The sequence below is a fragment of the Platalea leucorodia genome (genome assembly GCF_965183815.1).
Source record: "Platalea leucorodia genome assembly, chromosome: 12".
In the NCBI taxonomy this organism is placed as follows: Eukaryota; Metazoa; Chordata; class Aves; order Pelecaniformes; family Threskiornithidae; genus Platalea; species Platalea leucorodia.
Window position 1 is genome coordinate 14,953,982 of NC_138834.1, and position 261,989 is coordinate 15,215,970.

The 261,989-nt window shown below is 49.1% G+C and overlaps 8 protein-coding genes across 28 annotated transcripts; 3 read left to right on the plus strand and 5 right to left on the minus strand.

The window, feature by feature from the left end:
• Positions 1-502: 502 nt before the first annotated feature.
• Positions 503-54,974, minus strand: TPCN1 (two pore segment channel 1). Of its 5 annotated transcripts, none has more exons than XM_082324982.1 (28): positions 50,138-50,167; positions 48,920-49,899; positions 28,425-28,549; positions 25,667-25,843; positions 24,269-24,382; positions 23,879-24,009; positions 23,200-23,288; positions 22,563-22,597; positions 21,901-21,959; positions 21,007-21,106; positions 19,875-19,991; positions 18,774-18,898; positions 17,459-17,507; positions 17,192-17,255; positions 16,109-16,153; positions 14,953-15,009; positions 14,810-14,863; positions 12,862-12,934; positions 12,522-12,629; positions 11,221-11,292; positions 10,308-10,397; positions 9,446-9,561; positions 8,673-8,719; positions 8,041-8,109; positions 7,525-7,609; positions 5,920-6,056; positions 4,526-4,606; positions 503-3,256 (listed from the first exon to the last, which is right to left on the minus strand). In XM_082324982.1, exons 2-28 carry the CDS (start codon positions 49,029-49,031, stop codon positions 3,134-3,136), a joined length of 2,454 nt encoding a protein of 817 aa, XP_082181108.1. In that variant the 5' UTR covers positions 49,032-49,899; positions 50,138-50,167; the 3' UTR covers positions 503-3,133. The 5 variants fall into 5 exon arrangements, with proteins under 5 accessions (XP_082181108.1, XP_082181109.1, XP_082181112.1 ...); XM_082324983.1 differs by lacking the exon at positions 50,138-50,167 and adding an exon at positions 50,015-50,042; XM_082324986.1 differs by lacking the exons at positions 48,920-49,899; positions 50,138-50,167 and adding an exon at positions 54,910-54,974.
• RITA1 (RBPJ interacting and tubulin associated 1) lies at positions 54,702-57,008 on the minus strand (the record flags this gene model as incomplete). Its single annotated transcript, XM_082324987.1, is given in 4 exon segments — positions 54,702-55,092; positions 55,596-56,478; positions 56,708-56,930; positions 56,933-57,008. Coding segments are annotated over 3 exon segments (834 nt in total). The 3' UTR covers positions 54,702-55,092; positions 55,596-55,943.
• DDX54 (DEAD-box helicase 54) lies at positions 57,002-63,110 on the plus strand. Its single transcript, XM_082324981.1, has 20 exons — positions 57,002-57,048; positions 57,566-57,698; positions 57,784-57,854; positions 57,938-58,123; positions 58,226-58,275; positions 58,396-58,437; positions 58,693-58,788; positions 58,939-59,060; positions 59,266-59,327; positions 59,483-59,614; positions 59,921-60,131; positions 60,600-60,734; positions 61,069-61,290; positions 61,380-61,453; positions 61,555-61,752; positions 61,925-62,073; positions 62,141-62,254; positions 62,330-62,434; positions 62,643-62,749; positions 62,843-63,110. The coding sequence occupies exons 1-20, from the start codon at positions 57,007-57,009 to the stop codon at positions 63,064-63,066; spliced, it is 2,475 nt and encodes an 824-aa protein (XP_082181107.1). The 5' UTR covers positions 57,002-57,006; the 3' UTR covers positions 63,067-63,110.
• Positions 63,111-63,129: 19 nt separating this feature from the next.
• On the minus strand, positions 63,130-65,821 carry CFAP73 (cilia and flagella associated protein 73; the record flags this gene model as incomplete). The annotated part of the gene is given in 8 exon segments (XM_082324822.1): positions 63,130-63,549; positions 63,551-63,943; positions 64,226-64,447; positions 64,564-64,764; positions 64,832-64,944; positions 64,947-64,953; positions 65,114-65,237; positions 65,763-65,821. Coding segments are annotated over 8 exon segments (1,539 nt in total).
• Positions 65,822-66,915: 1,094 nt separating this feature from the next.
• Positions 66,916-75,913, minus strand: VSIG10 (V-set and immunoglobulin domain containing 10; the record flags this gene model as incomplete). The annotated part of the gene is made up of 8 exons (XM_082324823.1): positions 66,916-67,363; positions 67,526-67,686; positions 68,573-68,585; positions 68,988-69,098; positions 69,651-69,944; positions 70,806-71,087; positions 74,848-75,132; positions 75,829-75,913. 8 exons carry the CDS (start codon positions 75,911-75,913, stop codon positions 67,293-67,295), a joined length of 1,302 nt encoding a protein of 433 aa, XP_082180949.1. The 3' UTR covers positions 66,916-67,292.
• Positions 75,914-77,198: 1,285 nt separating this feature from the next.
• On the plus strand, positions 77,199-79,809 carry PEBP1 (phosphatidylethanolamine binding protein 1). The gene is made up of 4 exons (XM_082325459.1): positions 77,199-77,364; positions 77,677-77,786; positions 78,372-78,472; positions 78,909-79,809. The coding sequence occupies exons 1-4, from the start codon at positions 77,230-77,232 to the stop codon at positions 79,124-79,126; spliced, it is 564 nt and encodes a 187-aa protein (XP_082181585.1). The 5' UTR covers positions 77,199-77,229; the 3' UTR covers positions 79,127-79,809.
• Positions 79,810-80,670: 861 nt separating this feature from the next.
• Positions 80,671-174,669, minus strand: TAOK3 (TAO kinase 3). 9 transcript variants are annotated; one of them, XM_082325170.1, is made up of 22 exons: positions 174,488-174,669; positions 173,534-173,596; positions 133,340-133,439; positions 131,876-132,086; positions 127,646-127,717; positions 126,508-126,609; positions 125,997-126,042; positions 124,951-125,047; positions 121,283-121,396; positions 120,117-120,208; positions 117,975-118,068; positions 116,476-116,557; positions 110,371-110,538; positions 107,288-107,494; positions 97,242-97,376; positions 88,821-89,057; positions 88,065-88,193; positions 86,900-87,103; positions 84,062-84,301; positions 82,887-83,099; positions 82,257-82,439; positions 80,676-82,119 (listed from the first exon to the last, which is right to left on the minus strand). In XM_082325170.1, exons 4-22 carry the CDS (start codon positions 131,993-131,995, stop codon positions 81,958-81,960), a joined length of 2,697 nt encoding a protein of 898 aa, XP_082181296.1. In that variant the 5' UTR covers positions 131,996-132,086; positions 133,340-133,439; positions 173,534-173,596; positions 174,488-174,669; the 3' UTR covers positions 80,676-81,957. The 9 variants fall into 9 exon arrangements, with proteins under 9 accessions (XP_082181301.1, XP_082181302.1, XP_082181296.1 ...); XM_082325168.1 differs by lacking the exon at positions 173,534-173,596; XM_082325173.1 differs by lacking the exons at positions 173,534-173,596; positions 174,488-174,669 and adding an exon at positions 173,798-173,984.
• A 119-nt stretch (positions 174,670-174,788) lies between these two features.
• On the plus strand, positions 174,789-204,384 carry SUDS3 (SDS3 homolog, SIN3A corepressor complex component). 9 transcript variants are annotated; one of them, XM_082325179.1, is made up of 14 exons: positions 174,789-174,938; positions 175,124-178,270; positions 180,128-180,197; positions 181,208-181,263; positions 181,659-181,730; positions 184,059-184,078; positions 184,651-184,807; positions 188,115-188,210; positions 190,176-190,237; positions 191,186-191,207; positions 191,949-192,054; positions 196,238-196,322; positions 197,521-197,673; positions 199,190-199,272. In XM_082325179.1, exons 2-13 carry the CDS (start codon positions 178,105-178,107, stop codon positions 197,626-197,628), a joined length of 1,020 nt encoding a protein of 339 aa, XP_082181305.1. In that variant the 5' UTR covers positions 174,789-174,938; positions 175,124-178,104; the 3' UTR covers positions 197,629-197,673; positions 199,190-199,272. The 9 variants fall into 9 exon arrangements, 5 of the variants coding, with proteins under 5 accessions (XP_082181305.1, XP_082181307.1, XP_082181306.1 ...); XM_082325181.1 differs by lacking the exon at positions 174,789-174,938 and having other exon boundaries at positions 175,014-175,610; positions 176,537-178,270; XM_082325180.1 differs by lacking the exon at positions 174,789-174,938 and having other exon boundaries at positions 175,014-175,258; positions 175,508-178,270.
• The last annotated feature ends 57,605 nt before the right edge of the window (positions 204,385-261,989 follow it).

Here is a 261,989-nt window from a genome sequence, read left to right on the forward strand (position 1 = left end):
TCCCCGTGGCTGCAGCTATTGGCTCTGCCCTGAACCTGCTCACAAGTTACCAGCAGCTGCCGGAATTATCCGGGCAGACGAGCCCCACGTCCTCACACGCAGCAGGGCTAAAGCAATCAAAACCGCGGCCAACGTATCAATACGGAGGTACTGGCTCAAAAACCGCCTTCTAACCTTAAGCACTGCATTGGGGTAGCTTTAAAAAGCATAAGTTTGAAAGCATTATCTTAATGTTAAGGGAAAAAACTGGTGGGGGGAGGGCAGAAGGGAAGCTGGGCTTTGCAATGTCCAGAAGAAGAATTCAGAGCAGCTCGGCAGGGCATGCATGCAAAATATGCCCACGCAAGCACTTGCCACCGGGGAGGGAGGGCGGGCACCGCTCCTCTTCAAACACTGGTGAAACGCTCCAGCTGCGGCCAAGCCCCGCTTCTGGAATAACGCGGGAAGGAGGAAAGGAAGCCTTTACAAAGCCGAGGATGCTTTTTATTAGTGTGCTTGAAAAAAATCTAGAGAACGTTTTACAGACATGTCCATAAAATCATTTTATAAACAAAACGCCAGCATACAAAATCCTGCAGTGCTTCCTCCCTTGCTCCCTACAAAATGATTGTCTCCGTCGTTAGTCTGCGTGTCAGGCGGGGGAGAGGAGGATAAATAGAAGGGGATGCCCCGTACTCAAACTTTGTTTCCTTCCAAAGTCATATGGAAGAAGTAAACTTCTGTGACCCTCCTTGGTTTACAAAAATAAGGAATACAGTGCGTACACGGGGGCGGACCGACACCTCGGCACGAAACCAGGGGAGCAGCGCCCGAGCGCCGAAGCCCAGGCCAAGCGTTCCCGTCGCCGCGCCGCGAGAGCCGGGGTAGGCAGGTTAGTGCCCCCCTCGATGGAGCTCAAAGCTGCAGCTCCTTTCACACCCAGAAAACACCCCAAAAAAAGTCACCGACAGCCCTGCAAGGAGAAATAGGCTGTAGGGGAACGCGGAGTTTAAACACAGCCGTGTTTTGTTTTCCCCTAACCTTCACGATGCTCATTCATCCTGCCCACAACTTAAACCCGAATAAACAGCATCTCCTCCAGCCCCAGGACTAATCTGGGTAAACCTCCCAGGCTGCGACTCCATGCAGAGCAACTGCAGGAGCAACCGCTGCACTGCTCATTAATTTGTGGTCGAATTTATGGTTTGGAAAACAGCCCTTTAAGGTCCTTCACGGTTCAGCTCAGAAGTAGTTTCATACCTGCAGTACCCAGAAAGGAAACAAAGAGTTGCCCTGAGGCACCCAGGGAATCTGGCAAGGGTTGAGAGCAGGCGCTGGTGGGCGTGCTGCCCCCAAAGCTGCTCACCCGCTCTTTCCATCCCACAGCCCAAGTGCTCCCACCACGCTACGCAGGGAGAGGTTTTCAGAAGCAGCTCTGTCTCGCCTGCTTTTGAAAGTCTCGTCCACCCAGGAATGCTCCTGGGCCTCCCGGGTAGGATCGGTCCTCGCCCGCTGTCCTTGCGCCACGTGGCGAGGCTACCAAGGAAAAAAACAGGTAGGTGGGACGAAGGGAGCGGGCAGACAGACCTCCCGCTGCCTGATCTACCTGGAGGATGGAGAAAGCCTCCCCAGCAAGCTCTGCTCTTGGTCTGAACCTGAGAAAAGATCAAACAGCAAGAGGCGAGGGGAGCCTCTCCCAGCTGACAGATACTTCTGGCCCTCAGCACTTTCTGTGCTGACAGGGCAAAAAAAAAAAAGGGGGACTTACAGAGACCGTTTTTCTCATCACGTTGCGGGCAACGAAACACGAGCGATGACGCAACCTGCCACGATTACAGAATAAACGTGGCAGAGCGGGGAAGGGATCCCTTTTCCCCCTTCCTTCCCACCCCTCAGCTACCAGGTCTGGCAGCCTCCTTGCCAGCTGCAGAAAAGCAGACGGGTGAGAAGAACCATCATCTTCCACGTTCCTCCTGCATCCAGGGGAACAGTAAAGCTCTTCAGTGGATCTTCCTAAGGTCCGACTCAGCATTTGCCAGCCTGAGGAACATTTCTGCAAGGGTGAGAGCAAGGGAGGAGCAACACTGCTGCCCTGGGCCTCGCTCACCTCTATAAGCAAAGCGATGACCTGGCTGAGGACTAACCAGCAGTACTGTTCGATGCCCATAAGCTCTGCTTAACCCAGAGGCAGGCTGAACTAAGTCAGACTTGGAGCTGCAAAACCTTCCATTTCTTCCTCCGAGTCATCTGTCTGAGCTACGGACCAGCCAGAGGTTTGCCATTTACAGAGCAGGTGGCCAAGTGGCCAAGTGGCACTGTCACCCCGCAGAATCCCCGCTCTTGCTGAACAGGGACAGGAGCTTTGGGGTTTCCAGAGGTGATCCCAATCCCAGGCAGTGCCGCGGGCAGAACGGACCGGCAGCGATGCAGATACTGGACAGCTACAGCAGAGACAGAGTTTGTCTCCTCAAACTCCTGTCCCGCCTACGGTTATAACACGATGAGATGATGGCCCTCAGGTTCTGTCTCCAGCTGCCACAGAACTGCTCGGGGACAGCTAAATTCAATAATCAGAGCTGGATCTACTACAGGGAGCGCGTCTAGGTGTGCCAAAAAGGAGGGGAAAGGCAGACTGCTCTTCCAAAAGTGCTGAAGTTTCACACCACCTCCCCTTTCTTTGCATAAGGAAGGTGGAGAAGAAACAAAAACTCACTCCCTGATCTTTTTTTCCTAGGTTAATGGCACCCTTTAAGCAAAAGAGATCTTCAAAAAGGGCAAAAGTTTTAATATTAAGCAGGTGGCTTCAGCACATTCCCTGCTGTTAATGGATTACACATCCCTTTCCCCGAGGTCTGTTAGCGGTAAGACAAACAGCAGGCTCGAGCCTGGGATGCGGCTCGGAGGGAGAAGGTCCCCGCTCTGGCCGAGATGTTCGCTCTGTGCCGAGCATGGGCATGGTGCTCAATCTGGGTGTAGCAGCCTTACACCGAGCCCCCCAGGCCTCTGTTTTTTCAGCAATTCAGTGCCTAGGGGAAGAGATTTAACCCTAAAGCTGAACAGTACGCTGAACAGATCTATATACATCATCCCAATATATACGCCGTGAAGTAATACTCTAGGTTATTGCATAGAAGGCGGCTTGCGTTAGCTAGGCCTAAATGACAGTCTGGGAGCGTTGTCGGAGGCTCAGGGGCTTCAGAGAGCTGTTGGAAGCAGATGCAGGCTCTTGCAACGGCGTCTGAGATTCCTCTTTTCTGGAATGCTCCTCATACCATTCCTGCAACAGGAGATCGAACACACGGAGATCAGGCTCTGCCCCACACTGGCCTCGCAGCCCCCCAAAGGGCAGAGCCTTCGGCTGCTCTGCCGTGTGAGGGCACAGAGGGGCTCTTGCCAAAGCCCGGGATCCAGCCTAACCTCCCGCAACAGCCTGGTTAACTGCAGCACAGCCGTGACGGACGCACCGAGACCTTGCCACCCACAGTCCGAGCAAGGAGTACCAGCTATGGCTCGGCTACAGTCGCCTGAACTGGCAAACCTGGGCAAGGAAACATCCCTCTCTCAGGACGTCCCTCCTGAACGGCTAGGACTCTAGTATTGACGTCCCCGTGATGTCTGGGATTTGCAGAGTTGCTCCCAATCCTGGGCAGCGCCCAGGGTGTTACAAGATGTTGCACCCCTGAATCGGAGACCAAGCAGAACAGGCAGGGAGCTTCTCTGCAGGTTTGCACCCAGCTCCGTGGCAAATAACATGTTTATTTTTGTTAGGGCGACTGAAGACTCATGCCCAAGCTAGCTGCCCAAGGGACAAAGGACAGATTCAAAAGGTTACAAGATTATTCTTTCGGTACTAATCATTACATTAGCCCATGACCTTCACCGTGGAGGTGAATGTCTGGCAGGCACTACAGTGACCAAATCCATGGCAAAAAGCTCCTGACCACAAAGGGCACTAGCAGGATTGCCTTAAACAATCCAGAGAATCAGTTGATTTCAGTGTTTCCCATCTTTGTTAGCTTGCTCTTCTGAAGGAAAGCCAGGCAGCACTGCTTGCAGCGAGCAGCGCTCTGCCTGGGAGAACCCTTGATTTCTGTGTCAGCCAGACACGCCCAAACTCAAACACAATCACATTCCAGCGGCTTAACAAATTAGCGTTCGGCAGCCAAGCCCCAGGAACTACGCATGTGCTCGTAGCCCCAGCAAACACGTCTGCCTCGGTGAGCCTGGGTAAGCTCAGCCAAGCCGGAGCGCCTACGCCCACACCGCGCGCGCGGTTACTGCGACTCGGCTGACGCACACCTGCGCAGCCGGGCACCCGGAGCCGCTGCGGAGGCTCTGACGTGCTCTGTGGTTTACGAAAGTCCCCGAGTGCAAGAACGGATCAATCTAAAGTACACTTCATCTACTGCCCACTCTTCTCGCAGAGCACATGGTTGCCCGGGTCTTGGAGGAAGGCAGCCTCCACTGTTGGAAGGGATGGTTTGTTATTCTGGGCAACGCTCCCACCACAGAGGCTTGCTGGTATTTCCAACTCAGGCCCACATACCTGTATCTCCTCCTCATACATCTTCATACTCAAATCACTCTTGGTCCTTGATCTGCGTCCCAGAAACAGTGTTGACGTTTGCTGAAGAGTTGAGGGAAGGAGGAGGAAAAAAACAAAAAAAGACATTCATCAGTCACCGAGCAGCTCACGGGATCAGTCCCTGGAACTTCAGGCATCCTTCATGTGGCCACCCATCATCCACGGATGAGCCCGGGCTATCCTGGGCTGCTTCTGTCGCCATGGGAAAAAGGCATTTTAGGGCGCACGTCACCTAAACAAATGCAGGCATCTACTGCAGGCTGAGACGAATCACACTGAGCAGATCCCCAAAGACTACAGAGGGAGCCGGAGCTCGGATGGATGCGTCTGTCAGTGGTGCTTAATTAAGTCAGATGAACATCACATCTGTGCCTGGAACAAGGCTCAAACCCAAGCTTCCAAATAAGATCTCATCTAAGAACAATTTCAGGTCCCACTTGTCTAGACCACACCATTTACTTCACGGGCCTGGACTTCTTAAATCGTGTAAGCAGAGAGCTGAAGTCTGAATTGCTCTCTGACCACATGAGTTATACGAACAGGATTGAGAAGCAAAAGAAATGTCAGGTCTGGCATCATCATTCTGGACGCCACTGCAAGGCTGAGGACAGCATCCTCCTTTGGTTTATTGTCTTGAAAAGTGCTTCTGATCGGTATCATCGTCGCTATTCTGAATTTTGTCTATGTGAACAAGAGCTCAGCCTTTAACTACCAAGCCAACCAAAGCCAATAAAGGTCGCCTAAGAGACTGTAGCACCTGCACTTTGTAGTGGTGATACGAGAATGTAGTGGCTATTATTAAAACAACCACTTAAGCTCTTCCCAGATGCATGAGACAACAGTTCTGAGACAAGCACAGTTACCCAGGTCAGCTCATTTTTCCAATTCCTGTTTTGGAATGAAAATGTAAGCAGTGCCATGGAGAAAGGAAGCCTGGTGTTTGGAATCGATACCATCGTACTGCTGCATGATGCCTCAGGACCGTCCGGGCCTAAGTGTCTGATGGCACAGAGAGAATGGCAGGAGAATGACAAGACAGTGGCTTCCTTAGAGAGAAAAAAATAAATATACTTTTTTCCAGACAGTACTGGGCCAGGACAGCTCTAAGTGAAGTTAGAGGCAGGCAATAGCAAGGAGCTTTGTCAAGGCTATTCAGAGCGCGGGGGAAATTCAGCTGCTACTTTTCTAGAGCAGCAAAACTTTGTGCCGATGCTGCAGAGTTCCTCCAGTAGCTCGGCTCTCAACACTACAAAGACACATGCAGCTTTTTCTAGAACACAGCAAAAAGACATTTGTGGCCCTGGCACGCCTCCCTCCCCTGAAGCCGAGAACTTGCAGTAAGCTTTTCCTCTTACCCCGTATTTGTCCATCTGCAAAACGATCTTCTGCAGCTGAGCGGTTTCAGCGGCGGCTGAACTCCGCTTGTACAGCTCGATTATGCCAACCACCTCCTCCTTGGAGATCTCCTTCTCCAGCACAATGCCGTTGTCTTCTGGAGAGGCAAGAAAAAGAGGAAAAAAAAAGTCACCGAGATGAACATTGCTTCCTCAGCTGCTACGATAATCCTGGGAGGCAAAGCTTAACAGCACACAGGACCAAGCCAGACATCGGGCACAGTCTGTACCTACTTTTGTGACTAGAACATATATGTCCTCGTCCTCCAGCAAGGCAGGGAAGAAGTTAACTAGTGTGTAGGGCCAGCAAGCATCTCAGCTTTTTAAAACATTAGCCTCCTCAGTATCTTAAAAAAAAAAAAACCACCTTGTAGCTTTTTGCTTGCCTGTAAATTACCTAGCAAAGGAACTAATCACAGAGGAATTGCCGCCTTTTGACCTTCAGCTGCCCAACACGGCTTGGGAGTTGTGTGCTAACAAATGTCTTTCATTGCACCCTTCAAACCGGGTGCAGGAAGGATCACGATGAAAAGCAGTTCTGTAACTAACAACGCCTGGCTCCTACGGGCCTGCGCCACACGCTTGGATCTTCTGGCACCCAAGAAAGACGAGGGGCTGATCAAAGCTACTCCCGTGGCTGGGGCCTTCACCATGTTTCAGCAGGGAAGATTGGCATTAAATGTATGCTTGCAGTAGCTATATCTCCTTCCTGCAGAAAAGTGTAAAGAATTATTAAGATTAGTCTGCAGAGAGAATGAATAGAAAAGCCTGGGTGTAGATCACCTGAAGGAATAACAGAAGGGCTATAAGAGATTAATGTGTTTATGGCACCTAAATTAGCAGGCATGCAGTTACATGCCGTTTCAGACGCCCAGCTCAGGAGACAAAGGACAGCGAGTACAACTGGTGACTCACAGGGGTGAGGGGATGGAGAGCCTAGTCTCTGTCTGTTCCTAAAGGGTACAGAAAGGTTACGTCCAAAACCAGCCTAAGTACAACTCAGAGATGTGGAAAGAACTGGATAGGCAGCATCCCTTGTCCTCCATGTCATAGCACAGAGTGCTGGTAAACCACTTGGATCCAGCATCTTGGCGCCTGAATGCCGGACAAGGCGCTTGCAGACCCGTTCTGGTGCCGGTGAGTATGTTAGTGAGGGAGGGAAATTGGTTTTAAAAGAAAAAAAATCACCTTCCCTTCCTGTAAGGTCTCTTGTTGAGCTTTGCTACATCATCGCTGTAATGTTTCTGAGATTTCTTTCATGAAAGGCATGCAGACTTCCTATCTTTAAATAATTTGGTTGAAATGGCTCAAGCAGTTGAAGTGTGTGCACACACACAGATAAACACGTGCGTACACATACACTGTCGGGGGAGTAGTAGGGGAGAGACGAGGGGCAGAGCAGAAAGGCCGGACAGAAATATCACACAAAAGCATAAGAATGAGCTTAGAAAGTCAGGCTAAACCAAAAATCTGGTCTTTGCTGGCCAATCCCATTCTCTCCTGCAGACGTAAGGCACCAGGGAGAGAAGACACAATGTTGTAGGTTGGCCAGTCCTCAGTTCTGACCTTCTGAATCTTGGTTCTTCCGAGTGTAGTTCATGCGGAAGACGAAAGCATCCAGAATAAAAGCCACGATGATTGTCATCACCACCTGGGAGAGGACATGAGCAGAAGAGATCAGGAGCCTGCTGCTAGGAGATTCTCCCAGCCCAATTCAACACAAAGCTGAGCATTTGGTCTGTGCTTCAACTCCACGCTCCCCAGCTCCTCCATGGCAGAGGAGATGCACGTCATCCATCTGCCTGCGAGTAAACTGCTAACGTCAACCACAACGGGGACAGAACAAAACTGCGCTGCCCTAGTCATTACCCAGGCCCAGATTTGTGCAGCATCAGCTTTGTCAGTGCCCATAAATTCAACTTTCTGCAAGTGATGTGGACTCACACCTGTTTCTGAAGACATTTATGTAGAAGAGCGAAGTTGTCCTCATTTAGGGACGCAAGCTTCCGCTGGAACACAGTAAAAGCTGTCTCCCCTCCCCATCCCCACTATTTGATGCACGAAGCATGCCCAGAAACCTACCATGGTCACAATATAGAAGATCATGAAGTAAAGACGGCTCCAGTGAGTAGTTTGGGATGTCACCCCTTCCTAAAGAGGAGAGGGAAGAAGTTAGTAGTGCACAAAAGAAGGAAGAGTCTGCTGTTAACTGCTTGCCAACAGACATAAAGCAGCATAAACACCATCTCTCTCTCATTCATGGCTCCACAGTTAGCCCCAGGGACTGCCTGTGCAACGCCCAGTGCCCCACCTGGTCCTTGCAGCTAATCTGCCTCTCAAGCTAAGGAGAGAGGTTGCTATATGCAAACACACAGAACATTTCAAGCCTGTGGCTGTGCGAACCATTGCTGCTATGAGAACGCAGCTTGGACTGCAGGGTGACAAGCTGGAATACAGGGTGACTTCAGTTGAGCAGATTGCAAAACCTGGCCTGAAGGCTGGTCAAGATTCACAACAAAACATGCCCAGCAGCATGCCAGAGGTCAACTGTCACCCAACGATCGGGAGCAAAAGATGTCTGGTAACAAGAAGTGACAGTGTTGGGCCCATCTCCAGTCACCAGGGGAAGAAAGCAGTGGCGGCAGGGAAGATCTAGCTCGAGTGGCAAAGAGTCTGTGCTGTCTATACACACAAGGTAGCTGAGGTTTACTTACCATGATGATGTACCAGTCATTGACGACTGTCAGCTCAAACAGCGTGACTGTATACAAGTGGGAGAAAAAATACAGACAATTGCTTTATCCACCCTGACCTACTTTACAGTGATTCTTAGACAAAGTATTCGACAGGGAAGACTGACGCAAGACACCGAAGCTTCAATACAGCCAGCAAATCCGGAGACAGAATGCAGGCCCTCATCACTGCAATTACTTCAGACAAAGGGGGTTAGACCTACAGAACCAGGAGCGTGGCTTAATCTGTTTCTTAAAAAAAAAAAAAAAAAAAAAAAAAAAAATCAGAAACAGACCTGACTCTTTCCACCAGAGAGCATGGAGACCTCTGAAACCTCCAGGAGATAAGCATCTCTGCTCACACGTTAAGAAAAATCATGGAGAGTAATCAACACATTCAATTTATTCTTCATCAGCGGGTTTAAAGAAATGTATTAGCATCACTACTGGTTCTTTAGAAGGGTAGTGACTTAAATATCTCTGGAAGTCTGGTCTGATCACTAGTCAGAACAGATCTTCTGGCTTCACGCTGGCTTTTAAGAGATGTCTGCTTACCTTGCAGAACAGTCATGGCACAATTAGTCAGCTGGAGCTCTCCAGACAGAAAAAGCAGGATGCTGAGTGTTTGAGGAGCATTAGTGGGACTCTCCGGGAGAGTCCCAGGCTGACATGAGCATTACAGTCCCGCCAGCCAGCTCTGCAGGACCACAGATGCACTAAGGAATAGTCTTTGCTACAGACAAAACTGCCCTTACCAAAGCTGTTCAAAATGTTGTCAAAGTTGTTGAGATAGTAATAACCTTCTTCCACAACCGTCTTGTTGCCAACTGTATGATTCACCCAGCGGTAGGAATCTGCGACTGTGCTCGTGCTGGTTGGAGAAACCAGGACAAAGAATGAGAAGTGGAAAAGCAAGGAAAGTCTCAAGGGTTCTAAACACCGAAACACTTAGAAGGTGGTGAGCAATGTAGTAATTTCTGCCTCTTGGCCAACACTTCCCTTTTTCTCTGAAAGAAAGCCTCTGTCCTTCACAGCTCAGCACAAGCCCAGGGACCACATGAAGTCTGTCTCAGCAAATATTACACCAGAGAAACTGAGTGTTTGAGTTAGACTCGTTGGCTCACACCCTTAAAGCTTGGCATTTCCAAGTGGTCTGCTGTCATTTAAGATGAAAAGGGCACAGGACAGCTTAGCTACCAGGACCAGGTGAATTTATCCTGTACAAAGCGAGGCCTAACACGTCTAGCAGAGCAACTCCGGTGTCACCACAATAAAAATCTCAACTTTGCTCTAGAGCAGCTGTTACAAGAGTTTCCAGCCACAGTATCATGAATAAGTCTTCCCAGTGTGGCTACCTGAGGCGAGTTAGAGCTTATTAAAACCAGCCAACCCCACCACAGAAGTCTCTCCCTTTCCACATGGACCGCAAAAGCCATTTCATACCTAGAGAAGTACAGTGTCTCCCCTAGATTTTCCCAGCATGTTGCCTCAGCTGCAAAACCCCGTTTAGACCCATCCTCTGGCCCCTTCTCCACGGGGAGACAGAGCTGCCAGAGGCACTGCTGCTGGCTGTGCACCAAAGCCACTGCAGAGGGGGGATGGATTTGCAGTACTCACTTGCAGCAGTTCGGGTAGACCACGCCAGCAAAGAACTCCATGCCAACAATGGCAAAGCAATAGTAGAAGATCAGCAGGGTTAAACCCAGGCTGGAGGCAAAAACAGAAAGAGTACTGTGCTACTCAAGAGTTGCTAAGGCAGGAAAACACAAAGTCACAGGCTGGTTTCTCTGGAAGGGATTTCCAACGGATGGGAAGCAGCACTGAAAACCCCAGACCACCCTCCCTGCCACTGTGGCTCTGCAGTTCTTCGCCTGCTCTCATTCAAGAAGTCCTTGGACAAGGAGCTTGCCACTTGCCGAAGAGAGAAACGAAAGAGCAGCCTGGATTCCCTCCCAGTCTCTCTTTTTCTGGTAAACAAACGTCTCTCCACAGTTTCTTTAATAAAGAACAACACACACTGGTTGTGCCCTCTCCACGTCCTTGGATGCAGGGACTGTGCCAAGAACAGGGTTCTCTAGCTAACACTCCTTCAAGGGAATAGGGTCTGAGGATGCCGCACTCAAACACCAAGCTCCTTCTGCCCCACCACTTCACAATAACGCTCTCGAGTGGCTGTACTAAGGACAGGGAAGCATCTGGGGCTGAATATATTCATGCCAGTGTTCCTCCCAAACGGGCCTCCCCTCTCACCAAAAGCTGGGATGGGGGAGAAACATTAAACAAGCATTGACTCTTGGTCATCCTCCTAACACAAAAGCAGGAGGAGGCCCAGGGTGCTGGAGCGTTGCTTATCACATACCGCTCCAAGAAATGGGAAGATTTAACACTCCGCTGCAGCACGCTGAAGAATCGGTAACAATCAACTGACAGATCAGAGCATAAACACCTTGAGCAGGTTTGACAGGTCCCTATCCGAGACACTAAACCTTCGCTCCCCTCCTCCCACCATCACCCAAAGAGGAGTTCGTACCTGGCCATCCGGGGGAACAACTCAAACATAGTGTCCAGGACATTTCTGTAGCGTTTTTTCAATTTAAATAGCCTGAAAAGAGAAGCCAGTAGTTACCTACGCACAGCACCTTTCCTGGTCGTGTTGGAAATAGAGTATCACAGTTCTCTGCACCTCCCAGGTCCATGAACAGTAAAGTCTCCTGACACCAAACTCACAGGATCTGCTCTTCTGAAGTGGTCTCTGCTCACCTAACAACGTCCCGCTGTCCCATCGTCCCAGCTGTTTATGACACATTCGACTAACTATTTACAGGATTGAGGAATCCCAAGGAAAAGTCTACGTCTTTTTACACAGCATGATGCATAAATAGCTATTTAAAAAAAATATAAAAATCATAAGAACTTAAACTAGTCCCATGTATGGGGTCAGGATTCATTACTCCTTTCCTCAGACACAAGCTTTTCTGTGTTTCCCCCACGACCCAATAAAAATTGATGAAAGAAAACTACATTGTGCCTGCTAATTTAAGATTTGGCAACTCCATCAGCCTTTGCAAAGAAACACAGCTGCCAAACACAGGCTTTGGCAGGGGAACAACAGAGAAAACATCCCCCCCCCCCCCCCCCTCCTTGAGTGTCATAAAGTGTTCTTTAAATCCTAACTGAAGAGCTAAATTACATTAGCTTGTTTTTAACAAAACAACATTTTTTTCTCTCAAATGCCTTCCACTCATGGCTCTTGGTGTTCTGCGAAGGTGAATGTACCTCCGTAACAGCCTTGGAACGAGAGGGTTAATCAGACCCATCGTACTGAGCTGCTGCGATGTTACAGGCCGCAGACTTGCTTAAAGTGCGAGATGCAGGGTTGTACTTCACCCTAGAAAGCAGCATCCTTTGAAAACTGTAATTTCTGGTAATTCGATGGAAATTATTAAACTGGCTCAGACTGTCTCACCCTGACAGAAGAGCTTTTCTCTGAACAGCATCAGACAATTTAGAGGAGGTGTAAGAACCCCACGAAGGCAGACACAGGATAATCTGCCCCTGGCAAATCCCTTGATCTCTATTAGAGATCAGCTTAAGCTCCAAAGCACGGGGTTTCATATCCCATCCCAAGTTTTTGTTATCATTCATTTTGATAACTCCAGCTAATCTCATTACCCCACGCGATTCCTGTTTGCCATGGTCACGTACCCACAGAGCCGTCCTTGCCCTCTCCTGGTAAGGAGCTCGGTCCTCAACGGGATTGATGGAAAACCAGCCTGGCTGTTTTCTTCCCCACCTGCTCCCTGTACCCCCCGCCCAGCCTTCCCGTCTCACCTCAGCAGCTGAAGGGGTCGCAAGACCACAATGAAGTAGAAGGGCTCCATGTTAAACGCCAGTGCCATGAGCCCCAAAAATGCAAACAGGGTGACTGAGAAGTCAAAGCTAGAAAGAAAAAAAAAATAATAAAATAAGAGCAATGATTTATCTCTAGTGTTTCAGCAGAGACTTGGTGCTGCTCCAGCCTAACAAGATGCACAAGGCCAAGGGCAGAAGGATTACAATAGGCCTGTAGACGAGGCCATCAGCAGGCTAAAAAAAAACTCATCGCCGAAGCCAGTCTTTCTAACCCAACAATTTTTGCCATCTCTGTCTCAAAACGTCAGTGTGCACTTACAGATTCCAACCCGAGGACAGGTACTCGACGGGCCCCAGCCCAGTGGTCTTCAGGAGCAGCTCCACGCCGTAGACTGTAAAACAAGATGACAGCCACGGACAGAAATAAGCAGCATTACATGGAGGACTCATGTAAAGGCTTGCGCTCAAAGATGTGTGGTGCTTTACATACAGGACTGCTGAACATGGGTTTAACAGACTCCCACCCATCCTCTTTATTCTCGGTGAGACGTCAAAGAGAGATTTTTCCCTCCAAATCAACACATTTTCCTGTATTTCTGGTGATTTCTCTCCAGAGCAGCCTACAAAGCAGTTAGTTGGCTAACACGCTATTAATGTTGAGGCCCAAGCTCCTGTAGGAAAGGCCAGAAAGTGGTGGAGGGAATTCAGTCCTGCCTGTTTATTTCCTTCTATCTCACTGGAACATCATAGAATCATAGAATCCTTTAGGTTGGAAAAGACCCTTAAGATCATCAAGTCCAACTGTTAACCTATCACTGCCAAGCCCACCACTAAACCATGTCCTCAAGCACCACATCTACCCATCTTTTAAATACCTCCAGGGATGGAGATTCAACCCCTTCCCTGGGCAGCCTGTTCCAGTGCTTGACTACCCTTTCAGTGAAGAAATTTTTTCTAACATCCAACCTAAACTTCCCCTGGCGCAGCTTGAGGCCGTTTCTTCTCGTCCTATCACTTGTTACTAGGGAGAAGAGACCGACCCCCACCTCTTTACAGCCTCCTTTCAGGCAGTTGCAGAGAGGGATGAGGGCTCCCCTCAGCCTCCTCTTCTCCAGGCTGAGCACCCCCAGCTCCCTCAGCCGCTCCTCGTAAGACTTGTGCTCTAGACCCATCGCCGCATCCCATAGCCTAGCCTTGACCTGCAGCGAGAGACCCTTTCAGAGAGGGGCCATCTGAATACTTCACCCCCTGTCCTGACAGCACCTCGTGAGCCTGTAGGTTAAAGAATTCCACAATAACCTGATGATGCCCTGTTTCAGTCATCCCAAAGTCTTTCCTTCCAGGTTCCAAGGTGGGAGAGAAGTGAAGAGCTGGATGACAACATCCTGGTGAAAAGAAGTGTTGCAAAGTGCCTCTGCCTTCAAACTTTCCTAACAAGGGGTTTGAAGACTAATGGCCAGGGAAGCACTAGGGCTACCCAGCGTTCAAATAAGAGGTTAGCAACCTCTCCTAGATTCTCCAGAGAACCTCCTGCTGCAGTTTTACACATTATTTTGATTCAGTGGAGCTATACTTTTCTTCTCCTCTTGAGCAAGAGACGCTGGCAGGAGAAGGGAAGTGAAGAGTTCCATGGCAGTGCAATGGAACAGCACATGGAGCTGGAATTGCTTGTACCTGGGCTGAAAAGGAAGACTAAGGGGATGACGTTCAATTAGAAAACTCAGCTCATCAACTAGTTCATCTGGTCCTTTGTCTTCTCCTCAGCGTGCCCCTGCACTCTGTACTCCAACAGGACTGCCTCGCTTCGCGGGGCAGAGAGCCAGCTCACAGCTGCCATCAGATCAGAGCTGGTAATGTCTCCTGGAAAAGTCAGTGCAGCGCAGAGCAACGTGAGCAACTCCAGACAGAGCCATCGCAAGTCTGGAGGAGCTTATCACTTTGCAGGCTGTGCCTAACAAAACAAGGCTATTCTGCTCTCGGGGCTGAAGCCAGCTTTAGGAGTAACACAGCGGCTTTTGCAGAGAGTTGCACCAGAGGTAAGAGGCTCCCCAGACTGCGGTGGCGCAGGGAGCTGCGTAACAGTGCAGCAGCGTTCACGTGGGTCTGTGTGGACGCTGATGATCCCTGCCAGGCACAGAATTGTTCTAGACGGAGTCCCTACACCTGTGGCTAAGTTTTAACTTCAAACCGAATAATCTTTTGGGAACAGAGCTGTCTATTCCCCTCCTTATGAAATGACACAGCTCTGTTGGGAGGCATCAGCTTACTTGTAAGGAAGACTATGTAGCTCCAAGGAACATTTCTGGAGAAGAAATTTCCTCCTGCAAGACACAAGAAGAACTTTTTCTAGCCTTCCCTTTATTCAATCCCCCAGCATCATAGCCAAGAAAACAGCTGCGATGTTTCCTACCTTGCAGCATGAAGGTTTCAACAAGAATCCAAATTCCATTCACAGCCACCACAGTATCTGGAAAACAAAGTAAAAACCCGTAGCAAAACCACTCCTGGACCAGAGGACACCCATTTCCTAGGCTAACAAAAAGAGTACAATATAGGACAAGCAGCAGGGCCAGTGTTTCTAATTCAGCTAACAAATTGAACTCAACTTGGGAGGGTTGCAAAACTTCTACCCTGACTTTTCCCAGGCCTTTAACAGATGCAGTACCTTTATCTGCAGAAGGAAACAAAACTAAGACAAAACAATGGTCTGAATCATGCTTAATCATTTTTACTCATAACTATCTTACATTCTGCCATGTTATTACCTGCATATTTCAGCTTCCTCCTAGTTCTGGAACAAGATCTCGAGAGCCACTAGGTCCCCAGCAGGGCAGGACAAAGCCCTGTGAGCTTGGATCTATTGCTGCTCCCCAACATTCAAATCCTGAGAACTGAAGGTGCAGGACTTCTCCCTTCCACTCAAGTCTCCTCACTCCACCCCACCCTCTTTAGTTTAGCATCCTAATTTACAAAAAACATCTCCTCCAATGTTCAAAAAAACGCCCAAATTACTAAGAACAGATTGTTTAGAACACAGCGAGGAGCACCACAAGTACGCACTCTCTCTCCTCTAGAGGAGAAGAGCACAGAATCATTCTTGCAGGCAGTACAGTTACCAAGCAATCCCTCCAGCAACGAGTACGCTTGCACCTTCTCAAGTGCAAACAGAAGAAGGTCGTTGACTGGCAAGGCAGTTCCTTACTCAGCTGCAAGATTAAAAACCTCAAGGCTTGTGAAAGCTAACGACCAACCTACCCACATGCAACAAGCTGACTCCTACAGAATCAGACCCACAAGCGCGTTATGAAGCAGTTATGAACCAACGAGCCTCTCCAGAGGACGCAACACAGCGAGAGCTGAGAGCCCAGGCTGCAGCAGCGGTCAGTACGAGCATGCAGCTCCCTCCCTCTCCATCAAAACTCCAGAATTTGCACACAAGCCGTGGCTCAAACCAAAGACCAGGCCCCACCACGCTGAGTCCTTGGAGGGGCTGGCACAGACAGAGCATCCCAGATCCACACGATGAAGGGAGCCTAGCAGAGAGACAGCTTGTTCCTTCTACTTACACATGGTGTATTGGAACACGCGGGACTTCACAAGGATGTTGATGCCTGCGTGAAGGAAAGCATGACAAAACAAATGTTGACGCAGTCCTCCACACCTCACACGCAGCTTCCTCTGTCTTCTCCTTAGAGACATTTTTCATACCAATCCTCAGCACAGAAACTAAGCAGATTAGCAGATTATTAACTTTTACTTCTTGGGACCAAGTTCAAATTTTAGCAGCAATGAACTCACTATCCTTAACCCCCGAAATGCCTTTTTTTCCCCTCTATGTACTAGTTCTCTGGTGTGGACAGAGGTAAATGCAGCCGCTGAAGCACTGCTCGTGTTTGGAACAACACAGATGTGTCAAGGAAGGTTGAGTGCATCAGCAGAGGTTATGTAGGACTCCTGTGGTAGCTGTGTGTTTGGATCAAGATAGTGTTAACTGTTTCCCACTAGCATACAACACTGAAGAAGAATTGCAGGTAAGTTCTTATTTCTGAATGGCCACATTCAGTCAGGCAACTTGGGACACGGGAGATAAATCACATTTGCAAGACAGATTACACTGATGGGTATGTCAGACCTCTTTCCCCTTCCCGAGCAGCTGCACTTGACCTGCACGAGCGTTGCAGTGACATCTTGGGTCTAGAAAGCCTAGCAGCTGTTGTGAAAACACAAATCCCATTCCACAGCCACTGCTGCGAGCTGCTGCCTGGGATATGGAGAAACTCTAGAAACTCTACTAGATTCAGCAATCGTAAATCCCCACCTAACCTCTGTGCTGAAAAAGGAATACAGCCCTCCACGACCTCAGGGTCTGGTTCGCTACAGAGCTTCTGCCAAGAGGTCTCTTATTTTAAGGAAGCCAGGGTTTGGGTCAGAGCACGGGGAATATTTACATGACAGAAATCTTCCTTGGAGACACTGAATACAAGGCTCTGGCCTTGGAGGCTCTGAATACACAGGGAGTTGGTTAGTAGGCCTTTCCTCAGCTGTTTACCAGGGACATAAGAAAAAGTCCTTTCCGAGGACCCCGTCTTTGTAAAGAAATGCTTTTCCTGTTAGTTGAACACATGCTGCATGAAAACACAGCCTGTTACCTTTAAAAATAAGGAATGCTGTCCGTGGAAGGTCATCAAACCAGTGCTCGCGATTTCGTTTTGCCTGGAAGCAGAACAGTCACGATCAGAAGAAGTCAATGCTACATCCATACAAAAAAACATGCAGTGATGGAGACCCACCTTATCCCCATCATCCGCTGCTTTTAGATTGCCTGTGTGTCTCACCCACCTTCTCTTTAACCACTGGCCTCCTTTGTTCTCCCTCCCACACACACTTCCCCTCTTCTCCACCCAATACATACTTACCTTCCATTTTAAGCCAACAACTTCATAGAAATTGTAAAAATCCTTTAGACTGCAAAACAGAAAGAAGCATCTGATCAGAGCCTTGGAGTTGATTAGATCCTTAATAGTCCTTGTCAGGCATCATCAGTAGAGAGTCCCTGGAAGTTATTAACTCCTTATTAGAACTGCAACCACAGCTGATATAACTCAACACTGACCTCTTCCCCATCTGGCCAAAGGTTACTGACTGAGAATAGCCAGAACAGGCTGCAAAGCCCACCTTCTTTCTGTCACACTACAGTCCTTAGAGGAAACTCTGACCCTACTAAACCCAGAATTTTACCACTGAGAAGAAAGACCTGAGGCTTAGATAGCAAACTCCAAGGGACAGAGATTGTACTGCTCTTCAAGAAGTAGTCTTGGACTGTCTTCATTACTCCTCCAGTCCTTTTCTAACATCTTTGCACATTTTCTTTTCAAGGTAACAATGAAATTTGAAAAAGGACATGGAAGCAAAGAAACTCATAAAACACGAGTGCCTGTCTAGGTGCTCGGGGTCAGGCCTATAACAGCTTTTAGGTGTCTGAAAGTGAGGATGCTGAACTTCTCAGACTCTTACTGGTGTCATTAGGTGCCTAAATTTAAGAGCTCAGCCCTTCTCCCTACGCCACTTTCAACACTTCTCTGTGGCATTTGACTTTAAGGAGAAGCATCGGCACCAGTTTTGTGGGAGGCTCGCTCCGAGCCTGTCTGTGGCCAGAACAAAGGAAAAGGAAGAGAAGGTCTCCTGCTCTAATTCCCTCTGCTTCCATGCTGGCTGGAGTTAGCTGCACCCACCCACCAGAATGGTAATTCTCCGCCTCATAACACAGAGGATGACAGTCCTGAAAGCACCAGCAGAACCAGATTTTAATTAACAAAACCCTGGGGGACACAGCCAGCTGCTGGAAAAAAACAAAAACTTGTTAAGCTGCGAGGCTGCACTGTGTGAAGAAATGCTCCTTGCAGGCTCTAATGCTGCTCCTCAATTTCTCGCTCCTCTGTTCTGGCAGGGGAGGTGGGAAACAGCGGCTGCCTGGTGCCTGCCAGCAGAGCGCTGTATCCACAAGAGGGCACGCAGGAACTCCATCACCTCCGTAGCAAAACCTCAGCTCTCAGGGTACCCAGCCCTCCAAGCTCCCTGCTTCCCAGACAAATCCTTTCAATCACCTATCTCTATTCCCACACCCCAGACAAGTTTCCCTCCATAAACCCAGCCATCCTCTCTGAAGTACAGCCTCGCTTCAGAGAGTGAAGCAACCTCCCCGCTCTGGGCGCAGCAGTAAGACCATCCTACCTGACTAAAGGAGTATTGCTTTGATTCAGTGCTTTGAAAGTGAGATATCGCTCTCTGGCACACATCCGAGGCTTGTAAAACCGCAACAGCCCTTCAAAGTGCTTGAAGGAAATTCCAGACGGCCTCTAGAAACAAGGGAATGTTGTCATAAGCAGCAACATCAGGCAGAAGCACATGGAGTCTAGCGTATTTAATTCTCACTCTGGATTTGTTTTAAGCAGGATTTCTACATTACCGTAAGATGCCATTATAACTAAGCCCCAAAAGTACCCTAAGCTGTTACTTTAACGTCCTGAGCTTATCCCAGAGCACAGAAATCAGAAAGCTCTCCTGGCAGTCGGTCCCTCCAGCAAATGCCGAGCTGTTCCCTGTCACCCCATCATGTGAAAGTTGTCCAACGAGACACCCCAAGCGACAGAGGTCAACCACTCTTCTTGGGAAATTAGCAGGCAGCCTAACAGATCCCATTACTGGCACTTTTTTAAGACTCAGCTATTCCTCAGGAACTGTTCATATAATGAAAGTGCCCTAAACATGAGCTCATCTACTAGAAGTGGGCTAGTTATTTTGGGGCCTTATTTATCTTCCTGCTCCACAAGTTAGGCAAGAAATCAACCCTCTCCCCCAGTGCTCTGTCCCTGTAAAGAGTTGTTTGTAGGTGAATTACTTCTGTTTCCGCACCGTTTACTCATGCAGTATCTAGCAACTGTACTGTACCTTCACACGTATAACCCACCCTGCCTCGAAGTACTGGTGCTTGAGAAACAAGTCCTCAAGTGACCCACGCTGAATCAGAGAGAAATCCATGATTGCATGCTCTCCAGAACAAACTTCACTCATTTTATCAAGACGCTTCCATCACCTCACATGGGGCTGAAATTCAGACTACTTTGGTGTTTCTCCAGAAACAGATATAAACAAGTTACACGAATGAAAAACCAGTAGCCCTTGGTGAGTATGATTACAGTCAACAGACAGAAATCATCTCTTTTTTGGAACACGCTCTTTAAACACTCCAGACCACTGGTGTTCTTAAAACATTGCTGACCTCCCCTCCTGCCGCACCCCAGGCTGTCCTCAGCCTCCCCGCAGGCCCCGTACCTGTTTGGTGATCAGCAAGCGGTAGGCATGCTGTATGGCCGTGCGCTTGTGCAGCAGCAAGGACTTAAACTTCCTTTTCTCGATGTCATTGAAAGTGTCGAACACAACAGCGAGAAGCTGCAGAGAGAAGACAGGAGAGATCCTTACACTCTGAAGCTACCTGAGCCGGGGCTTCTCCAGCAGGCAGGAACACCCAGAGCCAAGGAGAGGCATTGCCTGCAGGAGGAATTTACTAAGCACTGCACTGACTGAGGCAGAATGGAGTCAGCGAGGGCCCCTTGGCCATCAGGGATCCCACAAAAGGATCACCAAGCACACTGCACACACACCGATCCACTTTTTGGAAGAGGTCCTGATGTTTCTGGCCTCCTAACACTCGCTAGTGGTTTTAAGAGCCACACATGCCAACAGAAAACAGTATCAAAAGGTTTGTTAAAATGCCCCGATCTCTTCCTGGAAAGCGGGTTTTGAGGGCTGCTTTCTGAACTCACCCTTCCACGGGAGCTTTGGCAAACACATATCAAAACTAACGCTCCATCTAGGACAGCAGCAGTGAAATCCAAGCCCACTACAAGCATCAAATCGCTCACCTTGGGCTGCGGAATTCCTCAACTCCTTTGACAAGCCCTTTTCCACCGCTCCCATCCTCACCTGAGCGGGTCTTGGCCCTGCCCTAGATGCTGCAAGAAGCAGAGCCAGCACAGCAGCCACGCTCTCACACTGAAGTTACCAGCACTCTTCAAGTCCTGCCAGACTTAGTCATTCCATCCCCTTCAAACTGATTTACAAAGTATTTCAGGCAAGCCCAGATAATAAAATGCCATTTTATGATACATAATTAAGACAGAAAAGGACAATAAATTTCATGCAACTGAGTATGTCACTCCAAGCATGACATTAATGTGAGAGAAGCTGAAAGATACTCGTATCGTTCTGTTTTCTGTGATTTAGTTCAACTCCTTGTGGTTAAACATTAGGAGACTCCTATGTGTAGCAAAGCTGCCGTTTCTAGAAGTATTCTGCCAAAGGGTCGCAGATTATTACAGAGCGCTCTTGGGAATGGGGAAGACTGCAGGGCAATGAGCTCCAAAGTCAGGCAGAGAGAAGTCAAGTGCCTCAACAAGAGACTCACCAAGTTCATGATGAAGTACAGCTCGATGGAGAGATACACTATGAAGAAGACACAGGACCAGGGGTTCCGGGCATAAGATGGCATCATCACATCAGGGAAACTGCATCCGAAAAAGACACAAGTTTAAGCACCAAATAGCTCATGCTACGCTTCCCGCGACAAAGGCAAGAGGCACAGGACACAGGGGGGTGTGCGAACTTGCGTCCAAAGATCTGCAAAACGTGTGGTTGCTCGTGACACAGAAGTTTGTGCCTCGCAACAAGCGGCAAGAACATGGAGGCATGATGAAAAAAATAAATATGAAAAGTACATTCCTTGCACATCCCGAAAACCAAATGGGCAAAGGGGATTTGTAATGTGGCTAAGGGTTGTGCTTTGATACTTAGCAACGACAGCGATACAGCCTTGGTGTAAGAGTGTTACAACCTCAGATTTATTCCATCCTTTGCTAATTTCCTAATCCTCAGAGCTCTCCCTGACAGCAGATCAATATTTACCCACTGTTGTTATCCCCTTTTCCTACCAGATAGGTGAACCGAAACAGAGGAACGGGAAGTTACTTCACAACAGCAAACTGTCGGCTGACAAAGGAGCACAAACAGAAACTTTCCCTCCTTGGACCAAGGCCTAATAAAGCTGTTTCCCTCCTTATTGCCCTCACAGTGATGAAGTGGTCTGAGTCGCTTAGAGATAACTCTCCATTTGAGGTCACAGTGTCCTAAAACAAAATGAAATACCAGTTCTTCCCATGCAGGCTGACCCAGGAAATCTCTCTCTCGTGCAGAGGAAAGGGGCCACATTTGGAGACAGAGCATTTCTGCAAATAAACTCTTGGCTCTGCTAGACTTCTCTGGGGACAAAGGGAAAGACTGAGCTAGAAAAGCATGAACTTACTTTGAAGTGGTCAAAAGCACGAAGAGATTCACGAGGCTGTTCTCTAACGTATTGAAGTACTGAAAGAAAACACTCCCATGACAAAATGCAAGTAGAATTTCATAGCGACTTTTCATTCAAAAAACAACCACCAAACCACCCACCCACTTGAATACAAGGCACTTCCACAATTCCCCGATGCCTCCCCTAGGGAAAGGGTACTTCAGCATTGGGCCTTTCTAAAGGTCCCTGAGACCTTTGGGTATGTGAAGAGTTAAAACAATTAAAAGCTCGTCTATACATTTTTGTAGTAGCCACTCCCAGGAAGCTACGGACTCTGGCCTCTGACAGGCACCATCTGAGGTGGCCGAGCTTTCACCCAGATACCTTCCTCCACCCACCACGGCAGGTGGCTCGTTTGACTAAATTAAGACACCAAGAACAAGGAACAACTCCGTGAACGTTCCCTTTGGGGCATCCTGTCTTTGAGGAACTTCTCTGTGCCATCTTCCTTCCCAGCAGGGAGTAAACCAGGGCAACGCTGCCAAGCAGCCTCTGGCCAGCTAACATCTGGCCTCCCCGGCCACCACACAGGAATAAGCTACGTCTACACAGTAACCTTTGATTCTTAAGCACGTGAAAATGGGACTCAAGCTTCTGTTGAAAGAATCGGTGATACTCACCGGATCCGAGTGGTTCGGAGAAAACAAGTAAAAACCTAGAGAAGCAGCAGAGAAGGTAGAGGAGGAGAGAAGAAAGGGGGAAAGAGCAAACAAAAATAAAGTCCGTTTAATGTCAGGCAGCAGAGTGGTGAGTCTCTGTTCCCAAAGAAAAGGTCACACTAAGAGTAAGCCCTCTCTGACACCACGAAGGAGTATCTGGAAGGCCTTCTCCATATAGATTTGCCAATACATGTCATCGGCATTTCACCGATCCTTTCGGAAAACAAACTTTCTGAGGGTAGTCCGATGGTTGCAGGCACACTACAGACACGTGCATTTGTGGGAGTTTACTCTAAACTTACAAGATTGAGGAACAGTTGATGGAAACAGAACTTGGAAACCACAAACACACACACACCACAGACTATCCTCTGGAAGAGGTCAAAAGGACCTTTGTCTCAAAACCAAATACCCAGCTCCTAGATTTATTTGGCTTTTTAATTCTGCCTGCCAGATGACTGTGGATGAAATGGGATAAATGGAAGATTCTGGCAGGACTCTGAAGCTGATCAGCTTTATATTCATCCAGGTTGTTTGTGTTGCTTTTGGAGAATAACTGGTTAAGATCATCACTTCACCTTCCATAAATGTAACTCACCCAGGATGGCAAAAATCACCATGAAGAAAAGCAGGAGGAGAAGAATGTCAATAAACGGTGGGAGGGACTGGAAGATCTGTCGCAGATTTCTGAAAAAATAAGAAAACATTATTAAACTAAAACTTGCACGTTTTCCCCTCCAGGTTGGCAGGGAAAAAAAAAAACCAAAACAACGCACCATACTTGAGGACTTTCTCCCCGCTCCCTTCAAGGATTAAAAGTAGAAAGCTGGGCAAATTAAGATCGTTTCCAAGCTACCTATTGGCCCTTTGCAGTCATCTCTCAAGTACTGCAAACAATACTAATGTCTCCCTGTCAACTTTCCTTCTCCAGACTCAAGACTAGCTCTGCGATTCACTGTGCAGTTTACAGGCAAAGCTAGGAGCCAGAAATAATACAGCCACCTTCGTGTGTTGTGCTCTCTGAGGCAGCTGCTACAGCTGAGGACAGTACACATAAGCCCTGTGCACCGTGCGCACGTCCGAAGCTACTGCCTATGAAAGTTCCCTACGTGGGCAAGGCACTAGGTACACTTCAGTCACAATTACAAAAGATCTCTGAGATCTGAAATGCCCATGAAAGACACTTATTTTCCTGCGATGCCTGCAGGATCAGAGTGCTTTTCCTTCACCCCAGCCCCAGGCACGACAGCAGCAAACCCAGCCAGCTGACGGCTCACCTTCTGACGGCACCACAGTAACGGCAGTCCACCAAGAAGATACAGCGCAGAGCTCTCGTTATCCGGACATGCGAGGTTTGGCGCACCAACACCACGATGGCCTCTATGAACTGTACAAACAGCACGCAAGTCTGCAAAAAAGAGGTTTAATGAGAGGCACAGCTGCAGTCTCCTTTTGGGAAAGGCAAAGCTCTCACTGACCACCCATTTATTTGGACGCTGTCAGGATGGGAGGTGTCTTTGAGAGCTTAGAGATCTCACATGAATCATTTGGCAGCTGGGACACATGGCTAAGTCATCCCTGCTACAGTACAGGCCAATATTTAATCTGGTTCTTCGGTTCCCGAAGATGCTGAAGGAGAAACACGGACAATCAGACAGACGACTTACCTTCACCATAGTCCTTTTGTGCCTGATAAAGGTTTGGAAGCCCAGCCACCTCATCTTCATCGAGAGTTCAAAGACTACCACCATTAACGCAAACAGCTCCAGGGTTGCGTGGACCTGTTACAATACAGCAAAGCTTAAACCAGCGCTTCTGATTACAAACAGCAGCTCATCAGAGGCCACGTTTCTGCCCTTCCTTTTTCAAGGAGCACATGGGTTTGACAACAGTCCGAGCACAGCTCTGTGACATGCAGGAAACCCCAAGGCCGCTCTTGAAGCTAGCACAGCACTCTGTTTTTCAAAGTTTCTACATTTATTGCTTTGTGCTTTCATTAAAGCCTGTAGAATTTTCCTCTATTCAGTATCAGCCCAGAATTTCCTGGAAATCCAGATCCCTTTCGGACTTGAATAACACATCAAAAAAACGTATTGATATATTTGAAACAAAAGGGCAAGACACCAGCAACTCAAGCAAAAAAACCTTTTAAAAAGTTTGAGACTGCAATTCTTTTTAGCAAAATGCAGGAAGAAAAGCTGCTGGGCAGAGAGAATTTACAGAGAGAAGGGGTTTTTTCTTGAAATAGATGTTCTGGACAACCACAGACAGGGTCCTGATCAAGCTCTGCAGCAGAACGCAACTTTTGGCAGCGCTGATGGACCCCTTCTCTGTCGGCAGATGCAAAATGCACCACAAAGACGACGACAGTATTTTCTTACAACCTCAGTTTTAGTCACAGCTCAAACCCCAGACTGAGTTATGCAGCCCTGACTCATTTTGAGGAACGCTTTGCCCCCAAGGTTGTCTCAGGGCTGTTCTACACCCCTGGCATGATCCTAGGGCGCCGTTACCGGCTCCAAAAGCAGATGGAGATTCTCCCACCAGCAACAGCAGCTCCTAGCAGTGTGCCTGACAGTGGTACCTCATGAAGTGGTTGTGGACTGACAACAGTACGCACCACTTTGCGTATCCCTTCTCTCAACCTGCATTTTGCAACCTGTCCCAGGCTGAGATCTGTTTGTCGTCTTAGGAACCAGTGGTGGTGCTGCGGTAACGGCACCAACCCTGACGATGACTTTAAAACCACCCCGTCAAAGCACACAGATTCTTGAGTTACCTCAAGTAAAAGCAAAAACCACACGCTTCTCTAATGGTTACAAAATGTAAGAACTGCACAAATTGATAATATGAAATAATTGTCACTTTCATTGTGGTCTATGCACATCAGATGAAAAAAGGATGTTTTGCTGGTTGACATATCTGCTGTCAACCAATTTACAGAACAAGCCACGTTGGTTTTTTCCTACTACTGCTACTTTCTTCCTCCATGGTTAGCTTTCTTTTTCCTCTTACCCACCCATGCAAAACAGGCAGATTTCTTCATTTTGCCCCCAGGTACTTACAAAGATGCCAAGACGGAGCATAGGAACAGCTGGCGCCTCGCAGAGAGACAGCAACAGGAGAAGCAGCGCTGTGCTCAGCTCCATTAGGTAGAAAAGGTGATTGTGTGCAAAGAGGTAGGCAGCAAGTGCTTTGGCATTTTTGGGGTGAGTGAAGAACTTATCGTTATTTTCTCCTTCCTAAGGCAGCAGGAATAAAGAAGAGAACAGCATTAGTGACTCTCGGTACTGTAACAGAGCTTTCTACCTGGAGAATGCAGACTTTTATAAGGATTAGATACAATTTCCAACAGACTATTCCCACTTTACAGCCTGACATTGATCTGTTTATTGAGGAATGAACTCTACACACACGGGACATCCCCTTCTGTTCATAAGCATATTTCAGTAATGAAACTCATTCATATCCACAAACTCCTGCTTCAGAAACCCTTGAGCCTTTTCAAAACGAGGAAGAGCACTGAAAGAGTTTATACAGGTAGGCAAAGAAACTTTAGTCAACATCCCAACATAAACACGGCACTTCATTTATGTGCAACCACTTCCACATGTTTACAGACCTCTCTGATTAAACTTCTGCAGGACAGAAGACAAAAACACACAGATAAGCTCCAGGGCACCTGGCTGACAGTTGCTCCTCCTTATCTTGGTCTTGCAAAATGTCCGGGAGAAAACACGGGAGCACACGCAGTGTTTTCTGCTTCAGGAATGCGAGAAGACGGCCTCCATGAAAAATTAACAAGTCTCTATGCTGATTTGTCATTCCCTCTTAACTAGAAAGCTTAATTAACATTAAAAGGTCAGATACTCCATCTTAACAGTTTGCCTACAACTGATTTTTAAACAGCTACATCATTACTATTTTTACCTCTAGGACAAAACTTAGTTTGGGGAGAATTTAGAGGTTTTTCATGCAGCTTCTTCTCTTTTTTGAGTCAATGGTTTAAGCAAGGGAGCTTTAGTCACTCACAAGAAATGTGCTGCCTCTTGGAAACTGTCATAAGAGATCATTTTTCCCTACCTGGGACACCCAGGTGCACAAGAAGTTGTTTGGTGGTGGTGTTTTGGTTTTGTTTTTTTTTTTTTTTTTTAAATTAACATCTTTCCAAGTAAGCAATTACTGTAAGGACAGTAAGCTATTACTATCAAAGCAGAATAACTGTGATTGCAAATGGATAACAAGGTCAGGAAACAGAATCTCCGTTAAGAAATGAAGCCTTCTTGAGACTAATTCAAAAGAGGGTTTCAAATGTTTCTCATTTACTCATCTCACAGGCAAGCTCACATTCTGTTTAAGAACAAACACTGCTGGGTCAGCGAGCCAGATTGTGAGCAGGACAAAACCCAGCAGCAAGCTTCATAAAACGCAAGCCCCCCCCTCAAAGAGAGCGCTGGCTTAGACCAGCAGGGCATTCTTATTCACGCCTGACAAAACACACTTGCAGAATGAAAAATAGTCTAAATTCTGTCTCTTGGTAGCCAAGCAATTCACAACGTTGCTGGACAGCAAAGTCCTCTTATTCAGATAAGACACTCTTGCCTGCAGCTACTGCTTCAAATAAACAATCTGCATGCTCTTTAAGTTATGTCTACTTCATTTCAAGGACATTGTCATTATGAGCGTTGGTCAAGGCAGCAGCAAGAATCATCTGCATCTGAAGGGCCAAGCCTGCTGCGTACATTACCATCAGACGCTGCGGCAACTCAATGACCCTTTGCAGAGAATCTCCAATAATCATGAGTTTAAACAAAAGCCCGGGAGGGGCTGGAGCTACCATTTTATTTCAGTGCTGCTCTACCATACGACAACGCTGAAGTATTACCGAGGTCCAAGCCAGTTTTAAAATGCCAGAGAAGCAATACCTCTCAGTCCTGCGGAGCAGGAGCAGGAAGGAACAAATGGTTTCAATCACCTTGCAGTGACTTAAGCAAAAAACCTAACTGGGTCCAAAGCATCTCAAGCTGCAATGCAGAGCCTTTGAAAGGGAACGAAGAGAAGGAGGAAGGAAGGACAGTAAGGGAACCAGTGGCAGTTTTAGACTGGCCAGCTCTGGGACAAGCTCAGTTCTGGTACCTAATTCATCACACCAGACTGTACGGCAATCTTAAAAATATTATACCTTTGCTGAAGTAACAGTGTTGTTTAACTGGAGCATGGGTGGGGTTTGTTTGCTTGTCTGTTTGTTTGTTTTTTCTTTTTAAATAGGATAAATTTCACTCCTGGGCTGATCCTAATCGCAGCATGCTTTCTTCTTGTAGAAACCAAGACATCTGCCTTCTCTTGTGTCTTACCTGACCTGCAGGGCCTGACCGATGCTAAAGGAACATCCCAGGGCCACCCACCAAACATGTGGCCAAGGCAGGATTGGGACCTGCAGTTCCAGAACACGAGATGCCTCCAGGAGAGCGCTGACCATTCACCCCAGAGCGACCGAAGAGATAAAATGACGATCTATGACAAGTTACAGCCATCTCCACAGTAAGGTGGCAGAACTGAACACGTGCTGAATCCCTCAACTACTACAGTTGTTGGCACTGGGAGAGATGGGAGAGGATGGGCAGCTCGTTCAGCTGCTCCCAAATGCCTTGGCCAGCGCCCATCTGAAGGCAATTCCAGCATCTCCCCACTCTTCGAGCGGATTCCTTTGCAAAGCACCAATTTTTTAGCCTCAAAACTGAAGCTCTTTGTTTCTTATAATCAAGAACTACCGTAGTTTCGGAAGTCCATTTTTGACACAATACAGCAAACAGCAGGGCTCACCTGGAGGTAGATTGCTGCCTCTTGGTAGTTCATTTCCCAGTTGTGTCGGGCAGAGCTTTGCTGCGCGCAGCAGTCCCCCGCAGCAGGGCTGGATGCATCGTTAACAACGTCATAGCTACCTCCATCTGCATCAGTACAGTAAGAGAAACATTGATTTACAATTAAGCGAGCTGGGATTGATCAGGAGGCATGCAAACAAGCCAGGCACTGGGACCAGAGACAAGCAGCAAGAGGTGGCAGAGTACCCAGGAACCTGGCAGCTTGTACACAGACAAATTGACTCTTCCCACGTAGGAGCTTTTAAGAGACACACTCAAACTCAGCACTTCAACACAGGAACGCTCCCAGAAGATCATCCAAAGAGACAGCATCCTATTTAATACAATAAGCAGGTCTCCTGGCTCAGGAGATCTGCGCTGTCATGTTCGTAGCACACTATCAGCAGTCATAAACTATAAACAGGCAGCTAACAGCTAGAAGTCTCCGAGGACGTCCAACCCACGGAATAAAGAGCGGGCTTGCTAAAGGAACACTGCCTTTTCGCATTTAATGGTAGGGGAGACCGCGGAAAAACGGAATACAGGACTGCGACAAGCCAGGGAAACCACTCTGAGTACAGAAGCTGTACAGTACACTAAGAGCAGCAGTCAGTATTTTTAGTAGAAAGGCTCATTTTTCAGAGCTCTACAGAGTCATTAAACAACGCATCCTTGCAACGCTCTTTTTGGTGCGGATAAATACCAATGCTCCTCTGCTGAAAACAAACAGCAAGATTAATTTTCCCCTCATATCCCATAGATTGATTTTGAAACTTCTAAGGGCGCGGCTGTCTCATCAGTAAAGCACTACAAAACGATGAAAGTTTGTCCCAGAATTCATAACTCAAAATTTCATTAAAAAAAATACAGTTTATTGCAAAAAGCAACTCCCAAGCATAGCTACACATACATAGTGTCCTTCCCACGGGAGAGTTACGCAGGGCAGGTATATAAACTCCAGAATACTTGCCATTTTTTTGCATTCTACAGCCTCGGTGCTATTAAGACACGTGAAAAACACGCATGAAGACAACTGTTGTTCAAAAAGGGAATGTCACTTGGCTGCTTCTTCTGGGACTGGGGTTTTTATTTTGCACCTTTGACAAAGAATACTGAGCCGAGACCCCCCCAGAAGCGAGCCCTGCTTAGGGCCACGCAAGAAACCTGCGGTGGAGCTGTCCACACGCTCCGTTCTCCGGAGTTTCCATCGTTACCCAAACCACAAGGTTGTTCTTGCTCTCAGCAGAGACTTGCCTCCTCCAGTGCCTCACGTTCCCAAAGAGGGTACATGTAAAATTGATCTTGCCGGTGCAAAAGTGCTGATTTCCCCCTTTTTGTGAGCCCAGCAGCTGTGATGTGGTAGCTGCTTCTTTCGTAGGAGAAGTTATCTGAGAGCGGGCCAAAAATGACAACGAGGTTGTTTTCCTCTCTCATGCCAGCATGCTGAAGATTTGCTGCATCTCTTTGCTACGACAAAACGAATAATCAAAAACCCAAAATAATCCTCATTGAATTACTGATTCAGTCTTTCAGATTGGGGAGAGGGACAGAGGCAGAAACCCCTTCACCAATGCAGAGCCACAGCTGCTTTTTGCACCCTCAAAATCAAACTAAGATAACATTTATCTGGGATTTGAGACTTTCCAGATTGCATACTCGGATTGCTGAGAATCCTGCAGCATTTAAGCCTATTTCTCTTCCTTGGTTCCCCCATACCCTTAAAATACCACTCAAAACCTGGACGAACGTTTCAATGAGGCTGATTCTTCCCCCATGCCTCTTTTACACCTTGAATGAGCACAGTTGTGGAAAAAAATGATGGGCGGAGATTTTATTTATCCACAGAACTGGAATGGCAGTCTTCTGGGTTTGTTTGCCTTTTAAGTGAAAGGTGACAGCAATTTGCAAATATCACCAGCTTTACATTGTGAGCTTTAAAAAGTTCTTAAATGTTATTATTCACGAAGATTTTACTGGATATGTGTTTCAGACTCCCTCAAAATGCAGCCTGGTAGCAAAAACCTTTTTGCATTTAATGCTTAACAGAGGTGCAGAAGGAGCACATCTTCATCAGAACCTGCACTCACTGCTGAACATCTTTGCTGCCCAGAAGACAAGGATTTTCCAATCCTCATTCCCATCCTAACAGATGGTTTGCTGCCCGACGAAGCACACCGCAGCCCCGTCCTGCCTGCCTTCCCCTCCGTCGGGAATTAAGCTGGGTCACAGCAGAGGCAAGAGCACAAAGTGGCCTCCAGCCCCAAGCCTCAAAGACCTCAAGCGTTGCCGTAGCCAGGTGCAGAGCTGCCAAACACCCCCAAACTTTGCGACTGGGACATCGGAGCAGAGAGTGCAACCTCTTCTCATCACACATAACCTGAAGATGCCCAGAGCCATGTGTGCCACTCACGACGATAGCGGGACGGCTCTACAGCACGTTACCCACAGCTCCTTCATCATCCAAGGCTGCAGGATGCCTTGCTCAAACCAGCAACAACTGGGAAGGCGCTAACAGGAGCCGGTTTCAGGCCTTTCCGTAACTCACCTCCAAAACTCAGCAAGCATTCAGAGAAAATCCCAGTGTGATTCGTCTCACACAGTGCAGGGGATACTGAAAAAGCACAGAATCGACACCTTGGCTGCAGTAACTCTTTTGGGGAAGAGGGGCATATTAAACAGGTTGCTTACAATATTACCGTGGTATTGGAGCATTTACAGTATATACAAAATTTACGAGCGTCAAAACATACTGTGGCCAAATCAGCAAAGGTTTGTAGCATTAAACAAAACACCAAAACCCTGTACCCTATCAAAAGATGCCCAAACTACCTTTAACCCTGAAGTAGTTCTATCGCAAAGGCCAATCCTTCTTTGAAAAGGATCAACGCTAGGAAAAGGTACACCACGGTAAAAACCCAGGACGCCTCTCTGCATTTCACACAGCGGACTCGCAGCCGAAACAGAAGAGATGTCCCAGTGAGATCAAGGTTGCGAATACAAAACAGCACTCAAAGATGCAAATCAGAAATGAAAAATAACTCTAGGAACCAAGACGTTCTCCTCCTGCCTAAACCAGACATCACCTTTCCAGGCACAGACAACAGAAAACGTACTGGTGAAGCGTTCTGGTGGGGAGCTGCAGTTTGTGGATCAGCTCCTTCCCCATCAGGTACCAGAAGGTTGATCTAGCATCCCTGAGGCAACAGCATCATCTGGGTAATAAATAATAATAAAAATAATAATAAATTTGAAAAGCAACCCTCTGACTGTTTGTTTGGCAGCCCTCCAGCTAGCTAATTTCCTCAGCTGCTCCCCTGATAACAATGACACAGACTAATGCAACCTCTGCTCCGCTCAGCTCGTGCTGCAGAACATCCCCGACGGCATTTACCATTAGTATCGAGCTCAATGAGATAGGAGGATCTCTCCGCAGGACTCCCGTAATCCTCGAAGTAGATGGCAGGCGGCTCTCTCCACCGCATGGCAGCCGCCGCGTCGGCAAGCGGGCGCACTTGTGTTCGGGGTTGGGGAGAAGGAGACAAGTCAGGTCTGAAGTTCCTCCCTCCCTCCCCTCCGAAAGCCGATCCTCAATTTCGCGGCTTCCTCAAGGGAAAGCTACGCTTTTCCTCTGCTCTCTGCAGAACTAAACGTTTTCTCCCCTCCCCTCCGAGGAAGGTGGCTCAGACTTCAGTTAAATCGTTGCCCTATCGCCGTCTTAGCAGCGGGGTGTTTCTAAGTGCAAGTTGTTGGAAGGCTTAACCGCGGGACGAAGAGCTTTTAAGCATGAGCGCGATGGTAAAGTGAGGCTTCATGTGCCATGCTCTCTTATTTTGGCATAGAGCAGAATTTGCTCACCAGCAAACATGGACAGCTAATGGGAAAGGAGTCAAAGTGCTGACTCGTCACAGCAAGGCGTCTTCCCCCCGCCCTGGCAAAAAAAGAAAATAGATGTTTGTGAAGTTCACAGGACAAGGAGCATGACAAAGTAAACGAACTGAGCCGTTCACAGATGGCAAAGCTTCCTTCCACACTTGTGTAACTTATCCCAGGCGTTCCCTGAAAAGGGAGAGAGGGAGGGGGAAAAAAAGAAAAGAGGAAAAAAAGAAAAAGCAAAACCAGCTGGCTGCTTACACAAGGCATCCGGAACGATACTGCCGGGACTCCAACATTTCCATTCAGTGCAGCAGAGCATGCTCCTGTGTAAATAGTTTCCATATGTCATCATTACAATAAAAAAAAAAAAAAAAAAAACAAAAAAAAACAAAAAAAAAAAAAGAAAGAGAAGGAGCATAAACTTTCCTCAGCCCTAACCTCTCCCTTTGCAAAACAAATTCCCTACTTAGGGGAAGGAAAAACTCTCCATTGGCTGAGCGAGCAAACAAACTCCTCTCGTTCGGAGGAGCTCGCGGGGGATCTCGAGGGCAGGGCCGAGAGGGGAATAAGGGACAGAAAACATTCACAGGAGCCAGGGAGAAATCACCCTTCCCAGCCAGGCTACTTTATGTCAAACTGAAGTCAATTTGGACTTTCATTGTTTGATCTTTGGTGTCTGCATTGGTTTTAATAAACAATAATAATTTAAAAAAAATCCAACAAACTAGTAACCTCCTACAAATTCAAAGAGTTATAAACAAACTCTACAGGGTAGCTCTTACATTTGCCTCAGAGCTCCCCCCGTCTGGCTCTCATTAGCCTGTTTGCCAGATGTTCTGCTTTCTAGATAGCACACACTTTTTATGGCATTACACTGGAACAGACCGAGATGCCTCTAATTAGCTCCTCGACTGACTCCACAGCCGCGTGCCTTTACCGGACTTCGCAGGGCTTTCTCCGAAAAGGTTGAGGAAGGTCTTGATGGAGCTGCTAGTTGCCATTCTGTCCAGATAATGCTATTTTAGCAAGTATACTTGTGATGACAAAACTCTGCAAACTGTGTGGAAGGCAGGGTAAGTGACATAATTCAACAATACTATTCTTGTAGTTAAACCTGTCATTCATACTGTTTACACATCATCGGTGTCGTCAACCTAAGACAGCGGTATGCAAGTCACTCGTCTGACGAGTTGCATGTGCAAGTACTATTTCTCTTGATAGGCGAAAAAAGAAATGCCAAGGACCCGTGACTTCAGAGACAGGACACATCTTCGTTCACACTGCCTTACAAGGTTCCTGCAAGCAGACGCACCAAATACAGCAGCAAGAGAGAAAAATAAGCAAGGCATTACCTCCCGCAGTCGGGAAAGGCGAAGCTGTCCAGGGCACGCACGCCGGGCAGCTCCAGTAACCACCTCGGACAACCGGAGACGTGCCAGCTGACAAAACCTCCGCCGTGCACCGGGCACCGGGCCAGAGAGGAGGAGGACAGGGAAAGAGAAGGCCAAAAGGTCAGCTAACCACCAGATTCCTTCTTAATTAAATATAATCTGGTACCAACTTTGTCCTTTCCCTCCGTCTTGCAACCTTGTTGGTAAGAACTGCTGTCTTGCATTTACCCCTACCCTTACAGTCATTTCTTCCTTGGAAAGAGGTGTGAATCCTGTTAGGGAACACACTTGCCAGCTACGTTTTTTCACGGGAGCAGCGTCTTTTGCTCTTGGAGCTGGACACGCTTCCAGGAGCACAGGCTGTCGAAGGCAAATGTGACTTTCTGGAGTGGAGCAAACGCTTTGCAAGTTTGCTGCCGGAGTCCGCGCAGACACGCGACCTGGCCTTTCCAGCACGAGGGTCTCGCTGGCAGGCTCCCATCCCTTTGCAAGCAGGGAAAAGGGCACAAAGCAGTCTGTGGTTCGCTCGGTTGCAGCCCCTCATCGCAATGACCGCTCCACCATTTCACTGGAGCCATTTCTTTTCTGGCTTTGCTGCATTCTTTACTGCCACACCACCTCCGTTCCTTCCATCATCCATCTTGACTGCATTCGTGTCTAATTACCCAAACTCAGCTAGTCACAGAGCTCATGCTTTCAGTTTAAAAGAAACATAACCAGACATCCAGCAACACTGAACATGGGCCCATGGAAGAAAGCAGATCCCAGCAGCATCGGAGCTGCCCATGGGGTTCCTGGACCTCCTGCCCATACATAAGAGACTTGTCCCGGTGTGGGATCCCCATGCTGGCTCCGGCTGCTGGCTCCCTTGGCGACTCCGCTCCCCGAGGCTGCAGTGAGGATGAACAAAGCTGCAGAAGGAGGACAGCATTTATCTGTCAAAGACAACCAGAAGTGCTCCTCTCTCCCAGAAAGCCCCCATCAGCTGAACCGCATGGAGCGCCCACTACAGAAGATGCAACTCCATGAAAAAACACGAAACAAAGTAGATGGCTACCCTTCTCCAACACAAGCTGTGCAGGCACCTTCAGTCCCAAAGCCAAGATTTTAGCAGTACTACAACACAATCCAGGCAAAGCCCAGGAGCTGCTCTGGCCAGGAAACAGCAGGATCCTGAAGTGTCAACTACGTTGGAGTTGTACCAGCACCAACAATGGCATTTTCCCTTCCAAGTGCTTACATGCCATGTCGCTTCACCTCCAGAGGATTTATCTTCTCTCCCTGCTCCAATGCGGTTGATAAGAAACTGCTCCTTTTCTTTTCAAGTGCTGAGGCATGAACATGCGTGCATTTGTCTCTTCAAGGCCAGACTCACCTACCCGGGAGAAAAAAAGCTGGAAGCCGCCTGGAAAGCACAGCTGGTTTGGCACTTGGCCACGCATCTCAGAGGTGAGAGAGACGGAGAGTGAAATCACTGCCTTTAGTGCCTGACTGCCATTTCAGCGCTGTGCCAACAGGAGCGTGGCAGGACTGATCTTCGCAGCCCAAAATATCCTAGCGCCCGTCCTGTTTTCAAGGGGTGCTACGGGAAGGAATTTAACAGCCGTGAGGCAGTCTAAACAATTTACGATCAGTTTGTTGCCTAGGAAAAACAGGGCATCTCCAACAGAGTGCAGTGCCAAGCCCTTCTGTTGCAAGAGAAATAATATAATTCTGAATATTTCAAGTCAGCGTCACTGAGTCACGCTCTTCCTTAGAGACGACGGCACAGCAGAAACATATGCAAAGGCCTCAGGGCTCTTTGTCTTACTATATTCTCACAGCACTCGCTTGCTGTGAAGCTCAACAAATAAAGTCACTTCAGCTTCCTATTTAACACAGAAAAGTTTTTAAAAAAATATGGATGTTGCCACTTCCCGTTAGTGGTACGGCGCGACTGAAGCCTACCGTCCTCGCCTTCATTCGAGAACCCAGCGAGTTCCTACGGCATCAACACGAGCTCACTTCACGCCATCATCCACCGCACTACGGGGAGCTGAATCCGCATGAAGGATGAGCAGATGTCCCTCAGCATGGTAAGCCACTTTTTATATATTATTGCCTCTTATCAATCGTGCTGCGTATCTTCTGATATTGAAGACAACTTAAGCCCTGCATCGTCTAATTAGAGGACCACTGTATCCTTGCTAACATCTGCACTGCACACATGTAAAAACCCTGGTGCACAAGCTAAACACAACGACAGAAGAGCTAAAGCATGGTAGGAAATTGTTTTGTCTCAGCAGAAGCCGTGGCTCCAGCTAGCTCTTGCTCTGGGTATCTAGCTAACCATTTGCTCTGCGGCTCGCTATCCGTTTGAAACGGGGGATGAGCTATGATGATTCACTTGGACATTTGCTTCCTGCACCACTCTGCTGGGGACAAAAAGAGGCATCTGTAAGGAAGACGAAGAAAAAAAAGTTAAAGGCTTCTAAGAAAACAAGGATGAGGATAATTTTACCTATCTACACTAGCCAAGATCGGCTGGTTGGAGATTCTCATCCGTGCACTTTAATGCCTCATCTCTTCAGGGCACCTACTCTCCTTTGGTCTTAACCCCGAGTCACTCTGTGACTTGATTTTTTTCTCTTGCAATGTTATGTGGGAAGTTTTGACCAGAAACTGTTTGATCGCCGGACAATCTTCACTCCTGAATACGTAGCAGCAAGAGGCAGAGGGACAGATCCCTCCCTTTGGGGATGTTTGGGATCCACAATGAGGTTAGCGAGAGGCTTCAGTGGTTGAAGATGAACCGATGGATGCCTTGTCACCCTCAGAGAGACCGCTTCGCCCTGACCCCTAAAAGCCTCCCATAGCTCACTAGCATGCCAGACCGCACAGCTCAAAAGCCGCTGTAGCAGTCAATGGTGAAACGGAGGAGGATCGCTCCCCCATTCCCAGGGCCGCCTCCTGCAAGAGTGACGTTACCTGCCCCGCTAGCTCTGGCTCCTCGGCTGCTTCGCCTTCCAGCAGCTCGTGCAAACCACCGCACGCCGGAGCCCTCTTCCACAAAGCTGCTTTCTGACAGATGTGTCACTAAATCCTCCTGCATCAGAAAGCCCGTGAAATACCCTAAGGAGAGCCAGGACCAGGCACTCGCACAATCTGAGACCGTGTAAGACAGGAGTACCTGCTTCTTAATAGAGCTGCAAAGTCAAAACCAAAGCATTTTTAATCAGTGAGACTCACATAAAAGGAAAAGTTGTGTGAGGAAAATATAATTAAGAATCTCGCTTGTGTGTTAAGCCAAATTGCTGCCAGGTTCGTATCCTTTATTTCTTAACAAATGAACCTCCATACCACAAAAAGGAGAAGTCAAAGCCACAACAGAAGGATCATCTCCAGCCTTACATTACCCATCATTTCAGCAACTAATACGCTCCATAATCTTGTCAGTCCGAACACATCACAGCAACAAAGGCTTTACAGACACAGAGATAAAATTATTCTGTAACTGGAGTTAAATACCCAAGCCATTGAGGGGCTTTATGAAACAACTAATTTTGAATGGAAAAAAACAATTGGAAATAATAAAGTTTTTGCTGAACCCAACAGAAAAAAAAAAAAAAAGAGACAAGCTCTGCCTAAGGCTATGGCTCATGAGAGAGGCCCGGCATGAAACACACACACACACACATTTATAATTCATAATTTTTGAGGAAGTAACATAAAGGGAAAGAGACAATATCACAATTCCTCAGATATAGCATTTCTTTAACACATCCTGTTACATGAAGGAATTTCCTCTTTTTGTTCCAAAAAGGGAAACCAATGCCTCATGGTTTTAACATGTTAAAGATCTGCTTTAGCGTCAGCAACAACACAATGTCAGCATTTTAAGAGCACGTTCCTCATTTCAATCCTCCAAAGCAGAGCCTTTGGATTTTCCTGATGCAGTTTGGAAAGATGCTTGATTAAGCTGAAATCTGGCCGTTTTAAGGAAAGCAGCGTGCTGCCAGGTCCGACTGCCAGTTCCAGCCACCAGCAGCTCCCCGGGGAAGTCGCAAAGTTAGCAGTGGGAAGCAGAGAGGAAGGGCTTCCCTAATGTGAGAAACCAGGATGAATTTGGGCAACAAACCTCCCGCGTGGCCACCCAGCGCTGGAGCAGGGCTAGAACGGAGTAGGCAGTAATAAGGTATGTGCCATGCCGGCCTTTCTGCTCTAAAGAGAGAGGGATAGCAAGAAAATGAGATAAATTAAATAACAACATCATGGCAAAACTCCAATGTCTTTCCACGACAGGCTGAGACCAATGAAAGTTATTGATTGTGGTACAGTAGTAAGAAGTAGGTAATTGCGTTTTGTGGTGTTGGAACAAGACTCCACCGCGCCGGTTCTTTTGAAATACAACGCTGCTACATCTCCTCTGCCTCGTCATTGTGTCTCAGCCAGGAAAGAGAAGCTGCCGGCTTCAGAGGAAGATGCATGTAAAGGAATGGGGAAAACCCCAGCCTCTGCTGCTGTGTAACTGTTCCCCATTAAGAAAAAAAAGACTTCTGCACATTTGGTAGAAACCGCTGCTGGCAGGAACGGAAGAGGTTGGATGTAATGGCTGGAGAGGAAGGAAGGAGTTAAACCATTAGTTTGACATCTGCAAACCAGCTGCCAGAGGGCTTTCCCTCAACTGGTCCTTCCTTCAAGTCCCACAGTCCTCGTACAGAACCATTTCTTCAGAAAACGGACAATTTTGACTTCAAAAGTCTTCCAGCACTGCAGAACCCTCTCCAACTCTTATGAAGCGGTTCCAAACATTAGCCACACTGTCAAATACGTGCCTTATTCCTTGTCTGAATTTCCCCAGCTTCAACTAACAGACACAATTCCAGTTACCCAGTTACTCAAGCTACGTTCAAGCCTCTTGGACGAGCTGGAGCAAGGGCACTAGGAACACACCAAGCATGAACACATTGATTACTCTAGAGCCACCACAGATGGCAACGTCACCTACCTACCTACCCTAATCATCGTTATTCTTCTTGGAAGGACTGGAGGAGTGTCCCACGTGCTCACTTTCAGCTCGGTTGCTCATGAAACCAGGCTCAGCTCAGCCCCTCCGCTCGCCAAGGCAGCCCTCTCCCCCCTTGCAGATGCACGACCCTACAGTCGGTCCCAGCCGCACGCACGCGGCTTGCCTGCATCCATCTTACCAACTCGTTCGGATCCCTAAGCTCCCCTCCTCGCTCTTTACTACGCCCTCAACCTACGGCATCTCCTAACTAGATCAGAAATCACTTTTCTTTTTTCCTTCCAGATCAGACAGAAATACTGCCGTTGGCACAGGGACAAAATCCAACCCCTGTGACAGTCTCTGCTGATACTGTCCCTATTCACTAACCAGTCCCAATAACCAGTTGGATTTTGAGACCTGTCCATCAGCCAGCTTGCAAAGCCATTAGCTACACAGTGTTGATTTGTACTATTCACTTCCTCAATCAAAATGCCGCACGGGTGCCAAAACAAATATCTTCTCAAAACACTGTCGGTCTATCTTGTAACCTCACAAAATAAGTCAATGCACGACTTCAGGTTCATATGATGCTCACTTTTTCATAAACTCACACCGACTGACATGAAAAACTGTCCTTTAAATCCAGATTTTAGAAGAGCTATTGCTGGTTTCCCATTATTTTGCCTGGAGACCTTGTTTTGCTGTCTGGCCTGCAATCTCCCACCTGGTGCAAAATACCTTTTGGGGCTGGAAGAAAGTCACTATCACGGCAATATTCAGACTGCCTCAGCTGCAGCCTTCAGGAAGAATAAAAAGTCGTCTGCTGATTTTTAAATGCGTACCTTTAGAAGCAGCCGTTTAATCGCTATTTACTGCGGGAATGAAAGAATAGATCATACGATGACCAGGTCATCTGGCTTTTCAACAAATACAGAATACATACAGTATTTCTTGAGCTTCTCCATAGTGTTATTGACCACTGTTCAACCTTGAATTCTTAACAGAGCAGTATCACTTAACATGTCTTTTTATTTCTCAAGTCCTTCAGAGCACCTTTAACTCTGCTGACCACGTTTCTCTTTGTGATTTTCCTCCACTCCCAGTTTCTATTTCTTCGTTTGCTATATAGCGGTGCAGCTGCTTTCACGTTAGCCAGCACAGGCATGTCTGCACTGTGACTTTTTGCTGCCTCTCCAACAGCTTTAAAAGCTTCCATTAGCATTTTCGGTTTGTGTGCATTTGTGCTCTCGCAAAGTATATGAATAATTTTCAATGTTTTGAAGTCTTCCCCTTTGCAGCCGCTAGAAAGAAGGTCCTGCCGCCAGCCTTGTATTTGAAAGGAGGGGGTTTTGCCTTGCTCACTTCTCCCCCCCGACTCCGATGCCAAAATTCTCCTTAGTAAGTTGCTTGCGAGCATTTACTTAATACAGGCAGGACCAAAGCGGTCGCGTGTTTGCACCTGCCAGCGGTTCAGAAAAAGCAGAACGTTTAATACTGCTTGCAGGTAGCAAGGCAGAGCCACGGAGCAAACCAGTCTCAGCAAGTCGTCCTCTCTTCAGTCACATTTCCAGTACTTCTGGTCTGCTCAGCACCCTGGAGAAACAACGTTCCCCTCTGCACCGTGACAAACAAGCAAATGGGCAAACAGCAGCGTTTTCCTATTTCTGCAGTGACTCACCACCACCTAACTAAATAACCAGCTGGACGTCGCCCTTTGGTGTTGTAGGAACGCTGCGTTTACAAGATGGATTACACCACAGCTCTTGTGCCTCTCACCAGGCACGGATCCCCTCCAGCCAGGGTGACCCTGCCACAAAAAAAAGGGGACAGACCACGGAAACATTGCATTAGTCAACACTTCTGCCCTTACGCTCTCCCTTTGGAGCCCCACGCCTACGGCCAGCGGCCGCAGAAGCGCTCGCTGGAGGATGGCACCCCTTCCTCCCTCCTCCCACGTCCGATTACCCTGCCAATGACACAGCCAGCTCACCGGTACAACCTGACCCTGGGGAGCTTTCAGTGCTCCCAACTTGCAGGATTGATCACTTAGTCTTAATTCTACAGGCATTTCTTCATTTAGTTAACGAAGAGCAGGAACGTATTTGTGCATTCTAGTGAAATCCTTTAGCCGGCTACATTACTTTTGTACAATAAACTTTCCCAAATCCACTGAGGATAGTGGAAGTGTTCTCAGAAAAACAGTTGTAGTTAGAATAAGATACAGATCATCAGAAATTCCCCGATGGCAGTGTATACATAAACGCGTGTGCGAGGCAGTCATAGGAAACGTAAGAGAGTAGCTAAGGTGTCCAGCTCCATCGAACCAGACGGTTTAACACGGCTGTGCACACAGATACATCCTAAATTTTATTCCCCCGTGTAAGCAGGAAAAGAAAAGCCTTGTGTTCCAAACAGACACCACCAGACCACGATTATAAAAACAGCACTGGATACAAGCTTTAAACCCCCACGCCGTGATTCAAATCACAGCAGCCTGCTCGTGGCATCCTCAGGATCTCTCATCGGCCGCACGGTGCTGCGGCGGATCAACACAAACACCGTTTCTGCCTCCTCCTCTCCCAGGTGAAAAGGCCAGCGTACAGGCGCCCGAGCTGCCTGCTGAACCGCTCGCTAGGAGCAGATGGATGAAATCCTAAAGCTGCTCCTACAGCTCTCCATAAAGAAAGCAGTCGTGTAAAAATCGGGCATCGTCTCAACATGCAAAAAGCAATTATGCTAAAGACATGGGGAGAGCCCTGGAAGGTCCAGATCAAAAGCCAGAGACATTGGAGGCGAGAGAAAGACCTATCAAATGCACCACACTTTTCCCAGCTTAAGGATCAGAAATGGAGTGTTCTGGCTCATAAATTCTACTTCCAGCAAATTCAGGCTTAAATCCCCTGAAGGCAATAAGGAAAAGGCAATCAACAACAACTCTAACCACTTCACAGATGCTCCTGTTTAGTTTATACAGCACTTCTTACAGCATTCAAATGGGTAAAATGGGATTTCAACGCAGGGGGGCTGACGGCAGCAGGCAGGATTCCTCGGTGAAGATACCAAGGGCAAAGGAAGTTCTGAGAAGCATCATATTGGTTATGATGAGTGAACTCAGCGTGCTCAGCCTTTGCTCATTTTAATCTGCCAGTAAGCAAGCTTGGCTAAACTGAACATCCTGCATCTACAGTGCCTTAAAAATCCACAGGAATCACAAAAATGAGGGGAAAAAACGAACAAACTGATGCGTTCCCTGGGAAGCCATGAAAAAACTAATCGCTATTTGTTTCCAACTGTTGTTCCGCTTCCTGAGCCAAATGTTCCCAAGTCAGCTGCGGTGGCTGAGGAGTGACCGGTTAGAGCTGGAAAGTTGTCGATTTAAAATTGCAGCTCGAACACTTTCAAACTCCTTAACATCTTTTATAGTTCCGGGACCACCTGTTCGAAAAGCGGTGCCCTCCGATGCCATAGCACGTGCCCTTACCCCCGCATCTTCCAACCGCAGCGATCACCTTGGGGAGAAAACACTTAGCCTAGCCTGTTGTTCTGCTCTCACACCCAAAAGATGCGAGCTGCGTACTAGGGAAGAGACAGGCGAAGGGAACGGGCTGCCTCCCTCAAAGCATCAAGGTCGTTACTGCCGTCTTCGTGAAAGGAGTGAGAAGAAGCTGCCAGACTCCTCAACCCCCTCCGCAGCAGCATCCCTGATTTACAGTGAGCATGCATGAAAGATGATATCCATCGCTAGTGCTCCGCGAGATGACAAAGGAGAAAGAACCATTTGACTCCAGGATAATGGAACACTAACCCAAGTCTTCTTTACCTTGTATACGCTTTTACTCGCTCAGATTTGAACAGCATGGGGCATTCAAGATGAAATCACTAGGATTTTTTTTTTTTTTTTTTTTTAACTGCGCGAAAGAGTCAACAGTGCAGAGATTCTGTTTGACAAAGCATCCTACTGTGAAACACACAATGTGTGCATTGTGCAAACCGATCTCCTGCAGGGCTAAGAAAACAAGGCAGGCTCAAAAAAAAAAAAATACACAAGATAACTGCAGCCCACAATACCTCCTGGTACTTTACTCTGCTCGTGGTTTTTCTTCTGTTGGTACCACATTTACAGAGTCACGTTGAGAATGCCTCGATACAAATGCTGTTGTGAGTTCCGGACAACACAGTGCTGTTTCTCTTGAATCGAAGGTATCGGCTCTACCCTCTCGCATTACGGCAAGTATTTAAGCCCAGCCAAGGCGGTCGGTCCTGCCTTAAAACCTGAATTCTCAGGATAAATGAGATTCCAGGGGATGATGCATTTGGAACTTCAGAGCAGAAACACATTTTCCACTATATCTAACATCATATCAAAAGATACCCAACATCTCCTAAAAAGCAGCATTTACCTCCTTCCTCTGAGTTTACAGAGCTCATCACCCAGGGAAACAAATTGTACTGAAGGAGAAAACAATAATCTCCTTATGTTTCGGGTGTTCGTTTCCCTTTCCAAGATTTTCACCCCTCACTCATCTCGGAGGCAGTTTTGCTTCGCTTTGCTTGCTTAAAACATTCATTATAAGTCATCTAGGCCAGGAAAGGATTAGAGAAGCACTGGCAGAAGTTGCAAAATGCAAGGCTGTTAGGTCGGCGAAATGAGACTTTCAGAGGCATAAACAACAATCCAGCACGGAGCTACCACTTGTGCTTCAGGAAAAATTCCCCTCGATATAAATTTTAAGCAGGTAAAGAAAAACAAATCATGCACAGCAATGCAAAACAGCACCTCTTCATAAGAAAGTAATGAAGCCTACCTGTCCGTTTCCACCCAAGGTGTAATCTGCGCTTTACAGACGAGCCGTGTTAACCGCAGTGACGTTCACTGACTTACCCCAGGTACCAGGAGGAGCAGCTTCAACAGCAGAACTAGATTGCTTCCGAAAATGAGATCCCAGTCCTGTGCTCTGGCCATGCTTCACCTCTAAACGCGGCAGCGGAAGCACTGCTACTGCAACTAATTAAAGGCAAATCAGTAGAACCAGGAGCCATGACGCGAGGAAATATCCTGCGTAGCATCCGAGAAAGCCACCAGATAATCCAGAAGAGCCTGGCTGTCAGAGATCTCGGGATCTGCCAGGTCCATCGCAAGCATTTGCTTGTTCCCTCGTCCCCTATTTCTTCACACCAATTAGCTACAGCATTTCATAACTAGCACCTAAGTCCAAATAACCATCTTCAAAGTCCTTACTTTCACCCAAGGATCAAAAAACTACAGATCCTGAAGGATTTATCAAATCTACTAGATGGCTGACATATACAGCGCCTAATTTCCTTCAAAGGTAGCAAAGCCAGAATGTTTCCACAGCAATTAAAGTGGATCCTCCAGAAGCACAGCTACTACGAGACTGTGGGGTTACAGCATTTCCCCAAAGGTCAGGTATCGACTCTCCGTTCGTTCCCTCAGCCCATCAGAAAACCTACGCTTCTTTTACACCTGGAAATCGCTTTCATCCACGGATGGCACTAAAGGAAGCGGCGATAGGAAGAAGGCAACGGAGATGTTTGAAGAGCAGGGACTCGCTGACCCGATGAGCTGAAGCTGTGGCCTACGCGGACAGATTTACTTTCTCTCACTGGTGATATAAACATGTCCTGGAACCAGATCCAACACAAAAGAGTTATAGCACTTCAGGTCGCACTGATTACTGAACACATCAAAATCCAGGCGGCTCATGTCTCGCAAGAACAACGTTAACTGCCCCCAATCCTGGGCCACCCCCAAAAGTATATGTCTACCTGTGGATTAGTAAATTAATTAAAAAAAAATAGACAAGTTTGTTGTATACAACATCCATGAATGCCGTAATTAGGCTCTGTGTCCAGAAACGCCACATGGGTTTCCATCAGCCGATTATAAAAACAGCAGCTTTGCTGAAAGCCTCTTCATGCATCTCATCAAGGAAGCGGGCCGCCGTGCAGAAGCGAGGCAAGGGAAGAGGCCCTCCTTCCAGCTGCTTTCCTTGGCCAAAGTCACACTCCCCACCAAGCACACCTTGGGCAGCCCCTCCGACTTCACCAACAGCGAAATGCCATTTTCTTGACGCGCTTTGGGCCACCTTCTCCTTCACAGCAGTGCACGGGCACGCGGGCACCTTCGTCAACACATCTCTTCCTACCCAAAAGGCCGTGCTGGCTCTAGTTTTCCTGCCAATATTTACCCTTCAGGCAGCAGAAACCAAGATTGCAAAGGCTCAGCTGAAACCTCAACATTCAAAGTTATAACTTCCCATTTCCCAACAATCCTTCTAGAAAACATCGCACTTCGCTGCTGCAGTTGCTCCCCCCACCTCCCCAATAATTCATTTTTACCTCAACAGCAGAGGCAGTTGCTTTCTTGTAAAAACCCAGAGTTTAAAGATGACTTCTTCCACTTGCCATAATCCATTGTGCGGGAGAAACAGACATACAATATCATATTGTTCCCTGTACAACACTTTGAGCTGTACTTTCTGCTCTGAACACACTGAAACTCCACTTGAGGCTACAGCAATTTCCATGCAGGAGGCAAAGGAGAATCTTGTATCTGATCTAATACAGAATAAATCAATGTGCACTCATTTATTGCTTATAGTTCCAATCAGCTCAAGGAGAGACACTGTCCTAGAGTTTCAAGGCTATCCGCGCTGCCTTTGTGTACGGAAAACATACCTCGCACTTTGAGATATTTTGAGAACCCCGTTCGAACGCTTCCCAGGCGCTGGGGTGACGAGGGACTGGAAATCACTAAACCCCGGCTGCCTCTCACTGTTCTCAGTACGCAGTTTTGGGAAAGGTCATGCAAGGATTGCATCCCGGGTCTTGCCTTCTACAGAAATTCAGTTAATACTAGTCGTTCACCTCAGACGGGTGCCGGGAAGCTTAATTAGAGTGTGTACAGCACTCGGAGATTCTCGGATAAGATGTACTAGGGAAGGGCAGCATCATATTAATTAGCGTGGATTCAAGTGACGAAAGCGCTTCTCTCTCTCTCTCTCCTTGAGCTGTTGGAGCTTGAAAAATTCGCCAGCCCCACAGTCCTACACGTTGTAGTGAGAAAGCCATCAGCACCACAGTGACCGTGTTTTTCTGGATGTGGTCTGAATTCCCGTCAACTTTGCAGGATTCTGACCTTTCGCTGGGGCCGTGAACGGGAGCTCCCTGGAAGACGCGTATCCCAGCACAAGCCGAGGAACGCAGTGTTTTAATATTCCTCCCCATGCAGGTATTTTCTCCCATTAAGTGCTTAAGAGCTGTAGGATTAGGGAGATTAATTTTTGCAGCTGGACATTTTCTTTAAGAATGTAATTTTCCACACAGTTTTCTCGTTTAGCTTTCTTTTATGCTAACCCCAAGACATTCACTTACCCAGAAGAGGACTCTTCTGCAAGGTTCAGAAGGGAATACACTCCTGCCCTTTAGTCCTTTCTTGTTACACCTGCAACAGGCTTGCTTCCAGAAAACCCTGTTACTACTGATTTCAACCCAGTAACTTGTCTGCATTTCCAGACAATCAACACCAAGAGTCCAAAACTACAAATTCATTTATCCAAGGACCCGACTGTAACAAAGCTACATCATGGATTGGTTTGGTTTTTTTTTAAAAAAAGCACAAGAAGTTCCTTAAAAAACATGAGAGTTGATGTACTGACATCACACAGATACACAGCACTTGGCGAGACGGTTGTGACAGGCTGGAATAGGGATTAAAATTTAGAGAAGTTCATTGACATAACAACACAAAACGAGAGCGCAACTTAATTATTATCAACCTCGGACGCGTGATTTCACGTAAGGGCGGTGGCACCCGCTTTGTCTTTCCCTCGGTGTCACCTGGGAAGAGGATGATGGGTCCTTCACGGCAAACGGTCCCAGCTGGTGTCTGGGGACACACTGAAATAAAAGCTTTGTGTTTAACCTGCCGCCAACCCCCTAGGAGTCGAGGGTCAGGCACAGTAACAAGTGAGCTATTCCTCCAACTTCTGGCTGAATATTCTATTCCGAGAGTTTAAGCATAAGGAAGACAAAACCAGAAGGAAACAACCTCCTGACCTTCCCTGTCCCCATGCCCCCATCATCACCCAGGCAGGCTCTCCCTCCCCTGAAAAGGACTTCTCACATACTCTTTTTTTTCCCTGAAAAAGACAAGCCTCTGAATAAAAATGTGAAATTACACAGTTCTGTTAATGTCATTTCAGTCCTCAGCAAAGGGGTGGGGGCAGAGCAGAGGAGAAACATTGGAATTCCTCGCAGCCTCCATGAGACACAACTTTTCTGCATTTCACAGTAGATTTTCTTTGCAGGCAAAGAGGAAAGCGGGACTACATGTTCTGTTTTTTAAACAAGCTTACTGTTGCAAGTGATGGCGTTAGTCTGCTCCCTCACTAATTTAAGCTTCCCGCTTCTCAGAGATAAACGTGCCTTTCAAGTTGTTTACGCCAGCCTTCCTCTTCTAATCTTTCATCCCACTCTCACAGCACCCACGGACTGCAGAAGGCTCCGTATCATTCAGCATCACTTGCACAGAATAAGCTTTATATTTTTTCAGCGTATTCAACTTTAACAGTGATTAAAACATATAGCAAAATAACAGTTCTCCAATACCGAGAGACGCTTCATTCGAAGAATTCCAGGAAATGAATGCTCGAAAACCACACAGCGCTCTTTTAAGAAGCACAAAATTGGTCCCTACACAATTTCCCTGTATTTCAAGGGAAGCAGATTGCGGAATATTTTTATTTATTAATACGTTCATTCTCATGCTTGTGCTTTAATGCAGTCACGCTGGCTTTAACCAAGTGATAAACCTCACACAACTTCTTCTTTAAAGGGATGGGAGGCGGGTGGAAGAAAAAGATGAGAGAAGAGCGATTAAAATTAGTCACAAGAAAGCCTATAAATACACCAGTGGTCAGAGGAAGCACTCATCTACTTAACTTAAAAATAGAGAGCTAAACTTTAAGAGACAAATGGATGCAACAGAGCAGATGCGATGGAGCAACGATGCAGCAGAGCTTAGAGAAAGTCAACTGGGCAGTTCAGCCAGGGAAGCGTATTGCAAAGGCGGGAGAGGAGGAGGAGGAGGGAGGAGGAATCTTCACTGTCAGAAACTAGCTACTGCCTCAGGAAGTCACAGAAGGAGAAAATTAAGGGAACCCACATGATTGCGAGAGAGAAATCAAATCACAGAGCCCCAGAGGTGGCATGGAATAGAGGTATAATGTAGAAAAAAGGGATGCCAGGCCAGGAAATGATTTATCTGTTACAAATGTTAAGCTTGTGGCAGCAAGGGCTCGAATGGGATCACAAGACCTGTGCATACACCTGCAATGTCAACTGGAAGTCAAAGGGATGCGTTGAACAAAACCGCTCAAACGCATTCAGTGAGGTCTAACATAAAGCAGGAGCTCACTGAACGTGCTCAAACACATCTGCTCTTCCCATCTCACCTAGTGCGGGGCGACGGCTTTAACGAGGATACACCGAGGAGAAAGCAATGCTTCCGAGGGATGGTGGCTTTTGTTTTCCCCCTCCCAACGCTCATAGGCTGGCTCTGTCCCACCAAATACCTGGGGCTAACAGGAGTATGAATATATTCTCTAAAAGCACTCCGGATTCTTTGATAAGAACACAATAAAGATGTTAAAGGGATTTATCAGCACGTATCGCTTTCCCTATTGCAAAAACCGGAATGTAACCGAGAAATAGGCAAAACAACAGTTGCAAAGGACAGATGCTGTGTAGTGCTAGGAAAATACTACGTGACACAACTGCAGCTGCTGCACCTGACAGCCCGGGCCAGCAGTACAGCGCGGCGGGTCAGCGCTAAGAAAAGGAGACGCGCTGGGCCAACGTGCCAGAAAGGAAAGTTGAGCTTAAGGACAACGAGGTCACGGGTTATTACACGGAAACGACAAAAAAAGTGTGTTAGAAGCGGCATCGGTAGGACCCGTCCATCCAGCGTCCTCCGCCCTCTCGGTGTAACAGGGGTGCTGGGAGTAAACACGCAACACAATCAGCAACTTCCCGATCTGATTTTCTCAGGCAGCCGCCAGGATGCCGAATGACAGCTCTGAGAGTTTCAGGTCCTGGCAAGCGCGAGAAAGAGCCGCCGCCGCAAGAGAGAAAAACAAGCGAGGCCGTCACAGCGGGCAGGAAACAACGACAAAGCAATCTTACTTTCGTTAGGCAGCTCCTCCCGATCCAGGTCATCTAGAGGGGCCGAGGCGCCGCTGCCACTGTCGTCCAGGGTGAGGATGAGGGGAACGTCATCATCCATGCTCACAGCCATCCTGTCCCTTCAGAGGCTCCCGCTCCAAGAACTTTAAACAACGCCTTTTTCAGTTCCACTTGTAAAACGCTTACGTCAAAAACTCCCCCCAGAAAGTCTTCCATCAGGGGTGTCTTCTAGACGTAAGAATATAAAGGTATGTGTACCCATCTCTAGAGACCACAGTTCAAAAAAGGATCTACTTATTTGCTTTCGAAAAGCAGCACAGGGTGCTAGCCTCGATGGCAGTATTTACGCAAAAACTCAATTCCAAAAGTCAGGTGCGAGCTGCCTGTTCCAGGCAGTACTGCACGGAAGCAAAAGAAAGTGCTTCTCGACAAACTCCTGACCACTCAGCACAAGCAGCAGCAGCGGGCGTGACGCATCCGGAGCCAGCATGATGCTAAGTGTCACCGTCACACATGGCTCTTTCCCCTGTCATGCCAAAATGCCTCGAGTTCAGGTGGGGAGGGGGAAAGAGGGAGAAAAAGAGGCCAGTTTAAGTCTGCACACATGAAGTTCCCGCAGGTTTTTTTACTGGGTGATGTCACTGTCACAAAGTCACGGATTTCTTTAAAAGGCGGAGGAAAAACAAAACCGAGCAGGCCCCGGACACCCTCGCAGGGACGCTCCACAACCGGTGCCGCCACGCAGCTGTTACTCTCCCCCGTCTCCGTCCTGGCGGGCCGTGGCGAGGGCAGGCAGAAGTCACGGCGGAGGCCGCATCTCCCACAGCAACAGGCCGGCCGCGCCGCTGCGGGGCGGGGGCCCCGGGCCGAGCCGCCCCGGGCCCGCCGGGCTGCACCGAGGGCCGGGAGGTGAGCCCCGGCGGCGGACGCTCACGGCTGGGCGGCAGGCAGAGCGGCCGGCACCGGGCTCCTCCCGCGGCCTAGGAGAGAGGGACACCGAGACGGGGCTGTCACCGCGCTGTGGAGGCCCCGGCCCGGTCCCCTCCCCGGGCTCCCCGCCGCCCCCGGCCCGCGCAAACCGGCTCCGCCGCCCACCCCGGCTGCTGCGGAGCCCTCGGGCGGCCCGCAAGTGCGCCTGCCCCCCGCCAGCCCCCCAGGCCCGCGGCCCCCCGGGACCCCCCGCCGCCGGCTCCCGGACACGGCCCGGCCCCGCCGAACCGGCGCCCGCGGCCGCTGCGACACCGCTCCTCAGCGCCCGGCGCGCGCGGCCCCGCCCCCTCACCTCTCATTGGCCGCGGCGGCACAGGCCCCGCCCGGAGAGGCGGAGCCTCATTCCCGCCAGCCAATCCACGCTCCCGTGCCCGCTCCGCCCCGCCCATCGCCGGCCCTCGGCCCCTGCGAGAGGATCCGGATTATTCCCGCCTCCTCCTCCTCCTCCTCCCTCCCGCACTTCGTCTCGTCATTGGGTAGCGGCGCTGCCTCTCCGGCCAGGCGGGGATACTGATTGGCTGGAGGTGGTGGTGGGTTAATAACATCCCGCCTCAACCACGGGGAGGAAGGGGCGTGCTCTCGGGGAGAGAAGTGCGGGCTGCCATTGGCTGCGTTGAGGCCCCGCCCTTGGGGTCAGAGGTGAGCGGAGCCGTCTCCTAGCAACGGCGGGACGCGGGCGGAGGGCGGGGGCGCCGGGCCCACCCCGAGGGGAGCCCCGGGACCCCACGGCCCCCGCACCCCCACGGCCCCGGGACGGGCCGCTGCCCCCGGCCTCGCCTCGAGGAGGAGATGTTCCTGTTCCCAGGCCCCGGCCCGGGGGCGTCGGTGGCTGCAGGGGAGAGGTGGGCGCTGAGGGAGGCGAGGCCGGCCCGGCCCAGCCCCGGGTACAGCAGGCGCCATGAAGGGCCGAGGGCCCCCTCCGTGAAACACGACGCTACCACGACCCCAGGGTTACGTCCACCTCTGATGAGGGGAGGATCCTCAAGCTGGACGCGAGCGGCCCGGCGTGTCATGAATAAATCTGTTCCATTGCTCCAGGCTGAGCATTTCTCTCGCAGGCCACCCCCTGAGCCAGGTCCCCGGGACAGTCCCGCGGAGCCCAATCCAGCCTGATAAAGCCACCAGGCTCTGCCCAGTGGCTCTGATTGATTTTGCCACCAGCAGGACTCCTCTCAGTGCTACCAATGCATAAGCAACGCCTCTGTTCAGCTGGAGCGTTCCCCTTGCTACCAAAGCAGGGGTGTCCAGCCTCAAACCATCAACCTATTTGCAAATGAGCCTTTCTTCTGCCCACTGGATGCCTCGCCGTGCCCTCCCCTTCTCAGTGCTTATTTCTTTCTTTGTGTCATCCTCCAGGGCTGGATTTACAAGGACAATGTGATGAGAGACCTCAAAAACAGCTTGCAAAAGCTGGCCAAAAGACTTAAAAGACCTGAATCCCGCAGACCAAGCGGGGAGCGATCAAGCAGCAGGAACAGGAGCCGCGGGCTTCCCCAAACGAGCGTGCCCAGCTACAGCGGGACACTCGGCACCTAAGGACACAGCTCAATACACCTGTACTGGAGCGCTGAGAACCAGCGCCGGCTCTCAGAAAGGTACTGCAGGAGGAGATTAAACCCGTGGTAGTGCTGCAGGTCAGGCTGCTGCCTGCTTCGGGTAATTACCTGGCTCCTGGCAGGACACACATGCTATTTCTCAGAGCACACCCGCTCCATCACAGTGCTCCGCTGATTTCAGCGGAAAGCAGCCCTGTAGCAACACAATCGCAACCACCAAGCAAGCAGCTTACTCACAGGACCGCTTTTTTCTCCCCATCCACTGACTCAGCTCTGAAACCACCTCTGCAAAGCGCTGCGCCAGTGCGCAGAGGCTGCACACCGGCCAGAACGCAGAGCAGCGAGGCTACCGCAGATCGGGCGAGGCACGTGCTGAAAAACAAGGGAGATGGTATGGGCTAAGCAAAGCAAACGTAATACTGCCCGCACATAAAACCATCGTTTATAGTTGCTTGTAGCACCCAGGGCTGGGCACAGCTAAATTTGGCAGCTAAGCAGTTCCCAGATTGGCTGGTACTCTGCTGAGACACAAGAAGAGGAGTCAGGGTTGAGTCAAAGGTAGAAAGAGCGTGATTTATCGCAGTGCTGAGCAGATAGAAAAATGAGAAATCAGAGCAGCAGCAGGCAGGAGCCCCAGCTGGGATTCAGGCCTCTGTATCACCAACTCTCGCCTGAGCTGAGCATCAGTGACACTGGACAGGGTGCATCTGGGGCTGGGAAACAACTGAACATTTCCCCCATCTCATTTTATTCGATCTTGGTGTTTGCCCCACACAAGCACCGGCCTCCTACACCAGGGCAGCCCACAATGTTTTGCCCTCGTGCTGGACTGCACAGCTCTGGTAGAACAAGAGGACGGGGCAGCAGTAAAGCATCAAATACGAGTGAGAACCGCAGTACGAAATCCAAGCAACCCATTTATATTTTAACCAACGTTGTCCTTGTGGTGTCAATAGCAAGGAAGTGCCAGTTCTGACCTCTTGATGGCCTGGAAGCCCTCGGTGACAACCTGGGCCAGCGTGGGCCAGGAAAGCCTGTGGCTGATGCGATGGGCTCTAGTTTCCCCCGTTGATTCCTTGGAGCCTGAACACAGCAGTGGGGATAAACTGGCCACACAAGCCACTGTCAACTTGTTTTTCAGACAAAACCTCTCTTCATCTTAAGAGGCTTCATCTTTCAAGTACTCCAGCACTCCAGTACTGCACTTTGTGTCCTGCTTTCGGCTTCAGCAGTTCTCTGCTGCTTCGATTTTGGGGCAGTTACCCCAGTTTGCTGCTGACTCGCCTCACTGGATCTGACTCATCCACCTGCTGCTAGGGAACAGGGCGCTCGCTTTTGTTAATCCTTAACCCTCTTGTCTCCATCTAGTGTCCAAATCATACTTCGGTTTCTCTCCCAGCCCACTTGAGAGACCTGCAGGTTTAACAGCTTGCCTGTCACTGTGCCGACATCCAAATTAAGCTGCACAGGCTCGGATTCATGTCAGCACCCTCAACGCCTCCTCTGAGAAGACCCCGATTGCTTTCGTGTCCCTACAGTTTTTACCTAGGTGGAGAAAAGCCGCTGGATTGCCGCAATGCAAGGTGTAGGAAGACGCCTGAACGCTTGATGCTAACAATAAGGATCCTCGCCTTCTCGGGTTTTTAATAACGTCAGGTTATTCTTGCTTCCCATCTGCCAGGGCGTCTGGAGCACCGAGCCCCAGCACTGCTGGCTCCCCTAACCCTCCTCCTCTGCGTGGCTCACTAGCCCATTGGGCAAGGAATAAACTCCTGCCGAGTGCCACCAAAATGACCCGTCCCTGGCCTTCCACAGGTGGACACGGCCTGGCTCTCCCCACGCGTGAGCTGGGTTACAGCACCACTGACACAACCTGCTTCGCAGCAAAGCTCTCGGCTCAGGCTCAGCCGCGCGCAGACCACAGAGATGTGGCCTTTTCTTCAGCGTGGTGGCAATGTGGCCTTTTCTTCAGCGTGGGGGCAAAGCAGGCTCTGACCCGCGCTCGGTCAGAGTCCCCAGCAGAGGACGGAGGCTGCCTACCGTGTAGGGAAGCTGGGGGGGAGGCTCCAAGGAGCACGAAGGTATTTGGACCCAGCACCTCTTGAAAAGTCCCATTCAGGCACATTTCCTTTTTTTGGTCCCTTTGGGAAGGCTCTGTTCAGCAGCCAGGCGCAATTCTACCCGGATTTGGGAGAGGTAAAAGGATCCCTCCGCAGGGACGTGCAGGGAGAACCTGCTGAAGGCACTCGAGCCTGCAGTAACTGGCATCTGCTGTCTTGCCAGGCTGAGCAAGAGGCACTTCGTGCTCTGTGCACCAAGGAAAAGGCCTGGCCCAAAGGCGAAACACGCTGTGCCTACCCACTGTTCCTGGACTGAGGAGGAGCACTGAACATGGCAGGAGAATGAGCGGGATGCGAGGGTGACGGCCATGACCTGTGCTGCCACCAGCATCCAGAAAAGCTGCTTGTTCCAGCCACTCCTCACGTCGAAGACGAAGAAAAAAAGGAGAGGCCAAGAGAGCCAAGAAATAAGCACAAAATCCATCCTCTGTCCTCCATGCTTTCCTCCCAGCATGGCTGCCTGTTCCCCTGGGGCTCCGCTCTCCCAGATCACAAGCAATAGCTGAGACAGCGCTTGCACTGAGGCCTGAGCCCGCCAGGGCTGGCTGTCACAGACAGCAGACGCCAGAGCAGTGGCATGATGACGTCTCACCATTTTAGGTTGAGCTCTGTTGCCTTTCAAAAGCAAGAATAACATTTCTTGCCAACGGGACTGGACCAGGAGCGTCCCTCCTGGCTGGCCTGCCTAGCTTCAGTGCCCTTCATCTGCTGCAGTGGGTCAAGGCCCAAATCCTGCTGCTGCTCGAGGTGGCAATAAAATAATTTCTGGGGGCAGAACGATGCCCTTAACGTGGCTCGGTTTGTCCTCGGGTGAATTTGAGAGAACCTTTCCCTTTGCGTGGGAGGAGTTACCAGACTCCCAGCGACTCCCCGGTGTTCCCTGAGCTCAGCAGCTCGTCACTGCAGCCTCCCTTCCCTGCACACCCCGAGTCACCCAGCGCACGTCCTTTATCTGCCTCCCTACTCGTATTCCTAAAGATCGAGTTGCTCTTTCCCACCTCAGGAATGGAAATCGAGGAGGAGCTGCTTTGCTCAGTCTCTGGAGACGCTTGCTGCGCCCAGATCGCACAGCAGCATCCCGCGGATCAAACACAAGGCCCCAGCAGATTTGCCTTCGATCATTTATTTGGTGACACGAGCATGGCGTTGCCGTGAGAGCACCTCACAACCCTCACTACAACCACAGGATTACGCGTCCGCTCAGCACGTCCTCATCGCCAGAAGCTGCCGATATCCCTGCGGCAGAGCCTTCTCTGTCACAAAACCCCACGCAGCTCGGGGGCATCCCACCGCCACCGGGACGCAGCGCGATGCCATTCCTCACCTCTCTGCTCGTCCTCCCTTCTCCTTCCTTGCCAAAGGAGACCATTAAAATGTTGATGAAACGGAGCAAGGCCAGCAGAGAGCCGCGAAGACGGTCACGGCTGGAGCACACGTCCCACGCGCAGAGGCTCGGGCAGCCTGGAGCAGGGGAGGTTTCGGGGGGCTCAGAGCAGCCTCCCAGTACCTATGAAAAGGAGGCGACCGTGAGGTCTGAGCCAAGCTTTGCACTCAGGTGCACAGCAGAATGAAAGAACAGACCCAAACGGAAACAAGAAAGGCTCCGACTGGATATAAAAAGGGAAACTTTTCAGCCCAAGGACAGTCGAGCAGTAGGGGAGATGCCAGAGAGGTGGTGCAGCCTCTGTCCTTCAGGATTTCCACCACCCGACGGGATAAAGCCCTGAGCAGCCCTGCCTGAGGCCACGGCTCACCCGCCTCGAGCAGGAGGTTGGGCTAGCGACCTCCCGCAGTCCCGTCGAGCCCGAGCGATTGTACACCACAGGCAGGATGAAGCAGGGCTCCTCTCTCCCCAAAACTGGTCAGGAGACGTCCCCGTCAGGGCCCTCGGACTTCAGCTGCCCTGGCCAGCCTGGCCTGGGACCTCCACCCTGGTGGCACCCTCTGCTCTGGGAGCTCCACCTGAGCTCGGGCCCTGCCCGTCCCCGCCGAGCTACGCTGCAGCGGTACCTGTGCCTGGGCCTTCTCCCGGACGCCCCTGCGCCCACGCTGCAGGCAGTCCCGTCTCCTGCTGTTCCGACTTCCCGGCTGGACATCCTGGAGAGAAGGAACCTGACTCGTTACCGTTCCTCATCTAACGACCACCAGACAGTCAAGGGACGCTGCTGTCACCACCAAGGCTGTCCTGCTCCGGTGCTGCGGTCACCCTCGGTTCCCAGCTCATCCTCCCATGCAGAGCAGCCCCGTCCTTCGCTCGCAGCCACGGGAGGCCCCGGTGTCCTCATGGACTCGCTCACCAGGTCAGGCCCCACCTCGGGTAGGTTAAGGCTGTCTTTACGTCCAGAGGGACATTTGGCTTCACTTCCAGGGAGGCCTGGGTTTGCAACCACCCACCGCCTTGGAGCTCACGGCCACAGAAGGTCCGGACACGCTTGTTGATCGACCCCTCAGCAGAGACCCTCGGCAGGTCGCAGGGGCTGTCGGAGGGCTCTGTTTTTTACACCTTTCTGTCTCGGCGCTGTCTGAAGCCAGGCGCTGCCCATCCGAGGAGGCGTTCAGCCGGCTGAGAGACTGGGAACGTCCTCTGCCGGGAGCACCCTGGCTTTCGGAGCCCAAGGGACGCTTCCAGACGCAGGACTCGCCCTCGCGGCCCACCTCAGAGCCTGGTGCTGAAGGAGACGCAGGGGCTGGCGGGTGGACGGCTCTCAGGGGCGCCTGCCTGGCGCGGGGGGAAAGGCCGGGCTGGCTTCGGGGAGCAGGCGAGGGGCTCCAGAGCAGCGGATGGAGCTTGGCCACCTCTTCGTTCCTCATCCGCGGAGCTGCCCAGGCCGGACCCTCGGGCTTGGCGCCGAAGAGGGACTCGTCGCAGAAGGAGGGAGCGCGATTCCTCAACCTTGGCGGGGCGGCAAGGAGGGAAAACCCCGTGTTTATATCACCCGGCCACGACAGCGCAGAGACCCGGCCCCGGGGAGGGGGGGACGAACCCCGCTGGGTCCCTGAGCATCGCCCCGGACCCCCCCGAGGGCCGCCCGGGGCTCGCAGGCGCCGGCCCCGCGGGGAGCCCCGGGGCGTGGGGAGCCCCGAGAGCCGGGGGCAGCGGGCGGGGGCCGAGGAGGGCTCACCTGCACTTACCGCTCGGCCGGGGGCCGCCGCCGGCGGGAGGAGGAGGAGGAGCCGCCCAGGGAGGCGCGAAGCCGGGCGGCGCCGGGCGGGCCCCCGCGGGGCGGCCGAACAGCGACTCGTCCACGAAGGACGCCCGCGCCCGGCGGACGCCCCGGCCCCGGCCTCCCCGGGGAGCGGAGCCGCCTCCCGGTACCGGTACCGGCCCCGCCGCCCGCATGGCCGCCGCGGGCGGGGGTGGAACCGGCCCCGCCCCTTCCGGCCCCGCCCACCACCACGTGCTTCCGCCGCCGCTACCGACATGGCGCCGGCGAGGGCCCGCCGCCAGCCCCGGGGAGCGCCGGTAGGGACAGGGTGGGGACGGGGGGGTCTGGAGGGCGGCGGGCCCCGTGCCGGTGTCCTCGGTACCGGTGTGCCCGGTCCCCGTGTGCCGGGGCCCCCGCTGCGCCCGGTACCGGTGCCCCCTGTGCCCGGTCCCCACGTGCCAGGGTCCCCACTGCGCCCGGTGCCGGTGCCCCTGGTTCCCGTGTGCCGGTGTCCCCTGTGCCCGGTGCCGGTGGCCCCTGTGCCCGGTGCTGGCATTCTCGGTACCAGTGTCCCCAGTGCCCATGTCCCCAGTACCAGTATCCCCAGTCCCCATGTGCCAGCGTCTCCGGTACTGGTGTCACCAATCCCTGTGTGCTGCTGTCCCCAAAACCAGTGTCCCCAGTCCCCATGTGCCATTATCCCTGTGTGCCAGTGTCCCCAGTGCCAGTATCCCAGTACCAATGTCCCCAGTGCCAGTATCCCAGTACCGGTGTCCCTGCCCCGGCCCCGCCGGGACACCCATCGCCGCAGCCGTGTTCCCCCGCCGTCCCCAGGTCCCCGCGCCCTCGCTGCCCGCCTTCCCCGCCACCGAGGAGGATGACGGTGCCGACGCCGAGCCGGACACGCGGGCCATGGTGCGGGCCCAGAACCAGAAGAAGAAGAAATCCGGGGGCTTCCAGTCCATGGGTGCGTGCGGGGCGGGAGGCAGCTGCCCCGGGATGGGGACCGTCCCCTCCTGCCCGCGCCCCCTCACCTGTCCCCGTCCCCGCAGGCCTCAGCTACCCCGTCTTCAAGGGCATCATGAAGAAGGGCTACAAGGTGCCCACCCCCATCCAGAGGAAGGTGAGCGCGGGGGGCGGCGGGACCCCTGTCCCGGGGTGGTGGTGGTGGGACAGTGACGGTGACAGCGGGGCGGTGTCTCGCAGAGCATCCCCGCCATCCTGCGCGGCCGGGACGTGGTGGCGATGGCGCGGACGGGCAGCGGGAAGACGGCCTGCTTCCTCATCCCCATGTTCGAGCGGCTGAAGGCGCCCAGCCAGGCCGGGGCGCGCGCCCTCGTCCTCTCGCCCACCCGTGAGCTGGCCCTGCAGACCCTGAAGTTCACCAAGGAGGTACAAGGGGGGACAAGGGGGACAACGGGGGTGAGCGGGGACAATGGGGGGAAGGGGATTGGTTTTAACGCCCTGCTGACACGTTTCTTTCTCACCCCGCAGCTGGGCAAGTTCACAGGCTTGAAGACAGCCCTGATCCTGGGAGGAGACAAGTAAGCTGTCCCCATGTCCCCACCGGTCCCCGCTTCCCTAAAGCCTCCCCAAAACCTGGTGAGGGGCTGAGCTGCCCCGTGCAGCCCGGCGCCGCCCCAGTCTCTCCCCGCTTCTCGCAGGATGGAGGACCAGTTCGCCGCCCTGCACGAGAACCCCGACATGTGAGTGGGGACACAGGGAGGGACCAGTGGGGAAATGGCCCCTGAGAGCCACCCACTGTCTGGGGACATCCCTGGTGTTTACAGCCGCTGTGGCTGATGGACGTGTCCTGGTGTTCCCTTGGAGCATCTTCCCGTGCCCCCCGTGGGGGTCTCTGTTGGATTTTCTCTGGGTCGGATTTGGGACCTGCACCTGGGATGGTGCGGGGACACCATCCCCCCTGCGACCCGGTCCTGTCACCAGCTCTGTCCCTGCAGAATCATCGCCACCCCCGGGCGCCTGGTGCACGTGGCGGTGGAGATGAAACTGAAGCTGCACACCGTGGAGTACGTGGTGTTCGACGAGGCCGACAGGTCAGCGGGGTGCAGGGGGGTCCCCGGGGCTGGCGGTGTCCCCGTGCACGGGGTGAGCGACGGCGGGAGCGAGGTGCCCTGAGGGGTGGCAGGGCTGGGCACGGAGGGACCGAACAGGCGCTGCCACGTCCCGTGTCCCGTCCCCTGCAGGCTCTTCGAGATGGGCTTCGCCGAGCAGCTCCAGGAGATCATCGCCCGGCTCCCGGACTGCCACCAGACCGTGCTCTTCTCCGCCACGCTGCCCAAGCTGCTCGTCGAGTTTGCCCGGGCTGGTGAGGAGCGTGGGGCAGAGAGCGGCGGGGGGAGCCTGGGGACGGGGACACGGCACCGTCCCGCAGCGGGGCTGGGCCCAGGACTGGCGAAACCGAGCTGGGTTAATGGTGGGCCGAGTGGGTGTCCCCAGGCCAAAGGGTGGGGCTGGTCCCAGTAGCGCATCCCACCTGCGACCCATGTCCTGCGTGTCACCACATCCCACAGGTCTCACCGAGCCGATGCTGATCCGTCTGGACGTGGAGTCCAAGCTCAGCGAGCAGCTCAAGGTGAGAGGGGCCACGGGGACTCGAGGTGGGCTTTGTGCCCCCTGCCCACTGCAAGCCACCCTGCAGCGGCTCCAGGCTGGCGAGGAGGGGACAGGAGGGGTGGCGATGTCTGGCGTGGGGGCGCAGAGGGGCTGAGCTCTGCCCTCCCTTTGCAGCTGGCTTTCTTCCACGTGCGCGGGGACGACAAACCGGCCGTGCTGCTCCACCTGCTCCGGAGCGTGGTGAAGCCCCAGGACCAGACGGTCGTCTTCGTGGCCACCAAGCACCACACGGAGTATCTCAAGGAGGCAAGTGGCATTTGGGGATGCCCAGCACGTACCCCTGTTAAAGGGCGGGCTGCTGCGGGTGCCTAGGAGCCCTTTCCACACCCGCATGGGGTCTGCATCTGTGGGCACGTCCCTGCTGGAGTCTCTGCCTCTGTTTTGCTGGGTTGCAGAAGAAATCCCAGCATGCATGATCACGGAGGTACTGCATCCACCTACCCCTCGGGGAGCGCAGTGGGATTTGGGGATCCGAGTGGGCACCCTGGGGTCTGTCCCTTGGCTGAGGGTGCGTGCCCAGGTGGGATCTGAGCTCTCTTCTCCCCTCCCCAGCTGCTGACGGCCCAGGGCATCCGCTGCACACACATCTACAGCTCGCTGGACCAGACCGCCCGCAAGATCAACATCGCCAAGTTCGCCCAGGGCAAGTGCCCGGTGCTGCTGGTCACCGACGTGGCCGCCCGCGGGCTCGACATCCCCATGCTGGACAACGTCATCAACTACAGCTTCCCCGCCAAGGCCAAGCTCTTCCTGCATCGTGTCGGTGGGTGCCGGTGCCCTGCACAGGGGTCTTTGCAACCTGGGGGTCCCTCAGGGTGCTAGGGAGGGTGTGGGTGGGCTGTCCCTTGTCCCCTGTTTTTCCCATCCCTGCGCTCACTGGGCTGGCACTGATGCCCCTGACTTGGCGGTGATATCTTTGGGGCAGGAGGTCACCGTGTTGTGACACCAGGAGGCAGGCTGGGGACAAAGCAGGGGCAGGAATGTCCCTGATTTCCCAGCTGCATCTGCGGGGGCTCTTGGGGCCAGGGCTGGCGCCTTCCCTTCAGGATGGCACCGTGGTGGGCTCCCCTTTGCCCCGTTCCTCAGCAGCCCGCAGCCCCCTGCCAGCCGTGCCCACCTGGTAAATGCCACGTGCGTGGGCTCCCAGGGGCACCAGCGGGTCCCTGCCCGGGTGGGGGCAGGCTGGGCTGGCACTGGGTCTGGTTTCCCACTCTCCTCCTCCCCTTGCCAGGTCGCGTGGCCCGCGCTGGCCGGAGCGGCATTGCCTACTCGCTGGTGGCTCCCGATGAGATGCCCTACGTCTTTGACCTCCACCTCTTCCTGGGGCGCCCGCTCGTCCTCGCCGGTGCCCAGGAGATGCCCGCTGGTAAGGGAGACCTGGTTGCAGGCATCGGGGTGGCTGCATGTCCAAGCTGGGGCACTGGCCACGTGGCCGCTGTGGTTTTATCCTTGGCCAGTGCTGGAGTTTGTGGTCTTGTGGTTGGCATTTGTGCAGAGGGGCAATACGCTCTCATTACTGGGGTGCAGCTGGGGAAAATGAGGTGCTGGGGGCTCTGGTGTGTCAGGGATGCTGATTTAACACCACCAAGCTCCCCGTGGCCGGTAGCTCTGCTCTGTTAAATCCTGGTTTGCTGCCGTGCCCGCTGCCACAAGCCCAGGGTGGGTGCCGGCGAGGTGACATGGTGTCCCCCGGGCTGCAGATGCCGGCGGGGTCCTGGGCCGCGTCCCCCAGAGCCTGGTGGATGACGAGGAGTGCCTGCTGCTGACGGACCACGAGGGCTCGCTGGAGCTGCGGAGCCTGCGCCGCGTCGCCGACAACGCCCAGAAGCAGTACCTGCGGTCCCGGCCCGGCCCCTCGCCCGAGTCCATCAAGAGGGCGAAGGACCTGGATGTGTCCCAGCTGGGCATCCACCCGCTCTTCAGTGAGCACCTCGGGGATGCCGAGGGAGGGGACCCCCTTCCCCTCGCCACGGAGCTGATCCGTGCCCCTCTCCGTGCCCGCATTCCCCAGGCGCTCGCTTTGAAGACACCGAGCTGGAGAGGCTGAAGTTCGTGGACAGCATTAAAACCTACAAGTCCAAGGCGGTGAGTTGAGACCTGGCCTCGGGCACGAGGCGCCTGGGTTGGGGCGGGAGGGAAGGTCCGTGCGGCCGGCCGCGCCGCTCACGCTCGCGCCCCGGGAGCAGACCATCTTCGAGATCAACGCCACGTCCCGGACGCTGGCCAGCACCGTGATGCGGTCGAAGCGGCGCCACGACCGTGCCCTCATCGAGAAGTTCCAGCGCGGGCAGCAGGAGAAGCGGGCAGCATCTCTCAAAGGGCAGGGGCTGGCCCCGGCCCCCCCTGAGCCCGAGGAGGGAGAAGGAGAGGAGGAAGAACTCCAGGTAACGGGACAAGGGTGGGGGTGGTTTGCCGTGGATGCGGGAGCTGCTGCAAGGCGGCCTCAGCCGGGTGCTGGCAGCACCGGGGCCCCCGGGCTGTGCCAGGGCTCGGGGGCTGGCGCAGTGACTGGTGGGGGGACACGGCTCCTCCACCCCATCCCCCATCTCCTTCCAGGCCGTGTTCTCCACCGTGGTGGGCCAGAAGCGAAAACGGGGTGGAAGAGGGGGAGAAGACGGCGCCAGGAAAAAGCCCCAGCAGCCGACGCAGCGGGACGAGGACTTCTACATCCCGTACCGGCCCAAGGACTTCGAGAGCGAGAGGGGGTGAGTCCGAGAGGGCTCCCGCCGCCGTCCTGCCCCGGGGGCTGCTCTCATCTCCCTCCCTTTGCAGGCTGAGCGTGGGCGGCGAGGGCAGCGCCTTCGAGCAGCAGGCGGCCGGAGCCGTCCTGGATCTCATGGGTGATGAAAACCACAACCTCAACAAGAGCAAGCAGCTGCTGAAGTGGTGAGTGGGGTCTGGCCATGGGGGCGGGGGGGAAAATCAGGGCTGGGGTTCCCACCGCCCTCCCCTCTCTCACAGGGACCGCAAGAAGAAGCGGTTCGTGGGGCAGACGGGCCAGGAGGACAAGAAGAAGGTGCGGACGGAGAGCGGGCGCTACATCAGCAGCTCCTACAAGAACAACCTGTATCCTGCCTGCGGGCGCTGCTGCCTGCCTGCGCCGGGGCGAGGGGGAGCGGGGCCGGAGCCACCGGCAGCCGCGCGGCATCGTGCCCTGCTGCCGGGGGTCGATCCTGCGCCGGGGCAGTGGCGTGGGGGGGGTGGCAGGTCAGGCGCTGCGGTGGGTCGAGCGATGGGGAGTCGCCGCGTGCTCCCTTAACCCACCCTGGCCCAGCTATGAGAAGTGGAAGCAGAAATACAAGGTGGATGAGCGGGACGAGGACGAGGACAACGAACGAGGCAGGGAGCAGCAGTTCAGAGGGAAGCACAGGCGCGGGCACGGTGAGTACCTGGAGCAAGCGATGGAGCTCCCCATCGCGTCCCCGCCACCTCGCTTTGGCCTCCGAGCTGAGCTTGGCTGTGTCCCCCCCGCAGGGCCCGGGCAGCCCCCGGCCCGGGGCAGGGTGCGCTCGGAGCTGAAGAACAAGCAGCAGATTCTGAAGCAGCGCAAGAAGGCGGCCAAGCAGCGCTTCCTGCAGAGCGGGGGGCTGAAGCGCCTGAAGGCCAGGAACCGGCAGCGGGTGCAGGAGCTGCGGCAGATGGCCTTTGGGCGCCGGGCGGGGGCCACCAAGAAGGGCAAGCTGCGGAAGAGGGTGTAGGGGAGGGGGCCGTGCCCCAGCGGCTCCCCCCCACGCCTGGGCTGGCTGCCGGGGAAGGGGACATTAAATACATGGCTGGTTTTGCAGCCTGACTCCTCTTCGTCCTTGCCACGAGCATCGTGCCCGGGGTAATTCCTCCCCGCCTTGGGCCACCCCCAGGCGCAGCCCTAGAACAAGCGGGTGCCGCGGGTCCAAGGCTGGGGTATATTTTGACGGCAGACGCCTTCGGAGATACCAACAGCCTGAACGCCAGCAGCCGCCCCCCCTTCCTCCGCGGCAGCCGGGTCCTGCTGCCTGGGGCGCCCCCGCCCCGATGCGGTGCCACCCCAGGGTGCCTGTGCCGCTGCGTCCACGCTGCCTCTCAGGGGGGTTCCCAGACTTGGGGGGCGACCTCCATCCCCAGGGGGGTGCCGCGGGTCCTGCGGCTCCACGGGGGCCGTGGCAGCCTCTCCCCAGCCCCGGGAGCGGGCGGTTGTCCCCCGGGGGCTATTCCTGGCTTGGAGGCACCCTGGCACTGCGGCGACGCAGCGGGCGCACGCTGGTAGCAACGGGCGAGCGTGGAGGACGTGGCCCCGGCTGCCTGGGGCGCAGCTCGGCACAGATGGCAGCCAGGTCCTGCATGCAGAGCAGCACCTACGGAGACAGGGACCTTGATGCCGCAGCCATCCGGGGACACAAATGTCCCTGCGTGCCACCCAGGGGAGAGGGCTGCGCTGACCGTGTCCAGCTGGGCCTCGGTGTCCTCCGGGGCCACCTTCGCGGGGACGCTGAGCCGCGCGGAGGCGAGCTGGAAGAGGTTCAGCACTGCCAGCTTGATCCGCCCCAGCAGCAGGGTCTTCTGGGTGGCCGTGCTCTGGATGTGGGCCCAGTGGGACTCCTGGGGGACAGAGAGCCCTGGGCACCCCCCAGCCACTGCCCCGTGGCCCCTGCACCCCTCTGATCGGGGCGGGGTCCCAGGAGGCCTGGCTGCGCGTGTCCCCCGTGCACGCCTGCTGACGATGCTTTCTGGGTGTTTGGGGACCCCCAGCTCAGCCCAGGGGCTGCCGCCCGGCTTCCCACCACCACCGCGTTGGCCCCCTCCCCTGTGCAGCGCGCTTGGGGCCCATAGTGCTGCCCCTCTCCCTGGGGGGGTCCTCGGGCACCCCACGTCCCCCCTTACCGCCTGGAGCGCGTCATGGCGGGTGGCCTCCAGCTGTGCGTGGAGCTGGGCCAGCTCGTCGTTGGTGCGCAGGAGCTCGCTGCCGGCCGCCTCCTGGTACCGCCGGAGCCGTGCCCAGCCCTGGGCCAGCCGCTCCTGCCCGGCTTCTGCCTGTTGCGCCAGGGCTGCCCGCGCCCCCGCCAGCGCCCCGAAATGGGCCAGCATGGCCGGGACGTCCTGGAACTGGGAGCAGGAGGGGGCTGAGAGGCTGCGGGGGCTGCTGCTCTGGGGGTTGGCACCCACAAGGGGCTTTGGGGACACGCAGGGTGGCACCGTGGGACGGGGACCCCCGCGCTCACCTGCCCCGTCCTGGCCAGCACGCCCCGCAGGTAGTCACCAAAGCCGCGGAGGCTCCGCAGGCGCCGGGCCAGGCGCTCCCTGCGCCGTAGCAGCCCCGTGAGCTCCCGGTGCAGGCGGGCAGCCTCCGCACCCCGCCCCGCCGCCCGCGCCTGCTCCTCATCTGCCCGCCGCAGCGCCCGCTCCTGCCTCGCCGCCGAAACCTGCGGTGTGGGGACGCGGTCAGCGTGGCCCCCATGGCCTGCCCGGCCCCGGCCCCCGCCCTGGCACCTTGAGGAAGGCGTCGAATTTGAGGATGACGTCCCGGCGCTGGTCTTTCCGCTGGCCCAGCTGCTGCCGGCGCTGCTCCAGGCGCTCCATCCTCTGCCGAAACTCCTGGGGACCGCCGGGCGCTGAGAGCGTCGCCCCCTGCCAGGGTGCCCGGCGAGGGGACGGGTGCCAGCCCGTGAAGGGCTGGGGACGTGCCCGCCGGCTGCTTGTATCCCGTGGCACACCACGGCCATGGCCGCAGCCCCATGGCGGGGCCCATGGAGGGGCTGGGGGTGCCCTCACCTCCCGCTGGCTCTGCAGCGCCCGCTCCACCTCCGCCACCTCCCGCCTCTTCAGCAGCAAGCGCGTGGAGGGCAGCAGCGCGGTGGCGTCCCACGCTGGCACCGTCCTGCCGTGGGTGGCGTGGCTCATCGTGGCCGGGTGGGGAGAGCAGGGGCAGGGGCACCCGCCACCGTGGCGCAGCCGGGACCCCCCAGGGACCCCCGCTGCCTGCCTGGCCCGCGCGCCCGTCGCCCACCCTCGCTCCTGCCCGTCCCTCCCGCTTCAGCCTCCCCCCAGCTCGGGAGGGAGTCGCAGCCCAGCCTCAGCTTCCCCGGCGGCAGGAGCTCTGCTGCCGGGGGGGGACGCCCGTGTGAGAGCCACCCGGGAGCACCGCGGGCAGCACACGGGCACCCAAGTGTCCCGGCATCTCTGGATGGGGTGCAGGTGGAGACGGAGCCCGGATAGCTAGCAGGGGGCCCTCTCCTCCCTGGGTGCCCCAGCGGGGGACCCAGCACCCACCCAGTGACGCCCACCCTGGCACCCCGGGGACCCAGCGACAGGAACCCAAGCCAACAGCCCGGGGGGGACGCGCTGGCCCCGCTGCCGAGCCCTCGCTCGCCTCCAGCCAGCGGCACCCGTCCCGCGGGGAGGACGGGGGGACCTCGCTCACCGCAGCCGCAGCTTGTCCCGCAAAGCCGCGCGCAAACGCTCCTCCGTGTCCGAGGCCATCTCACCCGGCATCTCCTCGCCCAGGGGCCGGCGCAGAGGAGCCAGGACACCGAGCAGCCGCGATGGCGGCAGCACAACACCGTTGCCAGGGGCAGCCGGAGGCTCCCGCAGCTCCCTGGGATTTTCCCGGCATGGCGCCGAGCGTCGAGGCCCCTCGGGGACCGCTCGCAGGTCGCTCCCGCCAGGGTTCTTCCCCCGGGGCTCCCGCCTGCCCTCAGTCCCCCCAGCCCTCGGCCCCGGCTCCAGCCGCTCCGTTCAGGCTCCACGTCCCTCCAGAGACCACCGCGCACAACCGGCCCACAACCACCGCCCCACCAAGCGCTCGGGGTCCCCCGCCCCGTGCTCCCTCCGCTCTCCTCCATCTCACCCTGTTCCTACCCACGCCCCAGGGACGGCTCGGACCCCGCGGCTCCCCTCCGCGTGCCCCCTCTCCACGCCACGCGCCGCCAGGTCCCCTTCGCTCCCCGTGTGCGTGCCCGCGTCCCCCCGCCACCCGACGCGCTCAGATCCCCCGTGTGCACTCGCTGCTCCGTCGCCCTCCACGCACTCCCGTACCCCTTCACGCAGTTTATTCCTCCGCTCCCCTCCAGCCTCCGTTCCACCCCATCCCGCTCGTCGGCCATTCCCACGCGCGTGTGGCGATCCCCTCCCTCCATGCAAGCTCAGATCCCTCCCTGTTCGCCCCCGCGGCGTGCCTTTTCCATCCCTCCATTTACCCCCGCAGCGTGCTCAGACTGGATCTGTCCCTCCATCCCCTCCTGCGCGCCCTGGCCCCGCTGTTACCCACCCCACCGCTCCCCTCCACGGCTGCCCTGCTCCTCTCCGGCCGGATCCTGCTCCCCTCATCCCCTCCCTGTACAAATTCCCTCCGTGCTTTCCATCACAGCCAGGCATCCACGCTGCAAGGTACGGATGAACTCCCAGCTTAGATATGGAGCACCATTTCAGATGGACTTGGGGAAAAAAATATTTATAACAAAAAAAAACCCAATTAAGCCTCCCTAGACTCAGCATCACCCATGTCCCGCCCGTGCACCCGTTGTTTCTACGTTATCCAGGGACCACTGCGGCCCCGCGGCACCTTTCTCCTTCAGGCTCCCCGCAACCCCAGCACCACTCGTGGTGACCGAGCCAGAATCCCGTACTGGTATTCGAGTCCATCACAGGCATCAAGATGAGCAGGCTACTGGGACCCGCTTCCCAAGCTCTGCCTGCGCTGGGAAGTGCAATCCTTGATAAAAAGGACACCTGAGACAAAAGGGAACATGAGAAGAGGAGAGAAGAAATGGAGAAACATGGCTGGGGAAGGACGGAGTGAAGGCTGGGGTGGAGAAAGAAGCGGGGATGATCTGACGGACCCAGCCCGCTGCAGGACACCGACGGCCTGCGCGCAGCCACGCGGCAACGAGGACGCGCTTGACGCTGGGCGTCCAGCCGGAGCTCTGCGTGCTTCTGCAAGAAGGGATGGAAACTACGTGCTTCGCGTCTCTTCTCCCCTCGGTTCCTGCGGAGAGGCCCCGCCGTTCTGCCCGCCATCGTCACCTACGCAGGGCACAGAGCAGCAGCGTCTCAGCAAGAGCCAACAAGCCAGACAGCTGGAATTCCTCCCTCCCCGGCAGCTGCTCCTGGAAGCCCCACAGCTTAGCAGGAGAGCAGGCGGCTCCTGCCCCAAACCTCGGCCGGCAGGCAGGCGCCAGGGCTCACCTTCCGTAAGGCAGTTGAGGTAAGCAGCCTGGAGGCTGTTCCCGTTGACCAGCGCCATCTCCTCGTGCTTGGTGGAGCTGCTCATGGTCTCCTCTTCCCCCTTCCCCTCGTCGTCGTCGTCTGAGTCCACCAGCACCAAGACATCACCCGAGTCCTGATTCCTGTGGAGAGCAGAGCAAGTGGAGGTGGGCTGAAAGGCTGAGGGCAGCCTGTGCCTCCCCTGGCACCGACAGCCCTCTACACCACGACGACCGATTCGGATGGACCCTTCCAACCCTGCACCAAGCGTGTTCAAAGAACAGCTGGTTTCAGACCCTGCTGGCAGCAACACCACCAGCGGCAGCCTGCACCGCTTCCCATTCGTCTTCCACAGTCCTCCAACCACTTCACAAATATTCAGGTACTAAACCGCGCAAGCCCCTCCCAGCTGGAGTCATTCTCCCCTCCCGTATAGACGGGGAAACGAAGGCACTCAGAGAAGTCTTCCCATGCCGCAGCACCACAGCTGTGGGAACAGAAGCGACAGGGGCAAGCGAAGGGAGCGGGGCCGGGAGGGGTGCAAGCAGGAGGCAGGGAAGAAATCCGGTGCACCTGCACGCCAAGAAGGCAGTTGTTGACGTGCAGCTACCAGACATCCCTCCTGAGAGGGGAAGGACACGGGCAAACACCCACACAGAGCGGCAGAAGATCGCCATTTCACGTTCTGGTTTCGTTTGTGCCGAGGAGCAGCCCTCCTGCACGGCCTCCTCCCACACTGACGGGCGCCTTGCCAGCACCGTCCCGGCGCATCCCAAAACGATGCCACTCCTGCTCTGACGCCAAGCGCTCTCCTCTCCCCTCATCCTCCTGCTCCCGCACCCACGCCGTGTCTCACCCATCCCCGCCGTCCCCTTCCCGCGGGAGGCAGAGCTCCCACATCAGAAGAGCTTTGCTCTGGGGACAGCTCCTGCCTCCGAGGTCGATTCCCTCCCTACAGGGAAATCACCTCTGCCAGGAGGTGGACTCGCGAGGCCACACAGGACGGGGCTGAGGAAAATCAACACTCACCTGAATGCAGCACCTGAACGGGAGAGAAGGGAAAGGACAGCGTTAGAAATCAGCCGCGGAGCACTCGGATGGTCTCTGGCAGCCACGCGCGGAGGCGCGGACGTGAAGGTGACCTGCCCGCGTGCGCAACGAGAGCATCAGAGAGATCACAAGGAACGGGGGAAGGCCCATCGCGGCACAGCGCCCCGGAGAAGGCAAGGGGAAGGTGCCCGAAGCACTCAGCTGGGGAAGGGCCTTGGGTTTCCAACCCAACTGTCTCCAGGGCTGACAGAGTTTTGACCAGGAGCAGGATGAGGCCCAAGGGCTGGGGTGATCGTCACAGCACACCCGAAGGGACAAGCAGGTTAGGGATAAAACCAGGCCACCCCAGGAAGGAGTAACCCCCTCCCCGGCTTGTGCAGAGGAGAGCTCCTACCTCTCAGGCACAGGAGGGGATTGTAGTACAAGACAACCCCGGTGACGGTGAGAATAGCCAGCAGGGACAGCACCACCACCGCGCCCACGACCCCAACGATGTTCACCGGCTCTGTGGAGAGGAGACAGAGGAGGCCAGCTTGTCACCGGGACACGGATGGATGAGGAAATGTCAGTGCAAGCAATAGAGCAGCGCCCAGTGCCGTCTCAGCTGCCATTTCCCGTCGTCGCAACAGTCCCACCGGCACAAGGGGTGAGAGTTTCAGGCACTCACACCTCATTGCTACGGAAAACACCACAGCAAGGCCCCTATTTTTGTGCCCACACGCATTTAGCGAAAGCAAATCAACCCCTGCCCACTGCATCTTGAGCAGCTTGAGCCTTGGAGGTGCCGCTCTGTGCCCACAACCTACAGAGGGACCAAGGATGCTCCCCTCTCAGGCCCGTTATGCCGAGGCGAGGGGAATCAGGCCTTTTCACCCCAGGATGAAGGGAGCCAGTCCTGCATTTATGCTTGCCACAAGGGTGTGGAACGCGTCAACAGGCAAAGAGGGCTCTTGGTGGCAAATGGGAGCCCCTCGGGGGCTCGCCAACGGCCCCCGTGAGCCGTGCCCCTGCCGCCTCCTCAATCCCTGCCACAGCAACCCCAGGCAGCCCCACTCACGCTTCACCGTCAGGCAGACGAACAACTCCCTCAGCCCCACGGGGTTCTGCGCCTTGCAGACGTAACAGCCCCCGTCGGTGCCCTGGGAGCAGTTGCGGATGGTAAGCCGGGACACGTTGCCCTCCTGGGTGACGAGGTACCTCCCTCCGGGCTGGATCTCCACCTCCGGCTGGGCGATGCCCCGCAGCCAGGTGAGCCTCGCCGCTGGGGTGCTCTCGGTCACGCGGCACATCAGGGTCACGTTGTCACCCACAAAGCAGGTCTTCGGGGGCTCCGATTCCAGTGAAGGGATTTCTGAACAGCCCAAGGAGGGGAGGGGGAAAAAAAAAAAGAAAGAGAAAAGTGTCAAGGAGGGAATGGAGACATTTAACATAACAAGCAATCAGCCATCTGACTGATTAATAATCATTAACAGAAGGAAGTCAGACAGGAGTCTGGGACTTGAGCACTGTGGTTTGGCATTCAGCTCACTCGGGAGGCTTCAGCAGCCTTCCACGGAGCGATCCGAGCGACTTCCACGTTGCTCAGCCCTTTTTTTGACACCTGTCTTTGTATCCCCAGGGAAGAACGGTCGGAGGGTAGCCAGTAGGAAGATGGCAGAGAGGAGAAAGGCAGCCCAGGAATTTTCCTTGGGATCAGCAGAGCTCTTCTGTAGCCCTGACGACCCTTGGAGGATAAATGCAGCTCAGGTTTTCAAAAGCCACTTTAGTCAGACCCCTTAGACGCTTGAAGGGGGGCTGGGGGCACGCGCGACCCTTCTGCTACAAGCCCAGACCTGCCAAGCTTAACCTCAAGATGAGCAAGGCACTAAAACCACCTCTCACTTTCACACAGGCACAAGTGCTTGCACAGGTGAAAAGCTTGGTGCAGGGAGATTTGTCGGCCCCTGAAGATGTACCCAAAACACAACTCACCTGCAACTATGCCATGATGGATCTCAGCTGCAGGACTTCTGCGCCTTGTGCAGTCACCTCTGCACAAGCCAAGCCCTGCCACGCTGCCTCGTTAGCATCTCCCCCTGCGGCAAGCGCCCGCAAGCCGGGCTTGCCTGACCACTGCCTTAGAGCTCTGGAGGGCAGAGAATGAGCGGGGTACCTGTCTGCCTCATCATTAGCAGGCTCATTAATAGTTAATAAGGTAGGCAGGTCAACTCACTTATCTCCACGGTGCACGCAGGCTCCTCCTGCTTGACGGCATGGCTCCCGACACACGTGAACACTTTGCGGTGGGAGAGGTGGGAGCTGTTCAGCGTTTCCACGTGGGTGTCCGAGGAGCTCGTGGAGCTGATGACCCAGCTTGAGTTCTCCAGATCGTGCCCCTCTTCTCTCCAGTGCAGGGTGGGGTGGGGGTACCCTCCAGGCCAGCTGCAAAACAGCTGCAGCATCAGCCCCGACGAGGAAGTCTCAGCCCAGCACTTTGGGGTCGAGTGCGGTGGATCTATCAGCAAGAACAGCACATGGTGAGAAACATTTCCATGTCACAGCTCTCAGCATCTCAGGGCTGGAACCCCTGCAAGTGCTTGTTGTTGCCATTGCTCCCCTTGAAAGCCTTCCTGGTTTCCCTGCCTGTTTTCCCACAGCCCCAGAGAAGCACAACTCAATGACAGCCAAGAGGGACCAAGCAGGAGGCTGTCCTGCAAAAGCCATCACAGCAACCACAGCCAAGCCTTGAGGGACTAACGCACGCGAAGGAAACAGCTTTATGCAATGGAGATAAGCATCTAAAACCGCAGTGGGAGAACAAAATCTCCACGCTGCCCTTGGGCCTCATGCCACAGCTACAAGGGGGTGAAATCGATTTGCACTACTTGAGAACAAGGCTCTGCCTCTCCCTGTCACTGGTACAAGCACTCGGACTTCCCAAGGGAACATGGAAAGCATCAGGGCTCTCGACCAGGGACAAGTAACCAGCTTCTCAGAGCCACCGGCTCAAAGCCGGAGCGCTTCCCCAGCAAGCCCAGCACGTTTTCGAAGGAGAAGCCTGTTTCTAGCGGACAAGACGCTTTGCCCACAGGGAATCCTGGTGACTCCAGCTCGCAGGGTCAGGGCCATGGATATGTGCCACTGAAGCCAAACCAGGCGTGCTCCGCTCCTTCCCGGCACCGCTGCCACTGCCGTGTGGGGCCAGACGGTGTTACGCAGCCGTGCGCCACGCTCTGCGTCCACACCACGCTGCAGCAGTGGGGACAAACTCCAGCAAAGAACAGAGGTGGGGTAAGTCACGGCTGGCCTCCTGCCAGGGCCACTTCGTAACCACCGCGACTATGTTTGTTATTTAAATACAGAAACAACTATAGGATGGCAGGAGCAGGTCAGCAGCCAACAGAAACCCAGGAGCAATCCCTCGGGCACAGCGAAGCTCACATTTCGTGCAGTAGAGTCCCTGCCTCTCTCCCATCAGCTGGTTTCACACACGCACCCCCATGCACAGATACACACACGTGTTCGTTTAACAGCCATAGGGATTCTGGACTCTGATCCAGGCAGAATTAACACACTGTGCCCCTGTGGCTGGCTTGCCTAACCCAACGCTGAACAAGACCCCACCGAGAGATCGGATACTGCCAAAGCAAGCCCCACACAAGAGGCGTCAGAGGGATGCCTGATGTTTATTTTGCAGAGCATTTATTCAAATGATTTTTAAACGACATGAGTTTAAAAAAAAACCATCATGGCAAAACCCCGCGTGAGCTAGAAGAACATACTTTCTTGGGGCTTGGCTTTCCAGGAACTACATACACGCATCTCGTATGATCTTTGAAACCATCCAGCTCTGGCAAGAAAGTTCTCTACAACACCTCCTCTGTCCCAGCTCTGGGGAGGTCTCGTAACTGATCCCGAATCCTGGCTGTGGTTAATAAAAGCAACCCGTCAGCCTGAATCACCAGAAACTGCCCCGCGTCGAGAGGCGGACGCAGCCTTTCCAGACGTCCAGCCAGAGAGCTGCACTTTTCGTGCTGGTTCCAGGAACCTGCCCCCTGAAGCCATCAGCTTTATAACCTGAACGCCCAGGGCTTCCCAGTTCAACTCTGCTCTTCTGTCTAAATGCTAACGGGACATCTCTTCCCAAAATGTTAAAAACCTAAAAACCTTCCTGCAACCAAAAAAACCCCTCACAAAACACCAGCAAAAAGGACCTCATGCCCACAGAAAAGCCAACAGCGGCTTATATCAGATGGCACACAAACATACCAAGGAATCCCTTGGAGGCGTGCAATTGCATGTTTCCTTCACACCATGCGCTTCCCATCCAAAACAAACACGGAACAGCGGCTCAAGGCAGGGCTGCACCTGTGCCGTGCTGCTAGAACGTTTCCTCTGCTGCTTGTGGGTTTTAAAACGCAGTTTTAAGCAGAAAGAGAACTTTTTGGTACAACTCATGAGACGGGTTGAAGACTATCAGCTGGTAACTGCCCCATGAAGGCTACAGATCGTGGGCGGCTCTTTTACAGCGCTGTCAAGTCTGTGCCTGAGAGGTTCACTCCAGCCCAGGCTAAGTCGTTCCAGTAACTCCAGTTAGTTGTTAGTTAACAACAGTTGTTCCAGTGATCGTGAAAAATCAGGGCCCGTGCTTCTAGTCTGAAGTTGAGAAGCTTCAGCTTCTGGCCTTTGCTGATGCTGCTTCTGCTCCAGCAGAAATACCTCTCTCACCTATTTAAGGGCACACCACTCTCCCACATCACCTTTGTAACCTTTGGAAATTAATTGGCATGTTAATTCCGCGCTAATAAATGAAGTTCAAAGGGCAGTACCAACGCTTGGCATGCCCGAGAGATCTCTTCCTCATGAGTGTTTTGCACTAATGCTCCAGATTTAGGGGTCCCCCCTCCTAAGCCCCACGCCTACATATATATTCTCTGAACACCTACATATATATTCTCTGAACACCTACATATATATTCTCTGAAGCAGCCTGGGGTTCAGTTCCTTCACCCCAGCCCTCCATGACCCTCCAAACCCCATCTACAGGTTCCTTGCCCCAGGAAGGGAATTTTTACTTGTGTGAACTTAGATTTAATCTGTACAAAACAGGTACAACTTTTACAACACACACCCTTCACCAAACACCGAGAAGGAAGGAACACCCTGAACGCAAACAGAAAACAGGTCTCACGCACGGCAGGTGTTGACGGAAAGACCAGCAAGAAAGCAAGGGGCCAACAGAGCACAGAACGTCACCGAAAAAGGCAAACTGGCAGCAGTCTTTCCTTCTTCTCAACTCTATCATATGGGCTTGGCTGGCATAAGGGACAGCAGGTCACAGCCCAGGTGTGAGGGGCCAGAGCCCACGTCGCATCTGATCAGAGTTGGTGAGGGGGCCAAGAGTGGTACCAGCCACAGGACCTGCGCTCCCTGCTAAGCCGGAGGGGCTGCCCCGCAGAAGAGACGGGACATCTGGGCAAGACAACGATTCCCCAGCAGAAGCAGGAAGGACCCGCGCCAGCAGCGTGCAAAGTCATGGCCTTGAGCGCGCTCCAGCCCGATCTTCCACCCGTGCTGTGAAGCTTTCTAAGAGAACGAACAAATGAAATCGGGATGGAAATGGGAGCGAGCACCAAAAGACAGAACAGGAAAAAAAGGCTGAAAGAATGGCCTGTGCTGATAACAACAGGCACGCTCCCAGGACAGCGCTCCCAGCAGTAAATTTGAGGATCGTGGTGTTTCCATCAGAATCAGAAGGCTGCACTAAGACACAGCACTGACAAGTCGTCAGCTGAGGACCCTCCATCCTCACACCAAAAGGACGGCAACAAGGAATGGCACAGCACATCTATTTCAAACGTATTTCGGTCAAGGGAAAAAAGACAGTGAGCAGCAGCCCGCGCCCTAAGACTTATCAAGGCTCAGGTCAGCCAGATTCTGAGGCAACGGGCCGCTCTGGAACAGGTACAGGATATGAAAAACCTGTTCAAAAAGTCGTTTATCATCACCAATGAAGAAGGAAGTGACATAGCGAGGACTTAACAGCTGGCATCCCATCCTCTGCATCATACACAACGGATCCTTGCCAGGCCATTTGGACACGCATCGCTCTGCTTGTGAGCGAACGTGTAATCGAGCAGCATCAGCCCGCTCACAGATTTTGCACAATAAGGCCACCTTGCCCTTTTTTACACTATTTTTTCCACCAGGGCCAGATGAACCTGGGGACCTGTGAGACTCAGGGGAGGAAACGCACAGAGGCGGGACAGACTTACTGGCTACCACGAGCTGGACCCTGTGCTCGTGGTCCGTCTTGTTCAGCACTTCCTTGCAAGTGTAGTTGCCTTCGTCCTGCACACGCAGCTCCGTGATGCGCAGAGAGCTGTTGTCAACCAGGGAGAAACGGACGTCCGGGGGGAAAGTGGCCCTTGAGGAGAAGAGTGGGGGGAAAGAGCGCGGATCCCCTTGAAACCAGACCACCTCGGTTGCTTCTTTGGAGACATTTCGGCATAAAAGGAGGATGCTTCCTCCAACCTTCCCAAAGACCACTTCCTCTGTTCCTGCAAGAGAGAAGGGACAGCGTTAGGGATCAAGGGAACCGGCAAAGCCCCCTTCCGTCGGCAAAGACCTGGACTTTGGATATAAATCAACCCTCTGGGGTGCTTGTTAGGGGGGGTCTTGTCAAAGGATCTCCGAGACGCATTTAGCAGCTAACAACGCTCAGTGCAGACACGCGATCAGGAAGAGGGACACAGCTTAAAAGGCTCAACGGGAAAGCAAGGACGGGATAGTTCTGCCTAAGAGAGGAGGGCAACAAACAGGCAGCCTGAAGGAGCCCAAGAGGAGCGGCGTTAGACCACTAACGACGCGGGGTCGCAGCAACGTCCCAACGTTTTGCTGGCCACTTGCCCATCCTTGCGCCGCTCATGGGAGAGCACGGTACCGAAAAAGGAGGCAAAACCCACTCCAATATCGGTAGCCATTGAGAAAGACGACACAAGTGTTGATATCCCCTTTTCCTACGGCACCTACAGCCAACTCCAGGGTCTGCAGGAGCCCCCCCTTCCACCAGCCCCATCAGCGTCGGCCCTGCTTGTTTTCAAAGGGGAATCTCGTTACTTTCAGCACAAAAAAATTACTTTTTTTCTTTAAAAAATCAGTACTAGGGCTTGCTGGCGAGCTCCCCACAGAGCATGGTATTGCTCTAACAGCCGCCCACACACGGTCACCGCTCCCCTTCCCTCAGCCCCCGCTACCTGCGGCGGCCCGGCCCGGCACCAGCCTCCAGAGGCAAAGGGCGAAGAAGAAGCGGGCTGGCGGCGTCCTGCCGGGGAACCGCATCGCCGTGTGCCGCCGCCAGAACCTCCCTCCTCGGGGAGGCGGTGCTGCCTGGCCTCCGCCCCGGCGAACGGGCAGGGGAGGCGGGCGGGCCCGGACGGGCCCGCCCGCCTCCCCTGCCCGCTCGCCGGGGCTTGTGGAAAGGTCGCATATCAGCCCCCGCCGCCTCAGATCCGCCATCTTCCCCGCCCGCCATCTTGGACGCCCCCCCCCCGCCATTTTGGGCAGCCCCCTCAGAGCGGCCGGACACCATTTCTCTGCCCGGTCGTAGCCCAAGGATGGGGAAAGTTTAATACAAGAAGGATAACGTTTCCTGAGGGGGAAACTTAAGTAAAGGTTGTAAGCGAAACCCCGCCGCCCAGGGGATCTCCCATAATCCAACCGCTTAGAGACACCCCAAAAGCAGTGGGAGCGGGAAGAGTGATAAATGACCACGAACCATGCCACAAACTGTATGATTCTTGGGTATAGGCAAAAAAAAAAAAAAAGAAAATAGCAGGCAGCAGCTTAAACTAAAGCTGGAAAGAAGCAGAGCACAGACTGAAGAGGAGCTGGGAGGAGGCAGCAGGGGGAAAGGGTAAAGGCTGAGCTTCTCCACAGCTGGAAGGGTCCCAGGGCAAGGGGCAGCAAGGGAAGGGAAAGCTACGAATGTTTTCAGTTTCTTTAAAGCTGTCCCTCCCATTCCCCTGGGTGAACCTTATAAAGCACAGCCTGTTAGATTCCAGCAGCGAATGCCTTAGAAGAACTTGTCCCAGTGACAGGTTTTCTTGCTGGCTGATGGCAAGTGACCCAATGGTCCCGCGTTGTCCACCACTGCGGACAGCAGCTTCCAGGCTGGTTTGTTATATGCAGTAATACATAATTATTTGTCTGCGTAACCCCACAACAAGGGCTGTGAAGCGCGTAGGTTCCTCCAGGACACCTTACCGCTCGGGGAAGGCACACCACGGCCAGCTCTCCCGCAGCCATCGCACGCTGGGCTGTGGCACACATGGAGCAGAGCACTCAGACGGCACGCTGACTCCACGGGGCTGCTCCCTGGCACATAAATTATAACCTAATTAATGGCAGGGCCGAGGCCGTTAAGCGAGGGCAGCGGTGCTGCTTTAGGTAATGGCTCTGCCAGTGCTCGGCTTCTCCCGGCGCCGCGGCCCGCCGGCTGGGGGCGCCCTAACAGCCGGAGCGGGGGGTCAGTCTAGCGGCGCGTCGCAGCCAATGGGAGCGGAGCGTGGCGGCGCCTCCGCCAATGGGAGCGGGGGGGCGGGCCGAGCGGGGCGGGGCGGGCGCAGTGCGCGGAGCGGAGCGCAGCAGCCGCAGCCATGCCGGTGGACCTGGGGCTGTGGAGCGGGCCGCTGAGCCTCACCGAGGTGGAGCAGAAGCCGGCGCACCCGCTGCGGGTCAAGTATGGCTCCGTGGAGATAGACGAGCTGGGCAAGGTGCTCACGCCCACTCAGGTGAGCAGGGCCCGGCCCCGCGGTGCGTCTCACGGGGGCGCGGCAAAATGGCGGGAGGGGGCCGGGCCTCCTGCGCCTTCGTTGTGGCAGCCCCCGTCGGAGCCTCCCCGGGTGCGGGGGGAAGAGAGAGGTGGCTGCTTTGCTGCCGGCTCTTGCGCGGGGGTGGCGCGGTCAGGCCTGGCTCCGTGCTGCAGGAGAAAGCCCGGAGGCCGGGTGCGAGCGGCTTTGAACTCCTCGGGTGCTGCTGCCTGCGTGGTCACAGGTGGCCCCCAGCAGGGCTGGCTGCTTCTGCTAACCCTGTCACCCCTCCAGGTCCAGCATCGCCCCACCAGCATCGAGTGGGATGGCTGCGATCCCCAGAAGCTCTACACCCTGGTTCTTACAGACCCGGATGCTCCCAGTAGGAAGGACCCGAAGTTCAGGTAACGGGGGCGTGCGGCTCCCTGTCTTGCTTGGGGAAAATGGAGCATCCCTCTTGGTCTCAGTGGAGGCTTAGAAGGAGGTCGGGAACGTGCTCTGCCAAAGGTGCAGCAGGGAGGCTGTGGCTTGGGATAGAAACACTGTCCTTGCATCTCTCCTTGAGACAAGGACAGCATGGGGAGCAGCAGCCGCTTTTGCCAGGGTTCTTTGGAGGGCTGTCGTAGCTTGGAGAAGCACAGCATCTGCTGCTCGCTCCGATGGGGTACGTGTGTGAGTTGGAATTAGGAGTCGTGGAGTCTTAAACCTGGGACCAGCTCATCTTTCTCAAATCGGGCTCGGAAGCGTGCAGAGTACCCACTCCTAGGGGTCAGGCTCTGGGTTTCCTGGAGCTGCAAGGCAGGATGACAGAGCAGGTTTTGAGGGGCTCTGCACCCTGAAGGAAGCAGTACCTGCTCCAGGACTGGTGCTCTTTCCATTTGGCAAACCAGGAACGGCCGCTGTTAGATTCAGTTACCCTACACTTACGGAAACAAAGGTCTTAGCTGGGGCTGTGATGCAGATGATTATTTTTTGCTTTTTCCTTTCAGGGAATGGCACCACTTCTTGGTGACCAACATGAAAGGCAACAACGTGGGGAGCGGGACTGTGCTGTCGGATTACGTCGGCTCCGGACCTCCCAAAGGAACAGGTCGGTACCTGGCCGCGGCCGCGTGTGGATCAAACGCGGTGCGCGGGGGAGGTCTGCAGAAAGCTGGCTGTCAGCTTGGAGGGTGCTGCGCTGCAGGAACGGCCCACGCAGGACTGCCCGCACGCCTGCGCGTAGCCAGGCCAGCACAGGCACCTATCGCCACTGTCCCCTTGCTGGCTGCTGACAGGCGGGCGCTGTTCTGCCCGCAGCGGGCGGGCGGTGTTGCCTGGTGGGGGGAGCACTAGCCTAGGCAGGACACGAGCCATTCGGGCGTATCTGGCGCGTCTTCTCTAAGCGCCTTTAGCCCATCACACTTCACCTTCCCATCGCGGAGAACGCAGGCGTCCGTTCCCCTGCGCTCCCGTCGCGTCAGAGCAAACCTTACACCCGGGAGCTGCGGGTGAGTGGCACCTGTAACGCCGTCCCCTCCCCGCAGGGCTGCACCGCTACGTCTGGCTGGTGTACGAGCAGCCGAAGCAGCTGACCTGCAACGAGCCCATCCTCTCTAATCGCTCTGGTGACAAACGAGGCAAGTTCAAGGTGGCTTCATTCCGCAGCAAGTACGAGCTGGGGGTGCCGGTGGCTGGCACTTGCTACCAGGCGGAGTGGGATGACTACGTGCCGAAGCTCTATGAGCAGCTCTCGGGGAAGTAGGGCGAGGGGACCCGCAGAAGCACTGTGCAGCACCGCCCGCGCCCCCGGGCCGGGCAGAGCACGTCGCTGTAGTTTTGTTTGATTAGTGAGCTGAACCCCACCGCTCCCGCGCTGACCGCTGGAACTGTAACGCTGTCGCTGTCCCCGGCCTGAACCCACCTCCGTGCCGGCGTGGCCCAGCCCTGTGCCGCGCTTCAGCACCCGTAGGTGCGGGCGATGGCTAGCTAGGCGAGCTTCTGCCGAGGCGGCCCCGGCAGGGCCGCCCCCTCCAGCTGACCTGCTTAAGGGAAACCGCAGCCTTCGCGAGTCGGCGTCGCTTCAGCGTCTCTGCTGTACGGAGGCGGCGTTAACGCAGCGGTGGTGTGGGTACAGAACCACTTTGGGGCTGGTGGCGGCTGCGTAGCCTCGCCTTTCCAGGAGGGGAGATGGCAGGCTAAGGGAAACTCCCCCTTTTTTTATTTTTACCCTCCCCTATTAGGCCAGCACCTCCGCTTCGCTGAAGTGAACCACTGAAGCAGCGGAGGGATCGCTGGTAGGAAGGCAGGGAAGCTGGTTGATAGCACTACTTTCTGTTCTCTGTTGCCACTCAAAGCTGAGAGACCACTTCATTTTGTTCAAGTTCTGTTGTGACCCGGTGTTAATGTCCCGTTTGCTCACAGTGCAATTAAAAACTTCCCAAGGTGGATGGCGTGGTTGTCTTCTTGGGGGAGGAGGGGAGCAGCTTGGCCTCGTCGGGTTCCTTTCCTCCTCCTGACGGAGAGGCTGGACCCTTGTACACGTTTAAATCTTGCCTCGAGGTGCAACTTGCCGTCGCAGCGAAGGTTCGTGGCGAAGGGAACGCTGGCGGGCTGGCTTTAGAAATTGAGAGAGGACGCTTGGTTTTCCAGGGCGATTCCGAAGCTGCCATCGCTCAGCAGCAGCAGGTTTATTTATCCCCTAACCTTGCCCTTCCTCGCAGCCGAGGGGGCGGCCTGCGCTCGCAGGTCTGTCCTGCGCCGTGGCCAGCTGTGGGCAAGCAGAGGCAGCTGTGAACAAGCCCTCCGAGGGGCCGAGGGAGCCCAGCGCCTTTAGCCCGCGTTCGGCAGCTGGCAGAGGAGCCGGTCCCTGCCTTTCCCGCGGGATCTCCCCGCGGGCCGAGCCTCGGGCGCGGTGCTCCATGGCACCCGGCGGGAGCCCCCGCTGCCGCGGCAGCGCCAGATTTCACCTGCTTTCAGCACCGGCTTTACTGACCTGAAGCCGCTTCCCAGCCAAGCTGCAGGGTCCCAGTGGTTTTCCCGCTCCTCCCAGCAGCTTCCAGTGAGGCCTGGGGGTGTCTCCTAAGCGCTTAAAGCAGAAAATGAACCTTTGGTCCAATCTGGCATCTTTAAAAGATTAAAAAAGATGAAGCCAAGGTAATTCTGCTTCCCAGAAGGGGTCGCCTGCCCCCTTTTTTCAGCAAAGCCCCAGAGGTTCCTCCAGCCCTGCCCGGCGGCGCCGGGCCACGAGCCGCTCTTCCCACAAAGAGACAGCGAGGCGTTGTGATGAACACTTTTATTTACAAATATAATTAAAAGCTCTGACAGTTATTCATGCTCTTCCTTGGAACCTGAAAAATGTTTTTGTTCTTTTGTTGGGTTTTTTTGGGTTTTTTTTTTTTGTTTTGGTTTTTTCTTTTTTTTTTTTAAAGTGCATGCAAAAGAAGTAAAGCCTTTTTTTTTTCTCTTTTTATTGTAAGAAAATACACAGTTTGAAAGTGTGAATAATGCAATATTTATGACCAAGATCATGGGGTTGGGGGTGGACTTGGGGGAGGAACAAAAAGAAAAAGAAAAAAAAGGAAAAAGAAAGGGCTGGGGATGATCTGACAGACAGTGTTGAGCTCCAAGTACTGAACCGGAGAGTGGGCGGGGTGGCTGGGAGCAGGAGGGAAGGGGGGAAAGAAGTAAAAAAATTTTTGATCAGAGAAACAGTTAAAATACAATATGAAAATAAGTAAAAGCTCTCCTTAAATTCCTTCTATACACAAAATACACGATTTGACAAAGCCCAATTTGTGCTACTGGGATCCTGTGGGCTCATTTAAGTGTATTCACATTCTCTGCGACAGCAGAAAATGAATATGATACAATCAAGAATATGCCGAGGAGCGAGGTCTCATCCCCGCCTCGCCTGGCATGGTTCTTCTAAAAATCACCAGATCTTCGCCCCGCCCCTCCCCACCCCCAAAAAAGTAATAATATGTCACCACTGATATGTACATCACGATTAAGGTTTTTTTTTTTTTTCTGTAAAATGTATCAAATTTTTCCATCTTTAATAAAATTTTTTATTATTTAATTATTCCTGATGAATAAATACCAAAAAAATAAAAATAAAATAAAATTATGCAGCAGCTAGTTAAGGTAAGGCTGCGGATTTAGTCTCTCTCCCCCTGGGTTTGTATATATCATTTGATTATTATTTTTTTTGCTTGTACTTTCATTGATTGGTGGTAAAATGAGTGATTGCTCAAAAGCAACATACATCCACTTTTTTTTTTTTTTTTTCTCCATTAAAATTGTCTCCAAAGTTTTCACTGAAACATTTTTAATCATTGCACAGAGACATCAATACTGTGACATACTATGGAAAAGACCGCCAGGAGCTGTCCTGCACCGGGACGTGACACAGGGGGAAAGGGGGCCCCTGATGGAGTAAGAATATACAGGCACTAGTCCGACACGATGTCAGTAAGAGAGACAGAAAGAGAGAGAGCACGCCCGTTAACATGGGGAATGTTGGTTTTGCAAAGTTTTCTCCTTATTTTGTTTGCTTTTTGTCTTTTGTTTTTAAATGGCAAAAGAAATTGAATCTCATCTATAGTCCTCCTTGGGATAATCTAACGTGACCAAATTCCCAAAGCCCATTCGCAAGCTCTCCATGTCAAACGTTTCAATCTCTCGCTCCTGCCTTTCCAACAGAAACTTTATCCTCTCGCTGCGTTCCTTCTGGAGGGCGGCTAGCTCCTCTTCGATCTGAAAGAAGCAGAGTCAGCGGCCCCTTAGCAGAGCCCGACCGCCCCGGGGACGGCACCTCCCGGCCGGCCGGCACCGGGTGCCGACCCCGCACTGAGATCGAGACGCGTAACCGGGGCAGCCCGCCCGAAACGTACCTTTTGTTCGAGATGCGCCCTGCGCAGCGACACCCGTTGCTCCAGCTTCTGGAGTTCTCTTTCGTGCTGTGCTTCTGTCTGCATCTTAATTTTGCTCTGGTAAGCGTTGAGCAGCTCCATCTCCTGCTGGAGTTGCAGTCTCAGGGCTTGGCATTCTGCTTCTTGGGCCTCATCCAGCCGTAGCTGTAAGATCATCGGGGGAAAAAAAACATTCAAACCTCCGCTAGGAACTTCTCTGCCCCGCCGCTAGCGACACACCGCTCTGCCTTCCCAGAGCCAGGGAGCCTCCGGTGTTGGTGGCAGGAGGAGAAAGCAAGAAGGGCTTCATAAAGAGCTGCTTCCCCGCTCCGGCAGAGGCGGGAGCCTCGGAGAAGATCCGATTCTATAACCCCAGCACGCGAGGGGCAGCAGGGGAAGGACGCGTGTCCTGCAGGATGCTTACTGCAGGAGGGAAAGCGCCGCCTGACGCATTATTTAAAACAGTTGTTACAGACACAACTGCGTCGCTGACCATCCGGCGGCCGGGACGGGGCGAACACCGCGTGCTGGCAGGACTGACGGCCCGACTGCGCCCCACCTCCACGCACCTCGGGCAGGGACCCCCGCCCAGGTGCCGGACGCCGCACCTACCGCTTGGGAGGCCATCATCTCGTTGATGCTCTGCTCATACTGCTCTGCCAGGATGGCGAGCTTCCTCGTCTGCTCGTCCTTGAGACTCTTCAAAATTGTCTTGTGCTCACTCTTTGGAGTTACTTCCAGCTGGTGATTCTTCAGTGCTTTGTACTGCTTAGTTTGCACTTTGCATGTGTCCTGGAACTGCTTTTTGATCTGCATTTCCATCGCCTGCCAAGGAAGGAACGATGTGAAGAGCACGAAGAGCTTTGGGAACGGAGAGGTTCTAGTACCCCCCAACGGGCAGGTTGGTGGGAGACAACCACAGCTCCCCCGTGCTCCGCGCCGTCCCCTGCCCCTGTACCCGGGCGAGCAGGGTACGCTCCGCACGCAGAGCGATCTAACGACCGGCATCGGCTCGGGCCCTGCTTCGGCACCGACCACGGGCCCGGGCCAGCAGCCACGACGCCCTCCTCAGCCCAGGGCATTTCCATCTTCTACCCCTGCTTCCCGCAGGTCGCCCAGCCCGTCGCCCTCCCGCCTGCCTCCCAAAAAGCGGTTGCTTTTTCAAGGCCTCCCGTTTTACTACCGCACCAAGGCCTCCACACGCCTCCTCCCCTACCTCGACCACACGCTACACAGAGGCTGCGGGCCTGAGAACTAGTGAGGGCGAGACAAAGTGAATAAAAGCAACGTGCCTTTTTGGGCATTCAGAGGAGGAGCAGAAATCTCCCACAGCAAGCAGCTCAGAGGTTTCTAACCAACCTGCAGCCGAACTGGGACAGAGCACAGTGCTCAGCACACCCACGTTCTCTCTCTCTCTGTTGACTCTGAAAGCAAGGAAGCATCACCCAACCCCTGTCCATATCAAGGCTGACACCAGCAAGGGCCTGAAGAAAGCACAGCTCATCAGAAGCAAATTCTGTAATACTTTGCTACGGACTCGCCTGTTTTTACCCAGCAGCCTCAATCAGCACGGCACTTAAAAAAAATCCTCAGTGAGCTCTTTGCTATAATAGCCCGCAACTTTCTTAGAGCAGAGCAGCCCTGTGCAAAGGAAAGGGATACAAGGGAGAGCACACGCTGCTGGTGGAGAACAGTGGTTCTGCAGCAGGGATGCAGGCAGCAAGCACACAGACCGGCCTGCCCGGCAGGACAGAGGCTGGAAGAGGAGGAAGGAAAGCTTCCAGCACCTTCAGGTTCTTTGGTTGCTGCCGGAGCTCCATGAAATGCTTCCTGTGCAGCTCCCGCTCTCGCCGCTTGTTGTATTCCAGCTGATTCTCAAGCTCAGTCTGGTGCTGCAGCCGGATCAGGTCCATTCGCAGCTTCTGCAGCGTGTGCAGCTGCCTGTACTCCAGCTCGCGCGTCGACTCGTCGTGCCGGATCAGCATGGCATGCTCCATTTCTTTCTGCGTCCGCTTCTTGTTTAACTCCTGCACAAGAGGACAGCAGAACACAAGACAAAAGCTGAGGCGCGATTCTCTCTGCCCTGAGACGCAGGAGTTGAGTTTGCGAGGCCGGGTGTCCTGGTCACTCCTCTAGGCGACATCAAGGACGTCCATGCGCCACAGGGAAACACAAACCCAGCAGCACGATGGGAGCGCTAAGAGAGCAGCCACCTAGCATCCATCCATCCCCCCGTAACCTGCTCCTCTGGCAGCTCCTGGGTCGCCCAGGGAGTCTCCAGCAGGTGGCACTGGGACCCCACGCAAGCCCTCCGCGACTGCTGAGAACCACAGAAGTTTTTAATAAATCCATCCTGGGGTGCCCGGAGCGAACAGCTCTAACGCACCACATCAGGTAAGAAAAAGCATTTAATCTGCCACTGCGTACAGGCGGGTTACGTTTTTCAAAATGAGGATACAGCCCGAGCCTCACACAATTTTGCAACGTGCACAGAAGAGTTCCCGCACGTGGTGCCCTGCAGTCTAGCAAACCCTTCACTGAGTTACAAGCCAAGGAAGAGGAAGATACCGGATCCTCTCCCTGATTACTGCCAATATTTCTGTCTCAAGGTATCAGCAACAACCTGTGGAGCCCGGCGCTGAATCCGGCTCAGTCAAGCAGTGATTACAGCTGTACCCCTTGCTGGTATTTGGTGACCTTCACAGATGGTCTGCTGGTACGTCTCAGTTTCAGCGCTCAGCTTTACAAACTCATCGTTGTGTTTCATGCTCGACTGAGACGGGCACAGCAGGGGCTGCCTCGCACTACGCACACGCACGGCGCCCAGCACAGGGAGGGCCCAGCGTTGGCTCAGTCTAATGAGTTTCTGCAGAAGAAGCAAAAACGATCTAATTATTCTGAGTTGTTGCTTGCATGTTGTAATCCTGTTGTATCTCTCAACATCAGCACCTGCAAACAGGCACTTCAGCCCCTTTGGCTGTTACAACTGTGACAGGTTAAAGCTAGGAGGATGGGGAAGGAAACAGGGCCAGGTCTCGCCTCTGCATTCTTGGCCAGAAGGATGTTGCGCGTGTTTACGCTTAAGCAAAACTCGCACCTTGACAGCCAAGATCAAAAATTTGATCTACTGGTGTGCTGCAATCATTTCCCACCTGCGCAAAGGCAGGCAGCACGCTCAGACAGCGTGTCGGCCCGTGCAGCGAGCTGTGGCACGCGTGCCTTCATCTTAGGACGGGACAACCAGCCTCTCTTGTGCCCATTCCACACCTGATTTCAGCTGACGCAGCGTGAACAGAGGCACCCCACTTCTCACAAACGCTTTTACAAGAAGAACCTCTGTGGTTACTTAAAACATCAAGACAAAACATCCTTGAAGTCTGTCTGATCCAGTGAATTTGAACTGGTCAGTAGGGACGTTATTTTCAGGAAATACACACTTAGATCATTCTGAAAATTAGGTCTCTCTTAAGAGCTTAAATGCAGGGGCTCAAAGGAGTGTTTCCGGGTTAAAATACCATGCTAGGTGACTGAATTCGGTTCTCATGCCTGCCACAGAGCTGTGATAAGGGTGCCCAAATCAGATTTTTCACAGTCATTCATTTTCAGGGTGTCCGAGTTGAGATGTCTGGATGTGATTTGCAAAGCAGCTGAGCAGCCCCAGGCACATCTGAAGTCAAGGGCAGCAGAGCTCTGAACAGGTAAAATACAGGGCAACGTTAAGTACGCTGGAAAATTTGATGGTAGCAGACTAAGTACATGATTATGAGAAATTTCTGATCCCTCACTCTCAGCCTTTACTAAAATACCTTCTCCTCTGATAGCCTTTATCCAAAAATAACATTCATGAAGCATTCAGAAACTATAGCGACTACCAGAGAAAAATCTGCAATAATTCTTTCTCCAAAGTGGGATTTGACTACAGGCAGCCTGTAAGGTAAGGGTTAATAACTAATGAGGAAAAGCAAGATGTTCAATAGCTTCTCGTTAATAAACGATCGCCCATTCTGAGCACTAATTTGAACAGAGCCCAATGGAAAGGCAACATCTGATTATTTATAAGTACTTACATATATTTGTAGACAACCAGAATGCAGACACAAGAGAGGACTGAATTTTTGGTATTTCTTACATTTGCAGCATTTCATTCTGCAACCTTCATATTGTTCTTTTAAGGCTATTGCTGGTTTATTATACACATATTTCAACTGTGTGAGTTTTCTTTAGCCAAGAAGTCGAACTCCTCGCGTGATGCTTTTGGCCATCCCACAGCTCTCCCGCAGGTGGCCCTGGCACTCGACATGGCACAAACCGCCCTGTGCTGTGAAAGAAGCCCAACAGGATCCCCCAAAATCTAACGCCCAGGAGCTCAGATGAAGCATCTGACCCAGACTGGGTGGCCCACATAACGCATCTGTCTGCAAGTCAACCATGCCACCCCTCCTCAGTTAACAAAAGCAGCCACGTTGGTGTGGAAAAGTATTTCCCAAAACACCTTTCCCACATTTTTCTCGGTTGTTTAGCAACTGGAAACATGAAGGTCTAATGTCAGTCAGCAAACTGTTTTACAAATGTGAAGCTAAAACAATTAAAGAAATGCTTGGGAAAGGAAGTGAAGAGTGCCATACTTCCCGAATGTTCTGCTGCTCCATCTCGTGCCTCTTGATCATCGTTTTTCTCTTGAAGAAACGGCAGTTTTTGTCATAGTAGAGTCTCTGCTGGCTGAGAAGATGGGCCTCCTCTTCAGCCTGTGTGTGCTGCAGGTTCTCTTTATGTTTGGATATTCTTTCTTGCTTCTCTTTCTTCGGCGTGCTGTGGTCCTCATTCATTTCCTACATGCATACAGGGTCAAAAACAAGACTTCCCTTAGGATCACAGTGACAGAGGACGTGGAGGACCTCCCGTCACTGGCTACTCCTCTGCCATTCAATTCACAAAAGGACACCAAAATCCTGACTTCAACACCAGGCTCCAGCAGAACCAGATTCATCACCTGGCTGTGCCCAGCCCCCCTGCCTCTAGAGCTGTAACCAAGAGGAGGAGGAAAAAGCGGCCGTTAAACATGAACATCTCAGGGGCTGAACAGCGCAGCAAGGAAAAGACAGTGACACGCCACTGCAGCGGAGGCTCTGGCTGCCCAGGGGAGAGAACGGGTCAAGCTCCTCGGCTCCCTGCCCAGCTCTGCGCCTCCTTTACAAAGCAGTCCAGCTTGGGCTTAAGTTTTATTTCACCAGGACTCATGCTCAATTGAATCAGATACCTTACAGGGCTCCTTGCTGTTCATTTTCTCACCTCTACATTCTCAACAGCAAATGATTCTGCGCTGTGGTGGGGACGCTGTACTTAAGTAATGCAATTTGGGATAGATAAGCTATATACTGTTACTTCTTTTTCTAATTCGTATAAGCGATCGCAGGGCTTTTAGACAAGTGACACCTAAATGGCCGCTCTGATTACTTACAGCTTTAGCAAAAAAAAAAAAAAAAAAAAATCCAGATGAGGAAAAAGGAGCAGAAGAATTCTCTATGAAGTCCCATTTTCCCTCATCACCCTTGGTTTCAAAGATTCTGCTCTACAGCAAATTGTGAAGGCACCTCTAGCACCTTTAGAGATTATTCTAGAAATACTGCCAGATGCTCCCAGTTCCGGAAAGTTTACTTGCTGAGAGTCTAAATTTGCCTCCAAGCATGACAGTATCCCTTAAACCCCTGGGCTGGGCCAGGTTTATCAAAACGAAAGTCTAGTTCATGTTCATTCCACACCCCTTCAGCCCTGAAAATGACGGTTTCTTGCCTCTTTAATCTTTTCCTTGCAAAGCTTGTATTGTTTCTTCTGACTTTCTAAAAAGGTCGCCAGGTCTTTCTTTTGCTGAGCCAAAATCTGTTGCTGGAATTTCTTTTCATCTGCTGCAGCTGCCTTTGCCTGCAAGGCACAGAGAGAAAAAAAAAAAAAAAAAGGAAAAAAACCCAAAGAGTCAAAGAGTGAGGGAGCAGGTACTGAATCCAGCACAAATCAGTCTTCTGTTGTGCGTTTTTTGGTCTGTCAATCTCCCATCACTGTGCTAGACAAAGCCATGAGCATTCAGCCACATGAATGCTGCTTGCCCAAAAACCCCATAATGCCCCCATACATTGAAGAGTTTCCTCATACTTCTTACCTCTCCACCAAAACCACCCCAGAGGGTAAAACCCCACTGGTTTACCTTAGGGATTACCGCGTTGGTTTTTAAACAGACTAACAGCAGCAAGCTTTGTCACTGCCTCGGCCATGAGGCAGAAGCCCCCTCCAAGGTCTCCACAGAGTCTGTCCGCCTCTTTTAGCTGGCTGTCAGTAGCTGCAGAATTGGTCGATGCCAATGGAGTGCCCATCGTCCCGAAGGCTGACGTGTAGCTGTGAAGCTGTTTCACAAAACCGGCCAGGGCAGCTCCAGACAGTAACCACACACTGCACTTAAGTGCACGGGGTTTAAGCAGTACTTCCACAGCCGCCTCCTAGAGATTTGGTACGCACCTCTCCCTCCAATCTTGCACAGCCTGTAACTCTACTCACCTCTTTCTCCATCACAGCCACTTGCTTCTTGGCCAGCTTCTCCAGCTCAATGGACGAGTTGTTGGCATGCGTCTCCACCTCCTTCTGCAGCTTGAGGCGGTGCTCGTCCATCTCGGCCTTCAACTTGTTTTCCAGGGCGATCAGCTGCTTCTGGTGCTGGCGCCGCATCCGCTTATATCCTGACATCTGTTCCCGCAACTCGTTCTCCTGCTCATGCTCATGGATCTGTCTTGTAACCTGGTGTCAGGAAAAGGGGAAGAAGTGCTACATGGCCTTCTTCACAGACAAGCGGTCTCCGTATTAGCTGCTTACCTGTCAACCAGACCCTGCTTTGCTGCACGCTTAGAAATCAACTTTCAGGGAATGCTGTTCCAGGTTTCAGAGGGTGCTATTATTTAATATCACAAACCACGCCACAAGGTTTGTCTCTCTTGATTTCCACCCCTCCCTTAATAAGAATTTTATGTATGTTTTCAGTAATATAGCAGAAAAACATCATGATATGAATAAAGGAAACAGCAGGTTACTTCTGGAAACAAAGGCAGCTGCTGGATAACCTTCTTCAGACATAGGACTCAAATCGTGAGGGTGCTGTGGACTTACAAGACGGCATCCATTTTAAGAAACCCCCCAACCCACCCATCCTTTCCTTCCTCCCCAAGTCACCATGGTTCCAATTCAGTCCCTCGATACCTATTTTCTGCAACGAGTAGCCTCCTTCAAAAATTTCTTCTTAAAATTCACGAGGATGGCAGGCTGAGCTCACTCCCTACCGGAACTGAAAGTTTTCTAACAAGGGAACACTGTTCTGGAACTGTGTGCTCTTAACAAGATTGATCAGATGGTCTAAGCAGATTTTAAACCCTGCTCAGCTGAAACAAACCCACAAGTTCTACATTCATTTCCATGCCTAAGTGCATCCGTGTGAAAGGAGGAAAAAACTCCAGTAAGGTGTGCCAAAAATTTTCAGAAGAAAATGCAAATGGTAATGCTTCCATTTCAAAAGAAAAAAAGTGTCCAAGACTCATATTTTTGGTTTTATTTTTTATACAATCACAGGAACTTCACATATAAAGATCTGCTGATATTTTATGATAGACCTGGGAGCCAAAAGCTGGAGCCCTGGGTGCATGTGTAGAGCTGCGGTCCCCGATTCTGTACAAGGGGACCTCTCCTTCTCACACTTAACAAGTACGAAGCAAAGAGCTCAGCCCTTTGAAGGTGATCACGGAAGCTTTATGAACCAACAGCCCTTCCTGCGGTCTGCCAGAGCCCAGCCTTCCCGATGAATTTCTCCGGAGCAGTCAAGAGGAAGAAGTGGCACCTACTACAGCACTGCTGTCATGCGAAGGCTATTTTTCAGAGACCTTCAAAGTAAGTTCAGACGTAGGATGGGATGCACCTACAGACCTGAGAAAGCTCAAGTTCAACAGAAGAAGAGCTGCTGCTCTACCAAGCAGCAAACCAAGCCCGCTCGCCGGCAGCCCTGTGCTTCAGGATGAGTAGCTGATAGGAAGCAGCGATCAAGTAAGAGCTCCAAAATCAACATGCAAGTTTAACAACACAACTGATGTGTCACCCAAGGCAGACGGCATGCTGCCACCTGTCTCAGCTCAAATGACTACCAGCACTCAGGAGGGGTGTGAAGAGGAGGTTAGGAAGAGCCTTGCACAGCCTTCACCTTAAAAGAGATTAACAACAATTTACAGTCAATAGTTAGCAACCAAGAAAATTATAGCCAGAGTCCCAGACTAGGAACAAGACATGAAAGGATGAAGCTACTGAAGTGGACAGCCTCTGGTTTCCCCCCATCCCTTCCAAAGACAACCCCAGAGAGAAAAGGAAACACCTAATTGCAAAGAAAACAAAGAATTAGTCTGACTACGGTGCTGTATCAGGCTCCGTGCCCAGCACGCGATGATGGTGGGTTCACCACATTAGTGAAGTCAAACATCAGCTACGAGGTAAGTGACGCTGCATCAACCGCATCCTCCTTGTACAAGGAATTTTGGGATGTTATTCTGAAGTTGACTAGATTAAATATATACTTACACCTCAGCAACTGGTGTAACACAGCAGCCTTCAAATGCTTGAGACTGGGTAATGAAACAGACCCAAGCCAGATACCAGGAATATGTGAGACTGGAGAACTTACTACAGAAACACACAGGCAGTATCAGCCCTGTGTATTGCTAGAGTTCAAAAACCCTTTTTTTTTTTTTTTTTTTAAAGCCTAACAATGACAGCTACGCTTTGCAGAAGTTGGTAAGCATTTGTAGGAGCTTGCGTATTACAGGCGAGTTCAGCAAGAATAAGATCTCTGACAGAAGCTTCCAGGTAATGCAAGTTTCTCTGAGAAGTCATCCGAGTTAATTATAAGAGACAGATGTCAGGGAAGACAGGCAAAACCCCAACATTTCACATACGCCATTTACTATGTTAAATGACATACGACTTGCAGGGAACAGACTCGGTCAGGGACTTGCAGAGGTGCGGAGATACGGTAACTACCACGCAGCAGTACAAGATCATAGAATCGTTTAGGTTGGAGAAGACCTTTACGATCATCAAGTCCAGATCTTCCTGGATGTGCTATTTTTGAGGCCCGGCCTTTTTGTGAGCAGCGGGATGTTCTGCGGCCCGCTCCGTTCCAAAAAGTTGGCAGAACAACGCAAACAGCAAGAGCATAAGAAAAAACGGATCTAAGAACCCACTAGCAACTTTGCCAGTCTCCCCTTTGGTTTAATCTCTAATGAGATTTAGAATATGCACTTGTTTCATTTACAGCAAAAATCATTAAACTTTTATCCTTATTTGTTTTGCTGCTCCTGCGCACCCCACTTCCAGTTTTGCTCAGCTTGTCTCTACCAGGACAAGAATTCCATCTTTGCAAGATTTCACGTTAGGTCTGGGATATTTATCCCCAACAATAGGATGCAATTACTATAACACTAGCTGATAAAAGCCTTCCAGGCACAGCAGCAGGTGAGACATTAAAAAGTCAGGGGAAAACAAAAGAAGCCTTTCATTCCTGAAGACAAGAGAGGAGGAGAATGGTAGACTTGGTGGACATTTTGTAGATTTAATGTCTGTGTGCTCACGCTAAAGACCCAATTTATCACCATAATCTCTAATCAAGACCAACGCTCTTCAGAACTCCGGCTTCAAAGACAAGGTCTCCAAATGGTGATCTCAGAGCATGGATGAAATTGGAAGAACTTAGCTGAACATGCCCAGTTCCGTACCAGAGAAGTACTTCAGACTAAGCACGTCAACACACGAATGAATAAAGGATTATGGTTTTAAAGATGAAGCCCCTAATGAATGAACAGCTTGAGCGACCATTTTAAAAGAAAATTTTGGGAAGCTCCAGTAATCACCTTTCTGGTGTTCTTAGACAAAGGCACTCGGAACTTTACAAAGTATTTCACAAACATAATCCCATAGATTATGATGGGGAAAAAAGACGACAACTGAATCGCTCATTGCAAAGTTTGTTCTCCACATAACCAAAAAATGTCAGGATGCTTTAAAGCAGCAAACTGCAGTTTCCTGAAGCCCTATTTGAAGCAGGTAATAATCAATCAGGTCATCAGCAGAACCAAAAAACCTGTATAAAACAGAACAGCTTTGATTAAGGTATGACATATTCTCAGTTTCTTATCTCTCTGTATCTTTGGCACACACAGAGCTAAGAAGAGAGATGCCTTTTCCAACCTACTCCCACAGGCAGTTCACTTGCCGTAAAATCCAAACTTTCTTTCACCCCTCCAAGATTTGGGCTTTACGTAAGGAAGTTGGGCTCACGACTTCTCCTCCGAACAAGCACCTCTTTAGAGCTCCTTCTTCTACATTGTTTAACCAAGAGACCAAACACTCTCCTAAAGAATGGTTATTCTCACCTCTTGATAACCAAACGAAACACCGAGCTCCTCTTTAGTGGACAAGGCAGAGTATTAAGCAAGATACTGCCAGCAGCCTCTCGCAGCAAGAGAAGAACTTTGAGATGAGAAAGAACAAATTCAGTATTTTTAGAGCAAAAAATCTATAAAGGCAGCAGCCAGATGAGTCCATTAGGAGAAACTCAACCATCTGGAATAAAATGTCATTGCTTCAGCAGAAGAGGGTGCAGGAGAACAGCCATCATGTAACCATACCTGGTTTCGGAGTCAGGCTGCCCTGGTGTCACTGCAACGGCCACATCCAGAGAAGCCTGCTCACACGTACCTAGACATTTGGCTCTGCAGACCCAGGATGAGATCCCGTAATTCTTTTGCTGGCATTTGGATTTCAAAGAGAATGCCAAGGCCTTCGACAGAGTCCACGCTACCTGATCCTTCTGTGAAGTTTTAAATATTAGATCATTTCATTTGAAAATTGTAAAAACAGCTATCGAGGAAATCCATGAGGCGGTTGGGAGTTAAGGGGTCAATCACAAAAGACATCCAGAAATGCAGATCGATGCATCTCTGCACATATTTAAAAAACACCTTTCACTTGAAAATGTTGATAGGTGTAGTCTTATCAACATGCAGAACCTCTACTCTTCTTTTTAAACAGAGCTTTCTGAGCTTCAAGGCTTACATTTCTAGTCGTAACTTTTAATTTATGGATCACTGGTAGTCTGCAAAATAATATGGAGGTGTAGTAGATACCTGATCTCCATTTCAGATACTAACTTTCACCGCAGCAGCAGAAATATGCAGCGCGTTTCCCACCACTGTTCCAAGCGAGCGATGGTTACCGTTGCCACGGCAGTGTCATGCAATTAAAAAAAGGGGGGGGCAGAGAAAAGGGGGAATGTGGTCTACACAATGACCACAGAGGAAAGAGTTAAGGTCTAGGAAAGAGTGACTATTAAAATTGTTGCTTGAATTATGACCAAAGGTAAGCTCCTTCAGCTTTCTTAACCACATTTGCTCATGTTTTGTTTTGTTTTTTTTAACCTGACTAATAGCAAAGCATCACTGAAAGACTAGAAAGTTGTATTCCCAACCTGTTTCTTTGTGGATAGCCCATTTCACTATTTTATCTGGAAGTCCGTCCAGTTTCCTTCTTATTCACACGATGCTTTTGCAGAGCAACAGAGCAGGGGAATTACACTTCAAATCACTGGGACATCTGGAGTACAGAGCTGTCTAATGTAATTCTCCTGGCTGTAACCCCTACACTCGCCGAAACTACCCGAGCTTGTTTTTGCAAAGAGATCCAACTTCCAAGTTGAGAGCATCCTTTTAAAAAGGCCAGTCTTTCCTCCACCTGCAATATCCTGATTTAAGGGTGAATAAGAAGGACTTGAGGGCCCAAGACCCTGGACTCCACCAGGAGGAACAGCCATGAAGCAACACGCACAGCCCCCGGCGCTCTTCCTCTATAACACTGCCCTCCTCTCATGTTGGGGGTGGTGTTCAGCAAATCCCACAAGCAGAAGTTTTTACACCCAAATATTGTCCCATATTATTGAATCTGGGGCCAGAACTCCTTTTTTTCTGATTCTCTGCAATACAAACCACCTGATGCTCTCAACTGCATGACCCTTCTGTGCCCAGGAAGCGATACCCAGCTCTGAGAAACCAACCGATGGTCAGCAGCAGCCACGTAGGGAACCATCAAAGCATGCTGGTTTCCTTAGGTTTTAACACCATGGGATCTTGAGCACCCATTCATATAGGATTAATTTTTTTTCAAAGATGCCGTTGAAAGAGTAAATTAACATGGCGAGATGAATAAAGTCTGAATTTCTGGCTTCACACTGTAAGTTTCAGGTATGTTGAGGTCATTCTCCCCATATCAGCTACAGGGCTGACCTTGCCCTCCCCACAGATATTTAAGCAGGAGGCAAGGGGACAGGCACGAGAGAAGTTTTCCCTTGGCCAGAAGAGCAGCGGCATCCAGCACCACTACCCACTGACATCACCCAGCCACCGAGCGGTGATCGAATGCACAGTGATAAAAAAAGTGTGCTGACAGCCACGCCGGCACTTCAAACCCGAGCACGTACGCTGCCATTCTTCACGTTCTCTGGGATAGGTTTCAACTTAGTGGTTTTTTTTCTTCTAAATTTCCATTTTGGAACATGAAGAGGTGGAAATGAAAGATTATTAAAAGGGAAAGCCTATCACAAGATTAACTGAAATGAAATAAAATATTTCTGTTGTAAAGTCAGGGAAACTTCTCCCTCGCCACATAACCTCAGAACCTAAGGACACAGTAACACCTCCTGCAGTACCAAGGTGGTGCTTTGGGAACTCCCCTCTATACCGGGAAGGGGATATGTGTGCATACGATGGGGACAACGAGCCTTTTGCATGACATACTACCATGTGCTTTTCCTAAGGCCTGCTGGCTAACACAGTGAGCCAACGGGTGGGACTTCCCAAAAGATGCTGTGCATGTCCTGCTCACCCTAAGCCCTCCCAGCAGGAGCCCAGACACACTCCGTATCAGAGCACGTTCCACAGAAAACCAAATGAAGTTCTCCAGAAAGCCTACCATCTCCCCCACCCAGTAATAATTTTATCTTTATCATCATTTGGTCACCGAAGCAGAGAGATTTAGCAAATCCAAGCGACTAAGGAATTAAAGTAGACACAGTCCCAGCCCCACAGCAGGCTGCCATGGGATTTAGGAGTGACCTTGGGACATTAGCTGCCTTCCTCAGAGCTCTGGGAAGACCTCGCAGTCCATACCTTCATACCAACATCTTCCATCAGCTCCCAAGGGGGCTTTGCCATGCAATACCTTCAAGCCACCCAAGTAGCCCAGGGATGACATATTCAAGGAAGACAGGAGTTATTGACTCTGCTGCTGATGGCAGGACAGAAGGTGCAGCAGCTTTCCACAGGGAGTAGGAGAATATGAATATATTCAACACACATATCTATTTATCAATCAAATTGTAGATATGTTTGGAATATGATACTTGAGCCATTCATCATTTCTTCCCTCCAGCCAACCTAACTGGATCCTACTTTTATTGGCTCAGTGCAGGCAATAGCGTTGGCACTATACTGGGTGCGTGCACACACACATACAAAAGAGAAAAATTCACAAGGCAGAGGGTCTCCAGGAGACCGAAGATCCTGCCTGCGTCAGGTGCGCTGCATGAAGTCCTCTAACGCACACATTTCTAGGTCACTCCTTAAATTGGGGGGGAAGGAGGGAGGGAAGGGGGAGCAGGGGACACCGGCCTGGGGAGCACTCAGGCTATGGCTACCCAGAAGTAGACCTGCAAGAGATGGAACTCAGATGCTCCCCCCAAATCTCAGCCCGTGAAGCATCTGGCCAGATGTCTGTATGCCACAGCATCATTTTAGATTTTAACAGCAGCAGCAGCAACCACCACACAGAAAAATTTCAGCTCCTGGCACTGCTGCTGCTTTTTCCCTCCACTCACAACCTTTAGCTGTGGTCACACACACACACACAGTCCGCCTTGTGCACGTAGAAATCCAAAGCGATTCGGGGGATCAAGAAATGGTGGTATTGAAGGAAAAAAACCCACCGTTCAGGCAGGGTAAAACAAGAAGGGGAGGGCTCGCTGGTGTAATTTCGGGGTTGGTCTAGGATGATGTCATAGCACTGAGCAAGTGCCATGGCCAAACAGCGGGTACTTCCCAACGCTCCCGTCCCTCTGACCGCTAATACCGCCGGGCTGAAATATTTAAGATTACATTTATTTTAGCTCTAAAAGGCCATTTTTCACTCTTTTCCCTCAAAAAGGTTGCTACCGACTGCAGCCCGTGCGGATGCGAGGTGGGGGAGGCGGCACGACAACTAACTCTTCCGGCACACACCCCTTTCCCTACTACAAAGGCATCCACAGCAATCACATTTGCAATAGTACAAATCTTGATGGATTCATCCCATCCCCCTCCTCTTTGTAAGCCCACAGCCCGCTGTAAGCCCTCTCCGTTATCGCAACCCAGCAATCCTGCCGAGGGATCAAGCTGAAAAATGCAGTCACGGTACAGTTGCTTGAAATAAATGAATGAATGAAAAAAGCAGCCAGCAGCTCAGCCGGGAAGCAGCAATCTTATTGTTTCAAAACCCATCTGCATCTGCATCTCCACAGCATTTAAGCGTCTTGCACACGAGCATATATACACACTTTATGCACATGCAAATAAATATATTAACAAAAGAGGTAGGTGGGAAGGGGGGGGAGGAATCTGAGATTATATTAACTTCATCCAGGCAAGTGGCTTATTCACATACACTAGAAATATACACGGAAATTAAATATATTCTACATTTTACATCTTACACACACAGAGCTAAAATATCTTTCAGTGCAATATCTAGTTGCTATGCCAACAACACCACCAACAAAATATAATTAGGAGAGGAAAAAAAACCCATTCCTGACCCCTTTGCAGAGGGAGAGGGGGAGAGAGGAGGTGGGGTGGGGTGGCTGCTTACCAAAGATGCTGATTTGATTGTGGCAAAGCGCTCTCGGTTCCGGTAGTGGAGGGCCTGATTCTGCACTGACTGGGTAGGCCGCACCTCAGGCCTGCGATCCCTGTGGCCCACCTCATCCCTTATAAATACATGATCCTGCAGAAATGGATAAAAACAAGGAGAAAGTCCGGCTGTGCTCTTCCCGCGGCAGCTGCCTCTCTCTCACCCCTCTGTCTGCACAAGCGCCGCTGTTTGAGAGGCATAGTTCAGCTCTCTGCTAGCCCCGGCAGCTCCCACGGTACAAAATGAATAAGCAACACATTGCAGGCTCGGGTTCGGCGTGTCAGCTGATCGCTAGCGGGATGCCTTCTGAATCCCTGGCTGGGTGGTTTTTTCTTTTTTTTTTTTTTTTTTTAAACCTCCAGTATTACATATGTGCAAAAAAAAAAAAGACTCAAAAGCATGAAGCGATGCAGAGCAATCAGGATCCTCGGAAAGGTCGGCTTCAAGCACTGCAACCCAGCAATCCCATTAAAAATGTGATTTCCATGTCTAGCAAAGAAGATGCTGTTCCCTTTTAACACAAGAGCAACATTTTGCCTCATTCCCTTTGCCGAGTGGTTCGTCCTCGATAGGGTTTCTTTGTCTCGTTTGCTATCTGCTGCGGAGGACGAGCATCCTGGCTAAAACCACGGCAGGCTGGAGAGGACCAGGAAAGCCTCCGTGGCCACTCAGGGATCCTGCTTTCCAGTCATGATCCTGCACAGTTCTAGCACTTTCTCTCCACAGCCCACAAAGGAATTTTTTTTTTTTCCCCCCTTTTAAAGCAACAGCTCACAGGTTTTAGCACGAATGGTTCCCGGTGCAACCTTCCTCTTGCTCGCTGGCGAGGCTTCGCGAGGAGCGGCCGTGCATCTGCGAAACGGCGCGTGCAAATCTTGCAACGGAACAAAGCTCTCGCCCAGCGTAGAGAGGAGAGACCCTGATCGGAAAGGCCAGCAAAAAAACGCCACCGCAATCCCGCCAGTTGACGTGGTGACCGCCGAAAGTCAGCGCGCCCGCAGGCTACGCCTTCAGGATGAGCAGCCTTCGGACACCAGGCGCGTCCCGCTACCTCCCGCCGCAGCTTGCCCAGCGGCGTGGGCTCCCCAGGGCAGCCGTGACGGTAGCCAGCGTTGGCACAGCTGCCACGCTGCCATCTATCATGGTTTCCTGACTCCTATCCTCAAGTTCCAGCTCCTAAAGAAGTCAAAGGAAACTTGAGATTCCTCCTGAATTAAATCAAGTTTCCAGCTGTCAGGGGTGCAAAATAAAAGCTCCAAGCGCCTATGCCAAAAGGCAAATAAAAGACGCCAACCCTTGCAGAGAGCGGCTGCCTCCGTGCACCGGGTGTTTGCAGGCCAGCAGAAGCAGCTTTGCCACCCTGCCATGCCAGAGCAGACACCAGTAAGGTCAGTAAGGCCTATGGTGAGAAACCAGCCGATGCGGAGCAGCGTCTCCGCCATGAGACGTGCCGACGCTCCTTTCCCACTCTGCAGACCCTTGTTTCCCTCCCTGCTGTCCTCGGTTTCTAGCTGCTTCTAGTCTGGACCCACGCACATTCAGCCACTCTAAATATGATTCTGTAAATGATTTCAAGCAAAAGCCAAACCGGTATAGAAATGCTGATATAAAGAGCTGAATGATGCATTGATTTAAAGTGCTTTAAACCCAGTACCTTTCCTCATATCCTTCATTTTGAGCGTTTCTGCTCCACGCTCACCTTTCACTTGCCTTTGCCGCACAACGGCCAAGCCCATCACAGCACCAAACCTGCACTGGCTCCTCCGTATCCACTCGAGGGAGACAGAAGAAGCTAAAACAGTTAAAAAGGACGGTCCTCCACAGAAGTAGTACAAGTACAGAGTGTAATAAAAGTAATAAAAAAGTTGCAGTTTAATTTTATATTGGTCATCCTCATACAGGACTTTCTGTTGCACTGTCTGAGCAGGGGAAGGCAGCGTTACAGAAGGGCAATTACCGGCCATTGGGCTGATCTTAGCTTTTCAACTTGTTCGTAGGCCAGGCAGGGCGCTCAGACTTGCACGCTTTCCTGAGAAAGGTACATCTCAGGCTCTAGAACAGGCATACCAAAAAACTCTTGATTAAACGTTTCAAGTTTAACAGTATCACTCAGTTTAATTGGACTCATGGCTTCACTGGAAGAATATCAATCCCAACTTTTCCACAGCTTTGCACTCTTGCTTATCAAGTAGGTGTAAGGAGGACTGTGAAATACAATCGGGGATAACCCAAAGCAGATGGGCTGGCAACTAACATCACCTTTTAGTTTGGTATTTCTACTGATGTGTTTTGGAGCCTTCTGGCACAACAGCCCCCTAGCCAGGCAAGGGACAGAGCTAGAAGCAACGCTGACCTTGGCCTCTCGCTCTCCAACAAGCAGCTCTGCAGAGATAAACCCGGCTCTTTGGGGCTCGTGCAAACACAGCCTGATGCCAATGCCCTGGTACGAAGCAAGCTGGAGCCAGGGGAGAGGAGTCAGCACTGCAAACGGGAATTCCTTTGTTACAGGCTGAAACTGGAGCACCTCACGTACAAAATAAAGCTGAATAACAAAGTCCTGCGGTAAAGATCTATACAAGACTTACCCATCTGAACCAGGGAGGACTGAAGAGAAACGATAGTACACAGGAGCTACTATTCCTCTACTGTAGCTATGAGATTAAGGTGGAGACAGGACAAATATTCCCCATGGTCATATGCAAAGCCTGCAGCAGCACACGTGAACGTACAAGGTCCTAAGGTCTGCTAGCAATACCTCGATCCCTGGACCATCTTCCCTCTCTCCATTCCATTAGTATGCCAGGGTGAACGTGAAATATTAAAACCAGAGGAGCAGCAAATCGCTGAAAAAAAAGACCTTTAAAATGGGCATTCAGATTTTTCAGAATGCTCCAAAACACCACCTAAAATGACAAGTTGAAATTGTAATTACTTCTTATATGGGAAAATTAATCTGTGGGTTACTTTCTGTTATCTAAGAGGTGGATTCTTAGAGGGCAGAATGTCACCCTGGTCTTGTTTTATGGGACTTCTAGTTATTTCAGTGCACATAAGAAGCTCACAGCAGAATCTAATTGCCCTTCAGGAATGTGAATTAACTGCATTCTCCATTTCAAATTGAGCTGGGCAAGGAATGGGAAAATTCCTTTGCAACTGAGCAAGCAAAAGGACCAATTTCAAGTGGACAAAAAACTCCGTGGTTGTCCTTGGCACCCCTTCATCCGGGATCTGAGGCTTCTGCATCAGGCAGGCAACCACCATTAACTCCCAACTAAGCCCATGCAACCTTAATTGGCAAAAGGTTTTTCAGAAAGGCTGCCACGCTACCAGAAATAAAATCACTTGACATGAAGAGTTACCCAATCTAGCAAGTTACACTACCACAGAGGCTGCTGGTAAACAGAGACCTGTAAGACAAAAAAACCTAAGAGTAGCCATTGACTGATGGCTACTACAACAGACATCTACCTACAAAACCCAGAAAATGGATTTCTGCTCTTTTTATTTTATTTTCTCCTCCCAAAAGCTTGCTAAAAGACATGCAATCCTATCTCCTTTCAGATCTTGGCACAAATCGGGAAACTGTTTCAAACTTTTAGCTCCAGATTTGCGGGAAACAAAAATGCAAAACTGTCACCTCAGCTCAAGTTTCTCAGTAAGTAAAACCTGATCGAAAGCAGCCCAGAAACTTGTCGAGTTTGGGTCAGGGCATCTCTCAGCCCTAAAGCTGCCGTTCAAACATTGCCTTGTTTTTAAAGTAATGTATATATCACTTTCCATCCGTTTTCTGTGTTTATTGCAGTATTTGCCTTATGAATACAACTTCAGGCATGCTCAGATCACAACTCACGTGAAATCATGAAAATCCTTTCATTTGGGGTCAACCATCTAGAATCTTCAACTTCCTACTAAAGAAATCATTTGTTCTTCTGACTGTATTATCTGCTACATCAACAGTTTTCAGGCTGATCCCAACAAATGGGGGTATTTGGCTCGGTGGTGGCTTGGAAATTGCTGACCATATTTGCCAGGACAAAAACTCTCAAACATTTCTACAGTATTACCTGATCAGAGAGCGGGTGGAGCTTCCAGTTACTCAAGAGATGCTAAAGTGCAAGGCTCTCAAAACCAGTGGAAAAAAACCCAAAAGGCAGGACTCCTACATATATTATGGATTACTAAGTAACCAAAAAAAAAAAAAAACCACCAAAATTGTTCTTGTGGAAGTTAACCTCTGGATAAATAGAAATACAGAGAAGCAGTCAGGACATTTGTTCAGACACAACTTGATTCAAGCGGGTACCAGCTGGATTTCTAAATGGCACCACTGGTGTATTGTCTGAGCATCTTACGATGCTCATGGGTTTCTGCTCAAACCAACGAGCCTTGCCCAAGGTCACCCTACAGAGCAAGAACCTGAATTTTGCTCTCTCGAGTCCCATGCCCGTTGTACCTCACGCAGTCTTTTCATCCTCTTCGCTGAAAAAAAGGGCTTTACCCATCCCCTGCCCCCAACACCAGCACATTTCAGGAATCGCTGCTTAACACCGTTGCCATGCATTTTTAACAGCGACACGAACAGCACGTTGCTAACAGTACCTTCATTTTATGTTCAAGATATTCTGCCTAGACTCCTTCCCGATAACACTTAATTACGCTGATCAGATAATTTTTTGTTTTTAGAGAAAGACGTAGCTTGTTCCAAGAAATGCTAGGGAAAAAACACCCACGCAAATACATTGCTGCCACAAAACTTCCTGGGTGAATAAAATACCTGCTCAGAAGACACCTGGAACAAGCAAGCTAGAGAAGCAAGCAGAAAACAACTCCGTAGGTAGATGGGAGTTGATTTTTTTTTTTCCTACAGAAAATCCTACAGAAAAAAAAAAAAAATCAATGCGAATTTTGCCTCAGATTTTAATCCCAGCAAAACCAGGCAGACAGATCTATAAATCGCATTTGATATTTACATTTTTTCAGTATATAACATTATCATACGGCTGAAGCGACCCTTGAACTGACAAAGCGTCAAACACAAGAATTAACAAAACACAAGCAGAGAAAGGAGTCCCATCGTCTTCGGCAGCTGATTTAGAAACTACACCCGCACTGCAAACTCCGATCACACCGGCCTAGCCCGAAGCTGAACCACCCCAACTTTCGCCTCAAAAGGAACATCCACTTGCACGCTCCATTTTGTGCCACGCACACCAAATAAAAACCTTCACAAACACTGTTTACACAAGAGGATTCGCTAACTGGAAAGGACTGCCAGTCTCCTCGACAAATAGGAAAGGCAATTTCTGAGCCATAGTAAGGACTTTAATGGAATTTAATGGAATGCAGCAAACCCCTTCCTTCTAAGGATTTAAAGAGCAAGGAAAACAACAGTGCGCCATCGTTCATTTTAATACATTGCACTAAATGCCTCGATAACCTACAGAGAGGTTTAAGTATCAAGAGCCTTTCAAGAAAAGGCTTCACGTCACCAACCTGCTTGACGTGATTCCAGAAGGCACGTGAGGGGTCATCACACGCAAGCCAAGACTCAAGAAGCCGTTACCTAAATATTCTTTACATCTCATAAAAACGACGTCTTTTCCAAGTATGAACCATAAATCTTGATATGTAGGAAAACACCCTCAGCTGTAACTCATGTAGAACCGCCACGCCAGAGCACTCTCCATCCACAGAATTCGGCAGGAATGCTGCATGTTAATCACGGCAGTGACAGGCGACGCGTACAGGTTAATTTAATGGACTTGGAAACTCAAGTTGCAACAGTTATTACAGAAGTACGTTTTCATTACAGGCACCGGGCAATAATTTGTGATGATCAACTATGAACATCCTCTTTTTATCCTTTTCTTATAAACTAGATTTTAATCAGAAGAGTTTCCTGACATTTTTATTGCCCAAGTCTCATCTTCATAAGTACTGATGATTTTAAGGTTGAAGTAAGGAACAGCAACAGCTCTGTATTGCAGTTGAACAAAACCATACCGTACGGGCTTTCTGTTTGGATTAAAAGACAACAACCTTTTTTACTATTATAAAGTTTTATGGAAATAAAATAATACCACGTGGGGGCATCCTAAATCCTACCACTTGGCATATTCATTTAGGACAACAAAATGAGATTTCTGGGAAGCCACCTGTACCCACGCTGACACACACCTGCAGTTGAACAAAGCAGACGACAAACTACCTGCAATGCATCAACTGATGCGTATCTTCTTAGGGAGCCATAATCTTCATCCTCGTTTTAAGATGAATTAATTGATACCTATCTGCTTTTAAAATCTGGGTTACGTGTCTTTGAAGCACAGTGTATTTGGAGTTTAACTCCCTGCCCCATTTTGTCTTTTTTTCCCCCCCCTTTCTCAGATACAACGGGGTTTGCATTAGAGCTGTCATTTACTCGTCAGTTCTCAACCTGTGCAGCTGAACAACTGAATTAGCTCCCAACAGCAGATGGACACGAGAACGTGCATCCATAGGTAAGATGAGCCTTGGACGGAGAAGCACAGTTACGTTAACTGTCTTCAAAAGAGAGACGACAGAAAAGCAGAACTCTTACACTGATCACACTGCAACTTGCATGGGGGAGGTCACCAATCTGAAACCTGCCAAGGGGCAAGGAGAAGTTCCTGGCAGGGCAGCTCGTCCAGGCTGGACATCTGAATTTCCCGTAAAGAATCTGCTGGTGATGAAGGCATCCTCCCGAGGACGCAGTCTTTCATCCTAAGGATGGCCTGAGATCCCAATGCAGGCTTCCCGACTGGGTAACAGACATTATTCCATTTTTTTTTCCTCCCAGGAGTTTAGAACACAGCTATCAACTAAGTTATATTAAAAGCTACACATTCAATTAGGGCTTTTTATTACTCTTATTTTCTTCCTGTCCAGTGATTTTTCTGCCATTCTACTGGTTCCACTCTGCTGACAGGTAGCAGTCACCTTCGTTCTAAGCACAGGTATAGAAACGTGGAGCTCTACTGCTGCCCCAGAGCTTTTGTATTGCGGAAGGAGTGAGACTGCGCTTGCTTTTCGTGGAGGATTTATTACAAATACTATTCTCTGTCAGGCAAAACCCAAGCATCCTGGCTATCGTGAACTAGTATAGCCAGTGAAAGTTAACTAGATCAGAAGCAGGTCCTTTCACTTACTCTACGACCACAAAACATGTTTGGAAGTTACAGCAGCTCGCAGCTGTTAAAATAATAATAATAAAAAATGTTTACAAATGCTTTTACTACAGCAGCCTGTTTCTTATGCTTTGCCTGCGTCTCAGAGTAGTTGGTCACGGTAGAGATGCTAGGAGATGGGGATGCTCCTCCCAGCCTAGGTGACGCAGCGAGAGCCTGAGATCTGCTCCCGAATTCCACCGCGCAAACGCCGCTGCAGACGGGCTCCGCGCACCGAGCAGCGGCCTGAAGCGCGGGAGGCTGGCAACCATATTTCACACGTGAGCACAGACTTTTTCATCCTACATTTTACAATTGCACGGGACAGTCCGGGGCTGCGGTCCAAAGAAATCAAAAGGCCTCTGACACTTTGAGCCTTAGAAAATATCAACGGTTTAGGCAACTTTGCCGTCCTGGTCACTTTACACAGCCTGGTACATCCGGAGGTTCTTAATTAACACATTTGTGGAATACCATAATTTTACACAACATTTTGATTTGACCTGTGTCAAAACAATCTCGTATGTGACCCTATGCCCACATAACGGAGACAGCTGGCTAATTATGTTCATCGGTATTTTCTTTTTAGCCTTTAAAGGCTGATTAAATGCAAAACAAAAGCTTAATTTAAACTTGAACCCTAGGTTCTTTCCATTTTGTTTGCTATTAGGCTCCAGAGTGCTACCAAACTCAGCACTCCCTACTTCTCACCTGCTGGAACAAAACCAAGTTGTGCGGATCAGCTTCATCACTGTTTATAGAAACACAGTTAAAGCAAGCACAAAGACAAATTGAAGTATTTTCAGAATAAGGAACTTTACCTTGAAAACAGAGTGGGATGTATGTGTATATAAACCCCCTGAAATGTCCTCTTCCAATCTGAGTCTTTTCACATGTATTATATATACACACAATGTACACATGAAGCAGTTTTCCATTTAAAATTGCGTTCCCCAAAGTAGCAGAGAACAAAAAAAATCAGGTACTGAATTAAAACAATATATCTGCAGACTGGAATACATCCTGCTACACAGTCTAAATTTACCTTATGTGCACATACAGCGAAAGGTAACATCTGCCAATTGCGAAGGCATCTACTCCACTGCAAGAATCCGTAATCACACCCAATTTTTACCTATTTTCTAAAGACCATCAGTGCAGATCTGGGTTTTGTGCTTCCAAAATGACCCGAAAACACCTGTGTTAAGGGATCTCCGGTGATTTCTTTTACAATACTTCAGTTACAAGTGTAGCAGAGACCCTGTTTTTCCAAAGCAGATAACAAAAACTTCCATGTTTATGCATTCTACTCAAATCAATGTCTTAACCTCAAGAAAACAACAGCTACGCAGAAATCTAAGAGGACTGAATTCAGAGCCTCAGAAATCTTCCTGTATTTGTCCTTTAGAAGCGTCATACAATCACTACAAAATGAAATATTATTCTTAAAGCAGGAACTCTCCTCCTTTCACAAACGCAATTTATGTCTGATGGGAGCGGCTCACATTTTGTTTTCATCAGCTGTAATGACACTGATCAGTCAGTAATATTATAATGTCTGACTATTGTGTAAATCAAACTTCTATTTTAATGCATACGTAAATATGACTACTTAACAACGTGAAATCAAAATCAATACACATTTCTGAAGCCTACACAAAATGAGCAAAAGCTCCAACTATAACCACCCAGAACATACCATCGGTTGTGCCGCTCTTCGTTCAGGATGGTTCCTCGGGCTGCCATTTTGTACCTAACACTGTTTTTTGAGAAGGGTCTCTCTGAAAAGGTGCTACTGCAAATGTATTTGAGAAAGACGTAAACCCCTGAAACCTATGCAACTTATCTGCCAGTATCTTTAAATATGCAAGGCAATCTGTTGTTGGAGACAAAATTCCGTGAGAGCTCCCTTTTATAAGCGCTTCAACATTCAATTACACAAACACTGTATTTCAGGGGGGAAAATTGCTTACAAATATTTAGTTAGTTAGAACCAGGGTTTGCTGTAACCCTAACAAATGAGAAATTCATACTTTTCATGCTGCTGTAATGTTTTAGCTCCTCTGCCAAAAAGTATCCATAGGCTTTGAAGCTCTTTGCAAATGCAATCACACAAACAACCTATATTTTACTGCCCACTAGCAAATGACACTGCTAAGGCCAAACCAAAGCTATTTTAGTCAAACGATCTCAGATTAGATGCTGACTTACAGCGAGACAACTTTAGCTTGGTATCTAGGACTAAGAAAACAAAAGGCAACAGATCACAACATGCAGCAAAAGAGCAGAAGAGCGTTGAGTGGAATTTGACTCAAAACATACCTGGTGGGAAGGGTCCAAGGTTCTGCACACTTCCACTTCTCGTGAGGAAAATCCAAGTGCAAGCAGATTTTAATCGTACACCGTGACTGGTAAATGCTTAGCTTAGCTGCTACAACCACTTGTCACCGTACCACGTAATACAGTACCATCATTCACAAGGGAACAACGACTGATGTTACAAGCAGAGGTGAAGAAGTGCACATGCAGGGCTGCGGAAGGAGGCATGCGGCAAGTCTGCGTGAACCCTGCCTAGACACTGACACTACTACCTTTCGTCAGCGGCCTCTTTTTGTTTTCCGAGGTTATTTAAATGCAGTTTAGCTTTTAAAGAAAAAACACAGAACTTGATTCTGGCAAGCCCGCCACCAGCTCCTGCTCTCAGCAGATGGCTCAGCACGAGACCACAGCACACTGATCGTTGGGCCCTTCGCGGGTGAGCCAGCGTGAGCAATAGCAGGGACCGCGGGAAGCTATGGAGAGCACCAGAGAACATACCTTCTTATGAACAACGGAGGAAGTGGAATTAATTGTGCTCTCGTCACTATGCATCATGACCAGTTCAGGGCTGCTCTCATCCAGGACCTCCTGCATGCTGCTCACACTGCTGCTCTGACTGCCTGTGCTCACGGACATGCTTGGGATGGAATGGTTGCTGCCCAGACTGTCCATCTTCCTACTCAGGTTTGATCCATGCTCACTGTCCTATAAAACAAGGGGCATCAGTTACAAGCACTGCAGGAGATCACCTGCCTGGCGTCTGCCTGCAGGGCCCAAAGTTTGTTTTACAGGCGACTCTGCAGAGGTAAAGGTTCTTTGCTCGTTATTTTGGCAACTGTGTTCCTCAAGGCTGCTTGGGTTATGAAATGCTCCATATGGGGCAGTTACCTTTTGCCTTTTCCCCTGCAATCTTACTATTATCAGGCCTTAAGCCAGTTTTTTCCCCGCATAGCAGTAAGCCTGGGCATGGCGCTTGGCTTGGAGAGGAGACATCCAGGAATAATGGATGGCTGGCGGACGGAGTCTCATAATTAAAAAGAGCAATCTAAGTTTGTATGAAAACAACATTCCAAGTCAGCGTACGCTACCACGCATTTTGTGAATCGGGAAAGAGGTAAGAATGAACCCATTTTTTTATGGTTTGATAGCTATCAGGTGCTTAGCAGGTGTAGAGGTTTTAACCTCCATCTCCCAAGCAGTCAGCAATTGCATTTTGTCAAGCTACAAACCCCTTTAACATTGTGTTTTCAGCCAAGATAAATTCTTCATTCACCTTTAAGCAGCTGACTCAGAAGAGCCTGCATTATTACAGTGATTAAAGCTGTTGTGATCTACTTAGACGTATGTAAATAAGTGTTCCTCATATAGGACATATTTTTGGTTCTACAGACAAATATCAGAAGTTAGCATCCTTTTTTCTTGTTGCATACTTATACCAGCTCAGTAACCTCAGAATATGCGCTTAATCTGGACTGACTGAGAGAATTTATGGAGTCCTTTGTAATTAATTAGTGGCACTGAAAAGGCTTGCAAGGAGTTCACAGTGAGGACAGAGAACTCCAAATATTCTTCAGCTCTTGGTCCGAAATAGCCTCGATTCACCAAAATGAATGGCTTGCTACTGCACGCAGTTTGTCCTGGCCTCCAAAGCCGGCTTGGGAGAATGCCATTACAAATCAAATAACAGGGTACTCATTTGGTTGGAAACCAACAGAAAGATAAAATTGACAGACTTGACAGATTTGTATTTGATCGTGTGATTATTTTTAAGCAATCAGCAGATCATTCAGAGCCTGTGTAAGGGCACTTAAAATCCAAAATAATACTATTTTACAGAGAACATGTTCACATGGGAATGAAAATATTTCCAGGATGCTTATATAAAGTTGCAGAAGAAATAACAGAATGAAGCATCTGAGATGAGGACATGGCTATGTAATTAATGAAAGGACAGAGATGAGGTTGCATATGCAACCTTAACATTGACTTCCTGACTTGAATACTTCTCAAAATGACCTTAACTTTTCTTGCAAGAGCTCCGAGGAAAGCATTAGTGGTATTTTGAGCGTTAAAGATTTCTAATGCTCCTTTTCCACCTTAGAAAGTCTAAGGTAGCAAAAGGAACCGTCTCGTGGCATTTACAGTTGAGCAGCTCCTGTTAACCAGTGAAGTAGTAACTGAAGCAAGTGCTACGTTTTCCTTTCGCTGCCGAGTTAGTGATACACACGAGCGTACAACCTTCGTTTGCAGTACACAAGCTCAGTGGTAAAACGCAGTGCAGAGCATGCTGTGCACATGCAGAGCGTGAGCTTCGTTAGTGTTAATTCCTAGAGATACAATCTCTTTTCTTCCCCCTTTTTTGAGAGGTGGGGACAGGAGGAACAGAAGATACATCTTGGAGTCAGCTACTACCACGTGTATCCCGCTTCTCTGTTGAGCCTGGATCTGCTCAACAGTCAAGTGGGAAACACATTCCCTTGCGCTTTCCTACCCTGTCACTCTCCTAACAGCTTTTCGCACGTGGGTAGACAGAGCTTGAAGGTTTCCGTGCAAAAATCTGACAAATCCCCCCTCTCCCACCGCAACAACTAAGCTCAGGTTTAGAAGCCGGCTAGCTGGAGGGTTAGAACAGAAGCACTCTGTAGCTTTAACCACAGCGGTTGCTGTTCTTGCTCCTTCTGCGCATCTCCCCTCCTGTATGCTCCCCGACCCAACACCCAAGCTCGCCTATTTCTTAAACCAGAGCTCTAGTTTAGCCTTAAAGGAACATTTGACATAACAAACCTCAAAACCAAGTCCCTGAATATATGCTGAGCTTGGGCATCTCACTGCGTATTATCTTGCTATGCCGCAGAAAAAAGGACTACAAACGTCAATTTGCTTGTCTGTTTTTCTGTTGAGAACCAGTCATGGATTTATGTGGCTGCACCAAAGGACATTAATTTCCATCTAATCTCATCAATTGAAAAATGACTGGTTTCCTTCTCTAAGCCACAGTTAGTGTCACTTATCAAACACGGATTAAGTGGGTTGTTTATTATAAGATTTAAGCTGAAGCTGAATTTTATGTCTTTAATCTTTTTTTCTTTAATATGAAAGAATTTTTAAAAGTAAGTCCTACTAATTTGGCGATTTGCTTTTCAGCTCATGATAGGCCAATTACTTTACAATAAAGTTATGGTAATTGAAAAAAAATATTAACATTAATCAAGTGGTCTTGACTGGGCTTCCGAGACTGAAAAGCTTGGACTGTCAACAGACCCGCCTGCACACAGGCTGCGAGCCACCTTCTTCTCACAGAGAATCTCCCTGCAAAAGAGTTTCTTCCCTAAAGCTTTCAGAAGAAAGGTCACCATTTGAAAACCCAAAGTTTTAAAGTTGCCAATAAATGCACATCTAACATCGAGTACAGGCTACTGTCACTCCTAATCCTACCCTATATCTCTGCTGATCGGGATGTTATTTCACCAACACGGATTGCACCCTCACCTAGGCTATGCTTGTTCTGCCCCCTTAAGGGCAGGACACTTGCCCTAAAATTATTTGTAGCAGTGCAAATAAGGTAACAAAATAAAACGTACCTCCTCCTCTTCTTGAGACTCGGTCAGTGGGCCATTCCGTGTCTCTTGGAAAAGGATTTTCTTCATTTTCCGGTACTGAAGGTTATCCAGTTCACGTACGGCATCTTTTGTCCTTTGAATGAGGTCTATTAGTACCCTCGGTGGTCGGTCTCGGCGAACAAAATCATGCTAAATTAAAGGAAATAAATCACATGGTTTCAGACATGACACTAGTATGTTGGATGTAAAAAAAAAGGGACACAGTGACTTTTTTAAAGAGACACCTGAAATGACAGTTCATATTCAGTAGTTGGTCTGTTCGTATTCAATCGTTAGTCATACCCACTATGAAAGATTCCAAACACACTCGGCACGGATTACGCTGACTATACTCATCGCTATGTCGAATAACCAAACGGATCGTGCTACGCGCCGAGTTTCGAAGCGTAGGCTGCAAAACGTTTTGTTCGGAAGTCAGAAGATCTGCTGAAGCACAGAGCTCAAACGTAGAGTACAGAGCGGCGAGGCAAAATTCGCTTCGCTACTTGAAAGTCGCGCGCGTGCATACGGATGCAGGCAGGCGGGTGGAGAGGTGGGAGCCCTGGCTGACCCTTCGCCAGCTCTAACCCCGATTCACTTTCCTGGCTGAAGTGAAACAGTTTGGACCAGGGTCGGGTTTTCTGAGCTCTTCGTGCAACACAGCTAATTCGTCCCTTCCCAAGCTCGTTCGCTTGAAGTGTACGAGGTACAAGATGGTGCCACTCCAAACCTTACAAAGGCACAGGACTTCAAAATGAACAAAATGCATAAAAGGGCAGAGAAGAATCGATCCTGACTATGCAAGACTACCTGCCTAAGCTACATGTAAAGCTTTATCCTGCATCTATCTATCCCGATTCATACATAAAACCAGTAAGACGACTGCGAGGTTTATTTATACTTAAAGCATTCGTAGCCAGAGTTAAGTATTATCAGTTGTTTACTAACTCCTGCTAAGTATGTACTAGAAGCACGGGCTCTAAGCGCAGACTTAACAATAAATTCTTATTAAATTAAGTATATGATTAAAGGCTCTTCTCCGATTTCTCAGATACGTTCTCCTGAACCGTACCACTGGCAGTAGAGTGTGAAAGCTTTGCACCTTTCCCATTTAACCTTTGACTAAAGTAGACAGTTCGAGTATACACTTGCCAAAATTCTACGTGGGATCACTACAATTGGGTACGTTGCTTAATACGTATCACGGGAGATGGCCTGAAGGCACAAACATCTTCTGCACGTTTCTAGAAACATTAACAATGAAAGAGAGAAAGGGGAAAAAAGTTGTTCTCTACCCTGCAACGCAAATGCCACGGCGGCTTTTGCCAGAGAGCCTCCGCAGCCGGACCCTGCCTGCAAAGCCGTTCTCCGGAGGGGCCCGGCTGCCCCGCGGCCTCACAGCTCTCTCCACGCCTGGGGAACTCGGGGTCCCGCAGGACAGGGATAAGCATCTCTGCCCTAGACGGGCTGCCGTCCCTCAAGTTCAAGAGCTAACACATCCACCCGTAACTGGAGCAACCCATACATGAAAGCCAGTCCTCCTTAAAACAGGCGTCTTGCCTATGAAAAAGCGGAAAGGCTGAGCTGATCTTCTTTTAATGATTTGTAAATAAACATGGGAAGTATCATGCCACAGGCTTATTTCTTGTTTTTAATTGAATTCAAACTGTTGTGCGTTTGAGTTTTGCTAATGAGGACAGCTAGGCATTTCAGCACCAATTTTTTTGCTAGTGGTGATGGTGTTTATTTTTGAATTATAGCTGAAAGTTCTAAACATCATTTAACACAGAAGCAAAATGAATAATTTCTGCTCCTCAACACAGATAACCACCATTTATTTCTCTGTAAACAGTAACAACCTGCAGCTTATCTATTGTTAGAAAAAGGGTTTATCTCATTTTTATCTCATGGTAGATAATTTTTAGAAAGGAGTAAAGTATTTGGAACAATGATCCTGAACCTGAATCCATCCTATATGTCCAGCGTCTACTTGTTTATGCATATTCTTTAACGTGCAAATACTAATTTCACTGGAAAGACTACGTACTTCATATCCAAGCACTACTCAAATATTAGGATGAGATCACATGGAAACCACAGGGCAGATGCACAAAAGCGAAAACCAAACCAAAAGGCTCTTGCATAATGAGAATACAAATCTTGACTGCTTACTTGCATCACCTGATTGTATAAATTATATAAAAGACGTATGCATCCCCTCTGCTAGGTACTGTGCAACACTAAGAAATGATGGCTGAGAGGACTTAATTTGTCCACTTTCTCCGAATTGCAAGGAAAAAGCCAAACCAACCCAACGGGAGGAAGAGGCGAGCCTAAAGGCAGGCAGCAAGTTGGCTGGGAGAGTGCCCAACAGAACTCGAGTCTCCTGGGAATGTCACGTAAGCTGAGGGAACAGGGGAAAAGTTTTAGAATAAAATTTTGTAATTGCTTTTAATTTTAAAAGTGAAAAATATCAGTGAGTTTTTGGTTGTTTGTTGTTTTGTTTCTTTTTTTTTTTTTTAAATTTCAACTGCATTTTAATATCGCTACAGTAATTTGACTATTTTCATCTGGGATAGTGAATTGAAACTGCAAACATTCTCAAACACCTCATTTAAAACTCAGTTCCCTTTAAGAAAATGTGGCCACAAAAATTTGCCCCATCCCTGTTTACTGTACACAAGCGAAAAACCCTCAGAAGACAAAAAGATCTTCAATCTTATAATCTAACAAGCTTTAGGGAGAGCTACGGCAGGAGGGAACATCTAGGGTACTGTTCTGAAAGTCTAAAACCAAATAAAAAGACTAAATAGACACAATTTAAGAATAAAATCTCAGCTCCAATTGTTTGCACAGACTTTAACCTAAGGTACTCATGAAATCATATCCTTCAGTGAACTTACGCTATTCCTAGAGAGCAGAAAGGCTGCCAATCCACAGGAATGAATCATTCCGAAACCCACAACATAAACCTATTAGCTGGTCAAAGGACTGTCAGGGTGCTGCAAGCAGAACCCGAGAACAAAACGCTGGTTATGTGCCACAGCACAAATGTTATCATGGGGGGGAGGAATAAAAAATAATAAATAATAATAAAAAAATATATATATACACACACACACACACCAGGTGCTGAAGAGAGAGTACAAACAAGCTCATTCATCGGCCTTTACCTGGAAAACGAAGGCATGAGGGTTAAATATTCTATATGGTCCAGGCTTAAAGCAAGGACAGAAGCGATTGCAAAACTAGCTGTTCAGTAAAGAGCGCAGGGTTTTGATTTCTCTCTTCAAGAGCCAAGAGGCTCAGAAACATCAATGCATTTTACTGAGCTGAAAGAGCAACGAGAGAAGCCATAAAACAAAGGCTGAATGGTAGCCTTAGAACAAAAGTCAGCATGAAAAGGCTGTCAGGTAGACACAGAGCAGCAATCTAACCTTCTGTGGAAATTAAGCCAAACACTCACTGGAGCTAGCAATTCCTCTGCTCAAATATTTAAGGAAAAACTGAGTCCTGTTTACCTGGTGCGGAAGAGCAGCATGCCATGCAATTCTCACCAGCAGCTATGTACGGCAACCAGAGGAATAGCAGGGCCACTATCAATTTTAAAGAAAGGAAATAAAAGGAAAAAAAAAAAAAAAAGCCCAATGGAAAAGGGGCCGGACAGGATTTCACACATCCCTACCTTCTAACAGAAGGCTGCTCCTGAATTTCCCAAACACAAAGCCCTTGGAGTTCTAAGCAGTTCCTATACTTCTCAGGCAAACCAATGACTTGAACTGGAACTGATTTATGATTCACTGACAAAACTTTGGCAAGCTCCGGACACATCGCTCCCAGCACAGGTCCCCCTCCTACATGCTCTTGGCAACTGTGAGCCTGTACGAGGCACCTTCCAAAATGATACAGTTATTTCCTAAACACGGTCTAATTAATTGGGTTCAGTATAGAAACTATTAAAGGGATATAAACAACTTTTGGCTTTGGTGGTTTGATTAGGGGGAGAAGTTAACCTAGGCCTATCCTGTTAGTGCTGCTTTTAACAGCTACGTATGATGCATGAATATGAATGAAAAGAAGCAAACACATTACAAGTTGTTAATGAATCAAAAGGAATTGCTCAAAACCCATCTAGGGCAAAGAAACGATTGGAAAATGGAGATCAGAAACACAGATGGAAATACAACACCGCATGACTAGAGGGAAGTTGGAAAAAATGTGATGTCTGGAAATACACAATAAAAAAAATAGATGCAGAATATAAGAGTATAAGAGTATAAGAGATGCAGAGTAAGTAATAACATGAGGAGGGATCTACAGTTGGCACTAATCAATAAATTTGTCAGGATTTCCGCACCAGACAGTGGTCAAAAGAACACAGCATCAAAACCTCCTATTGTAACACCAGAGAGCAGAGCCCAGCCAGCCTTTCCCAGCTCCCACGTAGCCACACCTGGAGGAACATTTGATGGTACGTGTACTAGTGCCAGAAATGCCTGTCCAGCCAGAGGAACTTTAGCTAAAAAAAAATAAAAATAAAAAAAATCGAAAGCAAAACAAGAAGTGGATCAGGAAGACCTAAATGAATGTTTTACAAGAATAGAGCAAAAGAAGAGCTGAACTGAGATCAGGCAGAAAGATCGTGAAAAGACACATATTCAAAAGGTACAAGCAGATGAAGAATGAATCATGCTCACATTTGCGTTACTAGAGAAAAAAGGTCAAGATAACCTGAACTTAACCTGCGTCTATCAAAAAAAAGACAAGACGGGACAGTTCAGAGCACCCCACACAGAGCAATCCTGCTCTGGCCAGGAGATAAACACAGGTCATCCAGTCTCTTTCCACCTAACACCCATGTTCCTTTAAGTAATCGGCCACTATCTGTAAATCTTTATTAAGAGCTCAATCCTCTGATCATGTGGAATATAATTCTCAAAGTACTACCAGCTCTGCAAAAGATTTGCTATTGCTTATGCATCTTATGAAGACTGGTTAAGTCTAGATTTTGAGTAGCAATTAAAATGGCTTTTTAGATTTTTCTATCGCTTCCACAGAGAAAGCCTGTAGCAAATTACAAGCCTTCAATACTACCGAAATTGCATATAAGCTTAGCAGCAAGTATTACTGGTTACACAACAGAAAAATAACATTTTTCCTTACTGGAGAAGGTAAGCAGAAAAAAAAAAAAAAAAAAAAAAGGAGCATCAGCAAGTTAACAGTTACATTACTTTACACAAAACTGCGTAACTGCTCCAAAAAGGCCTTTGCTTCCACCCAAGCCACACCAGTTATAGCTTCCCCGCTCCCTCGGGTTGCCTCCAGGTTCCTCCCCGTTACCGCCTGCTCTTCCAGAGGCCACACAGCGGTCACAACTCAGGGCATCCTACTGCCAGCACAGTACGGCAGAGAGGCTGGTGAAAACTCCTTCTTCATCAAAGCAGTAGGAAAACCACGCTCCTAAATCTTACCTACACAGAAAACTACTGGTTGGAATTCACTTCTGCAGCACAGATTTAACTAACCCTGCTCTGGACCTGTCTGTCCTTGGTAATACTTTCCGTTAAAGTATGTACAGCATTGACTTGGGAAAAAAATTATTAAAAAAAGAAAAATCAGTATTAAATCCTTCTATCCCCCTTCTGCTGACAGGTCCTTCCTTCAGCTAAAAAACCTGTTACTCACACTACTATCCCATGAGGCTTGCAAGTTCTCCAACACAAATGTAACCTCTGCGGAGCTCTGGGGTGTAAGAGGAGCAGGGTGCTGGGCTGCTCCCCCGAGTAACTCCTCACTCAACAGTATAACTGTTTTACCACACAGCCTACCTCTGCTTTTCTCCAGGAGCTCGACTCTTGAGCATCATGTTATAAAAAGAATTGAGACTGATATAACAAGCAATGTCAGGAAAGAAAGTTAAACAGCCTAAAATACTCTTCAGAAGACCCCAGAACTCTAACGATTCAGATGAAAGCAAAACCAACAATTTTTTTTTTGGAAGGGCAAATATTTGTTCACCACCTTTGTAATTATTTTAGTAGACAAACAGATTTTTCCCAAATTTCTCAAAAAGATTTGAAAAATTACCCGTAATAGATCTGTTGATGATGGCCTTTCCTGAGGTATTTTCTGTAAGCAGTAATCAACAAATCCCCTAAAGGAGTCTGACCTGTAAATAAATAAAAAAAAAGTTCTAAATAAAAAAGCAGCTTAGGATCTGGAATACAAACACAAACTTCTTAGCGCAAAGCAAAAGAAAAACCTTGACTAATTTGTTCTTAAGTTCTGGGACAGAGAAATTACTCAGGATTTGGAAAAGTCCAGTTAAGTTGATCCCACCAGTTCTTCCAACCAACATGGACACACAATTATCTCCCAACCAGAAGCTGAGAACTATGCGTACCAGTCGCTATTTTCAATTTTACTTCAACGACGTAAAAATAGATGTCAATGAAATTATTGGTAACTCCAGAAATGCACTTCCTAAGTTTGCTGATGAAATGGCTCTCTAGAAGCTTCTCACCATTCGTAACACCGACTATGTAAAGCACCTTGCTACAATGCTTAGTTCAACAAAACTTTAGGCTATAGAGGAGCTTGTACCACAACTGGACAGAAGAAAACTGATCTTCTAGGCGCTACTGAACTCAAAAGCAGTGGTCTCAAAGCCACAGAGAGCAAACAGGTGGCTATAAACCAACTGCCTGCAATCAAGAATACCGATTCTTGTACTGTATTCCCAAGTTGTCTCCACTCTGCATTGCAAATTCTGCACAGAAGAACATGGGCAGCAGATATGAGAACAGTGTGCAGATATGAGACCAAGTTCTTTGAATTTTAAAAAATGGACAAACCAGAGAGGATGAAATAAGGAAACTGGAGTGGTTTTGATAAATGATGAGCAATGAAACAATTATGCTACTTAAATGCCTAGCAGTGTAACTGGGGGAACTTCACACCTCTCCAGGAGCTGTTGTTTCAAGCCATCTGCAGACCCTGCCAAGCACCCCTCGAGAGCTACATTCCACCCTTGGGTACAGAGAACGGGGTGACCCCTTTGCTCCCACAAACTAAGGAAGCATTCTTGTATCAAAGTCCAGACTCTGGAACAAGCCTGTAGCCTGGGGAGTATTTACTGGCCACAGAGCTCTGATGACTTTTGAAGTCACTCACTGAAAAAACAAAAAACCAAAAAAAACACGAATTACCTCTATATTCTGTGCACCTCTCCTCTCCCTTTCTCCACATTTCAGCTGCACTACAATGCTAACAATTCTTCTGTCAGGGATCTTTTGCAGCTGGAGGCTTTTCTGAGCTACGGCTGGCTTAATGCATCCAACAATATTTTAATTCCCACAGCGTCTACAGCCCCATAATTAACACCTCCACACATGTCGATTGTAGCACAGCCAAGTGACAGAAGGTCAAAATTGAGCCTGCCTACACAGGAGCATTATTTGAGAACGCAGTCAAATCACTACGCTGCAGCGAACACTTTTCTTGTCAGACTTTAACCACGAAAAGATCGTTGCAGAGCGTTTTCAGGGAAACAAACAAAAAAAATAATCCGGTAATAGCTCTCTTACCATTCATTTGACTGTAACGTAGGGGAATCGTTCTGGGCTATGTGATATAAGGCACTCATTGCATTCATGTTGAAAAGCGGAGGCTTCCTTTCAGCTAGAAAGAGAAGAGAAAGGTGTGATAAGGCAGTCTGGAAAGAAAAGGAGAAAGATAGGGAAGTATGAGCAAGGGTATCACGGCTACATCAATAGCTCATTACTGTCGTCATCACATTTAAGCTAATTATTTTCATATTCTATGTTAGACCAGGACAACCACTCAAGAAAAGCTGTTACTTCAAGAGGGAATGACAAAATCCAAAGAGAATAGGATGCAAATTTTAAAAGGAGAAGTTTCCAGTAAATGTTACTTTAGCCGCAAGTTTTCACTCCTGACCTGCCAAGCTAAGATCAGCAGAAGCTGACTAAAACAGAGCTTAGACACACAGCGCGTCGGGGCTAGGAAATTCATCTATCAATCCCTACGGATCTTTGATGCACTGCTGTAGCATCTATATTAAGGGAAAAGAGTGGCTGCCTGTTTCATTTGTCATTGGCAGTCACCTGCAAGTGGGACGGTTTGCCAAATTCACTCGCCAGGTGCATCATTAACTCCCCCCAACCAAAATTCTTCCTAGTCCTTGCGCCGAGAGGACACCTACCTACCAGCCCGACCTTGCAGGGGTGCAGCAGATCTCGCACAGAAGTTGAGAAAGGCGAGTTTGCACCACCACCTAAGGGCAGTCACGCCCATCGGCACATGATGCCCGGATTTTTAAGTTCATGTCAGGTCAGAGCAGTCACTTGTCCTTGACATGCAGCATGCAGGCAAACCACCGCATTTTCTTGTCTTTAAACACTACTTACTTTCGGCTACGCAAGAAATTAAGACATCAGCATTCAAAGAAAGCCAAGTGGTGCTCAACACGAGATTTCCTCCCACTGCTACCTGATCCCATGTTCAGATATGGAATCATGCAAAGGCAAAGCTCGAGGTTTAAAAAAAAAAAAGTTTAATACTTCTCAAAAAGGTAATATTGAAAAAAGCAAACCCATCAACTACGTAAAAGGGCTTTTGAGGTTCTTGACTGAAAAGCTCCACAGAAATTCTAGTATCAAGACTCAGTGCCTGTGTAGGGTAAGGTAGCATAATATCTATTTTACTGCTGTGATTTACTCCTTGAGAGGCCATAACTAGTCTAAACTCCACACAAAAAAAATCAGCAGCCATGCAGAAGAACAGAAGTCTAGAACTTCTCATTTTTGCATTCTTTATATCAAAACACAGACAGCGTCAGCAAGGCATTAGCGCCGACACACGAAATACAACACTGGAAGTTACTAGTCTTTACACCGTTACCGACTCCACGTTGGGGTCAATGTTTCTTCCCATTCTGTACGTCCCCCTCTTATCTCATATATATTTGTGCTGATTAAAGATTTCTGAATAACATTTTCAGTGAACTTGCCCTCACACTAAGTTCTTAAAAGTACTGCTGGGGAGTATAATCCATATGAAGAGCATCTTTGAAAATAATCTACTCGGCACATGCAATGTCAGTATTCAAACTTAAAGTGCACACATCTGCTCTGTGTACCTGCTATCCCATCTACATCTGCTTCAGGCTGTGTGGATGCGTGTCATTTGCCCTTTGCAGTGCAAACCCTTTTCTTCTCATGTAAAGAACCTGTCCACGTTGATTCATGTCTCAAACTTTCAGCTGAGATTGAAGATTTTTGTTTCAGAGAGTGGGGAAGTAAGAAGAATTGAAAATTAAACCTAGGTCCCTTCTGACACACCATTCTTAGGACACCAGTTCCCTTGACATAGCAGCTGGAACGACTTTTTCAAAACCCGGGTTGAAAAATACAGACTAGAAACCATGGTTTCTTCTCATACAAGACTAGAATTCTCTCGTTATTAAGGGAATAACCGAGCAGACCAGATTAACATGAAAGCACAGCAGCATTAGTGGCTTACTCTCGATTTGCCAGCGAGTAAAAGATTTACCCCAACTGTCAGCGCTTTCCAAGTCAGGCTTTTTAAAGAAAAAAAAAAACAAAACTAAAACTTATGAGGAATAAGAATCTTCCATTTTTTCAGGACTTCCTAATAAATATTGCAGACAGTTAATTATTCATCTCAGCTGCCAAGTATTTACTCACCTAACTCAATACACGTGATCCCAAGAGACCAGACATCCACCTTTCCATCGTACTGTCCCTCGTCCATAGCAAGGATCACCTCTGGTGCCATCCTACCAACCACAGTGCAAAACATGCGGGTTAGGGGATACAAATTGCGACTCCCAGTACACAGCTTAAAATGAGACGGCTTCGTTATCTTCAGCAGCGCAGCGGACCAGAACTTAAAGAGCCAGCATGGAGCTAAGTAAAGCCATGCCGAAATGAAACAATGCTTGCCTGCACTAGCAACTCTTCCAAGAGGCAGTTTAAGAAAGGAAAGGAAATAAGAGGCCAACCTGATCATCTTGCTGTTAGCGCAACATGCTGGCACATGGGAGACCCACACCGATCTCAAAGGCATTGTACCTGCAGGCAGACAGCAAGGGCTGGGAGAGTCCTAAAGGCATCACTTTCGCTCTCACCAGAGATGGTGGGGTTTCCACTGGCACACCAGGAGAATTTTCCAGCAGATTTATGCAGCCTGTGAGTGTAGCTATGAAAGGAACAGGGAAATCCGGAACAGTGGGGAAATACGGTGGCCCAGGATAAAGGGATGAGTGGGGCGGGAGGGGGAAGAAGCAGTGGGCCCAGCCTGCAAAAGTTCAGCCTCTTAACTTTTGTTCTTCAAAGACAAAGGAGGCTTCCTGCCAAATGGACTTGTTCAGAGGTTGGGCGATAGGCGACCTCTCATCAACGCCTGGGGCGTCTGCCACAAAGTAAGTGGAGCATAAAGCTGCGCTGGTCCACTACGGTGGGAATGCCACGCAACTCAAGTGACCCTTAAGCAAGTTTCTTCAAAATAGAATTTAAGTAGCCGTGTGACTTCCAGTCTGCATGGCCAGATTAACAGGATTCCCTCTTTCCATGTGGTTGTCTTAGTTCCACTACCCATGGCACAATTTTTAAGCCAACGGCATTACAACAGTCGAAACAGTAACTGGTGCCATATCAAAGTGCTGCACAGCCTACCTCTACTCATGGGCACTGAGAAAGAACACATTTCCTGAAGAGCTGGACACAGGGATTTTAAGAAAACCGCTTAGTTAACAAGGATTTTATGACAGATACTATTTTCAGATTGTGAAAGGCTGGAAATGGAAGAGAGCAGTCTTATAAAGGCCTGAAGTACTGCAGGCTTTACTCACCAGTAAGGCGTTCCCACGAAAGAATTGGCAGGGGAGACTATAGATGCAGACCCAAAATCAGCTAGTTTCACTTGACCTGGTTCTGTTAGAAGAATATTTCCAGCTTTAATATCCCTTTAAAAGTAAAAATGAAAAGTATAGTTCTGGTTACAATAGAATAACTTCCAAAAATTTACAAACGCACAGAAGTCCACTAACTTTTTCTCAATTGAACATTCATAAAAACCTGAGAATATTTAGAAGTCTAGTATTACAGAGAGCTAGAGAAGTCAGCTACGTGGGTTTTTGGGAAATGGAAACCTGTACCCAAAAAGGGCAGGGGGTGAGGGAAGAGAAGAAGAGAAGAGCCATAGCTGCAAGGCTGAGGCCCCAAACTGAGATCCAGGAGAGAGGTATCCCAATACCCTGCTGTGACACCTTAAACGATGCCAGACATGTTACTTTCATCTTTCAAATGCCCTAGGCTTCCTTATCTCATCCTTCCTACAACTCTCAGATAATTCATCCATTTAAGAGATTAAGGATAATGACACTACTGAAATACAAAAGGCACAAGATACATTCAACACCTTTGGCACTCTAAGTTTCTGAATTCCAGCAGTAAGTGGGATAATTTCAAATTAACTGCCCATGAAACGCTGAGAACGGTTAACTCAATTGGCACACCTTCCAAGACACTTGGCAACGACCCTATTCAAAGCCTGAGACGGACTTGTCAGTTATATCCCAAATATTTCTTTCTTCTACCCATCAGACATAAAAGGAGGAGGATTGCTTTAAGAAATTCAGGTCTACTTACATACTGCCAGCTGAAAATCACACTATAGTGAAAGTTCCTTAAAACCCTGATACAGCACTTCAATAACAAAGGGAAAATTGCACACTAGGTATGCCACAGACGCCTTTACACGGGCAAAGCTATTTGCTTTTGCAAAAACAGACCCTCAACATAAATGAAATCCGTGCAAGGGATCCCTGTCAGCCAGGCTGTATACGCCGCACAGTCTGCAATGTCTCCTTGCCATCTTTTCAAAAAATATCATGTATCTTTATACAAAAAACGCATCAAGAAAAACATCAGCTTTTCTTAGCTGATGTTCAACTCTAAGTCCTTAAACAGCAAAGCCACTTATCAGTAGCAGGAGACCTCCAGCACAAACAAGTGACTGTGTTTGGCCAAACACACTCATACTCCGACCCTGCGAACACCGAGCTAATTAGATAAATGGGAGGGGAAACAAAGCTATCTTGTATTTGCTGCAGAGGAAGAGCATACACCGAATCATCGTACGACAGCTGAAGCGTAATGATTTGTGCGTCAAATACAAATCCAGCATCACTGTTGACCCAGAGAACAGGCACGCTGAAAGGCCTTTTAAATTTAGCATGATAGAAACACTGGTGAGATGCCTGTCTCCGAAAGGCAGCGCACAGGATAGGCAAAGCTGGGATAGAGCCACAGAGACAGGAATTTAATTACAGCATTTCAGCAGCAGAGCCAGAGTAAGAACTTCTATTCTCCCTTTCCCAGGACTGTATCACTTCAAAACTACTATTGTGCCTTTTTTTTTTTGCACACTGTGCTACTCGGAAACATATCCTGACATGTCTTCATGTTTTGGGTCTCTGCATCTGTCACATCTGCTGGAGGGCAAGTGCTAAAGATGTTTTGTGTGTGCAAGAATGAACACCTCAAAAGTACCAAAGAGACAGCACAGGCTGTCCTCTTTGCTGTCATCTCCACTGCTGCCTTCACTGTACAACAAGCAACAACGGACTCAGGCCACGTTAGGTATCAGCAAACACATTTGCTAGCTTAGGTTTGCCTCGTACCTGCAATTAAACAGAAAATCTCATCCTTTGCCATCCCACAGCGTGACATCGCAACTCACGGGTAGCAGAGATGCTGTGGGAGCTCAGGAGGCGAGACTGGAGGCTTGCTTTGCTCCTGCATCTCCACAAGGTGTCCCTCCATTCTAGGGCACGCTCGCTTTGCCTTCCTTGCTGTGGGGCAGGGAAACCACAGCCGTCCCAGCTCCCAGCTTTGCCCCCTTCTCATTCAGCGTTTGCTCTACTTGCCACAGCAGAGGCGAGCAGGGTGTTCTCCTCCAGGTGTGCAGCTCGCCTGCAGCTGTGCACATCAGCACAGCACTCCTCACTGCTGAACAACGGAGCTAGGAAACGGCACTCTTTCGCCTCTCCTTTTTAAGATACAACAGCTATCAGAAAACTAGAAGTCTCCTGTTGGTCCTCTTTTCTGAGAGAGGAGGCTTGCCTTCCCATCTCAGCAGCTAAAAGGCAGAAGAAGAAAGAAGAACCACCCCTCAGAAGGAAGCCAGCTAGATGGGCACGACCTGCGTGGTTCTTCTGGCGGCAACTTTCCTTACGGCCGCTCTCAGCACGCTGCAACGGCAAAGTAACGTCTTCCACTTCGAAAGAGAAATAACCAGCTTTGTTCTTGACGTGCAATGCGCACACTCATGGAAAGTTCACGCAGAGTAGCTAGGATTCAGTATGCGAAACTGCTGAATTTACAACACGTGAATTGTATGATGTTGCAAAGTCCTAATGAGGATTGAGGAAAACTAATTCTCCATAGTGTCCATACAGGGAGTCATTTACTATAAATAAGAACTCAATGCACTTTGAAAGCACGTAAAATATTTCAAAACAGGTATTTTTATGCTCAAATAAGGGCATATATGCAAAGGGCTGATCAAAAATCATCTTAGGTTAATTTCATAAATTGACATTCATGTTTAAATTAATATTTCACCTAAATATGATTTAATAACCATGTGTAGATATGCCCCAGAGAGTTATTCTAACAAGTGACAAATAATTCCTGTCTCTGTAAAAATCCCTCACTCTCTCAGCCTCAGATATACCGATTTTCTGCCTCAAGCTTGCCAGCAGATGACAGAGGCCCCATAAATTAGTCTCAACTTGCCTCGTTCTGATGACTCCCCACTCACATTACACGAATCTAGTTCTCACCCATTTCACAAGTCCCCGACATATCAGTAGCACCCAAAATTAGACAAAAAAAATAAACATAAAATGAGAACATGCAACATTGTTGACAAATGAGTCAAAGAAATATAAACTCCTGAAAAATACCACATTATGATAGACACATCTAAGAGCTGGCATCCATGAGCAGCCTGTGATAACATCTTCCTCTGCCTGTGCGCTCTGATTTCTCCTAAGGTAGTTTTACCCTTACGCTTTCACTGACTGATTTCTGAAAGCATTAAGTTTTACTTACTCATATGTAAAAAATGTCTAGCCTTAAAAACAGTCTAGCTCTATCACTCTATTTGGCAAATTTAGGGTGATATTTTCCTGTCAGTCAGCCAGCATTCAGGTGTATTCTTTGTTACCAGGGTCCGCAGAGAAAAATTGTTAACATGGAAGAGAATTCAGCACTGCATATAGCCACAATTTAATGTGCCACAATTTCAACAACAACAAAAAATACACTCCTTAACAGCCAACAGCTTTTATTTATACTTCTGCCCTGGCATTAGAAGTACTGACAAGTTCATTAGAGAAAATTTTGGTAGAATAACTTTTACCAAAGTTGCTTAAACACAGCAAAGCAATTTTCAGGCTCCAGAGAGTGGAAGATGGAAGGACATGCAGGCAGCACCGACCTCTCGCCTTACCTATGAATCTTAGAGTGAGAGTGCAGGTAGGCCAGCCCCTGCAAGGCACCGTGGGTGATGGCAGCGATCTCCACTTCCTGAAGTGGTTTCTTGTGAACTACGGAAAAAAATTCAAGAAAAGCCATAAGAAGCTAAGTGTGATCTTCTCCTGAGAAAGTGGTTTTAAAGAGAAGGACCCCCACCAATTTTGCCAGCTATGAGGTGAACATCACCTTCACCGTACTAGTCTCCTACGGCCCGATGGCCGTTAGCAGCCCTGAGCCTACGCACAGCCTGTGCACGTACGTCACATCAGAGGAAACCACATTTTTCTTCGCATTCCTGCGAGGGCCAGCAGTTACTGTTAACGCCAGGAGATATGTCTGAGTGCAGCTTGCCAAATGTATTTGAAATACTCAGTTGGTCCTCAGCAAGAAAAACTTGCCACTCTTTCTCCCCAGTGGACAAAAAAGGAAAATGAGGCATACTAGCTACAAAGAGATGCCCCAAAGCACCTTCCCTATATCCCCAAACACGACCAGCACGTGCCTTTGGCTGACCGTATCTTAGATGCAAAAGATAGGGCCCACAAAGAGTACTAGTTTTTGCAAACTTCGGCTAGATTCCCTGTTCCTCTGCAGGTGCTCTTGTTCTAGTTTTGAGGTCATATCACCCTCTTGTTCTACAAAACCATCTGTAATTATTCCTACAAACTGCAAGGCAAGGACAAAGGTGATCTCTGCAGGATTTCGTTACGGATATTCAGGAAACAGGCGGTCTGCTTCAGTCATCAAGAAGGCGCAAATTACAGGAACAGAGCTACATACATTTATACCTTCGTTTTACAACATGTAAATGTGGATGCCAGTTATACGTAGCGCTGGCCTCCCAGGAAAGTCTCAACTTACCTTTGGAATCACAAACACAAGCATTCTAGCTACAGAATGGAGTAGTACAGACAGGCTGCCTCTACCATTTGCAAAACACCAGTCTGTGAGAAAACAGCCTCCCGCTACACTAAGAAGGGGCACTAGCAATAAGAAAATCGAAGACTATATAAAACTTACCCTCTAGCAAATCAGAAGCTGATCCTAAACAGTACTCCATAACCAACTGCAAGAAAAAAGCAAGCTTTTAAATAATAGGGTAGACACTTCCCCCACAGTTACTACTTGAATGGCTGAGAAACAGTAGAAGCAAGTAAGACCTTAAGTTGCAAGAAATGCAATAAGCGATGAACAAGATAAAACGCTCTGAACGTTCCAGCAATGTCAAGACATCTTTCATTATTGTAAAGAAAGTTCAGGCACTGAGAAGTTTATGGGGAGATATTGCAGAGGATGTTCCATGGTAATTGTTTAATCTGCATGAACACAGGGGCCTGCCTCAAAGAAGCAGGGATTTGTTCCAATGTCCTAAATATTTATTCCCTTTAAATTACCTGGAAGCTTCTTCAGATGAAAGGGACTACAGGCAGCATGGGATGAATACTGCTGCATTTAAAGACACTGAATATTTGATTGCTGTTCCGTACATTTTCTGCTCATGAGACCTCTAAATGCCACATCGCTCACTCACCCATGCCGTATGCTCTTTCAGGTAACAGCCCTTATACTCTATGGTGTTGGGGTGCTTCAGCTGTTGTAGAAACTTGACTTCTTTGATGATATCCTGCCATTTCTAATTAAAAAAAAAAAAAAAACCAAAAAGGTATAAATACATTTCTCTGCTTAATCCCCTACATACTCTCAAACACCACACACTGTAGTACAGTCTGAAAAGCAACCATAAAGCTATTTTACAATGTGAAGACAGTAAGAGTCATAGCTGTAAAAGCACAACTGTGCACAACTGAAGTTGTCTGGATCTCTATTGCATTGAGATCCCCCCCCCCCCCGACATATTTAAATAGCTTGAGGATTACAATTTTTTTCCCCTCGTTTTATCTGCAATATATTTTACTTAAAGCATTGCTCCTGTTTTGTTGATTGAACTGTCCAGTGGTCTCAGACTTCGTAACAAACCCACCCGTCCCAAAACAGACACCACCACCTACAGCACGTGCTACGGACGGTAGCAGTTAGCCGCTCGCTTCCTTCTGTAACGCAGCGCAAGGCAGCTGACATTCAGAAGACCTCAGCCCACGTGGAAGACCAACAGGTAAGCAAGGAAAAACGAGTTTAAAACATCCCTGTTTGCTCCTAACAAACACATTCTTCACTGCCTATCAACCCAGCAATCCGAATGAGCAGAGTCAATCCGAGTCCAGACCGTTGCAACACAAAGAAGTAAGGGGAGCAACTAACAAGCAGCAGGTGAAGCAAGACTGATATTCTGAATAGGTGGTCTGTGCAATTCTAGATTATAGATCCCGAAAAGTGTTTCAAGTCAGCTATACATTTCAGTTGACACCTCAAAGGGTTGCGGTTATGGCTCCAGCAGTCGGCATGCTCTTAATGCACTTATTACCGAAATAACCACCCTACAAGCATTCTGAATTCCCATTCACCTCCTTAAACTGAACTATTTGTCAAAATTTGCATAAACTTATTTTCCCTCCACAAACCTCCACGCTTCCTATGGAAGTGAGCAACAGCTACAGCATTAAAAAGCTGGTCTGCTAGTGTCAAATGAAATACGCAGCTAATTTCACTGTTCAGACTTACATTATGGGTGCAACAGCTTCAGCATGCAGAATTGGCTTTATTCATCTTACCTCATTCGTCTGCTTTCCACTATAGGACATTTTCTTGACTGCCACCACCTCATTAGTGTGGGAATTTGTAGCCTGGAGTAGGGAGAAAGAAATAGATTGAAAACAGTTTCATTTTTTTTCCCCTCCCCGTGGAGTGAGCTGTGCCTTTGGCAAATGCAGGCTTTTCTCTCCTACATCGCATCCTGGCAAGCTCCCACGCTGCAGAGACACCTTCCTTGCGATAAGATTTACCAGACAACTCTTGTGATGCTTTTTCCTGACTTTATCCATCTGTCCATATCCACTGTTCCCCCCTCGGCCCTTACTGCACTTGCTACCTCTCTATTGATACGCAAACCAAGGCCCAATGTTGAACTTAGAACATGCAAAATACAGTTTTATTGGAATTGCAGTAAAAACAGTTTTAGATAAACCTTCAGAAAAATGTTTTCCAAAGAAACAAATGAAGAGGTGTATCAAAATCTCTGTAATTTCATCCAAAAACCCCACACAACATTGATATTCTCAAACAGCTATTTCAATTTCCAGTTTCAAGAAGATGCTTCATTCTGGAATTTCTCTCAATTAAAAAAAGCAACTTTCCTTTCACTGCACCAGATCTCAGTTGTACAATGAGTATTACTCAGTCAGCAAAATCCTACTTTTCTGCAGCCTGTGTGACACAGGGATGGTGACCAGAGGCTGAAAACTCGGTTTTAGAAAGAGCTCTGCTTGCCCAGATTGGCACTGCCCTCATTTCCGCATGTTAAGGACAGAAAACTTGAAGGTTTTAGTCTTAAAGAGTTGTTGAAATCCCAGTACCTCCAACCATTTACCATTTTGGGGACAAAAAAAAAAAAATTAATGACAGTTAAAAGCTTAGAATACAATAGAAGCTAAATGTGGTAAATCCTTCTTGCAACTGCTTGAGAGGATGAACGCTATGCTTTCAAGAAATGTATTAATGAAAGACATTTCATGATGCGTACGACTACTTCAAAGAAAAATGGTGTCGGGTGAACCAACAGAGCAGAGGAATTACTAAAGGGAGTTGACACGCTTGGACTCTTCACAGCACACGCTCCTCCTCCAACGAGCGAGACCAAGCTGAAAACAAATAACCTTTGGACAAGGCAAACCCCTTCCTAACCACTCATCGTTCTGACCCAACACATAAAAGAGCAAGAGTAGTTTACTCAAATAGATGAGTTAATGTTGGTGCCCTAAACAAATTTCCAAGTATTTCTGTCTGTTACATTAATTCCAAGTATCTTCACGTGAACACGGTATCTCTCACTTCAGCCGTGAATTTTTGCCGAATGGCGCTGCCGTGTTTTCATAGTCGCGGGTGAAGTTCTCGCTGTACCGAGCGCTTGGGGTCCTCCTGGCTGAGATAACGTGAAGGGCTGTACAAGCACACTTAAATATCCAATTGCTGAAGCGGTTTTGGCCATACTTGTAGATCTTTGGTGAAAAGCTTGGCAGAAAACAAGCACATTTTGCTTGCAAAACCTCCTTTACACGGTCCTCATCTGCTTTCTCGCTTTTCCAGATTTCTAACGTGGATATAAGTAGGTTGTTTTTGATTAAAACTATTCTTCTGAAGTTAAGTGTGATACCAACTGAGTGGATTTCAAGTCAAGTTAGCATCAACTTTAAAACCTTGTGAGAAGTGACGTAATTTTTCTTAGCCTTGTGATAGATGAAGTCTCATTTCTTTCAAGCAAGAAAAGAAATTTCAAGTTATCTTGCCAAACCTTGGCAATAACCGGAAAATAAAATACCGGAAAACAAAACAGCTTGCAAATATTGGGCTTAAATTGAAATTTGTAATCATAAATTATTAAAAGAACGATCATATTAAACCACTATAACAACAGTGACAAGACACAGATTGATGTATTTGCTATTTGTAGTAGTGTCAGTACCAATTAAAATAACAGAGAGATGCAGCAACACCATAACAATCCGTGCCCTGCCCCTTTTTATGTATCTGAAGTCTCTTCCCCATTCTTTTGGAATATTTAGAAAGCCCTGTCCTTCAAAGGTTTTTATTGACCCACTCTTTTTGATACCAAGCACGTCAGGATCCCTGGAATATTGCCACGGCAATCCGAGATCTTATCCTCGGCCCTGCCTTACTCCAAGATGCGCAAGAATCAAGATGTGAGACAGGCTACAAAGGCTTTTAAAAAGGAGGAAAACCAAACGAGGACGCACAGCATCCCCTGCGTGGCAGGGAGCAGCTCTCGCCTGACGCACACAAAGCAGGGGATAGCTAGGGGCATGCCTCGGGGAAAGGGATGGGTGCCGGGCTATCGTGCACAAAATCTGCAAATAGGGGAGTTCCTGCTCGTGACTTCGGTACGCAGCAGGACCAGGCAAAGACTCCGAAGAACAATTCACTGGATGCCAAGTGCTTCACGCGACAGCAAGGAAAGCTCAAGTTTCAAAGAGTGGCAAAGAAGTGCAGATGTATCACAGGTAAGTGGCGATGCATCCAGTGACTACCGACTACAGCAACGTTACTACAGGCAGGACTGCGATCACTGTCGAGCGTGGGGGATGCAGCCGCTGCTAGGATATTGCAAGAAGCAGCAGTCTGGCTAAACTCTCCAAGGTTTGTGAAGTGCAGACCAGCTAAATAACGCATCCAGGGAAAGGAGGAAGAGAAGCATCAGGGAATCACAAGTCTTTTACCATAGTGACATCTCAGCTGTAAGCCTGCTTGGTAGATCAGATCTCTAACGCTCCTGACCCTCTTTCCCGAGAGGTATGAGGGACTTCCGAACAGCAGAGCTGAATGATGAAGGTGGCACCTTCACTAGGTCATCTCTGCCCTAAAGCACACCGCGCATCCTCGCCCTTTGGGTTTGAAATACTCTGGGTAGGACCTCCCTGTTCCCACCTTAAAAAAATGCTTGCTCTTCTTATGGAGTGGATCAACACATATTGTAAGTATTACAGCCTCATCCTCTTACACACGTAGTACCGTTAACGTTGTACTTTCACCAACCTGTCCCGTACCCCAACATCTAAAGGTGCCTGTCCCACTGTTGGCAGTCCCCATGGCAGAAACTCCCCTGCATTATTACCACCATATTACACACCGAGGAATTCTGTCGTCATCCCTCAAAACACACACGCACTGCTTATCTGACACAAAATATCAGGCTCCTCTCCTGTTCCAACAACAGTTCCACCAACACCTCCATCACTGAGCCCAACTACAAACAGGGAATGGGAGTGCTTGCAAATTAATGCTAGCCACTGCCAGGTTCTGGAGTTAGAGGTGTAAGGGTACTTACCTAAATACTTTAATGTCTGATATTCAGAAATCTCAGTTCTAGTGAACTTGATCTTCTGGAGCAGCAGGCCACGCTACCAAGCAGCTTTAATTTGTCTTTGATTGATTTTGTTCATAGTGAATTCTATTTTAGTTTCACTGATAGCGACTTGATTATAATTATTTCCAAATCCAGTATTTTGGATTTGGCTTTGTTTGATACCAGTTGTAAAAGCACTATTCTTCTCACTTGCCAGATTCAATTCTCTTGACTCTATCGCTTAACGCAATACATCCTTCCCATTTGAATTCCCATTCCTCTTAAGACTTTCTCTTTGCTTTTGCCATGTAAGCATTTGCTACTGAAGACAGCATGTTGTGCGATGAACATGGGGACAAGGAGGGTGGCAAACCAAAATGATATTTCAAAGATATTTTTAACTCCTAAATTATCAGAGCAGCAGAGAAATCATTCAGAAGCCTGAATGCAATCTGATGCGACTTCCACGGTGTCTTTACCCAAGCAGCCACAATACCAATTCATTAACAAAGGAGCTTTTAGCTCCAAATGCATTTTGAATCATTAATTCACTCGATCTATTAATTTGCAATGATTTACAAGCACATGAGCACCAAGTAGAGTATCTTGAAATTCCAGTTTGGTAAATTAATTTCCAACTGTTTAAATTCAACTTTCAGTATCAGACAGCACAAGATACCATATACTTAACCTAAATAGTTGGGTGCACTATTAATACTATAATCAACTGCTATTATAAATACAGCTGTAACAGTCGAGAGCTCAGGAGTGCTCTGGAAACACTTCTTTTTGAGACGTGTTATGAGAAAGCTAATACACACGAAGAACTAAAGGGCTCAAACACCACTCACAAATGCTGAAAATCTCTCAAATGTCACTTAAAATGGTTCCGTTTTCCAAAAAGGAGGTAAAGAACTATACTTACAAAGTAAACTGCTCCAAAACTTCCATGTCCAATTTCATGTAAACCCACAAATATTTCTTCAGGATCATCTTTGTAGAATAGGTCAGCTATTTCTGGGTCCTTTGGCACCCCTTTGCGCATGTTGAACAGTATTACGAACCAGTTCCCGCTTCCAATTCCCAATCAATTTCTCCCTTCATCGACAAAGTCGTTTGTAGACAGCATTCAGCACCTGGTGAAAAAGTTTATCTTTAATCTGTTTCCTTTATGCATGTTTCTGTTCTCACTTCTCTGACAGCAAAATAAGAGGAAACGCTTTCAGGAGCAATAGACTTCGCTATCGTTTCCTTCAGCTAATTCTTTTTAATTATTAGTCCAATTTAGATATAGAGATTAAAACGCATTCAGAGTACAACAGCTCTTTATCTCATACAGGAAGCAAGTGCTGCAGTTACACTAAAGTCCACTTGAAGACAAGAGTCCTGTTGCTATGCAAAACATCCTGTGATAGGAGTTTGTTATTCTGCATGCTGGTCTCCGAATGTGTCAGTTTTTAGACTATCGCCATTGTTCCTCCTACTTTTCTCTGCTGTTTGTTTGCTCTGTTTCTCTACTCCCACTTGCCAGCTGGTGCTAGTAAAAAAGTGAGCTTCTATTCCACAGAAACACTTCACAATCATATGATTTTTAAAAATTTATTTATTTATTTAGTCTGCGCTGTAAGACAGCTAGTGCTACTGGATTGCGATGGATCCCAGGTCACAGAATTGCTTTTCAAAAATCCTAGACTCCATCATGACAGGCAGATCTTTACCTCCTCAACATCTTTCTTTAGCATAAGCATATAATTAGACAGCACAGAATTGAGCTGCACTGAAATGAAGATTTTAAATATTCATCCCCAAAATTTTATTTATGGGGGAAAAAAACCAAAGCAACATCAGAAAGTTTCACATTTCCTATCAAAACATCCTGAAAAATCTGCATTGGTTCATTAGACACTGGCGTGCAAAGCAATGATGGATGCCTCTACCCCATTGCTTTTGACTGCTGAAACCCAGCAGATTATCTGCAGGTGAGTCAACTGGAGTGGTTTCTAACAGCAGTCTGGAGCAAGTCTCAAAACTACTTCCAGATATGTAGTTCAGCACCTCATTTATTGAGATCACATCTTCTCTGTGCATAAAAGACTTCTGAAAACATACACTAAAATGTTCAGCCTATCGCATGATGTAAACATGGGTAACATTTAAAGAGAGGCCAGCTGGAATTTAGCAATCGGATAAAATTAAAACTAAAACATACATAAAAGGCTTTAGAAGGTTTCAGCCTGCAAGTGCCATCCTGATGGAACGACGAAAGCAGAGCATAATTTTGGTCTGGGGCTGAGACAGCCTCCTTGGCTCAGGAGGATAAGCAACGGAGCAACAAGCACAACGAACTGGGGTTCATTTGAGGTACACAAAGCGCCCCGCCGGAGCGTACCTGGGTAACTGTGGCACAAAGCATGCTCTGTGGCTCAGATTCCTTTCAGCAGCATCGTCCTGTGCTCTCGTCCCCCCCAGGCTCTATGCGCTCTCTTAGTCTGCAAAGGAGAACAAATATCAGTATTTAGAAAATGTATTTTAAGTTTTATACCTTATTCTAAGGCACAAAAATACTACACCTAGAAGAGACCACCGACTATCAAGGCATCGTTTGAAAGCACGGCTGAGAGGAGTACTGGCTGTAAACACCAGTGGTGTCTCTTTAGGTGACGATATGCACTTCCCGTGTTCTAGAGCCCGTGGGCTTGTTATAAAGCATTATAAGATGGGAAATCGGGAAAAGAAGTTAAATGCCAAGTTCTTTGACTTTTATAAAGACTCTTAAGCTTGCTGGGGCATAGGAGGAGCATGGAAGTTTGCTCTCAGACTACACTTCTTAGATTGCCTAGAAAAAGGACAAAGCTCACAAAGCTGAGTCTATTATTTAGCTCAGTGTGTTGTACCCGATGGCATCCAGACTTCAAGGAAAGTGCTAGGCATTAATAAGTCAAACGTTGTTGGATTCCACCGGGGAGCAAATGAACAATGAAAAGACGAGAAAGGAGGGCAACCAGTTGGAACCATCAGCTGAAATCAGGTCTGGCTTGCTCACGGTTAAGGATGCAACTGCCTGCAGTCCCTCATTCCTACCGGTGCAGCAACACCCCGACGGCCCCAGCCATCCTCTCAGCGGAGACAAACGCACCCAGAGCTTGAAATTACCGCGCCCTCCCAGAAAAGGTTATCGTGTAGCTACATCCACAGGAAAAATGCTTCGCAAGTAGAGCATACTGCAATAGTTGTATTGCCAAAATCTGCATTAATAGGCACCTGAATTAATGACAAACAAGCTAACTCATCTTCTCATTTATTAGGGAAAAAATATATGAGCCGAAGTCTTCCTGCTAGTAGCTATCACCACCAATACATGATATTTTTGTCTACTGTTCTCAACACAGGGCAATATTACTGAGCTGTTAAAAAGCTATTTGAAGAGCTCCAGGAAAAGGACCTGCAATGTTTAGTTTTTTAAAAAAAAATGATTATTTTTTTAAATCCCAAGAACAAACGAATGACAAAAGCCAGATGAATGAAATGATTATTCATTCTCAGCTGATCGGCCTCACCCAAAGGTACTATATTTACTACATGCCTGCAGACAGGGGCAAAGAATGCAATATTTCAGGTCTGGCATTCTTCAGCCAAGTGAAAAATCCATTTGGCTTCAGAACAATAAAAACAAACTGAGGAAGAAAACAATTTAGCCATCTCTAGTCCAAAGAACTTCTCTGCCATAAACAAAATCCGTGCAGCTCTAATATTCAAGGATAAATTAGTACTTAAAATGGGAAACAAATGTCAATACTTAAAGTTAAGCCCTAAGTAATAACACCATTCGCCAATTGGGACAGAAATGTATAGTGAGGCCGTGGAATAAGTAAATCTTCTCAGCAGGACTAGTATTTTCCAGTAACAATTGTCAGAAAAATATAGGATGGAAAGTGTATCAAGGGCAACTTGAGTCCTGCGGATTGGAACACGATCTCCAACTGCTCCATCCGACCCCACGGTGCCCGCAGCGCCTCTTGGTCCAGACACGGAGAACCCTTAGCGTGACCGCTTTACAGCGCCAGATACGCAATCGGGCACCGGACAGCCGCGGACAGCAGAGGTACAAATCGCGCCGCTTTGAGGTACGCTGGCAAGGTCACGAATTCTTAATATCACAGCGCTCTTCTAGACACGTGAAGATTGAAATAAAGATGGTTTAAACAACGGCAGAGCATTATGGGAGTCAAATGCCACTAGTAGAAAAACTCAAGTTCAAGGTACCATCAGTTTAAGCAAGTTCATTCAGTTACCAAACCACCGAATTAACACATCCAGAAACAATTTCTACGAGAAGCCTGATTTTCACTCTTCATCCTTCAAAAAGCATACCTTTTTCCTTTCAAAAAGCAGCATTTGAGGCTCTGCATGTTCTGAACCCCTCAAATGAAAACAGCATTAATCATTTAGCGATGACTTACGGAAGTGACAAGTGACTCAAGATTTTCAGAGTTTGGGAGATCAGCATTTTGTTCAGGTAAGGCCTTTTGGAGATGCCTCAAGCTGCCCACCTAGTAATTAAAACTCTCAATCAACAGTTACAAGCAAAAAATGCCTGCCTTGGAGGAAAAACTGCTTATGCCCCATTTCTGAAATACTGTAAGGGGCTAGAAAGATAGGATGAATTCTTGAGAGTAAATTCAGCATCAGAAACGATGCTAAGGAAAATATTTAAAAGATTCTCTAAGAAAAAAAAAATCTCTAATGATGATTACAGAACATCTACAAAACCCAGAAAAAAACCTGTTTTTTAAAGGCCTATGACTATTCCAGCTACAACTGGGAAACCAGACGCTTACGTTCTTAAACCAAGGAAGCAATTCTGCTTAGAGCAGTTTGCTGTCCTGCTCCCCTCCTCTCCCACCCTTCAGGCACAGAAACTCAGGGATGCAATCCAGGCAAAGCGAGCTCCTCTCGATGGAGTGGGTAGTTCTTGCTGTAGTTTTGGCCCACTGCCACCTTATCACAGGATTTCAAGGATTCTCTGCTCCTTCCTTACGTTAAAGGGCACAATAACCCAGTGCTTTTAGCGGCTGGGGCAAGAAGACAGTAGGTCTCATCATGGAGTTTCACCAGAAAACGATGGTAGAGAGCATGGGAACAGTCAGGCCAGGAGGCAGATAGCAGCATGCTACTGTCTATGAACGAGGAATGATAAATTAGCGGTGCATCCCGCGGACTACGCATAGACTGCGCCCTGGATAATGCTGTTCCAAGTCTCCCTGCTCTAGCAAACAAGGTTTGTTTGGGTTTTTTTTTCCCAACAGTTTAAAGAAAAGCAGAACTTCCTCTATCATAAGCAACCCCCACATTTAAAAAGCATCCATTACTGCTTTTGCTACATACATTTGCACAAAAATTCTCTTGCTACCAATTATGACCCCCAGGTGCTATATTAATAACAACGGAGAATTCCTTGACCTGAATATAAATGAAGCAATAAAACATAACTGGGAGTGCCTTTAAGAAAAGATAAACTACCCACGTTTCCAAATATTCCATGGATCTAAAACTACGTCGGTGTACAAGAAAACAGTTATACTCGTGCGCTCTAACTGCTAACAAGACGTCTTCACAGAGCACGGTAGCAGAAGTTATTTACTTCTTTCTTTGTCAAGTTGACTGAACCACCGGGGACCTGCCCCGCATCCCTCGCTCCCAGCCCGTTCAATACACGCAGCACCGCTTCCACACCCCACAAGCATCTCCGTTTCAACACCCCAGTAAAGCGCAAGCGGCCGGCTTGTGAAACACAGTTTGAATTGAATACTATAGGCCCCTTTCAAATGCGTACAGTAACAGATAAAATTAATTTTAGTTCCTAACTACACCACGGTACTTCCCAAAACAAGGACAAAGTTTTCCACTTCAAGCAGAAAAACAAACTACAGGAAACAGGGTGGAACGGCAGCAGATCCCACTCATAGGAGGAGCAACGTGACATGGCTCATGCATTCATTTTTAGATGAATATTTTTGGGGGAATAATTTGACACCACCATTCTTTTTCCAAGTATGACAAACACACAGAGTCCCCTTTCTTTATTTCGGTCTCTACAAAATCTCCAAAAATCTGGAAGACAACATTAAGAAGGAAATTCTCAGATAAATTCAGCCGACCAAAACTGTCCCGAATAAGAAACCATTTGAGCTCAAAGCAGGCACATGCTCAAGTGCCACTGCAGTCCTCACGCGTAAACTTATATTGCTTTGTTTGTTTGATTTTGGGTTTGGGGTTTTTGTTGTTGTTAAGTAGGAGCTTTTTTTCCTTCCCTTTAATTGCCACACACGGCTGGCTAGCAGGGCCGCACACAAACGCCTCGTCCAGTGCTCCTGCAGCCGATTCCCGCACACGCAGACCGCAATCTAGGATGAACAGCCCATTGCTGCGCAGAAGCAGGTACTTTGGCTTTTTGAGAAAGACTCTTAAACCGCCACATTTTAAGCTTTTCAGTGCCATTTCTTTGATTGTTAAGAATTACTTTTCCAGGTAACATTATGGTACTGAAAGCAACCGTTGTGGTTTAACCCCAGCCAGCAACTAAGCACGACTCAGCCACTCGCTCACTCCCCCCGGTGGGATGGGGGAGAGAACTGGAAGGGTAAAAGTGGGAAAACTCGTGGGCTGAGATAAAGACAGTGTAATAGAGAAAGCAAAAGCCGCACACGTAAGCAAAACAAGGAATTCATTCACTGCTTCCCACCAGCAGGCAGGTGCTCAGCCATCCCCAGGAAAGCAGGGCTACGTCGCGGGTAACGGTGACTTGGGAAGACAAACGCCATCACTCCGACGTCCCCCCCTTCCTCCTTCTTCCCCAGCTCTATACGCTGAGCATGACACCGTATGGTATGGAATAGCCCTTTGGCCAGCTGGGGTCAGCTGTCCCGGCCGTGTCCCCTCCCAGCTCCTGGTGCCCCCCAGCCTCCTCGCTGGCGGGGCGAGCAGCAGAGAAGGCCTTGACTCTGTGTCAGCGCTGCTCAGCAGGAACGAAACCGTCCCTGTGTTAGCAACACCGTTTCCAGCAAAAATCCAAAACATAGCCCCATACTAGCTACTACGAAGACAATTGACTCTATTCCAGCCCAAACCAGCACAGCAACATACATGTTTTTTCCTAGTATACTAGCACTTAGTTTATTTTAATACTTAAGAACAGTCAGATACACATATCTGGCATATAAATTCAAGCTACTTACAAGTTTGCTGACAGCATACACAAAAAGCAACTGTACTACAGTCTTTGCTTAAATTCATCACCGATCCAAGACACTCAGAAAAGATTTCACTTCGGTCTACAGGCAGCAAGTCCTCTCATGTCCTTTCTGCAAATTTCTAAGCAGCAAAACGATCCGATTTGTACCTAACAGAAATGGAAGGTACAGTGACCTTCAGCAGCAAAGAAAAATATTTCTGAGCTTCTGAAAAGGCTCTGCAGGTATCAGCATGGTGCTCCCTGAGGGCGCGTGGCAGGGGGACCGGGTTAAGGAATCAGGACACAGTCTGCTAGGAAAGCTGGATGCCGTAACCAGAACGGAAGCACAAAAGATGCGCAGTCACATAGTCAGCAGCTGAGACTCATACGCTAGTTCCTCAAACGCTACCTTTTTCATTCTGCTTTTCAAAGAAATAACTTCCCCGAACATTAAAGTCAATTCCACACCCCATTTTTATTAACCTTCGCATGATATTTGGATGCAATCAGAGCTCTTTACTACCTGTAACTTCTCAAAAGAACTGCAAGAATTTTTCTTTGCCAAGTATTCAGCTCAGCCATCCTCTTCGAATAGCATCCTGACACATACATACCTTGATTCAGTATTCTCCAGTGCTCACACGTGCATCGGGTCATTTCGAGTTAACAAGATTACTCATGCTAATAAAAACCCCTGAATCAGAACTTTACTAAGGTGATCATTGTGCACAGTGCCCCTGGGATAGGAAATTAAACTAATAACTTGCAGGTCTCATTGTAGGTACATACCTTCATTGAAGCAGCTTTTTTTCCTAATTAGGAGCAGTAGTTTTAAAGGAAACGTTCCATTTGCAGCTCCTCTATGGGCAGTATTTATGTGCTAAGAATAAGACAATACCCTTATTTAAAAAAAAAATCAGAACAAAAGCCCAGTGGGCTTAAAGTCAAGAAACAAACAATTAGTTTTAGTCTTAGGGAACACTTCAACAAGTATGAAGTCAAGCAACATGCCAGCCTTCCAAAGGAAACCGTACCAGTCACGTTCACGGGAAATCCTCCTGGCAAAGACACACCGGCTGTGCAGGAGGTTTAGGGATGTTGTAAGACGGCAGAATGCAAACGTATCAAAAAACATCTATACATTGTCCTTCTCCTTGCTCTCCAAAAAGACCTTACAGCTGACCTATGAAGTTTCAGTAATTGCAGAGTGATGATTAGGCACTGAAGTGAGGAACTGGTGGAACCTATGGCACTGGTCTATCTTGACCTGCAGCCAGATAGTAACTATAATCCTCAAACAAACAAACAAATTAATTTATGTTCTTGTTTATGAACATCCTATGGAAAAGCATGGTATACATGGTAAAAATTACCCTGATCCTCGAATTTTCCCAAAAGTAACATTCTGAATTGGGCTGTGGAGATATCCTGGGAGCTAAACGCAACACCCAGGGACCCAGTGAGCACAGAACAAATGCGGGCAGCAGCGTGCACCATCACCAGTTGCAGCCATTGATACCCCAAATTCTGACACCGCGTTTGTGTTCCAGCAAGTTTCACCACCCTTTCTGGCCAGAAGCTGTCTTACAGGTTAGCAGAAAACGGAGGTAACGTTTATTCTGAAAGCAGCATCCTCTTCCAAACCTACCATTCAAAGGCAAAGTGCCATCTTTTCTCTGCACCTGAGCCAAAGCTCTTGAACGTTTCCGTAAGGACCAGCACTATCAGTCCTACTGCAATTTGCTTCACGAAACTCCACAGAGTTTTAAAACCTGGGAAATAGCATGCTTAATTTTAGTTTTACTTTTTACATTTTCATCCAATGGTTGTTTAAAAAAGCAGGAACAGAATGAGGAGGCATACGGCTGAGATACTTCTGATACACTCATTGAGGTCAATACAAACATAGGGTATCTGTAATTTTTCACTATAGTAAACACCCCTTCATACCCACAAACCTCTATGAAAGCAGGTAAAGAAGTCTGACAACCAAGGTGGTCTTGCCCAGTAACATGTTCCTACAGACCATTTTGTGACAACAGGCCCCCCCCCCCCCGATGCATAACAGAGAACCCCACTTATTTACTAAGACCTTTATACAACCCTCGTATTTTCATTACCTATGAAGCAGAAATATTTACAACATCATCTGCTATGTTCGCAGTATGGGAACAGCGCAAACAGAAGGAAACGTGGGATCAATATTCCAGCTCCAAATTCAGGTGCCTCTTTTTAGACAGGTTCCCCAGCAGAGCCTCAGAACTACTGCCAGGAACGGCCCTGCTTTGCTGCTGTCCGTAACGCAAAAGTTGCGCGTTTCGTTTGCTTGGGGTTTTCTTCTTTTCAAGGAACCTAGGAACACCTGTAACAACAAAGCTAATATCGGGCAGCCTTTCCCTATTACCCACATAGCTCAAAATCCAGCAACTTACTTTAAAAAACATACACTTTTGGCTATCCTGCTGCAGATGTTCTAGTGTTTTGAAAATTTTGCAGCTGTCAAAACAATCATATGATGTTTTAATGACAAAATTGTGAGGAAACTATGAAAGAGTTACACTCAGGTGATGAGCCCAATTGGGAGAGTCATCAAAAGCAGCAAACAAGAGCTGGCACCTCCCGAGTCTTGTCTGCAAGCGGCATTTTAAGAATGAACTGAAATAAAAGTAGTACCTGGACGCTTGTCTTACAGGCAACAGGCAAGCCCTTTACGGTCTCTCTGTTTCCCTGAATATGTATAATTGTAGTTACTCAAGATCGTGAGGTAGGATATTTGAAAAGCAACTTTAAAATCTATGATACGATATAAATAAAGAAAAACCCCTCTAAAACCAAAATAAAAGCTTGGGCTTTATTTAAAAAGCCAAATTGCATCCTTCTTCACATTAGGCGTGCAATGAAAAAGCAAAACTTCACAGCGAGAGACACTGGGTGATGCTTCCCAATAATTTTCCAGTTAAATTTAAAACAATTTAATGAAAATATGCATGCCCTTTTTTTGTTTAAGAATAATTAACACTATTACATTTCTTCAACCAGAACCTGTATTTTATCATAAAATCTAGAATGCATTATTAGGGTTTTGCAGGTTTATTTTACAAGATTAAAAGCTTTGAGTCATGAAATAAGCCTTGTGTGGTTAAAAAAAGGAAAGAAAAAGGCTTCTTGCTCTGAACAACAACATTTCACAGTATTTCATCATGGCACCCTTGAAATAATTCAGGAGTACCTCTGGAAGGGAGGAAAGATACGCAAATCATTTTAAATCCCAGTGTACGTAAGCCCAAATAGCATCACGCAGAGAAATATAAATTTCATCAGATCTTCTCATCAAAACATCTCTAAAACATCACATATGGGTCATGAAATAGAGGAAATTGCCTCCCTATTTTCATCATATTTTTTCTGTAGCATTTTTATCAGGCTCTTCATCACGTTGCTTAAAAGACAGTGAACTCTAGACAATTATAAATTCATGAGTATTATGCTGTGTGCTATTCAGAGGCAAAAATAAGTCAAATTTGTTTATGTAAGTCTGGATAGACACCAGCACACTCAGAGTTTCCTACCTATTAATGTAATGGCTTCCAAAGAGTGGTACCCATTTTGTGGCTAAAGCTATTTTTAGATATTTCTAGAGTTTCTATTTTGACCACCACATAATCAAACAAACAAAAAAAAACCGACAGCAACCTGCTGATTCTATTCCCACAACCCTCCCGAGCGTCCAGGACGATGCTGTAGTGAGCGCAGACCAGCTCCAACGCGCCTGCGTGACAACGCAAAGCCGCAGGACCAACACCCCTGAAGCAATCGCAGTGGCCACCAGATCATTTAAACAGTAAACGCATAATGAGGCTGCAAGCGAATCTCCATCTGCATTTCAAGCTCAGTATTTCAGAAATGTAGGAAGCGACTGTTGTAACAACTCTGAACACTAAAAAATTCTACGAGTTTTAAAATTAGTGTTCCTATCGTTTAAGCTTAGCATCTAAGCTTAGCATCTAAGCTTAGATGGCACGACTTTGATTTGCACCTTAGAGTAAGTTGGGAATTGCAGAGAACAGTTAGATTTAACTGAGGTTAACGTATAATTATGCTCCTGAGCAGTTACTTTGTGCTACCCAAGGAAAAGGTGTGTTTGTGGAGGGACATGTATATATTTACATATGAAAAGCCTGTGATGATGTTTGGGCAAAAAGCGATTTCCTTATCTAAGTGCAAGACAATGAATAAGATCCGTTATCGTAACAGCGTGCTGGTGTAGCTATGTAGCTTTTGTCATAACACTAGCTGACTTGGAAAAAGTAGGTTTCTATTTAAAAAAACTGTTTATTCTGCTTTTGCAAGAAAATGTAACTCAGATACTGATTTTCTGGAAACCATACCACAGTAAAACTGGCCAAAAAGAGTCGTGCAGCAGGTCCTTAACAAAAAGTAAGGCAAAAAGTAAGAAAACAGATGTGGACTGCACTCAGGGAGGGGAAAAAAAGACATTGTCTGGTCACGGAGGGTCAGAATACTTCTCACAACAAACCAAATTGTGGTGATTTTTTTTTTTCCCCTTCTGTTTGAAGAGACAGCGGATGGTAACTGTCAAGTACGTTCGTCATGACTAAGAAAATCCATGGATCTTCATTATGAGCTTACTATTAATAAAAAACCCAAACCTTTTAACTTCCAAGGAGAGTTGCACAGTGCAGCGTATGTCGTTTGCCCTCTCCAGTGACGAGGTTCAGAGGGAAAGGCTTCTGACTCCCAACCGCGTGCTGCTGCTGGTTTAAGAAGCGGCAGAGAAGGCCACGGCACTCCACCGCGCGTCCCTCAAGACCCCTCGTCCTCGCTGCGCGATGCTTCCCCCTTCCGCACACCCCACGAATCTCTCCCTGCCCCACACTTCTCCTTTTATAGGCCTCCTTCCTTCCTGCCTCCCTCCGTGCCGGCCAGAGATAACACTTTCGGAAACAGCCTTTTTGACTACTTCGGTTTACCATTTTAGCTCGGTCCGCTTTCAGTGACTCCGTTTGACTCCAACACACCCAGCTCTTCCTGACCTATTTACAGGCATGACTGCAACTATTAACATCTAGAAGAGGAATTTTTTCCACACTCGTATCATTAAAAATGGCTACATCTGTTTCACTCAGGTGTTCAAAGTCTGCTTCAGGAATAGAATTAAACATGAAAAGGCTTATTTTGAAAAAATCCACAAAAACTCAATTTCATGTGGGAATACTATTATTAAAAAAAGACAATTTAGCACATACCAGCCAAGACAGAATCAGCCATTAATATTACACAACTTACCCACTGGCTTTCTAAGTTTATTCTTTTCTATCATATGCATTTTTTATGGCTAGTAATAAAAGACACACACAGAAGAGAAATATGGATGTCTAATGTCCAAAACGTCATTATTATCTAATAATTGTGTCCAAGAGGAGAGTGTTTATCCTCTATAAAAGGAGCACTGGATGGCTGAATATCTGGAAAGAAAAAAAAGACAGCGTGCTGCTTTTATTCAACACCCAGAAAGAACTGGAAGTTTGCTCTATCGGCCATCGTATGTGCTCACGAGATGCCCCTCCTGCGGATACCTCTTCTTCAGGGTCATTTTAGCATCCTTAGGACAATTACAGCCATTATTTACATGCAGCAGCTATCAGGGAAGTACCAAGTATATTTTTATCTGCCATAATACAGTAAACCATCCATAAACAACACCACGCACCGTGAGAGCATCCAGCTTTACACGACACACTAATAAAATGGTCCAACAGTCTGGTTTACAACCGTGGGCATTGATTTCCCAGGCAGCCTCAGCAAAGCTAGCGGTGACGGGGTGCACGAGGCAGGGATAAAGCTCTGCGGGACAGGAGGAGGCGTCGGGGGACCACACAGCAAGGGGGTTTTTTGTTGTTACCTGGAACCCTCTAAGGGCATCCCTGGACTTTGTCCCTCAGAGGTTTCGAGACCGGTACTGTCCACGCTTTAGAAAACGCAGGCTGATAAAACAAGAAACAAAACCTGTTCAAGGTCACCCAAAGAATACAGCAACTACAAATAAAACTGAGGTTTCCAGATTAGAAAGAGCTGGGGTGGCAATCTCGCTGAATAATCATCTGCTGCATTTGGGTTTTTTTTTGGCCGAGTGACCTATCACACACATTGACATCGGAAGCTGGTTTTCTGGCCGACTGAACATTCATAAAATAAATCACTCAAGAGCTCTTAAAGATAAAATCAATTACTCAAGATCTCGTAAAGATCTGAATAAAAGCAAATAAGGGTATGAAATTTATAAATATAGGCAACCTTTCCAAGGTACTCATCTCTGCGGTGCCCCAACGCTACAAGCAGGGGTGATCTCCCCGTCGCCGAGTGCCCCCGAGCCAGACGCGTGCTGCTGAAGTCACCCCTTCGCCCTGCAAGCGCCTTCCCAGCCGCGCTCTAACGGGGCTGGCGCAGGCCAGCGCCGCACCGGGCTCCTGGGAAAGGACTGCGCGCGAAAGAAAAAGCCTCGCCGTTTGCCGAAGTCCTCTCCCATCTCATCAGGTTACGTATGAAGCACTCAGCGACACAGGTAATGATGCTCGGTCATACAAACTAAAAAGTAGAATTATTTTAACAGGCATTTACACGGCTTCCCGCCCTGTACCTGCGTCCTCCCGCTGTACCGGTGGGCATGGGACCCCAACCACGACACCACCAGCAAAAACCACTGGGGATCTCTCTCTCTTACTGCTGGCCCATTTTTTCTTTACTAAATTTGTTCCGTGACTGTTTCAGATCTCCAGGGATTTGATTTTTTCATAGCTTTTTCTATTTTAGGAACAAATACACAGACACAAGTTTCCTCCATCTTCTCACAAGTTCACTTAAGGAAAAGCACAAATACTGCCGTTATCTCACAGCTTGGTTTCGGCAATTATGTTTTATAGAGAGTTGGTCCACAACTACTACTAAGATGCTCAAGGAACATTTATATTATTAGGGTCACAAATTCATATTTGCATCTCTCCTGGCACCTCCATCAGCTCTTTTCTGAATGGAGTTTAACACAGGAAAAAATACGTTCCATTTTACAACACACGTGCACAAATTTACTTGTTAAAATTAAAAAAAAAAAATCACTATATACATAGTGAATACTATATACGTATATATACATATATAGTGAATACTATATATGATTAGCTAGAGTATCTTGCTACCTGCCCCGTGCATCGTACACAGATTATTTCAAGAAGGGGCAGGAATAAAGCGGATGAACGGCAAAAGAACCGAGATGCTGTCACAGGTGCGGGAGGCTCTCCTTATTTCCTTCGACGCTTTTTCAGGACTTTAAGACACTACAGCAGCTCTTTCCACTGCCATTTCATTAGGCAATGGCTGTGCTAACACGCATATTAATCCAGATCCGAGGCATCTTGCATCACTACTGCAAGTTTCTGACCGCCCCCCTTTCCTGAAACAGCCTCAGGCCTGCCGCAAAGCCCAGCAAGCGTCACCCCATCAGATTACTCCAGTGTTTTCCAGTAAGGCTTGGGTGTGGCCCCAGGAGCTTTCCTGTATTCACGTCCCCCAAACTCCAGTTTGGGATTCTAGAGCACAGCTCTGCAGCAGCTTCAGCGGTTTTGACTAATTCAGCTAAAACTTAACTCGTAACCGAACTGCATTAGCCATCCATCCTTGTCTGTGCTGCTTTGGACAACTCCATCGTAATCTAGCAAGGCATGAAAAACATCTAGGACTTCAAGAGAGAAAAATTTCGATCTGCATTTCATGAATTGCTTTCAGCAGCAGCCTGCCTCTCCATCGTGCTAGCACAGTCAACTCTATGTTCCTACAATTAATATACTGCTACCACCTTTTGCTAATTCATTATACGTGACAAGTAAGCTAAGAAAATAATTGTGTTGCTAATATGCTAGTGTATAAGACACCGGGATACAGTAATTGTCTCAAAGACAACACTGAAGTCGGAAATCGTGTATTTTTCCAACTCGCTGTTGAGACAGAAAGAAAACCCACAGTGAACGGCACCAGCTTTCAGCCAGGGGTATAACTGGGAACGACCGACGGCTCCTTACCAGGTGGGAGAGCGTAATGGAGATCACACACATTGGGAGGGAGGGAAAAAGAAAAAAAAAAAAGAAAAATTCAATATATTGTCAAGCATATCAATTATAAGTTCCAGGGTAAAACTGGGGGAAAAAAAAAGACAAAAGACTGCTGAACTGAAACAACTATTTTGCTTTAGCAGACAAAAAATTCTGAGTTAAGACTGGAATTATATCTCGCCATACCACGCCATCATTCCCATTACACAAGAATACGCAGCACTCAGACTCTTTCAATAAGTGGATAATGGAGAGGTCCACGTCTATGACTTCAGCCTTAAGTCTTATTTTCTTGGGATTTATCAGGTCAGAACAGGCCTTTAATGTTGCTTTAACACAGAATTTTGCAGCTTTAACTAAAAAAAAGTTTTAAAGTAGAACTGGAGGGGGAAAAAAAGCCTCCTTCACTGGGCACTGGGATCAGATGTTTACGGTTAACTCAGCCGGTGAACGGCCAGCGCTCGGCAGCTCGGCTCGGAGCTTCTTCAGGCAAACCCAGTTTTGGAGATGAGCAGAGGCGGGCAGTGGGGAACAGAAATAGCCACCGGGGTTAGGACACACAAACTGGCAAGTACCTGTCCCCTCAGCATATCCTCCCTTTTTTATTAGCCTGGCAGGCACGAAGAATCAATACACAGTTTTAACTGACGTTAATTCTCATTTTAGATAATCTATGTTTAAATTTCATTTTTCCACTTGAAATTCGAACTGCAAGTTTCAGTACTGCATCCTGCTGTACAGGCGTATCCTCAGGTGAGTTTTAAAGGACTAAGATTTAATATTTCAGAATGTTAAACCCTGCGAGAAAAAATTATCAGTAAACAAAATCTACTCGGTGTCCTCAAGAAAACAAGATAGAAATAAGGGTAAAATAAGGGATGGGACTAATCTTCTCACAGCCGAAGAAAGTCGACTCGGTCTCCCAGGACCTAGTGGGTCCTTTTAGGAAAAGGGGAAGGTAGATCACCATGGCAACAGAGTATTTTATGAGATACTTTAGTAGTGCAATATGCTCTGCTATGAACATAACAAGGCGAGAAGCAATCCTCTTCCAACCAAATAGAAAAGCTTTTGGCAAAAACAGAGTGCATTTGTGTTTGCTGTCATTTCCAATAATGAAAAATTCATGTTGCAAAAGACACCATGGATATCGGTAACAGGAATTATTATCAAAGCTTAAATTAAATTCTCTGGTCGCCGGGCTACCTGACGGAAACATCTAAAGACTTTCACAGTCAAGGCAAGAAAGCTATTGGGAGGGGAGGGTCAAACTTATTCACTGCCGGCCCAACTTCCATGCAAACCACCTGAATCACACCAGATTACGGCGTATCTGCACGAAAATACAAGGGGACAGAACGTGGGAGGGTGGCTGCGAGGACAAAGCGGCCCTCGGTGAAGGTGTCTTCTCTGGGCGGCAGAGTTTTACACTGGCGTTTGAGGCCAGGAGGGAACAGACAAGCAACTCAGATCAGACACATCACAAAAACAAGAAAATGGAACAAAAACGATATCAAAGAAAATGAAAGAAGACCATGCCCTAAAGAATAATTTAGAAATACCTGTATTTCTGTATGAGCGGCAGCCAAGGAAGTGGCAGCTGATGCTGGGATGCATGTGTTCAATGGCTACGGAGCACCAAAATCCAGACTTATTGGTAAATAGTGCATAGGAAGGAGAGACTGCTCAGAGACTGCTGTAAGATATGATTGAGTTTTATTTTTGCTCTAATGACAATTTACTATTTTGAATCATCACCAAGATAGCCATTTAGTTGTTTGCTATTTTTGAGAAGGCACCTAAAGTATCAACATAGATTTGTATATATTAAATTTAACAACACCGAATAGGTTTCCATCACTTATCCTGTAGATTACATTCATTCATAGCAGAGGTGATGAAATCATTATGTTAAAACCCCACAGAGACAGGTCCACCTTGAGTGGCACAGACCTGAGAGAAGTCAGAAGCAGAATAGTGGCTGATGAAATGCATTTGTTATAAAAGTAGGGTAGCAGACAGTAGTAGTAATATTTTCAGCTACTCGCACACACTGCTGAATTTTAAATTAATTGTAACCACACAGGAAAAAGACCTGGGGGTTGCTGTAGACGGCTCTCTGAAAACATCTGCTCAGTGTGCAGAGGCAGTCAAAAAGGCAAATGGAGTGTTGAGATGCATAAATACAGTGGCAGAAGTACTAATGTCACAACAGAAATGAAGGATCAAAGATATCGTATTACCCAAATACAATATCCCACATCAGCTACGTGAAAAAGGCAGCAGAAATAAAGCAGAAAAAGAAAAAAAACGCATTAGATGTAGGGGAAGACAGCAACATGAAGGTAAACTGAAAATAAAGCCAGCTTACACAGGGGATAAATGGAAGGGGTAACGATGCATTAAACGAAAGGGGAAAAAGAGCACACGACAGCGCTGTCCTTTCTTCTCCCCTCCGAGACGAGGTAGAGCAAGGAACGGAGCCAAAAGGTACCAAGTTTCAACTTAAAAATACAACAGCTAATTCAGATAGATGGACATAAAAATATTACGTGTTTCTATACCGAATATAGAAACAAGACCTTCTCAATTAATGGCTTCACTGATTTGTAATACTGAATGCAAGGTGCAGAATTAAAAGCTCGGATAATTGCAGTGGAAAACAGAGAATGCTCCCACCTCAGAAGACAAGCAGGGACGGCCCGAGAGCGGTGTCAGAGCAAAAACCCCGAAGCAGGTAGGTTATTTACTGTTGCCCACTCAACGGGGGCAACACTTTACTTTTGTTCCCACCTCCGAGAAGATCGAGTTCAGCATCCTTCACAGTAAGACACAAGTTCATCACCCCCCCAGGCCCCCTGCTCCCACCGCCCGCCCGCTGTAACCGTTCCCCTATAGATGTACCAGTTCTCTTTTCTCGATCCAGAGTTTGACAATAAATCCCTGCCAGACTCCCACTGCAATCCAGCACGTTTACTCCTTATATCATCTCCTCAGTTCATTCTTTGCTTTCCTTGATAAATTACACCTGCTGGTACGATCCCACTCCAAGCTTGTTGCTAACCTGACTAGTAATGAAAACTGTTTAAGCCATGTTTATTGCTCCTGATCAGAAATTATCCTTGCCAAGTACTATAGTTCTACTTGCTAAATTACTTCAGTGTATTCCAACAATGTTGAGAGTGAACAACAGCTGAAGATAGGAAATAGATCAAGAGCCTTTTTATTCATTATTTCTGTGGCAAATTCCTGGGGCAACAGCTTTTTACATATGCAAGGAAAGGAAAAGTCACTTTTTCCTTCTGTAGATTTATTTTCGTCTAACAGAAATTCCAGTTACAGTTTCTAAAGCTCCTTGGAGCTGTCAAACTTATTCCAAGGATGTTCTGGGAATACGAGTTATTATTTGAAGCTTGGTTACTATGGATAATACACTGATCAAAATATCGAGCAAAAGCATCACACACAGCATTCCACAGATCCCATCGCCTACAAGGCTGCAGCTCAGTACTGGTCCTTGTTTACTGGTCCCCACTGGCAAACGGTGACATTTGACCATCGCCAAAGCCAAACTAATAGAAGTACTGCCATTTAGCATCCGAGTGCTCCATAATTTCGTAATTTGATCTAAACAGCTTGCTTCCAACTGATGCTTGGTTTGGAGCGGAGCAGAGGAGCTGCAGCGCTGCCGGCCAGCGGCAGAGGCACGTCGGGGTTTCTCCACTCCCGCGCCGGCTTTGCTCGACCAAGGGCGGACACGCTGCGAGGTTCCCTGCGTATGCAAACCAGACAGAGCTGGCTCTGCCCTTCTTCTGGAGGAAGACACAGCCCCTTGAGTAGCTACGGCCTAGTGATTTCAAGAGAAAGATGTTTAGGCATCACTCAACCACTTAAAACTTTGTTTATTTGGACAGATATGTGATAAAATAGCTACAAGTTAACCTTGCTGTGCGAGCAAGGCCTTGGTTATAGGAGTGCTTATTTACATCCTCTGCTGTAGCAAGGCTATCTTTGCAGGGGATGAAAAAAAGAAAAAAGAAAAAAAGAGATCAAGACCACCAGCTATGGCTGGGCAACCTTAATTTTAATGCTACACTACAGCGCCTGATTTTTGACAGAAACTCCCCATTTTCTATTAAAAAAATCCTCCACTACATTTTTCTGCAAACCTTGCCTTGGCAGCAACAGTAAACAAAGCAATCTTTGAAGACTGTAGTAGAATTTCAGTGTCATAAAATAATCTTGAATCTCATGTAATTAAGCCATTAAACTTTTCTAACAGAAACCAAAATGGTCTTTTTGCTGAATAAAACATCTAAAAGTTCATTCACTGATATGATCTTGATGCCCTGCTTGTTACTTTTTTAACCAGGCGAACAAAAAAAAGCCTGAATGGAGATTAAATAATACATGAGGTTTTTATCTAAAGACAACTAAGCTTAACTGCTACAGTAAAGCTTTCATCACTAGTAATGTCTTTGCCAAGAGTATTTTCTCCTGCAGGCAATGTTGTTGGACTTAAAGTCAGAAAAAGTCAGTCATTTCTGTCAGTCTATTCCAGTTCTGCTTTCTGTTCGGACAGACCCAGTCCTTCTCCCATCACGCGTGCCGGGTGAAACGCCTGTTTTCCCACATTTCGTTCTCTCTGCTCACCGTGCCAGACCTTCACCTGTTTGGGTACAGATACTCAGTTTAATTTCCCCTCAGAAGTGTACCTATGTGAGACACAGGGATCTAAGACAACCACAAAAATACACCCTTCACAACAGTAAGGCAAATTCTTCAGAAATAATCCAATCTTTTTTGCCCAGGTAAATTTACACAAACATCTATGCAGCCATTCCTATCTTGTGATTACAATTTCTTAATATTTTACCATTAATAATTTAGATTTTGGGGAAGTCTGTGTTGAGGAGGAAAAGCAGGGAACTGAGTCTGAGGTTTATTTGATACATTAGTTAAGCAAGTTTTCAATACATGAAAACAATCTCCTACCGATAAAGTGTATCACGCAACCTTACTACAGCAGCGGCACTGAACATGGCCACAGGATAAAGTTTTTCTGCTGCTTGATGATGTTCTGCATTGCACTGAAGGCATTTGTGCAGGAAAATGCCAGCGTTCATGAGAAAATGCTCATTTTAGGATCCATAACAGGTTTATGCACAAGAAAAAGATGCTCAGTTTCCCAGAGAAAGGGTCCCCACACTTGACCCTTGAGAGAATGTAAATATTATCTTGTTTTGCAGGTGCGAGAAATTTAAGTGTTTTGCCTGCCTGTCAACATTTTCATGACCATTTTATCAGGCTTAGCCATACTCACACCACAGAAGAGAAACTTTTTTTTTCGTGAGGGATACATGCTTTTAACAAGGCCATTCTATTTTTTTTTTATACTAGAATTGCCTTTAGATATTTAAAAGAAAGTCCACGTGAAGGATTCTACACCCACGCCTGGCAATTCGACACACCAAATAACAGTAATTCTCTACAAAACACAAACAGGGTATTTTTAAGTGAGAGAACAGACACAAACCTCAACTCAAATGCTGCTACGTCCTTTGCCTTCCCATTCCCTGAAGCAAAACTCCTGCCTGCCTCCCTGCGCTCCCTTAGAAAAGCTTCCCTTTCCATGACATGTTCTGTTCAAGAGTCTTAAACATTAATTAAGCCTAACAGTCTTCAGAGACGTTAGCACAGCTATAAAAAGGCTTCTGAATCGAGTGGCTACTGAAGGAACTGGCATCTGATCAAATTTTCAAGAGTTATGCTCCCTGCTTTATGAATAAATTAAGGAATTATCAGTTTTTGAAAGTCTCCAGCGCGATATTAGCTCTTGGTGCCTCACGTACATACTAACAGCCCTGTTTTATGGATTCAGCATCTAAGGCATAATGAACCTAAAGGGATACCGGTAGGAAAACTATGGAAGAATCCAATCCTGTACCTTAGCCAGAAGATTATACTTAAATTTGTTTTACTTATATATTTAGCAAGAAACAAAGCTGACCGAAAGACTAAAAGGTAATTCTGTATTTTCGACACACTACAGTGCTTAAGTGATGAATATTTTTAATCGGGGACAGCTTCTTAATCGCAAGTTCGCTTGGAAGACTCATTATTTTGTTCTGGTTAATAGTAAGCACAGCTTTCTGAGACACTCCAGGAATGAAGGAAGTTTTTCCTGCAGACTGGGCTATATTACCGCTCCTTAAAAGAATGAAAAATTTGAGCATTAAGTGACAAATTCGTGGTAGTTCAATATTTTACGGTACGGTCACATCGCCCAAGCTCCTAAAGGAGTCAGCGGTACAGGACCATCTAGTTACTCCTCCCATTAGAAGGGGATAATCTAGGCAGGAAAACTGGGGAAGAACTCCTTTCCGGGTCTTCCTAACTAATCTACATATAGCATAAATGTATAACTAAATCTAACACAACAAGAACTAAGGCCTTATAAAGATTACCAGAGCTACCATGAATTTTACACATGTACCTTACAATTCTAAAGCAGTTGCCTCCAAGGAGAGAAACCCTTCAGGGGAAGCTGCACTCAACTCTTCCGATCAGCCCTTTTGTGTCAAATAACCATACAGTATTGTGATTTTTCTCTTCATAATATTGAAAAAATCAACACTTTTGGAAGTGTAACTACAGGAGAAAAACACCAAATATTTGTATACGAACAACATACATCAGAGCTGAACATTTCTAACGTAGCCAAATTTCAGTATCCTGCGACTTGAAAAAAAAAAATCCCACTGAAATAAATAACCACAGAAGTTATCTTGCAAACTTGAACACAGAAGCTTCGAACTATTCGAAATTATGCTGCACGCAGACAGTCTTGAAAAAATACGACTACCTCTTTCCCTGGTCAGAAACAAACTTTTGCAGAGAATATAAGAGTAGGAAGAGCTGACAGAGCAAACCTATACTGTGCTTAAACTCTCTATTAAACATACATGAAGCCGAGCAGGGGAACTGCCTCCTCCTCAGCTGGCTCTGCTAGGGAAGTGCAAGGCAGCAGCGAGGTCCAGCTCCAGGCTTCCCCTTTTCCAGGGCCCAGCAGGGACGAAGCAGCCCTCCCCGCTCCGCTCACCCCAGCGCCCACGGGCCAGGAACCCCCGACTGCGCCTGGCTTTGCAAAATTGGCTTCTTGTTACAAATGCAACATTGCAGTTTTCCACTGAGAACTGTTGCTTGCTCACTCTACCCTAACTACGGGAAAAGCCCATTTCTGCAATCTAGAGGAGGCACCAGTCGGCATGATTGCTAGTAGGAAAAGCACTTAAAGGACTTGCCCTTTTCCCATGAAAACCTCAAGTAACAATGCAATGCCATCCTTCCTTCGATATTTCACTCTGTGCCCAAGAAGGTAAGGTACACACTGCTCATTTAGGGTTTTTAAACAAAAGAGCTGCCCTCCTAACACTGCACCTAATATCAATGACCGAGAAAGCCCAGCCAGTATTCTTCTGTTCACTTCCATTTTAGCTACCAACGCAAGGATGGGCAACCCTCCTCACCTGACAAGCCCCACGTTAAAATATATTCATAAGAGACGGCAGGAAGGCAAATACCACACGTCCTGGACAACCAAGGGAGCAAATCCAGGGAATATTCCCCAAGCATGAGATGAGCACAGCTTCGGCTACACAAAGGAGCTGGGTGAGGGCATCGCCACAGAGCCCTGCACCCTAACAGCCCAGCTGCCTGCCCGTTCAGCTGCTTCCCAAAGCTTTGTATTTTACTCTAAGCAAGCCAGCCCTCACTTAACCGTGGAACAGGGCAAGCTTTACGGCTCTCTTGGATTTGAGAGCGGGTCTGGACATGACAGCACTCCACTGACACTCTGGGGCTTCTCTGGAGCACCTTGTGTGCCCCCAGGCAAGATCTCTCCCTGCATGGGAGCCCAGACCTCCGCACTGGAAGAAAGAGGCACGTCAGCTCCTGAAGCAGTAGGCTGGTTTTATTTGGACAATGCCGGGATAAGAACTGATTCTTAGACTCTGCAAGCCAGAGCTCTGTACCTTGGACGCTCAGCTTGCAGGAGAGCCGCTCCCTTAGATATCCTTTCAAACAGTCTCTCTCCTCTCCTCCTCCACCCTCCTGTCTCACTCTGCCTCTTCAGAAGGCAGAACGGGAGGAGCTGGGTTCCAGGGCAGGCATCCCCATCGTCTCCAGCCCAAGCAGCTGGAGGCATCCCCATCATCTCCAGCCCAGCAGTCTCTTTGATTCCCAGTTTGCAGAGAAATGCCAGCTACAGGTGGACAACCCAGCTGGGCACAGTTCCAGGACATCTTTAACCCCATCCTCCTTGTGCTGTTGCACACCCTAACATGACCTGAACGTGAAGCTACACCATAACATACCCTTCAGAGGCACTTCGGTTGTGAGCCTGCGGGCAGCTGTGCAGCCCTCGCACGCTCGCTTCTCCTCTATCGGAGATTTGCACCTACCCAGAAACTCCACAGCAGCACAGACTCGTTGCCAGTGACACGATCTGCTTCCGATACAGAACTTGTGCTTGAATTGCTTGTGAGTAGCACCCGGCTCAAAAGCCTCTTCAAACCCTGGGGTTAACGAGTGTTAAAAAAAAAAAAGTAAAAAGATGGAGAAGGTCTCTCAGACCTATTAACTACTACAACTAGAGCCATTCCCTGGTGACAGCAGGGTGAAAATTAAATTTCAAAGTGGAAACACATTTTCACAGTTGTGCTAAAGAACAGAACTGGAAGAAAGCACCCTTTATAAAGATTTCACTTAAGTGTCCTCATTAAAAAGGGAGAAACAGTAGCAGTGTGGAATCATTAAGGTCATCTAATGTATTTTTGAGTCCCCAACACTCAATTACATTTATTGAGACTCCAGAAACTACCATAAACACTTTGAGAGCATGTAGCATCTGCTACTTCTAAGATGAGTCGGTAGGAAATTCCCCTGTATTTTCTAGGAACCAGATAGGCAGCCGATGACTGCAGCAGTGATCTGACTCTGTGTGCACCCACACAAATGAGAAATAACTGCTATCCATAAATGCACATTGTATTTAACATACCGATTTCAAATAAGAGATTACAATTAGAAAAATTATTTTGAGACAACATTCCCCAGTTTAATTTGAATGCAACACAAATTTTGTCAAGATACATTAAAGGACAGAAGAGACTGGAAGAAAGAGAAACTAATTTAAATAAATTGAATGCATCTGAGGACATTTTGAAGGAGGAAGGTAAATACACAACAGAACTTGAACACCTCATAGCACCTGCCTGCATTTTCAAGTGCTGCATCATTAACTGTATAATCTCTTACCACATCTGTCCCTCTCCAAACTTTAAATAATCTCAGCTCCCCGCCCCCAGCTTCTGTCTTATCTCAAACTACAAAGGATCAAACTCCCTCTCACCTTCTGATTTCTCTCCACTCCAAAATGCTACACTAGAAACGTCTCATTTTCAACAGGGAGACTCCTTCCCTCCATCCCCAGATGTCCCCTACCAGGGAGGCACTTTGCATTTACTCTGCCGACAGCCAGATCCTTCACACTGCAGAGCCGGTGCATTCTGTTCCTCCCCTCAGATGCTCAATGGTCCCACGAAAACCTCTCGGAGGATGCATCTGCAGCAGCAGCAGCCTCTAGGTGGGCCTCAGGAGTAAACCCCGATCTGTCCTGAACTTAAAAGCATCCCGGTTATGTTCCCCTCTCTTACTTTCCGAACAGTCTGCCGCTACCTTCTGTAAGAGAGGGATTGCGATGTGCAAAATCTAAATTTACCCGAGTTCTAGGTTTGAGGTTGGTCAGTCGGAACAATACGGATTTTAAAAGTCGGGTCAAATTACCAGATGACCTTCTAATGAAGGAATGCAACTTCACTGACAACATAGAATTACATTTTACTTTAGTAGGTACGGAGGAGACGAGTCTTTTGCTAGGCACAAATTCAAGATCCAAGCCAAACTTTTATGAAGTTACCTTATATTGTTTTGACCAATTTCAACATTTTTACTCCATGGCCAATACAGCCGCAAGGAAACTGGGATGATAGAGGGTTTCTATGAAGATTCGTCCAGTCTTGGAGCATTGGTTGTGTACTTCAAGCTATGATATGTTTCGGGGGTTGACTTCTAATCTGATAAAATGAGAGCTCAAACATTTGTGTGGAAGTAGCAAACTAATAACACTCCCAGACAAGCCCTCAGGCTCCTAGAATTACTGAACAGTAGTAGTCTCACCTTCGGAGAGTACAAGATGGCCTTCTTGAATTACCAGGACTCTTGATAAAAATCCAGTAGGACAAAAGAGAAATTCCACCTCCCTTTTGAATAGCTGAAAGTTACATTCTCATCTGTCAATGGAGTGAACTTAAAACAAACCCACCGCAAACCAGCAACACCCGATCCCATTAGGCTACGTGGAAGGACCGCTGCTTACAAAGACCACTGACACAGAATAAGATTCACTATTTTTCACCATGAAAGTGGCTGCAAAAAGAGTTATAAGTCCTAGCATGTGAATACAAAAAGCTATTTGCTATCCCAGTAACAGCCCCTAAGAGAGGGTTAGGTCTTATTGCGAATTAATTCCCAGATTCCTACAGGCTCCCTGTACCACCACAAACCAGTCCTTAGCGCTCTTTTAGAACAGGACACTTTCTGGAAACTCCCCCCGCAATTATCTGCAATATTTATACTGAATATTAATTTCTCTGAGCATGAACTTAAAAATATATTTCTACACAGCTTAGCTAAATATGGCACTACATTTGAATAGTCTTTAATGTGATTGTAATAAATTAGCAGCAGTATGTCGAAAAGGACAAAGATAAGTACTGATAGTTAGTACTTGGCTGTTGACAGCTACTTAATTACCGCAGCAGCGTTGTAACAAGAAGCGTACGAGCAAGTTCAAAGAAGCAACTGGAAACTTTCACTCCATTATAAAAGTTGCTTATTCTGAAATCAGTGGTATAAGCAAGTCTTCTGTACCAGGCGATAAAGCCGACTATAACACACACAGTTTTCCCTAGCACTCGCAGAGCCCCCTCGCCAGCATCAGACGTAGCCTAAGATGATTTTATTTTTTTTCCAGCCATTGAATTTTCTTTAAAAGATCTCTGATCAGAGGATTTTCAGATATCACCTGATGCAAAGTAGCTGGAATTCTCGGCAAATATTTACAATAAATTAAGGGTTTGTGCCGAAGTACCAGATCACTACAGTTGGTAGCAACAACCTAAGGCACAGCCCTGCACTGCAGCAATCTATAGCTGGTTTTGGTTCCAAATGAGAATACCAATTATATCAGCATTTCTTCTCTTTTCAGATGTCATGTGGCCTTTAATTACAAAGCAGCATTCAATCTCAAAGCAGAATCAAAAGGTATCAACACAATCATATTAATATATCCAATATCTTGTTTCTAGCTGCAATCAGTGCTACGTAGATGAGATGAAGATAGAAAATCTGATTATTACAACCAAAACTTCTACGTATATAAATCCATCCAAATCCCAGGTCCTTCCTGCTTCCCAAAAAATGCAAATCCAAATTCCCTGAAGCAAGAGGAAAGTGCATTAGATGGGGAGGCCCATGCATACCATGGCAAATATCTGCCCTAAGGTATTTGAAGTTATGCTATAGGAAACACTATTGAAAAACAAACAGAAGAAAAAAAAAAGAAAACAAACCCCCCAGATTAGTCAAACAGATCTCTGAGAGTCTGAACAAAAGCTCACAGGTAGCTGTTCCAGGAAACCTGCTCAGCAAAGTCGCCATCACACATTTGTTGTGTTTCACCTTTCTAGTAAAGTGTCACCTGCACGCATAAGAGTTTGTATTAGTACAAGAAGTGTGTGTAATATAAGCACAATTACGCATATTTATATAAAGTGTGCTTGCAACACTCTGCCTTATTTCCCTCTCTACAAAGACCAAAACTCTGGCTTCTAAGTAGCCTAACTGTTTGATGGAGAAAAGTACACCAGCGCTGCTCCCCTCACTCACGAGAACTACATGAACCCATTTTCCAGCGCTGCTCCCCTCACTCACGAGAACTACGTGAACCCATTTTCCAGAACCGAGGAGGTTTAAAATTCGGCAGTTTCTCCCAACAGTAAGGGCTGCTGGGCACACGACGCCAGTCATCGCCAGAGGCTCCACCTGGAGAACGTCGGCAGGATTCGCGCAGTGACCTGGTCGCCCCAGTTTAATTTTCAGCTGGCAGCGCTCAAAGCGCAGCATCCCTCAGGTGCCCTTACAGGATGCAGAAAGAGCTCGGCACTACGCTGTTTGCAATACGGCATTGTGTACCCATTAGTCTAGGTTAAATTACACTAACGTTAGGAATCTCATATTGCACCTCTACATGCACCTGATCTGGAGGAAGAGAGGACCCAAAGATTTTACCTGTGCTGGTACTGGATCAATAAGTAGATTTAAACTGGCCTTTTCCACAGAGTATGATTGAGCTGCCCTACTGTACACACGCAGAACATATACAGCTTCAAAGTGCTTCTTAGAAAATCCCCTGAAGTACATCTGCACAAATTCTTCCATTTAAAGACCATCAACTCTCAGCAGTGCCTCATTCATATATCTGGTCAACAGCTGAATAGGAGCACTGGCATTTTAAAACAGTGTTTTAAAACACATTTCATGTACATTATTGCTATACGAGTGTTAATCAGGAAGACAGAACCATTTCCATGGCATGTTAAGAATAACACAGCAGGCAATCATCCCACAGCTTGCCATGTGTACATTTACTAACCAACCGCTACGCTGTAAATATGACCAGCAACATTTATGTCTGCAGAGTGTAAAATAGTTTCCAAACCTATGACTGAAATGTCAGTATTAAGCTTAGAAATTAATACATGAGCGGAGCGTAGGAAGCCCCACCACTCCGCAAGAGCAGAACTATTAATTTTGTCACCGAAGATGGGCCTATGCCCTAGACGCTCGGAGGGAAGTACAAGCAGCAAGGCCATTTTGCATCTGAACGATTAAGACATTTAACCATTTATTCCATTTCTATCACCACGTTACTCTTACACCCCTTTCCATCATCCATTTAACACAAAGGGAAGAAGAATCCATGCGTGCAACCTGAAGCGCAGCACTCCAAACACAGGCTCCAAGAGCATCCTAATACTCCCATCCTACCACCCACCGCCAGAGGAGACTGGACTGAGTGAGAAAGTGAGATAAATTAACAGTCAAAACAAACACAGAATGCCCTGTAAATCCCAAAGGGTAACCCAAGACAAACACTAAACAAATCTGCTAGATTTTAAAGGTTACGCAGAAACCAAAGTGTCCTTCAAAAGGCTGTACTATCTTCCAAAACAGGGACAGAGAGAGCACAAGCACTTCAAGGACGAGGAACAATATGACCAGCACAAAAAGAGAAGTGCATCGAATTCATCTGAGGCACGTGTTGGACAGCCAATCAAAATATATCATAATTAAAATTAATTACAGGCCAGCAAATGTTCTAATGCTCAGAAGCTATTCAAACATATTCCCCAGCAAATTTTTCTTTGCTTTCTGGTATGCATTTGTCCTTGGAAGTCTGGGGAGTTTGGGATCGGGGTTTAAGTCAGTCCCAACCCAGAGAGCAGAGCTTCTTAACTACCTGCTCTAAGTTACACACTTCAGCAGATAAATTTGGCAGCCTTACATATGGGCTCAAGATTTCCATTTGAAGCACCAGAGGTTTCTTGATTCAATTCAGTAAATGCATCATTTGGCATATAATTTAGGAGAGAGGATAAAATTTTAAAGCTGCTTCTGAAAGCAGTGGAATATGCCCAGATTGCTATATAAAGATTCTGGAAAAGCTACAAGGAATTTAGCTACTATTACATATACTTCTGCCTCTATTGGCCTGGAAATGCTTCTGTACTTCCTTCCAGAGCTGGTTTATGCAACCAGTAATTGAAAGCATTCACCATCAGGTCTTTCTTATTTACTATCAGACACTGTAGATTTCAATGCAGCTTCTTAAGCAGAAAATGTGAAAGAGCAAACATATTTGCAAAGGTAGATAGAGCCTAATGTGAGCTCGGTGAATGAACTGGTCTTTGGGGAAAGAAAAAGACAGCAAGAGCAGCAGATCCTTCAAGATTAATATGAAAAGGGATGTTTTGGTAATAGAGGAAAAAATGATATCTAGGATACACCTGTTCTGCTGACAGAGAAAACCTTGCTCTAGATTAGAAGTCTTCAGACTTTCACGGCCAAACTGAGTCAGCACGAGACAGTTTAAAGGGATATAAAAATAATTTCAAAACGCGTTGTTTAAGAGTAAATGAGGACAGAAACTACATGCCCTGGTACCCCAATATGGCAGCATTTCACTGCCACATCAGTGCCACACTGTTTATTAAAGGTTACCACGAGCCATATCTACCTCTGCTCTTTCACTCCCAAAACTAGAGCAGGGTGCCTTCCCCTGCGCACAGAAAGCTTTTCACCTCTTCTGCTCCTCGCTGGTTTTAGGAGCTGTTGCGACAGGTCAGCAGGTACGGACAGTACTTAAACTCCAAATGCCGCTTGCTAACCTTTCTGAAACGAGCTGGTGGCTTCGCAGCTATTCCTGACAAAGGGCAGCAACACAGCCTGCGCAGCTGGCAGTCTAGCCAAAGACCTGGAGACAACTCGGGATCCCCAGGCCCTCTCTCGTTACCAGAGGTTGAAGGATACTACCTGGTGCAGGAAAAGCGTGTATGCACTGCTGCTCCTTGCCTGGTACTTACTGTGACAGGCAGAGAGCTTCCAACTACAAAAGACTTCCTTAATTTTCCTTAAGAAAGCCTGGACTAAACACTATTAATGCTGCAGCAAGTGCACGTGGCTATGCACTTGACTTGGGGATTGCTGAGTTTTGGTAGCCTTTAATGGCATCATACATGGGGGGAAAGAGGCAGGGAGCCAGGAAAACATTGCTGTATGCGTTTAGAAAACTTGTTATTTTTAACGGTGCATTTTAAGACCAGCAACCCTGAAGCAAAACGGTTAGAACATTTTCTTCCATCGGTGTTCTGATAGCACACCAAGAGCTTTCAGAGGGTGGATATTTTAGGCCAGTGCAGCAAAGCAGACTGATCCCAGGAAGGAAAGCTCACCCACTGTGGCAAAAATCAACACAGGAAGGGTAAGTTTATTCATCCATTATGCTGAAGAGCTTAAAATGGAAACATTCTATACGTCTCTCTTCAGGCCAGGATGAACAACCGACCAAAAATGAATCACTACTGCTGCAAGTGACTGGAAAACACACTGATGGAAACTGATGGTATCATTTGCCTCTCCCTCCTACCCACAAAAAAGTCCTTATGACCACATTGTTGCACGTTTTTGCAAGGAGGGAGCAAAATCAAATCCTTTATTTTTACTTTTTTCCTTTAACAAAGCTTCTGCGTTTCTCCAGCTAGAGGCTGATCTATACGGTCTCACCTTTCCTTGCAGTCCCTACGATGCTTATATTCTTAGCTACGGATGCACAATTGCAAAAATCAACAGCAGATAGAGACACTTGCGAAATGCATCACACCCAGTCCTGCAGCTTTGGAGGTTTAGAAGGACTTAAAAAGTTTAATGAATAAAATTGGGGTAAAGAAGTCATCTGTGTTTACTGCATTTTGGTATGCAAAAAACCTCTTCAAAACAATAACTGACAGCTTCATTTACCAAGCATTCCGATTAAAAAGAAAGAAGAAAGATTCACAATGAGCTAGTTAGAAGCTAAAAATAACCGGCCAGCTGCAATTCCCACCTTATGTGGCTAGGCAGAAGTGCTTCGTTCTCCCCCTCCCCAAGCACACACACGCTCACTTCCTTCTTCATTGCAACATCAGAAGCTGAACTTGATGCTAACAAGCCACAAAGTCCTGCCCAGAATTTAAAGTCACGCCCCAGTAATTACATAAAATAAGCTCTTAGTACAAGTGGTTAAAAAAAAATAAATCAATTTACTCAACTTCAATTTTGCTTTTAATTCCAAAATATTTTCACTGGTCATAAAATAGAAAAGCAATTTTCATTTCTGAGGTTTGCTCCCTCCACCCAGATGCCTCAATCAAAAAAAAAATTTAAATCTTACTGTACAACATAAGCACCTTCATTTACCTTGCCGCTATGCCAATACAGTGATCAAACTGTGTATTTGATCTTCACTTTTTGTACATAAAACGTAAGGGAAGCTAACAATAGTGGGTGAGGGAGAAAAAACAAAGGAAACCTAGGATAATGTAAAAGTAAAATTCAGTCGTGCAGATGTCCCACTCAAAAGGTGGTCCTAGACATCAGAATAATATACAAAAGCCGCAAAGACCCTCCAAAATCTTTGCAGGCTTCCAGGAAAAAGGCGAGGCGCTCTTCCATGCCCTCTCTAACAAAGAGGCAGCACACAAATGCAGGAACAGAAAACCCCCTCTACATTGCATAGTTTTCCTCTGAGAAGACAGAATAAATGACATGACAGTTATTCAAAACATTTGTGCTCTACTGGTACCCTGACGCTAACAAGACCAATTAAAAACCCACTTAGAGGAGGAGATGGCTCCAGGTCTTACAGCTCGTATTAACCCACCTCCAGAGGGAACCCTGCTGAGCCCAGCAGCCTGGGCAGGGTGTGCCACATACCCAAACAGTAACCAAAATCTTCCCACTGCATACAAATGCCGCTCCCTGCCCACCAGTTAACCACCAAAGTGTCAAAGCCTGGTTTTAAATACCCCAATTTTTAAAAAACCAAAACAACCCGACGACCACAACTCCCCCTAGTTGCTTGCCCCAACCAGGACAGACCCCTGGTGACTGGAAGGACAGCCATCCCTTTCATTAAGCCAGTCTGAGCTTTGCAACAGTTTTCTTAAATCAATCCTCAGCTGGGGGGAGGTCAATTCCACCCTACATCCCCCTTCTACTAATAGTAGTAGCAAACACTTGTGGTTCTGAGACATTAGCAGTCAGCACTAGGAAGTTCCTTCTGCCAGGCACCCAAGATGAGAGCGATAACTCTTCACGTACACGATCTTACCATCTCCTACACAGCTTTCGAGCTGCAGGAACACAGAAGCACAGGATACAGAGGGAGTTTCATCCAGACACTCAGCGTTCAGCTGAACTTCGCCAAGAGTTCTTAATTTATGAATGATGACACAAATGAAGCTTTCCTTTTTGTTTAAGGCAACCGGCAAGACAGAGATCACAAATATGAAAGTTCTTTGACTTCCTCTCTACACACCCTCGAGACTTACCCACAACTCCACTGGCGGCGGCTGCAGACGCTCTTTGGATGGGGAGGCCCTGCCACCAGAAGCCAAACGTCCTTTAACGGAGATGTTTTATTCTTTACACATTCACCACAAATTCTCTGGATGGCTTTGGAAACCAGGTGGGCTTAGCAGTGCTTGGGAGGATTTTTGTTGTGCTGTACTGCCTACCTAAACTAAAGATCTTCCTAAAGAGAAAAGCAAGCAAACAGAAACCATCCTCATTTGTCTCAATGAAACAGCCTATCTGAAGAAAATTAATATGCATTGGTGCTTCCTTTTCTAATTTTAGGTTCTTGGTTATATACTGCAGGTAATTCTCACACTTCAGGAACAAATAGGACTGAATATTAAGCAGTAACTTTTCACCTTCACATGATTCCCGTCATACGGTGCCATGCCCTGACATTTTAAAGAGCCATTGTATACCTGAAGTATGAAATAAAACTTTGTGTTCGGCAATACCTGTTTGCTTCCACGTCATCATCTTCGAGTCAATATTTTCAGTGCCTACGAAACAAGCATTCTGCTTGGGGTTTTCCCCCACTTCTTAAGGCAGGGATATTTTTCTATGTAAGCTATAAAACACTGAACAACTAACACACAGCAAATATGCCAGCCTTTCAAAAAAAGCCCTTCCTTGTTTACATTACGTATCTGAACACAAAGCCATTTAAAAAAAAAAAAAAGCAGGTGCAAGTAATATAAAGCACCCAACCTGGGTTTCCTAAGCAAGCGCTTCAGAAAACAAGGTAAAATGCAGTGAAAGGAGGGCCTGTTAACTCCGATTCAAGTCTTCCCCTGCAGTTTGCAGCCCAAGACAACACAAATGCTGCTAGACCCAGCTACTGCACAAGGAACAAAAAGTGAAACTTGGTAATATACTGATTAACTTAAACTCAACAGTGGTATGGGTTTTTTTTTGTTTGGTGGGTGGTTTTTTGTTGTTTTGGGTTTTGTTTTTAAGAAAGATAACTCGCAGTATAATTTAGCAGTACGGCCCCTACTTCCCTAGGGGGAGGTTTCTACCTTCCAGCCCCATCCTCATTCCCCATCTGCCCGTTCCTACCCCCAGGCCACCGGCTTTGCTACACACACTTATTGTGCAGCTGGATCACCTTCCTAATCCGTATCCCACTCTGGTAGCACAAAGGTTTGTGCCAACGCAACTCAGTGGGAGAAAGGAGAGGCGAGAGTTAGAGCCGGTTTTAATCCAGCAGTAACATCAGCTTAAAATTCATGTTCATTTACAGACTCATGATTTAAAATTTACGATCAATCAATTCCATGCTCCCAAACCCCTGCTCCCTATCTCCTCAAGCCCTGTGTTTCAACAGGAATCTCAGTTTGTATTTTTCTTTCAGTTAATACATTTCAAATCTGTCAAGACACAGAAAACAGCTTACATATATAATCATGAAGAGATGAAACTCCAAAGACAAAAATATCTGGATTTAGACCTCAGTTGTCAAGGCTGTATCTTGACTTTCAAGTACATGAGTGTATCACTGCTGAATTTTAAGGAAGTTATTAAAGTTTATCGAGTTACCACTGCTAATGACTGACAAGATTATTTAGTTTTGGAAAAAAACCTAATATCTAGTCTTTCCTAAAATGGGTTTTCTCCTTTTCTTGCATAGTTGCTTATTACAGTGCTGGCCAGAAGGGATAAAATTCTGACAGATATTTTAGAAACATACTATCAAATGAATTTTTAAAAACTACAACATGACCGTTCACACAAAAGTTTCACAGGTTGTCAAAAGACAACCTAAGCTTGAAGATCGCCAAATCTTAAGAGGTTTTTAATATTTGGTTTACACCTTTTAATACTAAGTACTAAAATTTCTGTTGCCTGGTATTTTTTTTGTTATGTTTTGTTCCATTTACAAAGTGAAAACACAGCAGATTAAAAGAGTCAGGCAGATACACAGGAAAAATTCAGCTGAATATGTAGTATTTCTTTTGGCAAGAAGGTGCTAAGGGCTCACTAGTGGCAGAATAAGTAATCATCATGATGTTAAAACTGCCAAAATTCACTTAGGTTACGGCATGACTTGCGTGCAAAACCAGCCATGAAACAGAAATGAAGCGCTCAAGGCGGACTCAAGCGTTAATGCATATGCTTTAGTTCTACTCCGGGCCATTGCCGCGCTCCAGCATTGCAGCAGTCGGTGTCTACCCGGGGTAACTGAAGGCAAAGCCAGGAACAGCTACTATCATAGCTTCAGCTATTAAAACTCCTTAATGAACGGTCTAACAACAACCCAGGCTTAACCAGTTCTTTCATTGCGAGGGCCTTAACCATAATAAGCCCCTTGAACATTCCTATAGTGTTTTCCAAAGATCTCACAGCATGAGGCTACTAACTGTGCTTTCATAGCCTTGTGAGGCAGGTATTAGTCAACCTTTTTTTTTATTTATTTAAGTACAGATAAAAAAAACTGAGGCAGAAAGCTAGCAAACGATTTCCCTGTGGATACGCAGCTGACTAGTGGCATACAGAATCCAGATCTTCCAGATTCCAGCCCCGTCACCAGCCAAAAGGCCGTCATTATGAAGAAAGAAATTAGCCTAGTCTTAAAAATAGCATTTGAATATAAGCCTTCCTAAAATATTTGCAAGGAGTTGACCTTAAACACCAGCAGAGCTACACTGATAGCCTGGGGCTCCAGTCACCAGCCTGCATGGCAGTAGACCAGGGTTCTTGTCCCTCTGCCTCTCTGGATGTCTCCAGAGCCTGGATCCAACACAAACCGTCTAACAGATCAGACCACAATCTCCTTTGACCACCTCTGGCTGGTTTGGGCTCAGCACATCAAGAAACAGTAAGGCTGCTCAAAAATATAAACGATGTTCTTCTAAAACACTCAGGTGGCCAGGAAAAAGAAAATAAACAGCAAGCCTTTAGTCAGCACAACTTTCTACTACTTTATTCTAAGGCACTAAACTATCATTGTCAGACTGGCAGAAAGCTCACTGTAACATGCAGCTGGAAACCTGAAATGTAGAAAAGGTCCCCAACACACCTGAAATTTGGAGCACTTGTTCAAGTGAATATTCAGTCAGCTGTTAGGATTTGAATTCTTCCTATTGTTTATCACGCATTTACCTGCAATTTCTGCAGCTCTCAAATGCACAAGTTCAGTATATTTTGATTTTTGTCGTGTTCATATGGTGACTACATTGACTGCTGATTTTGTACCAAATACAATATTGATTTTGTACCAAAAATCCTCTAATGTCTGCTTCCGTAAGAATACAACTTCATTTGAAATTACGTACTTTCTGGTAAAGCAACCCTAAAATACAAAGTTGGAAATTGCAAAAGCAGAGTTAAAGTAAACAAAGTAAAAATAAGACTTCGCATACTAAAAAAGTAATTCCAGTAGGTACTCATTTATTCTGGTTTTAGATACCTGCATTCCTACCTCCTGCCCACCTGGGCCATCAAGCGCTGAATACAACCTTTACAACCTTTACAACCGTAACAGGAGCTTCTCCTCTATGGGAAGAGCTGAAAATGGAAAGCTCGTTATCTTCTGTGGGGATCCTCCACAGAGAAAAGACACCACGCAGAAACGTACAGAAGCAGTCGTCAGAAACAACTGCCCGAGTGGAACAACGAGCTGGAACGTTTTTTATTTCTATTCCTCACTTCAGGAACAAAATGTGGTTACAAGCAGGAGGGCCATAAAAACCTCCTATTTTTGGCTGTCTGCTTCCCAAAGGAACACAAGACTCCTGACTGTGAAAGCTGCGCCTCTAACGCTTCAGCTAAAGGCTTACGTCTCAAAGCAGCAGCAGCAGAGTCGGGATTCACGGCATTCTCCACAGGACGACAAAACTCATTGCATTAGTATGCATTAACGCACCGCCTGACTGTGGCGCAGCGGATGAGACCTGACTCGTAACGCAGGCTGTTTCCATCCCAGCTCACATGTAGGTCTCAATTATCTTATCTGCTCTGCCACTCGCATACTTTCCAGATAAGAAATGTTTTTCCCCTCTTTTGAAAGAAGCTTAAGAGTTAAAACTGAAACCACAACCAATGTTAAGATTCAAAATGTTACAAATTAAAATTCATTTGAGGCTAATGCTTTTTTTAAAATAATCTATGTGCAGGTTAAAACCGGGAGCGAGAGTTAATTGACATGCTATGTAAGTTTTAATAACAGTACTATGTTCTGCAAGTGGAAAGGGAGTATTTTCTTGACTTCAGTTTATTCACATGGTTTAGGTCAACGATCAGTTCATCTGAAGTTGAGAAACTGCTTAAGAGTTGGGAGGGGGGGAAAAAGCCTGTTTTCCTTTTCCAATCTATGACTAAGAATGAGGCAAGCGAAGGGAGGATCTAAGATCCTGAAGGCGATGGTAACAAGAGGTCATCAGTTAATTCCCTCAACGATAGATACGACTTCCTTTTATTAAATAACATCAGTTTTTAACGATGTCAAATCTTTTTTCCTTAAGGACACAGCACACTTCAACTTTACCTGAACCAGTCAAAATAAGCAGAAAAACACACAAGAAACCCTGAACTGAAAGGCAGATTGTCAAAAACCAAGTAAGAAGTAAGACTGATCTGATTTTTATGCAAAAAATGTACACATTTGAGAGAGCATATATATTCTTTCTTACTGATATTATGTATCTTTGGCCTAACAAAAGCAGTACCAAATTTGGCATAAAGTCTGTTTTAACCAGTACTTTAATGGTTACAAATAAATTAAAGTCAAGTTTTTCATTAGAAAAAAAGACAAACACCATTCTAAGGTTCAAATAAAGGTTCCTGCTTATTGCTTAAATCATTTTTTAAAAAGCTTAATCAATGTACTCCTGTGGCCACCTATTTATTATCCATATTGCTAAAGCACCTGCGAGCTTCAGTTACGCTGTAGTAAGACCTACAAAGCCACAGCAGAAGTGATGCCTGCTCTGAAGAGATTATAATCATCTAAAAGATGAATAGTTAAGAAAGGCGGGAGAGCATGAGGAAGTAGACGGCTGGAATTTATGTCCTCTGTAACTGCACTTCAGTACACTTTCCCTTGTGCACTGGAAGGATCAAGGTGTGCATTTCCTTCCTCACCAAAACAACCGTCCAGAAGTCATGTAAAGACAAAAAAACCCCCAAAACACAGAAAGAAGATGTTTTGGCTGATAAGATGGGAAGAAAACTATATATTTACACATTCTTAATACCTCTACTTCCCATATAAGAAAGAAAGGATTTCAGTTTTTAAGTTGTCATCCTGTAGAGAGAGACTGAACCATAAGAAAATAAACGTCCCTCCGGATGGCTAAAAGGCTAGGTGAACTGCCACGGCAGAGCTGCAGAGGCAATACCTTCAAAGCTGCTCCAGACAGTCTTTAAAAAAAATAATAATTCCCCTTTCCTTTAATGAAATATCCAGTGCAACGGGCACATACACAACTTTTGGAAGAATGCTGTTTTCATTTAAAGGAATTCTTTGAAAATTTACCACTACAACACAGCAGTGCATCCAATACAAACCAGCAGCCAGAGCTGTTTACAAAGCTTTCTGCTCAGCGTTAGACTAAAAATCCAAACTCTTTTTGCTGTGTAATAAATTAGTGCTCTGCGTTTAACAATTTTCAGCGGTACCATATGCTACGTAGTCCCATATGTTCCATTACAAGGAAGAAAAACATCATCTCAACATGAATCATCAGTGACTATATTCTTGTAAATCTGGCTTGAACCCTCACAACGTTCAAGGGCAACCCTAAATAAATCTGCTCAATTTCATGCCAGATTCTGTGCAACAGAATCGCAGATCACTTACTTAAAATGAAGGAAAAAAAGAGTTTTAATGTAGGAAGTGAGCCCACTATTTGCACCTCTCCAGAAGCAGACTCACTACGCACAAAATTTGGCACACATTCATCAATTCCAATCTAATAAAGACATCCTGCTCATAAAATGATGATAAAATCTGGTAGTCATAACACCTTTCATCCTAAACTGCTTAATGCATGTGAAAATACATACATTACATACAAGATTCATTCCTCCCAGTGCTGAAGAGCAGTTACTCTGGAACATGGCATCTGCTACGTTCTGCAGCACAGTGATTGTGGAGAGTAGTTTCTGAGAAAAGTAAAAAAACCAAAACAAACCCAAACCAAAACAAACCCATGCATGCATTTGAGGCTACAGGGAAATTCAGCAGGCAGCGCATCGTTTTCTAGATGGGAGTTTATCCAGGACTTTGGGGTTAACATTTCCACTCTTAGAGTGACAATTCCTTAGATGAAGTACAAACAGCTTTCCCTCTCTTCTCAAAGACAGTACAACCTGCAGCATAAACGCTGCTTGTACCAAAGGAAAGTCACGAAGGCCTGAACACACAGGACACCAAGGTCACCATTTGCCCCTCTTCTGAGGAATTACTTGGTCTCTCAGGTAACCCAGTACCACAATTACCAGAGTAACAGCAGAAGGGGGTGCAAATGGGGGGGAATTCACTAGTCCAAAACTTTGAAGGCAACCTGATGAAGATTAGTTCATCTGAGTGAACTCTGTTCTCTAGCTTTGCCCAATTAACCCCCATGATCCAACCATGCCTAATTATACCAATATTCAGAAAGACCGACTGAAATTAATATGCCGAACAAACTGTGAGAATGTCCTTATTTAAAAGCCTTTTGTAGCTAAGTAGGAAGGCATGCAACTGCGCGTTCCCACATAACTATTGGTTTCATTAAATTCGAAATAAACCAGAGTCCATTTTGACCTAATATTCAGGGTGGGGAAAAAATAGTAATTACATCAACATCAAGCTATTACCTGTTCAAGGGCATAAGTGCTTACTTCATTAACAACTCAGACAAACTTGTTTTGTAAGCTGCCTATATTAAATTTGAAATTTCCCTGCCCTTACAAATTAAACTAACAATTTCTGACACAAAGGGAAAGTCCAGTAAGACAACACAAACACAAGGATGAGTATATAAACAAGAAAACTTCCAAACTGCTCAAATCAAATGCATTCTTTGCCATCCTCAATAAGAACAAGCCTACCCAAGCCACATACACAACCTAACTTTAACAATTTATTTGAGTTCACTTCTTTAAAAAAAAATAAAAATACTAGCAGTACTCCAGGTTTCTTACGTCTGAGAGCAAAACCTACTGACCTTAACAAATATACATTTTCATATTTTCAATGGGTAGTAAAAACTAAATACCCATGATATAGTTCAACAGAATAAAGACAGCATGTCACATTAGAAGCATTGCTCTTTAATGCTGGGAAGTGGGACTTTGTGAAGATTGAACAGAAGCTGCCACAGTATCATAAATAACTAGGAGGGCACTCGGACTTCCAACATCCTTCAGGAGCTCAGGAGATGGATGACCACACCCAATTAATATACTTTAATTTCTGTTTCAACTTTCCTCCTCATTAATTAGGAACTGAGGTTCACATAGATTACAGTTCCTGGCACGCAATGCCAATGATGATTTTAAGTGGTGCACACTACACGATCGCGCTTCATGTGCTGTAATACAGATCAAAATGAAAAGGCAGAACGTGTGCTACCTATGGAAAAACAGGAAGAGAGATTTCCTTCTTTTTACCCAAAATACCTAAGGAACCCTAGATTTATCAGTTCAACACTTTCTAAAATACGTTTCACTCAATAAATTAAAACAAACCTACCACAGTGATTTCAGAGAGTGATAACAAGCCAGTGTCAGGAAAACTCACTGAGCTACCCTCGAAAGAACTAATGAGCAAGCAGGTGCAATGCAATTGCATAATGTTTATTACACTGCACTAAGCCAAACGCAATCAAATCATTTTGGTTTAATCAATGGCTTTCAAATAAGGAAGTAGTTTGAAAATAGTAAGCATAAAATAAAACATTCTTTTGGGTTTACTACTCTGATTCTTTTTCCTGTTGTGTAAAAGCACATATACTAAAAAAACTGAGCATGTGCCAAAATATAATTTTATAAAAATCTACTTCTTTAATAGCTTTGATACCAAAATTGCACTTTTCTTCAAACTCCGTTTGCTCTAAGTGCTGTGACTGAACCATAAAAAGCTTCTGTTCAAAGAATCTGAAGTCTGTCTTAAAACAAAAGGTCTGTTTTCGATTTAAAAACATTAACCTTAGACACTGAGGTTCTTCTCTTGTAAAATCAACAAATAAATAAAATTTAAAGTGTTTCATGAAGACCTCCTCCCCTGCCATTTCCCATAACCTGAATGTTGCAGCGTTTCACGAGGCTGCAGAACCACCTGGAACAAAAACCTGTCAATGGAGAAGACAACTAGTCTGTGTTCCCGGTCCAAACTCGCTTTGTGCGGCAACCTTCACTGACATCGCTGCCCCTCTGCTCCCCAGCCACCGGGCTTCCTGGACAGCCTGCGTCAGCCCAGCAAAGCCCAGCCTAGCTACAGACGAAGAGGGTTTTCTCTTACAGGCAGGACAGCTGATTAGTCAGAAGGGACAGAGCCCAGTTCTGTTGGAAGACCACCCCACCCTGCAACACGTTTGGAAAACTGAATTTAGCAGCAAAAGCCAGTTGATACAAGATCCATATTCAGAGTGCACACAAGTAGGAATATCTTGTCTTTAAAAGTTTTGACTTGCGAGGATCCTCTTTAACTGATAATTAAGGAAGGTAAAGTAAAAGGGAAGTACATACAGAGAATCACTGTAGGCAATACATATACAGAAGAATTACTTTGCAATCTGAAAACCCTCATATTGGGGAGGGACGATGGAAACAGCCTAACTCAAGTTTTCCTCAAATCAGATGCCAGAGGAAGGTATGTGATGAGTTATAGGGTAAATAAGAAATCCTGATTTGACAAAACCTGAAAAAACTGTACATTAATGCAGATATGAAGAGTTAGCAGCCTCACTGTGAGTGCATAAAAGAACTAAGTTCTTAGATATTTGTATGAATTTCAGTGTTAAAAAGAGAGTTTGTGAACAGGTATTTACATTTAAAATGCTCCCTATATTGTTACATTACTCCTCGAGAACTCAGAATTAGCTAGCTAGCAGAAGTAATAGAGTTTTAAAGACATAAACAGAGAGGAACAAGCATGGTGTATTATTTCTCTCCATGAACAATCCATTATCAGTGTAGAAATACCAACACACGTACTCTAATAAATCTAGTACAAGAAACATTAAACTAATGACCACTAGTAAAATAAGCTACATCACTCTAAGCACTGTAGCATTCTAAACATTTGTTGAAAATACGCAAGCAGACCTTGGAGAACAGAATGGAACCCACTTATCCTCACCCAAACACGAGCATCATAAACTGCGCTCAACAGCGTCACACCCCTCCTGCGCTCTTGCCCAGTTAACTTTTAATCACGTTGCGTACTGCGGAACAGCTTCCGCGGGAGAGGCAAGGAGCGTCCCCCATCGATCCATAGCCCTGAACCACTTTCATCCTCTTATTTAGGTCACTGTCCCGTACGGTGGGCAACGCCATTTGAAATCCTCTTGGGCAGAAAGCGGAACTGAGTGCAGCTCTCCCACAGCCTGGGTAAGTCCTCCTGCTCAGAGGCTTCTGCACAGCAAGGAGGCCATACCAGCACCACCTGTTTTGCTGTTTTTAAACAAACATGGCAGCTGCCACTAGACTGTGCGCTGAGCCCGAGTGCTCCTCACACCTATGAGATCAGCGTTCAGCTGCCGGAGCACAGCGCTGAGGAGAACACCCTGGCTGCGGACAGCAAAGCTGGCACCGAGCTGCTCAGTTCTGCCCAGGGTGAGGAAGCCACCAAGGAAAACCTGAACACTACCAGGGCTACTGAATTTGAGAAGTATCATAGTTAGAGGACTAGGGAATTAATTCTGCTTATGTTCCAGGGGCTGGGGGGGGGGGATAGACATGAGGAGATAGATATAAAAGAAAATTCTAAGGGCTTAGTACTTGCCTAGTGTCCTCCTTCTTTCTCCTTCCCACGCAAATATGAGTACTGCTAGATGACATTCAGCACCTACAGTAAATCATTTCTTGATGTCATTAAAGGGACAGATACATCTGCTATGACCAGACCTACGTAATTACTTCCAACTGAGTTTAAAGAAAGCTGACAGTAACCAAGCTCCCCTTTTCACTTGAATTCCACTAATACCGTTCGAATTACTTGCTCACCAACAGATCTGAGGGGCAATCTTAATGGACCAACGCCGTTTACCCGAGCTGTGGCAGCGTCCCCGGCTTGCAGGTGAAGGGGACGCCGTCGCTTTCCCTCTTCTCTTCGTCCCCACTCTCCCACCGGGGCGTTTCCCCCTCCGCCCCGACGCCTGTAAGGAGCTGTAGCTGCTCTCCCGGAGCTCCTCACTTCCCACACAGCTCCTCCACCAAGGCAAGCACACGGGACAGCTCACCAGGGACTGGAGCTGCCTGTCTCAAGTCCTACAAAAACCAGCTGGGAGACTGCTGGGAGGCGGCCCCCCCCATCCCCTGCTCCCCCCCCCCCCGGGCACTCCCAGCACCCCAGTCGCCGCAGGAGGAGCGGGGCCGGCCGGGGGGGGCTCGCACCCCCCCCCCCCCCCCAAGCCCCCTTACTCGAAGCCCGGAGGCAGCCACCCCGGCCCCCAGCAGCCCCGGCTGAGCGGGCGGGCGGGCCCCGCCGCGGGCGCGCCCCTGAGGAGCTGCGCCCCTGAGGAGCTTCGCCCCGGGACACCCGGCCCCCGGCAGCCAGCGCCCCGCGCCGCCGGGACAGCGAAAAAAAAAAAGTCATTTTTTTAGCCCCAAAAGCGTTGCCGACCCCGGCGCTCTCCCCCCCCCCGCCCCGCCGGGACCCGCCTGTCAGAGGCGAAGCCGCCGCGCGCGCCCCCTCAGCCGGTGCCTCCCGGCCGCGGCTCCCGCCCCCGCGCCTCACCTGGTGCCGGCCGGCGGCAACGGGCCACGTCCGCGGCGCACGGGAGGGAGGCGAGAGGAAGGAAGGGAGGGAGGGAGAAGGGTGTCCGCCGCCCCGGCCCCAGCCCCGGCCCCGTCCGCGCCGCTTCCTGCCACGGCCCCGCCGCCGCCCGAGGTGCGGCTCCCCCTGCCAGGCGCGGCCAATCGCTCGGCGATCGGCTCCACGGCCTGCCCGCGGCGGGAGGGGGGGAGGAAGAGGAGCAGGTATCGGCGCTCGGCTAACCCAGCCCGGAGGCTCAGGCCAGGCAGCGGAGCGGCACCGCCTCATCGATCGCACGCCCTGGAGCATCGGTGCTCGATTCAGCCGCCTGCGCGGTCCCGCCGGGAGCGGAGGCTGCGGGGCCGTTAACGGCTGGGGCGGGGCCGTTAACGGCTGGGGCGGGGCCGCCCCTCAGGGCCCGCAGCGGGCTCAGGTGTGTGAGGGGGGGTGTCGGGGCCTGTAGCGGCCTCGAGTGTGTGAGGGGCCGGGGCCGGGCCTGCGGTAGCGCGGGGGGTGCGAGGGGCGGTGTCGGGGCCCGGTACGAAGGCAGCTCTGAGGCTTTCGGTACCTGCTGTCAGGGGTGGGGGGGGTTGACAAGGAGTGTGTGTGCTGTGGCAGGTCCCGGTAACCAACGAAAGAGAAGGCCTGGCTCGGCCGTGGCGTGCCTTCAGGAGGAAAGGCCTCAGAGGAGAAGGCGGCGCTTTAGCAGTGGTTGACAGGTCTGGGTTAGGAAGAGCTCAGAGCAGAGACGGGGTAAGGTGATTTAATGCTGCTTCTGCCACGCTTTGTGGTTCCCTACAGCCTCTGAATCTAGAGGCAAACACTTTTTCCTTTATTGCTGTAAAGGCTTGCAGTGGCTTAGTCTTTCATAGTTTTTTTTTTTAATTACTTTTTTGCTAAACAAACCGAAGGAGCAGAGCTTTATCTTCTGCCAGTACCTCATGCAACCTCATTCTACTAACATGTTTCTGACAGCTGTTCTCCTCCGGGGCTTTCTTCCAGGACCGTCGTCACAGAGCCCTTTGAAACTAAAGGTACAGGAACTTGAAAGCCATGTGTTCCAGGCTAAGGGTGTTGGTGTGCATTCTGTTCTTCAAAGGCCAAGGTACTATATTACAGGTTTTCTCATTGCAGTCATCTAATTCATACAATAAATGAGTTGCCCTGATCTCTGTTTATAAGCTGAGCTTCGTAACCTTTTTTTTCTCTATTTCTTACAAATGAAAAGAAAAACACGGTCAGCATGACTTCTGTGTCAGCTACTCTGTGAGTAGCTGATGCTGACAAAGCAGGAGGTAGAAATCTTTCAAACTGAGTGCATGTATATAAAACAATAAATGAGTCGTGATGAAAAAAACAGCCTTGATGAAAACATGAGCCAAGAACAATAGCTTGACAGAGAAGTTTAAACTTTCCCTGATAGCTCTTTGGGGCGTAGACAGTTACGTTTCTGCGTTTGTAAGGGAAACATGGCATTCCTTAAAGCTGAACCTCCTCCCTTGGGTTCCCGCTGAATGCCTGAGAGATGACAGTAGAGGGTGTCTCCAGAAGGCTAATATTAAACATGAGGAATTAGTACAGAGGGAGCAACAGCAAGCGAGATTCCAGTTTTGACCACAGAATGAGCTAAAAAATTTTGCATCAGCAGCTGTATGCAGTTTCTTACTCGCGGGCTGCACGCAGCTCCTTCTGTTCAAAGGGTTCTTGTGTGCCCGCATGTCAGCAAACGCACCTGCCCTTTGTGTGCTGTGTGAAAGGCGGGCTGCTCGTAGAGGATAAATCGGCTTCAGACAAAGTGCTGAGGTGGTGTAAGCGGAATAAATTCACCTTGGAAGGGCAGCCCTGGCTCAGACACGCTTGGAGCTAGTTTGCCACCCGCGAACTGGGCTTGCAGGGGAGCTGGTGGGCTAAATATGAAGAGATGCAGACAGAAAACGGGGAAGAAAGGGAGAAAATGGTGTTTATAAGGCTTTAAGGGGGCTCTGGTTAGTTCTGAGAAAGGGCTTTAGCCAGTCCTATCTTTATTTTTAGCTCTGTGACTGTATGACTTTGGGAAAGTTATTTGAACAATTCAGGCCAGGTGCAAGTCTGCGGGGAGAGGGCAAAGCCACGGGCGCAGCGTGGGCACCCAGTCAGCTCCTGCGATGTGGCAGCCGCCACCACACCCTTTCCTGTTTGCCCTGTGGCCGCGGGCAGCCCTGCCAGCTACCGCTGCCGGAGAGAGGAGAAAGGTAAAGGGATTGCTTTCCGAGATGCCGGTAACCCTTGGCACCCAGCATTCCTTGGACACGGAGAGCTGGCGAGCAGCTCTGGCGTTCTATCTCCTACGTGCCAAGCCAAATGCCCTCAAATGGGACATTGAGCTCTGGGAACTGCTCTCATAGTGTTGACTTTTAGCTGTGTCTCAGCCTCATCTCCTGTGAAAGGTAATATTTACTTATGTAAAAAGGTATCGGGCATAATTTGCATGGGTGTTCCGAGTTAAAAATTGTCAGTCAGGGCAAACAGATCTCTGGGGTGAGCTACAGGAAAGCAAAGTGCGTCCGCGGCGTTATTACAATTCTTTTCCGAACAAAGAGCGTGACCTGGTGCTCCTCTCGGCTGCTGAGCGCCCGGTTCAGCGAGTTTGAGAAAGCGCTGCCGTGTTTTAGAGTTCGGTCCTCCTTTAGATAAAACCAACTCTGTTTCCTCTCTCTTGGTGAGGTGTTTAGGGTACCTCAGTGAGTCAGTAGGCTGAGCAGCTGAGGAATGCACCTCACAACTGTTAAGGTAAGCCTTTAGCATGGCTCTGCTGGAGGCAATGAGACTAATGCGTTCCTCTCAGGGGACTTAGAGTTGCAGGAAAGGGCTAAATGAGGTATTTAGCCTGAAATACCAATGGGAGGCATTTTTGTAGGGAGTAGGATCTTGTATTTAATGGTCCCCGCATGTGAATCTCACTGCAGGGTGTAGATCCTTGGTTTTGTAGCAGCGTCTGGTCAGGAGGATGACCTGTATCGGGCAGATGCGAGACCTTCAGCGCGGCTTCGGACGCTTGTTCCGTGGAAGCTGCTCTTTACTGGCGTGAAGCAACGGCTTCACCCGGCTGAATGCGAGATGGCAGTACCGTGGTGGTGCTTTGTTGAGAGTACAAAGGAACCAGGGAGTAATTTCTGTTTTTTAAAAAAAAAAAAGAAATAAAATTGGAAAGAGTAGTGTAAGCGTCCTGACGAGCCCATTCCTACCGCTGTGGGTCCGTGCCCCGCCACACAGGCGTTTCGTGGCAGATGGGGTCATCCTGGTGGCAGAAAGCGAGAACGGGGGTCCCTGGGGGCCCAGGCAAAGCTCCCTTCCCCCCATAAACCGCTCCAAGGGCAAAGCCCGGCAGCGAGCGCGCACCAGGCGCGGTTTAAGCCTGGGCCCACGCTGCCGGCGGGGCCGGGACTCGAACCCGCGACCGCGCCGCAAGTCCCCGCCCCCGAGGACCCCGCCCTTAGGTGCCCGCCGCGGTCGCCGGCGCGGCGCTCCGGAAGCGGAAGTGGCGGCGCGGGTCCTGGCGCCGTTGCCGAGCGCCGGGCGGAGGCGCGGGCCCGCGGCGGCGGCGGCTCCGTCCCGTCGCTATGAGCGCGGCCGGGCTGGTGTCTGCCACGCCGCCGGCCCCCGCTCCGCCTGGGGCGCCCGCCACCGCCATGCCCCCCGGCCCCGAGTACTACGAGGAGGAGGAGCTGGAGAGCGCCGAGGAGGAGGACGGCGAGCGGAGCGCTCGGGCCCGCGACTCCGATGAGGGTTGGTGGCGTGGCGGGCTGGGCCGGAGCGGGGCTGGGGGCGGCTTTGGTGCCCTGGGAGAGGGCGGGGGGGGGGGGGAAGCGGAGGCCCCTGGGGGTCATGGCGGGGCGGCGCGGGGAAGCGGAGGCCCCTGGGGGTCATGGCGGGGCGAGGGGGGGCTCTCCCCGCGATGGCGGGTTGAAGAAGGGGGCTGCTGCGAGCAGGGGCGCTGGGGAGGTGGAGGGGAGCGTGTGGGGAAGGAAGGCTTGGGTCGGGTTTGGTGGAGAAGTGGTCTGGAGCAGCGAGAAAACGCGAAGAAAACAAGGGTTTGTGATATTGGGGGGGGGTAGAAAAGCGAAGGCGATGGAGAGGGGAAGTGGAGCGGTTTCCCGGCTGAAGAAGAGGTCGTGAGAGAAGGGGAGAGCACTGAGGGGGAGGGCTTGGGTGCCTGGGAAAAGCAGGGAGAAATCTGGTGTGCGGGACTTGGTTATGTTTCTGTGGTGGGAAGGGGGCAGCTATGGTAGAAGGAAGCGTGGGCAGAAGTGAGGGGGTGCGAGAGGACGTTAGAGGAAAGGGATTTTGTAGAAGGACCAGGAAGGCAGCAGAGAAGAGGAAAAGGAAGTAAAAACCAGAGTATTCTGGGGTGTAGGATTCATCAAACAACACATAAGGGAGATGAAGAATGACCCGTTGACAGCGCCTGTTGCTCCGTCAGCCGGAGTCCTCCATCACGTCTGGTACGCTCAGGAATGAGGTGCCAGAGCCAAACCTGTAGGTCCTTACAAAGGACGATGGCGCACCGGGCAGCGTGGGGCTCTCCCTGGCTGCACAAAGTAACCCGAGTACGGCAGTCCTTTATGGACCTAGGCATCTAAGTATTTTTCTTTCAGTTAAAACTGAAAGAAAAATTTTTTGGTTTGTCTTTGGTGTGTTGAATTTTATCTTAATATATGTAAGCTTAAAGCGTTTGTTCATACTTTAAGCAAAATCTGAGAAAAGTTTGATTTAAGGGGCTGGTGCCCCCCATCCGTACGTAGGGAACATAGCTGTAGTTTAGGCTTTACAGCTGTGCCCTGCCTACCACATCTCCGGCCTGGAGGCACTGAAAGAAAGGTAATTAATTCTTTGCTAACCTTGTCTTATAAATAGTTTCTAAGCCTGAAAAGGCACAGTGGAAAGCTAACAGTCCCATACTGGTTTAATTTGTTTGTACTTTATATTATCTATTCATAAAATTGGGGCTATCTTTATGGTAGTGCTGGTCTTCGTTATGTATAAATGTTGAAGTACTTCTATGCAAAGGTGTAGCTGAGAAGTCAAGTCCAGATCACGGCAAGTAACTTTATGTTTGCTGAGACCTTGGTAGTCAACCCTGACAGCAGCTAGTCATAGTATTTTCGTTTTGGAGTGTTTCAGGTCAAGATGCAGAATCCGTTACAGCTGTTCAGTCACTGTCTGCCATACAGTGTATTATGGCAGCAGCGAAACTAGAGGAAGAAGCTTGTGAAACGTTTTTCAGAGTCTTTAGCCTGTTTCCGTCTCACCTTTGTGTATGTGAGTGTTAATGTTGTCTTAAACTGGGAAGAAATGACCGGAGTAGCTGAAGTTGTTTTGACTTGATGTAAGCTTCATTTCAAAACTACCAGAGGGTTTACGTAGGTTAAGGTGCAGTTGCAGGAAAGAGATGAGTTGGTTCATTTCACTTCTGAATTCATCTCTCCAGAGGCCTGTTTGTTGTGTGTTTGAGGTTAAATTGCCTGAGGTTTGGGGATTTTTTTGTTTGTTTCCTTGTTTCTTTGTTTTTAAATAATTTACTACTTTGTGGGGTTTTTTTAAGTACTACTTTAGTTTTAACAAGTCATTCTTTACCTCATTTAGACACTGAGGATGCCAGTGAAACGGACCTGGCAAAACACGAGGAAGAGGACTTTGTAGAAATGAAAGAACAGTAAGTAACCCATTCTAATCAAAAGTAAGGTAATATTCTGTTTATTTGGGGTTTTTTTGCATAAAACTTTGCATTGTTTTGGGCCAAGATCGGGGTTCTTAAGTGCCTAGCCCAATGTAATAGCTAATGAGTCCATATACTTGCATTTCTTCTCTCCTCAGTTACTTTCTCCGTTCTGTATGTATTCAGGAAACTAAGCACTGCTGCTGTTTGGAACAAAGAAATAGGTAACAGTTTCTGGCAGCAGCTGAGTTTTGCTGCAAATGAATCCCGCTGCAGACAGATCCTTCAAATAAAATAAAGGATCTACTTTAGATAAGCCAAACAAAAATCAAGACGCCTGTTAAAACCCCTTAAACAATAGGATGTTAGCCCTGTCCAAGAAGATGGGCTTTTTGGAGACTTGAAATAGTTTCCCTTGATGTTTACGTGTATTTGCAGCATTTTGTGTTCTTGCTTACTGGCAGAGATATGTTTTTATACAGGTCAGGAAGACTTGGCCTGTGTTAAACCACAGATATGTGAGAAAGGAAAAGCAAATTTGCAACAGCACCAGGAATAGACTTTGGGGTTTTTTATAGTGTCAAGATCTACATCAGGAAATGCCTTCTGTTTTATAAGTAGGGAACTAGTACACAAATATTAAGACTTGACAAAGTAGCAGAAGGATTCTGTTGTAAAGTTTCTGGTGTCTGTAGATCTAAATGTCATTTTAAATTTCAATATTTAAAAAAAAAATTAAAAAAATCCTATTTTACCCTGAACTGTTCCCAAAATAATTGGTTTGGGTGCATTGTAAAACCAATGGAGTGGCAGGGTTTTTAGAGAGAATGATAACCTTTCATTTGAATAATAGTCTTTTAGTTGTTGTTTGTTTGTTTGTTTCCTGAAGTTCTTCTGAAAGGTTTTGAATTCCGTGTAAACACGTTGTAACCTACCTAAACAGATGGTGAAATAAATGATGTATGTTTGTTTTTCAAAGTAAAGTTGCGTGCTCTCTGTCTTTGCAGGATGTATCAGGACAAACTGGCATCTCTGAAGAGGCAATTACAGCAATTGCAGGAAGGTAAGCTTTGAAGGGGATAGCTTGTTTTTCCTGAACAATTTTCAGCACTTTTCAAAGGCCGTAGAGAGATGAGGGTTTTGAAGGATGTAAGCAGCATCCCTCACTGCATGGTAGCTCCCAGTCATGCTGCTTAGTGAAAAATGTCAGCCACTTCCCATCCTTTTTCCCTCTAAACGCTCGTAGTTAACCCTCTGTGTACTAAAGCGTTTCTTAAAAGGAGTAGTTGGCTTTCTGAAAAAATGGGGAACGTGCTTATCGAAATAAGCAAACTAGAACTGTAGTTTTCTGATTTCAATACTAGTATTTGTGTCTCAAGTGGTGTATGGCTCCTTGAGAAAATTTAATACTTGGAAAAAATAAAATTCCAGTGGGAATCCACAATTTATTTCAACTAGGTACTCTTCAGGAATATCAGAAAAGAATGAAAAAGTTGGACCAGCAGTACAAAGAAAGGATACGAAACGCAGGTAAGCTGAATTTCTTTCTAAGGTGCTGCATACAACTTAAATTAATGTTTTTTATAACACCTGAAGAAAAATAAAGGTAATTCTGTCCTTGAAATCAAAGGAACTTGCTGGAGCAAAGGGGGGTTCTGCTTCCGAGGGTATGTTGTGAGTGCATGAAGGATGACGGGATCTTTGATTTTTTTTTTAATTTTTTTTTTCCTTCATCAGCATTGTTTGCTGACTGTTTACTAAACACCAATAAACAGATTTAGTCTTCATTTGTGTGAAAAAGCACAAGTAAAAAAAATTGTTTCATTTTTATCTGGCACCATGCCTAACCTACAGTTGCCTACTTTGGCTCGTTCTTTTGTGCAGCGTGTCTGAAACCTTCAGGTGCCCTGTTGCTTTCAGTTTGCAGGAATGGAAAGTTAGGACTACATGCTTTCCCAAAGATCTGTTTTGTGCCCTGGAACAAGAGGGTTTGCTGCTGAAACTGTTCTTCCTTATAGCTGTGACACTGAAGGGGCTGCCTGTGCTTTGTGTCCTGGCGCTCTGCTTCAGGAGCAAAGGCCCAAGTGAATTTTTAAAGTGCCTAGCTCTCAGCCCTTCTGGGTAGCCTTTATTGTGGTGCTGTAGAGAAATGGCTTGGAAATCAGATCTGTTTGCCTGCCCTCCCTCCTTCTTTTTTGTTCTCTTTCCAGTAGGTTCTTATCTTGGATACTGAAGCAGGGCCTTTTACAGAAGCTATTATGTGGAAATAGGAAATGTAGCTGTTCTTCCTTTGGAAAAGTTGGATGAATCCTGTAACGCCTGGGCTGTTACTCTGGAAACGTTAGAGGGGCAGTGGCAGTTGTGTGATGGCTAACGTACACCAACCTTTGAGTAGTATAAATTGTATCTTTCTAAAAGTGCTTGGGATGGTAAAAGATTTGGTTGAGGAATTTAAGTGAATTGAACTACTTCTTGTTAACAGGAATCTGTCTTCTGAGATGAATTTCATGTGCACTAGAGCTACGTTCTAGTAATATTGGGTTGTTTTCGTAAAATTAAGACTAACTGCAAACTTGTATTTCTGGCTGGCAAAGACCAGTGCTGCAGCAACATATTTCTTCCACAGGAGGGCAGATGGTGATAACTTTCAATTTTATGATAAAAAAAATCCAACTGCCTAGTACTATGGGAAAAATGGTCTTTAATGTTTATCCTTCCCACGTTGAGGTTTTGGTGGTTTTGGGTTTGTTTTTTTTTTTTGAGAATTCACAGATATTAAAGCAACAGTTTAGATTTACCTGTGTTTTATTACCTCCGTAACGCAGCTTCCATGCTCAATCGGTAGAGCCCTTTGCAAACAAAAGGTTTGATTTTTATTGGGCCGTTAGCATCTTTGGTTTCTATTTTATTGTTGTTTAAAATGATTTAAAAAAAAGAAAAAGGCACAGTAGTACAGTGTTGCTACTACAGCCTTCTCCAAAACATGTTTGAAGCCTATGATCTTCACAGAAGTTTTTACTGTTTCAAGTATTTCCAAAGCTTAATATGGTGGTGAAATATGGTGACTTGAGGACTGCTCAGGTGCCTCAGTTGCCTCTTCTTGGCGCTACCTTGAGTAAAAACTTTGGCTTGGGCATTATGTCCTCCAGGACACATGAGAAGGGTCCCATCCTGCTTAATTTCAAGCTGTTAGGAATTGCACAAACATTGGCAGCAGGACTATTTCACACCCAGAAATCCATTTGCCTTATCCATAGGTCTGACTTGAACTCATCATTGCCATGTGTTAGAACTTAACCTTCAGTGATACGTAACGATTTCCTTGCTTGTTTTCTCAGGCATAAACAGCCTGAAATCAGACACCTGCGAGTTGAGTAGATGAATCTTCTAACAGCTGCAGAATTATTTCCAAAACAGTCATTGCTGAAATTTATGAAGATGGCTTAAACTGTGAATTCTTGCCAGCCGTACATTCAGCTACATGTTTCAAGCTTCTGTCTGGGAAGTTTATATCTAGTATTAATTGCTTGTAATTAAACTGGAAGAAAGATGGACTACGTGCTTAGTCCTGCTCGGAATAGTAGCTGAACTGAATAGTATGGAATACTGCTGTGTAGGCTTTGCAAATCTGCTTGACAATCTGTAGAAAACTTCAATTAGCGATATATTTTTGTGGAATTTTTTTATAGTTACTGTATTTTCAGCGTAAAACTGTGAAGTGAGAGTAGAGTTTGGATGAGTACGTACACTGTTTACTTCACCGCCTCTCTTGGCTGCAATAGTCAATGACTTAAAATGTTAGGGAAGTCATTTTGTGCATCCTCGAAGATAATAAATTAAGTCTTTCTTCTCTTTCAGAACTGTTCCTCCAGCTGGAAGTAAGTACTCTTTAATTTATCAGAACATATATTAACTAGATGGAAGAGGTATAAACCTCCGGTTTCATCAACTAGTACTTGTGCTTGTTTTCCCAGAAGGCTTAAAGAAATTTTCTTCCTCTAGCTAGCATTATTACACTGGAGATGTAGTACAGCCTACTGTTGGTATTGCTTCCAGTAACTTCTGGACTTTGTCATTAAAATAGAATTAAAAGAAATATTTGCTCTTGGGCTGCTGTATGCTGGCTGTGCATTTGGCTTGTTTAAAAAGCTTGTTTGAGGTGGTAAATGATAGCGCTGTTTATAAATCTGAAGAGCTCTCTGCCAGAGACTTGACAGAGTATGCAACATTAAAACGTTTTTTAAAAATAATTAATTCTTTTGCCAATATAGTACTGCTTAGTCATTTTGATGGTTTTCTGTTGATTACAACTATCGATAATCTTTAGAACTGGCTACAGTTTTGAACTGAAAAGCTAATCAATACAGCAGTTGAAAGAAGCTGTTGTGATATCATTAGCTTGAGTCACTGGTTCCTTAGTTAACCTTTTTGTTCTTTTGGTTTGCATTAGACAGATCAGGTGGAAAAAAATTACGTCAAGGAAAAGAAGGCAGCAGCAAAGGAGTTTGAAGATAAGAAAATTGAGCTTAAGGAAAATTTGATCGCAGAGTTGGAAGAGAAAAAGAAGATGATTGAGAATGAAAAGCTAACCATGGAATTAACAGGAGGTAAAAACAAGAGAGGCATCTGTCATTTATTCGCTCTGCCACTGCTTAGGAAAAAAGATACTAAGGTAGCAATGCTGGTTTATACAGACAGTTAGTGTGAAGACTTCAAAGCTTTCCAGATGCCAACAGATGTAGAATGCAAATTCGTGGCCTTTTAATGGAGAAAGTGGTTCAGTGATCTGAAAATAAATTAAAAAAAAAAAAAGTTATTATTTATTTATAAAATAAATTTCAGTGACCTGAATTACCAAAAGGTGAAGCAGCAGAGTGGATGGGCTTTCGTACGTGCAGGGAAAGGGGCTTCTTTAGTTCCTGCAATCTGGCAATAAAAATACTGAGATATGCCACAATATTGGCCTAACCAGCGGTGCCAGGTTGTAAACTGTGCCCTTTTTTTCTCCAGTAATAGGTGGTCAAGAAGTTGAAGAAAACAATGAAGGTTGAAATAAGCTACTTAAAGCCAGAAAAATAGATTTGTGAGCTACATTTGTGTCCAGACTCTGGAAAATGGACATGAAACAGACGGATTTCTTTCATGAGACCAGTTGGTGCCCCTGGTGCCTTGGCAATGCTCTTTGCAGTAATTGACACAGTGGAGCTAAGTAGAGGGGTAATTAGCCTCCTTCACAAATTGTGTTGCTGTGATACTGAACCAAAAGTCTGATTTGATTCTCTTTTTAAGAGCAGCTCCCTTACTTCATGGACAGATAATGCTGGTTGCGTTGCTGAGGCCTGTTCATGAGTTAGACCTTTTATATCTTTCTTGTGTAGTATCTACAGAAGTTACGTAAGCTAGTAATTTAATTAGTGTTCAGAAGCGAGAATTAAAACCTGTTTGGACATTATCAAGGGTGCTCTTGGCTTTGTACAAACTGTTAGGGCTGATATGGTCTGCTATGCTGTTTCCCAGATCTTTTTTTTTTTTTTTTAATTATGAAGTCTAGTCTGATCTTATAACCTGTGCCTTATCTTAACTTTCCTATTGTTATCCTATGCCTCTGTCTGATCATTACTAAGTTGGGATACAGTATTAATCTTGTAAGCAGATTTTCATTAGTGGATCGGGATCTGACTAGATCTTACCCTTGGAAATCTGCATACCAATGTTGTAGGAGTCTGAAGGAATCCAGTTTCTTTACCAGTGGGACAGCTGTTAACATCAGGGTTCGGATTTGCAGAGTTAAAGGGAGAGTGAGGAGGGACAAAAAAGTATTTTGTAGTCTGATTTGGGGACCAGATTAATCCTCTTCAGGGAAATGTGTCCCCCCGTTGTTGTGCGTCCTGAAGAGATGAGTTGTTTCATCAAATATAACTCTAGGAAAAGGCACGTAAGTAACTGTGGAGAAGAGATCCGCTCTGTGTGTGTTAGCCTTCCCTTATCTCCTTCCTTCCAGACTAGCAGAAATGCAATGGGATTTCTTTAGAGGTAACGGATTGTGTTGTGAACATGCACTGGAGGCTAAGAAATAACAATACTGGAACTGATGTGGACTTGATGGTTTTTAAAACCTATGGAAGTTCAGTGTATACAAGGATACAACCTGAAGCATAGGCTCGTCTGGGAGTGGTGCAGATTCATTAGGTTGCAATAGTTGCCTCCTGTTGTGGAGCATTGTGTAGCGTGGTTCCCAACTACTAAGCCTCATGCAAGACTGTGTTTTGGGTTAAATTTGTTGGTGCTTTAGCAGCTCTTCAAAACTTCCTTTATAAAGTTTTCATGAATCTCTCGAGAATCTTGAAGTTCTTCAAATATTTAACAGTAAACGTAAGACTCTCAAACTCTGTTTTGTTTTGTTTTTTTTCTGAAAACTTGTTTGGTGCTGACTTTCAGCTGACTTGTCACAATTTTAAGATACAGGGTGCTAAGAGAAAGAGATAAGGAAATTGATCTCTGCCTTATTCACGTTTTAAGTAATACAGGTGATAACTGTGTGACAACTCATTTGAAACTAATTTTTAAAAAGGAGAAAAAGCCTTCTTGACTTGGCTGTATATTGCCTTGAGTAAGTGCTTCAGACCCCTCTTCTGAGGCTCTCGTACATCGATCTTAAATGAATGAGAACGGCTTACATTCAACACCGTAAGTTACATTTTTAGTGTCTGCAGGGCTATTAATGTTCAGTGTTTTTCAAATTCAGCTTTAATCCTAGAGATAGTTTCCTTTGGCATAACTCGGTGGGTGGCACCTCATTTTTTTTTTTTTTTAAAGCTTTTATCATAATATTTGTTCCCTTGATGTGCAGCATGGTCATCCTTGTTCACCCTTGAGATAAGGAGAAAAGTAATTTGGTGTATTTTGACCATGCATAGCTGCTGAAGGTTTTAGCATCTAGAGGGAGCCAAAGAGGCTTCAGAGACTGAAGTCCTACCTAGGATGTGATTCAGGTGTACTTAAAAGATGAGCCAATAATTCTCAGCACATAGAAAGAGAGGTGAGATGATGTGTTTAGCATTTCAGATGTGGTCTCTTGGTTGCCAATTCAGGTTATCTTCATAAATTAAGGAATGATGTGTGACAGTTTAAGTAGTTCAGTTAAGACTACCTGTAGGCATTTGGACAAACTGTAATTTCAGGTAATTACTTGGTGATGAGACTTGTGTTTCAATTTTAAACAGATTTTTTTCTTTTTCCCCAGTGCATATGCTACAATTTATTTCCTGTCAACTGCTGCTCTGCATGTTATTAATTAGGTTTATTTCATTAATCATAATTTGAAACATTTTTAGATAATCTGAATTTAAATACTACTTGTGTTTAAAATTACTCCAGCAGACTTGTATCAGTCTTGAATGCAGTAATTGTCTGTATTCCTTTGACAAAGCTATTTTCCAGCTTGGAGACAAGAAAACGAGAGCGATTGATTTGTAGCTGATGTTTTACGTGCTATTAACTATCCAAGTTTTGTTAGCAAAGAACTCCATGGACTTTGGCTTTTAAATGATCTGGCCAAGAGCGGATAGCATCAGTGTTAAAGGAATTTGCCCTGAATCCTTGCAGCATCATTGTGCTTGTTATCGATACCTGAAGGAGCTGTAAAATGCCCCCAAACCAACTGTGCCGCTTCCAGCCAACAAAAGCTGTAACCGTGGCATCACGACGCCGTTATTGAACGGTGACCTAGTGTGAAAGAGAACTTGTATTCACTGTCAGCAGTTCCGGCTTGGATGCTGGAAGCTATCACAAAAAAATGTCGATTTTCTGTGTGAAAGAGGAAAGGTTCTTTCCTTTCTGCCCTGTGTAGAAAGCTGCTGCTTCTCTCTCCTTTCCCTCTGGTCTTATCAGCTCTCCAACTTCATTACTCTACAGATTCAATGGAAGTGAAGCCTATTATGACAAGAAAACTGAGGCGACGACCAAACGATCCCGTTCCTATCCCAGACAAGAGGAGGAAACCTGCCCCTGATATCCTTTTACGGAGTCATTGGAGGGCTGTTGGATTTGAGGCCAGCATGCTACCTGCATCTATGTCGTTTTGTACTGGAAGGAAAATGAAATGAGCTGCTAGGATCAAATTTTAATCTAGGAAATACTGAAGTACAATTTATCGTGTATAATGTGCAATATAACACAACCAGTCTTTGGAGATCCCTCAGTATCCAAACTTAAACTTCACGGTGTTGTGAGGTAACTTATTTGATTTTTTTTTTTTGTTAGTGAGAATAGTTTGAATTCTTCAGGCAAGTTTTTTCACAAAGGAAAAACGTTAAAAGAACACTACATATAAATGCTGAGGTAGTTGATTCCATAGATAGTAAATGGCTTTTTACATGAGCCAAAGCTTTTCTCATTTCAAGATGTGACAAAACATTTGCCAGAAAGATCATATTTGTCATATCAAAGTAGTTTTTCTATTTCTGATGAAGGCTTCAGATCTTTAATCCAGAGAGCTGCATAGCAAAAGCAAGGAGTGCTAGATTTGTTCTTTGAATAGAAATAAAAAATGAAAATCCATCTTGTTTTTGTATATCACACGAGAGAGAAAAACATGTATATGTAATCCTTCTCTTCTGCCTCGTTGTTTCTTATAATTAAAATGTTCCTTGGCCTCTGGAAATATATTTTTAGGTCCTCTGTGATGATGGGCACTTTTTCTATTTGTATATTAAATTCACCTGGAAAGGAAGGCAATGATATTTGCTTTGCAGAGGCTTCTTATTAGATTCCAAACTGGTATGGCTTAAATCAGATTCAAAAAACGTTATCTTACGACTTCTGAGTGACTCACATTTTCTGAAGGCAGTATCAAACCTTGAACTTCTAGAGTTCATGCAAGATGGTCACAAGCATCTCCAGTTTTAATTAACCTTTCTGGTTGGAGATTCTGTTCACTCTTTCAGGGGGAAAAAAAAATAAATCTATTTATTAGTGCCCCCATCTCATCCAAAATAAATGAGTTTCATAGTGAACGTGACCTACTAATTGAGCATGATGCAGCAGCCACAGTAGGACACTCTATCTGCCTTGCCGCACTGGGGAGAGGATTAAAGTCCGTCAGAAACAAAATCCTTAAAATGCAGCCTAGCAATTGTGAACTTCAGTGTAATACTTGGAATGCTTTTGACGTAACAGCTCTTTTGAAGAAACACTGTAGATTAAAGCTGGAGGTGGGGTCCGCTGCTTTGGGTATTGTTTTCCTTCTGTGTACTTAGGTTTTTCTTGCGTGGAAATGACAGAGGAGCAGTAGAAAAGGGAAGTAGGAAGATGCAATTGTGAAACTACGCAAAATGATAACGGAGCTCTAAGAAGGCTAAAATACACTAACTTCTGTGTGCTGAGATTTTGCTTTTGGTTTCAGGTGAATGGTAGGCTCTTACTTATCCTCAGCCACACAAGGATGTGTTTTGTGCCTCCGGCTTTATTTCCTGGTTCTTTTTTTTTGAGTTTTGTTTTGTGGGGCTTTCCCCTCTTCTCGCTATCTCTCTATTCCTGTTTACCGAGTTACAAAATAATGAGTTTCTTTCCCTAGGTTTGGGTGGGATTTGGCTTCGTTGTACAAAATCTGAAGCGAGCCTGTTGTGTTTCAGCTCCCAGATCGTTCTCTACAGAAATGCAACATGAAAACACTGAAAATGGTAGCGCTTGATGCCTCCATGAAGTAAATGTCAATGCACTAAAGGCTTTTCATTAATGGTTATGTCTGAATAAGTTAAAATGATTTTGCACTCTATTTGCTGCTAAATATGAGGCTCTGTGGAGATGAACTTGTATTAATTCATACGATAAAAAAGGCTCAAGTGTGACACTTACTAAGATCTTGTGCAACTTTACAGAAACCTTTTGGCTTATGTGTAGTCAAGTGAAACGTCATTGACCTTTAATTTTTAGCCTTGATTATCAAGAGCTTATGGGAACCTTAATTCTGCATACCTCAGCTAAATTATTTGTTGACTGATGAGCAAATAATGGAGGACCTGAGAACGCTGAATAAGGTAGGGATTATTGCTTTATTTGTATTTTTTTGTTTTAAAGAGAAAGCTAATGCTTTCCCCTGAAGAGAACAGAGCTCTGGTTTATGTTCCTTTTTGAGATGTGGGACTGTTTCATCCCGGCAGGCTTTCTGAAGTAACACAATAAAAGATGTAGCAAGATGGTATCTCCTCCCTTTTATTTTAATAGGTTTAATTAACCTAATTAAAATGACTGTCACCTAAAAATGTTACCTTTTGTCTGAACCAAGTGATGAGCTATCTTAAGGAGTTTCTTCCTCCGCACGGCTGAACAGATGTTAACGCATCTTTGAGATCACCGGCTGCCTCTGGTTTAGGCCTTAGTGTGTGGGGGTGGTTTTTAGTGGTTTTTTTTTTCCTCCCCACTGTCACGATACTTCAGCAAACTGGGTAGGGTGCGCTGTGTATGCTTACATATTTTCTAGATTTAATGAGCCTACTGCTTTCTTGCTAAACACTCTAAGGCTTATCTAATTTCTTACAATAGAGGCTGCTCATTAAGGCATTTGCTGATGGTAGTGCAGCATGGGTTTTGTGCCAGCTGTTGAGGTGTCGCTAATGATTTATCTCCTGTATTTCTTGTACCCTGAGAAGTGTTGGATCATGTTCAAAAATACAGTGTGTATAGATGGGTTTGGTTTTGACTTGTTTTAGTGGATTATCCGAAGGCTCTGAAGTTCGGTTTGTAGACCTTTTGTATCGCGATACTGATTCTCTATACCTTTGGCTGTTTATAGCGTGCTGTTCTGGTTACGTGTTATGCCACTTAACAGTACATTTAAAAAGGAAAAAACCCAAATATTTAGAGTATGGAAAGTAAGACTGTCTTTTTATTATTAAAATAATTAAAATTCTGTCTTTAAATTATTACTGCAGACTTGTATGGCTCATGTCAGATCTCTAATGCTTCTTTGCTCTCTTTCTGTGTAGCTTAAATCGCCCAAGAGACCAGGTGAGTTAACAGTTGCATGGGAACTTGTTCACAGTCGTGCTGTTTGGAACAGAGAATTATAGCGTAGGCTTTTTGACTGTACAGTTGCTGACTGTGTAATTTGACTGTATAATTGTTTTGACTGTGTAATTGCTGTTCTTTGTGTAGCTACTGTGGCGAATGAGTGCTCTGTGGCATCTCTTCATCTGTCCTGAAGCTTGTCAGGGATGGGAAGGGAGGCGTATGCGTCTTTGGTGGCTGAAACGTTTGGGCATGGGACAATCTGACTGTGTAAAGAGGTTTTTCCATTATATTCAGGTGCATCTGGCAGCTTGCCTGCTTGTCAGGTAGATGGAGGGATTGAGAACTTAGGGTTTTATGCCTTCAGCTCTCTAGATGTGTCTGTATACTTTATTTCAAGACAGAGTGGTACTAACTTGCCTGAGTAATTCTGACCCTATTTAGCTACTCTACTATAGATTAGAATTAAAAGAAAATCAAGGACACATTGTCTATCACCTGCCTATCAACATTTTTTCAGATAAATGTTATATTTCAGTGACTATTACAATTTATATACTCAAGGCAGAGGTTGAATTATTCGTCCCGGGATAGGGAATATTCTTCCGACGGAAATTTGAGTTTGTAGCTTTCTGTGCTTATTACTTCTGCTTAATATGACCTTATTAATCGCAATTCTGCGGTCAGATGTGTGTGGTGGACACATGCTGGTCTTAAACACGGTCTCTCTCCTGTTCTCAGCCTCTCCCTCCTCTCCCGAGCACCTCCCGGCTACACCAGCAGAGTCTCCAGCACAGCGGTTTGAGGCCCGGATAGAAGATGGAAAACTCTACTATGATAAGAGATGGTAAGTCCTGGTAGATTTCTGCTTTAACTGGTCTGAGCCTTGTGTAGTGAGGAGACAAAGACTGCAGAGAGAAATTGCTTTGATAAAAGAATTTGAGGACAAAATGTTTTTGGGAAGAGGTTAGCCACTTCTCCCAAGGGCTAATCATTGTGACTTCGGTACGTCAGAAGTGATAATGGAGTGTTTAGATCTCGTAGACTTTCAGGAGTAACTATTGGCTTGAGCAAAAGGAGACTTAAATCTTTTGCACGGAGTCAGTTCTGCACACTGTGACACCTGGGACCCATTTTTGTCGAACCTAATTTTAAGTAAGAGAGCCACCGGCAGATGCAGCGTGATGTAGCTGTGAAGTCGGTCAGCTAGGATCCAGATACTCTGCGATTGCAGGCGCAGCGGTGTCGGCAGTACTCGCAGTCCTGGCGCTCAGTTTTGTAGAACGCCAGCCCGTCGTTCCACAAGGTGGCAGAAGAAATGTTGTGTACCAGATGAGCAGAATGAAAAATGTTTCTAATAAATCCCAATAACCTTTAAAGATCAAACCCGCATGGGAGAAGCAACTTCAGAATTGCTGATTGGATTTTAGCTCTGTTAAGTTTTATGGGCGTGTAGCTGTGCAAGCCTCGCAAAACACAAGGAAAATATTAAATTTTGCAGAGAAATCTTAGTAGGTCTTAAACTTAATCCGTGAGACACGCGAAGCTGGATAATCAAGGGGGCAATCTATTACTCCTTGAGCAGAAAGCAATTTGCAAGTCGTATGCTTATTTGTAGCCTACTTGGGTGTTCTGGTGGCTCAAAATAACAAGTGACAAGGTTGTAATTTTATCACGGAAAATGATAGCTGTGAAGCTTGTTTTCTACACAACAGCCAGCTTGTGCAGTTTGTCAGCTTTTCCTCCTGACAGTGAAGTTTCATCGAGAGTTCAATGCATGCAGCTCTGATAAAGGCTGCTGCCTGGAGCTTAAACTTCTGTGAAGCGTAAAGCAGACTTGAACTGAACAGGCTGCTTGTCACTCCACAAATTCATGAAGTTCTTTTTTTGCTTTCATAATTTTTTTTTTTGTGTAAAGTGACTATTCTCTAGGATATATTTGGATGAATAAACTGTTCTTTGGAATTTTTAAGCATGTGGAGTACTGTAAAGTGTTGCATAAGTAAAAAAAAAAAAAAAAAAAAAGGAAAGATGGAATCTGGAGTAATCTGTCAGTAAAACTCCCAAGCTCTCACCAAATTGAAACCTGGGAGAGCTTCAGTGAATCTCTCAAAAGCACCAGCTCTCTCTGAAAGGTATCTAGTTGGGACATAAAACGCTAACAGATATTTTCACCTTGCTGGATTTGATTGTCATGGGGGTCTCGCTGTCAGGAATTCCAGCTGTTGCCTTTCCTGCCTTCCTTGTTCTTGTACTGTTTTAAGATAATTATTTTACATTTTTTGGCTGTAATAATCCTGCTTAGTTTTTTTTGATTGATAGTAATAATACTTGTGCAAAGTAGCTGGTATTTAAAACAATGAAGTAACTCTTGATAGTGGGAGGGTAATTTTTTTTTTCTAAGGTGTATTAAGGCTGTAGCTGCTGGCAGGCACCAGAAATAATAAAAGTGACAGCTCAGGAGTGACTACTTTCTCTGTTACCTGACAGCAGCCATGAAGGACCATTATCTCAAAACAGTGAATGTTTAAGGCTAGTCATGGACTCCCTAAGGTCTTGCAGAGATATTTCACAAACATATCTCCAAAGCGGAGATAAAGGGAGTTTCAGATGGATGTGGAATTAGACTTCAGTTTTTATCCTCGGTCAATTTGCTCTATGCCCCCCCGTCAGATCCTAAAATACAGTTCACTGTAAACCAGCCGTCTTTTTGCTTTTAGCTTTGTCTGCGTACAATAATGCAGAGTGATTTCTTTCAGTCTTTGGGTGGAGATGCAGTTGAAAATCTTGGCCTTCTAGCAAAATAGTTTGTAGCAGAAAGCAGGCTTATTTCTGCTTGCCTCGCTTGTCAGTATTGTGGTGTATTTTACCTACTGCAAAAGCAAGAGTGGTTTGGCACTTTCCTTCTCTTGAAAGCCAACTCAAATTCCATTGCATTTTTCATCTGAAGTGTTTTCCTCAGTTCTACCCCTCTGTTCCCCTGTGGGTGTATAAACCCGGCAGAAGGCTGCGACGTGAACGTGTAAGTGAGATGTACCGGGCTGCTGTGCCTTCAGCTGACCTGTCTCTGTGTGCACGGAGCATGAGACGGTTCGGACAACTCTTCAGTGAAAAAGTGCTGAACTGACTCGTTACCTTGCCTTTTCTGTGCACAGGTAACGTAGATTTACCGATGGATGGTAACTTGTGACGTGAAATCCAGGGGCTGAAGCCAGCTTTGTGTGTGTCATTAGCTTTGGAATTCACTGATAATCAAAAATCGGAAGAAACACCTGTGAGTGGAAGAATTATTTCATTATTTGTGCAGGCATGGATACCACTTGAGAGCTGTCCTTCGCAGTGGTATCTTCTGCACTCGGAAGCTTGTGCACTGATGGTATCAAGATCATAAATTCCCCTTGCTTAAACAGTCACAGCATGGCATGGTGGGACACTGTCTTATCTTAGGGAGGTCTGGTTTGTAGTAGCTTATAATCTTCCTTTATATCAATTAATGATTATCTGAGCTTAGTAAACTGAGATTTTTTGGCTCATTGCTGCTATTACATTGCCCTGGAACCCACTGACATCCTTTCTGTTAAAACGAGGGAGAAAGAATAAGTGTTGGACACAAGTGTCTAAAGGTTGCAGAATTTGAGAGGGGGTTTTTTTATTACCTCGCCCAGCCCATTGGTAATTAATATGTTCGGAAGGCTGAAAGCTGACACTGCCGTTCTTGTTGCTGGCAAGCAGTGTGAAAACTCTGAGTACGTGAGCCAGTAGGAAAAGATTATGGAATAAACTCTTGGAAGACTTCTATATTTACAGTATGGTTTTTGTAGAAATAACTGTAAAGATTATGCAAATCCATGCGTTTTGACAAATGGCTGTCAGCCAATCAGACTGCGGGGAGTTGCATGCTGAGTAGCTGCTGAGGGAATCTCTGCGCGGTGATTCTGCGGCTTGGGTTGCCCAGTTAAATAATCAGCACATCATGATTAGGGTAAAGGTGGAAATACACTTATGCTTTTATAACTATAAAGCATTTTGGTGCTCTCTTGATTAAAATTATTTACTTACAAATAATCTGTTTCGGTATAATTAGTTCTGCCTACGGAACTCTCCTAGGCGGAATAAACAGCAACTGGGGAGTTTTGTCTGGCACACTTTGCAGCACTTGCCAGAAACATGGTCTGCAAAGAAGGCAAGACCGTGAAATCGAGCCATTCAGAGTTATGGATTTTGAAGTTTTTACTTTGTATTATACAAAATGCACTAAGAAAAATAGATAGCATGACTGAAATATCATCTTTTAGCAGAAAAAATATATGAAATGTGATCTAAAAGGGGCAAAATGGATATGCTTATATATATATATATGCTGTATATACCTCCTTATGGCAGGTATATACAGCTTCTTACAGAATCAGTTACCCATCACTTACCATTTTGGGTGTTTTCACAAAATAAGACAATATTAGAAATTTGAGGTCTGTGTTTAAACAATAATTGATTGCACTGATGGAGTACAGTTCACTTTGGTGGTGGTGGGGCACTCGTGATTTTGTGTTGGGGAATGTGAATAACTTTTTAGTGTCTGTGATTTGCTCTGTCACGTTTTATCAGGCATAATATGGAGTTGCCTTCTCAAATCCATCCTGTGTCTGAATGTGAAAGGCTAGTTTGATGAACTCTTGAAACACGGGCTTATTGTCAATCCGTGTTCTCCTGTCTTGTGGCTTGGTGCTCTGCCCCTCTTTCAGATGGGAAATCTGTTTTCGGTAAGCTGCGTACAGAATTGAATCTGAATTGAGTGAGCTTCATGCATTCTGAAGCATCATTTAAATGCAAAATGTGTATGCAGAATCAGACCACCCGCTACGTCGGTGAAGATGGGGGAAGCGGTGTGGAAAGACAGACAGACTTCATATTTACTCTGTCCAAATGCTTGTAGAATCCTAGCTTTATCAGTCTTGCTACTGTTTCTTTCCTCAGTCTTTGGACAGCTAATGGTTTCATGTGTTTCTCTCTCTTTTTCTACATTTTTGCAGGTACCACAAGAGCCAGGCTATTTACCTGGAGTCTAAAGAGAACACTAAGATCAGCTGCGTGATCAGTTCTGTGGGCGCCAATGAGGTAGTGGGCTGCTTTCTTTTTCATGGGAGCGGGGAAAGCTGTGGGTCAGCAGAGGCAGGTAGATAGCTGTCTAGTAAGGACAAAGAGAAAAATCAATATTACTTTCAGAAAATATGCAGTTGTTTGGTGTCTAAAGAAGCTGAATTCAAGGTAAAACTGAGTTGAGAGATCCCTTCTTGAGAGAGATCTGAGATGGGGAGAGACTTGCTGTGTTCCTAAAGAATGATCCTATATTTTGCAAGTAGTAGCTTGGCAGGCAGGAAAAATGGGGAGAACTGACATGTTGCATCTCATTAGCACTACATTCATAAGTTCCATTGCCATTATTTTAAGAACATACGCACAGTTATTATTAATGCAAAATTAAAAAAAATCCCATTAGGGAATCCAGAAGAGGAAAAATTTTTGTCTACCAAATTTAGTTGTTTTAAGGGGAGAAAATTCATCCTGGGTACACGTGTTGTGAAGTAAGCTGGCAGCATCCATCACCTACTTGAGGGAGAGGGCAGGTGAGTCATTTGTCTGAGACAATTTCCCTGTGGCTAATGATTAAGGCTTAGAGAAGCTGGTGAAGAGAGGTGCGTGCCTAAGATTGATGTGAATCTTGCTGCAAAACAAGCTTAGTGCTTGAGCAGCGCATCGCTTGGGCAAAGGGAGCAGTTTATTCTTTGCTTGCAGATTCCAGACACTTCAAGGAAAGAAATGATAGACTTGAATGCACTTCTCTTCAATCAGCCAATAAAGTAACTTTAATTTGTTTTGGCAGCTGAGGGAAAATATTTTATTTTCGACAAAATGAGTTGCATATGGGATATGCTTTGTATCACAACTGTTCTCCTTGCAGTAACAGTTGTTACGCTCAACGGTTGGTTATTTAGATAAAGCAGTAGTAGCATGCTAATGGATGCGTTAAAAATATAGTACTGCTAATTTGATTAAAGTTATTACTGTTAGCTGAAAACATTAAAACTAATCTTTTGGGAGCATCTTACCTGAAGGAAACGCAAGCCGTTAATTATAATTGCATGAATTCTTCAACGTGAGACAATAGGTTTCCTTTTAGTTTTGCGGGGTTTTTTGAGAGAGGCTGGGGAGGAGGCATGGCAGTTGTTTGCCCTGTGATGGTTCTTTGCAGCAATATAAAGCCAAGGGAGAGAAACACTTCACGGAATACTGAAATGAGAAGGTGTTCTCTTAGGGGTACAACGTGCACATCTCGGATTTCATCACACGTTCAAAAGTGTGGTTGCCAAACTGTGATCTTACTGGGTCCTGCTTGAATTTAGAAGCTAGAAGGCGGACCTAGATTTGCCTTTTGACACCAATAAACTCTGCAGTATGTGCAGGAAAGGTTGGTTGTTTTTTGGTTTTTTTAAATTCCCATGAGCTTATTCAGCAATCTCAGTTTGTTGGAAGTTGAAAAAAGGAGGAAGCTTATTTTTCTTTTACAGTCTAGGAATAAAAGAAATTCAGAGATGGATTTGGTTGTTTCTATTCTGATGTTACCTTCTGATTGCAAAATACATTGTATGTCTAAAACATCAGTTTTCAGTTCAGAATATGTCTTGATGCTTTTATTTTTCTGAACTGTGTGGCACATTTTAGTGTTAATAAGCAATTTCACTGTTGTGGTCACTTAAAATTGAATTTTAATTTTCCTCCAAATGGATCTTAGCAAAACAGTTAACTTCAGTAAAAACAAATACACCATTCCATCGTACTGTACAGTTTTACATTCTGTCACGTTTGTTGTTCTGTACAGTTGCTCAGAGTTTGTGCATTTAAGAATTCTTTTGGTTAGTAGAACATACCAAATTCTTAGAAATGTTGCAGTGGGGAGATGATTACCAGTGAAGGTGGATTCTAATTGCTCTAGAGAAATAACTGAAGTACAAATGCAGGCAAATATTATATTTATATTGAGGGCTCCTGCTAGTAAAGTCAACTTATAATTAAAATAATAGAGTTAAATCAATCTACCGTGCCAGGCCTGTAGCTAATATGGTATCTAAAAAAAACCTTTTTGGATAAATCGCATGCCAACACTAACTTTGTGGTCCTTTGCAGTAGGCAATATTGGACTTGTGTCCTAAAATACTGTAGTACTAAGAGCTGGATAACTCGTATTTTCCATGCATTTATTTAAATATGTTTAAATGGCTTAGAATGATAAGATGGAGAGGAGATTTGCTCAGATTTGATTTTTAAAATACAAGTATTTGGGTCTAAACTTCTTGAAAGTGATTTTTATGTTTTAAAAATTCTGAGTGGCTGCCTCCATGGAAGCAATTTGTCCTTTGAAACATATGGTATAGCAGCAAGTTACGTGAATTTTTCCATGCAAGTGTTTAAAAAAAAAGAGGCCCTTTTATCTTCAGATACAATTTATTTAATACATTGTGAGAAATGCTTCACTGAACAAAATCAGAATAAGCTTTTCATTTGACTAATAGTTACTTGTCTGGGCAAATCCCAGGATAGGTAATTTTATGATCTGTGGATCTAGAGAGGCTTATTCTTGATTAGGTAAAGCTTAATGGCAGAGTTCTGTTGCGAACTATAGCAGAAGGAAACTTGCTTTCCTGATGATGCTTGGAAAGAGTCATTTTTCTTGATGACTGTTTTGAGCAGGCGGTTAGGGTGGTAAAGTTAGAGACCTGATTTCAGTTTCTACTCAGGTTGTGAATGCCTAATGTGGGGAGGGAGAAGGGCTTAAGCTAAATCATCTGTGCACCCCGAGTAACCGAGATGTTCAGATCTGGCAATAGGAGTACCAGGGCTTGATTGGCTGCGTATTGCTCACGGTGGGTTTTCCCTTTTTCTCCCCAATGTATCTCCCTCTCCCTTTCCTTTTCTCTTTCATGCAGATCTGGGTGAGGAAAACCAGTGACAGCACAAAGATGAGAATCTACCTGGGACAGCTGCAGCGAGGTGTTTTTGTGATCCGTCGACGATCAGCTGCGTGACTGTATGCTCTTCCTTGGTCTTCTTTTTTGTTTTTTTGTTTTTTGTTTTTTGGTTTTTTTTTTTAAACTGATAGACAAACCTCCAATGGGGAATGGCAGTCTGTTTACTCATCGTAGCAGCAGAGGACGCTGTCATGACCTCTTACGAGACAGTTTGTGGCTGGCCACATAATCCCCAGTAGTCCTTAAATCTTTAGTGGTACCCAAGCACTGCCCTGGACTATTTCTGGATTTTGCATCAAGCTTCTGTCTGCTTTCTTTATATTTTGGGTGATTATTTAAGAAGACTTTGCATCATACTTTTTTCATCGTCGTTTCATGGTGCATAGATGGGACTCGTGTGTTGAAAACAACGTAACATTTATGTTTTGAATCAGACCAATGGAAGAAGCTTTGCTTGTCAAGACCTGAAGTTACTCGTTTTTTGGTTTTGTTTTCCTGCAAGACTCGGGATGTTGGGCAAAAGGAGATGAATTTTGCCAGCTTTCAGCTGCAGCTGAGAGATGTGTCTGGAATACCTGGTATACGACATCAGCTTTATTGGATGAACTGTTTAAAAACTTGAGCACTGAGGCTTTTTTCTTGGGAAAGAGTGAACAGCTTAGAAACTGCTGAAAATCCAGTTGATTTTAATGTAGTTAAGCAGTCACATGTGGTTAAGCAGAAGCTTCCATTTCTCTTCACATTAAAAAACCCTTCAATGAACAAGCAAAGAGTATATCTATTTGCTGAAGTCGTTCCCTGACATAGGTGGATGAGTATAAACCAAAGGATTAGTTAACGGGACTTTGCAGATAGCAAGACTATGGACTATATGTCTGAGTATAGGCACTCATACATGTAGAGAGACGAAAGGTAAATTTCTTTTTTACTGACGCTTAGAGTAACAGGTCATGCTGGAATCCTGCTGACAGAAGATACTGGATCTGTTGTATCTTCCAAAGAAGCCTGGTACAGAGCAGAAAGCGGCATTCACATGCTTTTAGTGTATAGCTGAAACCTTCATTCCCTAAATTGTCATGCTAAGGTTTCCCTTTGAAGGGTATTTTAATTACTGGAGATAACACTGGGTTTCTACACCTGCCCTCCAATAGCACAAGTGAAAATGCTCAAGTGATGATATCAGTATACTCCCTTCCAAGATGTTTAAAGATCTGACTCTGGCATTCCTTTATTATTCCCAGTCTTTTGCTGATGGCTGAAACCACCGATACCATGTGTGACTGCATTGGCATGAACTACACAGTGTACTGGCAGTGCTGTCAGATCTTTGCCTTCTGTGCAAAAGAATTTTGTGCTCCTTTTGATTACTGGACAAAAAGTTGTAATTCCTGCCTTTACCAGTATCTGTCACTTTGAGGCATCTTTTGTTTTGGCTTTTGAACTGCCTTCTTGTTCAGCATCAGTCTAGCCTTTCTTTCGTATCTGGATAAATGGAGTATTTTAAATGCCTGTTTTCATTTCTTTTACTCACTGCAGTTGGGTGGCAGTCACATCCCAGTAACTGATGGATGTACGTGGATCTGGAGTGGAGCGTTATGGCTGGGTTTCTGATGCGTTGCCTTTGTGGCTGAGACACCTTACTTATTTTTACCGTGTTTTAGAGTTTCAACTGGATCTGGAGCCTTGGCGAGGAAAGGAGAAGGTGTCTGTTTCCCACCCCTTGAAAATGTGCCACCTCTGCTGCAGCGTTAGTCAGGTGGAAAGTAGCAGGCTGTATTTTGTCAAGTTAACAGCATACTTAATATAACTTAGCATTCTCTGCACGTGTGACAGGTTTTTAATAAGGTGATGATGTACCAAACAGGATTTGTCACTGAGCCTTAAAACGAACATCATCGTTCTTATAATAAAAAGTGCTAAGTAAATAGCAGGATTTATTTCCTACCCGTATCATTTTTATCAATATGTATGTTTGTGGAAGTAGCTGGGAACTGTGGTTCAATTTTGGGGAGATCTCATGCCAATCTGCTAGCAGCAGGCGATCTCTCTGCTGCTGTGATGTTATCTGTTTTTGGGGTAACTTTAAAGGGTATTGGTAGAAGCGTGGAAGTGCAGCAGCTCTCTTAAAGCCAGGTGTGGTATAGGTGCGCATTGCGTAAGCTTAATTCTGTAGCTTCAACACGACATCTTAATCTGAATCAACAGCATCTGCTCACCATCCCTGTTCCTTGGCAGAAGGAGGGAAAGAATAGCTGCTCTCGCAGCCAAAAGCCTGTCTTGCCATCAGCTGTGGTCTTAATGTTGCAAGGAGGGTGAAGGGGGTGTGATGGGATGGGGGACACATTTCTAGTTGACACCCTAAATCAGAATTCGGATAGTCTCCTAGAAGCAAATACCTGGGGGACTGTTGCACCATCTCCCTCTTCTGTGACCCAGCTCAGCTGTGCTGAGAAAGTTAACTGCTCTCATAAGGAGTCATTGCGTCTTGTTGCGGATAAGCGAGGAGCGTAGCCTTGGACTGCAGGTCGCACTGGGGGAAAACCAGCTGAGAAGGAATGCGGACAGCGAGCAGTCAGGGCGGGAGGGAAGAAATTTAAGTGTAGTATTGACTGGGGAGATGGGTCACGTAAACTGACGCTGATTGAGGGCAGTACTTCAGCGTGGAAGTTGTCAAAACTCGATCTCAAACTCTTATTCTCCTCTTTCACGCCCATCTTGGATCTCCGGGAAGGACGCATGAGGTTTGTACAGCTCCTTTCAGTCAGAGCTCCTTGCCCGTTGCCGGTTTCCCCAGAGCCCCTGGCTCAACCTTTGAACTGTAACGTCTGCTTTTGACAGGCCTGAGTGTGGGCTTGTAGCCCTCTCTGCTCAAATTTAACTGCTACGCTGAAGGTATTTTGTTTTAATGCTACTTCATCCTTAGTTTCTTATTTTAATGGAATGAAAGTCTTTCTTGCCTTAGTTGATCACCGTAAAAAGCAGATCTGTCTCCTCTAACAAAGTACATGAATATTGTATCCTGTTTTTTCAAGCAGGCTGTTCTGTAATGGCCTGTGCCATTTACAAGGCTGGAAGAGATAAAAATGCAGTGCCTTATTGTGCGCTCAGGGAAGCAGTACATTTTTTAATCCTAGAAGGATGCTCAAAATGTGTTGCGGCGAGGATGAGGCATGTGGAGATCGAGAGTATAGACATCAGCCGTAGAAATGAAGATTTCCTGCCACCGGTTGGAAAAATAGAGACAAGTTACTCAAGGAGATGGACAAGGTCTTGCTTAAATTCTAAGAGAAAATTGGCTTTTCTATCTGCTATTTGCCTGTCTAACATCAGTCTTTTGAAGAATTCAAACCCTCAGTGAACAGAAATGGCTTTGCTACAGTTCTGAAAAGATTTAATCCTCATTACGGACAGCATTTAAAGGAAACTTCAGAAGTGGTTTTAACTCCTGCTTAAAGCCATTTTAAAGAAAGGTGAACCTTTTGCCAAAAATAGACTTTTATTGAGGGTTGAATTGTAGTTGGCTGTTGACTCGTATTAAGCATTTCTTTATTGCCTTGAGAAATGGACTGTGGTGGTGATCGAACCAGTTCCCGCTGGCTTTTGGGCATCCTACTCACCAAAAAGTTTCAGAAGAGGCTTTTTCCTAGGATGAACGCTAATAAAAGAAATTGTCTCTCTTAGCTCATGTGCTTTGGGATTTTGTAAAGAGACAAAGTGAGTTAAGGAGAGAAGTCTTGATTGTTTGCAATTTATTTGTACATTTCTGGGGAACTTGCGAAAATAAAGCCTAAAAGAGCAAGAAATTGCTGTGACCCTGGTGAATAACAGGTTCTTCCTCGTTCGGAAAAAGAAAAATTAAAACACCTTTTGGGTTCTTGTTCCACAAGCAAATAGCAAATGCTAAACAGTTAAGAAAAACTGAACGGGCGTCTAAGGTTTGCTGTCATCAGTTTTAGTCTGTCCAACTCTAAAACGGAAAATTCAGTATATTTTAAAGTATTTAGAAAACAAAAGAATGAATATTTCCATTTTTCTATGATTTATTGGAAACCCATTCTCACTGAAACTTCACATTTCATCCAGTTAAAGAATTCCACTCTTCTAACGTTTTGCTGAATTTGGGAAACGCAACATCTACTATCAGCTCAAACTTTTGGGATGCCAGAATATCTTGTAATACTTTAAGTACCTGTCTCTTTGCAATGGAGCGAATGCTGGTATTTCGATTCCCCCTTTTTAGGCAAGAAGGCTTTTCTGTAAAATACTGATTTCAGTTTAGTTAATCAATACGCATAAAGAGCTGTTTGGGTTTATATTACTTCACTGAGAACCAAAAGAACCCACAAAAGATTTGGGGTTGTTTTTTTGCTCTGATGAGATGTTAAGAAATAGGTGGAGGGGGAGAGTGGCTCAGAGAAACCTTGTACCCCAGGACCACAATTTAAATAACATTTAGGTGACAAAAGACACAAATGCAAAATATTTTCAGTGGTGTATATCTGAGTAGGATGGGTGTCTCCGCTCCCTTCGTATAAATAAGACGCTAAACAGCAACACAGGAATTGTTACTTAAACCTTTGGTTCTGAAATAGCAATGCTTTGATTTTAGGTTTATTTTTTTTTTTAAATCAATGCTTTGATTTTAATTTTTAGGGCTTTGGAACCAAGAGATGTAACCCACTGGGAACAGCGACGGATTTATTTAATGGGGTTGAAATCTGAAGCCTCTCAGTTGCCCCGTGTGCCTAAGGTCGCTTTGCCATTTATTCATTTCATTCTAATGTGCATCCACATGTTCTGCTCCAGATCTTGAGAGGGGGAAAAAAAATCGGAATAGTGATGAAACATACATTTTTCATTTCATTTTATTAATGTTCCTTATTTTTATTGAGTTAGGATTCTTTTGAGAGTGATGATTGCCTGCAGATCTCTGCTATTTTAATGGCTATCCCATGGCTAATGATCTAATGAAAATAAATACAAATGCGAATCGAGGTAAAGATCGGTGTCTTAAATCGAGGTTTCTGCTTGATGGCTTAAATCCTGTTTGGAATCGGTGACTGAAAGGTGCCAAAGGGAACGGATGGATCGCACTGGCCAACGCGGGTTTGGAGAGCGGTTGGCCCAGGACACGTGGATGCGGCTCCGTGTCTGCTGGTGGCATGAAATGAAAAGGTAGGTGGAGTTATTTGGTTTTTTTCAGGGAAGTAATGGATGTCTGATAAACAATTAATTGATTTCTGTTGAAAAAAAATAATTGATCATGTCAAATTCCTGTTAATACTGAAGAATTATTCATTATGGGGAAGAAATATCCTTTTGCCCATGCATTAAATTTTAGTAATGGTGCGTAGTCACATGAATATTTGCCTCCTAATCACATTACAAAAAATGTTCCAAGCATCACACATCACAAGGCATCGGGTAATGGGGAAGACTCTGAATACTAATGATCTGAAATCATATACTATAGGTCCACAAAATTAGTATACGCACAGGGGGCAAATATTCTGATGGATTTCTGTGGTAGGAAAAATCTGATCCATTGGAATTGGGAATTACTAAACCCCTGGGTTTAAGAGCGTCCTGAAGACCTCAAGACATGGCAGAAGAGCTTCACGTGTAACTCGGGCCCCCGGGATGCGTGCTCTGTAACGGGATTTCAGCGCTGGAGTATTGCTTAGGTCTTATTTTGTACCGGGTAGGAAGTTTTGCCGTTCAGGAAAGGGAAATAACGTGGCGGAGGCGGCGGGATAGTTACCAGCCCTGGCTCAGCCTGTCGGCCTTGTTCTCCCCTAAGAGAATTCAGATCGATTTGTTTCCTCTTTCACTGAAATAACTTTTGAGGAGAGCTTGTGAAGCCTGGGTGAAATACCGAAATAAAGCGTCTGTGCCCTGGGCTCTGCCTGTAGATGGAAAAACATCGTCCCAAGGGAGGGACGGTTGGCTGGCCGCCCAGCGACTGGCCCTGCCACAGCAGGGCTTTGCTCCCTGCGGACTTCATCCATCCGAGGAGGTACGGGGGCTTGCTTGTCCTTTCCAGGCACCGTGCAGATGAGTATTTAGCAGGTATTCTGGGGGGGAAAAGCGGCAGCGTTGGTGCTTTCTTCCCTGGCCGCTGCTGCGGTGGGTCTGGGCGAGGGAGGTGCTGCCCGTGCCGATTGCTGCCCGTGCCGATTGCTGCCCGTGCCGATTGCTGCCCGTGCCGATTGCTGCCCGTGCCGATTGCTGCCCGTGCCGATTGCTGCCCGTGCCGATTGCTGCCCGCTCTTGGAGGCAACGGCTGGGATTAGTGTAGCGAGGGGGTTCTGGAGCATTTAGCAAGGCTGGGCAGCTCTCTGTTCTGAGGCTGGCTTGCTGAAAGAAGTCGAAGGGTTTAATTTGCTCTGAGGTACTTTGAGAGCCGCAGGGAGCACGGGAGATGCAGCGGCACACGTGTTCTGGCCTGGCTCGTCGCGGCGTCTTCTGCGTGCGGCTGCCCTCTGCTCCCCGAGTGCTAAAGACGTCGGGGAACGCATCAATAGCCTTGCCTTGTCATGGATGCGAGCAACCTTAAATGCTGGCTGTCGCCCTCACGAGCCATGCCGGTTCCCGTGCACCATTTGATGTACCGAAAGGTATTAATCTGCAAAGCCTCTGAGCAGAGAGGGGCTTTTCCCTTTCCATCCGAGCGCCTGACAGGAACTCCATCTCGGTTATGTTGTATCCGTCGTATTCCTGGGCTGGACGACGGAGCAGTGAGGTGCTTCTGCTGGGTGCGTATCCTGCCCGTGTAACGGGGATCTAATTAATGGATACCCTCAATCAGCCGCGCAGGGGCACGAGCCCAGAAGAGGCAGTCGTCTTCTCGCTCCTTCAGCCAACCGACCATGCCTTGTCACCACACCCTGTTTCAATGTTGTTGTTGCATATTTACTTAAATTCCGAGGCATTGCTACATTTCATTTTTTTTTTTAATTAATTTATTATAGCGAGCGTTTTCACTGCTGCTGGATCTTTTTATTGCTCGATACCTTGTTGAATCAGCGCGGTGTCTCAGATGAAGGAGAACGTGGTGCGTGGCCAGGCAGGTTCTGCGTGCTTGGTTTCTCGCTGGGGACGGCGGGACGCGACGCCCCGACCACGGAGGTCCCTTGGTCCTGCGACTTGTGGCTTGCTGCAGCGTTCACTCCAGGGAGCTGGGTGGGTTCGAAGGGGCTACCAACAGAATCGCAAAAACGCAGTTATATCGGAAAGTGCTTGTTTTTAGCTCTCACCCCGCTTCCCCCGAGTTGTTTAGCGAGCCCGTTTGTCTCTCGAATGCCTACCGACGCGCCTGCCGTAACGGGGGCTGCGACGGACGGCGAGGGCGAGTTGTGCCTGCCTGCTCGCTGCGTGCTCAACCCAGCCGTTGTCGTCAGAGCACGGGGAAAGCCTCGCTCTTCTTCTTCCAAGAAGGGGGTTGTTACCTCCTGTGTTTTTTCGGGACGAGCTGCCCCTTCTGGCTCCTGACAAGGCTCACTCGGTTCGGCTCTTGAGGTGCCCCTGGAAACGCTGTGGCATGGTGTCAGTGCTGCTCCTGCACTATTAACTGGTTTAATGAGCCTCTTCAATAGTTTTGGGGAAGACCTCAGGCTCCTGTGTGACCTTATTGTCCCTCTTTGCCGCCTGGTTACGTGGTTCGGCTGGCGGAGCAGCGGCGGTGCTGGAAGCGGAGCAGCCCACCGTGGGCCCTGGCGCCAGGGGCTTTCCCTTCCCGAGGGGAGAGCAAAGGTGTTTCGGAGGCAGGGGCTCCTCGGGCCCCGTGACAGCGCGGAGGCGAGTAACCACGAAGCTGTTTGCATTGGTGAAAAGGGTTTCCTTTGCCCGGTCGATGGAGTTGATTTAGCGCCGGGATCCTGCGTTCTCCCGCAGGTCTCGGTCTGCCCCTCGCTCAGGTGAACCTGCGCGTTTGATCTCCTCGCCCCATGTACTTTGCTCGCCGTGCTGCCATCCACTCTCATTTCCAATTTCACACCGACATGCTCCTGATGTATCTATAAACAAACTCTCTTATGTCAATCCACTAAAAAGCAGCCAAATACGTTCTTGAGAAATATTTTTCTCCTCTGTCTCCTGTTGCTGTGGCAATCTTGACTGCTGCTGAGCAGAACGGGTGGGAGAAGCCAGCGTCAGTGCAAGAGCATCCCGCTTTCCCGCATGGTCGGTGCTGTGAAGGGCATCCAGTGCCTGCTGCTGCCTGTCGTGGCAGTGATTTTTACCCCTACAGTGGTTTTGATATGCAAATCTTGAAGGTTTTTACAGAGAGAAGTAGATGGGAACATATTTGGTCACTCAGCTGGGGAGGCTGAGGCATAGGAGTGCAAAGACTGAGAGCTGTGTCCGTCATTCCGCTAGAAATGCCCTTCTCCTTCCTTAGCTTAGCTTATACTCTGGACTTTAGGGCAACTCAGTCTCCCCTAAGGTTTTGCTGTAGGGTTTCAGCTATGTCAGAACTTCACCTCTCGGCACATAATCTCTTCTTCAGCGTTACCCTCTTGTCTCTTCTCCCTCCAGCTGGACAGGGTAGGGCTTGGTCCAGGGCAGGTGAGCAAATGATTTCTGGATAATGAGTTACTGCTACTCAGCTACACTTGGTAGTTAACCGTGAGAAGCTGGTTGCAAATCCTAAATAAAAAAGTGTTAGCATAAACCATTGGAAGAGAGCGTGTTTTCCTTTGCGGTAGGTGGGGAACATGGGGCTGGGCTGTTAATCAGATCTGTCGGCGATCGGCTGACAGATGGCAGCTCACTGGGGATAATGAATCGTTTGCTCGTGCAGGATGTTGAGCACGGAACGATGGTGTCCGTAAAGATTCTAGCAGAAGGGTTTTGTGTGAGACAGCTCAGAGAGGACCTGAGCCCCGTGGAAAGGAGGATCTCTCCCTCCGAGGTGGAACTCACGAGCCAGAGACGATTCAGTCCATCTTGCTGGGGATCACGGGCTTTCTGCCTGCCACCATCGGCTTTCCCAGGGCCTCACGGAGCTACAGGCTCGCAAAAGGAAGGAGGAAAAGCTGGCTGACCTCTGGGCTTTGATCTGCTGTGAAGGCTTTCTGCCTCCAGCTTGGGAAGAGGGGGAAGGCATTAAAAAAAATAAAAATGCAAATGCTTGTAGGTCTGGTCTATCGGGAGCGTTTGAAGTAAGGAGCAAGTCTCTCAACCGAATTTTCTCCTTAGGAAAGCATGAGCTGCTGCGAGTGAGCAGCAGCAGAACGGCGTGACTCCGACGGCCGGTGTCACCGAGGAGCCGAGCATCCTCGCCGGCTCCGCGCTGCCCGCAGGGCCGACTGCTATTCCGAGAGAAGGAGACGTGGCAAAGGCGGTGTTGGCAGGCAGCGCTCGCTCTCCCAGCACATCTCGAGCCCTGGCTGCGAGGGCAGAAGCAAAGCAACCTCTGTGTCTTTCTTGTGATGCTTTTCTCCCCGTATCTTTTCAAAATCCCCCTGTCCAAAGGCAGCTGTCTGAGCAGGAGGGTGAAGCACAAGTAGACGTGGTGCTGGCAGGACGAGGATGATGAGTGAGTGGAAAGCCCTCCCTTCCTCCAGGCTTTGAGGACTCCGTGTACAATTTAAAGTGGGGCGAGAAAAGGCTTCTGTACCAAGGATTTGTCAGGCTTGTTCCTGGCAGATAAGTTGGTTTTATCGAGTGGCTTGACGTGCGATTCCATGCAGTGTATAGACGTTTGTCTGTTTACTTGGAGGGAGAGATTTTCTAGCCATCCTAAAAACTTTGTGTAATGGTGCATTTGCTTGGGGAAAATGAATGTGAAGGTGCTGTGGAAATGTCGGGCTCGTCTGGAACGAGGGTCCTGCAGAAGAGGAGCGGCGTTAGTGCGTTTGAGGATGTTTCATTTAGAAGTAATGAAGTTCTCAGCCTTTTGGGGCCCCATTAATTGAGCTGAAGGGTTACAAAGCCCTGAAGGGAGATGCTGTTCACAGCAGGGAAGGCAGAGACACTTGCAGAGGGAGATGGTCAGAATAGGTTATTTCTACTGTAAAATGACATCAGAACGATGTGAGGAATTGTTCCAAAATTAAATTCCTCCACCTGAATCATTTTAGGGAAGCCGGTTTTATGTGGTAAGACTAGGTGGTTTGCTTCTAGGTGAGAAATGGGCTTGGGTCTGAGTTTTAATTTGAAAGGTGTTCAGGGAAGGGAACACAACCGTCTTCTGCTTTGTGAATCATCGTGCAGGTTTACAGGACCACAGAAAGGAATAACTAAAAAAAAAAAAAAAAAAAAAAGTCAGGAAACTTCTTGCAGCTTCCAGATTTGGAAGGCTACAAATCAGCACGGTGTCTCTCCTCTCTGAGAAAAAAACTCCTGCTGGGAAAACGCCTCCTCGCAGCACCCGAAACTGTGGTTCCTTTACACCACGCTTATCTTTCCTTGCAGGGCCAGGGTATTTGAATGGAGATACGTTTTCTGCATGAGCCAGTGGGCACGGCGTCCCTCTTGCTAACTTCTTTTTGGTATTAAAATAATTTTCCAGATAATGCTGTTTCTCTTCTGAAGGCTTCCCAACTTTCACAACAGTGGAGGAATAACTCTGTGTATGGGGAAACTGAGGCAGAGGACTGGGGTTGCTGCAGCCCACGCTCCGCACGGCTGGCAGAAGCTTGCTGCTTGCCCCAGCTTCCCAATAAGCAAATAAAACTACATCTGTTAATCGCCGTTCCTTCGCAAAATCCACTTCTTTCATAAACACTAACGCCGAGCTGCGTAACGACGGGCTGGGAGGGCGCGTCGGTGTTGCTCACGTTGAGGTTTGGCCTTGTGCATACAGATTGCCTGCTGGAGACCTGTTGTTGGTGGCAGGGTCAGCAGAAACAGTGTTTAGAGTTTGCTTTTTCAGAAGGAGCTTTCTGTTGTTGTAGGGATTTTTATTTTTTTTTTGTTTGGCCTTGGACCCCTTCTCTTCTGCCACAAGCTCAGCAAGATCCTTTGTCATTCCCCAGGGAAGCTTTCAAACTCACCACTGTGGTTTTGAATTGGCTTTAAATAAAAGGTGTTGTGCTGCTGAAGTGCCCTGCCCAAGGGCTCTAGAGCACTCCACAAGCAATCCGAACAGCCAGCAAAGCCATTACACTGAAGTGCCCATGCACGATTACCCGGCAGAAAGCTGCAGGAGAGTGTGTGCAGCCGAGTCCCGCAGGAACAGGCTTTGTCTGCAAAACCGCCCTCGGCAGGTGGTAACTCTGATGGAAAAAGTCAAGGTAGGTCTTGTTGATTCATCGAGGCGGCTGGTTTAGTCCTTCGTGTCAGCGTAGAGCAAAAGAAGTAGGGACAAGTAGGAACGAGACTAGGGAGGTGGGAGGAAGGCATTTTAAATGGGCTCCTGTGGTTTTCCCCCTCTGCTGAGGCATCGTCTCCCTGCGTGGTGGACCTAAGCCACTTGAATTTCCAGCTTGCGTGACTAACGGCCTTGGTGTGTTATATCCTGAAAGCAGACGCATAGCCTTGAGAAGCCAGATCTAATTTCTTCAGTTAGATTTGCAGAGCGAAACCCCATAAGTGTAACTCCTGTGCTGCCTCTAAGCTCCTCCAGCTCCTGGCATCTCTTCACTTCTGAACACGTAGCTTCATTTTACCCCTCGGTACCAACCAGCTGGAGCAGCTTCTTCCAGGGTGGGGAGCCTTGCGTGCACGCTTTATTGAGCGAGGAGGGTGCTTGGAGATGAATGTGCCGTTCCCTCCTGTGGCTTAGAAGGCTATATCTGTATTTTTGGTTTTTTTTTTTTTTCTTTCCCCATCGTATTGAGGTAGGAAGGGAAGATTATGGCACTTGATGACTTAATCAACATAATCTCCAGATGAAACATGTTTATGTTATACTACTGGGAGATGTTAATTTATGCTGGCTGGCTTCTCCTAAGGTAAATTAAATCATTAGTTTTAAGACTGGATTAGGTGCATGTCCCCTGCCTCTTAAAAAGGCAGTTCAGGAGCTCTTAAAAGCTTCTTGGCTTGGCATTTCTTGGGAGCCATCGAGTCCTTTCAGCGCAGGTGTCATGAAAAGCGGAAGGGAGAGGCCGTGCTTGAAGGTGCAACCACTAGCTCCGTGCTAGCTGAACGCCTCCGTGCTGACACAGGACCGGGCGATGCCTTGTGCCTCCTCCTTCACCCAGTAAAAGTATTTTGCCAGTTTATTAATTCAGTGTGAAGGTTTTGCCCCAGGTCTGGGGAACCAGCAATTGCTCCGTTGATCAAACCTGTACCCTGAGCATCGGCTCTTTGTGGACGGAGAACCGAGCAGTTTGGTCTGTGTTGGAGGAGACCTGGCCAGAGCCAGGTGTCCACGCTCCTCTCCTGCTGGAGAGAGCATAGGGACATCCAGGATGACGCATTGACTTGTGCTTGAAAATACGCCTGAGCAGAGCTGTAGCCCAGATGTTGGGTGATCTTGGAAGTGCCCTCAGCACCTCTGAACTGGCTGAAAATTCCCCAAAGCGTATAGGTGAAGCTCTGCGAGTGCACCACAAAAATTAAAAGCAAAAAATCTTTACTGAGGTGGGTGGGAGGTGTTATAACTCTTTCATACAGGCAGGGAAACTGAGGCACGGTCTGCCTCTCGTCGTGGAGGGCAGTAGCAGGGTGTAGGAGTAAAATTGGGATGCCTGATGCCAGCGGTCCCTCCTGGAGTCAACTGCTTTAGAGCAGATGTGCTGAGCCGAGCCAGCGTGGCCGCTCCTCTGTGGTTCCTCGGAGGAACGCCGGGTGTGGAGACGCTGGCTCCAAGCGTTGAGGTGCCCGGTCTGCTTGGATGGCCAGCAGCTCTGGTGGGGAAACCAGCCCTGCTGCCGAGACAGATGGGAATGGCTCCACACCACCCAGGGGGAGGAGATAGGACAGAGGCCCTCACAGCAATTTCAGGGCTATTAAGGATGTGATAATGAGGCGTTGCATGCATCATTTTTCAGCACTTCACTCCCCTGCCCCCAGTTCAGCCCATGCGTTAACACTCTCCATCCCAGGACAGCAAACACTCCACAGGTGCTGTAACTCCATTTATTGTGCAGCTGGGCATCAACAGGGCTGGTGGAGGGGGTGAGGAGCAAAGGTGCCTTCCCAGGGAGCCGGCTCTCCATCAACGGCGAGGCGATGCTCAGGGTACAGCTTTGGTCAAAGGAGCAATTGCTGGTCCCCCAGACCTGGGGCAAAACCTTCGCACTGAGTTAATGAGCTGGTAAAATATCGGGTAAAGGAGGAGGCACAAGGTGGAACTTGCTGCTGCGGGATGCTCTCCAGCCAGCTCTGGGCATCAGGTTATGTGCTTGCGGAGAATCTCGTGTAAGATGGTCTCAATGCGCCTGGGGAAGGGCCACCATCCATATGCGATTCCCTGTACTTTCCTGGTGCTATTTTCCTTGGTACAGTCAGTCCTTCGGTCTGATTCTGCACGGCCCGTCTCTTGGATGGTGACATCTCCCACCGCTCTGCTTTGCCTCTCTGGATCCCCGGGCCATCTGCGGGTCCTGGCTGGCGGTCGACGTGCTGGTGGCCGCTCCAGAGGAGCAGCTTTGCTGGCTCTCGTGCACCCAGGCTTGCGCCAGCAGAAGCGGGCATGCAGGCAGGATTTTCCTAAAGGGCAGAGCCGGCTTGCTGCCGGGGTGGGCAGATTTCTGATCGCTCCCATGAGTGGGTCAATAGCTCCATGGAGGTCAGAACAGGGCTGAATCCACGAGGCTGTAAATCACGTGGAGGGGTGGCAAATCGGTGTGCGGAGGTGGCCTGAGGCAGCTCCCTTTCTTGTGTAGCTCTTCCCATTACGCTGCTGGATGGCAGCGCCTGTGCAAAAAGCAAGTCCTTCTTGCTTCCCGATTTCATTTTCCCTGTTTGAATACATAGAGGCATTTTTCTGCTGGAATATTTAGAGGCGAGTGTCTCTTTGTGTGGAACGTTTGCAGCTGATTTCTTGCATGATGCTCTCACGCTGGGGTTAAACGTTAATGCAGGTGGGCTGACGCAGTCTGCTTCGAGCGGGGCAGCTCCCGGAGGTCTGTAGGCACTTGGGGAATAAAATCGGCTGTGTAGTACGGCCCGTTGCTACCCCGCAGACGTGCCCGTTGGTGCGCTCGGACTCTTCTCCATCCCCACCGCGCCACAGGCACCTTGAGGCACCCTCGAGGCTGAGCTCTTGACCTTCAGCTTGCTGTGCTGGGGGACCCCTCTGTCCCCGGGCGACTGCGTGTGTGTCCAGCCCCTCGTGGGTTTATTTTGGGGGGCTGTGCGTTTCCCCGGGGTGATGCCCAGGCGAGGGACGCCTTGCACAAGGCAGAGATCGCCTCCCCTCTGCTGTGCCGCGGGCTGGACAGGCAGCTCTGTTACCGGGAGAGGAGATGAAAAGATCCCCAACCGGTATTTGTCACTTCTGACTGCAGACATCAAGGATTTGTCACTGGCAGAGCAAAAGGGGAAAAATATTATTTTTTTTGGTTTGATCAGGCTGTTCTCCCTCTCCGAGTACCGTGGACTGCAGCGGGGCTGACTAGACACGAAGCGCTGCCAAACGCTGGCTCTGATTTACCTTTGCCTTTGCGCAGGTTTTTCACAAGGAGGAGAAGTGGCTGTTTCATTATAAAGGAAGCGTTTGTAGTCCCTCACACGCTGGCAGAGACCTGGGGGCAAAGCTGATGTGCAAAATGTATTTTGACGTGGTTTAACGTCTCTTTCAGGCTGCCGCTGTCTCTCCCGCGTCTCCCTGCCAGCCATCCGAGGCTTGTCCCGCAGCGTGGAGGACCAGGCAGGTCTGCGTTTGGGAGCAGGGACCTCGGTGTCACGGAGGGATGTCACGACATCTCCAAATGCCAGTCCTTGGGCTGCAGCCTGGAGGAGAGAGCCAAAGCAGGTGGGTTTAAAAGCCAGAGCAGGGGAGGAGGGAATCCCTGCCTTCCAGGAGGGCAGGCGTGCTGCAAGCAGCGCTCGGACGTGTCGGATCCCACGGATGCTGAGCTGTTCCCCCTTTCTCCATCCATGCCGCTTCCTAACAGGGAGAGAGAGATCAAATCAAACACGGCAGGATTATTTATCGAGGTGTTTCTTTGAAGTTGAACGGACAGGAATCACGTTTTGAAATTGTAAGAGAAAGAGCTTTTTTAGCTCTCTCCCTTTCTCCAAAATAGCAACCGCATCACTGCGCGCCACGGGGATGTCAGGGCGAATCTGTTTCGCTGACAACAAGATTGTTCTGTCTAGACGGGGAAGCACTGCTGAACTGAGGGAGTCTGCAGAATAATTTAAAGCCAAAATACTTTACAGACATTAAATTTAAAATAAAAACTGGCTTGACACAGACGATGCTTGATGGAGAGTTTGTGTGGGGGTGGGATGGTGGCTGGCTTTGAGACAGAGCTTGATGGCGGTGATTGACAGGTGTCACTCAGGGTGACCTGGCGGCTGCTGCCCTGTCGCCTTTCCCAGACAAGCTCTTCCACCAGAGTGGGTCCATCGAGGCGGCCGGGTGGCCCCGTGGAGCTCGGTGCAGGACTCCTCTGCAATAGCTCGGATCTGCCTTGAATCGTGCTGCTCCCAGGCAGCCGGCCCAGCCCCTCGGTGCCTTGTCCCCGCCGTGCCGCCGCCGCGGCCACCCCGCCGCCGGGCCGCTGCCGAGGGGCGCAGGAGCAGAAGGGGTTGTGTGGAGGGGATATGAGCCTTGCATTCGCCAGCTGCCTGGAGGGGCTGGCAGCCAGGGCTGTCTGAGGCAGGGAGATGTGGCGGTGAGATTGCAGCCCAGCTGGCATAAGGAATTTACTTTCTTCTGGCAGAAAAAGAAAGATGAAATATTAAAAGCGTGGCTCAAAGGCTGGAATATATGTGTGTGTGTATATATATATATATATTTTTTTTTTTTTTTTTTCCCCTTTCTGAGGAGGGCTTCTGCTCAGCAGTGCTTCGGTGTTGCTCAGAGAGACGGCAGCCGTGCAGAGCAGGAGGGCTGCCAGCCGTGCGGAGAGAGCACGAGTGGGGCTGAACAAGGGAGGAAGAAGAGGCACACGTCTCGGGTGGGCCGATCTCGGGGCTCAGGGTCAACTCCACCATAGCCTTTAGGACTTGTGCTTTAGTCTCGTTTGGCTCCTGTTCAACGGCAGGAAATAAAAGCTCTTGTCTTATCTTTGCAGATGAGGGCAGTGCCCCGCTGAAGCAGGAGGACACCTTCGTGTCGACCACTGTCCTTGGATTAGGGAGGATGCAAGACAGGAGGAGCAGAGGGCTCAGCCGAGGCATCTATCAGCTCCCTCCGCAGTCCTGCTGGCTCCCAACTTGCCATTTCAGGCATCCTGGTGAGTCCAAGTGTCCCCAAGAGTCCCTGATGACTTTCTGAAGTGGAGATGATATGAGTTTTCTCCTGGGGCCAAGCTATTCCATTTGCTTCTGCTGATGAACGGAGGGGCAGGCTGTCGAGGGAGAGCCTTGCTGTCAGGCGGCAGGGCACGCTGGCACAGAGATGGGCTCTGTCCTAAACTCAGTAGCATTTGGGACCTCCTATTTTATTCCCCGAGCAGTCACCAGCCTTTGTGGGCCTTCAAGCAGCGACTCAGCCGTTGGGTTGGGTGTGCAGCAGGAATGGGGGGGTGCAAGAGAAGAGATGGCTGAGAGATGCGGGAGGGAGGGAGAACGGAGGTCTGTGCGTCGCCAAGCGAGGAGCCGGAGGGAACCAGCTCAGGGTGTTTAAAGCTTTTCCTTCTGTTTCTTCCTTTGACATCTCTTTTCCGCTCTCGCTCTGTGTTAGCGGGTCTGGGCCAAATTCAGAGGTAACGTGGGGAAGGAAAGGTGCAAGTTCAGCGTGGTAGGGAGCGGGCTTGGAGCAGTCTTAACTTTACACCTCTGCAAACACTGGCAGTGAGTGCTACTTATTTGCTGATCAAGGACGGACCCGAACGAAGCATGCTGGGGAGACAGTCACTTGCTCGGGGTCACAAAGTGCAAAAAACACCCAGTGCAACGGAGTTCAACCTCGACTCTGGCTCCAACTGCGGCCTTGCCTCTTGATCCTCGGCTCCTGCGTCGTCTCCGGCAGGACAGGGTGGGTGCGGGCAGCAGATCTCCCCCCACCCCGCAGCCATGCCTTCTGCGTTCCCCTGCCAGCCTCCCTGCTGCTGCCGCCTCCTGAAAGACCCCGTGATTAATTATACCGCTCCGCGGCCTCCGAAAATTTATTTAGGGTTTTATGTTTGCTGCTGCTGCTTACACAATGGCAAATCTGCTGTGGCTGCGTCCCGAGCAGGTGGCAGCTAATAGGTCAATAAAGTGAATGGCACCATTAGAGCTGTCGAGCCGGGCTGCCGGGAGCCTGGCAGGTAGAGGGGAAAGCTGCGGAGAAGTCAAGACAGATCTGCTTTAGCAGAAACACGCCTGGCTATGCTGGTTTGCAGGAAATTGCTCGCTTCCCTGATAGCATCCACTGCTTTAATAGATTGATTTTTTCCCTATAGTTTGTCTAGCTTAAACTTTCTTCTCCCTGCGTCCCATGCTCTCCTAAAAATTAGTCTAATTAATAGGACCTTTTCATCTCCGAGAGCTTTGGAAGTTATTTTCCTTAAAGATTTTCGTTGCGCTTGCCTTGGGGCATCCAGAAAAGGGGGGAGATTGTCAGCTGAAGGAAACAGAGAGCTTCAAACCACAAGAAAGCCCCCCAAAAAACACTGCCAAAAGCACGCAGGGATCAGCCCAACTTGAAATAAGTAGCAACCACCCAAGCAGATTTAGAAATCGCCTCTGCCTTTGATCATCTTGCTTCTCAGTGCTGCTATCGAAAGATTGGGGATGGCAAGCTCTGAGCAGATAAAGCACAGTTGTATCTGCTTTTCAGAAGAGGAGAGCGAGGCAGGGGTGACCTGCGTACGGTCTCTGCTGATGCTGGGAAGGGAGCAGGCTTCTGTGTACCTGCTGCGAATTCCTGTGCAGTGGGAAGCTGTTCCTGGTGGCCTGGTGCAGAGCTGCCCGCTTTGTACCGCTTCCCGCTAGGAAGGGAGGCGGGAGCTGTGTGTCTGCGCGGCCGTGCCAGCAGAAAGAGCTGAACTCGGTTTGCTTCGTGCGGCGTCACGGGCCGGGGCCATGCGCTGTCCTCACGGGTAAAACGGGGCTGGAGTCGATGACTCGCTCCGCGCCTGTGCTGGGATGCTGCCGGGCCGCCTCGGCGGGATGCTGAGCCTACGCGGGCAGCGGTATCACCTTGGGATGCGAAAGCTGCTACACCCACGGGGTGATGGGCCGCCGATGGGCGAGGGCGTGCGCGCTGCCTTCGTGTGCTCTGTGTGCGGTGCCTCCAGCAGACTGCATCCTCACTGGAAAGGCAATTCAGATAGCCTGGCTCCTCCTGCGTGCTCCCTCTTCGTGCCGTACTGTTGGTTTTTAATGTTCCTGCAGAGATGGTTTACATCAGTTGCAGCAGGTTGTATTTATTCTATAAAGCTTTGTAGGTATCTTGCACTGGATGTCACCTCCCAGTGCACGGTGAGCAATTCGGCGTAAGGATCATCACCGACGCCGTTGTCTTTATTGCCGGTCCTGCCTGATAAATCTGCTCCCCCTGGGACGGCCGAGCCCAGCGAGTAAGCCGTAGGTGTGCTGCTCTGGAGGAGAGAGCCGCGCTCGTGCTCAGGAGCTGCGTGCAGGGTTCTCCACAACAGGCACTGGGAACAACCCCAAGAGCTGCTTAAAAACCATGGAATTAACAGAGCTCTCGTGCAACCAGCCTTGGGAGTCCCTGGGATTTTTCAGCACTTTGGCAACTGGGGTTCAAGTTCTTCTCCCCAGCTTGGAGGGGTCGAAATTTGCTATAATTTTGTGAGCCAAGGGCCCTGTTGTCCTTTCCCTGACCCGAGGCTGGGCCATTAAGTTGCACATCAAGCATTGCAAAACTCGGCACTGAAACAGTGGCTTTTGATGGACTACAACTTGACTGAGCACAAGGTTGCTTTACTGAGCTGTGTCCCATCTGAGCAAGATGGTCTGGTATTCGGTGCCCTTTAGGACAGAGCAGGGTGCACGTTGCCAGCACGTGGTGCCCCCCGTCCTGCCACGCACGGGGCCGTGGCCCGTGGCATCTGAGCAGGGTTCAGCTGGGCTGGGAGCTTTGGTTGGGAGATCCTGGTCAGTGGTAGCATCTTCTCTGGAGCTCGGGTGGCTGTGGGAGCCAGAGCTCTCGTCTCACCCAGGCCGGCTGCCTGCTGCCTCTGACAAACAGCCTTTCTCCTTCCTCCTGCTGAATTGCTAGTACTGCTTTTCCCCTCCATTTCAGGTGTGACTGCCTCCAGGGGACATCCCTGCGGTCTGCGAGCTGCTGGAGGTGCAGATCACAGCTCGCTTCTCGTGGAGCCACGACAGCTCCCTGGGCAGAAGCAGTCTCCCCAAGCCCCAGCTCCGCCACTTGCACGAGCTGGTTTCTCTCTGGCATGTCTGGTGGCACCACCGAGCTGTCCAAAATCACCCAGGCGCTGCAGACACAGCCTTGTCCGTGGCTTCCTTCTTGGGAAGGGAGCTTGCTTTTGGCTTAGAGCATCTGATGAGAAACAAGTCAGATGCCAACGACTGCAACTGCTGCGTTGGCTCTCGCTGAAAGATAGAAACGGTTGGAGAAAGGTCCCCCGTTGCCACCATCTCCAGGCAGAAGGGGCTTGTGGAGCCTGGCAGGGGCAGAGGAGCTCGCTGGGGAGCAGGGGGGTCCCTGAGCTCCCAGCTCCGGGGTCTGCTGCCACCCTGGTGCTGCAAGAGCGGGGCTGGTCCCTGCCCCGTCGGTGCCCCGTGCCCTCCTTGGGGCAGCGGTGGGGCTGCCGAGGAGCACAGCGCGGGCAGGAGAAGGGCTCTGAGCAGGCAACGGTGAGCACAGAGAGCTGCCTGACAGCTCCCATCTGAAGCCACGGGGCTTTGGTAGAGAAAGTGACTTTTATAGAAATAAAGGAGGCTTCCTTTTGGGTCAAGTGCTCTGGAAACGAATGATTGTGAGATGAAAGCCTTTTTGCTCGGGTAACACAGATTCACATTGCCTAAAGGGAAGTCTGCCTTGTGCTGGGGTATTTTTCCCTCTGGGGGCATTACGATTGCTTTTGAAGATGAATTTTCAACATACAAAGGAAAAGAAGAAACCTGAGAGAAAGAAAGGGTTTTAAAAAATAACAGGGGTTCTCGCGGTCTGTTTTAATTTGTCAGCATGCCTCTCTGGCTTGTAACACCCCTGTCGGGTGCAGGGCTTGTTCCTCCTCTTCCCATCGTGACTTGCTCCTTCCCTCTGGCATCTTCATCAATCCCAGTCTCTGGATTTGGGTTTTCCCCCCCCCCCCCTTTTTTTTTTTTCCTTTCTTGGCCAACCTTTTTGCACCCAGGGCTGCTCGGCAGAGCAGCAGCAGCTCCTGTGTGCTGCGTTGGGTGGGGATCACCTTGTGAGGTGGGCTGGGAGAGCTGGCCGAGCCCCCGGAGGGTCTCAGCTCGCAGAGGGCAAGGAGAGACCAGCCCTTGGCCCCGAGCAACGGCAGCAATGTGTGTGCTGGGACTAAGCCTCCAAACACACAACCCTGCTCTGGCTGACCCCACGTATCCCAGAGCCAGAGGGTTACCGCTCCCATTGCGGGTGGTGGGAGGAGATGCGCGTCCCCGCAGCCCCTTCAGATGCGGTGGGACGTGTCCGTCCGTCGGGCTCCTTGGCGTGGTACCCCTTGGTGCTGCGCTCAGGTGCTCCCCAGCCTGGACATAACCAGCCCAGAGGTCACTTGCTGTGCCCGAGCTGTACCCAGGGCAGAGGCAGGAGAAGAGCGAGGTGAAGCCCTCTCTGAAAGAGCCATGGAATGGACCCTTTCCCTATCAGTCTATCAGCTGAGGGATCTCTTTTGAAAACACGTCGTGCCCCATGGGCTCGCGGTCCCCAAAGCCTGTTCTGGCTTTGGTAAGACTATGGGAAGCATCCGAGTGTTTTGCTTCTCTGCTTTTTGCTGGTTTCTCCTTCCCTGCCCTGGAGGGACGAGGTGCACGCAGGGCTCTTCTCTGCTGCTGCTTAGTGTGAAATGCTGTAAAACCCAAGCATTGATTTCTCAATCAAAGGTGTCTGTTTGCTCCTTGGTCCAGGGTTTTATTGCCTGCAAATCCATCTTTCACTCCCTAACGGTTTGCTTTAAGATTTTTAAATCAACTGTTGTGCTTCAGAGCTTTGGGAAGAGAATGGATTCGTGAAGCCAATGTCGCTTGTGCTGGCTCACCGGTGGGTTTGGAACCAGGCAGAAACCGGACAGAGCCCATGGGGGCTGTCAAGTCTCCGGCGAGACCTTCGCCCGTGTTTAGCTGTGGTGTAGGACAACGTTGGTCTACTGGGCTTTGGGAAGCTGTGGGACTCCCTCCTGTTCCCACAGTGAACCTGGTTCAGGTCTGTGGTCCCCAGGCTTTGTGGATTGTAGGCTGAAGTCGCAGTATGTCCTGTCAAAAGATGCCAGAAAAACCTGAAGAATTTAAAAAAAAGTAACGCCACGCTCCCATCTGTGCTTCCCATATTTTCATAGCAATCACAATGTTTGCTCCTTGTTTTCAAAGCATTGTACTCTGCCGTTCTTCAAGTGCTGTACAGCTGATGCATGCCTCGGAGCTGAAATGCAGCTGCTTCTGTGAAGGAGCCCAGCAGCCGGAGGTAGAAAGGATTGCTGCTGCCCGCGATTGCTCTCCCGCAGAGCTTGCTGTTGGTGACCTGAGCTGGGAGACGCCTGCAGCTCCTGCCTTGGCCTCTGCCTGCTTCATCAGCTCGGGTCGATCGCTGCTGCTGTTTAACCTCAGCTTTCCCCTTGCTAAAGGAGGGTGGATGACCTGGAAAGCCCTTTCCAAAGACGGGAGCCAGGGTTGCTTTGCAGCCCTGGGAGGTGGAGGTTAGAGTGGAGCGCAGGGGAGGGCTGGTGAAATGCCGGGGACTCCTGGCGCTAATTGTATGCAGCAGGTTTATCTGGAAGGAGCTGAAGGAAGCGTATCAAGGATGTCTCAGCTATTCAAGTGAGAAATCAAATTAAACTTTGCATCAAATAGTGGAGCTGCTCTGTGCTAGGAGTTATGTCAAATTCATTAAAGGTTTCTACACGCCAGCCCCCCAGGAGTTAGTGGAGAGAAAAACCAGTGCTCTGCATCAGGGGGCTGTGTTTGCCTGCTTACCTGGATGTGTTAACGACGTGGGCAGGGGAAGAGGGGGTTATTGCTTTAACCTTCAAGATACCCGTGTGCGGAGCAGGGAGGAGGACACCCGCTCCACAGCGAGGCTAGCTCTGTGTGCCGCTGACAGCGAGCTGGGATGTGCGTCCATCAGCCTGCACCGAGGGATGTTAGGTGAGGACCGGGGGCAAAAGCCCCAGCAAGCTGGAGGTGTGGAAGATGCTCTTGTCAGGGACAAAAGCCCCAGTGAGCTGGAGGTGTGGAAAACACTCTTGTCCCAGTTGCCCGCCTGCTGATCTCCCATTAACAGGCTGGGAGGTGGAGTCCCTTGGGAACCCCAGGGTGTCTGGGAGGCAGATGGGAGTAATCTGAAGGAGATCAAAATATCAGCATCACACGGAAGTACGCGTTCCGTCTTGCTTCTCATCGGGCATGAATCCACGCTTGCTCCAGGCAAGGAAAAGATCTGGACAACACATTGCTCCCTCCGTGGGGACAGATTGCTCGGAGGCTGGATGGAGCACAGACTTGGCATGAGAGAGCCTGCAGCCAGGAGGAAGCTGCTGGCGTGGTGGCAGGGGAGTCATCTGCCAGGAATCTGTGATGCTGGGGAGTTTGGCTGCAAAATGATTTCCCCACGCAGCACACCAGAGGCTCCGAGAGCTCCCAGGTGACCGAAGCATGTCCGTACCTGCCTCTCACCAGCGGTGGGACACGCCGAAGAGCTGGCAGCCATCAGGAGGAGGAGGAGAACAACGCTCAGCTTCATCCACTGCAAATGCTGAATGCCAAAGTTTTCTCTGCTTCATGTGCTAAGGCCCAGGCTTGACTAATGCTATTGGATTTGATTTTTTTTCACCCCGGTGCGTGTTGTGCATTGCCTTAGAAGCACTCAAGCGCTAGTTTGATATTTAAAAGCCATTTGCAATACTGCTGCTCTGCTGGCAGGAGAAATTAGTCTGACCCTGGGATGCACGTATCCTGGTGTTGGAGCAGGGCAACCTGATAACAGGCAGGGGTGAGTCTCCTCAGGTGTCCTGCCTACTGCTAGCTCTGGATTAGGGCTCTCCAGCCAAGAAAATGTCTTCCCTCCCTCCTTTTCTGTTGACTTGTAAGAATTTTTAGGAATTTAAGATGCTAAACCTCAATTAGGCAACACTTATTAATTTCCGAGATGTAATTTATTTACAGAGTGTTCCCATTCACAGCAGCAAGTGCTGTTAATTGCTGTAGTTTGCTTTCCAGCCTAGGATTTGAAAGACTTGAAAATTCCGTGAACGTGGCTGCCAGGGAGACAGGGCTGGCTCCGGGTGGCTCCTGCCACCCAGGGATACGAGGAGCTGACTGCGACCCGAGCACCCCAGCAAAGCAGTGCCTGTCCTAGGGCACGGGAACAGGCCACGGAGCAGGAATGCCTGTCCTCTCTTCGTGGCTGTATTAACCCAACCGTCCTGTGGCGCCTTTTGCTGTCCCCGCTCTTCGGCGTGGTTTGCTTGCCCCCAGCGTGATACGGGTATCCTTGTCCTGCTCCAGCCTTGCTGCAAGGCTGAACGAGCTGCCTCTCTGTGTAGATCTGGAGGCAGAGCTGCAGAAAATCAATGGGGCCAAGAGAAAATGAGGTACTACGTGCTTGTCCTTCAAGCTGCCAGCACCGGGGATGGCATCTTTGCAGCGTGACGGCTCAAGGCTATTTTTTTTTTTTCCTTCTCTGTCTGGCATAGGCTGTTGCTCAGAGCTGCAGAGATGCTGTACTGAAGCTTTGCTGACACGCGAAGCCCTGTGACTAATTCCTCCGAAGCAGGCTGTGCCGTTTGCCTGTGGGACACCAGCTCCTCCAGGATGAGGTGGGCTATGGGGCAGAGCTGCCCTCGAAGTGTGTCCAGGCAGAGACACGGGAGACTTCAACATCCTATTTTATCTCCATTTCTGAGAACCTGTGGCTGCTGGGGCTGGGTTGTGGCAAGGGGAGGGGAGCAGCCTCCTGTGTTTTGGGGATGGAGAAGGTCTCACTTCTCCTGTCCGTGAACCAGTGGACTGCATCTTGCCATCTAGACCAGCAGCATCTTTAGGAGAGTGTCCCAGATGGCTCTTTGGGGAAAGAAGCTGGAGATTGATCAAAGTACCTCATCCAGTGTCAAGCCACTGCCTTCACCTTGTTATGCTTCCCAAGGACCATTTGAAAAGGGCAAAATAGAGCTGCTCCCCTTCCCCTCGCACAGGGCTGGGGACTGCTGGGGGTGCCTGAGTTTGTGTAGGACCCGTGATGAGGTCCTTGTCTTGGTTCGGCTCCAGAGGCGCTGCTGTAACCCTGACATTTCATGCAGACTTAGACAAATGATTGCAAAACAGCCCTGTCTTATCTTCTGGCAGGCCCTGTCTCCCTGACCGTGTACCCAGCTCAGCCTGCTAATGAAATAATTGTTCTGCACAACGGATTTAGCCATCAGCCATCTTCTCCAGTTGAGCTTGATCTATACTGCCTGTTTGTAGGCAGGGGAAGTGCTCAGCACTCCCAGGAGCGGGTGGTGTGTGAATTCTGGATTTGTTAGCCATCTGGCATGCTGCTGGGCCATTTGTTACCGAGGATCTTGCAGGAAGAGCCACTGATGCTACAGTGAACTCTGTGCTGTAGGGAGAGTCAGGGTAATTTCTGGGAGCTCATGGGGGGGAGCCCTGGCTTCTTAAGTGCCTAAAAGCAGTGAGTTTGGACCACTGCCCACCTCCTGTGATGTTCCTCTTGAACATCCTGGTCCAGGTATCCGTGGAGGAGCTTGACCTGCTTCTTCCTAGGCTGAGCGTGCCAGGGTGCTGCCGGAGGAGCTTCTGGTTTTGTTTCTTAAGCCTGACCTCTTCCTCGTGCATTTGGTGATGCCTTGTGATGGGGTGAGCGGTGGCGGCAGGGAATGTGCCTTCTCTCTCCGTGGCTGACCTGCAGAGCAGGAACCTGGCCCTGGAGCATCGCCTGGCCTTTGCAGGGCTTGTGTTCAGACGCTGAGCTGGGCAGCTCCAGAAAATGAAATGCAAATGAAATGGAAAGCCGAGGGGCAAAGGGGCTGCGGACGACTTCACTGCTGAACTCTGCTGTCTGGAGGAGAATTGTATTCTGGCTGGTGCTTGTGTTCTTCTTCCCTGGGTAGCCTGGGCAATGCACTGGCAAGATAAAGGAAGGCAATTTCCTCGGCTCGTGCTGGGATCTTATTATGCATTTCCATGAAGCAAAAGGGGAGGAGGGAGCAGCCCAAGCCTTCCGGAGCTGAGGCCCTGCGGAGTTGTACAGCACGATAACCCTGCCAGCCCTGGGGGAAGCAGGGCTGGCCTTCAGCAGGTGGGGTGGGCTGAGGAAGGGTTACCCAGCCGCTGGGAAGCTGGGTTCATGACTGGGAGCCAGGCTGCTGGCTTCCTACCACCTCCTGGCGCACGCAGGCAGCTGAAGAGCAAGGGCTGCGGCGGCAGATGGGTTGGCGGGGAGGTCAGGTTGGGTGTCAGGGTCTAGCAGGTGGGTGGAGAGCAGGGTGTTTGCCTCTTTCTCCCTGTTCTCCCTGGTTTGAGTTGTTATCTGCGTGCACAAGCAATGCAGAGCGTGCTCTCCTGTGAAGGGGTGGCAGTGGGTGCTGGTGAAGGTGGCTGCTCCTACGGGCCAAGGGGTGACGGGGGAAGTGTCTCTGCTCCCAAGCTCCCAGGCTGTTTGCAGAGAGCCTGGGAGATGGCTGGGCAAGGTCTTTATCGTTTCTCGGGTAGGAACCTACCCAGCACTCCCCCTCCACCATCCCCGTTCTGCAGGGCTGCGCGGTCCCGGCCTCACCTGATCCCACAGCCTTCGGCTGAGTTATGTCCTGACCACAGTCCCTGTCATGTCTCCCAGGGCTGAGAGCCGCTTTCGGGCTGTAGGATCCTCTACAGAAATCACCCAGGAGTAAAGTGCACGTAACCTCTGTCAGGCGTTGGTCTCCTGGCCGGGGCTGAGGGTCGTGCTGCCTGCTCAAGCGAGGGGACATTTCCCTGGCAAAGGGCTGATCACGGACCACGGTTTTGCTTCTTCTTAACGCAGTGGTAGGGAGCCCAGCTTTAAATATGGGTAGCTAATGAAAAAGCTCTTCTGAAGACCATTGTACTTTGCAGGAATAAGTGCCTGCGCTGTTAGGGTTGCTTTTAAAACCTCTAACCGCTGTGTTCTTCAGCGGCTTAAGCTACGTGCATAATAAACCACTGAAATGGAGTCAGGCTCTTATGATAACGAGAAAGTATGAGGTTGGAATAAACTGAAATGAGAGGAGGAAGGGGGCTGGTTCCTAATGGTGCTGAGCCGTCCCTCACATCATGGTGGGACTCCTTTCCCAGGGGAACTGGGCTGGCTGGAGGCCTGGGCTTAGCTAATGAGCGAGGGCCGGGCGTGTGATTAGTGTTTTACAGCCACCTCCCCGTGGCCTTATTACAGGGTTAGTGATTGCGAACGTCAGTCTGATCGGAAATGATTATGGCCACCCAGAAATCGTTAGCGCTTGCCATGCCATGAGTACAAGTCCGTCACTTCTGCTTTTCTGCTGTTGGACATACGGGGGCATGGGGAGCAGATTTCATGTCTAGGGATGATCCCTGTAGAGCTCACCGAGGTGTGCAGGCCTGGGTTTTAAGCCCGCGCCAGTACTGTGCTGGCTAATGGCCCTGCTTCATCGCGAGGAAACGAGCAGAGTCGCTGGTGCGTGGATGTTTGTGCCACGGAGGCAAGGGTTGCCCAGGTCAGGACAGAGGAGCTGGGAGATGTCATGGGTCCTGGCTAGCAGGGGAAAGAGAGAACGATGCTAGGGCTGCTAGCCCACGTCAGCCTGCGACAGGAACCTGGAGGTGGTTTCAGGAGGTGGCAGGGTCCCCCCAGCACCCCCGCGCTGACCTCGGGCACGGGGAGCAGCGGGAGGCTGCGAGCGCTGGAGCTGCATCTCTGCCCTCGAGCGCAGCGCTGCGTCCTGGCAAACTGTCGGCTGGAGGGAGGGTGCTCGGCGACTCCTGCTCCTTGGTGAACACAAAGGGAAACGAGGATGACCACCTCCTCCCCGTCTGCTGGGAAAGGTGTAAAGTGTGTGCTACGCGAAGGCAGCAGGCAGATGGATCCGCGCTCCGTCGCGTGGGCTCTGGCTGGCTGGGCTGCAGGCGGCCTGGCTGGGATCCGACCTGCCTCGGGGGATGCTGCTCCATCCCAGCCTCTCCTGCCATGGCCCCAGGGTGCCACACAAGCACACGTGTCCAGCGGTGCCTGCTGCTGCCGAGTCCCTGCCTTCTCCTTGTCCCCTGTCGCAAAGAGCTGTGGATGAATGACGCCAGTGAGGGTGTTGGGAAGCCAGGAAACCCACTGTGCTTTCGGGGAATGGCACTATCTGGAAACTGCCTCGCGCGCCGGAGGAGCCTGGGTTCGTGACAGAAGCATGCTTTAGGTAAATCGCTTTTGTTGGCTTGTTAGATGTATAATTCATGGCCTTATGCACGTTGGGGGCGTAGAAAGCCAGATCTGAATGGTTTATTCATCAGTGGCGCTCGGTTCCCTCATGCCATGCCCTGTCCCTTCCCGCAGCACGTCTCCGCAGCGAGATGGAAGCAAGGTGGGGGGTGCAGGTTAGCTTTGCTGTCTGGCCGGCTGTGGTGCCCGTCTCCCTCCACGTTGTGCTGGGGGATCAGAAGGGAGGTGAGGCTGGAGATGTGCTTGCTCCCCAACAGACCCAGGGAGACGTCCCTGGCCTCCAGCCCAGCCCTCGGCATCGCGGGGACGGCCAAGGCAGAGCCTTCCCCAGGCACATCCCTGGCAGCAGCCAAGGCACGGCCCCGAATATCCCCTCTCTCCTCCGCACTAATCCCATTCAGACCCTGTCCTCCACTTCTCCCTGGCGAGGCTGCAGGCATGAGAGACCGGCTGCTTCGTTTAGGGCTGAATAGATTAGCTTTCGCCCTCGGGAGCAGCTCGCTCAGCTTGCACTGGAGATAAGTGAGGCCGTGTCCTCCTGGCTGTCGGACTCCTCGGCAGCTGGCGGAGCTGTGATTAGCCTCAATTTATGCAGGCTGTTAAACAAACACCTGCAAGGTTCAGAGACAGAGAAGCCAAGTCATTTTTGCAGGCAAATAGTCATGTTGCATTAAACTGAGAGCACTGTCCTTTTTTTTTTTTTTCTTTTTTGTGTGGTGCCTCTTAGAGCTCCGAGCCACCTCCAGTCCCTGTGAAATTTGTAGGGGTACAAGCCAGAGAGATTGCTGCGAGCAGCAGTGACTCTAATATCGTGTGATATTCTTGCAGAACGGGGCTGATTGCTGAGGGCACGAGCATGGTTGTGACTTCTGGGGTTGCTGCTATAGCTGACAATTTCCAAACTTGTTCTGCTCTTATTGCTTTCTCTGCTGTTTGCAATTCTCTGTAGCTCACCCCTAATCTCCTGCAATAGACCCGCCGATATTGCCAGCGGTATGACGGGTAGCGTCGCAGGGGCACCATGATGTCAAGATCTATCAGAGTGTTAATAAAAGGGCTTAACGCGGAGAAAAGGAAATCCTGCTCCTCCAGCGACCTTGCCGAAGAATCTCATCTAATTAACCTTAGAGGTGGTCACTTACAGCAGCGTTGGGTGCCAGCAAAGAGCCCAAAAATAGTCTCCATCCGTGTGCAGCTCGAAGGCAGGCGGCTTTCCCCAGCTGAGAAGGGCCGGAGCAGAACAAGGCTGCAGTAGCATCACCCATCCAGAAGTCTGACTCAAATCGCAGGGACGTTGTTGCATATGGATGCATATGTTTTCTCCCAGTGGGATCCCCGAGCCCGGGAGCAGACGGAAGGGGTTGGTCTGTGAATGGCAGGCCCTTGGCAGCGGACCTGCCTCGCCTGCCGTCCCGCAGGGTGCTGTACGCTTGTGCGTGGGATGTGTATGGATTTCTTGCTGGGAATTTCCCTCCAGTCCCAAGGGAATTCTTTCAGTGAAAGCCTTTGCTTGCTTCTTCACAGCTAACTGGAGAAATCCCGTCCTCCCAGATAAAGGACGTACCAGTATTACTGTTACCACTGTAACACCTCCCCTTCCTCGTGGCCACGTCAAGGTGGGATGTGCAGTGACCAAGCAACCTGCTGGTCTCTCCTCCATCCTCCACTCCTGTCTCCACTGTGCCCCAGGGATGTTCTTTCTACCCTATATTTTTGCAGTTTGCCAAGTCCTTGTCATCTAGAGGAGAAAAAAAAAGAAAGTAGCTCAGCAATTTACTACAGATACAAGCACCTGGCAGCAGAACTTGAGCCTTTGGCTCCATGGCCTCTTGAGCAAACACCCTGGCGGAGTGGAGGCAGATGCCTGTCCTCCCCGCTGACCGCCTCCTCCGGGAAAACAGGACTGCTTCTCAGGGGAGCTGTGAAGAGCTCGAGGCAGCCAAGGGGGTAGAAGATGGAGTCCCATGGGGTGAATTTGCGGTTTGGAGAGTTGTTTTCCACTTAAATTGCTGAAATTGAGTATTTCCTCCCTCATTTTTTTCCTAAGGCACTGAGCTTTCCCTTGGCCTCAAGGGAAACGTGCTGGTGTTGGATCCGTTTCTCTCCCCAAGTCTCACAGCAATCCTGCCTCTAATTTGGGGTCTTTTACTTAACTAAAAATAGCTGCAGTGTTTGTAGCTCTGCAGTAAGCTGTTCATTACTCTTATTGTGCTTGCGTTTAGGTTGGTTTGTAGACACATACGTCTCTAAAATTCCTGCTCCCTCTCAGCAGTATTTCCAATGCTGTTCCTGGGCACGGTCCATCCTTCCCTGCTCTCTCTCCCTCCTGGGAATAGTGAACAAGCCTACAGCACCTTGCCTTTCCCTTCCCTGCTCAGCTCCGTGGCTGGGCTCTATTCCAGTTCCAGCTGTCGCTGGAGCATCCAGCACCTTGGTCCTGCTGCCGCTTTACTCTCCAGTTAATGACCCCTTCCTCGCTGTGGGCTTCGCTAAGCTGGCTGGAAGCATTACACTTCTTGTACCCTGTGGTAGATGCTAGCACAGAGTCCCTTGGGACTATTAAATGAACCAAGTTCTTTATTAACCATTATCTAAGAGGAGATGGATCAGTGACCAGCCTTCTGGCTCCAGGTACCTGTCCCCAGTTGGCAAAGCCTCCTCAAAATGTCCCTTTCCTGCACCCACCGCTTTTCCGATGGGTCCAAAGACCCCAGCTTCTCCGGGCACCTGGTCTCTGCCCTCCTTGGGGTTTGTGTGAGGAGCTCATGGCAGGATGAAGGCGAGGTCTGGATGGATGGCTCCTCTTGCAGCTGATTCATGTTGCAGCCTAGGTCTGGCAGGTCTTCCCCCAGCAGTCAGGGCACCTGCCTGCAGGTCAGGGCTTTCAGCTGCGATTTCTTTTTTTTAATGTCCTTATCTTATTCTTCTAATGATGCTTCCTTGTGTTTCAGAAGAAGTCCAAAGCATGTGCCATAGTCCTGTGGGAAAGAGGGAAGAGGTGAAGGATGCACGCTGACCCTCAGTTCTGCCACTTCTGTGCAGTTGCCCTTTGCTGGTGTGAAATCCTCTCCTGGCTGGGCTGCGAGGACGCGGGGTGGAGGGGAGCCCCGATATCGCTCCTAGAGATGCACCTTGTGCTGCTCCGTCTTCTTACCATGCGGTGTTCTCAAAGCCGGAGCATGGCTGTCACAAGTGTGATGGCAGGAACATGGCTACAACTGGAAGAGGACCTAAAGCTTTCCTCAATTCTTGCAATACCAAGAACTCAATTCGCTGCCCCTCTGCAGCGCTGGGATTTTCTGGTCTTGGCAGCCTTTTGTCCATCTGAGCGGTCCTTTGCAGCTCCTGTACCAAGCCTCAGCAGCCATTTCAGCAGAACCTCAGCTTCTTCTTGCACACGGGGTCAGCAAAAAGGATGCGAGCTCTTACCCAATGCTCTGCTGGGGTCTTATTTCCCAGCCAGGGCCGAGGGATGCAGGTGGGGAGCCTGGCTCTGCTCTGGGCACTCTCCCACTGGGAGCAGAATCCCGCAGCAGTGGTGGGGAGGCTTGGCATGGCAGCAGCTTGGATGGAAGTGGGGTTTGGGTGAGTCAGCGGGAGGATGGGATCTCTGGGACATCAATTAGTAAGGGTGAGGCTGCCGGAGCAAATATCTGCTAGGCATGTGCATCTCTGACCTCATTTGTGCTGCGGTAAGGAGCAAAGTCACTTGCGTTTACCAGCACATGAGGAAAAGATCTGGTTGTACACCACGTCTGAACCAAGCGCAGCGGTGAGGCCGGGATCAGCGGGTGGATGTACCCAAAGAGGGCACTGCCGTGCCGCGTTCCTCCCCAGCCTTTCTCGCTTTCCAGAAAGTGGCTTCCCCAGCCCTGGCTGCTGTCTGGGAGCAGCAGAGCTCGATGGAAGCACCAAACCTCAACGATTTCTTGAAGGAAAATTATCTTGGCTCATGATAAGGCATATTTTTTTTTTCCTGAGGTGCAGCAATTACTTTGAAATGGAAACCCTTACCAATAGCTGTCACTAAAATGCCTCTTCTGCCTTCTGACAACCGGTTCTTCTCACTAGCTTAGGCAAAAGTACGTATCAGCCCAACGCTAAATCAGATGTGCTTTTCCTCCTGTTTCCATTTCTTCATCTCCTTGCTGCCCTGGCTCCTCATCTGCAACGAAGGCTGCGGGCTCGTCCTTCTGCCAGAGGGTCCCCTGAGCCCCGCCGGAGCTGTCGGTCCCCGCTTGTGTCCCCAGCAGCTTCCCTTTTGCACCCACCCTAGCGTGGTTTCTGCAGGGAAACGCTTCTAGTTTAGATCTTGCTTGTCTAGGAAGAAAACTGGGAAGAAATAGCTATTCATCGGTCTGCATGCTGCTGTGAGATGGGGGGCCAGACCTTGTCCCTCCTTGGGAAGGGTCATGTAGGCATCCCAGGGTGCTGGGAGCTGCGTGTTAACGCGGCGTGCCAGCCCTTCTGCACTGGGAGAGGGGGAGCTTTGCTGGCTGTCTGCACTGTCTTCCCCTGCGGACCCCCTCCAGGCGGGGGAACTGGCCTTTCCCTGCAGCAAAAAGCCAGTTCCCTTGAGCCGCACGGCCCTGGGCACCCTCGCTGCCACTGGTGCTCTGTTGGGGGGATGCTGGCACAACCCTGGCCCCATAGGCAGGGCTGGTGCAGCCGTCTCCAGATTGTGCCCATGGGGTTTGGGAGGGTGAGCGAGCAGGGAGCGATGGGGAAAGGGCAGCTGCCGCCCCTCTGCCTCGGGATCCATGGTGGTGGTTTGCTCCGGAGAGCAGGATCCAGCCCCACGCCTGCTGCTGGCTTGGAAAGCCTGTTCTGCAGAGAGCTGTCAGGGAGGGGAGCGGGCGTTCCTAGGCTGCTGCTCTGCTCCGTAGGAGGAAAGACTTCAAACAGCAATTAGCTAACATTGCCATTTCCAGAGAAACAGCTCTTGGCGTGTTGGACAATGGGCTGCAGGAGGCAAACAGGTTAAAAGCTTTAATTCTGGTAAGATATATTTAGGTGAGCTTTTTTCAAAGGAAGGTAGGTTAAAAAGGCTCTGACTCCTTTAAATAGACTTCTCTTTCCTTAACCAGCCAGGAGCTCCATTAGGAGCGCGGGCTGTTCCTTCCCCCCCAGCCAGGACGGCTGTCCCGGCGCTCGCGGCACACCCAACGCAGCTGAGCTGCCTGCCAGGGGCACCGGGGGTGTCTGGAACCCTGCCCTCGTGTTAGTAGCAGAGGGGCTGAAATAAAAGGGTCTGTTTTCCCTTGACAGCTATCAAAAGAAAGAAGTTATCTGCCGCTGCTTGCCGGTTATATTATTTATTCTATTAGCTGAAGCATAGCAGCGTAAAAGATAATTTAGTCTGGGTTAATGCAGCACAAGGCAAAACTCATTACCAAGTCAGAACCGTGTTCTCTCTGCCACCCTGTGCCTGCTGCCATCCCTGGATGCCTGAACGTCCCCGGTCCCCTCTTATGGCACGGGCTGAGGCATCGGGGCAGCTGTGGACCCGCAGAGGGGAACTGATTTCAATAAGCCACGGCTGACAGCAGCCATCGGCTGTGGCTGCGTGGGAATGAACGTGGAGCTCATTTCCCAGCACCTACTGCCAAGGTTGCCTCCATCGTTGCCTCCTGCTGCCTTCGGTGGCTTTCAGCACCGACGCGAGCAAGCACTGCTGATGCTGCCGTCCTGGAGCCGAAGCTCTCGCTCATCGTGGGAAGGCAGGAGCGTCTGTTGCCCACCACCTCCCTATTAGCGTGCTGCTATGAAGGCAAAAAGCCATCTGCCTGCAGAGGTTGAATTCCACGGTCGGTGATATTTGCTAACCCGAGAAGAGAAATCACCGCTATGGGAAGGCAGGCAGAGGGACGTGTGATGAGAGATACCACCTCGTCCTCTGAATTCGTGGAAATATGGATCTTCTGTATGTTGCTTTCCTGTTGACCATGAGACCAGACCCACGGCTCTTCATGTGATACCAAATCTCCTGATGTGCCCTTCTTGCAGCCGCTGAAAGAGCCTCAACATGGGGTGATGGTCCTGTGCTGCTCCTGCCTGGATGTCTCCTCTTCCTCCCAAGGTCAGTGTTGCCAGATGGGGTCTTGCCTTCAGGAGGAGCCTCTAGTGCCAGGCTCATGCTGATCTTGCTAAGCACCTTGACTCCTGAGGATGTTTGCATGACACAGCTCATTCAAGAACGCTTTTACAGAGCACGGTCATTTATTACGAGCCAGCATTTGCAGACCAAGCCCATACAAACAATTAGCTGGGTCGCTGGCGCTTGCCCTGGGACTTGTCCAGGGAACCGCAGACCTGCTGGGTGCTGAGAGGTACCTGCAGCTCGATGGTCTACTCAACCCGCTGTGAGCTGATGGCCCTACTCACCAGCCTGACCCAGCCCACCACGGAGTAGCCCCAGCCGTTTGGTATGCCCCTTTCCATGATTTAATCTAAATTCTGCTACCTTTCATTGTCAAAACCGTGTCACATATCTGGTGATATTAAGTTCAAGAGCATCATGTTCTGGATGTTTATAAATTATAAGGGAAACAGATTTCTTCCTTAATCCTCTGAGCTTTTTTATGCCTTCACTGTGCTAGTTAATATATTGTTTAAGCTGTATGTCAGCACTTGTTCTTGCTTACTATAGATGAGGCTGGCTTGTCAGCACTTTCGCCTCCTTCCTTTTCCCATCAGTATTTGGGGGCCTGGGTAGAGCTGCTACACGCTACTTCTGCAGCAGCACTTGGGTTACCTCTGTCAATGCAGACTGACCAATACAGCAGTTCAACAAGTATGTTGCATTATTTGCCCTGGATAAATCAGGTAGCGTATCTTTAGTTGCAGGTAACAGGCAGTAACGTCCTCCTTCCACATCATCTGAAGGTTTCCAGGTCTCTGTTTCACCCAAAGGGGCTTCCTTGCCTCCACCGCAGTGGGATGCAGAGATGCCTGAGCTAATCCTGAGAGAGGAATTGTGGAGTCCAGAAGCAGCAGGGCTGCTTTAAATGAGGCTCTTGCCCTCTGTAATCATCCCATCTTGAGAAGTACAAGATATTATGTCAGACTGCAGGGCTTCTTCTCAAGGTAGGTTGGCCAATATTGGCCTTGCTGTCCAGGAGTTGTCCTGGCAGCGTACGCCACTGTGCTGCCAGCCTCGGTGGGGGAACACAGAGACACCAACCGATAACACACTTTGCTGGCTGCTTTGATGCATTATTCTTTCCCAGATGTGTGTTTGGCCCTGGTGCTGGATGCTTTCTCGCCCCGCTGGAGCAGGGGCTGGGCTGGGCAGGCTGTGATCCCAGCACGGCGTGCAGGGGAGCGCGGTGCTCCCGCGGTGGAGAGAGGAGCCGACAGAAGCTTTTTTGCCTCTGTTGCTTTGGTGTATCTGGGCCTGCCTCCCCATGCCTACTCATTTTCCCCAAATATTGCTGCTCTCAGTTAACTCTTAGCAGCTGTGTCTGTCCCGCTCTTCCCGAAGCAATGTGCAGCTCTGAGCTCCCCTGTAGGGATGTGATGGTCCTTCTACCGATGTTCGCGTTGGCTCCCTGCTGCCATGCTTGGCTTGTTCTTCCATCTCAGGTGCTACAAGCTCAGCGATCCTCTCCCCGTGCTCTCTTAGCCTGCACAGCCTTGCTCCCGAATGCTGCTGGAAAGCTTCCCTTTCGGAGCAGAGCCCACCCATGGGTGAGATGCTGTCAGGCTCTGCCCACGCGCCTGGCTGCGGGGGCTTGATTTGTTTGCTCCCGTTCCCCCAGAGCAGCGGGGAGGGCAGAGGCACCTCCTTCCCCTCCCTGCTAGCGCACGCCGCGCAAGGGAGGATGACGAGGCTCCTTTTGTTCCCCTGGCTGGGTGGGAGGTGGCACCGAGGCCCCTGCGACTCGGGCGAAGGCTGTGCCGTGAGCTGGCAGGCTGTTCCCAGGCTTGTTGGAGGGGGAACGGTGGGGACCTGGAGGCTGCATCCTCTTTTGCTTCCCGGGAGGGCTCAGAGCAGGCTCCTGCACCCTCCCTTTTGAAGGGTGGGGAGAATTTATTGCTATTCTTCATGTGGCTTTTGTGAAGTTTAATCTGACAAGAAGAGTGCTATAACTGCTTGGGATGTTGTTTGCAGCTGGCCCTGCCCCACGAGCCGTGGTGAGGCCCTAACCACCCTCTGAAACCCCTTTGCCGAATCGCTGCGGGGTCAAAGCAAGCTTTGCCGTGGCAGAAAGGAGCCTGGGGCACTGAGCCCTCTCCCCTTGGCTCTTCTCGGCCGTGACTAGCATGAACGGTGCTTGTTGGCAGGTATCCCTCCCCACGCTGCTGCCTGCCTCATGCTTGTTCCCAAGAGGAACGAGCTGCACGTGATGGCTTCTGAGATAAACCGGGCTCTTGGGTGTCAAGACACACTACCAGGGCAGAAGGAAAGGAGCTGGAAATCTGAGCTTCACCTGCGTACAAGTTGTTCTGGGATTTGCCAGGGTGAGATCTGGCTCCGTGCAGCTGCCTGTGGTGCCCACTTGCCTCTGCTGCGGCTGGAGCGGAGAGGTGGGAACAAACCTCGGCAAACCAACCGTGCTGTCCCTGGGGAAAGAGCGCAGGGTGGAAAAACGCTTGGGCACGGTTCTCCAGCTGTACCCGCTGGGCTGACGGCCCTTTGAGAGGAGGTGGGACTGACTGAGCCGGTCTGGAGGGCTGGGAGGTGGTACCGTGGCAGGGGAGAAGATGCTGGCTGTCCAAGAGCTGTCCCTGCCTGCCATGTCCCTGAGGGAATGTGGGACCAGCGGGTTTAAAACCCAGCTCTGGCTCCCCATGCACTTGCAGGATGGCGGGCAGCAGGGATGGGCTCTGATGCCTGCATCAGCAGTCAGATGGGCTCGAGCTGCCGCGGGTTGATCCATCAGCAGTAACGCTGGCCAGCCCTGGGGGGACAGTGTGACTCGGGGTCCCTAAGGTCCTTGGAGAGAGGCACTTCTGCGAGCTGGGTTAAAGCCGGCTGCCAGGCAGCTGCTTTTATAGGGGCTCCCTTGGGCTGTGTGCCCTTCGGCACACGAGGCTGAATCCTGTCCCTTGCCCTTCACGAGGTCTCTCTGGTCCCTGCAGCAGCATCCTGCCCTGTAGATGTAACAGCCCACCCTCACCACGCACCGGGAGCTCCCTTATCGCTTTGGCCAAGCCATCTCCACCCCTTGCCGGGCTGCCGCGGCGGCGCATCCTCCCAGCCGTGTGCTCCGGCTGCTCTGCCGGGGCCCCGGCCGCGTGGGGGGCAGCCTCCCCGGCTCCCTGCCCCTCCTGCCTTGCGGGAGAGCCCAACCTCACCGCCCCGCTCATTCGATTTGTTTTGGTTCATGTTACAGTCAAGGATATAGTCGCAGATATTTCTGTGCAGCGATAGAATCTCGCCAGCCAGCTCTCCTTTAATAAGATCCCAGGCGTTCGAGGTGCCCGATTACCTTATCTCCCCTCTGCAGATGTACGTTACCTCTCTCACCAGACGGGGAGGAAGCAGCCGAAACGCTGCTACCCAGCCCGGTCTCTAGTAAATGCTACAACCCCTTCTCCAGCCCATAAATAAAAGGGGAGGTTGGATGCTAAAGCAAGGCATGAACACAGCATCGCCCACGCTTCTGCAGCTCTTGGGGCCTCCTGGAAGCTGTCTGATGCAAAGGAGAACATCCCCAGCCAGAGAACTGAGTGCCAGAGCATGTGTCCTGGCCAGAGTGGCCACTGTGAGCAGAAAATGTGGATAAATAAGTGGAAAGTGGAAGGGGAAACTGGGAGTCAACAGCGCTTCATCCAGTACGGAGCCTGGAAAATGTAGAAATTGTGAAGGGAAAAGATGCGATGAGGAACTTCAGAGGAATTTCTAGCAGTGAGGAGGAGGAACTGATTTTTAGCATATGGGGAAAAAAAAAAAAGGGGAAAAGAAAAAAGCTTTTAGCAATGCTATTGGAATTGGAAAAGCAGAGCGTGTGTTATCTGTGGAGAAGGGATGATGCCTTCAGCCCGCGTGATGGTGAACATGTGTGAATCTGTCTCTGATCCTGCTGTGGCCAAGGGTCCCGCGGGCAGCGTTTGGGAAGCGCGGGTGGCTCGGGGCAGGCGGGTTCCCCCAGCTCCTGCCCTGGGGCTGGAGAGGAGCGAGGAGCAGCTCTCTGGATCCCACGCTGCTTCGGCGTGAACCCTGAGCGGCGCAGGAGGTGAGCTGCTCTCCAGGCTGGGCTTGTCTGGGAAACGGTCGATGAAGGTTTTGTGGGAGGTTATATAAAGATTGACCTTACAGAAACGGGTCTTATTAAAGCACAGAGCCAGCTTAGCTTGCAGCCGGGTCAAGCTGTATGGCAGATGATATCGTTGCTGTTTAGAAATTTATACTTTGGTTGGAAAATCTTCGACTCTGCCTTGTAGCACCCCGATACAGAAACAGGCCTGGGTCGCAGCTCTGTGTTTCCCCACGAGGCATCTCCTCTCCGTAGGCCGGGCTGAGCTGCCGTACCGGCACCTGCCTGGCTTGCAGACCCATTTTGGGTCTGCCCGCTGATGTTTCGGCAGTGCCACCACATCTCTCCCAACCCGAGGAGCCCCTTGTCCGCAGCGGCGCTGGCAGGCTGCCTGCAGCGCCGGGGCTCTTTGAGATCCCTCGGTGCGATGCAGATGAACCCACACCTAATTGCTTTTAAAATTCCCTGTTGCTATGGCGACTCACCAAGCATGATGCACTCGAGTGCTGTCTCTCCACTCCCAGGTCTTGCGTCGCCACCAGAAAGCTGTGTGTGTACCTCTGTACGTATATGTGCTTTATTCCAGCTTTCAAAGGTGGTTTATAATCCCCTTGGTGCGTGAGCAGAATCTCTCCTGAGCTGGCGAAGGGTTTACTTAAAAGGTCTGATAATAAGGTCAAGGAGAGGCCAACAGCCGCTCACCCCGCTGCTGAACGCTTCGATAGCTAAATTTAGCCCCTTGAGTCATCACTGAGTCAGCATATCGAGGGCAGGAAATCTTGATTTCTCTTTTCTTCCTTTTTTTCAACAGCCATGCACCCAAGGGCAGGCTCCAGGTTGGCTTGGTTTCTGTCCTAATCCAGCACGTTCCCTACCCTCAGTGCTTTCCCCTCCAGCATCCTTGAGCCTGTCCAGAAGAAGTAAGAGCTCCTTTCTCCGACGCCTGCCATGATGAGTGGCCTGTCTGCAGGCAAGCAGCATCGTTTCCCATCATTAGTGATCTGAGGCACAGCAAGCTGTCTGGTTAGCGTTGTTTCTTGCTGGGTAAGCACTGGTCGAGGCTACGGGCAGGTAGAGCATCCCTGGAGCTGCTTGGAAACACAGCAATAAGGGAAGGTCCATCCAGATGCTCTTCTCCCAGCATGGTGTGCGAGAGTGCTGCAGCACGGCTAGTAACAACAGAAGAGCTCTGAAAAACCCATGTGAGTGTTAAAATAAGCAAAATCAGCAGATGCAGATTTGCTGGGCCTCCAGAGCTGCTCTGTGCAATGCCCAAGCCTCCCCCAGACTGGCCTGTCCCCGTGCCGTGCGTGCAGCCATCCAGCCCTCGCCAGGGAAGGGGCAGGCGCCCAGGTCCCCAGGAGGCTGCGATGGAGCAGGATCGGCCAGAGCTCAGCGCCGTGCCTGGTGGAGACCCTCTCCCGGGATGGAGCAGGCTGTCCAGCCTGCTTCTTCCAGCCCCCAGAAAGTAAATCCTGGGAGCGGAGTCCCCACTGCTAGCTGATTGTATCAGTTTGTATTAGATCCCACTGAGTGTGTTTTACATAATTTGTTTCCCAGAATGAAGTGTTTTACAAACGCAGCATTTAATCACCTTGTAAAAGGGGATGAAAAACTATCTCCACCCCTGGGGAGATAAAAGAGAATCCAGAAAAGAGACCGCCTGCTCGCCCCGCCATGCTAGCTGGGCTGGAGAGCCCAGAAGAGCTGGTGTTTGTGCTTGCAGACAGCGAGGGGTTGGAGAGGAGAACTCAGAGGGTCAAAAAGCCCGTGCTGAAAACACCAGGCAGGGAGATGTCCGAGTGGAGCTGAGCCCCAGCGATCTGCCCGGGAGCTGGAGCTGCTCCCCGGCTTGCCGTGCTTGCCCTGCCGGGGCCGTGCTGCCTGGCCGAAGGAGGGAGGAGGCGGCGTGGATGCTGCGTGTCCAAAGCCTCTGCAAGCCACCTCTGAACAGCTCCTGAAGCACAGCTCTTCCTTTGGGCCCTGGTGCTCCCCTCACCTCTGTTTTTAATGGAGATACCCCAAAACCTGGCAAGACAAGTTTCTTCCCAGCTGAGGGTGTGTGTTTCTGTCAACGAGATGAATCCAAGCAAACCTGTGTCAGAAGAAATGCTGACAACACCCACGCCGGGAACTGCTCCTGGCCTCTCTGCAGGAGAAGGAGCCCCACCAGGCTCCGCACAGGACCCAGCCCTTCCTCGAGGCAGAGGTACCTCTATTTTGCTTAAGGGTTGCTGGCAAGCCACGCTTCTTCCCGGCATCTGGAGGTAAATCAGTGGCTTGTTGGACAGCCAAGGGCACAGTGAGCGATGGGTGCTCCTTGCCCTGCTCTGGGTGTTTGCACGGTGACGATGGATGCTGGGCTGGGGGGCTGCCACTCTCACTGTCATTTTTTTTTTTTTCATTATTATTCACAGTAAGCGAAGGATGAAAAATCAGAGTAATGACCAAGGAGACGGCATCCACTTGACTTCTCTTGCCCATGGCGGGAGCGATTAATCTAGGTAAGGCATTGCAGCGGAGCGAGACCACAAGGTTACGCAGCCCAAAGCCCGTGTGCTCCAGGAGCTGAGGACGATGCTGGACCAGCAGCCGCAAGGTGTGTTCCCCCTCCCTCTCCCTGCCTTGCCTTTGATCTGCTGCCAGGGGGGAATATCGTTCCCTGTTGGGAGCCGGTTCAACCCAGGCTGACGGAGCAGCGGGAGCACCGCCGTAACTAATGAGATGTTTGCTGCTCGCTGGCTGACACGGCGGTAGATACTCTGTGCTGCTCAAAACCTGCGCTGATAAACTGAGCCTCCCGGAGATGAAGCGGCTTCCCTCTGCTATGGGCCTGTCATCTGCTCCCTCCTATCTAATAGGATCTCTCCTCCGAGTGCCACTTAAGCCTGCTCTGTAGCGTAACAAAATACTGAGGTTTGATCCTCCCGACAAGCGGTGTAAAGTGAGCGTGGATCTGATGGTCAGCGGGTCTCGGCTCTGAGGTCGGAGTGGGGTGCGGGTCTACAGGAGGCTGCTGGACATCTGTATTGCAAAGGGCATGGCCGTCCCCTTCGTGGGGAGGGTCTGAGCCTTGCACCGCGGCTCCGGCAGATGTTGGAGAGCCACCACCCTGCACCGAGCCAACGTGCCCCTCATTTGGCTGTGGCTGTGTGATGCCAAAGATAACGAGCAGCTTGGCAGGACATTTTTTGTTGGTAGCTGGTGATGTCTGTTTACTAAAGGCTGCTGAATAGGAAAGGGAACAAGGTCTTGGCCTCCCCGCCTGGGAGCACGACCTTCTGTCCCTCGGACACGTGTCGCTGGCGGGGTGTCTGAGTAATGACAGCCCGGGGAAGACGCTGTCTGCAGTCCTGGATTTGAGAAGCCACAAAGGGTGGGCGATGCAGTGCAGACGGCGCTGAGGGGATGGGTGTCTGCCTCTCCCCCGTTATTTATTATGCCATAAAATCCAAGGTAACGTACATCAATAAATGCTGTGAAGGGTTTCACGCGTGTCAGCTGTGCGTATGCGATGGAGCAGACGCTCTTTCAAGAGAAGGGGCTCCGCGAGCAGAGGCTGGTGTGATTGATAGGGCAGCCTTCAGCTGCCCGAGCCTTCGCTGGGCTGTAACGCGGAGCCGCTTCCCCAGAGCGCCCCGTCACCGTGGGGTGGGAAGGCAGGGTCCCTCTCGGCAGCGTGGGTACCTGCTGTGAGGGGTTTTGCAGGCTCTGGGGGCTGTGTGAGCTCGCTCGCTGGTGTGTGATGATGGCCGACACCGTCCCCAAGGCAGGGTTGGGTGCCCGGGGAGGCAGGGGGCACTGGGGGGCTGCTCAGAGGAGCTGAGGCTCCCACCCGCTGATTTTCCCAGGAAACAAGATGTGTGCCATCATGCTCTGTGTGTGCGTGTACATCTGACAGCTCCCGAGCCCTTCGGATGGTCTCAGCCGTGTGTGACAGCAGAGCTGTCACCGATGCTGATGGGAGATGTTCCTCCACGGAGATGTTCCTGCGTGTCCTGTGAAACGTGCAGCCAGGTGGGAGAGGGTGACGGTGAGCATCGCCGCGGAGGGACAAGCCAGCACCACGCACCCCCAGGACACGTGGGGACAAGTCCTTAGGCGTGTGTGGCCTGCTCATGGGTGAAAGCTTTGGCAGGCGGTGACAACTTAGACATCAAACTTGGGTGAACCGGGAGACATAAATCCCAGTATTTGGGATTAGCGCAGGTAATTTGTTTTAAAGACAGTCAATCTCTTTCCCGTAGGTGCTTGCTTGTCACAGGAGATGTTCCTCATCTCTGGGAGAGTTACTCCAGTTGAACACATCCAGCCGTCCCTGGGGAGATGGTCTCCGGAGTTGCTAATCACTGGGTTTCGGGATTTTTTTTCCTAACAAACACTTGCAGGTGATTGCTTCCTCCTCCTCCTCCTCCCTTTTGTCTTTCTGCAGCATCACAGGGCTGGGAAGGACCATTTGCTGATTTGATTAATGGCCCTTTTCTGAAAAAGCAACAGAGACAAATGTCCTCCTGAACATGGCAAAGAGAAATGGAGGAACAGGCTGGCTAATTTTCAGCCATTAGTTTGGAACCGAAACTCCTTCCCAGTATCAATTTAGCTATTATTTCAAAAACTAATTAATCTTCACTCAGGCAGCTCCAAGGGACCTGTGTTTAGATAATTAACAGCCCATGGATTATGAAAAGTCTTGCTTTTGGATCCTACTACAGTGCTTGCCTTTGAGAACACTCCTGCTATCGTCCTGCTTACCAACTCCTTTCATCAATCCATCTTTTTTTGACAATTAAGAGCAAATAATTATCCATGATGGATTTTGCTTGCTTTCTTGCAGCTCAGTTCCATTTTTTTCATCCTTTAATGCTCTTCAAGTGGGCAATTTTTGTGGTGGTTTTGCAGCTAATGACAGCCAAGCAGGGCAAGTCACCAGGAGGATCTGGAGAAAGGTGGTATTTGGCTTATGGAGAAGCTGGGCAATAAGGTATGAGAAAGGAGATCCTAGAAGGGTAGGGGATGGCATATTGTTTTCCCCTCTCCAGTCTTGCGTGATGCAACGTGAACTTACCCCATGTATCGCTGTGCGGGGCTGGGCTGACCTCCCTCCCCGAGGAATCTCATCCTGGCCTCTCGCTTGCTGCCGCGGCTTTGATCCTCTTGCTGCGCTGGATGCCGAGACATCCCCGAGCTGTCAGGGCCGTGGGAGAGCTCTGCGCAGCAAAAGAAAAGTGATGGGGTAGCATAAAGCCAGAGGCAGCGGTGGAGCAGGTCTGCATCCCATGCAGACCCCGGGCAGCTCCCGTCCGTGCCCTGCATGCTCGCCGGCTGCGGGGAAGCAAATGTGGGCTGGCAGCGCTAGCGGAGCGATGCCGTGCCTAATGAATTTGAACGGCAGCCACAGATGACAGCGCTCTGCCCGCTGCATCCACTGAGCACTGCGGTTCTTCACTGAGCAGCCCCGAGTTTGCTTGCTTTTCTACTGAGGGCGAAGGAGCCGGAGCGGTGAGCAGCTTGGCCTTTCAACCCTTTTTCTCAATGAGATCATTTTGAGGTTTTCTTTTTTTAATCTTAACTTGGGGCCAAACTCTATTTGGTTCAAGGCCAGCTTTACCTGGCTGAGGACTAGGAGAGTACCAAGGACACAGTGTGGCTTGGACGGGGGACTGGGGACCTTGGGATGTGACACGGGGAGGGGGAAACCTGGAAGCAAAGCTGCTGTGGCTGCTGCCATTCTCGTTAGGTCCGGCTGAGTCTGTGGCACATGAATTGCTCTGGACAAGAAGCACTGCAGAAGCAGCACTTTATCACCTTGAAGGAAACGATGAAACCTTCTCTCTGCTTGAGTGACCAAGAGGGGAAAAGATGCACAGAAAGGAGATGCTGGCAATTCCCTACGATGTTAAATGGGAATCAGAGAGGTGGCTCTAACTGGTGCCAGCGTGGACAGTACAAGGGAGGAATGGACTTTGAGATAAATCCTTGCAGTCCTTCCCATCTGGGACATGAGCTGAGCTGCACTGCTAACGCGTTGGGGGCACTGGAGGACACGCTCAAACTCAGCTTGATGTAGAGCAGCTCTCCGTTTTCCATCAATCATGTGCTGGGGTTTTAGCTCCTTAAGTGTTAGTGATTTCTTAAATATAGGCTTGACTTGCAAGCTTAATGTTTGTGGGTGTATAAAGAGCCAACATTTTCCTCTCCTAACAGGACTTTGAGCTGTGTTTTCTGGGATCCCAAGCTATCGATGGACCATTCTTGGTGTCCTCGTGAAACCTGATGCTGTCCCCACACCAGCACAGGGACACTTCCATCCAAACCTCCCCATCTTGGGGTCAGTTCATTGAAGGAAGCAAAGAGGATTTTAGACCCTCCCATCCCCTGGTGCCTACAAGCCAGATGGGAGGTGGATGTGGCCGTGGCCGCCCACATTTGGGCTCACCAGAGCCGATGGGTGTCTGGAAGAGCCCTGCAAGCCTGGCTAGGCGGGAGAGGACCTGTGGTCACACATCACTAGCAGCATTGCTGCAACCAAATCCTGGTTTGGGTAGGCTTTAGTGCAAGTTTTGCCTTCTGAAGCGGGGTTTGTATGTGTCCTCGTTTCCTACGCTACCTGGCAGGGTTTGCCCACCCGTGTGCCGCTCGGCCACGCGTGTCCGGCGCGGTGGGATGCGGGGGGAGGCAGGGAATCTGCACCCAGACAGGGTGGGCATGGATGGGTCCTTGGGGCTTTTGTAGTTTGTATCTATATTCCCTCAATTTTTGGAGGGGAGGAAGATGAGGAGAAGAGGAAATGCTTCCCTTTACGAGGACAGGGTTTAAGAGCACCTTCCCTGCCTGGGGCAGAGCGAGGGGCCAAAACATCCCCCAGCCCCTGAGCCCATCTCATCTCTGGGCTGGAGCGGCATAAAGAGATTAATCAGGTTACTCTGGCTTTGAATAGCTAGGCGTGGATTCAGGCTCAGGCAGAAAGAAATACTTCCTGATGAACTGCTTACTTTTTCAAACAGATGATGTTTGTGTCCGATGAATCTCCGCAGGCAAAACTCCTTGGTCTAGCAGTTTGACTCCTAATTAAATATTTACCAGGATGGCACCTCACCCTGCCTCAAGAAATATCGTCCTTTCACGTCCGCGTGGCTCTCGCCTCTTTTGCAATGCCGCAGTTTAAGGAGAGCCACTTACACACTCGGCTCCCATAAAACAGAAAAAAGCAATTCTCTCTCCACCTTTCCAATCTCTCTCTGTTTTCCCCCTCTGTGAATAAAGTTTGCTAGAGGCCCTGGAGCTCCGGCTTCTCAGAAAGCAAAGGGCTCTCGCAGGAGGGCTGGAAATCTCCCCATCAGGTAGGATGCTATCTCCTTTCAACAGCAAAGAGAAGAGCTACCCGGGGAGGGAGCTGGAGCAGCATGGCTCCCCGGGGAGAGCGGCGTGGCTGATGGAAATGTCACCCCATGCGTCCGCAGGCGCTGGGGGAGAGATGGAGAGGGGAGCCGGGGGGAGCGGGTTGGGCCGGGGGGCTGCTGCGTGGGGTCCCCAGTCACCCAGGGGTGCCTGCTTGGGATGGCTGCATCGTTCAGAGAGGCTGAGCTTTTGGGGAAAGGGCATTGTTTTATGCTGATTTTAACTGTTTGCTACAATATGCTCTTTTGGTGAGGGACCCCGGGTTGCCCACTGCCCTCTTTCCGCCGCAGGCAGCAGCCCCCGTGCTGCCGCTGGCCTTTGGGGTGAGGCTGTGGAGGGTGGAAAGGGCTGGACCACCCCGCTGCCATGGGCATCTGCCTGCATCTGCTAATTGCCGCAGCTCCTTGGGTGCCCCCCCTCCGCCGTCCGTCCGTCCTGCCGCCTCCCATCCATCTGCCCAGCCAGCACAAAGCTGGCCAGACCATGCTCCTGCATAATCCTGCCCCGGAGCCTATGGCCTGGGTGACACCACCTGCAAACCGAGGGCTTTCCCCCATCCCACTGCCTCTCGGGGTTCCTTCACACAGATAGAAATCGAAACTGGTGGTTTCAGAGCCCCTGCAACCGCCTGCACCCCGTGCACATGTGCACCTCCTGCATTTCTTTTGCAGCGAGGCTGTAAGGAGGTGATGTATCTCCCTCGCCCTGCTTCCCGCGCTGGCCTGGGTTTATCTCCTTCCAATTAAATAAGTGCAGATAGTGGGTTTAATAAGGCCCTGCCTACGAAAGATTACTAATGATTTCATTTCCAACATGTCGTGAATTATGAGGCAGCCTGCAAAACAAAGCCGAGCGGGGACAGGCTTGGCAGCTAATTACTGTCCCCCATGTCCCCCACGCTGCCACCGCTGCTAGCTGGGCCCCTAATGGTTCCCCGTGCCTGATTGCATTTCGCTGCTGGTTGCGGTTCGTTCGCATCTCTCGCCTGGCGCTCGGCTGTTGCCGCTTCTCTCTCTTTGCACTCCCCCTCCCCCCTTCTTCAAGTTTATTAATGAAAACCTTATCTGTCTGTGCAGATAATGCCAGAAATAATTAGTACTCAGCCAGGTCTGCCAGGCTCCTCTCCTCTCCTACCCTCCCGCCCTGATCTCCTTCCTATTTGCCGTCTCCCGGGTGCTTGGTTAGTGCTGGGGATGGTCTTTTTTGGGGGGCTTTAGACTTTTCTCACCCTATGCAGCTTTCAGCCTTCCCGGCTGCCCCAGGCTCAGGGCTGTGCTGGGAAATCTCCTCCGGAGGGGCTGGTGGGGAGAAGGGGACCAACCGCATCCTCGATCCCTGCTTAAAATCATCCAAGTTTGTCTTGTTCAGGGCAAACCTGGTGCAGGTGGGGAGCTGCAGCCAGGTATGTCAGATAGGTTTGGTCTCAAGGGACCTGGCTGGGGTGCAGGTCCCCCCAGTCCCACCCCTGCTGGAAAGCAAGGGGCAGCCCCACGTTTGCATCGGGGGCCTGTCCCAGCTCTTCTCGAGCTCCTTTTTTTTTTTATTACGCTTATATTCGTTGTCTCTTGGCTTAAATCTTTCAGCCTGATAAAGGACGACAGTGCTTCTCGAGTGCCTGGGATGGCATAAATAATTCCAGTGCTGAGAGAGAGATTTACAGTGATATAAATGTCAGGAGTGAGCCCAGTTTGTATTAATGGCCTTATTAGTTATGTTGCTGTAAAATACTGATACTCCAGTTGTTAAGCAGCCATGGTTTTGCTCTGCAGCATTAATTCAATAAATTGGGGCTTTTTGATATAAATCTTAAAGTCTGCTGAACCCTGTTAGAAAATCCTTCATGATATGTCAGAGATCTTCAAATGGCTTTGACTGAGATAGACCTGGGAATAAAAAAAGCTGTTTGGGGTGCAAGTATGGGGCAAAGACGGCGAGTGCCGCACCTCCACGCTTGGGCTGCAGCTGCAGCATCCCCCCGCGGGACGGGGATGCTGTGGGACGTGGTGGGTGCTGCACAAGCACCCCAGCCACAGCAGCTCTGGTCCTGCCCAGAGCCACCCCAGCCTCTGCAGGTGTCCTGGCCATGCAAGGACTCAGGGTGGGCTTGGGTTTTTCAGCTACTGGCTACAGAAACCATATCTCCATCTGCAGCCCAGAGGTCAGGTCTGGACGTCTCCCACGAGCTGGAGGTTGACTTGGCTCCATCCCCAAGCTCCGTCTCGCCAAGGCTTTGGGAGCAGGTTGCAGCTTGGCTCTGGTCTCCGGAGGAGAGGGAAAGGGAGGGAAGGCCGGTGCCTGGCTGGGGCTGGGAGGGTGAAACTGTGTCTAGAGGGAGATGCCCACAGCGCTGCTCTCATCCCTCTCTGTGCCCTCCCCTGTAGTGTCCCTGTCACCGCCTCTGCTTTGCTGCTGTCACCTCCTTCAGCACATTACTCCGGAGGTGAGCTGACAGCCGGGACATCTCTCCTTGTCTGACCCACGGCCCCGAGGTGTCCATCCTTACGCCGCTCCCACCGGGCTGCCGTCCTCCTCCCAGCCCCGCGCTGCTGTACGAGGTGCCAGCGCTGTCCCCATCACGTCTGCCCCTTCCCCTTGTGCCGGAGCCGCTGCTCCTGCCACGGCTCTTTTGCAACTCTGCAAACTTTCCACCAGCGATCTGCCAAGTGCACGGGAAAAGGAGGGAGGAAGGCGGGGGGGAAGTACCACGATAATTGAAAATAAATGATGCATTATATGAAATAAATGTTCTGGTGCAGCCGGCTTGCTGTGGCTGATTATTTATTTATTTTTCTCCCTAGCGTTTAGAGGTGCCTGGGAAAAGGGGGGTTGGAAGTAAAGGAACAGCACCCCTGGGCAGGTGGGGCTGTGAGGCTTTCACCCATGGCTTGGGGAGCATCCTGCATCCTGCAGCGACGGCCGCCGGAGTGGGACATCAGAGTCCAGAGCAAGGCGGACAGCTGTCCTGGGCCGTGCTGGAGGCCCGCGGGCTCCGTGCCCAGCCGTGACGTGTAAGAACGGGACAGGGGAATCACAGGGAGCCTCCAGAGCCTCTTCTCTGCTCAGCACTGTTTGCGTTTGAGGACGTCCCAGGTCTGGCATGGTGTCCCTATATTTAATGGCCATCCTCAGGCTACGCACGTGCCTCACTCCTGAGCCTGCCCCAGGACCTGCCTGACCATCAGCTCTGTGCCACCCATAACCTGTCCTGCGGGGTCAGCCACGCGTTGCCTTGGTGGGCACTTGGGTCGGCCAACGGCGACCAGAGCTCTGCTGCTCCGCCCTCTGAGCACACGTGTGCTAACCCATGGAAAGCAAACAGACCCTCTGCCCGAGGCGGGTTTTCTTTGAAATGTTCCTCTGGTGAGGATTAACCCCTGATACTGCTATTTCTTATGGGAAGAGGCTGCATTTTTCTGGGAGATGTTGGATTTAACCAGGAACATGAAGCTTTCTTCTGCCTTGGATCCCCCGCTTCACTGACTGACCACGTCACCGTTCTTGTGCCTTGATAAGACTTATCCTGGCTTATCATTTAGCTGCCAATTAATCTTGAGAGCAATGTAAAGGCTTTGAACTGCTGTTTGAAGATTGAGTGGATGATTTCTGCTCTTGTCAAAGAAAGACGGATTTGGAGGTAAGATCCCAGCTCTGAATGATGTTACATTGCTCTCCGCGGGCAGGTGGGACCGGCTCCTGCCTCCCTCTCCTGCCAGCACCTGTGGGGCCTCCGTGAGACAAATCCCCTGGGAAATCAGAAGCAAAAGGTGCTGGGGAGGGATGCTAGCCACGATGGCGGCCGGCTGGGGACTGGATACTCCCTGTCCGAACAGTCAGATGCCAATGGGAGTCTCCCCGCAGGGTCTGTGAGGTTTGGAGTTAACAGCCCAGCCCTTTTCTTCTCCCCCAAGCATTTTCCCCTAATATATCTTGTTTGCTTACAGACTCATCGCAGTGCTGAGCGACAGCTCAGATGTCTCATTAATCACCGCTGACGATGGCTGCGCGGCGTCTGGCGGAGCCGTGACGCCGAGGTCCCGACCGCTGCCGTTTCCCGAGCTGGGGATATTTTGCAGATGAGCGGTGCTGCTCCCCAGAAACTCCAGCCGAAAACTGGGAAGAAACCGCATCCCCCTCGGGGTCAAATCCCACAGAAGATGCTCTTTCTCCATGCCGGCCTCTTGTTCCTGCCTGCAGGGCACGCAGTGAATTATGGTTAGCCCTTGCGAACCTGCATCTTTTTAAAATACGTTTTTTCCTTCTCCATGCTTGCCGGGATCAAGGGTGGCTCCGTGGAGGACTGGTGGGTTTGCCTGCTGCTGATTTGGCAAAGGTTGGGGATGAAAGCCCTGTGTCCTCCAGCTGAGGCTGTAGAGGTTTTTCGGCTTGAGTTTCCCCAAATTCTGTCCATCACAAAGTGAAAAAACACCATTGGCTAGGAGCAGCTTGAAGCTGGAGATGGTTGGCAAAGGGGTTGAGCATCGATTGCTGGCTGCTGGGCGAGACCCAGCCAAAACCCCACTGGTGTCAGGAGGTAACTCCATCCCTCCCGGCTTCCGAACCTTGGGCTGGGAAGAAAAACCAGCCTGCTTAGAAAGCAATCGTTTGACATCGTGCTGTTAGACTTCAGACGCCCATCGCTGCCAGGAACAACCCAGAGCAGAAAGTCTGGTGGACCTCAGCGCGTTTTGGGTTTAATCTGACCTGGGTTTGTGATGCTCTGAAGATGGCATCGTCCATTGCTGCCCGGAGAGGTGGGGAAGGGGAGGTTAAACTCCTCTCCCTCACCTCCTGCTGCTCCCCTCACCACCGCTTTATCTCTGCAGAAGCTGCATTCAAGTACAATTCACTTTGTTATTAATTTCATTTACACAGAGGCTTTTAAAGTGCCTGGGAACAGGGGCTTGTGTCACGGAGACACTTTACAGCCCAGCAGCTGTAATACTTAAGTGCTGTTTAAATAGCCAGCTCATCTAAAAGTAATAAGCAAAGAGATGAGAGCTTGCCAGAGCAGCAAAGTGGTGTGTGCCTATTTGAACGGGCCGTATGGAGATGATCTGGGGGAGCAGGGCTCCTTCCCCAGCAGCTGCCTGGGTCGCATCGGGGATGGGATCGCATCGTCCTTGCACCCCCTTGGAGCTCTGCTGCCCTGGGGACGCGGTGCACCCCGGGGACGGTCCAGCTCGCCGACACGGGCAGATCATGGCTGGGTGGCCGTGGCCCACAGGTGTCCTTTCACCAGATAACCTCTTTTAATGAGACTAGGGTCCTCAATGCTCCTGCCTGCTGGAGGAGCGGTCCGCACCCCTGCGGTGGTCCTTCCTGGCTGCGTGGGTCCCCCGTGCCTGCAGTCCCCAGGGGAGCCCCGCCACAGCACGGGAGCCACAAGGCTGCATCCCAAGCCCAGGGAAGGCCGGTGGAGGGGCTGGCAGCCTGGAGAGCCCCCAGGCAGGGATGCTGAGGGTACCCCGAGGTGCCATCATCACCCCCAGCCCGTCCTGCCATGGCACGTGGTGGCTCGGGGGAAACAAATGCGCTGGGACCCTTCATGTGGGTCTTATTTGCTTTTAATCTGGTAGCTAAATTATATTCTTCCCAAATGTAATAATTGAGAAGTTTAATCAAACCCAGCCAGCCAGCACTGATGGAATCTTGGCGGCAGAGGAAAATATTGCATTTTTTTTGTTTATCTCCCCCTACGCTCCCTTGGAGATGTCCCGGCTCTCGTGGGGGCTCCTCGTGCTCCGCGGCACCGGAGGGCACAGGCTTTGCCCTGCTGTTAACCGAAGCACCGTGCCGTACGTGGGGCCATCGCGGCGGGACCGCTGCCAGCCCATCTGCTGGAAACAGCCGTGGGCAAGGGCATGAGTGGGGAGAAAGCCAGCGGGCTTTACTGACTCTGAATTAGGGAGGCAAAGCACCCCCTGACATCCAGCTGGTCAATGCAACCGTGCGGGATGCTGCAGCCGGGAACCGAGGGGAGACTCCACATTTTCCCTGTGCATCGCGGCCCTCGAAACCCACCGGATCCCAGCGCAGGGCCAGCTGCTCCTGGAGATGTGGCTCCACTGCCGCCTTTCTCCAGATGGCTTTTCTCAATTGAGGTCCTTCCAGAAATAGCTTGCGTACGCCGAGCAGCCGGCTCTGCAAGTAGCTCGCTTCCCGAAACGGAGGAGGCAGCGCAGTTGGAGCGTTGTCCCCCACGTCCCTTCCACACTCCTGAGTGCCCCAGCACCGGCTCCAGCGTGCAGAAGCCCTCCGCTTCCCCCGGGACACCTCTGCCAGCTGGGAAACAGGGATGTGCCGGGGTCCTCTGTGTCCGGGCGGTGGTGTCCCGGGTGGGGGCATCCCCAGCTTTGCTGTGGGAGCTGACTGACAGCTCGCTCAGTTATGTGCATCCCATATCTCCGCGGGGAAGGATGGCTGGTGGCTTCCAGGGGCAGGGCAGGTGGCCCAGGGGACACGACACATGGCCCCGCTGCCACAGCGGCCAGGCCCTGCTGTCCCCAGCTGCAGCACTCCATCTCATGCCCCTTCCTATATGTTTGTTATACCATCGTAAAGGGGGGAATGCAGTTTTTTTATGTAGGTTTAACTGATTTATTAATAGTCTGTAATGCCAGTAATAGCTCATCTATAAATCTGTTCTTAGGAATTTATAGGGCAAATATTCCAGCACCGTATTAAAGACACAACTCATAAATGCCCGTGAGCACCAGCCCGGTGGCTTCGGCAGCAGGAGACGGTTATCCCGGGGGAGGGAGAGGCGGCGAGCTCACCCCAGTGGCTTCCACCCAGAGCCTGGAAAATCTTTGGGAAGCAAGTTATTTTAGGGACTGTCCCCTCCAGCCAGGAGGTGCCTGTGGCCTCCTGCTCCGTGCTGCGCGGGCACTGAGCGCAGGGTGGGTGTCAGCACCATCCGGATGCCAAAGTGCTGCTCCCATCCCTGCGGGCTCCCAGCCCGCGCCCCCCTGTGCCCTCCCCGGGGACCCCCGCAATCTGCCATCGCCTCGTCCCCAGCCCAGGGTGACAGTATTTACCGCTGAAGTGCACCGAGCATAATTGCTAATCAGATACAGGCAATCAATTCATCCCCCTGCCGCTGCCTCGGAGAGGGGCTGCCTCTCCCTGCTGAAGGTGACTCCTGCAGGAATTCAGATTTAAAAATAAAGGTGATAATCATCAGAAGTTCTTTAAATTAGCATCAGGCTCATTTGCACTCAGCAGGGGGATGAGGCAGAGGGTGTCTCTGCCTGCCTCCCCTGCCCTCGGTCCCGGGGTGTCCGCAGGAGATGCCTCCATTGGGCTCCGAGTGCTGCCAGGAGCCCTCCCTGATTTACTCCTCCTGTCCCGGGGCTGCTGCAGTCATGAGTCAACAGTGCGGTATATTTAAATGCAAAACACCATTATCCTTCATTATAAGCTCTGTCATCACCCAGACTGCACAGGAAAGAGTTATTACACCATTACGCTCCCAGTGACACATGGCTTCGCCGGCCCTCCAGCAGCTGCGGTGATGCACATCGGCGGTGCCGGTGCCCGTGGTGGGCCGGCAGTGCGTGGCCGGGGGTTCTGCCATGTGAGGTAGCTGACATTCAATTTTCCCTCGGCGGTGGGCTCTGAGCAAGGAGGGGAGGCGGAGGGGAGCTGGGCCTGGGGGGTACGGGGGTGTCCCAGTGCAGGAGGGATGCTGCTGGCATGGCAGGGATGGGCACCGTGTGTGCTGGGGTGCTCGAGGATGGGCTGAGCCCCCGGAGCAGGTGAGCGCTGCGGGGGCTTTGGGGATCGGCAGCTCTTTGGTCCCAAAGATGGACAAGCCCGGCGGAGCCCAGGTGTTGTTTCTGGCAGGGGTCTCCCCTCCTTGGGACTGGGAGCAGGCAGGAAAGCGATGCCTGGTTTTCATTTGGAGATGTTATTTCCCTCTCCATGGAGGAAAGCGAGTGAGGCAGAACAGCTTTTGTAGTGGTGGGGTGTTGATTCACGGCTCGTAATTTAATTAAGAGAGAGACGAGATCAAAAGGGGACTGTATTAAAAAATAAATCAGGTAGAGGGAGTGGAGTTCCTTCCTTTAATTATGGCATGGATTTGTAACGGCCAGAGACTCCATCAATCACAAAGGAAAGAAAAGGTGTCAAGTGGACAGAAGCCTTCCTCGGGTTAATTACCGCTAACGGAGGAGGAGATTATTGGGCCGGGTGTCAGAAAGCCGATACCTCCCCGGCGGCTGCGTCGGCAGGGCTGGGCGGCACGAAACCCTTCGATGTTGAACATCGAAGGTGCCTGGTGGGTGCAGGGGAGGAGACGCCAGGCAGCGACGCCGGGCGATGGTGGGGAGGGTGGGCTGGGGGCTGCAGGGGCAAACGCCCCCGGGCAGGGGCAGGCAGCGCGCAGCCGGGTCCGGGCACGGCCATGGCCACGGGCAGCGACGGCCGCGACAGCCCCGCTCTTGGGGACCGCGGGCTGTGCCATCGGCAGCGCCGGCAGGGACCGGGGCCGGGCTGGCAGCAGCCTGATTTGTGGAATAATTAATTCTCTTTTGATCATCTGCTGTGTAAATCATCACTGGCCAGGAGTTAATCATGCATATGAAATGAATCCTTCTCCTGCCTTAATGAGCGCTGAATCGTGACCAGCATCTGTTTACTCCTGACACTTTCATCTTCTTGACAGTCTGAACAATTAATTGTTTCCAATAATCTCCTTTTTATTCTATTAAAAAAAATACCTGAGAGCAAGCAGCCTTCCACTCCGCGCTCCTGCTCCCAGTGTTGTCCCCCTAATCTTTGGTTTTTTAGTCTTAGGTGAGGATTTGTTTTTCGGGAGCAACGTGAGGGCTCCGCAGATGCTCAACGAGCCCGGGGAGGAGCGAGCTCTCCCAAGGAGGATGATGCCGGTGGCAGGACCGCCTTCCTCGCCGGCCAGGTTTGAGGCCGGACTTTTCATAGTTAATAGCAAATACCAAGCCTGTTTGAACACGGGAGCGTTTCTGCCTGCCATTTACCTGGAGCAAACTGCAATTAATCCACCAGTTGCGCTGCCAACGTGATGTTGTAATTGGATTAATTAGAGAGGAGCTAGCAGCCGCTCTGGGGAGGTCTGTCCCCGGCTGCAGCCTCCTCCAGCGGCGGTCCGTGCCCGCCGGGTACCAGACTGGCATCACCGGGAGATGCTGGGGCCAGCCCCACTTCTCCAGGGCTATCGCTTGCCTGGCCACGGGCACTGGGGCTTGATGATGGCTGATGGAAATGACCTGCCCGCTAATTGGAGTTTATGAGGCATGGCCTGGTTAACGGGCTCTTGTAAGAGGCAGTGGGAGCAGAGGGGGCCGTGGGTGGGCTCTGCCACCAGCCAAGGGGCTCGGGGGAGCCAAGGTCTTGCAGGGGGCAGTGAGCCTGGGAGGGGACTCGGAAGCGAGGAGCTGGGTGGGTGTTTTGGTAGGCAGGGAATGGGGTCACCTTCCCCATCAGCCTTGGCTGTTTTGACGGGCAGCAGATGATGTCCGCCAGCCCTTGGTCGCCCCGCTGCTCCTGCAGCCTCTGCTGAGCATTGGGAAGGCAAAATCCCATGTTTCTGCTTCCCAGAGCGGCTACTCGGCCCCGCTCTCCGGTCCCAACATCAGACTACCAGCGCAGTGGCTCATCTGGACAGACAGACAGACAGACATCCTCGCCAGACCCCACCGGAGCCCGGTGAGCTGAAGGAGCCTGTCCCCCGCCCCAGGTTTGTGTTCTGGGGCCGGATCCTGTGCTGCCACCTGGGAGCTGTGCCATAGATTTGGTTGCCCTTGGGAAACGCACATTAAAAATATGTGTATATATGTGTGTAGGTATTAGAAAAAGCTTTTTGGGGACTCTGTGCCAAGCCTGCTGTCCGTCTGGCTGGAGGAAAGGTGGGGGGCAGGCAGGGGGTCTGCGGGGATGGGGTGCCCCTGGGCACAAGGGGCATAGCCCCAGGCTGTGGGAGAATGCCAGCCCTGCTCTTCCTGAGCTAAATTGGGTCTAACCTGGCTCAGCTGGAAACCAGGGGCCGCAGGAGATTTATTGCAATTGCCTAAATCAACTAAAAAAAAAAAATGCCCTTAGGAAAGCAGGCAGCTGCCCATGCCAGGGGCTGCGGGAGAAGCTGAGCCGGCTGCTGGTGCCAAACACCAACCTGCAGCTCTTTTGAAGCCCTCTGAGCTACCCTCGCTGGAGCGAATCCTAAGGCCATCATCAGCTAAACAAATCACCTAAAAACCCAACCCCAAACTGCTGAGAACAGGCTCTGCACCCTAAAGCACGCAAACCGCGCGGGACCCGAGGCTGTGGGACACCCACGCTGCCTTTGGGCTCCATCCCTGCTAAAGGCAGCCAGGACCCAGCTGCGTGGCCACCAGCCCCGCTCAGGATGCTACAAAGGTGAGGCCAGTGGGCATGACCCAATCTTTAGGTAATTTATTCCTTCCTTTGCCCAAAAGGAAGAACAAAATCCCGCTAGCTCCTCCATTCTTGATAAAAATGATGGAGTTTTTTTTGTCTGAGATGGATTGGCTTCCCCAGGAGGCAGCTGGGGCGAGCGGCAGCTTCGGCGACATGTGGGATACAGCGTGCAGCGGCAGCCCCAGCGTTAGCCGGGTAATTGGGGTCTGAGGAGATGCCCCAGGAAGGACATCACGGCTCCTGCGAGCAGGAGTGGAGGTCCCCGGCCGAGCGGGAAGGGTTTGCCACAGCCCCAGCCTCATCCGAGCTCCCGACTGCAGCCAACAGGGACGAGGACCCCTCCGAGAGCCGGGCACCTGCGGATGCCCCCGACTGCGCTGGAGCCCGTGGGAGGCGCAGGGCCCTCGCATCGCCCCGGCCGGCAAATCCCGGCGTCCTCCGGGATCTGCCATGAACTTTCAGTGAGCGCCAGGAGCTGGCAGCCCTTGATCCAGCTTGCAAACCAGCTCAAACAGTGACAGCAAGGTCAGCGAGATTTGGGGCTCCTGGACACGTCCCTTGTCACATCAGTTCCCGCGGTGTACTTGGCTGTAATTTAGCCCGGTTTAATTGGCGCTTAAATTAGCCACAAATGGAACAGCGCTGCAGCTGCGGCTGTGTTCAAAAATATATAAAATTACAGCACAGTAAAACATTTTCACATTTCATTAGTGCGTCTTAATGGGAAATGTCTGCTCCCCAAACTCTCCATTTGTTCTCCGGAGCAGTAAAAGTTTACACATTAGCAGTTGTGCTGCCCATTAACATTGCAAAATGCTCTGCATATTTTGCAGGGGCAGCGCTGCTCCGCAGGGACGGGATGGGAGGACTGAAACTGGGGGGACTGGGTGCTCTCCTGAGGCATCCATAAGTGGCTGGTGGGAGGGAGCTGGGCAGGGAGCACCCCGCGCCCCGGGAGCAGCACGAGAGCCCCTTTCCCGGGATGGTGCTGCCTGCCCCCCCGGCTTTATCAAAGCTCTGGCTTTCTCACAAGCAGGGTAATGTCTCCGATCCAAATCAGAAAGCTTTTTCAGTCGAAGCAGCTTTTTAGCAGAAGCCTATTTAACGCTTAGGCTGACGCCCTCAAGTGCTTTATTTTACAGTATTTTTGTTCCTCTCCATTATAAGTAATAGTCCATAAAAGCCAGAACGCGGCACTTTGCTCCCTCCTGCTCCGCTCCCCCGCGGCGCGGGCAGCCCTGCATGGCAGGGGCCGAGGAGGCAGAACAGGCTGCTGCTACCCCAGTGCAATAATCCGGGTGGAAAAAAAAGCCAGAGGAAAAAAACCTCAATGAGAGGTGATTGCATGGAGTCAAACTGCTCGTCCCATCAGTGTACCCCAGGCAGGTTTGGTTAAATCGCTTTGGGTTTGTGGCCAGCTCTGTGTTTCTTGGGCAGCATCTTCCCCATCCCTGGTGGGCTTGGGTTGGGGGTCTCATGGTGTGAAATGAGTTTTGAGGTCTGAGCCCAAACTGAAAGGCAGCGGATTGTGCCTCGTCCCTCTCCCACCTTGTCCGGATCTCGGCTCCCCCAGGGAGATGGGCTCTTGCAGCCAGGGTGGCCAAGGAAAGGTGAGGGGTGCTGAGCCTGGTCGGTCTTTAAAGCTCGAGCAGTTTGGGGAAACCAAACCTCCTCCTACCCCTGGTTTGGCTCATGGGTTCGGCACAGTGAGGTGCAGCCAGGCACAGGGAGGTGCTGGAGGAGGAGGGGGCAGGAGCCGGCCCCGCCGGGCTGGCACTGGGACCTGGAGTGAGCCAGGAATGGGAATGTCCCGGTGCCAGCTTGGAAAAGGACGTGCATCCCGGGTCTGACCCGTTCCACCCTTCCCAGGCTGGAGGCAAAAGCCTGATGCCTTCCAGCTCTGCAGCCCAAACCTGCGTGGAGCATCCCCGACCCCCCCCCTCCAGCCAGACCCCGAGCTGGAGGCTGGGATCCAACCAAGCTGCCTCCGCTTCGTTAGCTAGTAATTACCCCAACAGGCAACGGTGCTATTTGTGTGATCGGAGGCTGCTAATTGCCAGCCGGGGAAGGCAATGAAGAGGAGGGAGGGTGGCTCTGCATTTTGCCTTCCCCATCTCTCAGGTGCATTCTTGGGGTGCTGGGACCCTCTGCCTGAGGTCGGGGCTGTCCGTGCCCACCACAGCCCAGCGAGGGGCTTTCCTCCATATTCTCCTGGGCTGGCAAGCCGGGCCCTGCCTCTCCTGCCCGGACACATGTGGCTGTGGGCTCCATCCCCCTCTGCCAGCTGCATTTGACCTTTCGGCAGTGGCGCTTGGAGAGCAGCGGCGGCTGCGCAGCTTTGCCGCATAGTCCCCAGGGGCCGGCTCGCCGCCACGGCCGCTGCGGCTTGGAGGGGAAAAATTATATTTTCATCTCCATCCCTCCATCCCCCTTCCCACTCTGGAGCTTTTTTTAGAGCCAAAATGATGAAAAGGCCATGATCTGGCTTTCCTGCCTCCCCTCTGCTCTTGTCCTTTCATTCCCCTCTTTCCGGCAGCTGCAAATAGCTGTGCTTGCAAACGCTCGCACTTATCCGTCCGTGCACCTTTTCATCTTGCGCTGCCTAAATATCGGGGCCGGGCGGCTTTGGTAGGTGAGCGGGGAGGAAAAAGCGCTTTTGTTGGAGCGGGTGCGTGGGCGGGTGAGCTGTGGAGCACCCTCCTGCCGATGGCGAGGCCGGCTGCCTCCACCAAGGCGGGTGCAGAAGGCCAGGGTGGGAGATGTCTGGTCCTGCCGCTGCAGGTGGCCCTGGGGAGGGGGACGCGGGGGCTCGGCAGGTCCCCGGTGTCCATCTGGAGATGATGGAGACATGTTTTGGGATTGTTGCAAGGTGGCTGGGGCCTGGCCACGGGTGTCCTGCGGCCTGGGGGTGACACCCTGTGCGGTGAGCCAGCGCTGACGGAGGGGACACGGGCACCCTCATCCTCCATTGCCGCAAACCAGGGGAGCGCAGCTGCATCCCCCCAATATCAGCCCCCTCCCTCCTCCGCCCCGCAGCCCCCCACCATCCTGGAGTGCACCATGTCCAGCATCCCAAAGCTTTTGAGCCGGGCGCTGATGGATGGCCCTTGCCAGAGATGGATGCACCCCAGCACCCACAGCCTCAGTGCTCTTCAAGGAAGGCTGCGGCTCGGCTTCCCAGCCTCTCCCTTATTTATCACCCAGGGAGACATGGGGCAGGGGGATGGAGGGAAGGGACAGGGCGGCCACTGCCACCACCCTGCGCCCCAGGGGCTGGCACAGCCTTGCAGCTGCCCCAGGGCTGTGGGTGCTCCTGGGTTTCCCGTGGGTGAAAACGGCTCTTCCACTGGCAGAGAAAGGAAGGACCGAAAAAAGACACCTTTGGCAAGTGCCTTGTCCTTGGATGTGCCCAGCCGTGGGGATGGGCAGGGGGGGGACCTGGGTGCCAGGCTCTGCCCAGGGCTGCACAGGCTGCAGGGCCAGCCGGGAGCCTTTCAACGGGTGGGAAAAGAGCCATAAAAGAGGTATTTCCCAATGGAAAGACGATGAATGCCCTCATGCAACTGATTGACTCTGCCAATCAGTTAAGGGTGCACCGGCAGCGGTGCAGGGCTGCTCGGCCACCCACCACCCTCCGAGGGCTTTCCCCAGCTCAGCACGCAGTGCTGCACATTGTCCCACGGCCGTTGCTCCTTCCCTGCCCCACAGCCTGCTCCACGCCGCCTTTCTTGGGAAAACCAGCTTGGATCCAGCTCCACCAAGCATCTCCCAGCCCCTTTCCCAGGCAGCCCCATGGCTGGACCCTCTCAGCATCCATCCGCATCTGCCACGGCATCCGAAGCGGGGCTGTGCATCGCCTTGCAGGTTCACATCTCAGTTGCAAATGTCGTTTTAAGCAAGGAGCCCTTCCTCTTCTTCCTCCTCCTCTTCCTCCCTGGCCGAAGCAGGAAGACATTGCAGCAGGCAGCAGCGTTGCTGGAGAAGCCCGCTCCTGCCAGGCAGGGCTGGCTTAGTCAAGGGAATAATTGGTAGGTGCTCCTGAAGTGCCATGAATAGAGGGCACTCGTAGCCTTTGTTTATTGACTCTTGAGTGATAATGAATACTTCCAAAGATAATTATTGATTTTCTGCATTTGCAGTAGACCTGTTTGGCTGGGGAATGGGTGGAGCGGCACCGCGCCAACGCCGCGTGGAGGTGGGAATGGGGCGGTTTGGGCAAAATCAGGCTCCGGCTCTTCCCGCCAGGCACAAGCCAAATAAGAAAAAACAAAATTCAACATTTATAGAAAAATATTTGTGCAGCTCCAGGACAAACCCAGCTTTCTTCTCCCTAGAAGGGGGAACGGATTAAAATTTAATCCTAGTTAAACACATTTTCTCCTTTCCCTCCCCTCGGGTACCTCTCATGCATACACAGCTTCGCGCTGCTGATCACTTCTTCCCTCGGCCCCGGAGCTTGTCCTCCTCGACAGCGGCTGAGCGCCCACAGCGGGTGTTCGCCCAGAGCAGGGACCGCTCTCTTTTCTCAATCACCCCCAAAATCGAAGCTTGGGGACGGGGAGATTGGGCCCTTTAAATGCAGGAGAAGATAAAGCAGGAGAAGGCAGGGCCAGGGGTCCTGAGCATCCCCACCTGCCTCTGAGCCTGGTAGGTCCCTCTGGGCTCTCCCAGGGGGTTTGGGCCCCGAGGGGGGGCTTTGCGGGGTGGGGGTGCCGGGTGTTTCATCGTGCGGTGCAGGTGGGTGTAGGGCTGCGGCGCCGGGTGCAGCCAGTGGTGCTGGGGGCCCGGCAGCCTCGGGGGAGCCCTGTTTGCATCCCCCCATGCCGGGTGCAGAAAGCCCAGGCTCAGCCCTTTGTGTCATTTAAAAAAAAAAAACAACAAATCACAGAAGAAGAGCTCCCGAAGGAAGAGATTTGTTCGGGTTTGTGTTTTCTTTTTTTTCTGCTTTGAAGGAAATTGTGCAGCTATCCTCCAAGTCCCACTTTCCCTGTTCCCATTGCAAGACCGACTCTCTCTGCTACAGTTTACTGCACCCATTTGGGTGCAAGCATTTGAACCTGGCAGAGCTCCACCTTATCGATGGGGCTGTAAATAAGCCGGGGTGGCATTTATTGCAATGCCCACGGGGCAAGTAACGGCCAGCCGGAGTCTCGCGGGGTGGGCAGCACCGGCGGGGCTCTGGGGATGCTGTCTGCAGAGCACGGCCGTGGCCACCCCGAGGGCTCGGGGCAGGGAGGGCAGCGGGGCTGCCTCTGCCCCACGGCACCGTCCCCACGGCTCCTCGCAGGGGCACCGGCCCGGCTTCGGGGCAGCACTGGCAATGCCGTGGGCTAATAGATACTCTAGAACTGTAAGGTACCATTTCTGCTCATGATACAGTGCTTTTTCTGGGTATCTTGTAATGCTTTTTCAGGCTGTTTATTTATGAGGCAATTTATTACAGCGCAGTTATTCTATAGCAGGGAAGTCTATTCCTAGGAGCCTCCGTTAACCGAGCCAATTGCTTAATTGGCTCGCTGATGTCTCCACAAGGTATGCCAGGAGAGAGGGTTCTTGTTGTAATGATCGCAGCCTTCCTCCTGCCCACACACCACCCGTGCTGCTAATTTAATAGTGCAAACATTTATTATTCCTTTTATTTGGTAGTTAATTTGGGGGCATTTAGAGCTGTTCCAGGATTGCTGGCGGAAGGGGGTGAAATGCCCTGGGGTGCAGCGAGGACCCTGGGTGGAGCTGGGGGGGGGTTGGCCTCATCCTGCAAAGCCCGGGGGGCTGCAGGGGCTGATGCCTTGCAGGGGGTTTGGTTAATGAGCGCGAGCAGAGGGACGGGGCTGGCAGCGGGGCTGGCCGTGCCCGCCGGGCTCCTGCCTGACCCCCACCCCGCCTTTGGGTCATTCGCCAGCAAAACGGAGCGAGACCAGGGCACGTGTGTGCTTGTACCTGATCTCCCTTTGAGTTTAACGTGCTCTGAAGGGAAACAGGCTCCTAATGAATCGGCTGTGTGTTACGGGAACGGCTGGAAGGACCAAAGGAAAGGATTTGCTTGGGCGGTGAGTGCCTGTCCCTGCCCGTCTGCGGGAGAAGGGCGATGGGGCGGTGGTGGCACCCACTCCCGCTGCTGGGTGGCCATCCCGGGGCCGGTGGGTGCCTGCTGTGCCTGCCGGGGGTGCTGTCTGCGCCCTCCCCCAGCCGTGCTTTCGCAGCGTGGCTGCTCTGGACCACCCAAGCCCTTTCCCCTGCTCCTTCTGCTCTGCCCTGCCGTTTGCTGGCCGGGACAGCCCCTGGAGGGTCCCCGCTCCCACATCTCCTGCCCATGGCATGTGCAAGGTGTCCTGGGCTAGAGCAGAGCCATAGCTCGTGGCCGGCCTTTCCCAGCCCCGCCGCAGTGCCTGTCACCTCTGGGTGCTTTCCTGGAGGGAGCAGCCTCACAGAGAGCATCCCTCCGCTGTGCGCAAATGTCGTCCCTCCCTATCGGGCTCTTTAGGCGATGTCTGGCAGAGCTGACTGCGTTTCTATAAAGCCCCGTTGGATCCGTGCCCGCTCCCACTGCCGCTGCTTCCCCAGCCTCCGTCTCCAGCCGTTCACGGCCTCGCAGCGCAACGCCCGCCGCTGCCGGCCGGCGCATGCCGCCGAGGCTCTCGCTTTGCGGCTCCCGGCGTGGGGACGCAGCCCGGGGCCGCCTGTCCCCGGGTACCAGCAGGGCAGAGCCCCGGCACCAGGAGCAGAAAGCAAAAAGGGGTAGGGAAGGAGGAGTTCAACAGACAACGCTGTCAGGATGAGCCTTCTGCTAATTTTGTATTTATCACAAGAAAGCGATCAAGTTTCTCCATGATTTTCCTTCTTTCTCGGCTCCCGCCGCCTATTGTTCCTGGCTCCATTATCCCCCCGTCGCTTACAGAAACGTATCGTGCGGGTTTCCAAGGCACAATAGAGAGAGTCTCATTCATCCAAGGTCACCAGCTTTTACTTGCGCTTCAAAGCATCTGGTAGAAGAAGCATTTTCTCCTAAAGATGTTTTTATTGTACTCGGTGCAGAAGCTAAGGGAAATCGCACCGCTGCACTTGTGCCGCCCCGGCCCTTCCCTCCCCCTCTCCACGTGCCCGGTCCCGGCGGGTCAAATCCTGCCCTGCAAGGTGAGGTCTTGTTTTCTTCGCT

Coding starts and splice junctions, on each gene's coding strand:
- TAOK3 (XM_082325168.1), bottom strand. CDS start 131,995: ATGCGCAAAGGGGTGCCAAAGGACCCAGAAATAGCTGACCTATTCTAC. Junction 110,539..116,475: donor CATCAACAGATCTATTACGG/GTAATTTTTCAA, acceptor CCTTTAATTTAG/CATGATTTTGTTCGCCGAGA. Junction 82,440..82,886: donor AGATGATGGCCTCCCAAGCG/GTAGGTGCGGCG, acceptor ATGATCTTACAG/CTACGGCTGGATGAGGCCCA.
- SUDS3 (XM_082325179.1), top strand. CDS start 178,105: ATGAGCGCGGCCGGGCTGGTGTCTGCCACGCCGCCGGCCCCCGCTCCG. Junction 184,079..184,650: donor AACTGTTCCTCCAGCTGGAA/GTAAGTACTCTT, acceptor GGTTTGCATTAG/ACAGATCAGGTGGAAAAAAA. Junction 188,211..190,175: donor GAGGAGGAAACCTGCCCCTG/ATATCCTTTTAC, acceptor AATTCTGCATAC/CTCAGCTAAATTATTTGTTG.
- TPCN1 (XM_082324982.1), bottom strand. CDS start 49,031: ATGGCTGTGAGCATGGATGATGACGTTCCCCTCATCCTCACCCTGGAC. Junction 17,508..18,773: donor AGCAATACTCCTTTAGTCAG/GTAGGATGGTCT, acceptor TCTGTTTTGCAG/TCTAAAGGATTTTTACAATT. Junction 9,562..10,307: donor GTCTACCCGAACTGCTGCAA/GTGAGTACTGCA, acceptor TTCTCCAACCAG/CACGAGCACAGTCGCAGATT.
- PEBP1 (XM_082325459.1), top strand. CDS start 77,230: ATGCCGGTGGACCTGGGGCTGTGGAGCGGGCCGCTGAGCCTCACCGAG. Junction 77,787..78,371: donor AGGAAGGACCCGAAGTTCAG/GTAACGGGGGCG, acceptor TTTTCCTTTCAG/GGAATGGCACCACTTCTTGG. Junction 78,473..78,908: donor CGGACCTCCCAAAGGAACAG/GTCGGTACCTGG, acceptor CCCTCCCCGCAG/GGCTGCACCGCTACGTCTGG.
- DDX54 (XM_082324981.1), top strand. CDS start 57,007: ATGGCGCCGGCGAGGGCCCGCCGCCAGCCCCGGGGAGCGCCG. Junction 59,615..59,920: donor ACACGGAGTATCTCAAGGAG/GCAAGTGGCATT, acceptor TCCCCTCCCCAG/CTGCTGACGGCCCAGGGCAT. Junction 61,454..61,554: donor AAACCTACAAGTCCAAGGCG/GTGAGTTGAGAC, acceptor CCCCGGGAGCAG/ACCATCTTCGAGATCAACGC.